The sequence below is a fragment of the Dendronephthya gigantea genome, unplaced genomic scaffold (genome assembly GCF_004324835.1).
Source record: "Dendronephthya gigantea isolate DGI-Jeju-01 unplaced genomic scaffold, DenGig_1.0 000002F, whole genome shotgun sequence".
NCBI classification, from domain to species: domain Eukaryota; kingdom Metazoa; phylum Cnidaria; class Anthozoa; order Malacalcyonacea; family Nephtheidae; genus Dendronephthya; species Dendronephthya gigantea.
Window position 1 is genome coordinate 3,181,214 of NW_021163012.1, and position 285,960 is coordinate 3,467,173.

General features: G+C 40.6%; 21 protein-coding genes and 1 long non-coding RNA gene across 33 annotated transcripts; 7 read left to right on the forward strand and 15 right to left on the reverse strand.

Annotated features, from left to right (window-relative positions):
- Nucleotides 1-3,176: 3,176 nt before the first annotated feature.
- Nucleotides 3,177-54,569, reverse strand: LOC114533419 (mucin-19-like). The gene is made up of 56 exons (XM_028554934.1): nt 54,023-54,569; nt 53,422-53,790; nt 53,227-53,376; nt 52,224-53,183; nt 50,173-51,747; nt 48,486-50,054; nt 46,485-48,050; nt 44,595-46,160; nt 42,534-44,117; nt 41,413-41,883; nt 36,260-37,402; nt 34,248-35,813; nt 32,224-33,810; nt 29,158-30,621; nt 27,290-28,855; nt 25,191-27,182; nt 24,008-24,970; nt 23,353-23,895; nt 22,590-23,153; nt 22,087-22,206; nt 21,160-21,335; nt 20,290-20,435; nt 19,551-19,801; nt 18,879-18,908; nt 18,468-18,698; nt 17,430-17,921; nt 16,903-16,941; nt 16,400-16,450; nt 15,431-15,667; nt 14,990-15,193; nt 14,594-14,878; nt 14,408-14,485; nt 14,174-14,192; nt 11,821-12,038; nt 11,382-11,585; nt 10,981-11,271; nt 10,789-10,866; nt 10,373-10,618; nt 9,927-10,130; nt 9,437-9,817; nt 8,914-9,159; nt 8,479-8,682; nt 8,073-8,363; nt 7,859-7,903; nt 6,973-7,445; nt 6,282-6,549; nt 5,822-5,848; nt 5,625-5,693; nt 5,459-5,503; nt 5,293-5,337; nt 5,127-5,171; nt 4,962-5,006; nt 4,823-4,867; nt 4,546-4,710; nt 4,141-4,264; nt 3,177-3,636 (listed from the first exon to the last, which is right to left on the reverse strand). Exons 1-55 carry the CDS (start codon nt 54,567-54,569, stop codon nt 4,143-4,145), a joined length of 27,861 nt encoding a protein of 9,286 aa, XP_028410735.1. The 3' UTR covers nt 3,177-3,636; nt 4,141-4,142.
- Nucleotides 54,570-54,577: 8 nt separating this feature from the next.
- On the reverse strand, nt 54,578-74,458 carry LOC114538382 (collagen alpha-1(VII) chain-like). The gene is made up of 24 exons (XM_028559565.1): nt 73,905-74,458; nt 73,529-73,606; nt 72,985-73,074; nt 72,015-72,324; nt 71,578-71,774; nt 71,393-71,491; nt 70,688-70,723; nt 69,446-69,985; nt 68,884-68,985; nt 67,870-68,289; nt 67,033-67,188; nt 66,402-66,476; nt 65,734-66,273; nt 64,969-65,049; nt 64,474-64,784; nt 64,126-64,348; nt 63,304-63,520; nt 63,029-63,128; nt 62,751-62,883; nt 61,742-62,293; nt 60,987-61,049; nt 60,352-60,882; nt 56,521-60,192; nt 54,578-55,610 (listed from the first exon to the last, which is right to left on the reverse strand). Exons 1-24 carry the CDS (start codon nt 74,236-74,238, stop codon nt 54,772-54,774), a joined length of 9,699 nt encoding a protein of 3,232 aa, XP_028415366.1. The 5' UTR covers nt 74,239-74,458; the 3' UTR covers nt 54,578-54,771.
- Nucleotides 74,274-83,098, reverse strand: LOC114533429. Its single transcript, XM_028554944.1, has 21 exons — nt 83,080-83,098; nt 82,827-82,970; nt 82,638-82,728; nt 82,068-82,239; nt 81,405-81,462; nt 81,163-81,309; nt 80,701-80,791; nt 80,439-80,604; nt 79,965-80,034; nt 79,638-79,785; nt 79,185-79,287; nt 78,979-79,102; nt 78,183-78,419; nt 77,501-77,548; nt 76,846-77,021; nt 76,499-76,638; nt 75,941-76,107; nt 75,646-75,675; nt 75,100-75,153; nt 74,328-74,648; nt 74,274-74,278 (listed from the first exon to the last, which is right to left on the reverse strand). The coding sequence occupies exons 1-21, from the start codon at nt 83,096-83,098 to the stop codon at nt 74,274-74,276; spliced, it is 2,511 nt and encodes an 836-aa protein (XP_028410745.1).
- Nucleotides 83,099-91,980: 8,882 nt separating this feature from the next.
- On the reverse strand, nt 91,981-102,803 carry LOC114537225. The gene is made up of 21 exons (XM_028558365.1): nt 102,521-102,803; nt 102,178-102,376; nt 100,760-100,827; nt 100,266-100,335; nt 99,673-99,819; nt 98,968-99,063; nt 98,646-98,708; nt 98,069-98,139; nt 97,747-97,798; nt 97,515-97,649; nt 97,210-97,340; nt 96,940-97,086; nt 96,344-96,570; nt 95,811-95,883; nt 95,540-95,654; nt 95,308-95,428; nt 94,739-94,833; nt 94,572-94,609; nt 93,980-94,076; nt 93,507-93,648; nt 91,981-92,939 (listed from the first exon to the last, which is right to left on the reverse strand). The coding sequence occupies exons 2-21, from the start codon at nt 102,359-102,361 to the stop codon at nt 92,864-92,866; spliced, it is 2,148 nt and encodes a 715-aa protein (XP_028414166.1). The 5' UTR covers nt 102,362-102,376; nt 102,521-102,803; the 3' UTR covers nt 91,981-92,863.
- A 230-nt stretch (nt 102,804-103,033) lies between these two features.
- On the reverse strand, nt 103,034-127,547 carry LOC114534998 (cation-independent mannose-6-phosphate receptor-like). 3 transcript variants are annotated; one of them, XM_028556379.1, is made up of 36 exons: nt 127,415-127,547; nt 125,607-125,865; nt 124,829-124,988; nt 124,011-124,315; nt 123,137-123,392; nt 122,587-122,910; nt 121,781-121,938; nt 121,259-121,546; nt 120,467-120,677; nt 118,978-119,087; nt 118,299-118,454; nt 117,752-117,930; nt 117,091-117,290; nt 116,548-116,831; nt 115,723-115,996; nt 114,642-115,062; nt 114,312-114,477; nt 113,953-114,196; nt 113,297-113,562; nt 112,887-112,961; nt 112,515-112,619; nt 112,245-112,406; nt 111,387-111,572; nt 110,829-111,074; nt 110,093-110,262; nt 109,671-109,717; nt 109,130-109,228; nt 108,484-108,613; nt 107,654-107,713; nt 107,328-107,417; nt 106,506-106,570; nt 106,067-106,149; nt 105,884-105,969; nt 104,852-104,983; nt 104,046-104,112; nt 103,034-103,726 (listed from the first exon to the last, which is right to left on the reverse strand). In XM_028556379.1, the coding sequence occupies exons 1-36, from the start codon at nt 127,543-127,545 to the stop codon at nt 103,562-103,564; spliced, it is 6,360 nt and encodes a 2,119-aa protein (XP_028412180.1). In that variant the 5' UTR covers nt 127,546-127,547; the 3' UTR covers nt 103,034-103,561. The 3 variants fall into 3 exon arrangements, with proteins under 3 accessions (XP_028412180.1, XP_028412187.1, XP_028412192.1); XM_028556386.1 differs by lacking the exon at nt 127,415-127,547 and adding an exon at nt 127,251-127,291; XM_028556391.1 differs by lacking the exons at nt 124,829-124,988; nt 127,415-127,547 and having other exon boundaries at nt 125,607-125,709.
- A 195-nt stretch (nt 127,548-127,742) lies between these two features.
- Nucleotides 127,743-153,980, reverse strand: LOC114534653 (dimethyladenosine transferase 1, mitochondrial-like). 2 transcript variants are annotated; one of them, XM_028556128.1, is made up of 8 exons: nt 153,765-153,980; nt 153,450-153,598; nt 131,727-131,774; nt 131,325-131,436; nt 130,336-130,487; nt 129,861-129,980; nt 129,594-129,721; nt 127,743-129,079 (listed from the first exon to the last, which is right to left on the reverse strand). In XM_028556128.1, exons 1-8 carry the CDS (start codon nt 153,880-153,882, stop codon nt 128,887-128,889), a joined length of 1,020 nt encoding a protein of 339 aa, XP_028411929.1. In that variant the 5' UTR covers nt 153,883-153,980; the 3' UTR covers nt 127,743-128,886. The 2 variants fall into 2 exon arrangements, with proteins under 2 accessions (XP_028411929.1, XP_028411937.1); XM_028556136.1 differs by lacking the exon at nt 131,727-131,774.
- Nucleotides 133,754-135,706, forward strand: LOC114534644 (latrophilin receptor-like protein A). The gene has a single exon (XM_028556117.1). The coding sequence runs from the start codon at nt 133,859-133,861 to the stop codon at nt 135,293-135,295; it is 1,437 nt and encodes a 478-aa protein (XP_028411918.1). The 5' UTR covers nt 133,754-133,858; the 3' UTR covers nt 135,296-135,706.
- LOC114534634 lies at nt 147,629-149,829 on the reverse strand. Its single transcript, XM_028556108.1, has one exon. It carries the CDS (start codon nt 149,680-149,682, stop codon nt 147,892-147,894), a length of 1,791 nt encoding a protein of 596 aa, XP_028411909.1. The 5' UTR covers nt 149,683-149,829; the 3' UTR covers nt 147,629-147,891.
- A 674-nt stretch (nt 153,981-154,654) lies between the features above and the next one.
- Nucleotides 154,655-157,254, forward strand: LOC114533437. The gene is made up of 2 exons (XM_028554957.1): nt 154,655-155,028; nt 155,855-157,254. Exons 1-2 carry the CDS (start codon nt 154,839-154,841, stop codon nt 157,252-157,254), a joined length of 1,590 nt encoding a protein of 529 aa, XP_028410758.1. The 5' UTR covers nt 154,655-154,838.
- A 517-nt stretch (nt 157,255-157,771) lies between these two features.
- On the reverse strand, nt 157,772-161,132 carry LOC114535621 (hexosaminidase D-like). The gene is made up of 3 exons (XM_028556907.1): nt 160,649-161,132; nt 159,743-160,052; nt 157,772-159,163 (listed from the first exon to the last, which is right to left on the reverse strand). Exons 1-3 carry the CDS (start codon nt 161,087-161,089, stop codon nt 158,505-158,507), a joined length of 1,410 nt encoding a protein of 469 aa, XP_028412708.1. The 5' UTR covers nt 161,090-161,132; the 3' UTR covers nt 157,772-158,504.
- A 788-nt stretch (nt 161,133-161,920) lies between these two features.
- Nucleotides 161,921-168,035, reverse strand: LOC114534509 (cytochrome b5 reductase 4-like). Its single transcript, XM_028555966.1, has 11 exons — nt 167,798-168,035; nt 167,096-167,196; nt 166,399-166,486; nt 165,965-166,051; nt 165,706-165,846; nt 165,027-165,170; nt 164,809-164,901; nt 164,343-164,403; nt 164,037-164,126; nt 163,335-163,508; nt 161,921-162,917 (listed from the first exon to the last, which is right to left on the reverse strand). Exons 1-11 carry the CDS (start codon nt 168,009-168,011, stop codon nt 162,863-162,865), a joined length of 1,248 nt encoding a protein of 415 aa, XP_028411767.1. The 5' UTR covers nt 168,012-168,035; the 3' UTR covers nt 161,921-162,862.
- Nucleotides 168,036-168,502: 467 nt separating this feature from the next.
- Nucleotides 168,503-192,692, reverse strand: LOC114534495 (5'-nucleotidase domain-containing protein 1-like). Of its 2 annotated transcripts, none has more exons than XM_028555946.1 (14): nt 192,484-192,692; nt 191,890-191,984; nt 191,545-191,616; nt 191,113-191,222; nt 190,502-190,602; nt 190,203-190,287; nt 189,951-190,125; nt 189,780-189,832; nt 189,669-189,704; nt 189,146-189,267; nt 171,033-171,176; nt 170,411-170,458; nt 169,766-169,937; nt 168,503-169,249 (listed from the first exon to the last, which is right to left on the reverse strand). In XM_028555946.1, the coding sequence occupies exons 1-14, from the start codon at nt 192,568-192,570 to the stop codon at nt 169,167-169,169; spliced, it is 1,383 nt and encodes a 460-aa protein (XP_028411747.1). In that variant the 5' UTR covers nt 192,571-192,692; the 3' UTR covers nt 168,503-169,166. The 2 variants fall into 2 exon arrangements, with proteins under 2 accessions (XP_028411747.1, XP_028411756.1); XM_028555955.1 differs by lacking the exon at nt 191,890-191,984 and adding an exon at nt 191,749-191,848 and having other exon boundaries at nt 192,484-192,564.
- On the reverse strand, nt 178,756-179,729 carry LOC114534533 (chromatin-remodeling ATPase INO80-like). The gene is made up of 5 exons (XM_028555996.1): nt 179,683-179,729; nt 179,528-179,590; nt 179,360-179,389; nt 179,147-179,206; nt 178,756-179,074 (listed from the first exon to the last, which is right to left on the reverse strand). Exons 1-5 carry the CDS (start codon nt 179,705-179,707, stop codon nt 178,845-178,847), a joined length of 408 nt encoding a protein of 135 aa, XP_028411797.1. The 5' UTR covers nt 179,708-179,729; the 3' UTR covers nt 178,756-178,844.
- LOC114534544 lies at nt 184,680-187,616 on the forward strand. Its single transcript, XR_003688138.1, has 3 exons — nt 184,680-184,780; nt 186,490-186,569; nt 187,051-187,616. It is a non-coding gene; the product is annotated as an uncharacterized LOC114534544 (long non-coding RNA).
- Nucleotides 192,693-193,008: 316 nt separating the features above from the next.
- On the forward strand, nt 193,009-224,730 carry LOC114534477. Of its 2 annotated transcripts, XM_028555935.1 has the most exons (22): nt 193,009-193,411; nt 193,609-193,827; nt 195,971-196,101; nt 196,259-196,409; nt 197,262-197,371; nt 198,666-201,889; nt 207,362-207,535; nt 207,991-208,175; nt 208,279-208,381; nt 208,953-209,129; nt 209,985-210,193; nt 210,707-211,036; nt 220,160-220,226; nt 220,699-220,911; nt 221,119-221,409; nt 221,796-221,837; nt 222,196-222,359; nt 222,445-222,547; nt 222,670-222,831; nt 223,503-223,678; nt 224,148-224,514; nt 224,636-224,730. In XM_028555935.1, exons 1-21 carry the CDS (start codon nt 193,296-193,298, stop codon nt 224,491-224,493), a joined length of 6,693 nt encoding a protein of 2,230 aa, XP_028411736.1. In that variant the 5' UTR covers nt 193,009-193,295; the 3' UTR covers nt 224,494-224,514; nt 224,636-224,730. The 2 variants fall into 2 exon arrangements, with proteins under 2 accessions (XP_028411736.1, XP_028411726.1); XM_028555925.1 differs by having other exon boundaries at nt 224,148-224,730.
- On the forward strand, nt 214,235-220,135 carry LOC114534519. Of its 2 annotated transcripts, none has more exons than XM_028555978.1 (4): nt 214,235-214,839; nt 216,356-216,556; nt 217,310-217,576; nt 218,131-220,135. In XM_028555978.1, the coding sequence occupies exons 2-4, from the start codon at nt 216,365-216,367 to the stop codon at nt 218,404-218,406; spliced, it is 735 nt and encodes a 244-aa protein (XP_028411779.1). In that variant the 5' UTR covers nt 214,235-214,839; nt 216,356-216,364; the 3' UTR covers nt 218,407-220,135. The 2 variants fall into 2 exon arrangements, with proteins under 2 accessions (XP_028411779.1, XP_028411788.1); XM_028555987.1 differs by lacking the exon at nt 214,235-214,839 and adding an exon at nt 214,886-216,250 and having other exon boundaries at nt 218,131-220,134.
- A 2,807-nt stretch (nt 224,731-227,537) lies between the features above and the next one.
- Nucleotides 227,538-236,043, reverse strand: LOC114533446 (monocarboxylate transporter 10-like). The gene is made up of 5 exons (XM_028554966.1): nt 235,749-236,043; nt 231,883-232,230; nt 230,092-230,306; nt 229,392-229,761; nt 227,538-228,879 (listed from the first exon to the last, which is right to left on the reverse strand). The coding sequence occupies exons 1-5, from the start codon at nt 236,041-236,043 to the stop codon at nt 227,738-227,740; spliced, it is 2,370 nt and encodes a 789-aa protein (XP_028410767.1). The 3' UTR covers nt 227,538-227,737.
- A 1,874-nt stretch (nt 236,044-237,917) lies between these two features.
- LOC114532746 (somatostatin receptor type 4-like) lies at nt 237,918-251,893 on the reverse strand. Of its 4 annotated transcripts, none has more exons than XM_028554354.1 (3): nt 251,829-251,893; nt 239,992-240,196; nt 237,918-239,653 (listed from the first exon to the last, which is right to left on the reverse strand). In XM_028554354.1, the coding sequence occupies exons 2-3, from the start codon at nt 240,172-240,174 to the stop codon at nt 238,859-238,861; spliced, it is 978 nt and encodes a 325-aa protein (XP_028410155.1). In that variant the 5' UTR covers nt 240,175-240,196; nt 251,829-251,893; the 3' UTR covers nt 237,918-238,858. The 4 variants fall into 4 exon arrangements, with proteins under 4 accessions (XP_028410155.1, XP_028410130.1, XP_028410146.1 ...); XM_028554329.1 differs by lacking the exon at nt 251,829-251,893 and adding an exon at nt 248,290-248,357; XM_028554345.1 differs by lacking the exon at nt 251,829-251,893 and adding an exon at nt 241,598-241,701.
- Nucleotides 251,894-252,732: 839 nt separating this feature from the next.
- Nucleotides 252,733-260,120, reverse strand: LOC114532776 (trichohyalin-like). The gene is made up of 9 exons (XM_028554365.1): nt 259,537-260,120; nt 257,944-258,021; nt 257,692-257,796; nt 257,563-257,580; nt 256,488-256,694; nt 255,937-256,064; nt 255,432-255,606; nt 254,386-254,915; nt 252,733-253,831 (listed from the first exon to the last, which is right to left on the reverse strand). Exons 1-9 carry the CDS (start codon nt 260,036-260,038, stop codon nt 253,292-253,294), a joined length of 2,283 nt encoding a protein of 760 aa, XP_028410166.1. The 5' UTR covers nt 260,039-260,120; the 3' UTR covers nt 252,733-253,291.
- A 715-nt stretch (nt 260,121-260,835) lies between these two features.
- LOC114535954 lies at nt 260,836-263,822 on the forward strand. 2 transcript variants are annotated; one of them, XM_028557303.1, is made up of 3 exons: nt 260,836-261,261; nt 261,857-261,953; nt 262,200-263,822. In XM_028557303.1, exons 2-3 carry the CDS (start codon nt 261,866-261,868, stop codon nt 263,576-263,578), a joined length of 1,467 nt encoding a protein of 488 aa, XP_028413104.1. In that variant the 5' UTR covers nt 260,836-261,261; nt 261,857-261,865; the 3' UTR covers nt 263,579-263,822. The 2 variants fall into 2 exon arrangements, with proteins under 2 accessions (XP_028413104.1, XP_028413097.1); XM_028557296.1 differs by lacking the exon at nt 260,836-261,261 and having other exon boundaries at nt 261,372-261,953.
- A 775-nt stretch (nt 263,823-264,597) lies between these two features.
- LOC114536606 lies at nt 264,598-270,469 on the forward strand. 2 transcript variants are annotated; one of them, XM_028557964.1, is made up of 3 exons: nt 264,598-264,666; nt 266,178-266,277; nt 269,760-270,469. In XM_028557964.1, exons 2-3 carry the CDS (start codon nt 266,187-266,189, stop codon nt 270,458-270,460), a joined length of 792 nt encoding a protein of 263 aa, XP_028413765.1. In that variant the 5' UTR covers nt 264,598-264,666; nt 266,178-266,186; the 3' UTR covers nt 270,461-270,469. The 2 variants fall into 2 exon arrangements, with proteins under 2 accessions (XP_028413765.1, XP_028413771.1); XM_028557970.1 differs by lacking the exon at nt 264,598-264,666 and having other exon boundaries at nt 266,082-266,277.
- A 4,254-nt stretch (nt 270,470-274,723) lies between these two features.
- LOC114534971 (MRG/MORF4L-binding protein-like) lies at nt 274,724-278,274 on the reverse strand. Its single transcript, XM_028556377.1, has 4 exons — nt 278,169-278,274; nt 276,890-277,014; nt 276,216-276,321; nt 274,724-275,499 (listed from the first exon to the last, which is right to left on the reverse strand). The coding sequence occupies exons 1-4, from the start codon at nt 278,248-278,250 to the stop codon at nt 275,327-275,329; spliced, it is 486 nt and encodes a 161-aa protein (XP_028412178.1). The 5' UTR covers nt 278,251-278,274; the 3' UTR covers nt 274,724-275,326.
- Nucleotides 278,275-285,960: the final 7,686 nt, after the last annotated feature.

The window sequence follows — 285,960 nt, forward strand, 5'->3', positions numbered from 1 at the left end:
CTCTCGAGCAACATACCTACCAACTTTTTTTTTTTTTTAGCGCCATGAGGAACATACCATACTGTTCTTGATACCCAATCTTGTACTTGATAGTCCACGACTTTACCACAAGGCTAACTGGTGATTGTTGGAAGCCTACACCAACTTATTCTCCATAACCTTACCATGTAATGTTAATAACGAAAATTTCCATCTAAAACGATATTCGAACCTTCGACTGTCGACACATGAGACCAACATCTTTACCACTAGACTACAGGAACTTGTGCTGAACGACTATGGTTATTTAATTTACTTTACCCTTTTCATTAAGTTCATAATAAAAAACGGTTATAGTGGGATTCGAACCATCGATTTGCCACTCGAGAGACCATTGTCAGATTACAAGGTCTTGTGCAAACGACTATGGTTATTTAATTTACTTTACCATTTTCAAGAAGTTCATAATGAAAAACGGTTATGGCAGGTTTCGAACCATCGTTTTACCACTCGAGAGACCATTGTCTTCGCCACTAGACTACAAGATCTTGTGCTGAACGGTGACGGTTATTTAATTTACTTTATCCTTTTCGCCTAGGACATAATGAAAAACAAGTACTACGTTTGGACTCGATCGAACCATCGATTTACCACTTGGGAGACGATTGTCTTCGCCATTAGACTACAAGATCTGGTGCTGAATGGCAATGGTTATTTAATTTACTTCAGCCTTTTCGCCAGGGACATAATGAAAAACAATTACACATGGATTCGATACATCGAATTACCACTTTGGAGACGATGGCCTTCTTCTCTAGACAACAAGATCTTGTGCTGAACGGCGAAGGTTATTTAATTTACTTTATCTTTTTCGCCAAGGACAAAATGAAAAACGGTTATGGTAGGATTCGAATCATCGATTTACCACGTGGGAGACCGTTGTATTCACCACTAGACTACGAAAACTTGTGCTGATCAGCTATGGTTCTTTAATTTACTTTATCCTTTTCGCCAAAAAACAACTACACTTTGATTGGAACCATCTAATTACCACTTGGAGACGATTGTCTTCGCCACTAGACTACAATTAAGATGCTGGGCTGAACAGCGATGGTTATTTAATTTACTTTACACCTTTTCACGAAGTTCATAATGAAGAACGGTTATTGTAGGATTCGAACCCCCAGTTTGAAAAGCGGGAGAGCACTGCCTCACCACCAGACCAGTAGAACTTGTGGAGAATTACTACAATATTATATTTCATTACTGAACCTTTTTTTGAGGGATTGTATATAAATCAATGATGTCAATGAGTTTATTTTCATTATGATGACGATTTATGCTCTTTTCTAAAACGCACATAACTTTGCATTATATTCGTAGCTTTTACCTAATATCAACCATTTCTGTTGAGGCTATATTATCATATGTATGGAATTCTTTGAGCAAAGAAGTATACGTATCCATAAGCTAGTTATATGTGGCCCAGGTGAAGCTAATGGTTACGGTGCGATTGTTTATGGTCAATGAAAGCAAGTCTGATTTCACAATTCACAGGTCACAAATTAAAATTTTAGGATAATCGTTTTCCAATACGGTGTGGATAATGAACATTCTTGATTCTTGATTTAATGTAATAGTGCACAAAGTGCACGAATAACCACGTGCACACATAAAAACGTAGATAATTAAAGATAGCAAGCCACATGCACGACGCATTTCTGCAAATTTCTATAATTAGCATAAAAGGATTAGCTACTATTGCATCAGCGCTTGGTGTTTAAGGTTATATACGTAGGACCAAAATTAGACCATTCAACCAGCGTGGTTAGCCAAATCAAAATATTTGACATCATAACCAAAGCATGATTATATGATATGATTTAATGTCTGTATATGAGCACGAAACGTTCTTGCAACTTTACATAGGACAAGCATTTGACCATTAAAACAGCGTGGTTATGCATATCAAAATATTTGACATCATAACCAAAGCATGGTTATATTGTTTAATGTTTGTATATGAGCGCCAAACATGCTGGAAACTTTACATAGGGCAAGCATTTGACCATTAAAACAGCTGTTATCCATGTCAAAATATTCAGTGGCGTAGCCAGCCCGACAATTTAGTCATGCTATGCTAATGTTTTGGTGTTCATCGACTGTGAAAACAATGAATTTCTAAAGAAATGAATAATGATAATTGCATAAAATTTGCATAGCATGACTAAATCGTCAGGCTGGCTACGCCACTGAAAATATTTGACATAATCACATCATATAAACCAAAGCATGGTTATATTGCTTAATGTTTGTATATGAGCATGAAACATGCTTGCAACTTTACATAGGACATGCATTTGACCATTAAAACAGCGTGGTTATCCATATCAAAATATTTGACATAAAGGCTAATAAATCCTTCAAGACAAAATTTTTCAAAAACAAAATGTATTGTAAAATTTTTTAAAATACCTTCAACTTTTTATATATTCAAAATCCGCAACCATGATATAGGCACTTTTAATTTGAAATAGCCGCGTTTACATATAAAATTTTAAATGAAGATAAAATTATGCCAATTGACATTTTCAAATATGGTTTCATATCATCTACCGCACTTTGATTCGACTAGATTTTTCGAGAAACAAAATTTCAATAGAACAAACTTTGAGTTTTTACCTTTGACATTTCGATTTATACCATCAACAACCTCGGAAACAATTCCTTATATATCTTCATATAATAAAATATTCAAATTCAGTTTTTGTTTTCAAACGTCAGGTATATGTTCAATTGCTTCCGTGTTTGCAAACATAAATATCCTATAGTTCTAGACAGGGCCGTAACTAGAACGATAATTGGGGGGGTGTTTATTCATATATTCAGTTTTGCCCGACGGATTTCTATTGTAAGCTATTGCACTTACAAAAGAAACTTGTCGGGCAGAACTGAATATATGAATAAACACACCCCCCCCCCCAATTATCGTTCTAGTTACGGCCCTGGTTCTAGAAAGTCTCCGTCAAGTATTTTTGATTTCAATACTTTGCTACTTTGATCACTGCGCATGTCTGTTTAATATAGTAATATGTGATTTCGCGAGTTTTAATCTTTTAACTATATTAATTTGTTAATTTTAATAAATGTGATGCTGAATCAAATTCTCACACAAAGTTTAATTTTTAAAACATATATTTCGTAAATTGTTTTTATACGAGTGGTTGTATATGAAGGTCGTTTAGCATAAACGTGCATCATGTCAAAATATTTATTTTTCACGTTTTGGGAGAATGGACTTTAAATCGTTAAATATTGCGACGCAGATATTTAATACTCTTCTCGGATTGAAATATTTCATCTTGGCTGTTTAATAAATGGAAAAACTATCACTACACCTGCCAGTTTATGCTAAACGGGCTTCAAACAACGAGCTCCGACAATACACAAATTTATGGTATATATTTACACACAAAATCTAGGTCTAAATAATATTTTACATTTAATTTCAACAAAAATAATTTGCTATTTAATTATTTGTACAACAAACTTAGTAATTTACGGATATACTTATATATAATATTAGTTGAATATTTAACATATTAAATTAATTATTAAAATTTATCAGCATTCTTAACGATGATTGAATTAATAAATCTACAGAAAAGAATAAAATGATTGTATATTATTACTTTATTGTATCAATAATATGCAATAGTATGGAAAAAAATGTAGCTACAGATAAGGTTTTTTTAAAAATTTGATGCAAATAATATCCAACAAAATATATCCGCAAAATATAAATAAAAGTCAGGGGCCAGTTGTATAAAAGAATAGTTAACTTGTAACTGTAGTTAAGGACAGAATTGGCCGATAAGAGTTGTATTTCTAAGTTAACTTAGATTTAACTATGCTTTTGCAGTTTTATACAACCGGCCCCCGAAGGCTTGTGCACACGGCAAGCTAATGTTTCCAAGCTAAAACGGTTGCAAACATTATCTATTTGGGGTAGAAGCTAGAGTTAATTTAATATAATATTGACAGCGCCACAAAGATGGAAAGGTTGGGTCCTTACCCACGAGTAGGTGTGGGGAGGGAGTATGTCTACCCTATCCCTTAATTACTGACGCGTCTAGGCCAACCGAATTGTGTAAAACTCACCGTTAACAGGCCTTGCAAGATTTTGGACAAATTTCAATCATGGACGTTCTGCTGTCAGGATCATCGCACATTCCATGAGAGGCATAGATACGGCATTTAGTGTAACTGTCACTGCATGTTTTCACTGAAAAAGTTAACACAGATCCAGTTCGTTAACTATGATAACATTACCACATTACCAACAGTAAAATCCTTTGTTGTTATAATTTTAAAAACGGTTTGGTAGTCCTTAGACTTTCAAAACCTGTTTTTAATTGAGTTCAGAAGTCAGTCAGCTCGCAACTACCAGGTTTTTGTTTATTAAACGAGAGCTTCGGCCTTGCTTTTGAATGTTTCACCTTAAATATTTTCTCTGTTTGAGCAAGAAATTACACAAAAACTCTTTTCGTTGCAAGAATTTCGTACCTTTTGTGGGATGTTTCATGTTTGCCATCGTCTGATCTCTTTGCTGGTTCATTTCATCTGTTTCCTGTTGCTCTTCAGACATGCCGTTATCGCCCATCGTAGAGGTATCGCCCATCGTAGAGGTATCGCCCATCGTAGAGGTATCGTCCATCATCTCGTCTTCCACTGTGAAAAGTGAACAATAGATTTAATAAAAGAGACTCTCAAGAGAAAATCTACGTATCAAAGTCAGGCGTTTTAAGTCCTGATCAAAAGCAAACCGTAAATTCGTTAATACCTGGCTTTTTCTGGGGCGGTAGTGACCCTGGACCGCCAACCATAGCTACAAAAAAGAGAAAAGTTCAGCAAGTTAGTAAAAACTCTGAAGATCTGATGATGCTGTAAAAACATAAAAAATATTTTTCCTAATGGCTTGCCTGGTTTAGTCTGAGGTGGTAATGATCCTGGTCCGCCAACAACAGCTAAATAAAATAAGAAAATTTAGTAAAAATCCAGTTCATATAGAGGATACATTCTGACATTTAAGAGCCAATAATGTTTTAAAACCATTCAACTACTCAAAGTTATTCAGAATGGCTTGCCTGGTTTAGTCTGAGGCGGAAGTGATCCTGGTCCACCAACAAGCGCTAAATAAAATAAGAAAATTTAGTAAAAATCCAGTTCATATAGAGTATACATTCTGAAATTCAAGAGCCAATAATGTTTCAAAACCATTAAAACTATTCAAAGTTATTCAGAATGGCTTGCCTGGTTTAGTCTGAGGCGGAAGTGATCCTGGTCCACCAACAAGCGCTAAATAAAATAAGAAAATTTAGTAAAAATCCAGTTCATATAGAGTATACATTCTGAAATTCAAGAGCCAATAATGTTTCAAAACCATTAAAACTATTCAAAGTTATTCAGAATGGCTTACCTGGTTTAGTCTGAGGTGGTAATGATCCTGGTCCACCAACAAGCGCTAAATAAAATAAGAAAATTTAGTAAACATCCAGTTCATATAGAATATACATTCTGACATTGAAGAGCCAATAGTGTTTTAAAACCATTACAACTATTCAAAGTTATTCAGAATAGCTTGCCTGGTTTAGTCTGAGGTGGCAGTGATCCTGGTCCGCCAAGAACTGGAAGAGGCTGACTAGGCTTTACAACTACAAGTAACAGAGGGACACATTGAATGGTTTAACCCCAATCTTAACTGCTAAAGTGATTCAGTGTGGATCTTAGGTATCATAATAATGATCGATATTATCGATGATAAATCAAATGATGATCTTACCTGTTGCAACGCCCGACGATATAGGCACTAAAGGTAAAACAGTAAAACTATATGTACCATTGCCTTAAGTCGATTTTTGGATATCCAAAATCAGAGGGGAATTTCAGAATAAATCGATTGTAAACCATATTAAATTTTGCATCAATTTTGCACCCAAATACATTCTTCGACTGAACTAAAAAGAGGCTCGTCTTAATACCAATGAAATGGTGATTAAAAGTCACAGATTAGGTTGCAATTGAAAATCAGTGCGAGAGATCATATGCATGAAGACCAGGAAGCACCGTTGGTGATTTATCCATCTTTGGGAATGAAAAAACGCAATCAGAAAAACTGATAGAAATCGCAACTCCAGAAACAAATGATTTCGAGGTAGCCATGATCTTCTAATACAAATGATGTTGAAGATGATACGAATCCACTATACTTGTGAAAAAAGCGGTTGGCGAGTTTTACTTACAATGTTCGACACCGCCGGCGACGGTGACAGCGAAGACACCAAGTTTACCAACGGAGACGTGCGAGTATCCAGATGGTTTCTCGTCGTTCCATGTGGTTCCAGTTGGATTAGCTGCGCTCACACCCGCCCTGCTTTTTATTCCACCAGTAGGCGTTACACCCCACACCTGTCCACCTGGTCCAGCGTCAAGTTGGGTTAGTTGGCCTTCGACAAGCATCCATGTCGTTCCTGTGGGTACTGACTGAGTTTGCCCTTGTCTGAAGTAAACCTGGAGAGATGGTAACAGACAAAAACAATCAAATTGTTTGATAGCATTCTGGGTGAAACCAAGAATTCCATGAGCGCCATGCTATAATAGCTAACTTCTTTAATACATGCCCATCCTCGACTAGTTCCGTTTCTTCTTTAATACCTGCCCATCTTCAACTAGTAACGGCTGTATTCTAAGGATTCACTCACATTCAAACTCACTGAATGCGATATCTTAAACATCTCGTGACAATTCAATGACGGTATTCCCATATTCGAATAAGAGTTTGATTTTAAATGTTGAACATATTTTGTCATTGATTGGGAAAGCACAAACTCCCTCATTAATCAACATGAACACAATTTCTATGCATGTGTCCCACCAAATGAATGTGAGTGAGCTTTTGGAATACGCGCGAAAGGTTTTCAGAAGGTGACTGACCTTATTGCTCGTGGTCACGACCCAACATCCAAACTCTCCACAAGACATATGCTTAGGCTTCTTCTCGAATGGAACAATAGTCCACCCGGTTCCCTTGGGATCAAGCAGTGTGACTCCACCACGGCAATAAATAACTTGTTGTTTATTTATTCCACAGAGTACGCCTAATGGTCCAGAGTCGATCTGCCTGAGTTTGCCAGTGATGGTGTACCATTGTTTCCCGTCAGGCAACGCGTCGGTAACGCCAACGCGAAGTTGTATTTCGTCTTTGTTGCCGATTGCCCAAACCCCAGACTCCCCAGCCGTGACGTACTTCTGGTTGGTAGGGACGTAGATCCATTTACTAAGGTCTTTCAGCATGTACACAGCATTACGAATGTTGATGGCCCAAACTGCATTGGTTATACCCGAATCTATCTGAACGATTTTCTCTATCTTCGGATCGAGCGGAATTAGATTCCACATTTTAGGAGCTAAAGAAGGTAAAGATAGAAGATTTGCATGGCGTTTGATGCACCTAAATGATAAAGATGACAAGTGATGACAAGAGAAAGAGATTCTGGTCCACCGACAACTAAAAAGATGACAAGTGAAACAGTGAAGATGATTATATTAGATACTATCGATATTGTGATTTTACTATCGATTATGTTTAGTGATGGGATTAGTTGGTTAAACCATGATTGATCTAATGTGAGCTGTAATTGAGATTTGGAAAACGTGAGGGTGAACATGGTGGTTATAAATGATACGGTGGTAGTTTGAAGCAAAGTCAGCACAGCAATACATTTGTTGATGACAAGTTGCGAGAACAGTTTATTTCCTCGTGTTTACGGAAAAAATTTTCTTATAAAGGAGAAATCTCTTTCTTGAAATAAATTCCTACCTGGCAGTGTCTGAGTTGGAGGAAGAGACCCTGGTCCACCGACAACTAAAAAGCAGAATTTATAAAATTAATTCTGGAACTCTCATACCACCAGATACAGATCTTGCGATACGATATCATTTTACACAATACCACTCCAAACAATTCCTAACCAATTCAACTCCTAACAAAGCAATGGTAAAAACGCAGTAGAAAATTAAACAAAAGCTCTTACTCGGCGGTGTCTGACCAGGTACAATTCTTTTCAATGTTCCACTGAACACTGTACTACTAAGATCAACTCCATACAACTGATCTCTACCAACTGTAATAAACTTCAAAGGTAGTCCACCAACTTTCATCCAAGATGTACCCATTGGAACAGCTGCGCTTACTCCAGATCTGCGATACAACTCGTTCTTACTGTTGACACCCCAAACCTTGCCGTCAGGTCCTGCTTCAAGTTGAACCAAACTACCTTCGACTGCTTTCCAGCCTGTGCCTTGAGGTAAGGCGACGGTTACACCTGGAATATATTTTCCATAGTTAGGCAATGAACAGACGGGGAGAGATGCGTTTGTTTGTCCAATCAATTGAGGAACACCTGACCAGTTGTTTTAAGAGAATAAACAGTCAAATACCTTCACGGAAGAAGATCTGGTTGTTCTTGTTTACTCCCCAATGTCCATACTCGCCACATGAGATGTACTTCAGGGATCCGTCAACTTTAATCCAGCCTGTCCCGTCAAGTGCAGCGTCAGTTATTCCCGTACGACAGTATATTTCATCAATACTGCTGACGCCACAGACAATTCCCTTGGGTCCCGAATCGATCTGCTTCAAACCTGGAATATGTAAAATTGGCATATAAAACGTGATGTGAAAAGTTAGCCATGTAGCTAAAATGAACCATTTTTGTGGGTGGTTTTAATTTTAAATTAGTAAATTGGTCTATCTAATTAGAGGCCAAGTGAACGTTTTTCCTTTCTGAGAACTAAAAAATCTATAGTTTTCATTTGTAATTGAGGATATAAAAAACGTAGTTGAAGATATAAAAAAGCTATGATTTTTCAAACCTCCTTCAATCTTCTTCCATTTCGTATTCGCCATGTCTCTATAGTAGATGTTTGAAGCTGCATTCACACCCCAAACACCAGCACCACCAGATGAGACGTGGCTGAGTTTACCAGGTTCATCAGTCACTTGCACGAAAACATCGCCCTTCAGTTCGAAGATATCATTGTTGGCGTTGGTTGCCCAAGTTGATGGCGTCATTCCAGTGTCGATTTGAACCATGGGGTTCCTCAGAGGCCTCCAGGATACTATTGAAAGAAGGAAAATTCAAATATTAGAAAACATTAAAAAATAAACTTCCACCCGAAGTTTTGTTCCTGTAAGGGAAGAATGGAACAATTTTGTATATTTCAGACAGTTCTATCAGTCTGAATGTACGTCCAAAATAGGTCGGATATATATCGTGGTTGAAGACAGTAAGAAATAAAACCACCAGATTGATAAATTGTAGTTAAAACAAAAAGTGTTTTTCTCCACAAAGGTGAAAGCAAATAAAGTTCCAATAGAAGAAATGTGAACGTTTACCATGTATTGACATCATCATTTTTGGTGGGGGAATAAGAGTTGGTGGCTTAAACACTTTCTGGGGTGGAAGAACTCCGGGTCCTCCAATGAGAGTTGGTGATTGACCAGCTCCAATTCTTTTCAACGTTCCGCTGAAGACCATATTACCGAGATCAATACTGTACAACTGATCTTTGCCAACTGTGACGAATTTCAACGACATTCCACCAATTTTCATCCAAGATGTACCCATTGGAACAGCCGCGCTTACTCCAGATCTGCGATACAACTCGTTCTTACTGTTGACACCCCAAACCTTGCCGTCAGGTCCTGCTTCAAGTTGAACCAAACTACCTTCGACTGCTTTCCAGCCTGTGCCTTGAGGTAAGGCGACGGTTACACCTGGAATATACTTTGCATAGTTAGGCAATGAACAGGGGAGAGAAATGCGTTTGTTTGTCCAATCAATTCAGGAACACCAGTTGTTTTAGGAGAATAAACAGTCAAATACCTTCACGGAAGAAGATCTGGTTGTTCTTCTTTACTCCCCAATGTCCATACTCGCCACATGAGATGTACTTCAGGGATCCGTCAACTTTAATCCAGCCTGTCCCGTCAAGTGCAGCGTCAGTTATTCCCGTACGACAATAAATTTCATCAATACTGTTGACGCCGCAGACAATTCCCTTGGGCCCTGAATCGATCTGCTTCAAACCTAGTGTAAGCAAAGTTGCCATGATGTGTACTGTATCGAGTAAATGGTTACGTTTTTAATGTAACTACGGAAGGAATCCTAAAATAAACTAATTTTTTTGATGGTTTCAATTTTAAATTGATCTTTCTAATTAGAGGCTGAGAAAAAGTTTGAGAAAAATCAATTTTTAAAATTAAAACCATAACCAAGCCTTACTTTTGATATCGCAATTCAAGATGTAGAATAGCTATAATTTTTCAAACCTCCTTGAATCCTCTTCCAACTGTTAGTCGCCATATCTCTATAGTAGATGTGTGAAGCTGCATTCACACCCCAAACACCAGCACCACCAGATGAAACGTGGCTGAGTTTACCAGGTTCACCAGGCACTTGCACGAAAACATCGCCCTTCAGTTCGTAGATATCATTGTTGGCGTCTACTGCCCAAGTTGATGGCGTCATCCCAGTGTCAATTTGAATCATAGATTTACTCAGGGACCTCCAGGATACTGTAACGAGAAGGGAATTCATTACTTTCTATCTTGATTTTAAAAAGGGTAACATTACATGTCAAGTATCGGTGCCACACAATAACTCAATAAAGTCTGGCGTGTGGGGAAACTTGAAGTACTTCTTTCACAGGCGAGTGGGAGGTAACTATGGATAATGCACTACATACCATGTATTTTCATCATCAGATTTTGAGGTGGAAGACTTCCAGGTCCTCCAATAAGAGGTGGTGGTTTTACGACTGGAACTGTAGGATAAATTAAGTACCAGCTTCAATACAAAATAACATGGAAGTCAATGATAACGATGGTGATCATGACAATAAAGTGGATTTGTTAAGACACAATTCAGAGCATCTTACGTGGCAGTTTCTGAACAGGTCCAACTCTTTGCAGCGTTCCGCCGAAGACCATATTACCGAGATCAATACTGTACAACTGATCTTTGCCAACTGTGACGAATTTCAACGACATTCCACCAATTTTCATCCAAGATGTACCCATTGGAACAGCCGCGCTTACTCCAGATCTGCGATACAACTCGTTCTTACTGTTGACACCCCAAACTTTGCCGTCAGGTCCTGCTTCAAGTTGAACCAAACTACCTTCGACTAATTTCCAGCCTGTGCCTTGAGGTAAGGCGACGGTTACACCTGGAATATACTTTCCATAATTAGGCAATGAACAGAGGGAGAGAAATGTGTTTGTTTGTCCAATCAATTGAGGAACACCAGTTGTTTTAGGAGAATAAACAGTCAAATACCTTCACGGAAGAAGATCTGGTTGTTCTTGTTTACTCCCCAATGTCCATACTCGCCACATGAGATGTACTTCAGGGATCCGTCAACTTTATTCCAGCCTGTGCCGTCAAGTGCAGCGTCAGTTATTCCCGTACGACAGTAAATTTCATCAATACTGCTGACGCCGCAAACAATTCCCTTGGGTCCTGAATCGATCTGCTTCAAACCTAGTGTAAGCAAAGTTGCCATGATGTGTACTGCATCGAGTAAATGGTTACGTTTTTAATGTAACTACGAGAGGAAATCTAAAATAAACTAGTTTTGTTGATGGTTTCAATTTCAAATTGATCTTTCTAATCAGAGACTGAGAAAAAGTTCATCATTTTTGAAAATTTAAACCCAGACCAAGCCTTACTTTTGATATCGCAATTCAAGATGTAGAGTAGCTATAATTTTTCAAACCTCCTTCAATCTTCTTCCAACTGGTAGTCGCCATGTCTCTATAGTAGATGTGTGAAGCTGTGGTCACACCCCAAACACCAGCACCACCAGATGAAACGTGGCTGAGTTTACCAGCCACTTGCACGAAAACATCGCCCTTCAGTTCGTAGATATCATTGTTGGCGTCTACTGCCCAAGTTGATGGCGTCATTCCAGTGTCAATTTGAGTCATAGATTTACTCTACTCCAGGGACCTGATTACAACGAGAAGCGAGCTCATTACTTTCTATCTTGATTTTAAAAAGGGTAATATTACATGTCAAGTTCGGTGCCACACAATAACTCAATAAAGTCTGGTGTGTGGGAAAACTTGAAGTACTTCTTTCACAGGCGAGTGGGAGGTAACTATGGATAATGCATTACATACCATGTATTGTCATCATCAGATTTGGAGGTGGAAGACTTCCCGGTCCTCCAATAAGAGGTGGTGGTTTTACGACTGGAACTGTAGGATAAATTAAGTACCAGTTTCAATACAAAATAACATGGAAGTCAATGATAACGATGGTGATCATGACAATAAAGTGGATTCGTTAAGGCACAATTCAGAGCATCTTACGTGGCAGTTTCTGACCAGGTCCAACTCTTTGCAGCGTTCCGCCGAAGACCATATTACCGAGATCAATACTGTACAACTGATCTTTACCAACTGTGACGAATTTCAACGACATTCCACCAATTTTTCATCCAAGATGTACCCATTGGAACAGCCGCGCTTACACCAGATCTGCGATACAACTCGTTCTTACTGTTGACACCCCAAACTTTGCCGTCAGGTCCGGCTTCAAGTTGAACCAAACTACCGTCGACTAATTTCCAGCCTGTGCCTTGAGGTAAGGCGACGGTTACACCTGGAATATGCTTTCCATAGTTAGGCAATGAACAGAGGGAAATGTGTTTGTTTGTCCAATCAATTGAGAAACGCCAGTTGTTTTAGGAGAATAAACAGTCAAATACCTTCACGGAAGAAGATCTGGTTGTTCTTGTTTACTCCCCAATGTCCATACTCGCCACATGAGATGTACTTCAGGGATCCGTCAACTTCAATCCAGTCTGTGCCGTCAAGTGCAGCGTCAGTTATTCCCTTACGACAGTATATTTTATCAATACTGTTGACACCGCAGACAATTCCCTTGGGTCCTGAGTCGATCTGCTTCAAACCTGGTGTAAGCAAAGTTGCCATGTTGTGTACTGCATCGAGTAAATGGTTACGTTTTTAATATAACAAGACGCCTGTTCTGGCGTTAACTCCGGCGCACGTGCCAGTCTTCAATATAGAGCTTCTGAACATAAACAATGCAGTTCATATTCGCATTTAGACGCCTTGCGAACCTAAATGTTCCATCGCGAAATTCAGAAGCACATCGTACTTTAAAAAGTATAGAAGTTCAATTGTTCAAAAATGTAAATAAACCGCATAATACATTCGCTTTGTCTTACACTTTGCCTTTGGAATTCGCGCTTATATAGTTATATTAAATCTTCAATCCTGTGCAAACTACGACGAGTCAAAGCGCCCATACACGACCACATCATCTTGTTAAACGGCGAAATAGCAGCGATATTACTAAAATAGGACCAGAATCTACACGTATTAAATATATTCTTACCCCAATTCAGTCTAAACTTAATCGAAAAGCATGAAAAGAACGGTTTATTTGTTCCTCTTGGAGGAATTGCCGTATCATGCGAGCGAAATCGAATCGCGCATCGGAAAATTAGCCAAAGCTGTGCACCACAACTCTTGGGAGACAAGACTGGGACATAGATAAATCCAATCACATACACATTTTAAATACTAGAATGTTTCGCGCCATTACAGACTTGCGACGACGAAAAATAATAAAAAAAAAATAAAAAAAAAAAAAACAAAAACAAAACAAAACCGAGGCGAATTTTCAACTCCGTCGCTGACGCCGGAGTAACTACGGGAGGAAATCTAAAATAAACTAATTTTGTTGGTGGTTTCAATTTTAAATTGATCTTTCGAATTAGAGACTGAGAAAAAGTTCATCAATTTTGAAAATTAAAACCCAGACCAAGCTTTACTTTTGATATCGCAATTCAAGATGTAGAGAAGCTATAATTTTTCAAACCTCCTGCAATCTTCTTCCAACTGTTAGTTGCCATGTCTCTATAGTAGATGTGTGAAGCTGTGGTCACACCCCAAACACCAGCACCACCAGATGAAACGTGGCTGAGTTTACCATCCACCTTCACGAAAACATCGCCCTTCAGTTCGTAGATATAATTGCTGGCGTCTACTGCCCAAGTTGATGGCGTCATTCCAGTGTCAATTTGAATCATAGATTTCCTCAGAGGCCTCCAGGATACTGTTAAGAATCATTACCAGCAAACACTTTAATAAATTGTCAAAAAAAAGCATATTTCGAACTTCGAAGAACGACGTCCTGTCGTTTGGAGCTTTAAGATGACAACATGCGGGTTTATAAACCCGAATGCCCCGAATTTTGAGTTTGCAAAAACCATTGACAAATCAGGAACGAGTCGAATCTTTATTATTTTGAAAACCATAAATATTACATACCCTGTATTGTCATCATCAGGTTCTGAGGCGGAAGACTTCCAGGACCTCCGATAAGAGTTGGTGGCTTCAAAATTGGAACTATTAAAGAAATTATGTTAAAAGATTCAGCGAAAACCTCTGCAGCGAACGTTTTGTAGTTAATAGTGATGATGACTAAGCAGATTCGTTAAAATACAATCAACTTACGTTTCTGACCAGCTCCAACTCTCTCCAATGTTCCACTGAAGACCATATTACCGAGATCAATACTGTACAACTGATCTTTGCCAACTGTGACGAATTTCAACGACATTCCACCAATTTTCATCCAAGATGTACCCATTGGAACAGCCGCACTTACACCAGATCTGCGATACAACTCGTTCTTACTGTTGACACCCCAAACCTTGCCATCAGGTCCTGCTTCAAGTTGAACCAAACTGCCTTCGACTAATTTCCAGCCTGTGCCTTGAGGTAAGGCGACGGTTACACCTGGAATATACTTTCCATAGTTAGGCAATGAACAGAGAGAAATGTGTTTGTTTGTCCAATCAATTGAGGAACACCTGACCAGTTGTTTTAGGAGAATAAACAGTCAAATACCTTCTCGGAAGAAGATCTGGTTGTTCTTGTTTACTCCCCAATGTCCATACTCGCCACATGAGATGTACTTCAGGGATCCGTCGACTTCAATCCAGTCTGTGCCGTCAAGTGCAGCGTCAGTCATTCCCTTACGACAGTATATTTTATCAATACTGTTGACACCGCAGACAATTCCCTTGGGTCCTGAGTCGATCTGTTTCAAAGCTACAATACGAAAGAAGAAATGTCATGTGAAAAGTGACAAAAACCACTGTCGGTAAGAGCTTGGTAAAATGCGCAGCTTGCGAGACAACAGCATTTGTATGACCATTTCTTACTCATCTATGCAATGTTTCACGTCAGAAAGTTATCTCAAACTGACAGCCATTTTAAGTATTAAGGTGGCTCGATACAATTTTTCGAAATTTTTAGATGCACATTTTAAACAGGGATACATCTTACCTCCTGCAATTTGCTTCCATGTGTTAGTCGTTATGTCCCTGTAGAAGATGTTTGAAGCTGTATTCACACCCCAAACACCAGCGGCACCAGATGAAACGTGGCTGAGTTTACCCTCCACTGGCACGAAAGCGTCGCCCTTCAGTTCGTAAATAGCATAGTTGGCGTCTGTTGCCCAAGTTGATGGCGTCATTCCAGTGTCGATTTGGACCATCGGCTTACTCAAAGATTTCCAAGAAACTGTTACGAAATAAAGAGTGAGGTTATTTGAAAAGTGATCTACATACTAGGGTAAAATGAATTTTGGGTCCCATTGCTTTCTGTTGTCTCCCTCCCCCTTTGGTATCTACTGTACCATATCTATCTTCTTCACTGTAAGGGCTCCTCTATGCCTGGGCGCCCTGCTCCATTTGTTCCCATTACCCTTGAGAGGCGACCGGAATAGAGATGCTGTCTGCATCTGAATGTCCTAAATTGGCAGCTTCTCGTTATGGAACTAAACCAGATGGCTTTAATGGCCGGAACATTTTGGCTATGTGCACATTGGCATCGTTTTCGTTTTTATCTAGTTTATCGCTTTGAAGCCTTGTTCACACGTTCCAAGGGAAGGTATGCTCAATACATAACCTAACAAAAACGCGGTTCGACCTAGGTTAACCGCGGTGAGCCCGATATTGAACCTCGGTCGAATTCGGTCTGGCAGACATTTCTTAAGACGTTTTCGATTTGATTATTGTGTTGTCGTTCTCAGCAGTTCATAACATTCCGTTTAGAAGCGAACGGCAACCGCGATCGTATTTTTTCCCTTGCGTTCGTCTGCGGCTTCTATCGGTCGACCGCTGGACAGTACTGTATGTACTGTAAATTATATTCAACTTCTATTGCAGATTGACGGTGTTTGAAACCGTTTTGGCATGAGAATAGAAATGAAAACGCTCGAAAACGTTACCGTGTGCACGTAATCTTAGTTACCTCGTATTGTCATCATGATATTTTGAGGCGGTAGGCTTCCCGGTCCTCCCACTGGAAAAATATAAAAAAATCCTTGCTACTGATGATTTTGATGAAGAAATATGATTATGATACGAATACCAAAGTGAAACCGTGGGAACGAGGTTGGATGTGAACATGATTGTGATAATGTAATGATTTATGATTGTGATTAAGAATACGATACGATGATGATGATTTTGAATGCTTTCTGATCATGATTAAGAATGCAAATATCAATATTATAGATGTATGTATCAGATTATGACGGAGGTGCAAAGTGAATATGATGATTGTGAGTATTGTGAGTGAATATCATTATTATCATAATATAACTTAATGATGATGATAAATGATGATGATTGATGATGATGATTGAGATGATTGATGCTGATGATTGATGATGATGATTGATGATGATTGAGATGATTGATCAAGATAATGATGATGATCAAACTTGTTATTGAATAACATTGAAAACGTACCTATATTTGGTGGTAATGAACCTGGCCCTCCAACAACACCTGTGGAAATATGAGAAAGATAACTTATGAAAATCATGACAATCACTAACTAGCGTAGCCAGCAGACAATAGAGCATAATGACGTAACAAGCCGTGATACCTGCAAGGAATTCTGGTCTTAGTAGTCGTTGCTTAGTAGTCACGGCAAGGTCTATTTAGTCACGGTACAGGCTGGTTTTCATATGACACATGTCATAACCCGTCGTAATTCGTTGTAATTTGTTGAAATTCGGTTTTCAACAACGACGAACTACGACGAACTACGACGAACTACGACGAACTACGACGAACTGCGACGAGTTATCTTATACAAAAACCAACCTTTTTTTAGTGTTCCAAAATCTATTTTGGTGTTCAGTAAGTATCATTATAAGAAAATTATCAGTATAATGACTTAAAATTTGCATAGCATGACTAAATCTTAATCGACGATTTAGACGTTCCTTAAAAAGTACAAAATTCTCTAAAAACACATGAATATTACGAACCTGGATTTTGAACAGCAACAGAACCGATATATACGGTATACCCTACGTCAAGAGCATAAACTTTATTTTGGCCAACGGTAACAAAGACGAAACTCCTAGATCCAATCTTCTTCCATTTAAACCCTGATGGTGAGTTCTGGGTTACGCCGATCCTCGTGTACAGTTCCTTGTTTGAATTTACACCCCAAACCTGACCATCGGGACCAGCTTCGATTTGCGTGAGACTGCCGTCAATCTTCGTCCATTTTGTGTTGGCACCGCTCGTAAGCGCAGTGAAGTAAATCTCGCCACTTTGGGTAACACCCCAATAACCGTATGCTCCACAGGATATATAGCTCAGCGACCCAGATATTTTTTCCCACTTTGTTCCAGAGAGCTGTGCGTCCGTAATACCTGTTCTACAATAGATGTGCATTGCTTTGTTGACACCACAAACCACTCCCTTGGGACCTGAATCAATCTGTATCAAGGCACCTCCGATGAGTTTCCAACCTGAGAAAGAAAGATATATTACATATTTCTTTACTCTAAACATAATACAAACGTCTTCAACAACACTTTAAATGATAGCTCACTAGATTATTAGTAATGAATCTTTAAGAGACGATTTATGCTGGAAAAACAGTTTGAACTGACACTTGTACGGATAGGATATACGTCTATTGTAACACCAACAGCGATACCAACGACAACTGCAGCAGTAGCAATGTTACAGGGAGCTTTAACAGTGACTACGAGTACAACGTGATAGGCCCAAGCTTCAATATAGTCCGGCTGTCCAGGGGCCGGTTGTATCAAGCCCGTTTAGGTTAAACGGTGGATAAGTCAAAATTTAATAACACTCTTACATCTCTCTTGAATGAGTGAACTTGAATATTATGCACTGAATATGTAATTGTAAACAGTATCTTTGTATTACGGTTAAAAACATTTAGTTTGCTTGTTGAATAAAACGATAGACTTGCTTTCTATTTTGAGCTTATCCACCGTTTAAGCTAAACGGGCTTGATACAACCGGCGCAAGTACTTGAAACTCACTTGTGCCCTTGGAGCCAGTATTTGAGCCTTCCCTGTAGAAGATATTATTTTGCGCATTGACGCCCCAAACACCAGCCGCCCCTGACGAGACATGAATCAGTTTGCCTTCCACCTTCTCAAAGGTTCGGCCGTTAAGATAGTAAATGTCTTGAACCGCATCAGTCGCCCAGACGGTGGTTGTTATGCCCGTATCGATCTGCTTCATTGGCTTCGATAGGCTCGTCCAGGTTACTAAATAGACAGGAGATAATAGTAAGAAGACAATATGGTTCTTCCGCATTCTATGTTCTGTTCAAACAGTCTTTTGCTGACACTGACGACCATTTTTTGGCTAAAATGAACTAAATTGAGCGTCAGTTACAGCAAAAAATGGACTTTGATGTATTCACAATTCACTTTGGCCGAACGTACCTTGAATTTCAAGGTCGGTTGGCGAGGGAGCTAAAAAGAAAACATATAGTCATTATTTTTAGTAGCATAATTGATATTCAAATCACGGGTAGCGCCCGGGGAAGTGGTTAAGGAGGGTTGGCTTCCCCAATATTTCTGTTTACCCCTCAGTTTTCCCCAGATCTTTTCATGTTAGAAAAGTAGTTTTGAGTTTTATGCGATGTATGCTTCACTTATAATACGTTCTCGCCCCCCAAACCTTTTCTTTTACCCACAATCTCCCCCCCCCCATTCATTTTAACCTGGTACTGCCACAGAATTTCAAACACACGCTAGCGACCATTTCGCAGTCGAAGATGCCAAGGATGTTTAGGCCTAGACTACGCGATGAGTTGACTCGATTATCATTCTGACGAATGTAAAAGAGTGCCTATATGCCACAATCTTGCACATTTTGTTCACGGCGGAATTTGTAATGTCACATTTGTATGTTTGTGTACTAGTTCCCATACGCCAGGCTAAGAATCATATACAACAAATCGCATTGTGTAAATGGGTCTTTAGTTTTAATGTTATAGAATATTAGTTATATTACTGCGTGTGTTCTGGCCGATTGGAATATCACTTGTTCACTTTACGACAAAATGGAAACTAGGTTTTAGCTTTCGAAGTGAGTAGAAATCTTTCACATACCTGGAATTGGTGAGACTGGTTTGACTGGCGAAACAGGTTGTACTGGAGGCAACACAGGCTTGCGGTGTATGACAATCATTGGTCGCTCGGTGAAAAGGTATTTTTTCTCAATTAATTTCACCTCACTGGTCGAGGGCAATTTTATGCCGACGCTGACGTGATCGCTTCCATGACTTTCCTTCAACAGAACCTCGATGTAGTAAATTTGACCGAAGGTTAGGCTGGTGTCAGCCGATTTCTGTTCAGGGTACCTAAAATGCGCATGAAAAACCATTTATGAACGAATATTTTCTCATCAGCTCGAAAGCGATCAGATTTGCCATTTCTTGTTGAACAAGTGTTCAATTCGCTGGTACAATGTTACCTCATGAGAAAACCTTCACCTATACTTCAAACTACATAAGATCTATCACTGAAAAGCTTTCTGGATACATTTGCCTTTCTGTTCATTAATCTATGCGCACGGAAATTCGTTTGTTCGAAAGGCGTTTAGCTTAATCGGTGTATAAGATAAAGTTTAAAATACTAGCTCTCATACATCTTGTGAGTGACAGAACCTACATCTTAGGCATTAGAAATATCCTTCCATCGAAAACAAACTATTTACACCAAAATATTTCAGCTCAGCTGTCCAATAAAGAGATCATTCCGTTTTCCATTTTGAAATTAGAACGCCTTTCAAACAACCACCCCATCCACACTAAACCAAGAACGTAAAACAGATTGCACAAAAACATACTTATCCCACTGATCTTTCATAGTGTGTTTTCCCCCAGGAAGAAGAATAATTCTCTTTTTGTTGTCTGGTTTGTCATTCGTACTTAAGTACAAGGCGCATTCATCGTCACCCGACAAGTAAAAAACATACGTTCCTGTCTCTGGCGCCTAGAAAAAAGAATGAATTTTTAAAGCTGAAGTCCACATGCTTCACACTGACCTTGTTCTACAGCCCTATAAACATTATCAGACCTCAATAGCTCTTCAATAGGTTCACCGTGAATAATTTCTCAAGCCCCAATTAGAGGTTTGGTTTGCGGATGGAATTGCTCCCATCTATTTAGGAATTCCAAATTTCATCAACGTCAACTTCATTCGTACCAAAACGCAAATTGAACACAGTATCAACCGATCAAATTAGTACGGGCGAAATTTGAATAACTCTGCAAAATCTCATGCGTACAAAAATTTTTGTTGAATATTATGTTTTGGTGTTGCTACAGGAGGACACCTAAGCCAGACTACCGTCATTTATACTGGATAAAATAGTTCTAACAATTTCAAACTGTTCTTCTTAGAGTTCTAGTAAAGGCTAGTTTCCACTCAGGAGAAATCTCCTTTGGATCGGAACGGACAGGAAAATTTCCTTTGTCGGTGAGTTCCCAGGCGGCGTTTATACAAAGGAAACTTTCCTGTCCTGTCCGATCCAGAGGAAAATTTTCCTGAGTGGAAACTAGCCTTAAGGATCATCTCTTTTCCAGTAAGGAAACACTTATTCTATAAATTGTATACTAGCCCTATCGATGCCAATTCTATGTACTATGAAGTATACTAACCCTATCGATACGAACTCGAATACTATCCAGGGAGCTCTGAACATTAGTATACTTACCACAAAGTACGCTCTGAGTCTCAGCCCATAATTGTCTCCCATATTCAATGGCGATGCCAGATCTTCTATAATCTTAGTCACGTCTGGTTGGCTCGGATACCTTTTATCTTGTTCCAGATTGATTAGATTTCTACCTTTGATTGAATACCAGATGTCCATGTGTACCCCATGAATACCTGACATAGAAAGCATAAGCGATTACTATAGTAGCTACAAAATATTATACTGAACAATAGCAGCATCAGGGCTGTTTTCCACTAGACGGAATTTTGCGCACGGAGCGGAATTTTTAAGTTTGGTATGGTTAATATGGAATGAGGCATGGTATAGTGTGATATATGTGGTATGGTATAGTGTGTGGTATATGCTGATAAGGCATGGTATAGGGTGATATATGTGGTGTGGTATAGTGGTATATGCTGATGAGTCATGGTATAGGGTGATATATGTGGTATAGTATAGTGTGTGGTATATGCTGATGAGGCATGGTATAGGGTGATATATGTGGTATGGTATAGTGTGTGGTATATGCTGATGAGGCATGGTATAAGGTGATATATGTGGTATGGTATAGTGTGTGGTATATGCTGATGAGGCATGGTATAGGGTGATATATGTGATATGGCATAGTGTGTGGTATATGCTGATGAGGTATTCTATGTAATTACTGAAGTGTGTATAGAACGAAAGATTCCTGCTTGTCGCATGACTGAAACAGTGAATGACATCGAATTTGAGCTGTACCCGGATACTTTTGATCCAGAAACTTTAGAGGAAAATTTGAATTCAAAATATTTGCATTGGAGACAATTCTTCACGTAAACATAAATTTGTTCTTCCCAATGTGAAAAGGGAAGAACGGGATGCTTTCATAGTGAAAACGACTAACAAATAAATGAGTGCTCAAGAGTAAACGCTGTCACATACTTGCAGGTCTATGGTGACTTGGTGTTAGTTGGCCTGGAGCTGGAAGAAGACCCGGAGGACGATACGGAAGATAAGCAGGCCGTGGTTTGAAATTTGAAATCGATGGACCTTTCGGATTGTCTAGAAGTAAAATAAAAACATCGTAAGAACTCATGGTAAAGGCGTTTAAATTCGATTAGCACAAATCTCGCAGAGCTAAAGATGAACAACATTGGTTTGTATCCGGCTTCCAGTTCGTTTTTGTGCGTAAATTTCTGCTGGTTTGATTACTTATGGTAAACGTACTTTCTACGTAACTTTAGCAAGAATAAAAGCTGGAAAGATACATTAAAACTAAAACTACACAGTTTCATTGAATCGAAGATCTCGTTCAAGCTGTGGCGTTTAATTTATTTCTTCCTTTTCGGATAAAAATCTCGTGTATAAATTAGATGTAAAGCTGTGAACTAAATTGGCGTTTCCATTTAGGCATATCTAATACAAAAAGTCCAATTTCTCCTTACGTTTAAGATTGACAATCATTTTTGAGGCAAGGACGACCAGTTTATCATAGCTTGTCTTCATGATATGCGCCGAAGGTACAGGGCTAACGATCTTTTCTAAGTCAGCACTTCCCGCTTCACTCAGATCAACAGAATATATGTCCACACCAGCCCTTCTGAGGGCTTTACTCGGCCTACCCGCTCTTGGGAAAGTCATTCCAGTGGTAAGAGTTATCAAGTATTTCGAGGCACCAGCACGGTATTGGACGTTGAAGAGAATCTCGTTGGCGAGAATCAGAGCGTGACTGAACGCTGTGAGAACGGGTGGCTTTGACTTCTGTGGAATCGGGTATCGAATGTTATCCAGTGCTTGGATTACTGAAGCGCTCGTGATGGTTGATTTGAAGTCAAGAATAAGGTAGCCATCGAGATCGTCATATAACACCACGGCAAAGCGCGTCCCGGCTTGCGAGACGGGGAAATTATCGACGATGTATTTTACAAATTGAATTATCAACTTGAATTTAGCTTCCCCGCCAACAGAACGAGATGCGTCAATGATAAACGCAATATCAAATAATCCACCTACGGGAAAATAACGCAAATAAATATATTTATATGTGCAAATAAATATGTGGGTGTTTGATGGTTACAAACGGTTTTTTGAGCAGATAGAAGTTACTCAAACAGTCCTGTCAATCTTTTTATGTTAAAACAATAACGGCACCAACATAGAAAATAGAAATTTCACCTCAAGATATTTCACAAATGAGTTTTGACATACCTGTTTCAGTTCCTGGTACACCTGGTTTACCAGGTACACCAGGCTGACCAGGGGTTCCCGGTCCACCTGGACCTCCTGGACCACCAGGTCCTCCAGGACCGCCTGGACCCCCTGGTCCACCAGCACCACCAGGCCCACCAGGTTCGCCAGGTCCCCCAGGTGGTGTTGGGCCATCTGGCCCTCCCGGGCCACCTGGTCCACCAGGACCACCAGGTCCACCAGGGCCACCTGGCGACAATGGACCATTAGGCCCGCCAGGCCCGCCTGGACCTCCAGGACCACCAGGTCCTTGTGGCCCACCAGGACCATTTGGACCACCAGGTTCACCAGGTCCTCCAGGAGGGGTTGGCCCGTTTGGTCCACCTGGTCCACCAGGTCCACCAGGACCTCCAGGTCCACCAGGACCACCTGGTCCTAAGGGTCCACCTGGTTCTCCTCCTGAGCATGGTTTTCCTGGGAGTCCACCAGGTCCACCAGGACCACCTGGACCACAGATTCCACCAGGCCCACCAGGACCTCCAGGCCCACCAGGACCACCAGGTCCTAAAACAAAAAAAACAACATGTGAATCAGCAACCTTACTAAGAAAAAGTAGGATAGTTGCACAAGTTTTAGTTGCACATCTTACAATTGCATTAACAAATCCAGTACATACCGAGTATTCCACCTGGTTGACCAGGTCCACCAGGCTGCCCAGGTCCTCCTGGCCCACCAGGACCCCCAGGAGTACCAGGTTGCCCTGGGCCTCCAGGTTGTCCAGGAATACCAGGGGTACCAGGGGTACCAGGTGTGCCAGGTGTGCCAGGGGTACCAGGGATCCCAGGTATACTAGGAGTGCCAGGGGTACCAGGAGTACTAGGGATAGTAGGTTGGGAAGGTATAGCAGGACCACCAGGAATTGCAGGTCCTCCAGGCCCACCTGGACCGCCAGGCCCGCCAGGACCACCAGGTCCCCCTGACCCGCCAGGACCACCAGGGCCTCCTGGTCCACCAGGCTCACCAGGCCCACCAGGTCTAGTAGGTCCTTTAGGCCCTCCTGGTCCTCCAGGCCCACCAGGACCTCCTGGCCCACCTGGACCACCAGCACCACCAGGATTTCCTGGCTGACCAGGGTTTCCAGGAACAGCAGGCCCACCAGGCCCACCAGGTCCGCCAGGACCACCAGGTCCTTTAGGCCCTCCTGGACCTCCTGGCATAAGAGGCCCCTCAGGGCCACCAGGACCACCTGGTCCACCGGGGCCACCTGGTCCTTTAGGACCACCTGGGCCACTTGGACTTCCTGGTTGTCCAGGTCCACTAGGTATAACTGTACCACCAGGCCCACCGGGCCCGCCCGGGCCACCTGGGCCACCAGGTCCTCCTGGTCCACCAGGACCAAGTATTCCTCCAGGTTCACCTGGTCCACCAGGTGGTGTTGGCCCACCCGGCCCACCAGGTCCTTTAGGTCCTCCAGGCCCACCTGGGCCACCAGGTCCTCCAGGACTACCAGGTCCCCCAGGTCCACTTGGTCCACCTGGTCCACTTAATCCTCCAGGACCACCAGGACCACCTGGTCCACCAGGACCACCAGGTCCACCAGGGCCACCAGGGCCTAATGGTCCCCCAGGACCGCCAGTTCCTGTGAAATAGAATTAAAAATACTTTACTAAATAGTTTATACAGTCGCAGTGTGCAGTTTATGAGTATCTAAATATTTCAAAATTCTGCACAACCCTTTGTTGTTACATTACTCAAAAATATTCCTTACATTAATATTAAAAAAAATTGCGATTATAGTTAGGTAACAATTACTAAAAAGTATATCTCAAAGAAGTAGAAACCTTAGTATATCTTCTTACCTCCAGGTTTACCAGGTCCTCCAGGCTTTCCAGGACCACCTGGTCCCCCGGGTCCACCAGGTCCACCAGGACCTCCAGGTCCGCCAGGTCCTCCAGGACCACCAGGACCACCAGGTTGCCCTGGGCCCCCAGGCGGTGTTGGACCATTTGGTCCACCAGGTCCATTAGGTCCACCTGGGCCACCAGGTCCACCTGGTCCATTTGGAGATCCTGGTCCCTGTGGACCCTTTGGTCCACCAGGACCTTTTGGTCCACCTGGACCATTTGGTCCACCGGGTCCACCAGGTGATCCAGGTTGACCAGGTCCACTAGGTACTGCAGGACCTCCAGGACCACCGGGCCCTCCTGGTCCTCCTGGCCCTCCATTACCACCTGGTCCACCAGGTCCTCCTGGTTTTCCAGGAGAACCAGGAGTGCTGGGTACTGCAGGCCCATTTGGACCACCAGGTCCATTTGGTCCGCCTGGTCCTCCAGGGCTTCCCGGTCCACCAGCCCCACCAGGTCCCCCTGGTCCACCTTGCCCACCAGGACCACCAGGGCCACCTGGCCCTCCTGGTCCCTCAATGCCACCAGGACCTCCAGGGCCACCAGGACCACCCGGTCCTTCTGGGGAACCAGGTGTTCCTGGCTTACCAGGTGGCGTAGAACCACCTGGACCACCAGGTCCACCAGGACCACCAGGACCTCCAGGTCCCCCAGGTCCACCGGGTCCTTCTGGAGAACCAGGTTCTCCATGCCCAGCAGGAACTGCTGGACCACCAGGGCCTCCAGGCCCACCTGGACCACCAGGACCATTTGGTCCACCAGGTCCTCCAGGACTTAATGGTCCACCTGGCCCACCTGGCCCACCTGGTCCTCCAGGGCCACCAGGACCTTTCGGCCCTCCAGGTCCAGTTGGTCCTCCTGGTTCTCCTGGACCGCCAGGTGGTGTGGCTCCTCCAGGCCCACCAGGACCTCCTTGACCCCCAGGCCCACCAGGCCCACCAGGTCCACCAGGTCCTGAAGGCCCGCCAGGTCCACCTATTCCTCCAGGTTGTCCTGGGCCACTGGGTACCGATGGCCCCCCAGGACCACCTGGACCATTTGGTCCACCTGGCCCATTAGGCCCACCTGGACCACCAGGTCCTCCTGGCCCATTTGGGCCACCAGGTCCTCCTGGCTTCCCTGGTCCACCAGGACCTTCAGGACCACCAGGACCACCTGGCGTACCAGGACCACCTGGTTTTCCAGGTGGAATTGTCGGACCACTGGGAATTGCTGGCTTTTCAGGTATCTTTGCTCCACCAGGACCACTGGGGCCACCAGGCCCTCCAGGTCCCCCTGGTCCACCAGGTCCACCTATACCACCAGGACCTCCTGGTCCTCCTGGCTTACCAGGGCCACCAGGAGTGCTTGGACCACCTGGTCCCCCAGGGCCGCCAGGACCACCAGGACCACCAGGTCCACCTGGACCACCAGCCCCTCCTGGTTTACCAGGCTGCCCAGGAACAGAAGGAACTGAGGGCCCACCTGGTCCACCAGGTCCACCTGGACCACCTGGGCCATTAGGGCCACCAGGTCCACCAGGCGACAGTGGTCCAGTAGGCCCACCTGGCCCGCCTGGTCCTTGTGGTCCACCTGGACCCTTTGGCCCCCCAGGGCCACCAGGGCCACCAGGCTGACCTGGTCCCCCTGGTCCTTCTTTTGATCCAGGTCCTCCTGGACCACCTGGTCCTCCAGGTCCACCTTGTCCACCTGGACCTCCTGGCCCTAATGGACCACCTGGTTCACCAGGCCCTCCAGGTTTTGTAGGGCCATTTGGACCACCTGGTCCTCCAGGTCCACCTAAACCTCCAGGCCCACCAGGGCCTCCGGGTAGGCCAGGTCCACTAGGACCACCTGGTCCTCCTGGTCCATTCTGTCCACCAGGACCTCCAGCCCCACCAGGACCACCAGGTCCACCAGGACCACCAGGACCTCCAGGTCCACCAGGGCCACCAGGTCCTCCAGGAGCTAAAAATTTAGAAAATAATTTTAATAAAACATTTTACTATATTTAAGTGACATTTATAATCCCAAGTTGTGCATAGGATTGCACCTCATTATTATAGTTTACTTACATCCAGGGCTTCCCGGTACTGCAGGAACACTTGGTCCATTTGGTCCTCCAGGTCCCCCAGGCCCTCCAGGCCCACCGGGCCCACCAGGACCACCTGGACCTCCAGGTCCTCCAGGTTTTCCAGTGCCACCAGGCATTGTTGCACCATCAGGCCCACCAGGCCCATTTGGTCCACCAGGTCCATTTGGCCCACCTGGACCACCAGGTGATAATGGCCCTTCTGGACCTCCTGGCCCTCCAGGTCCATTTGGTCCACCTGGCCCATTCGGCCCACCGGGTCCACCAGGGCTTCCTGGTTGTCCAGGTCCACTTGGAACAGCAGGTCCATTAGGGCCACCAGGTCCACCTGGGCCACCTGGTCCTCCAGGTCCTCCAGGTCCACCAGGCCCAGACGGGCCTCCAGGACCTCCAGGTCCTCCAGGTTGGCCTGGACCACCAGGCTTAGTTGGTCCACCTGGCCCACCAGGACCTCCAGGTCCTCCAGGCCCATTGGGTCCCCCAGGTCCACCTGGACTACCAGGTCCACCAGGACCTGTTGGTCCCCCAGGACCCGATGGTCCCCCAGGACCACCTGGTCCACCAGGACCACCAGGACCATCAGGACCGCCAATACCACCAGGTCCTCCAGGACCTCCAGGTCCATTTGGGCCACCTGGTTGTCCTGGACCTCCAGGAGGTGTCTTTCCACCTGGTCCACCAGGTCCACCAGGGCCTCCAGGTCCCCCTGGACCACCAGGCCCTCCTGGTCCTTGAGGACCTCCAGGTTCACCAGGTTTTCCAGGAGGCGTTTTTCCTCCTGGACCACCAGGCCCATTTGGTCCTCCAGGTCCACCTGGACCACCTGGTCCATTGGGTGAACCAGGTCCTCCAGGCCCACCAGGTCCCCCAGGGCCTCCTTGTCCACCAGGGCCTCCAGGCCCTCCAGGACCATTTGGACCACCTGGCATACCAGGTCCACCTGGAGGGGTAGGGCCTCCAGGTCCCCCAGGTCCTCCTGGTCCCCCAGGGCCACCAGGTCCACCAGGGCCACCTGGCCCAGTTGGTGCACCAGGTTGTCCAGGTTTACCTGGCCCAGGTTTTTTTCCAGGACCACCAGGTCCGTGGGGACCACCAGGTCCACTTGGTCCTCCTGGACCTCCTGGACCACCTGGACCACCAGGTGATCCTGGTCCACCAGGTTTTCCAGGAGTCCCAGGGCCACCTGGCCCTCCAGGGCCACCTAGTCCTCCAGGACCACCAGGTCCCCCGGGACCACCAGGCTGCCCAGGGCCAGATGGTACACTGGGTCCTCCTGGTCCACCAGGACCTCCTGGGCCACCCGGTCCACCTGGTCCACCTGGTCCCCCAGGCTCGCCTGGTCCACCTGGTGGAGTTGGTCCATTAGGACCACCTGGTCCACCTGGCCCACCGGGACTATTCGGAGCTCCAGGTCCACCTGGTCCACCTGGTCCTCCAGGTCCTTTTGGACCTCCAGGACCACCTTGTCCTCCTGGTCCTCCAGGCCCACCAGGACCACCTGGTCCTCCTGGTCCTCCTGGTCCTCCTGGGCCAAGAGGCTGACCAGGTCCTAAATAAACAATAAATGTCATAAATAAGCAATGCATACCAGATTATTATTGCAGGGCTATGCAAATAGTTTGTGTATATTAAGGAAAAAGGACCATGACATGGGGACAGAGTTTGGCAATAAAGCAGAGTTATGTATACTGTCGTCATGTATAAGTGAAGCTTAGTGAGCACAAATATGTATGAACAAAATAAATGTGTTAAAAATGTTCAGAGTAACAACCACAATTGCTGTTGCATTACAAGTGTCCTCAGATGTAAATGTTCAAATGTCCAACAATTAACTCATAGCAGTGTACAAACCTTTAGGTCCTTCTGGTGTTGAAGGTATTCCAGGAACACTTGGTCCTCCAGGAATACCAGGCCCTCCAGGACCACCGGGTCCTCCAGGTCCACCAGGTCCACCAGGACCGCCAGCCCCACCAGGTCTTCCAGGATTTCCAGGCCGTTCAGGAACTGCAGGTCCATTTGGTCCACCTGGTCCACCAGGCCCTCCAGGCCCATTAGGCCCACCAGGACCACCAGGCATCAATGGTCCGTTTGGTCCACCTGGGCCACCTGGTCCTTTTGGTCCTCCAGGTCCTCCAGGTCCACCAGGTTGTCCTGGTCCATTAGGTGTACCAGGTCCTCCAGGTCCACCAGGTCCACTGGGTCCTCCTGGCCCTCCAGGCCCACCAGGCCCACCTGGGCCTAATGGGCCCCCAGGTTCACCTGGTCCTCCAGGAGACGGGCCATTTGGTCCGCCTGGTCCACCAGGTCCTCCAGGACCTCCAGGTGTACCTGGTGAACCAGGTCCAAAAGCTCCTCCAGGTCCTCCTGGTCCTCCAGGTCCACCTGGTCCACCAGGACCACCAGGGCCCCCAGGACCACCAGGACCACCTGGACCACCTGGGCGACCAGGTTGACCAGGGGAATTTGGAGTTGTTGGACCACCTGGGCCACCATTTCCACCTGGCCCACCAGGTCCACCAGGCCCACCAGGACCACCAGGGCCACCAGGATTTCCAGGCATACCTGGACCACTTGGTGTTTTCGGCCCTCCAGGTCCACCTGGGCCATTTGGACCACCAGGACCATTTGGACCTCCAGGACCTCCAGGGTTCATTGGACCGTTAGTGCCACCAGGTCCTCCAGGACCACCTGGACCCCCAGGGCCATTTGGACCACCTGGACCATTTGGTCCCCCAGGCTGTCCAGGTCCACCAGGTGGAGTTTTTCCACCTGGACCACCTGGACCGCTAGGGCCCCCAGGCCCACCAGGCCCTCCAGGACCACCTGGTCCAAGAGGACCGCCTGGTTCACCTGGTCCTCCAGGTGGTGTTTTACCTCCAGGGCCACCAGGACCACCTGGCCCACCAGGTCCATTGGGTCCCCCAGGACCACCTGGCCCACTAGGGCCTCCAGGTTGCCCAGGACCACCAGGGCCACCCTCTCCTCCTGGTCCACCAATTCCTCCTGGTCCACCTGGGCCATTTGGATTTCCAGGTTGACCAGGTCCACTTGGCACAGAAGGACCACCAGGTCCACCAGGACCTCCTGGACCACCAGGGTTTCCTGGCTTACCAGGTCCTCCTGGTACAGTTGGTCCTCCAGGTCCACCAGGGCCGCCAGGACCACCAGGGCCATTTGGTCCCCCAGGGGCTCCAGGGCTTCCAGGACCACCACTACCACCAGGACCACCAGGTCCTCCAGGTCCGCCGGGCCCACCTGGTCCTCCCGGCCCACCAGGTCCTCCAGGTCCAAGAGGTCCCCCAGGACCCCTAGGTCCTACAAAATATAATGAAAAATTGTTTGAACACATCTATTACCTTCCAGAATAATTGCATGGTCAGAAACTCATTACAAAGTATTACTTTGACCAGATTTTATGTGAAAAATTGAAAATCCTAATCATATTCTTTAGGTGTTGTTGTATGGGAGTTTCTGGATGGTGGGTGAATATTGAATATAAGGCATCATATGTCAACATGCCGCAAAAAATGTACAACCATTGAATATGAGTTTTGGTATAGTGTCTCTAACGGTATTCCCTCGCTTATTTGTCATTGCATAGTCCGTCCACAGTATAGCAAGAATACAAAATTCTCAATCTGGAATGATTCCGGATTCATTTACACTACACACTACAGTTTACACTACTGATAAAGTTCAAATTGTTTAAAAAAATTACAAATGATCCGTTATCAGTTTGATGTAAAAGCTTTCTGATGGCGAGTTTTAGCCTAGCGTCCAGGGCAAACCGCAAACTACAATTTGCGGTTTTCGCGGAACACGACAACGACAAGGCTGAAGTAACTTTCAAATACATGTTTCAGTTAACAGTTGTTGTGTACTATCGATCGCATGAATTTATGGTGTCCGAAAAGGAAAACATTCGGTGCGTTTGGGACGTTTTGGAACATTGTTTCGGAACGTTTCTATGCGACCTATTTTATGCAGACAACTTTACTGAATACGTCGTATAATGCAGACTTTGTATACGTTATACTGATAGCCATCCTTATCGTGTTCCCGTCCGAATTTAACATTTAGTCTGTGATAATTTACCTCGTTGAAACGTTTAAAAAGTTGAATATAAAATATTTTAGCTTCCTAACAGCTATGTTGAATGACTCACATTTTTATATGGCTGAACCAGCAAATATTCTTTACACTAGGAGCACATTGCATATTGGGGAGAAATTAACCTCCACGTGAAGTTATCGCCAAGTTCTAGCCGTTTTCTTAGAGCAAATTAGCGTCCCTTTTCGATTTGCACACGAAATTATTACACATATCAAGATCAGTAATATGAAATATGAGATACACAAAATAGATAAGTCGATCGAATCAAATGGGTTATCTGAGGAACACAGCGCAGTTAAAACAGTAAACGCAGCCGTAAAGTCGCAGCCCTTCAACGACGCCTTGCAAACGAAAGAGTGCAACTAAAACCCTCTCGGGGCCCGAGAAATAGTCTCTTATCCCATTCGCCGAAACTGAAGAATAGTTCCCATACACCACAATCATCGTCAGTAATGGGCATTATCCGCGATCATGCGGAACACAGACTTGTTAATTTTTCTTATCACCGACCACTGAAAACACATCGCTGGGTCGATGTGAGAGCTAGGCTTCATAATTGTATTAACTGCGACAAAAAAACAACAATTGATTGTTTGCCTCAGGTGCTTCTCCGCGAAATGAGTTTGTTTAATATAACAAGCGATCCTACATTTCGTGAAATTGAAAGATAGTTCTCGGACAGCGTAAACACTGTTCCAAACAACATTCCAAATTTTCCAAGCATTAATATTAATTTGTTGAGCTCGTTCTGGTATGCAGTCATCTTAGTTATGCAGTCATCACAAGTTATATCTCAAATCTTACCTCCGGGATTTCCAGGAACTTTTGGAAGACTTGGTCCACCAGGTCCACCAGGTCCACCAATTCCACCAGGTCCACCAGGTCCTCCAGGTCCACCAGGTCCGCCAGGGTTACCAGGTTCTCCAGGTCTATTTGGAACAGTAGGCCCACTTGGACCGCCTGGCCCTCCAGGTCCTCCAGGTCCTTTCGGCCCACCAGGACCACCAGGAGTAAGTGGTCCACCTGGTCCACTAAGGCCTCCAGGCCCCCCAGGACCTCCAGGTCCATTTGGGCCACCTGGACCTCCTGGGCTTCCAGGCTGTCCAGGACCACTAGGAACTGATGGCCCACCTGGTCCTCCAGGACCTTGCGGGCCACCAGGCCCTCCAGGGCCTCCTGGACCACCAGGACCTGATGGTCCTCCAGGACCACCTTGTCCTCCTGGTTTTCCAGGCCCACCAGGCGGTGTCTTCCCACCGGGGCCTCCAGGACCTCCAGGACCACCAGGGCCATTTGGTCCCCCAGGACCACCAGGACTTCCTGGACCACCTGGACTACCTGGACCACCAGGTCCACCCATACCACCAGGTCCACCAGGGCCACCTGGTCCTCCGGGTCCATTTGGACCTCCAGGTCCACCTTCTCCACCAGGTCCTCCTGGGCCACCTGGGTTTCCAGGTTGGCCAGGCTTGCTCGGAACATTTGGCCCACCTGGACCACCTGGACCTCCTTGTCCCCCTGGCCCACCAGGCCCACCAGGCCCACCAGGTCCACTAGGTCCGCCTGGTTCACCAGGACCGCCAGGGGGTGTAGGTCCATTTGGTCCTCCTGGACCATTTGGTCCACCAGGTCCTCCAGGACCTCCAGGTCCTCCAGGCGACAATGGGCCTTTCGGGCCACCAGGTCCACCAGGCCCTTGTGGTCCACCTGGTCCATTTGGACCACCAGGTCCTTTAGGACCACCAGGTTGTCCTGGACCACCAGGAGGTGTTTTCCCTCCAGGACCACCAGGTCCACCAGGACCACCAGGGCCTCCTGGTCCACCAGGTCCACCAGGACCTAAAGGTCCACCAGGGTTACCAGGTTGTGCTGGCACAGAAGGTTTTTCAGTGGGTTTGCCTGGACCTCCAGGACCGCCAGGACCACCAGGTCCACCTGGTCCGCCAGGTCCCCCTGGTCCCTCTGGTTGTCCAGGACCTCCAGGTTTCCCAGGTCCACCAGGACCACCTGGTCCACCAGGTCCTCCAGGTCCACCTGGTCCTCCAGGACCCCCAGGATTGCCGGGTTGGCCAGGACTTGAGGGTACAGCAGGTCCACCAGGACCTCCAGGTCCACCAGGCCCACCAGGTCCACCAGGTCCTCCAGGATTTCCCGGATTACCAGGACCACTTGGCACTGCTGGTCCATTAGGGCCACCAGGCCCTCCTGGTCCACCAGGCCCTCCAGGAGACCCAGGACCATTAATTCCACCTGGACCACTTGGTCCTTTTGGTCCACCAGGTCCTCCAGGCCCACCAGGTCCTCCTGGACCACCTGGCCCTCCTGGCCCGCCAGGCCCACCTGGACCTCCAGGTCCACTAGATCCACCAGGTCCATTAGGTTGTCCAGGTCCTAAAATTAAACATAAATTACCCCAATTATTAAAACGACTAAGCAAAACCTGGTAAACAGAGCTACAGCATGTGACCGTTTTTTAATATTTTAAGCATTCCATGAGAAGATGTCTTCCATGCTGACTGGATTTCTCACTATTTCTTAACAAACAACTGAGCGAAACTTAACATGCAAGGTACAATATCAACCTAGGGATCTAAATTTTGTTTTTAAAAAACAATTTTTTAAACACTATCAAAGTACCGATGAATAATTTTTAAGCAAAATATTTTAAATATTCTTTTCAATTGAAAAGAATCACATTGTACTAATTTCTTTATGAAGTAAAAATTTTAAAGAGAATATGGAAATCTTTTTTCTTGAGAACCATTTTTCTGCAAGTGGAAACTCACTCTAACTGTAGCTAGCATATTAAAGATTAAAGGTCAATTTACCTCCTGGTTTTGTTGGCACAGTTGGCCCCCCTGGGCCACCTGGTCCACCAGGACCACCAGGGCCACCAGGACCACCAGGTCCACCGGCTCCACCAGGCTGTCCAGGCTCACCAGGAGTTTCTGGAACACTAGGCCCTCCAGGTCCTCCAGGACCACCTGGTCCACCAGGCCCTTTTGGGCCACCAGGTCCACCAGGAGAAAGAGGTCCATTTGGACCTCCAATGCCACCAGGTCCCTTTGGCCCACCTGGCCCACCGGGAGTCCCAGGTGTGCCAGGTGCACCAGGTTTTCCAGGTCCACCTGGTCCACCAGGACCTCCAGGCCCCCCATTTCCACCAGGCCCACCAGGGCCACCAGGGCCTAATGGTCCACCAGGTTCACCTGGGCCACCAGGGGGTGTTTTACCACCTGGGCCACCAGGCCCACCTGGCCCTCCAGGTCCACCAGGTCCACCAGGCCCTCCTTGAGATCCAGGACCACCTGGCCCAAATGCACCACCTGGTCCACCAGGACCCCCGGGCCCACCAGGTCCCCCAGGTCCTCCTGGTCCCCCAGGTCCACTTGGTCCTCCTGGACCCTGTGGACCACCGGGCTCACCAGGACCTCCAGGGGGTGTTTTTCCACCAGGTCCACCAGGTCCTCCAGGACCACCGGGTCCTCCAGGACCTCCAGGTCCCCCTGGTCCACCAGGTCCACCTGGTTTCCCAGGACCTCCAGGAGGTGTTTGACCACCTGGTCCTCCTGGTCCATTTGGCCCACCAGGCCCACCGGGTCCCCCAGGTCCCCCAGGACTTAAAGGTCCATTTGGCCCACCTGGACCACCAGGACCATTTGGTCCACCTGGACCTCCTGGACCTCCAGGTCCTTGTGGGCCCCCAGGTTGACCTGGACCACCAGGTGGTGTCTTCCCACCAGGTCCACCTGGACCTCCTGGTCCACCAGGCCCTCCAGGACCACCTGGACCACCAGGCCCAAGAGGCCCTCCAGGCTCACCGGGGCCCCCAGGTGGTGTTTTTCCACCTGGTCCTCCTGGTCCGCCAGGTCCACCAGGTCCATTTGGTCCACCTGGGCCATTTGGCCCTCCAGGCCCACCAGGTTTTCCAGGCCCACCTGGTCCACCTGGCCCACCAGGTCCACCAGGTCCGCCAGGACCACCATCACCACCTGGTCCACCAGGCCCTCCAGGACCACCTGGTCCATTAGGTGATCCTGGCTGACCAGGCCCACTGGGCACAGCAGGACCTCCGGGTCCACCAGGCCCTCCAGGCCCTCCAGGTCCACCTTTACCCCCAGGACCACCTGGACCACCAGGACCACCAGGTTTTCCTGGACCACCAGGAGGAGTTTTTCCACCAGGACCTCCAGGTCCATTTGGACCTCCTGGTCCTCCTGGACCACCAGGCTGACCAGGTGTTCCAGGTCCACCTTCACCACCAGGTCCGCCAGGGCCATTCATACCTCCAGGTCCACCAGGACCACCTGGGCCACCAGGCCCTCCAGGACCACCTGGACCACCTGGACCATTAGGTCCACCTGGCCCATCAGGCCCACCTGGTCCTTTAGGTGCTAAAAGCAAAAAAACATTATTGGAAAAAAGTATTTAAGTGTCACTATTTAAATGTGAAAAAATTTCGAGATAAACCACAGCAAGCCTACAGACAGAAGCGGCCTGTATCTATAGTGTGTTGTGCTAATTTGGAAATTTGGATTGCTCTTCTACTAATGAGTATTGTTTTTGGAAACTACAATATTAGACATGTAGAAAATACGCCAGATAGAAACAAAGATTTTACTACACTTGGTAACAGGAAATTTTCATACAAAATAAGAGTTGTGAACAAATCATTGACACAGATAAAAATATTTTATTCTAAAATGCATATGGCTCTAAAGTTGAAAGCATGAAGAGCACTTAAAAAGCAAATATGAAATAATTTTAATGACCACAATTTCCCAATTCAAATTCAAAACCATTGATCAATAATACAAAAAAGTCAACAAAATATACAAACCTCCAGGATTTCCTGGGCCTTTGGGAGTACTCGGTCCTCCAGGACCCCCAGGGCCTCCAGGACCACCTGGTCCACCAGATCCACCAGGTCCACCAGGTCCTCCAGGTTGTCCAGGCTCCCCAGGCTTACTTGGTACAGCTGGTCCACCAGGACCACCGGGACCACCAGGACCACCAGGTCCTTTTGGACCACCAGGGCCACCAGGAGTTAGCGGGCCACCTGGACTGCCTGGTCCACCTGGACCACCAGGACCACCAGGCCCATTAGGTCCCCCAGGACCCCCAGGGTTTCCAGGTTGCCCAGGCACTCCAGGTACTCCAGGACCTCCAGGTCCGCCAGGTCCACCTGGGCCTCCTGGGCCACCCGGTCCACCAGGCCCACCAGGACCTGTTGGTCCACCTGGCCCACCAGGTCCTCCAGGTTTTCCAGGACCACCTGCAGGAGTTGGACCATTAGGGCCTCCAGGTCCACCAGGTCCTCCTGGCCCCTTTGGTCCTCCTGGTCCCCCAGGACTTCCTGGTCCACCAGGTCCCCCTGGGCCACCTGGGCCATGAGGTCCACCAGGACCTTCAGGACCTCCAGGTCCACCGGGACCTCCTGGGCCACCTGGTCCTCCGGGTCCACCATTTCCACCAGGGCCCCCTGGATTCCCAGGCTGTCCAGGTGTAGAAGGAACTTTGGGTCCACCAGGACCCCCTGGACCTCCTGGTCCACCAGGTCCACCTGGTCCGCCTGGTCCACCAGGACCATCAGGTCCACCAGGTTTGCCTGGGCCACCTGGAGGTGTAGGTCCATTCGGTCCTCCTGGACCATTTGGTCCACCAGGTCCTCCAGGGCCTCCAGGTCCACCAGGCGACAATGGGCCTTTCGGGCCACCAGGTCCACCAGGCCCTTGTGGTCCACCTGGTCCATTTGGACCACCAGGTCCTTTAGGACCACCAGGTTGTCCTGGACCACCAGGAGGTGTTTTCCCTCCAGGACCACCAGGTCCACCAGGACCACCAGGACCTCCTGGTCCACCAGGTCCACCAGGACCTAAAGGTCCACCAGGGTTACCAGGTTGTGCTGGCACAGAAGGTTTTTCAGTGGGTTTGCCTGGACCTCCAGGACCACCAGGTCCACCAGGTCCACCAGGTCCACCAGGTCCACCAGGTCCCCCTGGTCCCTCTGGTTGTCCAGGACCTCCAGGTTTTCCAGGTCCACCAGGACCACCTGGTCCACCAGGTCCTCCCGGTCCACCTGGTCCTCCAGGACCCCCAGGATTGCCTGGTTGGCCAGGACTTGAGGGTACAGCTGGTCCACCAGGACCTCCAGGTCCACCAGGCCCACCAGGTCCACCAGGTCCTCCAGGATTTCCGGGATTACCAGGACCACTTGGCACTGCTGGTCCATTAGGGCCACCAGGCCCTCCTGGTCCACCAGGCCCTCCAGGAGACCCAGGACCATTAACTCCACCTGGACCACTTGGTCCTTTTGGTCCACCAGGTCCTCCAGGTCCACCAGGTCCTCCTGGACCACCTGGCCCTCCTGGCCCGCCAGGCCCACCTGGACCTCCAGGTCCACTAGATCCACCAGGTCCATTAGGTTGTCCAGGTCCTAAAATTAAACATAAATTACCCCAATTATTAAAACGGCTAAGCAAAAGCTGGTAAACAGAGCTACAGCACGTGACCGTTTTTTAATATTTTAAGCATTCCATGAGAAGATGTCTTCCATGCTGACTGGATTTTTCACTATTTCTTAACAAACAACTGAGCGAAACTTAACATGCAAGGTACAATATCAACCTAGGGATCTAAATTTTGTTTTTAAAAAACAATTTTTTTAAACAATATCAAAGTACCGATGAATAATTTTAAGCAAAATATTTTGAATATTCTTTTGAATTGAAAAGAATCACATTGTACTAATTTCTTTATGACGTAAAAATTTTAAAGAGAATATGAAAATATTTTTTCTTGAGAACCATTTTTCTGCAAGTGGAAACTCACTCTAACTGTAGCTAGCATATTAAAGATTAAAGGTCAATTTACCTCCTGGTTTTGTTGGCACAGTTGGCCCCCCTGGGCCACCTGGTCCACCAGGACCACCAGGGCCACCAGGACCACCAGGTCCACCGGCTCCACCAGGCTGTCCAGGCTCACCAGGAGTTTCTGGAACACTAGGCCCTCCAGGTCCTCCAGGACCACCTGGTCCACCAGGCCCTTTTGGGCCACCAGGTCCACCAGGAGAAGAGGTCCATTTGGACCTCCAATGCCACCAGGTCCCTTTGGCCCACCTGGCCCACCGGGAGTCCCAGGTGTGCCAGGTGCACCAGGTTTTCCAGGTCCACCTGGTCCACCAGGACCCCCAGGCCCCCCATTTCCACCAGGCCCACCAGGGCCGCCAGGGCCTAATGGTCCACCAGGTTCACCTGGGCCACCAGGGGGTGTTTTACCACCTGGGCCACCAGGCCCACCTGGCCTCCAGGTCCACCAGGTCCCACCAGGCCCTCCTTGAGATCCAGGACCACCTGGCCCAAATGCACCACCTGGTCCACCAGGACCCCCGGGCCCACCAGGTCCCCCAGTCCTCCTGGTCCCCAGGTCCACTTGGTCCTCCTGGACCCTGTGGACCACCGGGCTCACCAGGACCTCCAGGGGGTGTTTTTCCACCAGGTCCACCAGGTCCTCCAGGACCACCGGGTCCCCAGGACCTCCAGGTCCCCCTGTCCACCAGGTCCACCTGGTTTCCCAGGACCTCCAGGAGGTGTTTGACCACCTGGTCCTCCTGGTCCATTTGGCCCACCAGGCCCACCGGGTCCCCCAGTCCCCCAGGACTTAAAGGTCCATTTGGCCCACCTGGACCACCAGGACCATTTGGTCCACCTGGACCTCCTGGACCTCCAGGTCCTTGTGGGCCCCCAGGTTGACCTGGACCACCAGGTGGTGTCTTCCCACCAGGTCCACCTGGACCTCCTGGTCCACCAGGCCCTCCAGGACCACCTGGACCACCAGGCCCAAGAGGCCCTCCAGGCTCACCGGGGCCCCCAGGTGGTGTTTTTCCACCTGGTCCTCCTGGTCCGCCAGGTCCACCAGGTCCATTTGGTCCACCTGGGCCATTTGGCCCTCCAGGCCCACCAGGTTTTCCAGGCCCACCTGGTCCACCTGGCCCACCAGGTCCACCAGGTCGCCAGGACCACCATCACCACCTGGTCCACCAGGCCCTCCAGGACCACCTGGTCCATTAGGTGATCCTGGCTGACCAGGCCCACTGGGCACAGCAGGACCTCCGGGTCCACCAGGCCCTCCAGGCCCTCCAGGTCCACCTTTACCCCCAGGACCACCTGGACCACCAGGACCACCAGGTTTTCCTGGACCACCAGGAGGAGTTTTTCCACCAGGACCTCCAGGTCCATTTGGACCTCCTGGTCCTCCTGGACCACCAGGCTGACCAGGTGTTCCAGGTCCACCTTCACCACCAGGTCCGCCAGGGCCATTCATACCTCCAGGTCCACCAGGACCACCTGGGCCACCAGGCCCTCCAGGACCACCTGGACCACCTGGACCATTAGGTCCACCTGGCCCATCAGGCCCACCTGGTCCTTTAGGTGCTAAAAGCAAAAAAACATTATTGGAAAAAGTATTTAAGTGTCACTATTTAAATGTGAAAAAATTTCGAGATTACCCACCGCAAGCCTACAGACAGAAGCGGCCTGTATCTATAGTGTGTTGTGCTAATTTGGAAATTTGGATTGCTCTTCTACTAATGAGTATTTTTTTGGAAAACTACAATATTAGACATGTAGAAAATACGCCAGATAGAAACAAAGATTTTACTACACTTGGTAACAGGAAATTTTCATACAAAATAAGAGTTGTGAACAAATCATTGGCACAGATAAAAATATTTTATTCTAAAATGCATATGGCTCTAAAGTTGAAAGCATGAAGAGCACTTAAAAAGCAAATATGAAATAATTTTAATGACCACAATTTCCCAATTCAAATTCAAAACCATTGATCAATAATACAAAAAAGTCAACAAAATATACAAACCTCCAGGATTTCCTGGGCCTTTGGGAGTACTCGGTCCTCCAGGACCCCCAGGGCCTCCAGGACCACCTGGTCCACCAGATCCACCAGGTCCACCAGGTCCTCCAGGTTGTCCAGGCTCCCCAGGCTTACTTGGTACAGCTGGTCCACCAGGACCACCGGGACCACCAGGACCACCAGGTCCTTTTGGACCACCAGGGCCACCAGGAGTTAGCGGGCCACCTGGACTGCCTGGTCCACCTGGACCACCAGGACCACCAGGCCCATTAGGTCCCCCAGGACCCCCAGGGTTTCCAGGTTGCCCAGGCACTCCAGGTACTCCAGGACCTCCAGGTCCGCCAGGTCCACCTGGGCCTCCTGGGCCACCCGGTCCACCAGGCCCACCAGGACCTGTTGGTCCACCTGGCCCACCAGGTCCTCCAGGTTTCCAGGACCACCTGCAGGAGTTGGACCATTAGGGCCTCCAGGTCCACCAGGTCCTCCTGGCCCCTTTGGTCCTCCGGTCCCCCAGGACTTCCTGGTCCACCAGTCGTCCCCCTGGGCCACCTGGGCCATGAGGTCCACCAGGACCTTCAGGACCTCCAGGTCCACCGGGACCTCCTGGGCCACCTGGTCCTCCGGGTCCACCATTTCCACCAGGGCCCCCTGGATTCCCAGGCTGTCCAGGTGTAGAAGGAACTTTGGGTCCACCAGGACCCCCTGGACCTCCTGGTCCACCAGGTCCACCTGGTCCGCCTGGTCCACCAGGACCATCAGGTCCACCAGGTTTGCCTGGGCCGCCTGGAGGTGTAGGTCCATTCGGTCCTCCTGGACCATTTGGTCCACCAGGTCCTCCAGGGCCTCCAGGTCCACCAGGCGACAATGGGCCTTTCGGGCCACCAGGTCCACCAGGCCCTTGTGGTCCACCTGGTCCATTTGGACCACCAGGTCCTTTAGGACCACCAGGTTGTCCTGGACCACCAGGAGGTGTTTTTCCTCCAGGACCACCAGGTCCACCAGGACCACCAGGACCTCCTGGTCCACCAGGTCCACCAGGACCTAAAGGTCCACCAGGGTTACCAGGTTGTGCTGGCACAGAAGGTTTTTCAGTGGGTTTTCCTGGACCTCCAGGACCACCAGGTCCACCAGGTCCACCAGGTCCACCAGGTCCCCCTGGTCCCTCTGGTTGTCCAGGACCTCCAGGTTTTCCAGGTCCACCAGGACCACCTGGTCCACCAGGTCCTCCTGGTCCACCTGGTCCTCCAGGACCCCCAGGATTGCCTGGTTGGCCAGGACTTGAGGGTACAGCAGGTCCACCAGGACCTCCAGGTCCACCAGGCCCACCAGGTCCACCAGGTCCTCCAGGATTCCCTGGATTACCAGGACCACTTGGCACTGCTGGTCCATTAGGGCCACCAGGCCCTCCTGGGCCACCAGGACCTCCTGGTGATCCTGGTCCTTTGGGCCCACCTGGACCACTTGGTCCTTTTGGTCCACCAGGTCCACCAGGTCCTCCTGGACCACCTGCTCCTCCAGGTCCACCAGGCCCACCAGGTCCACCAGGTCCTCCTGGCCCATTTGGTCCACCAGGACCATTAGGTTGTCCAGGTCCTAGAAAGAGTCCATGTATACCATCATTAGGGGCTTTATTAGTGCGTATGAGTATGACTACAAGTACAAATTTTACTCCAAGTCATTCTTTCTCCAAGTTTTTGCCCTGCTATATGACAAAACATGTGGTCCTCATGGTTTATGCTGATAGCATAGACAAAAAACATGTTACAATGACGAATTGTGTACTTGTATTCACAGCTAAAGCTCTCTAATAGCAAATAAGGTTCGTTGAAACTTAAGATTGCAACCAGCATGGTGTAAATTCAACTAAATCTAAGCATTGGATAACTAATTAACATGAGTTGGATATGACGTTTAGGGTAGCAATTTAAGTTTCAACAAGTAGATGTAGTTATTTAACAAAGAGCAACAGTAGAGAACAATTGCCAATTCTTTTAATAGATTAACAAAAACAAATGCAAGTAAAACTAGTAAGTTAAAAGAATAATCTAAATGAAATGAAAGATAAGACTCAAATAAAAAGAATGAAGCATCTTCGTCCAAAAGCAAAAGTATTAACCGTATGTAAAATACCAGAATTGTGTTTGTATATAGATAATGCTCCATGCATGCAAAATTTATCATATATATAGTTAGTTTCTCTAATTGTTTAAACCCAAATTGAAAGTACCCAAAATATTGCATACCTGCAGGTTTTATTGGTATTGTTGGTCCCCCAGGCCCACCTGGTCCACCAGGTCCACCAGGACCTCCAGGACCACCAGGTCCACCTGCACCACCAGGTTGCCCAGGCTGTCCCGGCGTCTCCGGAACATTAGGCCCTCCAGGTCCCCCAGGACCACCTGGACCTCCAGGCCCTTTAGGTCCACCAGGTCCACCAGGAGAAAGAGGTCCATTTGGTCCTCCAATTCCACCAGGTCCTTTTGGTCCACCTGGGCCATCTGGACCACCAGGTTGACCAGGTCCACTTGGTTTTCCAGGTCCACCTGGGCCACCTGGGCCACCAGGTCCTCCATTTCCACCAGGTCCACCAGGACCTCCAGGCCCTAATGGTCCACCAGGTTCTCCAGGGCCACCAGGGGGTGTTTTACCACCTGGGCCACCAGGCCCACCAGGCCCTCCAGGTCCTCCAGGTCCACCAGGTCCTCCTTGAGATCCAGGGCCACCTGGTCCAAATGGTCCACCTGGTCCACCTGGTCCACCAGGCCCACCTGGCCCCCCTGGACCACCCGGTCCCCCAGACCCACCTGGTCCACCAGGTCCATTAGGTCCCCCTGGACCTCCTGGATTACCAGGTATTCCAGGAACAGCAGGAGGTGATCTTCCACCAGCACCACTAGGCCCTCCCGTACCACCCGGCCCTCCTGGACCACCAGGTCCCCCAGGTCCCCCAGGACCTCCAGGTCCATCAGGTCCACCAGGTTCTCCAGGACCTCCTGGAGGTGTTTTTCCTCCTGGTCCACCTGGACCATTAGGACCACCAGGCCCACCAGGCCCACCAGGTCCACCAGGGCTTAATGGTCCATTTGGACCTCCAGGACCTCCAGGTCCATTTGGTCCACCAGGACCCCCTGGTCCTCCTGGCCCTTGTGGCCCACCAGGTTGCCCTGGCCCACCAGGTGGTGTCTTACCTCCAGGTCCACCAGGTCCTCCAGGACCACCTGGGCCACCAGGGCCACCTGGGCCACCAGGCCCAAGAGGTCCCCCTGGTTCACCAGGGCCACCAGGTGGTGTTTGTCCACCTGGACCTCCTGGTCCCCCAGGTCCACCAGGTCCATTTGGGCCACCAGGTCCATTTGGTCCTCCAGGGCCTCCAGGATTTCCAGGGCCACCTGGGCCACCAGGCCCACCAGGACCTCCAGGTCCACCAGGACCACCTTCACCTCCAGGACCACCTGGCCCACCAGGACCCCCTGGTCCATTTGGTGATCCTGGTTGACCAGGTCCACTAGGAACAGTAGGACCTCCTGGTCCACCTGGTCCTCCAGGACCTCCAGGTCCCCTTTGACCCCCAGGACCACCTGGTCCACCAGGCCTGCCTGGGTTGCCAGGCCCACCAGTGGGAGTTTTTCCTCCAGGTCCACCGGGTCCTCCTGGACCACCAGGTTGACCCGGTGTCCCAGGACCACCTTCACCACCCGGTCCTCCAGGGCCATGTATACCTCCAGGCCCACCAGGGCCACCTGGGCCACCAGGCCCTCCAGGTCCACCTGGACCACCTGGACCATTAGGTCCTCCCGGTCCATCTGGTCCGCCTGGTCCTTTATTTGCTGAAAGACAAAAAGAAAATATAGTAATGATAATATCGAACTTTTTGTAATGTAAATATTGAGCATACTGAGAGCTGATGTCAGGGTCCTTGATATTGGTACAGACAGCAACCTGCTATAGGTCTAAATACAGACGTAATTTTTTCTCAGATCACTGTTTACTAATATTAGAAGCATCCTAAAAATATTCGCATATCCTTTATTCTTTGTTATGGTTTTCATAGAGAAAAACTTCATCTTAAAAACATAAGACCATTTGCACCATATAAGAGCATGGTGTAGAGCTAAACAAAATGCTCATCACTTGGCACAGGTGTCAGTGTCGTTTAAATTTGTATCTTCTGCATCTTTGAGCAGTGATTATGCTTTTTCAATATCAGAATATGATTTAGCATTGCTAAAGCTTACATCAAAAATAAGTCTTTTATGTTTCTCCGAACATCTACCTATTAGGTTCTCATATTGATAACTACATACCTCCAGGATTACCTGGACCTTTCGGTGCACTTGGTCCACCAGGCCCCCCTGGGCCACCAGGCCCTCCAGGTCCTCCAGATCCACCAGGTCCACCAGGTCCTCCAGGTTGTCCAGGCTCTCCGGGTTTACTTGGTACAGTTGGCCCCCCAGGTCCCCCTGGACCACCTGGACCACCAGGTCCTTCTGGACCACCAGGGCCACCAGGAGTTAGTGGTCCTCCAGGATTGCCCGGACCACCTGGACCTCCTGGTCCACCAGGTCCGTTAGGTCCACCAGGACCTCCCGGACTCCCTGGTTGTCCAGGTCCTCCAGGAACTCCTGGACCCCCAGGACCACCTGGTCCTCTCGGTCCACCTGGTCCCCCTGGGCCACCCGGACCACCAGGTCCTGTTGGTCCACCTGGTCCACCTGGTCCACCAGGTTTTCCAGGACCACCTGCTGGGGTTGGACCATTAGGGCCCCCAGGTCCACCTGGCCCTCCTGGACCTTTTGGTCCTCCTGGTCCCCCTGGACTTCCTGGCCCCCCAGGTCCTCCGGGTCCCCCAGGACCATATGGTCCACCAGGGCCTTGTGGACCTCCTGGGCCACCAGGGCCACCTGGACCACCAGGCCCTCCTGGCCCACCATTTCCACCAGGACCACCAGGATTCCCTGGTTGCCCAGGTTTCGCTGGTACTTTGGGTCCACCTGGACCTCCTGGACCTCCTGGTCCACCTGGTCCACCTGGACCGCCTGGACCACCAGGGCCATCAGGGCCACCAGGTTCACCTGGCCCCCCAGGAGGTGTTGGTCCATTTGGTCCACCAGGACCATTAGGTCCCCCAGGTCCTCCAGGGCCTCCTGGTCCACCAAGAGATAATGGACCCTTGGGGCCACCTGGTCCACCTGGCCCTTGCGGTCCACCTGGTCCATTTGGGCCTCCAGGTCCACTAGGGCCTCCTGGTTGTCCAGGACCACCAGGTGGTGTTTTTCCGCCTGGCCCACCAGGTCCGCCTGGTCCACCAGGGCCACCTGGCCCTCCTGGCCCACCAGGTCCAAGAGGTCCACCAGGAGTTCCTGGTTGTGCAGGAACAGAAGGTTTTCCAGGTCCACCAGGGCCACCTGGTCCACCAGGGCCATCAGGTCCACCAGGGCCATATGGTTGTCCAGGACTACCAGGCTTTCCGGGTGCACCAGGTCCGCCAGGTCCACCAGGTCCACCTGCACCTCCGGGTCCTCCAGGTCCTCCTGGACTACCTGGCTGACCTGGCCCAGAAGGTACAGCAGGTCCTCCTGGGCCACCAGGTCCACCAGGGCCACCAGGCCCACCAGGTCCTCCAGGACTTCCAGGGTTACCTGGTCCGCTTGGGGAAGCTGGACCATTTGGACCACCTGGCCCTCCTGGTCCACCAGGACCTCCTGGCGAACCTGGTCCTCTTGGTCCGCCAGGGCCACTTGGTCCTTTTGGTCCACCAGGTCCTCCCGGACCCCCTGGTCCTCCAGGCCCACCTGGCCCACCTGGTCCTCCAGGTCCTCCAGGTCCTCCAGGCCCACTTGGTCCACCAGGCCCATTTGGTTGTCCAGGTCCTACAGAAAGATCACCCTTGCATTAATTTTCAATGATGAAAAACAATAACTAGGAAATGCATGAAACATCTACTCATGTTATAATGACAGCTCCCCATTTTGCAACTAATACCACAATTGAAAATAGAGGTTTGTTTTTGGAATTTCCTTTACCTCCTCCCATACATATTAAAAAGAAAAAGATTCACTAAGTTGCACAGCTCATTCCTGCATGATAATATGGCAGCTGTGCTATTGCTCAAAGAATTGCAGCTAATTTGCAGTTTTTAGAGCATTACTTCAGGTAAATACAATAGTTCTTTTCAGACTACATATGCTACAAACCTTCAGGTTTTGTTGGCACACTTGGTCCTCCTGGGCCACCAGGTCCACCAGGCCCTCCAGGCCCACCAGGCCCACCAGGCCCTCCTGCTCCACCAGGTTGTCCAGGTTGTCCAGGCTGTTTTGGAACACTTGGCCCTCCAGGACCTCCAGGGCCACCTGGTCCACCAGGCCCTTTTGGCCCACCAGGTCCACCAGGTGAAAGAGGTCCATTTGGACCACCAATGCCACCAGGTCCACTTGGCCCACCTGGACCACTAGGAGTACCAGGTTCGCCAGGCGCACCTGGTTTTCCAGGTCCACCAGGGCCACCAGGACCACCCGGTCCTCCATTTCCACCAGGCCCACCAGGGCCTCCAGGTCCTAATGGTCCACCAGGTTCACCTGGTCCTCCTGGGGGTTCCTTACCTCCAGGTCCACCAGGCCCTCCTGGTCCTCCAGGCCCACCTGGTCCTCCAGGTCCGCCATTAGATCCTGGTCCACCTGGCCCAAATGGTCCACCTGGTCCACCTGCACCTCCAGGCCCACCAGGTCCTCCAGGCCCTCCTGGTCCACCTGGTCCATTAGGTCCTCCAGGACCTCCAGGACCACCAGGCTTTCCAGGACCACCAGGTGGTGTTTTACCCCCAGGTCCACCAGGTCCTCCAGGACCACCTGGTCCTCCAGGTCCACCAGGTCCTCCTGGACCATCAGGTCCACCAGGCTTTCCAGGGCCACCAGGAGGTGTTTTACCACCTGGCCCACCTGGGCCATTAGGGCCACCAGGCCCGCCAGGTCCACCAGGTCCCCCTGGAGTCAAAGGTCCATTTGGTCCACCTGGGCCTCCAGGTCCATTTGGTCCACCTGGGCCGCCAGGTCCTCCAGGTCCTTGTGGTCCACCAGGTTGTCCAGGCCCACCAGGAGGTGTCTTACCACCTGGTCCACCAGGCCCGCCTGGGCCACCAGGTCCCCCTGGGCCACCTGGGCCACCTGGTCCTAGAGGTCCTCCTGGTTGACCAGGACCTCCAGGTGGTGTTTTCCCACCTGGACCTCCAGGTCCACCAGGTCCACCTGGTCCATTTGGTCCACCTGGGCCACTAGGACCTCCAGGACCTCCTGGTTTACCAGGACCACCAGGTCCTCCTGGTCCTCCAGGCCCTCCAGGTCCACCTGTTCCACCTTCACCCCCTGGCCCACCAGGACCTCCAGGCCCTCCTGGTCCATTTGGTGATCCTGGCTGACCAGGTCCACCAGGAACAACTGGACCTCCAGGTCCACCTGGTCCTCCAGGCCCTCCAGGTCCACCTGGACCACCAGGACCACCTGGTCCGCCAGCACCACCAGGAGATCCTGGACCACCAGGCGGAGTTTTTCCTCCAGGACCTCCAGGTCCATTAGGACCTCCTGGTCCCCCTGGACCACCAGGCTGACCAGGTGTTCCAGGTCCACCTTCACCACCAGGTCCGCCAGGGCCATTCAAACCTCCAGGTCCACTAGGACCACCTGGGCCCCCAGGCCCTCCAGGACCACCTGGACCACCTGGACCATTAGGTCCACCTGGCCCATCAGGCCCACCTGGTCCTTTAGGTGCTAGAGTAAAAAAAACGAAATTATATATTAATGTAATAATCATAAAGAGATGTTTCAGACTTCAAATATGAAATGCTGCAAGAATTGATAAAAGACCATGTCGAATTGCTATTTAATCAGACATGACTTTTATATTGCTTAGTGTTTATTGCTTATGATTCTACCATTCATATCAAAATGATTGGATGTAAAATTTATGACCAAGAAAAACTGAGACAATATCAGCTGTTGATTTATGTAAATCTCATAATGTACTGTCGAAATGATTATTGAATTTATTTATAAGGGGGCAGTAAATTATTTTTTTCTTAACCTTGGGTAGTGTCGAAATGATTATTGAATATATTTATAAGGGGGCAGTAAAAATTTTTTTCTTAAACTGGCGATAACATTACATATAGAGAAAGTAATTTAATGATTGAAAATACAACACACCTCCAGGATTTCCTGGACCTTTTGGCACACTTGGTCCACCAGGTCCTCCTGGGCCACCAGGCCCACCAGGCCCTCCAGATCCACCAGGTCCACCAGGTCCTCCAGGTTGGCCAGGTTCTCCAGGTTTGCTTGGTACAGTTGGTCCACCAGGTCCCCCAGGACCACCTGGACCACCAGGTCCATTTGGACCACCAGGGCCACCAGGAGCTAGTGGTCCTCCTGGACTGGCCGGACCACCTGGACCCCCAGGTCCACCTGGTCCCTTAGGTCCGCCAGGACCTCCAGGATTTCCAGGTTGTCCAGGTCCCCCAGGAATTCCTGGACCCCCAGGTCCACCTGGTCCTCCGGGGCCACCTGGACCTCCTGGGCCACCTGGCCCCCCAGGTCCTGTTGGTCCACCTGGCCCACCAGGTCCACCAGGTTTCCCAGGACCACCTGCTGGAGTTGGACCATTAGGGCCTCCAGGTCCACCTGGACCTCCTGGTCCTTTAGGTCCTCCTGGGCCTCCTGGGCTTCCTGGTCCACCAGGTCCACCTGGGCCCCCTGGACCATGAGGTCCACCAGGTCCTAGTGGACCTCCAGGTCCTCCAGGGCCACCAGGGCCACCAGGTCCTCCTGGACCTCCATTTCCTCCAGGGCCACCAGGATTCCCAGGCTGTCCAGGTTTGGCTGGGACTTTGGGTCCACCAGGACCCCCAGGACCTCCTGGTCCACCTGGTCCTCCTGGCCCTCCTGGTCCTCCTGGGCCATCAGGACCACCAGGTGCACCTGGCCCGCCAGGAGGTGTTGGCCCATTTGGTCCTCCAGGACCATTTGGTCCACCAGGTCCTCCAGGTCCTCCAGGTCCACCAGGAGATAATGGACCCTTGGGGCCGCCTGGTCCACCAGGCCCTTGTGGTCCACCAGGTCCATTTGGACCACCAGGTCCATTAGGGCCTCCTGGCTGTCCTGGACCTCCAGGTGGTGTTTTCCCACCTGGGCCACCAGGTCCACCTGGCCCACCAGGCCCACCTGGCCCTCCAGGGCCACCAGGTCCTAGAGGTCCACCAGGATTTCCAGGTTGTGCAGGAACGGAAGGTTTTTCCGTTGGTTTTCCTGGTCCACCAGGACCTCCAGGACCACCTGGTCCACCAGGGCCATTTGGTTGTCCAGGACTTCCAGGCATTCCAGGTCCACCAGGCCCACCAGGCCCACCAGGTCCGCCAGATCCTCCGGGTCCTCCAGGTCCTCCTGGACTACCAGGTTGGCCAGGACCAGAAGGTACAGTAGGTCCTCCTGGACCACCTGGTCCACCAGGGCCACCGGGTCCACCAGGTCCTCCTGGATTTCCTGGATTACCTGGTGCACTTGGGACTGCTGGACCATTAGGACCTCCGGGGCCTCCGGGGCCACCAGGGCCTCCTGGTGAACCAGGTCCTTCAGGCCCACCTGGTCCACCAGGTCCCCGTGGTCCTCCAGGTCCACCAGGACCTCCAGGTCCTCCTGGCCCACCAGGACCACCAGGTCCTCCGGGGCCTCCAGAACCACCTGGACCATTTGGTCCTCCTGGGCCATTAGGTTGCCCTGGTCCTAGAATAAAAGTATTTAACAATTACAAATAATGCGCCAGTATAATTGAATGCATGAGTGGTATGCAGTGATATGAACAAGAGAATTCCGCATGTGAATATGAAGTTTTGCTACTCACCTCCAGGTTTTGTTGGTATTGTTGGCCCTCCAGGGCCACCAGGCCCTCCAGGCCCTCCTGGACCACCAGGCCCACCAGGTCCGCCTGCTCCCCCAGCTTGTCCAGGCTGTCCAGGTCCTTTAGGCGCACTTGGCCCCCCAGGTCCTCCAGGCCCACCAGGGCCTCCAGGCCCATTTGGCCCACCTGGCCCACCAGGAGAAAGAGGTCCATTTGGCCCACCTATACCACCAGGTCCCTTTGGTCCCCCTGGACCTCCAGGACCTCCAGGTTCACCAGGCCTACTTGGCTTCCCAGGTCCACCTGGGCCCCCAGGCCCACCAGGCCCACCAGTTCCTCCAGGGCCACCAGGGCCTCCAGGTCCTAATGGACCACCAGGTTCACCAGGACCTCCTGGAGGTGTTTTACTCCCAGGACCACCAGGCCCATCTGGCCCACCAGGCCCACCAGGCCCACCAGGTCCACCATTAGATCCTGGACCTCCAGGCCCAAATGGGCCACCTGGACCTCCTGGTCCTCCAGGCCCTCCAGGTCCTCCAGGACCGCCAGCTCCTCCTGGCCCATTAGGCCCTCCGGGACCTCCAGGACCACCCGGTTTACCAGGGCCACTAGGTCGTGTTTCTCCCCCTTGCCCTCCGGGGCCTCCAGGACCACCAGGTCCGCCTGGGCCCCCAGGACCACCAGGTCCACCTGGGCCTCCTGGACCTCCAGGTCCTCTAGGCCCACCAGGCTTCCCAGGTCCCCCTGGCGGTGTTTTTCCACCTGGTCCTCCAGGACCATTAGGTCCACCTGGCCCACCAGGACCACCAGGTCCCCCAGGACTCAATGGGCCACTTGGGCCCCCAGGACCACCAGGTCCATTTGGTCCACCTGGACCTCCTGGTCCTCCAGGACCTTGTGGCCCACCAGGTTGGCCTGGACCACCTGGTGGTATCTTGCTGCCTGGACCACCAGGGCCACCTGGTCCACCGGGTCCACCAGGACCACCTGGGCCACCAGGGCCTAATGGCCCTCCTGGTTGTCCCGGGCCACCAGGCGGTGTCTTCCCACCAGGTCCTCCGGGTCCTCCAGGCCCACCAGGTCCATTTGGCCCACCAGGCCCATTGGGTCCCCCAGGCCCACCAGGTTTCCCTGGGCCACCAGGTCCGCTAGGTCCACCTGGCCCTCCTTCACCTCCTGGTCCACCAGGCCCCCCAGGCCCCCCTGGACCATTTGGTGATCCTGGTTGACCAGGCCCACTGGGAACAGAAGGTCCTCCTGGTCCACCAGGTCCTCCAGGACCTCCAGGTCCACCTTTACCTCCAGGACCTCCTGGTCCACCTGGACCTCCTGGCTCTCCAGGGCCTCCAGGAGGCGTTGATCCTCCAGGTCCTCCTGGTCCTCCAGGTCCTCCTGGGCCACTTGGTCCACCAGGCTTTCCAGGTGTCCCAGGACCACCTACACCACCAGGTCCTCCTGGTCCACTTGGACCTCCAGGGCCACCTGGTCCACCAGGTCCACCAGGCCCTCCAGGTCCACCAGGACCACCAGGTCCATTTGGTCCACCTGGTCCATTAGGGCCTCCAGGTCCTTTAGGTCCTAAAAACAAGATAAAACAGTGTGTCACATTATCATAGGTTTCTCAAGCTTTTCCATTCGCCTAAAATTGCCCTCTCGTGTAAAAATAGCCAATATTGCATCCATTGTGCTTAACTGTTTAGTGGAAGCTATTGATACTTAGGTCTTTAGTGCGATATCACCAGTGGTAGATAAATGGGAATGATAGGAATTATATGGCTTTAAAAAAGTGTGCAGCCTAATAGAAATACATGTGTAAGTTCACAATGCAAATAAGTGTAAGTTCACAATGCAATTAATGTTTTGCTAATAAGTTGCACTGGTCAATGAAGACAAAAGGTATCTCAATGGGTTACGAGTATGCTAAACATTTCCAAAGACAATGTTCATTCTGATATTCCGTTCAGTGCATGAATTGTCAATTTAGTTATATATTCATCGGCAACTTTATTACAACTTTATAATCTGTAATATAATATTTTTCACGAAATACATACCACCAGGATTCCCTGGTCCTTTTGGAGCACTCGGTCCACTAGGTCCTCCAGGTCCACCAGGTCCTCCAGGTCCACCAGGTCCACCAGGCCCGCCAGGTCCACCAGGGCCTCCAGGTCCACCAGGTCTACTAGGTACAGCAGGTCCACCAGGTCCCCCAGGGCCACCAGGGCCACCAGGTCCTTTTGGCCCACCGGGTCCACCAGGAGTTAATGGGCCTCCTGGCCCACCAGGCCCGCCAGGTCCACCAGGTCCACCAGGTCCATTAGGGCCACCAGGGCCACCGGGATTACCAGGTTGCCCTGGGCCACCAGGGATACCTGGACCACCTGGTCCCCCTGGACCACCAGCCCCTCCAGGACCGCCGGGTCCCCCTGGCCCACCTGGGCCTGTTGGTCCACCTGGTCCACCAGGTCCTCCGGGTTTTCCAGGGCCTCCTGCAGGAGTTAGACCATTTGGTCCACCAGGTCCACCAGGACCACCAGGACCATTTGGCCCACCAGGGCCACCAGGACTTCCAGGTCCACCAGGGCCACCAGGTCCTCCAGGACCAAGAGGTCCTCCTGGTCCTTGAGGACCACCAGGTCCCCCTGGACCACCAGGACCACCAGGCCCCCCAGGACCACCATTCCCACCAGGACCACTAGGATTTCCAGGTTGACCTGGTTTAGCAGGTACTTTTGGTCCACCAGGCCCTCCAGGCCCACCAGGACCACCAGGACCACCTGGTCCTCCTGGTCCACCTGGCCCATCAGGTCCTCCAGGTTCTCCTGGACCTCCAGGAAGAGTTGGTCCATTCGGTCCACCTGGACCATTTGGTCCACCAGGTCCTCCAGGTCCTCCTGGCCCACCTGGTGACAATGGGCCTTTAGGTCCACCAGGCCCACCTGGTCCCAGAGGTCCACCTGGTCCGTTTGGTCCACCAGGACCATTGGGACCTCCAGGTTGACCTGGTCCACCAGGTGGTATTATTTACACCAGGTCCCCCTGGGCCTCCAGGACCACCTGGGCCACCAGGACCTCCAGGGCCACCAGGTCCTAATGGTCCTCCAGGATCCCCAGGACCAGAAGGTTTACTAGGTATACCAGGTTTTCCAGAGGAGCCTGGCCCTCCAGGGCCACCAGGTCCACCTGGCCCATGAGGTCCACCTGGACCTCCAGGACCACCAGGTCCACCAGGCTTGCCAGGTCCACCAGGACCACCAGGTCCACCAGGACCACCTGGCCCACCAGGACCACCTGGCCCGTTAGGGTTGCCAGGTTGACCTGGTCCAAGAGGAACAGCTGGGCCACCAGGACCTCCTGGACCACCTGGGCCACCAAGCCCTCCTGGTCCACCAGGTCCTCCGGGATCACCAGGTCCTTTTGGTGATGCCGGGCCATTTGGCCCACCTGGCCCACCAGGTCCACCTGGCATATTGGGAGATCCAGGTCCACCAGGCCCACCAGGGCCATTAGGACCTCCAGGTCCACCTATTCCTCCAGGACCACCAGGACCTCCAGGTCCACCAGGTCCACCAGGTCCACTAGGGCCACCAGGCCCTCCAGGTCCATTTGGTCCACCTGGTCCTAAAGGCGAGAAAAATTGTGACAATCAAGTATTGATAGAAATGAAGGATATTAGGTATGTGGTAATGGTGATTTAGGTTTGATGTAGCAGGTATGTACATATGAAAAGGCAAACCTATTTGTTAGGAATCCAGAGGTATTCAAATTCATGCATTAAACTGTGTGGGGATGCTATAAAACTATGAAAAGACAACTAGCGGAATAGGGGTAAACAATTTACATGTTTGACTACCTCCAGGGCTTCCAGGATTATTCGGTTTCTCTCCAGGCTTTCCAGGCTTTCCAGGTTCACCAGGCCCACCAGGTCCACCAGGTCCACCAGGCCCACCAGGCCCACCAGGTCCACCAGGACCTCCAGGTCCGCCAGGTTGTCCAGGATTACCTGGGCCAGCTGGAACAGTGGGACCACCAGGCCCACCAGGGCCATTTGGACCACCTGGCCCGTTAGGACCCCCAGGTCCACCTGGCATAAGAGGACCTTTAGGTCCTCCAGGTCCACCAGGGCCACCAGGCCCACCTGGTCCACCAGGAGCACCAGGCTGACCAGGAGCATTGGGTTTACCAGGGCCACCAGGCCCACCTGGGCCATTGGGACCACCTGGGCCTAAAGAACCTCCTGGACCACCAGGACCTAGAGGTCCACCTGGTTGTCCTGGCCCATGAGGGGCAGCAGGACCATTAGGACCACCAGGGCCTCCTGGCCCTCCTGGCCCACCTGGACCTCCAGGACTTCCAGGAGACCCTGGCCCACCTGGTCCTTTGGGCCCACCTGGTCCCATTGGCCCACCAGGTCCACCAAGACCTCCAGGGCCTCCAGGACCACCAGGTCCACCTGCACCACCAGGTCCTCCAGGGCCGCCTGGTCCATTTGGACCTCCAGGTTTCCCAGGTCCTCCGGGTGGTGTCTTACTTCCAGGCCCACCCGGCCCACCTGGCCCACCAGGCCCACCAGATCCACCTGGACCTCCAGGTCCACCAGGGCTACCAGGCTCCCCAGGACCACTGGGTACTTTTGGTCCATTTGGCCCACCAGGTCCATTTGGGCCCCCAGGGCCATTTGGCCCCCCAGGACCACCTGGGACTTAGTGGCCCTTGCGGTCCACCAGGCCCACCAGGTCCTCCAGGGCCACCTGGTCCTTTTGGTCCACCAGGTCCACCTGGGCCACCAGGTTTCCCTGGACCACCTGGAGGTGTTGTACCACCAGGTCCACCAGGTCCACCTGGCCCCCCAGGTCCACCAGGACCTCCAGGACCACCTGGACCAAGCGGACCTCCAGGTTCGCCAGGACCACCTGGTGGAGATGGGCCACCAGGTCCACCAGGACCTTGGGGACCACCAGGTCCCCCAGGTCCCCCAGGCCCACCAGGCCCACCAGGCCCACCTGGTTTTCCTGGTCCTCCTGGGCCACCTGGCCCCCCAGGTCCACTAGGTCCACCAGGTCCACCTGGTCCACCTGGCCCCCCAGGACCACTTGGACCACCAGGTTCTCCTGGACCACCAGGTGGGGTTTTTCCTCCTGGTCCTCCCGGCCCTCCTGGCCCTCCAGGCCCACCAGGCCCACCAGGACCTCCTGGTCCCCCAGGACTTCCAGGTTTACCTGGCCCTCCAGGTATTGATGGTCCATTTGGACCTCCAGGTCCACCAGGCCCACCTGGTCCATTAGGTCCTCCTGGGCCACCAGGTGTGCCAGGGCCTCCTTTACCACCAGGTCCACCAGGTCCACCAGGACCACCTGGCCCTCCTGGGCCACCAGGTCCACCAGGTCCTCCAACACCACCAGGACCACCTGGCCCATTTGGTCCACCAGGGCCATTTGGACCTGCAATGAAAAGAAGTGTCTTAATGGTTTCCAATAACTTAATTTTAGTTGCTAATTTCGCAACATGTCATAGTATCAGTTTGTAATATTATGACTGTTAGAAATATACGCTACGATACGTTTTTGCTTTTCTTCTTGTTTGGTAAACTTATTTACGAGTTTTAGAATTGATTGAAGTTTTACTGACGTCATTATACCTATGATACATGCCTTGTATTTGTAAGAGTTATTTAAATGATTGAATTTAGCTTCTTTTTGTTTACAAATATGGCTGCAATTAGAAGGTTCATGTTCGTGTCAGACATGATTTCGTTATGTTAACTGACCAAGTAATGGAACTAAAATCAATCTTTGAGGCTGAACCAGAACGAAGGGAAGAAAACTGGTGGATAATGAATACTCGCTCTTTTTCATTCGACTATAGAAAGCGACCAAAGCGAATATTCGTGAATATTAAGCGTAGTTGCGTTTTTTTATACACCCTGTATACCACATCTCATAAAAATTTTAAAGATCTTTAATTTTAGCAAACAGTTTGACAGGAAACAATTTACTTTGCACAGAATTAATAAAAATAGGATTTTCCACTTGCTGGCGTGTAAAAACGATATAAATGTTTTCAAATGTGTGTTGAACTTGAGGCCCATTCTAATAAGGCCATAATTTTGGCCTAATATTAATAAATGGAGCATCATTGGCATGTAGGTGTTATATCAGCTAATCTTATATTAAATTAGCTTTTTTAAAAAATATTTGAGAACGTTTGCCACATTTTAACTGATCCTATCATGATCCTCTAAGCCTTCAGAAAGAGCCGAAAATGTGTCATCATGAAAGAAACAGTAACCAGTTTATATGTAGGCTTCTCACTATGAATAATAATCAATTGATTTGACTAAAAAGTACAAACCTCCAGGATTTCCAGGTCCCTTAGGTGCACTTGGCCCACCAGGGCCACCAGTCCCACCAGGTCCGCCAGGTCCACCAGGTCCACCAGGTCCACCGGGTCCCCCAGGATTTCCAGGCAGTCCAGGTCCACTGGGAACAGCAGGGCCATTATCACCTCCAGGTCCACCCGGACCTCCTGGACCTTTAGGTCCACCAGGCCCACCAGGACTTCCTGGTCCACCAGGTCCACCTGGTCCCCCAGGTCCCCCAGGTCCACCAGGCCCATTTGGTCCACCTGGGCCACCAGGTTTACCAGGCTGTCCAGGTGTTCCAGGAACAGAAGGTCCACCTGGACCTCCAGGCCCACCTGGTCCACCAGGTCCACCAGGCCCACCAGGTCCACCAGGACCAGTAGGGCCTCCAGGTCCGCCTGGGCTACCAGGTTGTCCAGGACTACTAGGTAAAGATGGGCCATTAGGCCCACCTGGCCCACCAGGGCCTCCAGGACCATTTGGTCCTCCAGGGCCCCCAGGGCTTCCAGGGCCCCCTGTGCCACCAGGACCACCAGGGCCAAAGGGTCCTCCTGGTCCTCCAGGTCCACCAGGTCCACCTGGTCCACCAGGACCACCTGTACCACTAGGCCCTCCTGGTCCACCTGGTCCATTAGGTCCTCCAGGACCCCCAGGATTTCCTGGCTTTCCAGGAGCACTAGGAACAGCAGGTCCACCAGGGCCTCCAGGTCCACCAGGTCCACCAGGACCTCCCGGACCACCAGGGCCACCAGGACCCTGTGGTCCACCAGGACCTAATGGGCCACCTGGCTCACCTGGACCACCAGGTGGAGTTGGACCATTTGGTCCACCAGGACCACCTGGACCTCCAGGGCCATTAGGGCCACCTGGGCCACCAGGTGACAAGGGGCCTTCAGGCCCACCTGGACCACCTGGTCCATTTGGACCCCCTGGCCCTCCAGGACCTCCTGGACCTTTCGGACCTCCAGGCTGACCAGGTCCTCCAGGAGGAGTCTTTCCCCCTGGACCTCCAGGACCACCCGGTCCTCCAAAACCTCCAGGACCTCCGGGACCACCAGGTCCTAATGGTCCACCAGGAGTTCCAGGTCGACCTGGTTTTCCAGACTGTCCAGGTCCTCCAGGACCTCCAGGACCTCCAGGACCACCTGGCCCCCCTGGTCCTCCAGGTCCACCAGGGCCTTGAGGACCACCAGGTTGCCCAGGTTTTCCAGGGGTGCCTGGAGTAGTTGGTTTTTCTTGTCCAGGGACAACAGGGCCACCTGGCCCTCCAGGTGATCCCGGTCCTCCTAGACCCCCTGGACCACCGGGTCCACCAGGCCCACCAGGGCCTCCAGGTCCTTGAGGATTTCCAGGTTGTCCAGGGCCTTCAGGGACAGTTGGCCCACTAGGACCACCAGGTCCCCCAATCCCACCTGGTCCACCAGGACCACCAGGCCCTCCTGGTCCACCTGGATTACCAGGATTTCCAGTGGTACTTGGAACACCAGGTCCACCAGGTCCTCCAGGACCACCAGGGCCTCCTGGGCCATTCGGTCCACCAGGCCCACCTGGTTGCAAAGGTCCTTGAGGGCCCTTAGGTCCCCCTGGGCCATTTGGACCACCTGGTCCTCCAGGTCCTCCAGGACCACTTGGTCCTCCTGGTTCTCCTTCCTTTGGCTTTCCTGGATGTATAGCCGGACCACCAGGTCCACCTGGCCCACCAGGTCCTCCTGGCCCACCTTGTCCTCCTGGCCCTCCAGGACCACTAGGTCCCCCAGGTCCTCCAGGACCACCAGGTTGACCTGGTCCTCCAGGAGGGGTTGGGCCATTTTGGCCACCAGGTTGACCAGGACCACCAGGTCCCCCAGGTCCACCAGGACCTCCAGGTCCACCAGGTCCACCTGGTCCTCCAATTCCTCCGGGTTTGCCTGGCCCACCTGGAGCACCTGGTCCTCCAGGACCTTCTGGTCCACCTGGACCGAAAATACCACCAGGTTGTCCAGGTTGTCCTGGTTGTGCTGGTACAGATGGTTTTCCAGGTTTTCCCGGACCTCCAGGTGCTCCGGGTACTGCCGGTTTTCCTGGATCACCTGGTCCCCCAGGTCCTCCAGGACCGCCTGGTCCACCAGCACCTCCAGGTCCTCCTGGACCACCAGGACCAAGAGGACCACCAGGTTCTCCAGGTCCCCCTGGTGGTGTTGGGCCTCCTGGTCCACCAGGTCCACCTTGTCCACCAGGTCCGCCAGGACCACCAGGTCCTCCGGGACCACCTGGTTGCCCAGGGTTTCCAGGAACAGCAGGTGTTTTAGGCCCACCTGGCCCACCAGGTCCTTTTGGACCACCAGGACCATTTGGACCTCCAGGTCCTCCTGGCATAAGAGGTCCTTCAGGTCCTGCAGGACCACCAGGTCCTCCTGGTCCCCCAGGACCACTTGGTCCACCTGGTCCTTGAGGACTACCGGGATCACCTGGGTTACCTGGCACTGCAGGCCCTCCAGGGCCACCAGGACCTCCTGGTCCTCCAGGCCCACCAAGCCCACCTGGTCCCCCAGGTCCAGATGGTCCACCTGGGCCTCCTGGACCACCTGGTTGACCAGGACTTCCTGGCACTTTTCCACCAGGTGAACCAGGGCCACCTGGACCACCAGGGCCACCTGGGCCGCCTGGACCACCTGGCCCGCCTGGCATTCCGGGTCCTCCAGGACCACCTGGACCTCCTGGACCATTTGGACCCCCTGGACCCCCTGGAGAACCAGGTGGGTTTGTTGGTATACCTGGTTTACTCGGTTGGGTTGGACCTCCAGCTCCACCAGGTCCCCCTGGACCTCCAGGTCCACCTGGCCCACCAGGCCCTCCTGGGCCTCCAGGGCCACCAGGGCCCCCCGGTTGACCTGGGCCTCCTGTATTAGGTGGTTGTACTGGCGTTCCCGGAATATTGGCATTGGGACCACCAGGACCAGCCGGTCCATTTGGGCCACCCTGTCCACCAGGGCCTCCAGGACCACCAGGACCACCTGGTCCACCAGGATTTCCTGGTTGCCCAGGTCCACTTGGAACAGTGGGTCCACCAGGTCCACCTGGCCCTCCAGGTCCACCTGGTCCATTAGGTCCTCCAGGACCACCAGACATACCCGGACCTCCAGGTCCTCCAGGTCCTCCTGGACCACCTGGACCACCAGGACCGCCAGTGCCTCCAGGTCCAAATGGTCCACCTGGCTCTCCGGGTCCCCCCGGTGCTGTAGGTCCATTAGTACCTCCTGGACCACCTGGACCACCAGGTCCACCAGGTCCTCCAGGCCCACCTGGACCAGAAGGACCACCTGGAGTTCCAGGAGAACATAAAGGTCCAACTGGACCACCTGGCCCCCCTGGTCCACCAGGTCCACATGGTCCTCCAGGACCACCTGGACCACCAGGACCACCAGGACCCCCTGGCCCGCCCATGCCTCCAGGCTGCCCAGGACCGCCAGGTCCACCCGGCCCTCCGGGTGAGCCAGGAGTTCCAGGTTTACCTGGATGTCCTGGGGTACCTGGTGTGCCTGGCACACCTGGTCCGCCCGGTCCTCCAGGTCCACCGGGTCCACCTGGTCCGCCAGGGCCACCTGGACCACCAGGTCCTCCTGGCTCTCCTGTTCCCCCTGTTCCTGGACTTCCTGGCTCTGGTGCTAGAGGAATCGGTGCACCTAGAAAAGAAAATTCGGTTTTTAACGTATTGCCATGCACAGGATTGGTTTGGTAACTTCCAGTATAAATATACTTTTACTAACTTTCACTACAATATATAGGCATAGTATGAGTTGTAAAAATTGGTGGGATTATTGAATTATATTAACCCATCCTACCGATCTTTTCAATGACTCCATCAATAGTAGCAGCCAAGAAGCGATATCTCAGATCGATGTAGTAATGTTTGGCCGAGCTTGCCAAAGTCTCTATCTGGTTTTTATTATTCGTAGCTATTCCAACTACAACCGATGTGATTCCGTCTGTCTTCAGCGCTGTAGCGCCCGAAACAAGATCATCATCAGATTTTCCTACAATGATAGTTACCAAAGCCTTTCGTGCATTTTTCCTACCACCTGCGTCGAAGAGGACTCTCTTCGTGTCAATGACAGCTTGTCCAAGTGAATGCCCCCTTCCTCTTGGGTATGAAACTTCATTAACAGCTTTATCGAGTGCGACTTGGCTAAAATGGTCCTTCAAGCCAATCTGGAGTTTTCCAGTATCGGTGAATACAACCAAACCAACGTGAACGCCATTTCGCGATACAGCAAAAGGTTTGTAAATATATTTTACAAACTGCATAAGCAGATTAAAACGATGCTTTCCGACAAACCTTGATCCATCAACCAAGAAGCCCAAATCAAATGGAACTAAACAAAACAACGAGAACGGAAACTTCAGTTCAATCACAAGAGTGTTGCGCAGATGAAAAGAAAACGTGGATTGAGTTCCGAGGAGATAATACAATAAATACCAATTGGTGCGCCGTCGGGTCCAACAAGTGGATTTGGTGGCCGTCCTAATGGGTAGCCAATAGCTGAAAAACAAAAAATAAATATAACATAAACATGAGAATTTGCACGTACTGCCATTAATTAATTCAACTTAATTTGGTACACATCACACAATATTAGGTGTACATGTGTTTATTATACCAGTTGCGGATTCAGTTTATATAAATTCAAAATAAATCATGGACAAATATCAAAATAAATTACGGCCAAATTTCCAGTTCGAAAAAGAATATTTTTACACGTAATTATCAAATATTCCAAAAAAAATATTTACAAAAATATCTATCAATACTTGATTTATTCTGATTAACCCTGGATCCGCCGCTCTATTATAGTCTGCCCTAAGTTTCATTGAGGCAACTAGATGAAAGTCTTAACGCTCTCACCCGCTTATCTTAAGACCTGATTCACACTAGATCACAGAAATCGGGAGCCTAATGTGCTATATTCCGACAGAAAAAGGTTTTTTCGCACCAGTGACCTCAGACAAAGGGAATCCCAGATTCCTACGACAAGTCTCGACCATTGCAAGCTCGCTGCGAGCAATTTCGTCCAATCATAATGTTTGACAGTCTTTTTTGATCAGATGCAAACACTCGCAGCGAGCTTGCGACTTGATTTTGCGATGAGCGGAAAAAGAGCCTTTAGACATGCCCAAAAGCTAGGAGATTCTGAACCTATATTTAACTAACATAACTATTTACGAATGATCTACCTTCGTTTATCTTGTCGACCAAAGGAGCAATAATTGCCGTGATGTAAATTTGATATTGTTGAATGATAACAAAATTAGGCATGGACGCAATCGACTTCAATTCCTTAACAACGGGATCGACTTTTTTGCTTATTCCTATTACAACCAGTTTGGTGCCTGTTTTCTTAACCGTCTCAGCAGTCTCTAGCGTTGCGTCCTTCATTCGTCCGCCGACGAACACGATTAAGACCCTGGGGACGCCATCGCGGGCTTTTGCGAAGAGCTCGGTCTGCGCCAATTTGATGGCAGCACCAGTATTTCGCCTTCCTGCTGGGTATGAGATTTTATCCACGGCTGCCTGGAGGGTTGTCGAGTCAGTGTACTGGTCTAATTGAATCACAACCTCCGGTTTCAATGCCGTAACGACGATGCCAAAGTGTACTTCTTCTGAAGAGACTCTGAACGATTGAACGATGAGCTTGACAAGCTCCAACTGTCGCCTAAAGTTAACTTCCCGGAAACCTTTCGATCCATCCAAGATGATGCCAATATCAGCAGCCTTTTTTTCACCACCTTGAAGAAGCAACAAGAACAAGTTTTTACAGATGAGTAAAAAAAATATACTTCCCAACTTTTTTAATTGTGCATCCCTTTTTCTAGTTGAAACCCAGTTGGAATGGGTGCGACCAGGAGCTTGGCGACTGGGTGGGAGTGTGGGGGACGTGGGACCCTCTGCCCCGAAAAAATAGTACCATGATAAAAAGTTGGTCAAAATTGTTACAAGATGCGAAATTCCACGTGAGTACCACGTGTCATAAAATGGGCTGCAGTACAGCCATACGGCTACAGATTTTAAAATGTTTGGGGGGAGGCGAATGATTAGCCAATTTATCACCGATTTCAGCAAAAATTACCCGAATTTTGGTGAAATAGAGGCAATTTTTGCAGATACAAATGCCTCTAGGGAAGGGGGACAGCATACCACCTTTGCAATACCCCGCTGCGTAGGTCTAACGGAAAGGTCGCCTACCTGGGCCTCCAGGAACCAATGATTTATCCACAAGAATGAATATATCGATTTTCTTGTCTTCCTGTTTGCTGTCCAGCCATCGTCCAGCGGTGAATATGTAAAATGCACCAGTCTTTTCGTCTTTCACGGTTATCTAGACAGATTGAAAAAGTTGTGAGATGTGTTTTACAGTGGCGTAGGAAGCACCATACGTGCCCCACCTAATTATCTTGCATCCTATACGTCACTGCATGTTTTATACGATATTGCAAATCAGATGATAGAGCTAGTAGACTTACCTTCTCCAAAAACCAACCATCGCCATCCAAATTATCGTGACGAATGCGGATTTTGATCAACTGCCCAAGGTTCAAGGATTCCAATTTGAATTCCTCAGTTCTGTAGAGATACGTGATTGGTATAAATTGAGTTCACCCGGAAATATCAAGACGATGATGGCTTCATTGCCATATCATTATCTATTGCTCGAATTGCATTCGACGCGACCAAAATGCGAGGTATAACCTAGGCCTTAAAGTAAATTAAACAAATTTTCATTCAGTTTTTCACTTACTGTCCCTTCTCAAACAGTTTCTTTCCTCCTTTCTTCAGATTAACTTCATTGGTGCTTCCCTTCTTACCATATATGGTAAGATAAACATTTGACTTAGTGCCCGCTCCTCTCACGGAGCCTGTGTACACCGTCACAGTGTAGAGATGCTCCTCTGAAACAGGTGGGGTTGGAGGCGACGGTGGGCCAGTGGGGCCAACACCGATAGGCTGTCCAATCACTACAAAATTACAGATAGTATGAGCATAAAAAGAGATGGGTATTCACAGAATAGTGATTTTTGTGATTTTGAACTCCAGTTCTAAACTCGTTACCCTACTGAGGACTTTTCAGTAAATTCCATAAAGCGTCTGATCTTACATTAAGATTGACTGGATGAAGTTTGATCAAGTCTTAGAACTGGATGAAGTTTGATCAAATCTTAGGAATGAAGTTTAATCAAGTGTTAAGACTGGATGAAGTTTGATCAAGTGTTAGGACTGAATGAAATTTGATCAAGTCTTAGGACTGGATGAAGTTTGATCAAGTCTTAGGAATGAAGTTTGATCAAATGTTAAGACTGGATGAAGTTTGATCAAGTCTTAGAACTGGATGAAGTTTGATCAAATCTTAGGAATGAAGTTTAATCAAGTGTTAAGACTGGATGAAGTTTGATCAAGTGTTAGGACTGAATGAAATTTGATCAAGTCTTAGGAATGAAGTTTGATCAAATGTTAAGACTGGATGAAGTTTGATCAAGTCTTAGGACTGAATGAAATTTGATCAAGTCTTAGGACTGGATGAAATTTGATCACGTTCTAATATTGAATAAAGTTCGACGCTCACCATCGTTGATTTTATCAATAACAGGCTGTAGAATGGTATTAATCTTGACAATGGTGGTTGTAGTTATGACAGCATCGCCTCCAATAGCGATGATGTTCAGTTGATCGACGGGAACAGTACTATCCGTACCAACTGCGATGGTTTTCACACCACTACCTTTGATGGTATCACTAGGAACACGGACATCGTCGGACGAACTTGAGCCAAGAATTAAAACCAACACCTTAAGGAACACAAATCACATCTTGTAAGTCATTTGCCATTTTTCCTTTCCATCATATTCTAATCTGAGTCTTCGAGTGTGTAAGTGACTTCGGTGAATTAAAAGTTTGATGATGTTTTTCATACCTTAACCGCCTCCCGTTTTGAAGCATCGAAGAGTGTTGTCTTTGCTTTACTGATCGCAGCGCCTGTGGCTGAACTACCACCTCTGTACGGAGTTTGTAGCATAACTGCGCCAACAACGGACTTCGAGTTGTAAAGACTGAAGTGGAATATTAACATCGCATCATTTGACACCACGACCAGGCCCACGTGGACACCCTCGAGGGAAACGGGGAACGCGTTGACGATATCTCGAGCAAACTGCAACGCACGTTTGAAGTTGCCTTCGCCCATGGTATCGGAGCCGTCGATGATGAAACCAAGATCAATGGCGGCTAGAAAAGCAGGTAGAATTAAGGTGAAGCTTTGTGAAGGTCAATTTCGAAACTGTGTGGTTCTCCAAACGAGGTTTAGGGTCGAGCAAGAAAGGAAATCATCTTCCCGCCTCTGGTAAAGCAGCTAAATTGTTGACCCAATACGTTTGTTTGGGCAAAATCTTTTCGGAAACATGTTTTATACCTGTTGCTCTTCCACCAGGCCCACCAGGGACTCCAGGGGTACCAGGAACGCCGGGCAAAACACCAATATTCTTTCCAACAACTAGAAAAAAATACATGAAGTTCAATGTTATACATAATCTCTAGAGACCTCAAGAGCTACGATTTTGACCTTGACTCGAACCAACCCATGAATAACTCAATAAACTTAAATAATCAAAATTAAATCATTACATTGACAAATTTCGCGCGAAAAAATATCGCGCAATTTTGGGCCGCCTATGATTAAATCTAAAGTTTCCCTAAATTCCCCAGTGAAAAAGCCAAACAGGTGTAATTTCGGGTTGAACCCGTCAGACAGAAAGCATGCACGTTTTCAATTCACATTCCGGGATAAAACGCGTACTTTCCAAGGGAAGCCAAGGTTCTCTTTTGTATGACCTGACTAAAAGTGTTTTTTGACTTCGCCGGCGGTGTTCCTGCCCTAAATCTTGATAAAGTCTTGACCATGAACTATGAACTATTTACTGTGAACTCCAAATCGAGACTTAGTATGTGATTAAGTTAGTTCTTCATTGTATGCGGCGTGCGCTTTGTGTTTAGTTTCAAATGTGTACAATTTCAGCCTCAATATCGCCTAAATAACTGATTAGAATGCTTTTTCATCCAACTCGATTGCGTGGAAAAAATTACGAGAAAAAAAATTTTGATGCCTGCCGTATTTTTTATTCTGGCTTAGTTGGCATTGTGTATGAATGAAAATTACATTAATGGGAAGGAAGCTTACCGGTATTTATGCGATCCACCAGTATTTGTGCTGTAATCTTGATAGTAACATATGTGCCAATTATGATTACATCATTTGGGACCGCAGCTGGGGGAGTGTAGACCGTTTTGTCGGTATCACTTGTGATTGCGATCACGAACACGCGGTTGATTCCAGCGGTCTTGAGATCCTGACTTGGTATGGTGACGTCATCAGACGATTTCCCGCCGAGAATGACGATGAGAATCTTGATCGCCCCTGATCTCGAACTCGTCACGTATAAATCGTCCTTGATTTTCGCCATAGATTCACCGACGGCCGAGTTACCGCCTGGGTAGACTGTGGCGTCGATGGCCGGGTCCATTGATAAGGAGTCAGTGTACTTGTTGAAACCGAAAATGACGTTTCCTTTGCTTGAAATGACGCCCAATCCAACATGAATACCTTCTTTGGAGACGGGAAAAGCATGAACGATCATCTTCACGTATTCCAAGATATACTTGAAGTTGAGGCTTGTGACGCGGGTCGATCCATCGATAAGGAATCCAATATCAATTTGCACTGCAAAATTACGAGAAATCAGTGTTTAGATGGTCCGTTCTCGATATTCAAGCCACCGAAAGTCTATCCCTAATACTGACTCTCATTTTTAATCAAAAGTCCATTGTTTTTATTTTGTTTATACTTACACACTGGTCCACCAGGTATAGGCTTCACAGGGATTGGCGCTGGACCCGGTCCAGGACTTGGCCCGACCACATATTCTGAAAATAAAGTGCATAATTAACAGGGAGAAGACAAACGTCTCCCGTCATGAGGGTCACGTAGTTTTCTTGTTCAACAATATCTGGAGAAATTTTAGTCCTGAGTCGCACTTTCTTTGATTACGTTCACTAATTAAAATGCTTTAATTGGGTGAGCGTTTGCTGATTATGTTCACTAATTGGACTTGGGTAATTCGATTGCGCGCGCATTGATTACGTTTCCTAATTGAAACTAGCCCGGCAAAAAAATCAGCAAAGACACTAGCGTAAGCGCTAAATTACTCCTAGGAAAAGAAGATCCAGAGGGAACACATGTTTTCGTTTTCGCAACAAAGAACCAGGCTTGGAAGAAGTTTCGTAGTTTTTTGTTTGTCCAAAAGACAACTTTTGTTCGGGCAAAAAAGTTCCAAAACGCGGTAACTTTGGTTTCCGACTTTGCGCGAGGCTCAATGAAAACATCAAAAATGCAAAAGTGGGTTTGTTGACTGTATTCGGTATCAAATCACGTTGACCTGGCTGGCCACTAAGGAGGTGATGGAGAGAAATATACACCTACCGAAACAAAACTTCTCCTTTATCGCGTGTAAGACGTCAGTTAATCTGGCTGGATGTGGTGTTGAGAAGAAATGCTTAGCTTTCGGCTCGGAGGCCATCTCCTTGAGTATCCTATCATCCTGTCGTATCCCCACACCGACCGTGAATACCTCAACTCCTTTATTAAAAGTAAAAGAAACGTAAGATAATGTAAACTAAATCGAACATCTTAATATTCGACACGCATATACAGAATATCGGATAGTCCTATCAGCTATTTCATCATTGGATAGCTTCATAGGTTCTAAAATATTTTCCCCGTGGTCCAGTTGGGATAATCTCTTATTTATCCAATCCAGCGTTACTATTCGAGGAAACCTAAATTAAACTAACTTTATTTAAACTGGATAGCTCTATCAGTTCTAAACTGTTCTTTTTAGAGATCCAGTAAGGATGATCTCTTATTGATCCAGTGCTACTACAGGAAGAAACGTAAACTAAACTATCTTTATTTATTTATACTGGAAAGCTCTATCATGCACTTCTAAACTGTTCTTCCTAGAGGTCCAGTAAAGATCATCTCTTATTGATCTAGTGTTACTACAGGAGGAAACTTAAACTAAACTATCTTTATTTATACTGGATAGCTCTATCAGTTCTAAATTGTTCTTCCTAGAGGTCCAGTAAGGATCATCTCTTATTGATCCAGTGTTACTACAAGAAAAAACGTTTAACGCAAACTAAACTGGATACTACGTATGTCAGTCCAAAACTTATCAATTCTAGGCAATGAATTGATTTAGTATTTGATTAACATCTCATTTAAAGCAAAATGAAGGAATATATCTATATGGCTTACCGCGTTTTTTGATTGCTCGAGATGGTGTCTCGATATCATCGTGACTAAGAGCATCTGTAAGAACTACGAGTATCTTTTTCGCGTCTGCGCGAGCTTTGGGGAACAGATCATCATTTGCCATAGTCAGCCCACCGCCAAGGTAGGTAGCAGTGCCGGGGAATTTGATCTTGTTGATATCAGCAATGAGACTATCGCGGGTATTGTGCGACTCGAAGGTGAACTCGACGCTAGCTTCCGACGCAAACACGACCAATCCGAAGCGCGCATCGTTTGGAGACACGATGAACTCTCGTGCAAACTGTTTGACCAGGCCAAGATTTCGGCGAAATCCACCACGGCTGTTGTATTCCGCGCTAGCCGAGCCATCGACCAGGAAGGCGAGGTCCACTTTCGTCTTACACAAAAGTGGCAGGCGATTTTCTGAGAAAAACATTGACAAGATTGGTGAAGATTATTGAAGCAATTTCGTATCATTACAAGTTATGGGGCCTGTAGAATAAATGAAAATTTCGTGGGCCTTGCAAGTCTCAGTAACATTGAACGTAGTTACAAGTGAAGTCAGCTATGATCTACAGTTATTGCAAAACCGTGCGGCTAGAACTATAGCACGCTCCAGTTTTGAGATCAGATCTACTGACGTTCTCCGATCCCTTAGTTGGGTAAGTCTGGAAACCAGATGGTTCTTATCTAAGGTAACATTTATATAAAAATCAACTCCTCTAGCTGTCAATTTGGAAATCAATTCTTGTAGCTGTCATTAATAATAATAGTAGGTCTATTAATAAATAATAGTAGGCCTAGGGCCGAAGAACAACACCTTTGCCATACACCAAACGCAATAAAAACAATAGATAATAATCTGAAATGCCTCATTATCTATTGTTTTGAATGCGTTCGACGCATGGGAAGTACGATGTCTGACCTAGACTCAGTGAACTCCAAAGAGCTATTTACCCTAAATGAGACGTCTCATATTATGAAACCTTAGAGGGAAGAGAGGTGTACTGTACATACCCAGAGGTTTCTGAGGCAAGGCAGGTTTTGCGGTCTGGGCAGTCGAAGGAGGTAGGTTGGCATCAACCATGACCGGAATAAGTCCGATACTTGATCCATAAGCTAGAATAACATAACGGTTTAGTAGAGGAAAATTGATAGCTTTATCGACAGGAGATATTTTAGAGAGATTTTTAATCCAAATATATGTACAAATATTGTTGTGTAATAATCGGTGTTAACTCAGATGAAAGCCTTTCCCCGAAGATCAAACTCTCCATTCCGGGGCGCAACTTCTACTGGATCAATTATGCGTAGAATATACTTAATTTGGTACTTTATATTTCATGTAAGGAGATCCCCAGTCACATTGTGTAACTGTGACAAAATGAATGAAAATAAATGGTAAACTTCTCCCCCTCCTGTTTCTTAAATCATCCTTTATCCGGGTCTAACATGCGTTAATTTTTCGCAGGTTCAGTGTTCAGTGTTCAGTCACATCGTGGTACGGTGACAAAATGAATGAAAATCAATTATAAACGTCTCCCCCCTGTAGCATAAATTACCTCCATCCGGGTCTAACCTGCGTTAATTTTCCTCACGATATCAGGAATGACCGTGACCAGTTTCGATAGATCCGAGTTTACGATCACGTTCTGTCCATCACTCGCAATCAATCTCAGCTCATCCTGGTTAATCACCGAGCCAACTCCGACGGCAATCGACGTAACCTTGGCTCGGTGAAGCTCCGTTGCCATGGCCTTGACGTCATCACTTGATTTTCCCGCCAAAATCGATACGAGAATCTGAGGAACCATGCCGCGTCTTCCGGTAGTCGCCAAGACGTTTCGTATGGTGACGGATAACGCGTTCCCGACGTTACGACTTCCGCCTGGGAAGGTCACGTAATCGACATTTTTGTCGATTTCGGTCATTTCCGAGTCTTTGTCGAAATTGAAGACGACTTTTCCGGCGTTGGAGATGACAATAAGTGCGATTCGGATCTCCTCTTCACTGACAGGAAAAGCGTGGTATGTTCCTTTAACGACACTCAGGAATTGGATGAAATTTTGCTGACCAACACTGCTTGAACCATCCACAAGGAAAGCAAGGTCAAGACGGGCTGTAGGAAAATAATTTAGGGAAATCAATAGCTACAGTAGTTTGTTGGTACGGTTGTAAAGTTATGTTTGTAATGATGACGTCCGTAATGATTCATGAATATTGGATAACTGTAAATATTGGAAACCTAAACTAAACTATAAACTTTATTTATACTAGATAGCTCGATCTATCAGTTCTAAACTTTTCTTCCTACAGGCCCCGTAAGGATCATCTCTTATTGATCCAGTGTTACTACACGAGGAAACATAAACTAAACTAACTTTATTTATACTGGATAGCTCTATCAGTTCTAAACTTTTCTTCCTACAGGCCCCGTAAGGATCATCTCTTATTGATACAGTGTTACTACAGAAGGAAACCTAAACTAAACTAACTTTATTTATACTGGATAGCTCTATCAGCTCTAAACTGTTCTTCCTAGAGGTCCACTAAGGATCATCTCTTATTGATAAAGTGTTACTACTGGAGGAAACCTAAACTAACCTAACTTTATTTATACTGAGTAACTCTATCAGTTCTAAATTATTCCTCCTAGAGGTCCAGTAAGGATCATCTATTATTGATCCAGTGTTACTACAGGAGGAAACCTAAACTAAACTAACTTTATTTATACTGGATATCTCTATCAGTTTTAAACTGTTCTCGATAAAGGTCCAGTAAGGAAAATCTTTGATAGTCGCTATGCTCACTGATTTCTTACCTGATCGCTGTGTAGTGACAAAGGTAAGCTGTGTAGCTAAAAAACAAAATAACCCGTAAATATTGCATTTGCATGAAGATATACAAATACATTTAAGAACCATTCATAGCTTTCCCCAGAAAGAAGAAGAAAGAAGCAACAAGCGAAAGAGGACCAGAAATACGCAATTACCATTCTTTGCCCGAAATATAGTGGTTTAACCAACCTGAGCATGAAGTCTTGCTATGCAAATTTTAAGAACTTACTGACTGAGAGTGAGGTCTGTACGGTAAAATATCAAACCGAGGTCGTGCCGTATTGACCGAGCGATAGCGAGGTCAATACGGCACGACCGAGGTTTGATATTTTACCGTACAGACCGAACAATCGAAGTCAGTAAGTTATTTATTATATGACTTAATTTGGGAAAACCATAAACACGAATAATAATTCATTTCGAATTGCTGTTGTTTTTCCCGAGGGCAAAAAAAATTGAGCGTATTGCCCGTGGGCAATATGGGAAAATCCCGCCTCGTCAGCAGCCAATCAAATTGCAGGATTTACAAAAACAAACACTAGTCATATAATAATAAGTCCATTATCCAATATTCAGAAGTTAATTGTTTTTACAGTCAATGAGCACCAAAATATCATTATAGCGGGACTAATAGTCAGGCTGGCTACACCACTGCTGGTTGTACGACATGAAGTATTGCATTATCTTACTTGGTATAGGAGCAACTGGTTGAACAACTGGCTTGATAACCGTGGCTGACGGAGGAGTTACTGAAACTTTGGTACGAGCTATCTCGCCAAGTATTCCACCTAAGAGAAGGAACGTGAAGTAAGGAAAATATCCACTAGTGGAACGTTGGAAATTCTCGAGAGGAATCCAGTCTCCGGGCGCTTACCCTTTGCCGCGAACAGAATGTAGTATGTGGAACGATAGTAGCGCATTTCTTTCATATAACCGTTGAAGAAAGCCGCTGTCTGCGGTTGAAAACCTGGAGTATTCCCTATGTATATCGTTTTCACTGAACGATCCGATGGGATTGGGCCTGCGATCACTTGCTGGGCCTCCATTTTGGCGTCAACGAACAGCTTGTAGCTAAAAAAAGGGTTTTGATCAGTTTGCACAGCTCTTTAAAGATGTTGTAAACCCCGTTCTGCGCGCAGTTTCTGCTTTTAGAAAACTAACTAACTGAGGTCAGAATTAAATTATTATCAATAGTAATGTGCAACACAGACTGCGAATTACTGCTCGTGATTTGTTTTAAAACACACGGATACATCACAACATCAATGCCTCTTATTGATCTGGACTGTTTTGCCATCAAAAGAAACTTACGATTTCTCTTTAAATGAGAACACAATGGCGGCTTCGTGCCATGCTCCATCATTGATTTTTGTCGTTCCAGTGACGGCTCCGACGCCGTTGATCTGAAAACTGACCGTTCCAGTGACGCTGATCATGAACGCAATATTCCCCGCGGTCCACGTGACACTAGTTTTCGAGATCAGGGTTCCCGCTGTGGTCGTTTTAAACAGGACGGCGAGAGAAAAATCGCTCGATAGGAAGCTTACACTGCTCTTTGTGTACTTTATAAAACGTGTGCCGTCGAATTTTTCCTCGTTTTCGTCGATAAGGGATTCGTAGTCTGAAAAGCGGTAGCACGAAGTTTAGGGCTTGCATTTTTCGTACATTAAAGATCAAAGGTTTACGCCAAAACTCAAAAGTTTAGTATTTAAAAAAGGAACAATAAGAAATTGTCAGGTATGCAAAAGTATTGGCAGTAATGCGAAATGAGAGTAATACGAGAATGAGGTTTAACCACTTTAATGGAAATAATAATTTGATATCAATGAGGATAATCTATTTTCAAAATATCCAGGAAAAACAATCACTGGGTGTCTTTCAAATCATCATGCACGGCCTTAAAATCGCGTATCTTACGCCGAGTGAGCTGGTATTTTTAATAAGCCATGGTCAGACTGAGTAAAGAAAGGTAATTAATCCGACAAAAAAATGTTAAGATGCTATTTGTCGAGCGAATGAGTGGAGTTGCCCAATAAATACTTTCAAAAATTTGAAACAGAATTTAAAAACTTCTGCTGTAGTTGTAAAAGTAAAAGATAGATGTTTACTTCAAGTTAATGCCAGATAAGGCTTCCTAAACTGCTGTAATTTCATTCTTGAATTCTCTCTTAACATTCCCTTTATCATTGTCTTCTTTAATATTTCTCACTTTTTTACTGAAAGTGACCTTAAACGTTTGTCCTAAAATATCCCACAAAAAGTGGAAAGAAGATTTTGTTACCTGACGCAGTAATTGTGACCGTAGCAACAGCATTGTTGATTGCAGTGTCCACCGATTTCTGATTGTTGTTGATGGGCAGAGACCCAGGACCTAAAACAAGATAATATATTTGCAGGGTTCGTTAGGCATTTTAAATTGAGATTTATAACAGCTACTGCCATACCAAGCACACAACCAATGCGGACAAAGGTTTCACCCCAGAAATCCAAAGGGAACTTTCGCAGTTGACTAAGACTATACGACTATACGACTATACTATACGACTAAGACTACGAGTTAAGAATAAACGGAGGCTGATCGAGTATTAGATATATTTCGTTGCTACAGTTGTTTCAGTTTTATGAATTTCTAAAACAATAGACCTTTTTCATAATGACGTCAAACGCGGAAAGTATGTTACACGAAGTTTGATTGGCTCGATAGTTTTGTGGAGCCAATCAAATTTCGTGTAACATCAGACTTTCCGCGTTTGACGTCATTATAAGAAAGATCTATTGAACAGCGTCGTGATATTACAACAGTAATAAAAACACGGTTTGTTTACCTCCAATGATGGTTGGTCCAGTGGTTGTCGTTGTAGTTGTACTTATCGCAGGCAAACGGCCAGTGGTCACAGGTGAAGCTAAGATGAAACACGATGAGATTAATAATAATTAATCGAGCTAACTAAACTTAGTGTAATACGTTCTGTCATAAATTTTTACATCTGACTGGAGTATTCACTATTCTTCTATCTCAATGTTCTAAACTGTTCTTCCTAGAGGTCCAGTAAGGATAATCTCTAATTGATCTAGTGTCACTACAGGAAGAAAATTAAACTAAACTAACTTTATTTATACTGGATAGCTCTATCAGTTCTAAACTATTTTTCCTGTATGACTGGCAATGTACTTCTGGAAAAAACTGTTTCTTAAACTTACACTCGTAAACCGCTCCGGTCGTGGATACAGCAAAGAGAACGCCCTCAGCAATCGAAATGTCTTGAAACTGTTTGCTCAAGGCCACTCGAACCCAGCTCTTTCCTTGCGGCAACGTTACGGACACGCCCTGTCTTTCGAAGAGGTAACCATTCGCATTGATACCCCAAACGCTACCATCTCCACCCGCTCTGACGGTGGTCAACACGGCCTCCTTGATCATTTCCCACCTAGAATCTCCGACAAGGCTGGTGCGGAACCAAACTCTGGCACCATTCTGACCAATACCCCAGCAACCTAGCCCACCGCACGAGAGAGACTTCAATTTTCCAATCATTTTCTGCCAACCAAATCCCTTTGGATTCAAAGTGTTCACGCTTCCGCGACACAATATAAGATGGTTTTTGGTGACCACGCATATTCCACTCTTTTCGCTAACGTCTATTTGAACGGCGGCATCGTTTTCGAGCGGGAGTTTATCGATAACAGTCCAGCTTGTTCCTTTCGGTTCAGCCGCAGTGACTCCTTCGCGATAGAGGACACTACCTTTGCTATCCACAGCCCACACTGCCGATTCCCCGACGCCGAAGGATATAATCTTACGTGCGTCAGCAATATATTCGAACTTTCCGTTGACCATGGCGTACACTCTGTCTTCGCCATCACGACCCCATACTGCGTTCTTTGAACCGGCTCTGATCTCAATCAGAGAACCTGGAATGACTTTCCAGTTGATAACCACTTGAACTGATAGAAAATACACATGAATTAAACATTGTAAAGTGGGAACATGCAACCAAATATTGCTTAACTCTCTACGACTGTATTTATATTAAATTTCTCCTTCTAAAGGTTTCGGTTACTCCAAGAAATCTCAGCTAGGGCCCTGGAACTCCTAGCTTTGATATTGTCGAAAATACTCTTCCTGGGTTATCAGTGGGAAAATCTTAGAAACCATCGGTAATATCGAATACAATGGTACTGGAGATAACAAGGAGGAATTTCGTTTTGAACAAATCTTCATGTTCGTTTACATTTTTAAGGCAGAGCCAATCAGAATCCTAAATACTTAATACCGGAAGTAAGTAGTCAAGATTTATGCATTCTGATTGGCTTACTGAAAATGTAAACAAATAAGCTGATTGGTCTAAAACGAAATTCACCCTTGTTACTGCAGATTCATCGTGAAATGGTTTACCTTTTAACTCTCCTGGAGCTGCAGGAGGACCGCCTTCCGTGGTTGGCTTTGTAACTGTTAACATGAAGTAAACGAAGAAATTGAGCCGGTCACAAACGGGCAGAGTCAAGATGGAGAGTATAATAAGTTACATATTAGTTGCGGGACAGTGAAAAAATGGAAATTTGATTGGAATATTATGTAATGAAGATGAATACTATTTGGAATCACGCTAAAGGTGTGAAAATACCTGGAATATATTTATATTATTATGGATCTGATGGTTTACCAAAAAACAAATAATAAGTGACCTATTTGCAACACGTAATAATACCAAACAAAGTTTCTCATCAAGGAAAAATGTTTTAGGCACAAAATATATTCCCAATGTCCTTATTAAAATCTAAGGGAACTAAAAATGTACTCGGGCACATTTTTACAATAGATAATTAGATAATAAATCTCATTAAGTTTCATTTTCATTTTACTATCTATCTCGCAAGTTCTTTTCTTTAAACAAGATAATGCTGATCATCTGCCCTTTACATTTCTACTTAGTTAGCATACCTGATTTATCTTCAGTCTTTGCTGGGAGTCCTATAATATACGAAAGTATACGATATATTGTATCCATCTTTGTATTCTGGGGCCAGTTGCATAAAAACTTAGTTAACTTTAAACTGTAGTTAAGGACAGACTTGGCCAGTCAGAGTCGCGTATTTCTGAGTTAACTCGGATTTAACTATGCAAAATGTAGTTCAATACTTTTATACAATCGGCCCCTGAAGAGGATCGGTATATTACCTTCCATATTGACCAATAACATTTTCAGCACAAAATAAATCCTTGGTTGCTGACTTACTTATGAAAAGGTATTTTCCTGACATTGGTTTCTCAACCTCTCCACCAGGATATTTGACTCCAACACTCAAATGATCTTTTCCACCGTGTTCTTTCAGCAAAGCCGTCAATAAGTATGCCATGCCATGCTTAAGTTCTATCTCCTTAGATGTCTGTTTCTTCACGTCTCTGAAAATATTTTATATCAACAATAGCCGTATTTCTTTTCTAGTTAGGATGACGAACCTTATGTTTATGTGATAATAAAGTAGTCTGGTGTCTAATAATGTGATAATAGAGTAGTCTGATGTTTATGTGATAATAAAGTAGTCTGATGTTTATATGATAATAAATATCAAGGGATGCATCGCCAACGGAGGATTGAAGTGTTCACATTTTGGTGGAAAGAGTTGGGATATTTTTGCTTTAGCAAAAAAAATAACTAAGGAAATCTCGTTTCCCGAAGAAACCCCCACCCTACCCCTACCAGGTTTGCACCTCTAATAAGCCTTTGCCTCCCCCCTCCCTTCTTCTCCAAAAAATTATGGCCTGCACGCGTTCAAACTTTCTGGTGTCTTACTTGTCCCATTGTCGGTATCCTGTAGCCATGTGATGCAGTTCTAGTATTTTCACTGGGTTTCCACCCTCGGTCATAGCGATGAACAGTTGACTGTCGTCGTCGCTGGACATATAGAAGATGTATTTGCCCGATGCTGGTGGCTGGGAGAAAAAGATGTACAATGTACAATATTTACAATATTGAACGGGTGTTGAGCCCGTCAACCCCCCTCCCTCCCCCCTGTCGACTTCGACCAAACACCATTCCTGTCAAGTAAATTAACTTTGTAGGTACCTTCCCTGTTTCCAGACAGACCACATATTCGGCTTAATTAAAATGAATGTTTCAAGGCATCGCCAATGACTTACCACAAAATAGGTTCGCAACCTCGCGCCGTAGTAATTCCCAATGTCCTGCTGTGTTTCAAAGATTTGGACTTTCTGCACTTCATCTGGTGATTTCGGGTACTTAGGACTGCTCGTCAGCTTCTCAACTTCCAGACCTCGAATATTGTTGAAGTACTCGACGACTATTCCGCGCTCGGCTAAACAACGGACAGCGAAAAAGAAAGATCGCAATTAAGCTGGTGATCTATGAATTGGCGGACGATGTGATCTAGGCTTTAGTTGGTGAATGTTTTCAGTGAGAATTATACTTCGTTTCAGAGATAAGAAAGAGGAATTGATAGAGGTACAAAATACTAGGATGCGCAAGATAAATTGAGCCAGCATTGAGCTATCTTCATTGACTTCAGCTATCTGGTAAAACACGAAACTGGACAACATTAGGAACTATTATTTTAAACTTAGCAAACTGTGGAATGCTTCTTAATCAAAATTCATCCTAGTAATTCATTCCATTTTATTTATATTCAAAGCCGGGAATATAAGCGAACTCTATGATGCTAAAATATAATATCAGCCCTTTTCCTTTTGGTCGTATATTTATGTTATACAGTTGTTTGTCCAAATAAATGTACAAATGGTTCGCATAAATACGTTTGAATTGAACAATTTCCAGTACCTTTATCTTCCTCCAGTGTTTTTAAAGCCAAGTCTTCAGCTTTGGTTGCTGCATTGGAAAATAGAAGGAAACGAGTTAAAACAAAATATTATAATGTTCACATATTAACAAAGTACAAACGAAAAGAAAAAAAAAGAGAGAAAGAGACTATCAATTGAAACTTGCATGAAAATATCATATGATAACGTGAACTTTCCATCGAAGATTAAAAATGCTGCAGTTTAAAGATTTGCTATTCTACCAATTGCACTTGACCTTTCTCAAAATGACGTCAAACGCAGAGTCTCGTGCTACACGAGGTTTGATTGGCTCCGCCAAAACCTAACGAACCAATCAAACTTCTTGTAACATCAGATTTTCACGATGCTTATCCAAGAAATCCTGATATTGTCAGATTCTGACATTTGCCATCCTGGCAAATCATTCCTTATACATTGCCTGATACAGGATAATGTTCCTGACAAGTTAGAATGCTATTTTTAGGAAATTCACAACCATGCAAACTGTACATAGAGAAATGTCACATTTTGGAAATTCATTTCACGTTTTAAAGCCGGAATGTTTCACATTTTAAATCAAATCTTCTTGTGAAATAAATAAAATATATCCAGGCGCAAGTTATAAAAGAGTGGATACTTCATTCAGAACACAAACAAGCACTAACCAAACTTCTTCAACGTACCTGCCTGATACACCTTCGCGAGAGCTTCCCGCGTGTAGTAATTCACATTTTTCTTCGCTGTGTCGTAAGCAGTTTGCTCTGGAACCAACGCTTCCGGGGCGTAGCAACGCCATTTGAATTTTGAAGCTTTCTTTCCTCGGTCATAAAGGGCAATCAAGTTGTCGCCAGCATTCCTTATGTTTGATATACACCATTTGTTCAGATTGTGCTGGATTTCGTTGCTCAACAGGGACGACGCTAAAACAATGATATATGCATTCAAATTTCACCATTGGAATTGCTGAAGCTACTTGAATACATTGTAGCTCCATAAACTCGTGACTAAATCTCAGATTTGAGGCTCAGTGAGGTTTACTCTTGTGACTTAATCCATTGGCTTAATCAATTCGGTATGGCTCAATCATGTTTTAACTGCTCTTCCTAGAGGTCCAGCAAGGAGAATTTCTTATTAATGTGCTAACACTAGAAGAGGAAAACTAAACTTATACTGGAAAACTTCAACAATTTCAAACTGGTCTTCCTAGAGGAATCTCCTATCGATAAAAGTATCAGTTCCAGTAGAGGTCCAGCAAGGATAATCTATTATTGATCCAGTGTTACTACAGAAGGAAACCGAAACTAAACTAACTTTATTTATACTGGATAGCTCTATCAGTTCTAAACTGCTCTTCCTAGAAGTCCAGTAAAGATCATCTCTTATTGATTCAGTGTTACTACAAGAGGAAACGTAGGCTAAGTTAAACTAACTTTATTTATACTGGATGACTTAATTAAATTCAAATTGTGCGACACCTACGTTGATTTAGAGTGACAGCTAAGGCAGTAATAAGATTTCCGCCAGTACTTTGGCTGCCATCCTGAAGCCATTGATTAACCAGGAACATGTAAGTCTTTCCAGTCCTCACGTCTTTCACAGACAACTATTGATAAAATTTCTGCGTTTTAGGAAAGACATTCACGTACGTAACGAAATCCTCTTTGTTATTATCAAATTTCACTTACTGCAGCCAAGAACCAGTTGGGACTGTCTTGAGAATTATCTTGACGTATTCGAACGGAGCGAATATCACCAAGTTCACCAACATGAATCCGGAAAGCATCAGTTCTTAAAAGATAAAAAATTACATTGTCAACAACCATATATAATACCCCACACCACACACACCACACCACACCACACCACACCACACCATACCATACCATACCATACCATACCATACCATACATACCATACCATACCATACCACGTCACATCACACCATACCATCCCATGCTACCCCTTTATTCTATACTCTATACTCTATACCTATCACCATTTTCTATTCTACTCTATAACCACACATCACATGCACCATACAATGGATTATCATACCATACAATACAACAGCATACTATGCAATGTTAGACCATACCAAAACACCACCCAAGGATACTACAACAAACTGCTACTCTTACCCTCCTTGTTGGAATGTAACTGCCCCAGATTTAGCGAGTTCAACTTCCTTGGAATCACCATTAGCACCACTGAACTTGATGTAAACTTTGGCGTTCGTACTCGCATCCTTTTCATTTCCAGTGTACGTGGTGACAATGAATTCTCCCTCTGAATTAAAGAACACTGCAATTAGTAGGAACCACCGGAAAAACTGACCTGTAAAAATCGTCTGAAGGTACTACCAGCCTTTCAAGGAATTTATATGAGAGAAAATTGCGTTCTCCATTTGCTTTACCACACGAAGTTTGCATAAACATGTTGAATACTAGGTGAAGAATATTTCAAACCTGCTGCTGAGGGTCCAAAGGGAACAAAAGCACTCGCAAATGATGGCCCATGATGACTTTTTTGCTGGCTCTAAGAAAAAGCAATCAATTATATCATGAATTAATGAAATCGAATTTTTTCCGCCTTGAGATTCATTAATTTTTTTCTAAGAAGTAGCTGGAAGTAAACAATCTTTATTTACACTGTATAACTAAGTTCTAAACTGTTCTTCCTGCAGGTCCAGTAAGGATCATCTCAAGTGATAGTTTTACTACAGGAGAAAACCTAAATTAAACTGACTTGATAAGACGTTCACTAACGGCTATTGCTTATTGATGCACGGTTAGCTAAAATAATTGTAACTACTAAGATTCATAAACCATTTTCTGTGTTTGTCGAAGAATGTCTCCGTATGAGGGTTTGTGCTCTCGATTTAGTGAAAATTTGATTTAGTCAAAATTTGATTTAGTAGTATCTACAGACGATGTTCGCACCTGCGTGATCCACTTTGGTGTTTCAACTCCTTTGTAACCAATCAGAGCAAAAGATGAGCGATACTCGTTCATGATTGGCTCTTGTGCGCCAATCTTTTTTAGCTCTCCCAGAGCATTGCCAATTTTTCTAGCACCTTCATCTTGGACAGCCACTATAACCACGCGACTTTATAAAGAAACGTTATTCAAGATTTGAACTGGTTGAGTCCTAATTCATTTTTACAAGACCACCTAAAACGGGATGTTACGGAAATATCCATACCCATTCTGAATACTGTTGATGAAATTAGTGACTTTTCCACTGGCATCGTTATCACCATGGGTGTCAAACGCTTGTGCCGATTCAAATTTACCTGAAGACGGAAAACAGATTAATGAGCCTGCGCTACAGACTTCGCTTATTACCTCGACAATGCTCATCGCTGGGGGGAGGGGTAGTTAGACGAAAAAGATTTGCGGAGTCAAGACTAAAAGGAAAGCAGGCATAAGTGAACTTCTAAAATGAAAGGATACGGTTTTATTTAGTCATTTATTTACTTGGTGAAAAGAATTTTTTATGACAAATTGGTATCCTGAAAATCATCAAATTTGTAATCATACTAAAGTAAATATTTGAATGGATTGTGTTAAGCTCGGTAAATATCACAGATGATAAGAAGCTCGCCTTGGTTTATATTTAGCGCTAATCAATTCCGAATCGCCTTTCATTGGTAAATAATCTTACCTGTAAGAGCATTGATCACTACGAAGTTATGTCCGCGTTTTTGAGATGCTTTTTGTTCGCCATCAAGATAGATGTACGCTTTACCGCAACCCTCTGATCTTATCTTATCGTTACAGGCTTCGCTTATTACTTCGATATTGGGAAACTCTGTAGAAAATGTTTTAAAACAAAATTAGCAAAAACAATTTCACAGTTCCAAGGGCTCAAAGGAGTTGAAATTTTGAGGAGATATCTAAACTGACCTCCAAACGGAATCTCGGTTGAGATCTTGCTTGGTCCTTTGTATCTGTCCCTTTGTTCCTATAAAAAGGCACATCACATCATATATCAAATCTTTCATTTGCCATTTAGTATCTATCACTTATCTCTTGTCATTCATCATCTATTATCACCTATCACCTACGATCTATAATCTGACACCTATCATTCATCACATATTACCTACCACCTATCACCCACCATTTATCATCTATCATCTATCGTCTGTCGTCTATCGTCTATCATCTATCTATATCATCCATCTATCATCTATCATCTATCATCTATCATCTATCATCTATCATCTATCATCTATCATCTATCATCTATCATCTATCATCTATCATCTATCATCTATCATCTATCATCTATCATCTATCATCTCATCATCTCTATCATCTATCATCTATCATCTATCATCTATCATCTATCATCTATCATCTATCATCTATCATCTATCATCTATCATCTATCATCTATCATCTATCACCTATCATCTATCATCTATCATCTATCATCTATCATCTATCATCTATCATCTATCATCTATCATCTATCATCATTTATCTATCAACTATTATCTATCATCCATCACCTATCATCATTTATTTATCATCTATCTTCTGTCCCAAGTATCATCGTCTTACTTGTTTAACCCAAGATGGCCGTCCAGGTCCAGTATACCCAACAAAAGCATACGAAGATCGAAAATAATCTTTCAATATGACATTCTGTGCGCCGAGTTTATCGAAAATGGTGTAATCCGCACTTGTCATCTTCGACGTATATTCGTCCTGCGTAGCAATCAGTACAACTTTCCTAATTTAGAAAGGAAGATGAAAATTGGTATGAATAGGTGGTTATCACACTGAATTCCTACTCATCCTGAAGCACCGTGCATGACGAGCGAGTAAGTTTAGGATGTTCAAATAAGGCACTTATGCACTAAAGAATCGTCACCATTAGTGTTCTAAAAATTCTGAAACTCCTTTTTCTAAAAGAAAAATACGCCTGTCATAATTATTTCTTTTATCTCATTTAAATTATATTCATCTCAACCTTTAGTTCGATTTGAATTGTATTTTAACTTGTATTTTAATGTAAAATTGTACATAGTTCAACTTGTATGACGCCGCACATTAAAAGCAAATTATTAGTTGATCAAGGCCAGCGTGTTTATTTAAAGTTCTCCCATTACAACCACCACCACATCATACCTTACTGGGAGTTGATTAACAAAACTTCTCATATCATCAACTTGGCTTCTACTTTTATAGGTATCGAAGTTTCTATAAGTTTCAAACTTTCCTAACAACAAAAGGGGCAAAGGTTAAATTGAAAACTTTTCCGGGCGGTAGAGTGGCGAGAAAGGTTGGGGGGGGTGATTGAATTCACCCACGACCTACCAGTGGTGTAATCCAACACAACGAAATTGTATCCGCGTTTCCTGTACGATCTTTCGATGCCGTTGATCCTGATGGACGCCATACCGCAGCCTACAATCCCAGGATCGTTGCAACCCTCACTAATCATGTCAACCTTGACTCGAACTGGAAGAAACAAAACAAGTCATGACTATACTATAATAAACATGATCCAGGCATGATCTAAAAACTCCTATCTATTTGTCCTATATCTATTTTACATGTCAATTCAAACTTGTGTAATGTGTGGACATTTTAGCTGGATATTAAACGTAAAGTGGCGTCTCCGACAGGAAGGGAGACAAATACCTCCTAAATATGCTTTTTGCCTCCCATCTCTCTAATGGAATTATTACCTCCAGAAGGCAATCTATGACTGCACAACCCTGATCCATGCAAACAACTTGGATATATTACACAAAAAAGGAAAGATAATTCAGCTCAACCACTCATATTTAATAATGGTATGGACAAATAGCAATACCTTAGGCTTTTTAAAATAAAACTTTCCCCCAAAAATATGCGTAATTCAATCTTATTTAAATTATATTATACTAAATTCGTTGCAATGTCTTTTAGATGCCTTTTCAAAAGTCTCTCGCGTTCAAAATCCTACACATTTATATCCATTTTAAGGACATATGTAATTTGGATAATTGCAATAGATGGATACATTTAGGTACCTGAAGGGTTACCAGTGGGACCGGCAACTGGGGCTTGAACGACTGCAAAGAAAAACAGAAAATGTTAGATCAGATACGATCAGATGAGAAAGGTTAAAAAAATGGTACGAATTGAGATTTAACGATAGCAAAAAAGTTTCAACGGTGTAAAGGAATCTGTATTTTCTTTTCAAAACTCGAAATTCGCGTACAGTTATAGCGAATCACGTCCAGTGTCGTGGCCCCTATATTGTTCTTCAGAATCTGAAATCATTATTATGCCATGAGATAAGCCAAGCCAGCATACACAGACGATCTTCAAAGATGGTTTAAAATCAGCAATGTTGACAAACAATTTGCTTACATTTAAATACGTTATATCTCCTAAAATATGATATAAATCTCTATGAATATCTAACATTACTACATTAGATGTTAAGTAAAACGAATGCGCAAGAGACCTTTGCTGATTTTTGTCTGTTTTGTTTCACAACCTACACACACGATTTCGAAATCGCTTTCCCAATCCACGTTTTAAACCTCGAACACTTTGAAACGTCGTATTAAATACCTGGGGGTCGAATGTAGATGTCCTCCGGGGAAATGGGTGTCTGTAGCGTTCCACTCGGCAGTTTTACTCCTACCGCAATATGATCACCCCCACCTCCCTCTTTCAAGAGTGCTTCCATGTAGTATCTTTTCCCTTTCTCCAGCTGCACCGGGGCGGATTTTTGACTGGCATCTCTGAAAAAAGAATAGAAACTCGCTGGAAATCCACGAAAGGAAATCACAAGAAAACGTTCACACTTACTTGTCCCACTGATTTTGGTGGGTCCAAAGACCTGGCTTAAACTCCACAACTTGATTCAAGTTTTTAGGATTCTCGTCTGAGCTTATTGAAAGTCTACACTGATCATCACCAGCAACGTAGAATGTATACGAGCCAGTCTCGGGAGCCTAGGAAAAGAAATCCATTGTCATTTCTCTTCCCTTAGCTCAGCTTATCATGTTTCAACGTCACTCCGGCTCTGATCATGTTTGGTTGTGCAAACGAAGTGATGATATCCCAAATATTGGTTAGGTTAATGGTTGGGTAGAATATGGTTCGCTCAGTTAACAGCAGTGACTACATGTGTAGCCCAATAATTGTAACGCGTGCAACTCACTAGCACTTTGTGCCACATTTTTTGGACTACCATGGCGACCACAAGAAAGATTACGAGAAACCGATTTGTCATTCTCCCGTGTTGTTTGCTTACGCTATCAGACAAAACTCGCAGTTGTCGAAGTTTTGAGTCCAAGTTTGTTGATTAATTACGTATTCAAAAGTACAACGACTACGAGTTTCGTCATAACCACACCAGTTTGGCACGGAAATGACGGTTCTCCGACTCGTAGTTGTATTCATAGTCACTGCTTAAGCTTAGCTGGCCATTTGTACGAAAGCTGGACAGCGCTATCCACCGGATAGTGGTTTTTATAACCGTTCTAAAAATGCTCGAAAAGCAATAAAGTATATCATCTTCGCAACCAACAATTATTAAAGCGCTATTCGGCTTTCATACAATAAATAATTTCATAGTGATTGCTTCACAATGCATTAATCCAGAAAAACCACATCACGAAACTTACAAGGTACACGGTCTTCAACCGCAGTCCATAGTTATCCCCGATATTCTTAAGCGTAGCTAGACCCGGCACCTTATTTGATGAATAAGGTTTGGCCGGATAACGCGGGTCAGAGAGAAGTTGAGCCAGTCGGCTGCTCCCAATATTTCTCCAGATATCCATAATCGCTCCTTTTTCTAAACAGCACAGAAACGTTCAATTTATATTAATCGTTTACTGCCTGGAATAATGTACAAGGAAGTTTGATAACATATCAGTATCGTCAGAGGGGGCTATATGAAGTACTACTTTTCAAGGTATAAGATACCATTACCGTATGCAATATCCCGAATACAATCTGACACAAGAAAGAAAAATGAAAACAGAGCAACCTCTTCGGCTGTGCTAAGGAAATGCACACACAGGGACAGAATCACCGCTCAGAGGCGAGAGTTTACCTCAGAGATGTCAATTTAAAATATGTAATAAATTAATTTATCACTCTACCATACAAAATAGTTTAGTTTTTTAAAACAAATATTACTTATAAGATGGAAATATTTCTTACCAAACGTTGAAGGCGGAGTTTTAACAGCGTCAGCTATAAAGGAGAAAAGGGAAAATCGCATTGGTTCAAATTATCAATCCAGGTTTATCGAAGATCAGTGGTATGATGAGTATTGACCTATGCATAAAGTAATTAACAAAAGACATACAGGTCAGTGGTGATGACTCAGTACTAGATGTTTGTACCTGGTGGAGAAGTAAAGAGATCACTTTTTGAGGGAGGTGTCTGAGTGACTCCACTCGGCAGTTTGACCCTCACAATGATGTGATCTGGACCAGCGGTATCTTTCATCAAGGCTTCTATGAAATATACTCTGCCCTGCTGAAGCAGAATGGGACCAGTCGTTTGACGAGCAGCGTCTCTATAAAATTGGAAAGAAATGAATATAACGTTGATTTTATCTTCCCAAAGGTCCAGAACTATCTAATAGATTGGATAAGGATTCGATAAGCTCTATGACATATAAAAAAGCTTTATATCTAACCACAATAACAATCACGACTCACTTGTCAAACTGCTTCACGTTGGTCCACAAGCCTTTTGGAAAGAGTACATACATCTTGAGATTATCTGGATTTTCATCTGTGCTTATGGACAGCTGACATTGGTCATCACCAGATACATCAAATGTATATAATCCTGTCTCTGGAGCCTAATAAATCAGGAGGAAGGCAAAGAAGATGGTATTTAAGTGGAAAAAAACATAATGAAAAACTCTGTTTATGTTGAATGCAAAATCTTTACAAGTTCCTGACAGCATCTAACGTTATTGACATTAAATAGCTCTATCATTTCTAACCTTTTCTTTCTAGTAAAAATCTAGAAAGTCCAGTAAGGATCATCTCTTATTGAGTGAATGTTACTACAGGAGGAAACCTAAACTAAACTAAACCAACTTTACTTATACTGGATAGTTCTATGATTCCTAAACTGTTCTTTCTAGAGGTCCAGTAAGGATCATCCCTTATTGATTCAGTGTTACTACAGGAGGTAACCTAAACTAAACTAACTTTATTTATATACTGGATAGCTCTATCAGTTCTAAACTGTTCTTCCTAGAGGTCCAGTAAGGATCATCTCTTATTGACCCAGTGTTACTACAGGAGGTAACCTAAAAAACTAACTTTATTTATACTGGATAACCATATCAGTTCTAAACTGTTCTTCCTAGAGGTCCAGTAAGGATAATCTCTTATTGATCCAGTGTTACTACAGGAGGTAACCTAAAAAAACTAACTTTATTTATACTGGATAACCTTATCAGTTCTAAACTGTTCTTCCTAGAGGTCCAGTAAGGATCATCTCTTATTGATCCAGTGTTACTACAGGAGGAAACCTGATCTAAACTAACTTTGCTTATATTAGATAGCTCTATCAGTTACTCTTATACAGAGGTTTAATAGGATGATATTCTATTAAACAGGTGTTGCAACAGGAAATCTAAGCTAGAGGAATTCATATTTACCTTGTAGTACGTGGTCATTCGAAGACCGTAATTATCCGGCAGATTGTTTCCACTGCGCGGTGACTCGAGACTCGCCAGTTTCACCGTGGTGTCTGGCTTGTTTGGGTAACGGCTGTTTGACGTCATCAGCCACAGCTCGTTCCCAGCAATATTGTTCCATGTTTCCATTTTCACGCCATTTTCTGTGTAATTAAAAGAGAACGTTTGTTTTCTGCATTTGGTCGTCAGTGCTATTTACTCCGCTGCGCGAATCAAATTCATTCACAAACCTGACTGTTCTATATTATGTAGGCAGAAAAAAATGCGGTCATAATTACACTTCCTTGGTTTCGAGAAAGAACAATAGTAGGACAACTTTTTTCGAATTAAAAAAAGTTCTATGAATCTTCGCCACTTTTTGAAATAGCTTATTGAAACTCACTAGTTTTTACAGTGTGTTAGCAGAAGGAAACATAAGTCGAATTTTGAAAGATTTTACATCATTTACACTAAACAGAATACGTGTCGCAAATTGATTTGCACGTTTAAAGCTACAGTCCATTTTTTAAACATTCCGATGTAAAACTATCACCAACAAACACTGGCACAGACTTGTTAATTTCGCTATTCGGAATTGCCCATATTCATTGCCCATACAGAATTGGACATATTGCACGCCATTTCCGAACCTTGTTCCCAGGGTTTTTTCGCGACATCCTAGGCGTCACGTCGTGTTTGCTAAAATGCTCCGATAAGTCACGAGGATGTTGTGCATGCTTAGGTGTTCTTAGATTATAGTACATAAACTATTTTTGAGTCAAATATATACAATATATATATACCAATATATGTATATATAATATAGATTTGGTGAATTCATGCTGCGACAACGTTTTTGTAAACGGGTATATAGATAAATATACCCGTTTACAAAAACGTTGTCGCAGCATGAATCACCAACTCTCTCTCTCTCTATATATATATATAATCGGAGAACATGAATATATATATATATATATATATATATATATATATATATATATATATATATATATATATATATATATATATACAGGGTGTCTCAAAAAAAACGCAACCACTTAAATATGCAAGAATATTAATATTGTTTGGGTTTGCATCACAGCTAAAATGACTTTTAGCATTTTGAATGAAGGATTAAGAGCCATTTTCAATTCCAAGAGGTGCTTATCTATTGTGCTTTAGAGCTGTATTGATGTCTTGCATATTTAAGTGTTTGCTTTTTTTTTGAGACACCCTGTATATATATATATATATATATATATATATATATATATATATATATATATATATATATTATAATATACAATATATATCCGGAGAACATGAATATATATATATATATATATATATATATATATATTATAATAATATATTTATATTATATATAATATTATATATATATACATAAATATATTATAATATATATATTATATTATATATATATATATAACATAAATATATATATATATATATATATATATATATATATAAATATATATATATATATGTTCTCCGGATTCTAAATTGTTTTTAATGAGCTTTCGACTCGGTACTTTGAAGTACTCGGTACTCGAAGTTGATTTTGTTACAGCTTAGACTTAAAACATGTCAACTAAGCTTTAGTTGACAGTTTACGAAATTTCTAAGTTGTTCTTTCTGTCGGTGGTGTTAGATTCCGTTCCGACTTCTTGCTTACTTCAAAGTTTAGTCGGAATCATATATTAAATCTTCGTACATACTGGAACCTCGCAGACGCCTATGTAGCAGTCAGGTACTTTAACTTCGTAATCTTATAATTATATTAACTTCACATTCGATTGCTGAACACTACAGAACCACTGACTTACCGAACCGTAGACCTAAATTGTTGTATGTAACAGCAACAATTTATAACTGGCATTTTCATGCATATTATTCTGATTTTTGACAGAGAGAATCCTCGAAAATTTAACATATATTAGTTGTGTTTACATTATATATTTTCGCTTGACTTACCGGCGTTTGCAACTTCTAAAAGACAGGCAGCCAAGAGTAGCCATTTTGCTACCTTGCTGTCCATCGTGACGTTAACTTTGATTCAAAACATTATGCTTTGAAAATATATATTCCTCGATAAAATATAACGAACTCTCCCTAGAACAGAAGAATTTATAGACGTCTTAGTCTAAGACAATTTCCCATAGATTCTTCACAGGTGAAATCACGTTAGCGGCGAGGTATAATTAAGCCGTGTTTATATTAGTTTTAACAAAACAGACAGGTATTGAACAATAATAACATACATGCAGGGTGCCTCAAAAAAAAAGTCGAACTTTATGATGCCGTATAATGCATTATATTTTCAGCCTAATTATTTAATTTTTCCATAGCAAGAAAGAGGAGTTATTTAGCTTCCTAAAAATACCTTAATCATGTCTTTGCGTCTCAAAATGAATGGTCATTTTTGAACTCAGATCTGCTTTGTTTTATCATCAAATTAGGCCTAAATTGGACATGTTTGTTTACGCTTTCATAAATTTCGCTTAACTTTAGAACCAAAAGTACTTGAATTTATAAAAGAATTTCTTGCTATTTTAAAATAGGAAAGGTATCATCTCTCATCTAGCTACGGAACATTGAAATCGCAAAAATTTGACACACCCGGCAGTCATGCATTAATCTGCACTTAATTACCGGGTCTTTTAGACGCTCTAGTGCATGCATGTGTATATTTAATGCCATCTTTCGCGGTTCCATACTAATTAAATTTTCCCTTTGCGATGTATATCTGCAGAATTCCTATAGAACTTTATATTCGCTTCAGAAGTTTCAAATATAACACAGAAAGTGTTGTCAGTGGTGAAACACCATCTCTGGTAAAAGACCATAGACTTTATAGAAAGACTTGCATGTATATTACTTTAGTTTCAGGGTCGATTAAACTTCTTAACTTGCAAAAGACGAATTTTCAGGGGTTTTTTTAAAGACAATGACCTAAATATTAAAAATCTTCAAAATTTTAGCAATATTTTGCATGCCACGAAAATTAGTGCTCAGAATTAATTTTGCGTGATCTGGCCTAGGCCCTCTTTGAAAGAGCTGGGAATTGTTGTATTAAATGACTTTACATGGTCACAAAATATGTTTATCCGTTTTATCTTTATTTTTGATCGAGATAAGCATGATTTGCATCATGGAATATGTAAAGGTCGACACAGACTGGACGCGATGTGGCAAAGCGACGCGAATTTTCAGCTTTCAGAAGCACATAAATTAATTTCTTGCAGCAAAATATGGAGTCTGTGGACGCCAGAGCAGTCAAAATGTATTATCGTAAAGCAAAATACAAGATCATTACCATAGTTTAGAATTTATTTACTTGCATGTGCTAAATCAAAAGCTTTGAAAAATCGCGCAGCGTTGCCAAATCGCATTCGCTCTGTGTGGGCCTTAAACAATACGAAATAAAATTGAACAAATTTATGCCCCGTTAACACTATACCGCATTGCCCGCTTCCGGAGTGTTTCAAAATTTGTGGCTATCAGAAGGTGGTAAACAAATTCATTGTGAGAGATCGAAATAAATATACCAAAAACTATCAAACTAATGAACACTTGCTACTAACCATTGCCTTTTAAGGGCAAACGAAGATATGATCGTGTCAACGGACAAGCGAATCCGGTAAAACCGGGATATCTTAACCTGTTATCTTAACTTGTCTGTTATAAGATTATTCGTTCAACCGTGACACGCAGGAAAACTGGGCCGAGAACCTTGTAAGGCTGGTTTCCACTTGAGAAATGGTTCGGTGACGAAGTGTTTGCATATTTTCTTTTGAATTTTATGCTGGCTCGATGAAAAATTACGTAATAAGAACTTACTGACTGAGAGTGAGGTCTGTACGGTAAAATATCAAACCGAGGTCGTGCCGTATTGACCGAGCGATAGCGAGGTCAATACGGCACGACCGAGGTTTGATATTTTACCGTACAGACCGAACAATCGAAGTCAGTAAGTTATTTATTATATGACTTAATTTGGGAAAACCATAAACACGAATAATAATTCATTTCGAATTGCTGTTGTTTTTCCCGAGGGCAATAAAAATTGAGCGTATTGCCCGTGGGCAATATGGGAAAATCCCACCTCGTCAGCAGCCAATCAAATTGCAGGATTTACAAAAACAAACACTAGTCATATAATAAAAGTATATATTATACTTACGAAAAGTATATATTTTTTTCTCTAAAACGTTTGACAGCGTAAATCTTTCTTTTATTCTGGCTCATTTAATGGTGAAATACTTGTTCTATGTATAGTTTCCAGCATGTTTGGTGCTCATATACAAACATTAAACAATATAACCATGCTTTGGTTATGTTGTCAAATATTTTGATATGGATAACCACGCAGGTTAAATGGTCTAATTCTGGTGCTATGTAAAGTTTCAAGATGTTTGGTGCTCATATACAAACATCTATATAAACGGTTGCAACTTGCAAACATCGAATATGGCCGGAAAACGGTGTTCTCGACCATGGTCGAATACGCCGGAAAACGGTATACTCGACCATGGTCGAATATACGGGAAAACGGTACATTCGACAATGGTCGAATATGGCCGGAAAACGGTATACTCGACTATGGTCGAATATACCGGAAAACATAACCATGCTTTGGTTATGATGTCAAATATTTTGACATGGATAACCACGCTGTTTTAATGGTCAAATGCTTGTCCTTTTTATCGCCTTTTTTATTTTGGCCAAACATATGTACTGAACATAACTAATTTCAATGCATTTGTAAACATGGCGGATTTATTACGACAGATATCGTTGGAAATTACAATACTCATTTCTTTGAATTCCTCCTCACATGTAAACTGTGGTAACTAATACTTTTCAGTATAAACCAGTAAACTCAAATAAGACTGGAACGCTCACTCTCTGACTTTTCCTTCGTTATTGAGGGAAGCCAAGATGGCCGATCATGAAGCCTTTCTTGTAGGTATGACCCTGGCCTCTGGCGCGGAAATTTCAAAGGTAAAATCATAATTGCCGCCATTTTACCTATATTTCTGCGTGGAAGCCTGGATCTAACAAGAAAGGCTTCATATCCGCCAAATTTTTCCCAGAGCTAGCGTTCCAGTCTTACTTCAGCTCACTGGGATAAAAACTAGGGATGTCCAATGAACTAAAATGAAGGACAATTCTACATAGTCAAACGTTTTACAGGGAAAAAATGCTTTCCCAACCCTAATCCTAATCTAGACTAATGTAATCTCAAGAATTAAATTCGTGTAATTAGGATTAACTGAACACGGAATTATTAACTCGGCCAACGGTAGGAACGGCATGGGTGAATACACCAGGAAGTGTACGAGTCTATTTACGTATTTATGTATATATGGTTGTTAGACAATATTTGCTGGGCGAATTTACTAGAAAACGCTGTTTCGCTGCCACTTGCTTATAATTATATAAAATATAATACATTGAAGAAAACCTCTACCGTATCGTTGCCAGGATACGGTATTAATATTATGGTCAGGATTAGGTTTAGGATTAAGATTAACTTTGTTGGCTGATAGCGTTTGTATACTACCCTTGAATCCGTCTCAAACAACGTCCCATTTAGTTAACCTCAGTGTTTTTTAGTTAACCAACAGTCTTCATATTTCTCGCGTCTTTGCAAGGTTCCCCTCTAACATTTTTAGAACAACCTGTTTATCGCACGTGAATCCATTTCTACATAGAGATCAGTATCTCCGTCATCCTTTGGCAACCCTCTGCATAGGATGAATAGAATAAAAGTTAACTCGTATAATAGCCTAGAAAGAGAGGTTATTTGGCCTATCAAGCAATTTTTTATGCCATAATGGCTGAAAATATCTAAATAATAGTTTGTTAAAAATTGCCAGTTGAAAGCTACATTGTGTCACCGCTGGGAATTGAACAGACGAGGTTTTGGCATAGAAACAATAGACAGAGAATGCGTGTACCATCTCAGTTCAATAATTGACACCATAGTAGTAAGCTATTCAATATCACCGATTTATAAGGGCATTTTGACTTCATTTTGGACACCGGTAAAATGACCAAGCATGCGTTCTATGTCTATAATTTCTATGGCTTTTTGGGAACAAGTTTGTTGATAAATTTCGCATTCAAAAGCCCAACAACTACAAGTTTCGTCAGATGGTGTAAGCAAAATTTGGCGCGAAAATGACGAATATTGAACTCGTTATTATTAATCAATGCATGCTAAAGCTCTAAATACTGTATTAGTCTTAAAACAACAATTACAGAGAACAACTGTACTGTGTTCATCAGCAAAGACCGTGAATATTTCTTACTTTAGTTTACTAATATCTCCATCAAATTTCTCTGGACTTAATTCTTCAATCCTACGAAATTTCAACCAATCCCTGGCCGCCTCGTCTTCCTGGCCCATGTCAAACAACAGCCTTGTATGATTATAACGATATTTCAAGCAATCTACAGAATATAAATGAAAATAAATACATTCACAGATACGAGTTGCACACGAGAATACGGACAGACGATAATTGTGTACAAAATCACTTCTCATTTACAGTAGTAACTGGCGGATAGTACGATTAATAGAGAGATTTAGCAAACACGACGTAATATGTCCATCTATGGTTGTGATTACGCCATATCCACGCCATTTCCATGGCGTCTTAGGCGTCACGTCGTATTTTGCTAAATTTCGCTAATACTGAGGGCAGTAGAGCTATTGTCAAACCGAGCCAACAGCAGGCTCGGAAGCTTTGGCTGTGAAATTACAGGTCATAATATGGCATACCTGGCTGGCAACTGATACTTTGTGTAAGCAATAACAAGGCCTCTTTATACTTTCCCAATGAGGACAACAGCAAACTTTGGTCATTCAATGTTAATGCCTGGAATGAGTGCATGAAACTCATATAGCAATACATATAGGAAATTACACTTCGTATATTTTGGTACTTCGTATTTGGGCTGTCTATGCTGTCACGGTTAATAGAATATACATGGTTTGGAGACCACATAAAACTACAATACAACTCATTAACTATGTTGAGGTAGATTGATCCAAAAAATTGTTCCTTTCTCATCACATGTCTATTGTATTTGACACAGATTAACCAATGGCAATCTTATAATTAACATACTTTTCAAGTCAAGGTTGAGGAGCTTAGCAAGACGAATGCCATTGGTAAATTTGGCTAAAATACATGAGACACGTGACGAGAAAGAAACCACTTTTTGCATAAACCTGGAAAATAACATAGTTAATGAGTCGTATTGTACTTTTATTTCGTCTCCAAACCATGTATTATCTATTAACTGTGATGCTATTTACAGTGCGTTATGTGAGAACAAAATGCTTTGATAATAAGATCTCTTTCGCGTACCTTCAACCTAATTACTTCTTCTTGCTTCAAAAATTCACCTGAATCGTATTCGCCAATCAAAAATGAGTATTTTAGAAACACACCAATCAGGTTCGAGCGTTGAGTAATGGTGCGTGTAGATAATGAATCTAAACAACATTACAAAAATAGTTCCTAACATCTCTTACATTTTCCACTTTTTTGTCTTTTACGTTCCGGTTCACCCAGATTCATTTTCCGGGCACAACTTTCATCATATCTGTTGTGTATCGTATTAAGAATGCTATAGAATGAGAAAAAATCTTGTGACTTATGGTTCACTAAAATGTGATTTCAATTGAACACATCACATATTATGTTATCAGATTTTTTAGCCAAAAAATTTATATGGTACTAACTACAAAACTAATAAGAAATAATACAAATAATAAAAAATACAAAAAATGAAATTCCCTGTCGAAGGCAGACGGTGAATTGTTATATAGCAAAGTAGGTATACTTTGGTATCAATTTATGATATACAAATTGAGAGTAGAGTTGTAGCTTTGACTAGGACTACGAAAAACAATCCAGGATTTAACATGACTGTGCTGTGAATTGTGCCTGAACATTGGCCGAGATTACCGCCCACTGGGCTTCAACGTGTAGTTACATTATTCCATATTAAGGTCTGTTATTAAAGCCAGTAATTTTCACTCCACAACAACAAAAAACAACAACAACAACAACAACAACACATCCATCAGTTCACATATACCTTTCATAACATTCGTTAGCTTCGATTGGTCTTTGAAGTTCCTTTAGAACGGCTGCTTTGCACAACATTACCTCGATGAGAGCCTTTTCCTCTTGTGAAGAGTTTGATAATACCTTCGATACTAAACCGAACAAGCGATGATCATCGCGTCTTTTCTACGGTTTTACCAAACTCTGAGAGCTAAAGCATCATTCTTATATATGAGTTTCATGTTGGTGAAATATGTTTGTACCTGTTTTTTGGGTCAAAAATTTCTCACAGACAGCATAACAATCATCCCATCTGCCACTTTTGAACAAAGCCTCAGCGAAATTCTTGTACAGGACGGAAAATTTTGGAATCCGGCACTTGTAAAGTGAAATTAGACATTAATCGGTGCGAACTGTGTCCACTTCGAACACGAACACACGAATCCGTAGTCGTGCGTGGAAAAAGTAGAAAATAGCCAAGAGGCTATACAAATAACCACGCACATGAGGTATGAGAGAAATATTTGATCATACCTCGTTCAAATCCACTGACTTCTCATTCAAATGGTCAAAAAGTTTCCCATAAAACTCAGATGCTTCTGAATGTCTATAAAAATAAAATAAATAATGTTTCGAAAAAGTGGATCAGAGCTAAAAACCTTCACAAAGTTTAAAAATCTTCAAAGTTTGAGAAAGAAATTACAAAAATGGAACGAACAAGAGAAAAACCTAATATTCAAAAACTAAAGCGAATCCTACGCTGTGCCAAACTACGATCACTTTTATGGTAATTTTAAAACCATTGTCAAGTGGGTATCCGCATCCATCTTTCGTACGCTTAACCAGCCCAAGATTCGTTCAAACCAAGCTTGAAGGAAGCTTGTAAACATATTTGCAAAATGTTGTGTTTTCTATGATGTACCACAAAGTCGATAACAAATTTGTTTAATACAGTGTTAAATGTAAACCGATAGTATGTGGATGAACATGCATCCTATGATAGGTCTGTGGAATTTTGTACGTACCATCATTTCAAACAATACAATTGACATGAAAGTATAACAAACCTATTTTGTGCGAAACAGGAATGAGCTATCTTGAATAAAACTGGCGGAATGCTTAGTTTTGAATTCCTGCCATCATTTCCTAGCACTGGGTTGATATCGGTGAATATAATGAAGCGATCTTCAGAAATTAAGTCATCGAGTGCCCGAGCCGACACTCCACAAAAGTAATCCACATTCATCTCGGGTGAAGAATTGAAATCATCATGTTGTCCATGAAGCGAAAGAATCTGAAAATACATTAGAACGGAAGTACAGAGCATCTACTTTGAGGTAAAGTTTTCTCTTCGTTTCTATTCATTTCTACCCCACCTCTTTTTCCCCCTATTTTCTCTTCCATCGCCCCGCTCTTGTGATACAGTACACTCCCCCAAACTTATCAACACTTTTCAAATCATACGTTCAAAAAACCCCCCCGTCCAACACACCCTTCCACCAGTTATCAAACTCATTCACCTCTTCCTTCCCCTCAATCTACTCACATCCCTCAAATACCCAATGTTTCTCCTCACTTCACTCACATCCCTCAAGTTCCTCCCCCATATTCAAGCCTTTCCTATCCCCATCTGTCCTTTTTTCTCCATGGATTCCATGCTAACCTTTAAAATGTACTTCCACATGGATATTTCTAACTCGAACTCTCCGCAATCATGGTAAACTACAGCAACATTGTACAAAGACTCGATGTGACCAGAATCAGAAGAGAACGCTTCTCTGAACTTCAGTAAAGCCGTTTGGGGTTTGTTCTAACATAACAAAAATATACTGTATGAACTCTTATCCATCATAAAAGGAAACTCATAAAACCTCGCAAGCTAAAACGTATTCCATGCAAAAAAGAGGAAATAATAGTATAAAAGACTCAATACCAGCTTTGCACAGACACAACCCAAAATGTTTAGTGCTGTGGCTTTGTATCCGATGTCGTTGGAAAAGTTCACAACTCGTTGAAGATAGTGGATAGAATCTTCGTATTTCTTGCTGTCGTATAACAATAAACCTGAAGACTTTTGGTGGTTAAAAAGCGCATCCATAAAAGATAAAGTTAGTTTAGTTTAGGTTTCCTCCTGTAGTAACACTAGATCAATAAGAGATGATCCTTACAGGTCCTCCAGTAAGAACAGTTTAGAACTGATAGAGATATCCAGTACATTCACTAACGTCTCATAAATACCTTTTAAAAAAAGACCGCTGATAAACTCGGGTTGCAAATTCAAGCAACTTTCACAGTGCCTCAGTGACAGCGTCTTGTCTCTTAGAGTGAATGCAGCATACGACAGAAGGAGGTGGGAAGCGGGTGTCAGGAAATCTTGAGACAAATTGAATTCGATTGTTACCTTCTACACTGTGTTTATTACAACTGGCAGCCGTTTAAATCGAGCCTTAAGGCTTGCTTTTATAACTACCTTGAAAATTGCTCCCGTTTGGCAAGAAAGTGAAGATTACGTTCAATTTTCTCTATAAAAAGATATACTTTCAATTGTTCGGGCCGCTGCAATTTTCTTCTTTTTTGATGGATGCAATCGAGTGAATTGTTATGATGCTGTGAATCTCTTGTGATGTATATGTACTTAGGTTTGAACATCCGTAACTGATCTACTCTTTCACATCAATCAAAAGAAAACCGCAGCAAAAATTGAAGGCGCGCAGTAAGCGGGCTTTTACGAATACATTCCGATGATCACACGATGCACGGCGATTGCAAAAATAGTCTCGAAGGATTTGTACCTGTGTTGCTAGTGAGTCATCACGAATAGAAAAATCCAGGATAATTCGAATTAGCTTTTGCGCTTCGGCCACTGAAACAAACGAAGATATATGTACGGGGATCTGGTTATTTGCATGAATTGCGAGTTCAAGGAGGAGGGTGAAAGAGAAATTTGGGATCCTAATTCACACTCAGGGGGGGAGGGAGATTTGGTTATTTGCATGAATTGCGCCTTCAGGAAGGAGGGTGAGAGAAATTTGGGATCCTAATTCACACTCAGTGAGGGAGGGAGATTTGGTTATTTGCATGAATTGCGCCTTCAGGAAGGAGGGTGATAGAGAAATTTGGGATCCTCATTCACACTCAGTGAGGGAGAGAGATTTGGTTATTTGCATGAATTGCGCCTTTAGGAAGGAGGGTGAGAGAAATTTGGGATCCTAATCTACACGCAGAGGAGAACGGGGTTTACGTTCATTTTGAATGAGCATTATAGTTTCAGAAGAAAAGCTAAAATCTTACACTAGTTCGAACGCTGCAATTACTTGACACGATGGAAACAACACAAGTGTTTTCAGAAGAGTGCAAACCAGTTTTTACCTCGCGAGTTCACCAAATAGTTGGACGACAAAAGCCAAATCAACGCAGACACAAAGAAGATTTCTGAATACAGAACGTAAAATTGTAAGTAATATTCGCTGATCTGTTTTACAAGGATGAAATGAAGAAATGAAATGTGATATTCAATTTTTATGAATTCATAATGCGACAGGGACGACGAATTCGAGCACGGTCGGCAAATCGAGCATCGGTCGAGCATCGTCCGGTCATGTACGTCACAGACCGCAATACGAAACTGGACAAGCATACTTCTTCATCTATGCATCCATGCAGCTATTTAATCGTAAATCCATGTGTATACCTTGCTTTTTTTCCCGCGCATTTTTGAAGTAATCTCGTAGTTTCGTTTCAATACTTTCATTGAATCCTTGATTAAGCTTGGCGGTACTTCCACATACTAGTTTATTGCACGAAACGAAAAAAAAAATTGTTGTATAGGAAAACTTCGCTACAGCATAGTTACATTGATTCGAAAAGCAATATATTAGAGGAAATATTTAGTGTAAAAGGATCTCATTTTTGATTCGATACTGATAATAGAAACTTCTATTAAAGCTTCACTATTTTAGGGCCTTCTATTGTATTTTTTGAGGATTGTGATCTTTTTAATGAAAAGGCTCTTCTTTCTTGTTTTTGACTGATTTATATCATGGTTCAACTCGGCTGTAGCTCGAAAATACGTAGCTACAGATTCTCGCGTAATTAAACTCAGAAACAGGTTCATTCAAGGTTTTTGTTGCACTTTCCTTGCAACTTGCAACGCAATTCTACTCCTGAGGCATCTAAAGTTGTCAAATACGAACATTTCATACGAACTGCTAACGTTTTCTTAGCATGTTAAACCACTCATGTGTTGAACACGCTTATTATAATAATAAATAAATTATATTGCAAGGTAAATTGCATAGTGTAACCAGGCCTTTACACCTAAGAACTATAACCATAAGATATTCGATTGGGAATATGTTCCTTTGCCTAGTTATCGAAATGTTCTGAAAATTCGCACCTCTTTCGAGCGTCGTAAGAAGAGCAGTTTGGCTCAGGTTGTGTCCTCCTGGTGCCAGAGCTTGCCGGGATTTGGAGCAGAATATTACCAAGGCATAGTTTAAACAGACATTAAGCTCAAGTAGACCAACATCAGGAAATGGTAAACCTGAAAATTTAGTACGAGAGAGAGAGAGAGAGAGAGAGAGAGACTGGGGCAAAACCCAGAGAGAAGTTGGGGGGGGAGAGAAAACCTTCGGGGGAATGGGGGAACCCAGGGGGAGTAAGGGGGGGAGAAACCAAGGGGGGAGTAGGTGGACTACGACTTCTCTAATATTATCTCTGAAAGACCGTTTACGACGATATAGTGCCTGCGCAACAAATGTCACACGAAATTTAATTGGCTTCTCAAAACATTAAACGAGCCAATCAAAGGTCGCGTAAATTAAACTTTCTGCCCATTACGTCAGGCGTACGAGAGAAAGGCGTATTCTGTATATTAAGTTTCTCCTTTGATCCATGCAACGAGCGAAGTAGCTCCAGTTGAACTCGAAGCGATCGATGAAATTAATAACGTAGAAAAATATTATATCTTGTTTATGAATATAATCAAACCTCTTATTCTCTCATATAACGATCCAAATGACAGAGCGATTGTTCTTTGATCTTCAAAACTCTCAGTTCTCTGTTGAAATAAGAAATAACTAAATAAAAAAATAATTTACTAAGAATGAATCACTGACTTTCAGACCAAGTGTTGGAAGGAAACAAACATTAATGTCAAGTTTCAAAATTCTAATCAGATTATACGGGGGGGGGGGGATAGGGGGCTAGGTCCAGTTTAACAATGCCAATGTCAGAATCAAGTGTGCATCACATTGTAAATTAAGTGTGGGCCTGATTGACAGTTTAGTTTTCATTAATTAAGAGATGATGACCAAATTATTATAAATTTGTGAGTTCATTGAATATACTGTGTGGTACTCCAATGAATCCTAAAAGGGGGTCACAGTCGTTTCTGTGCATCGGTTGTGCTCATAACAATGGGTAGTCTACTTGTCTCAAACAATATACAAACAAAAATATCATCTGTATCACTGTATGCTTACCAAATACTTTAGCACAAGTAAGTTGTTTTCGACTATCCATTGTTGAACATTGAACAGTTCAAATTTGACTGAAATTATAAATACTAGTTAGTTGTATGTTGGTTGTAAGACAATATAATCCAAGAGGCTGGGATGTTACAAGTTGATGTTTTGTACAATGAAGGTGATCTTAGGTGATCTAAGACTAATCACTGAGAGTTGTGTCTGGGTTGTTTGTTAATGTCAAGTCACTTTGTACAGTACTTTGTTTTAGCTCATTTAAAGTTTGGACATAATGCATCAATTTTCTCTGGCTTCAGAAACCTCCCATTTGTTTTGAGGTTTGTAAATGCCAAAGATTAGGTTTTTTACTTTGTAATTTATACCAAGCTAAAGGTCTCAATTAATCATCCCGAAGTTGCAGTAAAGGACTGGTAATAGTGGTATTGAGAATGCATCATGGGGCTGTTGTGACAAACCTTTTGTTTACGTCCCCAAAACAGTCCTTGATGCTATGTCTGCCTCACTATCACCAGTTAACTCATAGGTAGCCCAATGCGCTGCATTACGTACGTCACTTGGGTCACGTATATAGTATATAATAACATAAGGTTGGCAAGAATATTTTATTTTCAATATACATCGTTTAAATATGATCAAAATATTAACATCTATTCTATAAAATACGCCAAAAAAATAACAGCCCCTAAGTGTAGGGTAGTTTTACTAAATTTGTACGTCGTTTTTTTGCAATGAAACGCGATTAAAAAAATGAAATATGCCAAAAGTTTGTTGAAATTTGCCGTGTCCCGATGCGGGATGCCTGTTGCCGTGCAAAAACATCAATTTGAAAACTCGTATACGCGATCCTATTGGTCATCACAAAACGGTCAAAGCTGCATGACCAATAGGATCGCGTATACGAGTTTTCAAATTGATGTTTTTGCACGGCAACAGGCATCCCGCATCGGGACACGGCAAATTTCAACAAACTTTTGGCATATTTTCATTTTTTAATCGCGTTTCATTGCAAAAAAACGACGTACAAATTTAGTAAAACTACCCTACACTTAGGGGCTGTTATTTTTTTGGCGTATTTTATAGAATAGATGTTAATATTTTGATCATATTTAAACGATGTATATTGAAAATAAAATATTCTTGCCAACCTTATGTTATTATATACTATATACGTGACCCAAGTGACGTACGTAATGCAGCGCATTGGGCTACCTATGGTTAACTACCGCAATTTTGGAACGCCCAATATATCTCGACTGACCAAAAATAGATCAGATCGCAAAAAAATAGGCGAGCAGTACTACAGCCCTAACAGGGTCATGTTATTTTTATTTCAGTACCTCAAATCATGTCCCATATGACTTGGGATCATGTAGTGTAGGTTGATTATATTAATAAGCAAATTCAAATTCACATACCCTCGGTTAACAGTTCAGCTGCCTGGTGCAAATATCCTAGCTGATAGTAAACAGAGGACACCAGAAGTAAATCGTCGTTCTTAATGCTTGAAATTGAAGCTTTGTTTTTGGCCAAAATTTGTCTAATCTCTTTTAAGGTTGAGTCGGTATCTCCAGCCAACCAATACTTCTTAACAAATTCCATGTACTTCAAGCCTTTCTGCAAGGTTTTCAAAAAGTCTTTCTTTGTGAAAACATTACTAAAGTTTGTGTTTTGGGCGGACTGGGCCCCCTGGCATTTAAATAACCACGTGAAACTAGGAATTTAATAGGAAAGGTATCTTTCAAACACACGTATTTTTACCGTTTTGTTTTCCAAAGAGGCAAACGACACCGCTCTTTATTCCTCGTCCTGAAACATAGCGGCTTCAATTTCATAAATTTTCCACTCTTTGCGAAAATTGTACAGAAATATTGTAGAAAATGTGTTCTTGAAAATGTCTCTTTGGAAATCAAAACGATAAGAAAACAATATGGCGGCGGAGCTCGAGCCCGCAATAACTATGATTTTGAAAACTTTTTTTTATTCATTATCCCTTTCTTTATCGAGAAAAAATTGCACACAGTTTTCTCGGATTCCTTTTCCATTTCTGCGCTGCTCTAAAATATCAAGGGGGAGTGAATTTTGAAACCTTTCGTTTTAATTTTAAATTTTAATTTCTACATTCTTATGGTAAAATACGTCATGTTGCCCGGATAAATGTGGATAAATAAAAGAGAGAAAACACATAGAATTAGAAATAGGTACGCCTTGCGTTTCCAAAAACGGCAATAAACACCAATCGGTTTAGTACTTTTTTCATACCTTCAAAAGCTTGGCTCGTTTCTAAATATGTTCCTATCACGGTTTGGAAATGACTGCAAAAGATGAAGCATTAACTAAGGAGAAAGTTCAAGCAGTTTCCACAATTAAATTATATACTTTCGCCAAACAGTTTATAGATGGCTAGCTCATCATATTCTCAAAATATTTTCAAGCTTCTTGACTCTTTATATACGAACTCAATTCCAGCTAAAATCACAATCCATGATTGTATTCACAACAAGGAATTTCTGCAAAACATCTAACTAACTTTAAATTAGTTTCTCTATGATTTTTTGCAGTTACTAGCTATCATTGAACATTTCTATGCGGTTAAATGGTTAAATTAGCGTGCATTTAAATAATATACTACATGTGAAGTTTTCTACATGGTTTAATGTGTAGTTTTAAACAATGCTATTGTATTCGTGTCGAAAAGCTTAGCTTTTTTACGTGATGAATGTGCAGTTTTGCTCTTTTTTCTAACCTATCTACTATTTAAGCTAAACGAGCTCCGTACAACCACTCTAGGATTGAAATCACTCATAATAATAGAGGTAATAGATCATCATTATCATCATCGTCATTATTATGATTCTTCTCGTGATCACCAGCCTCATTATCATCATCATCATTATCACCTAATGAACCTCCAGCACCAGTTTCAATTAGATGGTCGTTTTCACCATCTTCCTCGTCTGTGTTGACCTAAAAATTCACAATTCTGTAGTTACAATTGCTCTGCTATAGACTGCTGCGATATACTGTGATATGTAACTCGATATAATATAATGTCAAAAGGCTCGTTCATATATACTTGCAATTTTTGCTGCAACTTTATGTGCAATTTTCCACTTTGGATAGATGTGAACTAGTGGGTAAGTTACGGATGTTCAAATAAGGGGATTTATAACAGTTGAACGTTCATAACTGACTAACTGTTCACTCGTTTGCATCTATCAAAGGAAGAAAATCTCACCGAATATCGCAGCAAAGAGTGCAGTGTCAACGGGTCTTAACAGATTACCTTTTTATAACGATAACCGCAAGTACATTTACGATAATGCCACCTCAGCCATAAGGCAGCACTTTGTCTGCAATAAAACAAAAATCAAATATTTATGAATAGACAAATAAGTGGTGGTGGGTGGGTTTTTAGTGGGTAGGGAGGTAAGTAAGCAGGTAGATGGATAAATTTGTAGGTGGGTAGGTAGGTATATGGGTAGGTAGATGGATGAGTGGTGGTTGGTGGGTTTTAAACTGGGTAGGGAGGTAAGTAAATGAATAAATTTGGATAAATTAGTAGATGGATAAATTTTGTAGGTAGGTAGGTATATATGGGAAGGTAGATGGATGAGTGGGTAGGGAGGTAAGCAGGTAGATAGGTAAATTGGTAGGTAGGTAGATATGTGGGTAGGAAGGTGGGTGAGTACGCAAGTAAGTTGGTAGACGGATGGGTGGGAAAAGATGGAAGAGTAGGTAGGTAAGCAGGGAGTAGGTGGATGGTAAGTCGATAGGTGAGGGGTCAGTTAGCAGGTCGGTTAGAAGGTAGGTCGGTAATTAGGTGGGTGGGCATGTAGGTAGGTGGATTGATTAAACGGTTTGGATAGATAGTTGGGTACTTGTTGCGCTGTAGGTAGAAAGGTGGGTAGGTAGGTAGGTAGGTAGGCGGGTAGGCAGAATATGGAAGGTAAAATAATGGACTATACCTGTACCATGAACTATAATAACATAACTACGTGGATGATTTCAACAGTAAGTTACCTAATTTAGGTTAGTAGATGGGTGTTTAGGTTAGTGGCTTAGTAGTTAAAATGAAGTTAGATAGGCTACCTTTTCTCAGGTTTACAAGCAAGAAATACGATGACAGCAAGAAGAATAATGCCAATCAATATTCCTGCAATCGCCCCAGCAGATATTACCGTCGAACGAGAGAAATTTTTAGATACAGTGCACCCGTTTTTTCTACAAGAACGATTTAATGAAATGAAAGCCAAACTTTATTTATACTGGATAGCTCTATCCGTTCTAAACTGTTCTTCGTAGAGGTCCAGCAAGGATCATCTCATTGATCAGCTACTTCAGGAGGAAACCTAAACTAAACTAACTTTATTTATACTGGATAGCTCTATCATTTCTAAACTGTTCCTCCTAGAGGTCAGTAAGGGTCATCTCTTATAGATCCAGTGTTACTACAGGAGGAAACCTAAACTGAACTAACTTTACCTATACTGTAAAGTTCTATCAGATCTAAGCTGTTCTACTTGGAGGTCAAACACAGGCCTTACATTATAATAGCTAAGCTACAAATTCACTCTATATTTAGTTAGTAAGTTTTGATCAGTAAGGAGCTCTGTAAGTTTTATATTCACTTTGATTGGAGGCCAAAGTAAGGGCGACCATTAAAACTTCACTGCCACCACAAATCGTGGAGCCAGATCACTAGGCGAAAGCAAATTGCATTTTCCATAGCATAAAACTTTGTGCAAGCCTGCCTGCTTATCATAGATGTCGCCATGATAAGTGGATTGGCAAAACTATCGGCGTAAAGTGTCTACATAAAAGTTTGGAGACTACATAAAAGTCAGTACAATACAACTCATTAACTATGTTATTGTCCGGGTTTATGCAAAAAACGGTTCCTTTTTCGTGCCGTGTCTAATTGTATTTTAGCCAAATTTACCAATGGCATTCGTCTTTATGTGTGCAAAAGACAACAGACATGAGATGAGAAAGGAACAATTTTTTTGCATAAATCTACCTCAACATAGTTAATGAGTTGTATTGCAGTTTTATGTGGTCTCCAAACCCTGTATATTCTATTAATTTCAATCATTTGGAATAAGGCAGTATAATAACTGTTACCCCATGTCATCGCAGACATAATTTGTGTTCAATATTATCGACACATATGAATCACCGACGTCAACTAATGTTGATTCTTTGCCAGCCTAGGAAAGAAACAAGAGCGGTGAAAATACTCTTTTGCATGAACAAAACCGCGCCATGAATATCAAAGTTCACAACATTTTGTGTACAATCACTTACTGTGCATCGCATAAGGACTTCAAAACTATACACCTCCTTAGTTGTCTTTGAATCGCAAGAAACAAACAACTCGTAAGAATCATCTGAAAAAAATAGTCGGGGTTTTTAACTATATCCTCTAACTTGTATATAATTACTATATTAGTCTAATCTAATTCATTAACTAATATTCATATATACAGGTCAGTGGCCGGTTCCACCAATAAACACTACAAAAACTCATTCCAAATTGTAAAACTGACTATAACTCAGTTGCCAGTGATCACTACACCAGTGATCTCTAATATATAACTGGAACTTTAATCCCCCGTTTACTCAGTTTAATTTCATCTAGTGTACAAAGAAATTCTTTGAGGTCTTGCAGTGATGCATTTGATGTGAAGATATATTTATACATCCATAAACATCCATAAAAATCCATAAACATACTTAAACATACCTAACGCATAGACCGTGACCTTGTTTCGGAGCTTGCAATCTTTGCTGCCTGCATGTTTTTCCACTCTGAATGAAAAAAAGATGTAGTTGTAGAAATTTTCTGATCTTTACTGATTTTCTGAAAGTAGTAATTTAGGGGCTAAACGCACCCACGTATACAAATTGATCATCCAATCTCCCATAAGCGTACCTAATTTCCCACCTACCTGCTAACCGACTCTCCTACCCACCCACTTACCAACCTTTCTACCAACTGGCATACACTCATCCACCTATCTATACAAGCCAAACACCCATCACCAAATTACCCACCTATACACATTAACCGACCCACCTACCCACCAACCTTCCTCCCTATCATCCTACACCCACCTACCAACACTCACCTGCCTACACTCACTTGGCTACACTCACTCACCTACCTACCAACCTTCCTCCCTATCATCCTACACCCACCTACCAACACTCACCTGGCTACACTCACTTGGCTACACTCACTTAGCTACACTCACCCACCTACCTACCAACATTCCCCCTATCGTCCTACACCACTACCAACATCACCTGCTACACTCACTTGGCTACACTCACCCACCTACCTACCAACATTCCTCCCTATCGTCCTACTCTACCTACAAACACTCACCTGCCTACACTGTCTTGGCTACACTCACCTGCCTACGCTCAATAACACCAATCAATCTACTATTTAACGTACCCACCTACCTGCTAAACGACCCACGCAAACACCCTCCCACCTACCTATCAAGGTCGGAGTCATTTTTGTTCCCACCGGGGGAAATAAGTCTTTTTGAAAACTTACATTTCTTTCACGTGAGTTAAATCCAGTGTGCAGCCTGTGGCTTTGTCATCGTAAAATATCCAATTGTCCCCTTCCTGCCTTAGTGGTTTACTGAAAAAAAAGAAATATTTAGACTATAACAAGCATTTTGGTACGGAAAAATGTAGTCCACTGTCATTAAACTGAGAGCGAAAATGACCATTTATTCATGATACATGGTAGTTTTGTATTCGAGGGAAAACAAGCGGAATTAGTGAAAAATACGGCTCCATTTTCTTGTTTTTATAAGCGTTGAACTTTAAAGTTTCCAAGATATGAAGTCCTTCAACTAAAGCAAGACAAAATACCTGTTTTCGGGGCATGCTTCCGCTGTCTTCCACAAAAAGATGAACTCGCAGTTTTCACCACTAGAAAAAAAAACACATAGTATACATACTATTTCACTTAACCACAGTTAATAGAATATACAGGGTTTAGAGACTACATCAAAGTACAATAGAGCTCATTAACTACATCGGGAAAAATTGATGCAAAAAATTGTTCCTTATTCGTCACGTGTCTATTGTATTTTGAACAAATAAACCAATAGTAAGGTCGGAATTAACACGTTGTTCAAATCACGGTTGAGGAGCTAAGCCAAGCCATTGCTATTGGTTAGTTGGGCTAAAATACAATAGACATGTGACGGATAAGGAACCATTTTTTGCATAAACCTGGACAATAACATAGATAATGAGTTGTATTGTACTTCCATCTTGTCTCCAAACCATGTATATTCTAATAACTGTGACTTAACGAATGCCCTTAGATAAGTGCATGTTTTTTGTCTATTTTATGCAATGGTAAAACTACATTTGATTCGAAGCTGTGACAAGCTGGCAAGCTGCTCCTCTGTAGTGTTGAACGTACAATATACTGTTTATTATATCTAAGATTTCCCTACATGACGGTGATAAACATTCACAAAAGCCTCTTAAAACAACTAGCTTATGGGAGATTTGCAACCGTTTTCACAGCATCAGATAACAAGAATCGTGTGTATTTAAAATATAGAAAATCCTTTGTCATCCAAAAACCAAAGTTAGAGTATAACTTCCTATGATGTTTAAAAAATCTTTGAAGCTTTTTCATGTGACAGCTTAAACTTGTTGTGGTTATATCAAGTAGATAATCTCACCTCTCAAAATGCACCTCCGAATCACCATGTCTACACTTAAACTTGTGCACAACCGTTGGCTTTTTATTACCGCAGCTTTTGAGCGCCTCATTTCCGTAGTATCGAAGTTGTAAAGGATATTCTGTTTTAGCTACATGATAAAGTAATGTTTTTCCTTTGTATAGGTGAAAAATGATTTGGGACGAGATGAAAATGGTTGAAAACTACAGCCGGGTAATCGACGAGTAATGCCTGGTTTCCATTTAGTCGTGAGTGTCGTGAACATGTCAAGGTGGCTGATGTGATAGAATATTTCTATACGTGTGCAGTCAACAATGACAGATTTGAATACAGGAATGAAGGCGAATTTACATCCCCATAATTTCTCATCGGTGAAAATGACATGTTCACGACAATTACAACTAAATGGAAACCAGGCTTAAAAGTTTAAAATCTCTGAGGATAAAATATTAAAACTGATGACGTTAGCTTAGTTTAGCTTTCCGGCTTTTTAAAATGAAGAACAGTTTAGAACTGATAGAATTAATCATTACAAGTTTAGTTTAGGTTTCCTGCTGTAGTAACACTGGATCAATAAGAGATGATCCTAAGGTAGGAGGAACCGTTTAGAACTGATAGAGCTATCCAGTACCAAGAATCTACCCACCATGATAAGTAAGATCATAATTCGTATCCACTGCTATCACTTTAGATTCTTTGTCCGATGAAACTCTTATTGCTGTCGCTCGGGACGAGCAGATATCCTCTACAGGAAAAAGAAGCAAATATTAGATCATCGAGGGAAACAATGGCTCACATTACGGCTCATTTATACTTAATTAAAGTGGAAGTCAAGTCCGTTTCGTTTAAATTTTCACACAACACAACGTGTTTGAAAAAAGTATAGAAGTTCACCATTTGTTTGCATACGGACTTCGCTTCCACTTTTACCATAGGCGGCCCAGAACTGATCTCGCTAATCTCGCTGACCTCGCGCGACGCTCATGTTGTCTGAACAGTCTTATGTTATGACTGTCATAATATATGACTGACATCAGTTCTGGGCCGCCTATGCTTTTCACAGAGTAACCAGGATACAGAGATGGAACTGTGTGGCGAATAGTGATTAAATATGACTATTATATCTTTTAGCTACTCTGTGACGTTAAGGTTAAACGTCATCGGTTGATTTACACTTTATGACTTACCTGTTTCCTTATTGCGCCTGACATGACCACAAGGACTGAGCCAGTAACTAGGAAAAAATGGCACATAAATGTCAGGTATTGAAGGAGCTTTCCTTTGTACGGTAAAAACTACCAGACCGGTGCTGTAGTATTTCAGCACAGACAGAATACTGGTATTTTAAAGTGTTTTAAAAGCTCTGCATTCAAGTATATCGTTATTTACATCTGCCTAGCACGTAAAATGCACTTTCGCAGCTATATTCTTAACGAAATACTCTATTTCAATTCAAAATATTACTGGTTCGACCATTTTGGCCGGTTACAGGAAAGCGCTGTATTTTTAAAGAATTCTTCTTCATAAGACTCCAGTGTTGATCTCAACCACTGATCTCTACATATCAGGCATATCATTATCATGAATTGTACAAAGATTTGTTTCTTACTGATCGCTGTCGTCGCCTTTTGCATAAAAATTTTCGCCGCGACTCAGACCAGCCAAGTTGAACGTTTTGTCTCCGTATCTGATCTCGCACGACAGCTCACGAGGTGGACAAACCTCTGGCGTTATCAAACTGAAATAATATGTCTGATAATCTGGCTTTTTATGTTCAACCTATACAGTATCGAAAAAAAATTAAGTTATTGAGTAGAGGATTATTGTCAACATGCACATAAACAAAAATTTTCGATAAATTTCTATATACGGAAAACAGTATTTAACGGATAAGTTGGGACCACTCGATTTATTGGGTGGGAAGAATGAACGAGAATACTTCTCGGCGTTTCGACCGACCTAAAAACTTTGTAAGAAGCCTTAAATTATTTGCTGGAAGTTACGAGATTCGCAGTCCAGGCTATGCATTTGATGAGTATGTTAAGAGCATTACAAGTAAAAACTAGAGCGACTCAACAGCGAAACATATCCTCTGATATTTTATCAATATGGTCTATAATGTGGTCTCATGTCCTTATTTTCAATAAAACGGTGCCACCAACGTCACGTTACTCACGTATGTGTGAACGAGAAAAACGCGCAAAGATCCTTAGTATGGGTTATCGATTATCCTTGATAACTGTATATTCCATATTATTAGATTACAAGACAGTTCCACACAGTTCCCATATTATGGAGAGTATTCAACTCTTTATAATTTCCACAGGATGAGTGGACCAGCTTACCTTTCCAATATACTGAGGATTATTTGACTCGCTTTCTTTCCCGCAGTACAAAATAAGGACGACGTCTTGGCCGTAAGTTATTCGTACTTCGCCGTTCTTATAAACGATGTTTTCGAGTGAAAGAACCGTCGGTCTTTCGTTTTTTGTTTTCAAACAAGCTTCGCCTGATTTGGACTCCTTGCCTTCTTCCTGGCAATCCTTCGCTGCGGTTCCACACACATGGAAATGGACTTCCCCTTCGGGAAACTAGGAGAACAAAAGGAATAGAAAGTTGGTTGTTATAATGCTCTTTTGAACGTATATGATTTACTGGATCAAAAAGGTCTTTAAATGAGTTTAGATTTCCTACTGTAGTAACACTGGATCAATAAGAGATGATCCTTACTGGATCTCTATGAAGAACAGTTTAGAAATGATAGAACTATCCAAAATAAATAGAGCTAGTTTATTATACTTTCTAGTTTATGAACAATGAATCAATAAGAGTTTGAGATTAAAAACTTACCTGGTACCTAATCTATTCAGTAGTTCTATTACGAATTATAAGACACAACTCACCTTAACATTTTTACCTTTTTGCCCTAGTCTTTTTAAATCAAAGCAGAACGTTTGCTCGGGATTGCTGTAGAAGCAGCTTAGGTTGCCATTTGGTGGATTCCCACCTGGTGGGTCGCAAACCAACGAAGTCCACCAGGATATTTGCACCGAACATTCATCGGCGTATGTGATAACTAATTTCCTGACCTATAAGGCAAAAACACATCAAATCCTTAATCATCAAATTCTTAATCAAGTTTTCCAGACGGTAACGTTAGAAAAATCGTCCGCACACCTTTGCCATTTAGAAACAGTGCATCGACTGAGGCGCTAATAAGAATAATTGTCTTGGAGAACTGGTCCGTACACATTAAGCTGGATAGCAATTTTTTACTCGCTTTAAAATTGCCTAAAGTTCGCTATGCCTTAGAGTAAACCTTGGCATTCTTGAAGTGGAGTTTTTCTTTACTGATTGTTGACCCCATTTCCGTAGTTTTCTTACATTTCAAGATTTTTTACAATATTTGAAAAAAATACCCAGGAGATAGCGCTATCCAGCCTTCGTACAGCCGTCATCTGCGATAAAAAAGCTAATATTTCTTTTTCAGTACATCCTGAATACACGAATTTAATCTGCTAGAGATTAGGTATTAGGGTTAGGATTAGCGTTAGGATTAGAGTCAGGATTAGGGTGTTAGGATTGGGATTAGGGTCAGGATTAGCGTTATGATTGGGATTAGGGTTAGGATTAGCGTTAGAATTAGAGTCAGGTTGCAGGTTAAGATTGAGATTAGAGTCAGGATTAGGGTTAGGATTAGGGCTCAAGGAAACCGAGTAATATCACGATGATCTCAATCGCTGAGACAAAGTTATATTTACCGCAAGATCTTTCGGATCACAGTGAAAGTTTATAGTCGTGTTGCCACATTTTCCGTTCTCATAGATGAGCTGAGCTTTGACTTCATTCTGTCTCTCTGAAGATGAAACAAACTTTGGTGGCGCACCCACTTGTCCAAAACTTTTGTCTTCTTTATTTTCACTCTAAGTTGCACAGATAGACATAAAATAGTGACTTGAAAACGATGAAATCTATTCCATAAAGAAATCTCTATAAATCTATATAAATGAAGTTTCCAAAAACCATCATACCGCTGTGCGACACACTGCAGCACTCGATTGCGAGGAGCATCTTGAATCACCGACCAACGAACGACACACGTTTATGAGGTAATGTTTTCCATCCTTATCCAAAGACTTAAGAATAATAATAAAGAAACTAGGTCAGGATTCATATGAGGGGTTAGTTTAGTAAGCATTAATGAAATACAGAAGAACGGTTGATGCATAGACAGCAGCCCAAAAATAAGCGTGCGTTATCGATGTTTATCATTTACGCTTATTTTTGGGCTACCTATGGTTGATGGTTGATTCTTTTATAAATTATGAGCTCATATCTTCATTGAGCAATATTAAATTAACAATGGAGCTGCGTAATCCGAAAAAAGTAGTAAATATGAATACTTCGTAATTCGCATCGTCTCGGATCAAGGGTGTGAGATCGTAGAAGTTCTTCCCGTCTTGAGCAACACAATCAATCTGAAAAAGTTGATTGAGCAAGTCGGTACTTAGATAAAACTTTAATAAGAAATTATCTTTACTGGATCTCTAGAAGAGTAGTTTAGAAGTGATAGAGCTATCCAGTATCAATAATGTTAGTTTAGTTTACGTTTCCTCCTGTAATAACACTGGATCAATAAGAGATGATTCTTACTGGACCTCTAGGATGAACAGTTTAGAACTGATAGAGCTATCCAGTAATAAGACCATTGTCATTCATTATATCTATTACTAAAACTGTGCATAGCTCACTTCACAGAATTTTACTCTCCCCTAGCGTTGATTAATGCGTCGATTATTTATTTTAAACAAACCTCAGCTTCGCAAGCCAAACTGGTTCTCCAAGTCACAAAATGCGTGCAATCTTTAACCCGCTCCAACTTCGGCTTTCCTTTGCCAGCCTTGGCATCGCAAATAAACGATATCAAAGTTTCGCTCGTCCTTTTGTCTGATTCACTGCAGGCGCTACCGTCTTTGTAATGAAGGTAGAGAAATCCTTGACGATAGACGAGTGTCGTGTTCACATTGCCTGCACTCGTCTTGCTATATTTCTTGCAGATCCCGGAGTTCGCTGGGCAGCCTAACGAGAATAAGTGAGGGCGGTGGGTGAGAGGGGCCTCTTTGGCCGTCAATGTACTATTCATGACTGATTAGGAAAAGTAGCTTTGATAGATAGAATGGTTAGGGATGGTTGTTGTACTAGCAGCTTCAATATACACTTTGATCACCTAGCACACGAGCTTTTTCCCAGCCATAACATCCACTCAAGTCAAACCTTTAACATCCACATGTACCGCAGTTAACCACCGTCCTCGACATGTACCAGAGTTACAACCTCAACACCCTTTCCCCCAGCAAAATCAACCATGACATTACACGTCATCCATCTAACGTCAATTCCAACTTTATAATAATAGGCATATTTGAGGTAAAATAAACAAAGGTTAGGACCGAACCTTATACACATTACCTCTTGCTGGGGCACAAATATTAATCAAGTATTTATCACCATTTTTTTCATCTTCCACCGTGTAACTATCAAACTTCTTCAGTGGGTTTAGATCTATTGTTTTTCTTGTAGCTGGATGGATGGCGGTGCACTTTGGATTGGAATAACCTCCCAGGAGGCTTCGCACAGGACAAGCGGCGCGTGTTGTCCACGTGACGTGAAATGTACACTGATCTTCGTCAAATCCGTCGACAACTGGTCCAACCTAATGTATAAAGACTGGGTCGTAAGCAATCATCATTTGCAGAATGATACTTTAAATTTCATTTTAGATTTCTTTAAATTTTTAGATTGGATACGTGCTAGCCTTCAGTACTTACCCCCACTCCCCCGGGTACAATATCATCACAGATAAACTGTATGGTAGTTTTTGGGGATTTCTTATTTGTACAGGAGCTTATTTTGTCGCCATTGCCATACGTCATTGTGAGTGATCCGTCAGAAATTTTGAGTCGTTCTATCATTGTACCAAGACTTGTGATTTTTCTAATGGAGGAAGAACATGAAAACAATGACTATTTTATACTAAGTTTAACAATGTTCATGTTTTTTGATCTAGTTGATCTAGTGTTAAATTTAATCATGATCTTCTTCCTGACTATTGTAAACACTTCTGAGTTCATGCCTCTCAGGTTATAATGTAAACTAACCCATTATTTTTATCCTTAATCGCCCCTCGTGATCCTTTATTCGCGAGTCCAGAGATGTTCTTTAGAGGTGTGCACAAAGAAAAATAGAACTGCCCAAACACGACTGAACTCTCTGGTTCGCCATCCAAGGCATTTCGGGCACGCCAGTCCCAGGACTCCTTTGCTAGGACGGAGAGGTCAAAGAGACCGTCTTCGGTCGTAATACTGCATTCCTCCCCAGTAATGGGTGGACAAACCAGGCAGCTCGTCCAGAACATGTGATAGCCATCTTTGACTTTTGCTTTCTCCCTGAAGGAGAGCGTTTTGACGCTGGAATCGCAGGATATTTCATTAACGACGTTAACACTTTTACTTGTGTATTCAAAAATTGCTTTGCCATCGTTAAATGTCATGTTTGAAAACTTCAGATTTTCCATTCTCCCTATACCAGGAAGTATGAAGGCGTTACTTTTCGATGGTTCAGTTAAAACGAAGAATTACAGTATTAGCGGGGCTTAGATTTGACCATCGCTACCAATGAGGAAACATGAACCAATCAAATCTATGAGATTAGCCAATCAATAGAGCAATAAACTGCAGAGGAAAGGAAGAAACAGAATAAAGGAAGAACCATCAACCAATCAAATGTGATAAATCTATGAAATTAACCAATCACGAGCGCAATAGGTAAATCAACAGTATAATAATTAGGGTATAACCGGGAACATTTTCGGTTTCTACTCCAACCAGTGACTGACCCCAACACATTTCGATATTCTAATCACTGATTTATATGTATTCGTCTATATGAACTGAGTGCTCATCACTCCTATCAAAGCTGCTTCATTTCCAACAAAATTTCCGAGAATAGTACTGTATATGGCACCGCCTTGGCACGAACATGTGGGAGTGGTGGAGTGCACCCCAAATTCGGTACGCTTATGAGGTGTATCCCCAAAGCCCCTTCCGAACGGCCAGAGGGTGTACCCCCAATAACCCTTCGATACGGCCAGGGGCTGCACTCTCAATAGTACCTTCGGTACAGTGTACAGTGCACCTGCAATATCCCCTTCGGTAAGGCCCTGTATGAATGGTCTCTTACCGTTAACAACGAGACACGAGGGATTTTCTTTGCCGCAACCGAAGTCTTTCGCTGGAGTTTCAACGCAAAATTTCACGATATATTGAACGTCCTTGTCAACCTTCTCATTTTGCACTTGCCCTGCCAGGGAACTGAGGTCATAATGAACACCGTTTGTTTCATCATACACACGGCAATCCTTCCCTTTAAACGTCTTCACTGGACAAGCACTTGGAGTTCTCCAGTTAAACACGTACTCGCAATCTTTCATTTCCGCCATGTATACAGGAGAACCCTAGGGGGGGGAGGGATATGTATATATCATAGGCCCAACAAATTTGCGTTAGAATTTGTACGCGGGAAATTTTTCGATAATTTGTCGATGCAGTGTTATGATGTATAATTACATTTACAGCCTAATCTGCAGGATAATTTGACACGAGAAATTTTTCGGTAATTTGTCAACAAATTGTAGTATTATTAGCTGTGAGTTCATTTACATTTTCGCATTAAAAATGGTGGTGAACTCACTGCTAATACAAAACGTGTAACAATTATTTAATTAGACTAAACTCATATGAAAAAGAAGAATTATCATACGGAAGTTAAACGAACGTCAAACGAAACCGAAGGCTTGATAATTCTTTCACAAAAAAACATTGTTTTTACAAAAACAATTTTACAAAAAAACAATCAGAGTCGTGTACTTTTAAACAAAATATAGTTTAGGCCAGTTTCAGGCCAGGTCAAACGTCGCTCTTTTCATGCACCGAACCTAATTAAGGTCTTTATTTGAGCTCATTTGCATTAGGTTCGGCGAATGAGAGGAGCGACGTTGGTACTCACATGAACGTTTGAACAAAAGAAGTTGATTCTCGTGCTACGATGATACTTGTGATGACATATATCACCCCCCTGATAGCGTAACGTGACGTCGTTTGTTGACGAAACAGTAGGACGACTTTGCACCAAGCCCATGCTGTGTGAATGCCCGTGTTTTCTATCCACTTGACACCCCCCTATCCCCATTGAACCCTTGCACTTGGGATTCACACCACCCGGGTAGTATCCGTTGCAAACATTGATGTAATAGTCCAGGTGTGAGCGAGTGTCTTCTGCCATCCAATTGCCTAAAGACAGAAGACGATCATTTGATTCTTTTGCAGAAGGAAACCTAAACTAAACTAACTTTATTTATACTGGATAGTTCTATCAGTTCTAAACTTTTCTTCCTAGAGGTCCAGTAAGGATCATCTCTTATTGATCCAGTGTTACTACAGGAGGAAACCTAAACTAAATCATCTCTTATTGATCCAGTGTTACTACAGGAGGAAACCTAAACTAAACTAATTTATTTATACTGGAAGAAATTTCTTCACCATAACTTACCATCCCTCAGAGTGAGTGGACTCAAGTTATAGCGCTGTTTCTTATCGTAAGCATCGCATTGAACATCCTTCGGCTTACAGACCAGCGACGTCGGAAACTCGATGACATAAACATTTTCCTCTCGTTTAATAAACACTGGTTTGCCATCCACGATCTCTTGCGTGCAGACAAAGTTGATTTTCGTCGTCCATTTCCCGCCTCTGTGAAGAAATTTCGTTTAGACCAATCAGCAAATATGTTTACATTCAGATGCATTCTGATTGGCTTAGGCCTTACATTCAGAGGTATTCTTATTAGCTTTGCCTGAAAAATGTGAACAAATTTCTCATATCCCAACATCCCCTTCATGCTCCCTTACACTCTCCATACAGTAAACCCATCCTTCCACTTACCTTGCCCATCTACCCCCCCCCCCCCGAACTCACCCCTCACATTCCCTATCACACAGCGTGTTACACTCCCCAGTCACCCCATCCCAGTACTTACCCTGTTCCGATCCCCGCCTGCCCATCTACCCCCCCCGCATTCATCCCCCTCATACACTGTCACACTCCCCAGTCAACCCATCCCCTCTTCTCTTTATTCCAGGCCCAACCAGGACCTGATCAACTGCCCTAAAATACGGGACGAAATCGACCAACAGACACGGCAACAAACTTACGGATATGTGAGGGTGATCACACCATCGCTATGCTCCACTTTGCTTCCAAAAGAACGGCCGATCGAGAACTCTTTTTCTCCATCATTAAAACATGCAGTCGAGTCTCTCTTCTTGTTGCAAGTTACATTTTGGCAGATATCCAATCTTATATTTCCTTTTGAAAGTGGTATTTCATATCCCTAGTAAACAAAATGATTTAGCAAGGAGTCATATAAAGCACACTACCAAAGATTGCATGTCCATTGAAATACACACAATCCTATACATAGTCAATGGGCTAAACTAAATTTATTTAGACTAAATAGCTTCATCAGTTCTAAAATGTTCCTTCTAGAGGTCCAGTAAGGATCATCTCTTATTGATCCAGTGTTACAACAGGAAGAAACCTAAACTAAACTAAATTTATTTATACTGGATAGCTCTATCAGTTCTAAATTGTTCCTCCTAGAGGTCCAGTAAGGATCATCTCTTATTGATCCAGTGTTACTACAGGAGGAAACCTAAAGAGGAGTCCGATTAAGAAAAACATTGTTCGGGTCAACGAAACCTTTCCATCTCCCTTGCTCAACACAGATAAACCAGTGTCTTTATCATTACAACCATATTCCACTTTTGGTTTGATTTTACAAGCCTCCTTAGTTTTCCACGTGAATGAAGAGATGTTGTTCTTCTCGTCAACATTCGACCACTCCGGTGATCCCGTCTGTAACGTTTAAATGTCAGTGTTACTACTGAAGGAAACCTAAACTAAACTAACTTTATTTATACTGGAAAGCTGTATCAGTTCCAGGGACGTAACTAGAACGATATTTGGGGGGGTGCTTATTCATATTATTAAGTCCTGCCCGACGGGTTTCCATCCCCCCCCCAATTATCGTTCTAGTTACGGCCCTGATCAGTTCTAAACTGTTCTTCCTAGAGGTCCAGTAAGGATCATCTCTTATTCGACTTATTGATCCAGTGTTACTACAAAATGAAACCTAAAGTAAACTAGCTTTATTTATATTGGATAGCCCTATCAATTCTAAACTGTTCTTTCTAGAGGTCCAATAAGGATCATCTCTTATTGATCCAGTGTTACTACAGGAGGAAACCTAAACTAAACTAACTTTATTTATACTGGATAGCTCTATCAGTTCCAAACTAATCTTCCTAGAGATCCAGTAAGGATCATCTCTTATTGATCCAGTGTTACCACCAGTAAGCTAATCGCACGTCTTTCTCACCTTTCCTTCTGGGTCACATATGAAGGTAATTATAGTTCTGTAATTGTTATTCTGATACTGCAAAACCGGATTTCCCAAATTATCCACAATAAAGGGACCAACGATCTCACCTGTAATTCACATTAAATCAATTACAGTACGATGCACAGGATCTTCCAGTAACACGTCAAAATCAAATTATGCCAAGAAAGAGATAATCTAATTGTCGCGGGTTTTTGTCGCAGGTCGCGATATATTTCGCGGGTCGGGGGTTTTTTCACGGGGTTTTTCGCGGGGTTTTTTAACGGGTTTTTCCACTTTTGGGCGAGTTACGGTATTTTCGCTGGTTTTCCGAAGAATAAAGTGTCCGAATGAGTGGGTATTTTGCGAAACAAGCGCGTCTCTATTCTAATAACAATAATACAGTGGCTTCATACGAAACCGATTATAAAAACTCCAGTTTTCAATACAAAATGTACGTTGGCAATGTAAAATGCTAAACTTTCAAAATATTGGCAATGCAAAAGATAAGCGTCGCAATATAACTTATTGACGTATGATACGTATAACTTGATACCCCTTATAACTGAGTTTCTTTTAGCTGGTAGTCCTCATAACCTCAATTTAGGAATGAAGAGCTAGAAAAAAAAATTTGATCTGCCGTAAATCAAGCCTACCAAGATCTTCTTCCGGGACTGTATTTTAGGCATAGATAATTTGAGGTTGTTTCAGATAAGTCCAAGGAGGCAGGTTGCTGGTACATTTGAGGCTTGGACAACATACGAACAGCATATTAAACATTTTACACATAAAAAAACAAACTGTAACCGCAAATTATATGTGGTATGGGTTTTCTTACCATTACTGAAACAACTATCGAAATATAAATACTGTACCAGAAATAACGATGAAATAACGCTTTGAAAACCTTGAAATGTTAATTTATAAAACTATAACAGATTCAGAGGGCAAAGTACAAATTGTCAAAAAATCACTAAACAAAAAAATCATGCGCACAAAAAAATCACGTAAAAAAACCACGACCCGCGAAATATACCCGCGACAAAAACTTGCGACGCGCGAAAAAACCCCGCGACAATTAGATTATCTCGCCAAGAAAATGCAGGATGGTAATTTATCTGGTGCTGTTATAACGCTAAGTTACTTACTTGCGATTTTGTGTGCAATTTTCGTCTTTTGATAATGCGAACGAGTGAATTAGTTGCTGATGTTCAAATACGAGTTCTTATACATCAGAGCATTCGTAACTTACTATTAAAATATTTTTCGCCCACTCACGACACACATAAATATACTAAAAATAGTACTTACCCGTGAACTCTAATAAATAACTGGAACGATACCTCCTCATTGTTTTCGTAAAGCCAAAATTCGCGGGACTTTACCTCCACACACGCGTGTCTGGACATAAAGTCCCGCAAATTTTGGCTTGATAAAAACAATAAGAACGTATCGTTCCAGTTATTTATTACAGTTCATCGGTACTTACCCATATCAACACCAGGTTTATTTGGGGATACCATACAGGCAGAGCTTCTGACAGGGCAGCTCTTTGTGTCATTATTTCGATGTAAAACGCGACAAATATTGATGAAATATATTTTTCCATTTTTTGTCACTTTCCAGTTATCTTTTGTTCTGACCAGGGGGGAGAGATCGTATTCATTGCCATGCTTGTCTTTCAAAGCACATTCCATCGTCTGGTGAGAAATATTTCAAATACATGAAAAACTCCTGGTATTCCATCTGCACGTTAAATAGTAAAGGTAATTGATAAATTTATTTATACTGGATAGCTCTATTAGTTCTAAACTGTTCTTCCTAGAGATCCAGTAAGGATCATCTCTTATTGATCCAGTGTTACTACAGGAGGAAACCTAAACTAAACTAACTTTATTTTAGTAATGGATAGCTCTATCACTTCTAAACTGTTCTTCCTAGAGTTCCAGTAAGGATCATCTCTTATTGATCCAGTGTTACTACAGGAGGAAACCTAAACTAAACTAACTTTATTTTAGTAATGGATAGCTCTATCAGTTCTAAACTGTTCTTCCTAGAGTTCCAGTAAGGATTACCTCTTATTTATCTAGTCTTATTACAGGAGGAAACCTAAACTAAACTAACTTTATTTATGCCGGATATCTCTATCAGTTCTAAACTGTTCTTCCTAGAGGTGCAGTAAGGATTATCTCTTATTGATCCAGTGTTACTACAGGAGGAAACCTAAACTAAACTAATTTTACACTGGACAGCTCTATCAGCTCTAAACGGTTCCTCTCACCTTCAATGGACATGCGTGTTTCGTGTACCATACAAAATAATACACACAACTTTTTTTCTCCTCAACGAACACAGGGGATCCAGTACCAGCGGATTCATTGCAGAAAAGCGTGATGTAAGATTTACATTTATCTCCATTTTTGAAAACCATTTTCAAGACTCCGTCATTATAGTACAGATTACCCTGCCCACCTCCAATGATTTTGACAATATCCTTGGTCTTCTGGCAGATTCCAGTAGTAGCTCTGTTAGCACAAAATTCAAAAGCCGAAGCAGTTTTACCACAAATCTGGATGAAAAAAATCAGATTCAACAGAAATATTACAGAGAAGGAGAAAACTGCGATTTTTGCCGCCGTTTTATGTACGAACGAGTGCATTAGTTACGTATGTTCAAATAAGGGTTCTTGTACATCAGAGCATTCGTAACTAAGTACTCGTTCACATCAATCAAAGGAAAAAAAATCGCACCGAAAATATCACCGAAGTCGCTGGTATTTGCTCACGCCATCTGACGTGTTTACCTGTATATTGTATGTCGTATCACTGTGTTTTGCAGTGAAATAAGTCTTGCCAGAGCTTGTTCCTTTTCCCAAGGGAGAAAGATCGTAGACATTGCCGGTGACAGAATCCTCCAAGAAACAGCCTTCGCCATTGACCACCTGCCAACTACACGCTGCGGCTGTTTGTGAAGAGAGAGACTCTCTTAAGGTCTGTTCACACGATCCCATTTTATTGGATTCAATTCACTTCTGACGTATGGAATATAGTCGGTTATTGATGAAGCTGTAGTGCATTGGCTTTAGTGGATTAGCTGCCCATATACATAAGACAACAGACTGTAAAATATCCATCAGAAGTGAATTGGATTGGATCGTGTGAACAGACCTTTAGTCTTGAATTTGCATGCAAATATTAATGCGTGAAAAATGGTTGCTTTTTACTGCGAAATACAAAACAAGAATATACACAGTTAGACCTTTCTCAGACAACTGTATAATTGTTGAAGCTGTTTCACTGCATTTGTAGCTTCAAATTGGCTTCAAATATGGCAACCAAGTTTACCGTTCCAGTTGACATAGAGTTCACCGTAAGGAAATGAAAGAATGTACATCCTTACAAGAAGGGGAATTTCGTTTTAGAGCAATCAACAAGTTCGCTTACATTTTTAGTAACCAACCATAATGGATTAATTTTGACTATTTGCGGTAAAAAGGTACATTATTTACTATTTTACTTGAAGTATTAAAGGCATTCTGATTGGCTTTGCCTAAAAAATGTAAACAATGCCGAATAGTTTTAAACGAAATTCCAACTTGCTCATTCTTACCTGTATCCCCAGTGAAACTATAATCACATCCGTCCCCGGAGTTTCGAGACGGGCACACGTGTCTTGTTTTCCACTGGAAAAAATAGTAACAGTGCTCTTCTCCGACAAACGTCGGTTCGCCCACGTCAACGGTCGGATCACATCGGAAAGTTATGATGGTCCTTCGGAGTAACTTCGTACTGCAAACTTCGCCATCCTTGTAGACCATGGTCAGATCGCCATCAGCATAACGAATGCTTGGATAATTGGCGTTACCACAGGAATGGGATTTGGAGCCATTTGTTATTTGACAAACTGCTGTGTGACTGCCGTCCGTGTCTCTTCCTAAAAATAATTGATCAAGGAATACAGACTCTGTTTGTACTGCACAGGACCGCTTAACAACCCCTTTCTCTTGATAGGTTATTCACAATGCAAAATTTTAGGACTATCAATTCTTTGAACAGCAATGTCAGTTCATTAACTGGATTACAATATACCCAGTATATACCCTATAGTATTTTAGCTGCAGTCACATAGATTTGCCTGAAATAATCAAGGAAAAACTTACCACAGGGCTGACCATTGCTGCATACTTTAATCCTGAATTCTTCGTTATTATTACGACCTATGACTTTGTAGCTCAGTTGCTTCGTAGGTTTTTTCAACTTGGTAAGATCAAAGGTGACTTCGTTGTTGCTGAATTTGCACTTATTAGTGATAACGTCATTGTTTGGACAAGCGTGACCGGTTCTCCACAGTATGTCGTATTTGCATACAATTTTACCCGGACTTACTTCGGTGATAAGAACTGGACCTGTTCCTCCCTGTATCAAGAAAGAAATGTATATCACACCATTGGGGTCTAGGATTTACTATCTCACAAGCATTCATTGTGGACTACTCGGTTGTTACCTCGTCCTAGGCTCCTAACCCTGCCTGAATCTTTACCCAGTATCTACCTATCTCTGTCCCTGCTTTAATCTTCATTCAGTATCTCTATCCATACCTTAATCCCTATCCAGTATCTCTATCCCTGCCTGAATCTTTATCCAGTATCTACCTATCTCTGTCCGTGCTTTAATCCTCATTCAGCATCTCTATCCATACCTTAATCCCTATTCAGTATCTCTATCATTGCCTTAATCCTTATCCAATATCTACATATCTCTATTGCTGCTTTAATCTTCATCCAGTATTTCTATCACTGCCTTAATCCTTATCGAGTATCTCTATCGATACCTTAATCCTTATTAAAGTCATCACTGGAGGACCAAAGAAAAGCCTGGAGGGCTTTCCCCCCCTGTTAGTTATAAAGTTAAGGCTTCCCCCCCTGTTAGTTATAAAGTTAAAAAGGCCCTGGTTTATTCAGACACAAACCAGCAAAATTATACTTTAACCAACACTACATGAGCTATGATTTTTTGCCTCTATAAAATGCTTACATCAGAAAACTTCTTTTGACACATGAAGGTAATCTCAGTTGACACGCCGTTGGGACATTCTTTGGACTTTGTCTTTGGGTTGTATTTATAAACCAGCTTGATTTTACCACTGACATCATAAATCAACTTTGATTCTTTTGTGATTTGTCCAATTGGTTTTTTGATATCAAGACGACAGGCTGGAAAAGATTTTCCAACGCCATCAGCGCACCATTTCGCTTGAATTTTCGCGTCATTTTTTATGTCTCGACAAACATTGATGAGCATTGTGACGCCGTGTGTTGGATTCGAAACCTGATGTCCTCCTATGGGACAAAACAAACGACAAACTATGGAATAAGGCTATCTACAGGGTGTAGGAAAGGCTGCAAGAGGGAGGTGTTTAATTAAACCACCCCTCACTCCAAAAGGTGTCGGTAAATACAGGTGTATGTACACTTTTGCAGTTGATAGTTGAAAATACCTATAACTATAGTAAACTACAACCATTTTGTCTTAAAAGTTTTGACTTTAACCCCGCCCCCTCACAAGTATGTGCTTGATACAATGCACATATTAGTAGATGAATATAAATTACACCATTTTATTACATTACAGCTATAGTATACGATCATTTGTCAATGAATAAAAAATATCTCAAAGTATAAACGTATATTAGAATTCATGTTTCAAAGCGAAGTATATTAAAATTACGACTGACAAAGTAAACAAGGCAGAATTAATACTTTGCACACAACCCCCCCGGCCCTCTCTCTCCCCTTCACGTCCATCCTGGAAATCAGGTTTTATCACAAATGATGTTACCATGTCTAACAAACCTTTTAACTTTATCAGGGGGGACAAATCTATCTTCCGTTTATTGCGATCGAAAACAACGCAGGGTATCTCGGGTATCTTGTCTATTTTTGAACATGCTTCCTTGGTGAAGAACTGGATGATTATAATACAACCACTGTCATCAACAAGTTCTGGTGAACCCTGTTCAAACACACAATAAAAATCTCTTCTAAAGCTCTTCTAATAGATGTGGCATAACAACTGCCTAAAAATGCTCCCCTAAAGGAGAGGCGGCACATTTGACACAACTGATTAGGCCTCTCGGTAGAAATATAAAGAAGTGTTTGTTATACCACACTTATACCACACTTCTAAGTGTTTGTTATACCATACTTCTAAGTGTTTAAGTGTTTAAATAATTACAGCTGAAAATAGTTAGTCAATTCTAAAAAAAGTCCACTTTTAACTTCCGAACACCCTTGTCTCAAAATCCATTTACATTTTAAAAAAATAAAAGAAAATTCCAACTCCTTTACAAATTCCCGAGATCTCGGGATAAAATGAGATGTCGTAACATCAAGAAGTGTTTCATATACCACACTTTTAAGGCATTGTTTCTGACATTAACTACTGCAGAAAACATTGTTGAAAGAGAAAAGTATTTTACAGTTATTCCTGTGTTAATATTGGATGCAAATTATACTCATTTGTTCACTAACAAATTGTAAAATAGGCATTTGATAGAGTGAAATATATGACAAAAAATGCACAAAACTGGTTAATACAAAGTATTCATTCTAACGTCTAAACAAAACTTACCAATGTGTAGATACATTGGAAATTAATCTGGGTTTGGAGTGTGGTACATTTATCTGTCTTTTGACCAGTAAAAGTAATTGAGAAACCTGTAGCATATTGTGATGTCTTTATTTTCCCTTTGTTTAAACTTGTACCATAGTTTATTGTTACAGACTTGGATTCTTTTTTGCAAACAGAAACATCTTTGCCACAGTTTTTGGCTGTTCCACAAATGTTAATGTGGTAGGTTTCGTTCCTGCTGTTCCTTACTTCCCAGTCCCTGCAAGAAAAGCGCGGCTATTAACCACGTCCACAACGCGATCGACTTGCACGGGCGAGCCGAAAAATTAGCTTAAGCACGGGCAATTTACGGGCAATAATAGCCCCGTTTACACTACACTCGATTTATTGGCACGGCACGGCTAAAATGGGTACCCGTGCATATTTCATCTGTGCTCGGCCTTTGTTTTGGTAGCCTGAACACTAATAAAATTGGGTACGGGTACCAATTTTAGCCGTGCCGTTAAATTGAGTGTAGTATAAACGGGGCTAAGGTTTCTAAAAAAAGCGCTGCTGGTGCTGGTTACATGACCCCGTTTAGTGGAGATTCAACGAAGTGCGAGATAACTTTGAGGTATTAGAATAAGTCGTTCTGAAGCAAAAAAAGCATATGCTACTGTTGGGATGACTACACGGCAGCCAGGATCGTGTTAAATACTCATTTCAATACCTCAAAGTCATCTCATGCTTCGTTGAATCTCGGCTAAGCGGGAACATGTAAACAGCCCTTAAAAGAATTCTTTAGAAACATTGTTGCCCGTAAATATCGTGGTCAAGCTAATTTTGACCGACATGTTGACCTCTTAGTCTTTCATTCGCCACTTGTCGCCGTAGCGACAACCGTCGATCTAATGGAACCAAGGCTAGCTGTAACATTGCTCAAAACAGCACTTTCGAAAAAAAAGTATTTTTATATATAGTCAAGCGTTGTTTGCATACGACAGCAATTTCGATTTTCTGCGCAAACGTCCAACCAGACAACAAAGAATAATATATAAAACTTGCAAATTTTCATTGGCGTTTTAATGCCGAGATTATTCTATTCAAAGTTTGTTCGGTTCTATATTTCACCAAATTGACTCCTGAGCAAAGATTTCATAGTATATATTAGTAATATTACCTGAATCCTAAGCCCCGTTTACACTACAGTCAATTTATCGGCACGGCACGGCTAAAATGGGTATCCGTGCCCAATTTTACTAGTGCTCAGGCTACCAAAACAAAGGTGTGCGAAGGTCCCTAGCAGGAATTTTCCATACATGCAAGTCATTAAAAAAGGTAAACTGTTCGCACAACAGGATACCGGAAACCCACCTGAAAAAGCCAAACTTCCTTATTCATGAAATTTGTTATGTAATATCCTTTTTAAATTACATGAGAAAAGGCGAGCAACAAACCGAGCCCTAATACTAACTATCAACGCTGCAAAACTCGCCAAATAAATATAGAATCTTTAAATTACATGACATTTCCATATAACAGGTCAAAGTCAAACAATATGTTCAATTACACGAGTAAGATGACGGTCAATAAAAACAAAGTGCCCGACAATATCGTGCTTCACCTCACGTTAGTAGGTTTCATCAAATGCAAGTTAATAACAACCTTGTTCCTGGGGTAAACCACAACATTGATCAGTCCTAGCTGTTCTCATCAAACCAGGAACAATTTGAGCCGCAGACACGCTGTTATTTCAACCATGTCATGTCATATGACCGCTGTATTGCGACTCAATAAACGTGACTTTAGAGTATTTCCAGCGCACTTACCATCCCGAAATTGTTGCTTCGTAGTCCTTGAAAGATATTTTGCATATCCTCACCAACTCGTCGGCCGCCCCGAATTTATATCGACCGGCAATGGACGAAACTAGCAAAAACAATAACAACGTGCCTACCATGTTTGTTGTTATAAATGCAAATATAGAATTCTACTTATGCTCATGACGTACGCTCGGTTATACATAATTCATACTAAACCCAAAATAATAATAAGGATAAAGAAAGAGGTCAAAAATTTTTTTAATGCAATAATATTAATTATTTAATTATTAACTAATTTATTACAATAATTTATAGAAATATTGAAATAGTCCCGATCACTTGATTTGTTCTTTAATATTTCCGGTCGAATACACCGACAAATAAAGTAATTTTAATGAATACACTACTTGTTATGATGGGTTGCTTTACCGACGTGATTTCAAATATCAGTATCACTGCAGTATTTGATCAATAATATCTCTTGTTATTCTTTATGGAACCGGTCGTCATTTTGTGTATTTTTCAACAATATGTTTGGTTATAAGAACTGTAGCTGCATGTGACATAAATTTGAAACCGAAATAATGCATATTTCGAGAGATATTAAGTGGTTTCAACCGCCGAGAAATGGATTTCCACTTGACAACGAGACCCGGTCATTCCCCCCCACTTAAGATCACCTGCTTATTGACTCTAAATATTGTTTACTCAGGCTATGTGCACACGAGCGTCGTTTTCGAGCGTTTTCAAAATCGTTTTTGTCCATTTTATCGTTTTGACGCCCTGTCCACACGTTCCAAGGAAAAATATGCTTTATCTTATAAGTTAGCTTCAACTTCTATTCTAAATTGACGGTGTTTCAAACCGTTTTGGCATGAAAACGAAAATGAAAACGCTCGAAAACGTTACCGTGTGCACATAGTCTCACTTTCAGTGAAACCAGTTTCAAAAAATGACCAAAATTAGACGAAGAAACTATGAGCATGAGCATGCGCAAACCTGACGAAACATTACTTTCACGGCAAGAGACTCACAGTATGATATATAACGCACTGAAACTGAACTGGGATGACTCTCCAGAAAGCAATAGTTTTGCTAGCGTCTTTCTCGTAATCACTCAATGATCTCATAATACACTGGCGACTGATATCCCAGCATAAGACCCAGCATTATCGGAGACCCACCATAATCGGAGACCATGCATTACCGGGGATTCATCCAGCATTACCGGGGGCCCAGCAATACGGGAGGCCAAGCATTACCGGAGGGCCAGCACTACCGAAGACCCAGATCCAAGGGAAATGCGATACTCGCCATCGACGCACGACTTTTAAAAATACAAAGTCGACAGAAAAGACACCTCCTAAGTTCCAGGGATGTATTTTCTCTTTTCATTGTTGCTCTGAAAGTTTATTAATTCTGCCTTCGTTTTCGATAGGTGTGGTTGCTTAATCCAGTGTATTATAAGATCAGTGTATTCACTGCACAGGCGATGGTCTGTTGATTTTTAGCGGCAGACGATCTAAGTTCATGTTTTCTGTCATCTCGAGGAACGCCCCGCATAATCTATTTGCCCCTGCCATATCTACGTCTGTTGCTCTCAGAGTTGGATCAATATCGGCCAGAGCTAAGAAATCATCGACTAAATGTTCATCGCCTGGAAATAAGCATCTGTAATCAAAAACATACGTAATTACATTTTAAGAATAACGAACTAGCCGATATAGATAAAGTTAGTTCAGTTTAGATTTCCTTCTGTAGTAACACTGGATCAATAAGAGATGATCCTTACTGGGCCTCTTGGAAGAACAGTTTAAAACTGATAGAGCTATCAAGTATAAATATAGTTAGTTTAGTTTAGTTTTCCTTCTGTAGTAACACTGGATCAATAAGAGATGATCCTTACTAGACCTCTACGAAGAACAGTTTAGAACGTATAGAGCTATCCAGTATAAATAAAGATAGTTTAGTTTAGGTTTCCTCCTGTAGTAACACTGGATCAATAAGAGATGATCCTTCTGGACCTCTAGGACAGCTTAGTCCTCATAGAGATACCCAGGATAAATATAGTTTAGGTTTCCCCCTGTAGGAACACGGGTCCAATGAGGGATGATCCTTACTGGACCATTAGGATAATTTAGTTTTTTTAGCAAATGCATCGAAGAAACCTGAATATATTTCATACTTGAGTGAAGAACGAATGAACTTTCTTTTCAAGGAGAATAAAGCTTTGACAACTTGTTCCACAATTTCGTAGGGAGCGTCAATTTTTGGTTGTTTTAAAGGTATCAAGTGCAACAATGCAGCATCCACCTAAGATAGATTAGAAAATCACGTTTTTTCGTCGCTTGAAAAGATTCGGTATGACTTCAAGGACTTCACTTCACAGTTTCGGTCGAAAGTAGCGTTCCAGTTCTTTTCAGTTCAAAGTTTTGCAAACTTCATTTCTTACCTTGGGTTCGGGGACAAATACAGTCCTGGGCAATCGATAATTTCTCTTTACTTCGCACAAATGTTGCGCCATTATTGATAACCGTGAGCAATTAGGGTGTCCCGGTTTTGCTACGATATTCTAAATGAAGATTCCAGGTAAATTCACTGATATCACGCGAAATGGATGCATGGCATGCGAATATTCAATATATTTCATGCCGGTCAAAGTGACAGACGAAGAAATCATTTATCTTAACGGAAATACTGTATCTGAAAACACAAAGTGAAAAAAGATTATTTATGACTAAAAACATCAACTATTTAGCGACATTCATCTCGCCTTCGGCGTTAATTAAATACTATTCGGTCTCTCGTATATATATATATATATGGCGGCTATCAGCTCATATACGACCCAAGTTTCTGATATGATTGTTTAAAAATATATTTTTTAAAACAATCAAAACAAGTTTTGTCATTGCCACCAAACTTACATCGGCGACTTCTTTCTGAAACACAAGCGACATAGGTACTCGCCCAAACGTGAACGGTCCAGCGCGATGGGAGATTGCTTCCAACCACTGCAGGAGAAGCGGAATCGACACATTGAAGGGTAAATTTCCGACCAAACGAACGCTTGGCAAGTCTAAAGAAAAGAATATACAAATGTGAAGAACACTGCTTATATCAGGGGCCGCTGTTCGAAAGGCGTTTAGCTTAAACGCTGCATGGATAAGCAAAAGTTTAAAAACTCTCTCATACATCTTGTAAATGATTGAACCTACATCTTATGCATTAAATATGTACTTTCATTGACAATTAAACTATTTACATCGAATTAGTTCGGCTCAGTTGTTCAATAAATTAATAATTTCGATTTTCATTTTGAACTTATCTGCCTTTCGAACAACCTGCCCCAGGCGTATAAAAAAATGAAACGAAATTAACAGATCTTCATACGAAGGATATAATAAATATGACGATATAATTCTTATGTCGTTTAAAAGAGCACTGAGTTATTTGGCTTCCCGATACCTTTCTTCAGTTCATAACTACAAGAAATGATCGACTTTTTTTTAAATGAAAATTAGCGATTGAAATCAAACATGTCCGACTGAAGGCAACATTGTCTATTCAATGATTTCAAAATATCCTTCAACTTTAACACACAATTATTAACATGGTTATTTCTGGCCATTATGACATAAAAAAACTATTGCTAAAAAGCTAAATAACTCCTGTTACGGTAGGTTAAATTTGTGATTTCGCTTTTTTTTAAACACCCCGCGTAGCTATATACAAGAAAAATTCATGAACTGCCACAACGAATAATAACATTCGATAGCTCCAGTTTCATATACAGCCCAAAGTTTAGGGTCAAGTATTTTTGGTCACAAAACTCTATCTTGGCCTTCAGGCATGTTCAGCACCAAATATCATTTCAGATAGAGTTCACTGGGGCCAAATACCTGCGAATACTTACAATCCTTTTCCCACTCGACACCTTCCACTTTGGAGAAAGCTGCAGGAACATTAAACTTCATGATATTCTCATTATAAACTTTTATTTTGCCTTCTGAGCAGTCAGCCAGCATCTACATAAAAGTTCAATTATATTTTTGTTATACAATTTTGCCTTTTAGCACAAGATGATCAAATTCTCAGTTCCCAGTAGGAACGACTTTTGAAAGATGCAACACAAGTATCAGTATCTAACAGGAAAATGTCGTAGTGGTATTTCAACTATGTGCCCGCAGTAAGGTTTTGGAACGTTTTCATTTTTTTTTCACGCCAAAACAGTTTCAAATACCGTTAATTTACAATTGAAGTTGTAGCTAATTTAAAATGAAAGTCAAGTCCGTATGTAAACAAACGTTGTGTTTACCTTTTGAACTTCTTTACTTTTTGAAATACCATGGTGTTGTCTGAATATCTAAAACATTTAAGTTAGCTAGGCCTGCAATGAATTGTTGATGAGAAAAACTCGAAACATCTCGAAATTTGGGCAAAATTTTTATCTGAGAACCTCGTGTTGTTCTGAGCAAAACCGAGGGCAGAAAGAACTTGACTTCCACTTTAACATATTGGGATTATTTTTCACTGGACCTAAAGTCTAAACTAGACAAAAACTCGTGAAAACGTTCGAAAACGGCTGTTTACATAACCCTGTTGTTTATTAATTTCTGTAATCCCGGATATGCATTTAAGTAATCTTCCAGTTCTAAGATAAAAATATGGACGCTACTGATCTATATTAAAAACACAATGTGATAAACAAATCGATTTGTCGAAATTTAACGATTGAATACCAGTAGTTAAAGGAATAAATTGATCAAACAATAAAAGGTAAGAACTTAATTTCAAGTTTTGAATGAAAAAATATATTCTATAGTCATTTGAAGTTTGTTGCGTAGAGATCACAACGTAAAATTAACAAAATTCTGTCCTAGAATCATAGAGTACGCGAAAGAATCACACAAGACGCGTTGGCCACGCTTGTCACCAAGCCTTTCTCACGCATATTCTCTAGCCGCGGTCGTGAATCTATTTACAATCATCCTCGTCTCCAGGGCCTATATCCTTTGCTCCGCATGATTTACGACGTGAGACAATGACAATGCCAAGCTTAAAACGTCCTGACAGGCTGAGACAACGATATTAAGACGAGACGTGGATGAAAGTTACGTGCAACGCACGAGCTCGATACAACCGGCCCCTGAGCCAACATCATGCAGAGTATTCGTAACTTATTACTCATTCACATCCATCAAAAGGGAAAAATCGCACATGAAATCGCAGCAGAAATCGCGTAAACGGGCCTTAATATCAAGCCCATCTAATTATCACACCTACTTATGACACATGTCAACGGTATTTCTTAACACTTAGACTGACGTAAGTCAGATCTGCACGCCAACATTGAAATACAGGAGAATATAAACAAGCCCACAAGAAAGCGAGCCCTTCTGAAACACACCATTTTCAATCGAGAAATCCTACGCATAACAAGGTGGAATTAGATTACAGAGTTTCATAATGGCCATCGTGTTGAGGTTATTCGTGTTACATCAAGTAATGTGCGTGTGCCTGGGTGCGAATACATCAAATCACAGTTCAAACACGACTCAATGGACACACTACAAACCTTCAATAAAACAAGAACCTTTGCCTCCTCAAGTGAATGGTCCCGTGAGAAACCCCAAATATCGATTGAATGTGGATATGGCCATCTTCAGCGGCAACGACACGGTATTTGTATTCACAACGACATTAGGTAAATACGCTTGCTTCGAGAGACAGATCTACGTAGCGGGTAATTACAGCTCGACAGACAACGGTCGGTTTTATTATATTAATGCCACTGATAAATTGTACTCCAAGCAGCGAGTGTTCTTTCATGCCGGTTTTGGAACGAATACAACAATTTCAGTGTGCGACTACACGGAGTACTTAGATTGTCAAGAGGTAAAGTTTTTCAATACAACAGTAACATTTGAAGTGTGCGAGAGCGGGCGTTATTACAAAGTGTATTACATAAGGTACTTCAAAACTCCAGCTGCTATGAAACCACCGATGAAACCTGAACAATTCCTAATATTACCTTCAATAAACGCCGAATTAATCGAAGAACGAGTGAAAAATGCATCACTAAATGGTTCGAAGCAATGCCAACCTGGGGAAGCTTATAACCAACATTTGAAAGAGTGCCAACGTGCTGAATTCATTGTTGACGGGAAGACAATTAATACTGCACGCAACGCAACGTTTGAACTCGCCTGTGTCGAAAAACAGACGTATTCGCATGATGCTTTCGTAGAAAAGGGAGAATATTATTACATTAATTCGACCGGCGAAAGGTTTCATAGAAAGCGAGTTTACTTTGAAGGAGATGGGACTCACAAAAGTATTTCGGTTTGCCAACAGAACGTTTCCTTGACTTGTATTGAAGCGAAGGCCGCTTTGGAAAAAACAATTCGTTTGTGCCAAAGTGCAGATAACACTCGAATAATTTACGTCATGCAATTAAAACATCAGATAGAAATACCTAAGATGGTGTCAGTGAAAGTCGTAGTAAAAGAAAAAGTTAACGTTCTCAGTATCATCCAATCTCCAGAAGTGATAAAATATGTTGTAGAACCGATATTTCTCTTGAACGAAAGTTATTATTTCTTTGTTGGAAACACGTCGCTTTTTCCGAGTGAAATAATCTTCTGGAACGGACACAATAACACTGTTCCCCAATTCGATGCAACTTTGGCTCGAAGGCACGCTTGCATCAGGAAAAAAACTTATTTCCGAGAAAATTACACTTCGATTGAAAACGGCAAATACTATTATATCAATTCAACCGGCGAAACACATCAAAGAAAGCGAGTGCACTTCGAAGATGGCGCGTGGAATAAAACCATTTCGGTTTGTGAACAAATGGCTTTCTTGACTTGCGCGGAAGTGAGTTTAGATATTTTAAAATTTTATGATTCAAGCGAACACGATTTCGAAAACAAAACCATTTTTATGTGTGTTGGAGTTTCCGAGAAGAAAATATATTTACTAAAAAGTAAATCAAACGTTATTCAAATATATTTATCTTTGGTTTGTTTGTCTTTATCGCTGGCGTGTCTATTCCTCGTCATTCAAACCTATCTGATATTTCCCGAGCTCCGCAATCTTCCTGGCAAAAACCTTCTCAGTTTATCAATTTCGTTATTCCTGGCGCAGTTGTTGTGGCTAATTCCAGACCAGCGGTATTCGCCGAAGCTGTGTCACGTGGCAGCGATCGTGAAGCATTACCTGTTCCTGGTATCATTCGTTGCCATGGCAATAATTGCGTGGAAGACACATGCAGTGTTCACAAGCAATGAAGTCCCAGTCCAAAGGAGTGAAATGAAGAAACGCGAAAAAAGAAAATTCTACAAGTACTTGGCGATCGTTTGGGGTCTTCCCGCCATTCTCGTGGTCACGTGCGCAGTCGTGGACGAAAGGGAAATATACGCGGTTTATGTTAATGACCTGATGTGTTGGTTTGACAATCCACAAGCACACAAATATCTCTTCATTCTTCCACTTGGACTACTCCAGCTGTTCAACATCGTCCTCTTTACATTAACTGTGTTTCGTATTCAACGCACTCACTCCAGCACAAAATCAGTCCGTTCAGATCAACGGAAAAAAACAATGTTTTGGATCTACCTCAAATTGTCATCTTTGATGGGCTTCAGTTGGTTGTTTGGTTTCGTCCATCTGCTCGTGGGTTCGTCAACTGTTGTCTTCGCGTATTTGTTCGTGGTTTTCTCTTCTCTCCAAGGCGTCTACATCGCCCTCGCTTTCGTGATGAACAAAAGAATTTGGAAAATGTACGCGAAATTATTAGGACGAAATCCTGACAAGTTCAAAACTGGTTATAGCACAACTTGCTCTGAAAGCCTCTCCAAGGGCGAAGAAACAAGCGTGTAACTGGAATAGGCCTTTCTTATAATGTCGTCAAACGTGGAAAACCTGATGTTTGATTGGCTCGTTAATTTTGCCGGCCAATCAAACTTCGTGTAACATCAGACGCTATTATGAGGTCTATTGTGATGCACTAAAAGAATTGTTAGTTTCTTTGAATTCGTTAGAACAGCAGCTATATGAAAAGGTTATATGTATTGGGACGAATCCCCAACGATTCAATGGGAAAAGTTTAAATTTGCGTGTATAGTAAAATTGTAGTCCTTTTAGCATGAAGATTAGTATCATACGGGGTTTAAATTAGATTAGAATAGATTAGATTAGAGATAAAGTTAAAGACAAGTTAAAATACTTGGCGTATTTATTATTCAATGCGAGGAATAATGTGAGATGAATAACGCCTGTGATTCAAAAAGCTCACTCACACTCATTGAGTGTAATATCAGTGAGATAGTTCTCTCTTAATTATTATAATCAATGGAAGGGTTGAGTTAAGAAAGCTTTTTTCAGGTGGAAAAACCGCAAGAGAATCAATCGCCGGGAGGTAATCAAGACCACCCACTCAATAAGTTTGAGTGAGCTTTCAGAATATACGCGCGAGCGTCTTCAGGCCGCCACTTAAAAACTGATTACTTGGAGGATGATTATGCATCGATTGCTGAATCTAGTCTTGACATTTTACTTAATTACCGGTCAAAATAGTAATCTCTATTTTTAAAGCTCACATATTTCTATATTGCACTATTTTCTGGTAATTTCTGGTATTTTTTTGATAGTTTGTCACAAGGCAAGCATCTAGTGTGTAAGAAAGGTATCATTTTAACGTTATAATAAATGCTCTTTATAATATGTGTATAAAAATCGTATTTCACTGGGTAAAAAAATGCGATACTTCACACGTGAAAATTGTCGCATGTCATTTTGGCGGCAATTTGTTTACATTTTCTTTCAAGATGGCGTCGAAATATAGACGTGAGATTCAAAACATAATTCTCATATTCAAGATATTTTTACATTCAGCACATTCTCAAATCTTTCGGAAAGAATGTCTAACTTCTATTGAACAAAATTACAAAGAAACTAAACGGTAATAAATATGTTTTCATGCATAAAGTTTCGATTTTGTTGCTCGCTGTGTTTTTGTATATTAAAAGCGTGTCGTTGTCAAATTGATCTCTATACACATTTAATAAACAAATTACTTCATGGTTGGCTCGTTTGTACGATTTTTATTATGAACTCGTTGTGAAGGATCCCAAACTCCTTCGTTCACTACGCTCACTCTTTCGTTTTGCGATCCTTCACAACTCGTGCATAAAAATCGTACGCACTCGCCAACCATGAAGTAATCTCTATTTATACCATACCCAGTGTAAAAGCTGTGTTCCTATTGGTTAAGAGCAGGTGCGTTGAAACTCGAATCCACCTGTCGAACCCTTTAAGAGCAGGTGCGTTGAAACTCGAATCCACCTGTCGAACCCTGAGGTAAAATCTAAACATACTTGCAGGTTCGGTGAGTCCGTGATTAAGGCACCGAGTGAGGTTGAAAGTTTCCCGATCTCACCTCGCTACAAGAAGTACAAGAAAAAACATACTCCGAAAAATGACATCTTGTAAACTCATGATATAAGCTATTATAGACAGCAAGACAAGAATTTAAGGTGATATTTCGACTTTATTTCAAAGTAAGTCTCTTCTCTGGGTGCGTTGATCACGAACTCACCTCCCTGCAAGTATGTTTATTTATAAAGACGGACCATCCGTCTAGCGAACTCGGGCAAGCAAAAGCTTGCTATAGTTCGTTTTCTAATTCGTCTGCGTGTGAACACGGTCAAACAGACTTATACCCGCATTCAATCGTGAAATCTGGTCTTTCATTGAGAGCATTTAAAGGCGACACGACGACGATTATATAACTGATAAATGTGTTCGGTGTATTTGGAACACCGTTCTTATAAGAACAGTTGCTATAGCCGCAAATAACAGAGCAGGAAGCAAGTAAAAAATCAATGATTTACCGTATCCAGTTGGTAAAACCGCAAGAACATCCGAATTAAAAAATTTCTTTTCTAAGCAAAACACCTGTTTTGGCTTTAACATGAATTCGCTATACAAACTATTTTGTATTGCAAATTGCAAACATGAAAGGAAAAGCCCGCACTTAAGCCCGTTCTCCACTAGGCGAATTTATTCAATCAAATCACTGGATTTCAGATATCGGGATATCGCTTCGCGTCGCGCGAATAAATTCGCTTAGAGTTTGAAAACATGGCGACAATACATATGCATTACCAATTGAGTCACCGGTTCGTTAATGTATATTATCGGAAGTGCTTTTACCGACTGACAAGGCTGACATTGTCATTCACCTGCGTTCACGGTCGCCGTAATTGTTGTGCTCATAAAATTGCATTGGCAGGAAAACAGCTCTAATCGGTCTGCCAAGTTTAACCGGTACCAGCAACTCTAGGAAACTTAAATTCCCCTCTCTTGTACTACATACTATTACGCCCGCCGCACACGAGAGCTATTAGGGAGTTTACGATTCACGACGCGGCCAGCTCGACGACGCGCTTGCAAAACAGAGAAATCCACACGCGAGACAATAGACATGCATAATTTATAGTCCCAGGACAGCGTTGTCATTCTTAGGCCAGTTTTCCACTAGCGCTATTTTTCGCGCGAAACAACTTTATTCCTTTGCACTTGAGCATTTTTTTCCAGATGGTCGCAGTTGAGAGCTCTGAAACAAAAGTAAAATGTCGCTTCGCGCAAAAAATATCGCTAGTGGAAAACCGGCTTTAGACGCCTTCAAATGCGGCATTTTCACGGCCTCTCAATGATATGAAAGCGGCGGCAACGCGCGATAGCTGTTTTACAGCTCATATGAAACAGCAATATCGACCATGCAGACATCCAAGGTTCTTGACCCAATTGAAACGTTATTTTGTATGATTATTTCAAAGTCCTGGCAGCATAATTAATTTCCCGTAGCTAATAGCTTATTTCTAGCAAAATAATTGACAAGCGATGTCGAACTAACCGCGTCGTAGATCGTAAACTCCCTATTACCTGAGCTAAAGACCTCGCGAGGTTGTTAGCTCGGCAATTTACTCTCGTGTGGGGACAGTTTGCGTAAGGAATTCGCTTCGAAAGGCAAGTTTCTCACGTTTGCGGATGGTTTTCGGGTTGAGCTTACTGCCTCGCGCGGTCGTTAGTTCAGCTGATATATCTCGTGTGCGGCGGGCTTTATTTATCTAAAGGCGCAATACAGGGTGAGTTCATGCAAAGGAAAGTCAAATTAGCCGCGAACTTATGGCTAGAATTTGACAATTCCCATAATATGTACAATCAACAGGACGTGGTAATTAATGCGAAAGTGTTTAAACCAATTGAACTAATTCAACCCAGCGCGTGTGCTAGAAAAACGATTTGATAAAACTGTTCCTTTTTATTTATTTTCGGTTTATTTTGCTCAAAGCAGTTTGTAGAAAAGCATGGAACTGTTGGGAATTTATGGTCCGTGTTTCCAGTAAACAAAGGCAAGACAGAACTAAGACTATGTGCACATCAAATCGAATCTATTGTCGAATTTATGTCCTCTATTTTTTTGTTTTCAACTGGATGCAAACAGTCGTGGGTTTTATTTTTGTGTTCGTCTTAAATATAAATAATTCGCTTCATGTCAACGATATTCGTCAACGATATTATTGTCAACGATATTATTATCAACGACACAGGTCAACGATATTCATCAACACTCTCAAATTGATGTAAGTCAGATCTGCACGGTTCACGGGAAGCATTTAAGGACAGAAGAATTTATATCAACAAGACCGCGACCAAATCGAGAAATCGTACGCATAACAAGGTGGAAGTTCAATTCAGAGTTTCATAATGACCATCGTATTGAGCTTATTCGTGTTACATCAAGTAATAAACGTGTGCCTAGGTGTGAATACACTGAATACTTCTAATCACAGTTCAAACACGACTCAATGGACACATTACAGACCTTCAATAAAACAAGAACCTTTGCGTTCTCAAGTTGATGGTGCCGTGAAAAACCCAAAATACCGGTTAAATACGGATATGGTCATCTTCAGCGGCAACGACACGGTATTTGTATTCACAACAACATTAGGTAAATACGCTTGCTTCGAGAGACAGATCTACGTAGAGGGTAATTACAGCTCAAGAGACAACGGTGAGTTTTATTATATCAATTCCACTGATAAATTGTACTCCAAGCGGCTAGTGTTCTTTCATGCCGGTTTTGGAACGAATACAACCATTTCAGTGTGCAACGAAACGAAGCACTTGGATTGTCACGAGGAAAAGTCCTTCAATACAACAATAACATTTGAAGTGTGCGAGAGCGGGCGTTATATCGAAAACAAAGTGTATTACATAAGGTACTTCAAAACTCCAACTGCTATGAGACCACCGATGAAACCTGAACAATTCCTAATATTACCTTCAATAAATGCCGAATTAATCGAAGAACGAGTCAAAAATGTATCACAAAATGGTTCGAAGCAATGTCAACCTGGGGAAGCTTATAACGAACATTTCAAAGAATGCCAACTTGCTGAATTCATAGTTGTTGACGGCAAGACAATTACTGCACGCAACGCAACGTTTGAACACGCCTGTGTCGAAAAACAGACGTATTCGCACGATGATTTCGTAGAAAAGGGAGAATATTATTACATTACTTCAACCGGCGAAAGGTTTCATAGAGAGCGAGTTTACTTTCCAGGAGATGAGACTCACAAAAGTATTTCGGTTTGCAAACAGAACGTTTCCTTGACTTGTATTGAAGCGAAGGCCGCTTTGGAAAAAACAATTCGTTTGTGCCAAAGTGCAGATAACACTCGAATAATTTACGTCATGCAATTAAAACATCAGATAGAAATACCTAAGATGGTGTCAGTGAAAGTCGTAGTAAAAGAAAAAGTTAACGTTCTCAGTATCATCCAACTCCAGAAGTGATAAAATATGTTGTAGAACCGATATTTCTCTTGAACGAAAGTTATTATTTCTTTGTTGGAAACACGTCGCTTTTTCCCAGTGAAATAATCTTCTGGAACGGACACAATAACACTGTTCCCCAATTCGATGCAACTTTGGCTCGAAGGCACGCTTGCATCAGGAAAAAAACTTATTTCCGAGAAAATTACACTTCGATTGAAAACGGCAAATACTATTATATCAATTCGACCGGCGAAACACATTCAAGAAAGCGAGTGCACTTCGAAGATGGCGCGTGGAATAAAACCATTTCGGTTTGTGAACAAATGGCTTTCTTGACTTGCGCTGAAGTGAATTTGGATAATTTAAAATTTTATGATTCAAGGGAACACGATTTCGAAAACAAAACCATTTTTATGTGTGTTGAAGTTTCCGTCAAGAAAATGTATTTGCTAAAAAGTAAATCAAACGTTATTCAAATATATTTATCTTTGGTTTGTTTGTCTTTATCGCTGGCGTGTCTATTCCTCGTCATTCAAACCTATCTGATATTTCCTGAGCTCCGCAATCTTCCTGGCAAAAACCTTCTCAGTTTATCAATTTCGTTATTCCTGGCGCAGTTGTTGTGGCTAATTCCAGACCAGCGGTATTCGCCGAAGCTGTGTCACGTGGCAGCGATCGTGAAGCATTACCTGTTCCTGGTATCATTCGTTGCCATGGCAATAATTGCGTAGAAGACACATGCAGTGTTCACAACCAAAGAAGTCCCAGTCCAAAGGAGTGAAATGAAGAAACGCGAAAAAAGAAAATTCTACAAGTACTTGGCGATCGTTTGGGGTCTTCCCGCCATTCTCGTGGTCACGTGCGCAGTCGTGGACGAAAGGGAAATATACGCGGTTTATGTTAATGACCTGATGTGCTGGTTTGACAATCCACAAGCACACAAATATCTCTTCATTCTTCCACTTGGACTACTCCAGCTGTTCAACATCGTCCTCTTTACATTAACTGTGTTTCGTATTCAACGCACTCACTCCAACACAAAATCAGTCCGTTCAGATCAACGGAAAAAAACAATGTTTTGGATCTACCTCAAATTGTCTTCTTTGATGGGCTTCAGTTGGTTGTTTGGTTTCGTCCATCTGCTCGTGGGTTCGTCAACTGTTGTCTTCGCGTATTTGTTCGTGGTTTTCTCTTCTCTCCAAGGCGTCTACATCGCCCTCGCTTTCGTGATGAACAAAAGAATTTGGAAAATGTACGCGAAATTATTAGGACGAAATTCTGACAAGTTCAAAACTGGTTATAGCACAACTTGCTCTGAAAGCCTCTCCAAGGGCGAAGAAACAAGCGTGTAACTGGAATAGGCCTTTCTTATAATGTCGTCAAACGTGGAAAACCTGATGTTTGATTGGCTTGTTAATTTTGCCGGCCAATCAAACTTCGTGTAACATCAGACGCTATTATGAGGTCTATTGTAATTCGTTAGAACAGCAGCTATATGAAAAGGTTATATGTATTGCGACGAATCCCCAACGATTCAATGGGAAAAGTTTAAATCTGCGTGTATAGTAAAATTGTAGTCCTTTTAGCATGAAGATTAGTATCATAAGAGGTTTAAATTAGATTAGAATAGATTAGATTAGATTAGAGATAAAGTTAAAGACAAGTTAAAATACTTGGCGTGTTTATTATTCAATGCGAGGAATAATGTAAGATGAATAACGCCTGTGATTCAAAAAGCTCACTCACACTCATTGAGTGTAATATCAGTGAGATAGTTTTCTCTTAATCAATGGAAAGGTCGAGTTAAGGTAAAACATTAAAAAGAAAGCTTTTTCGAATGGAAAAATCCGCAAGAGGAACAATCGCCAGGAGGTAATCAAGATCACCCACTCAATAAATTTGAGTGAGCTTTCAGAATATACGCGTGAGCGTCTTCAGGCCGCCACTTAAAAACTAAGTTGATTGTTGATTACTTGACCGATAACTAAGTAAAATGTCAAGACTAGATTCAGCAATCGATGCATATCGATTTTAAAACTCACATACTCCTATATTGCACTATTTTCTGGTAATTTCTGGTATTTTTTGATAGTTTGTCACAAGGCAAACATCTAGTGTGTAAGAAAGGTATTATTTGAAGGTTATAATAAATGCTCTTTCATATACTATACGTAATGCCAAAATCGTTAAATACAATATACGCTGCATGAAAGCCTCTCATTTTCCATTTCGTTTTGAGACACCCAATATTGTATTGAAAGCTTGTATGGGCATATCTTTCTGTAATGTTGGGTGTGTTGTTTGTTTCTTACTGTGGTAAATGGCTTGCAATTCCCTTGTTGTTTTAAGGTATATCTGTCTCCACAATTTTTTATTTGGCAGATCATGTTAAAAGCAGTCATGCTATCATACTTTTGTCGGTAAAACTCACTTTGACATGGTTAATTTTGATGTCACGACTATGCAAATCTGGTATAGGGTAAACGGGCTGGCTTTGTTACGTGATATCGCCATATGCCATACAGCGAGGGATATTCTTTTTAGACACGCTGTGGAAGTGAATTCTATAGCATAGACACGATAAAGTGTCTATGCTATAAAAGTATCAATTATATTGTTGCTATAATGTACGGCTGCTTCCTAATAATACAAGAAGTGTCAAACTTATCCATAATCCCCATTACCACCAGGGCTGTGCAGTGAACCAGAATGAAGGGAAAATTTACACAGTCAAAAGTTATGGGGAGAAAAATATACTTTCTCTATAATTTCTTTCTTCCTAAAAGCCCAGTTCCTTCCTAAAGACCCATCAAACCAGGCTAAAGGGTGCAGCCCACGCGAGCAATACAGGGCACTTGACATTCAAGTCTTGACTGCGAGACAAAAATGAAACCATCTGACAAGGCAAACCCCATTCCAAGTTTGAAACCCTTTAAGCCCCGCAGATGAAACTAGGCCGAAAAGTGCAGCCCACTCTCTTTTTTCTCGAACACTACAGGACACTTGGGAGTCTTGGGTGCAGGATGAAAATGAAACGAGCGGCGCTCATAAAACTTGTAAATTTCAGCGCAACATCAAATTAAGTGTAACGTGGGGGACCTAACGACTTCCGCGCGGCGAAATCTGCATAATTGGAAAGCAAGTGCATATAAATATAGTGTTTATCACATAAGCTTAGTTCAGAAGATGCAAGTAGTTCAACTCTATGCATAAATCGGTGAATGTTGAAGGCAAAAGACGGGTATTTCTGTACAATGATTAATGCACCGTTGCTGACGGAGGTTGGATGTTTTCCCCTACGAAAGGCCCTGGGTACAAGGTTGCCGTTGTTGTTGATCGTAGCTGTAGCTGTAGCGATTCATGTTTGCCAGAGTGCTTCAAACGAGTCTTACGGAAGAAAGAGTGGATCAGATGAGGAGAAATTTCGCAAACGTCTCTTCGCCGGAAATGCTACTGTTTCCGTTTTTTTTGGTTCATATGTATGCAATCAGATGCGGTCCTACACAAAAGGTCACTACAATGCCACAAAACAGGGAGAATACTATCACATTTATCCAACTGGCGAAATATTCCACAGAAGTCAAGTGTTCTTCCACGAGGATTCGGTCGGGAGCGAGACGATTTTTGTTTGCAGATCGATGATTTATTTGTATTGCCAACAAATAAGTCTATCTACGGATATAGTTTTGCATGTGTGCCGTGATATATACGATTCCGAAGTGATTTACGTGAGGTTTCGTGAAGCTGCAAGCACTGTGGGACGGCAGACAGACCCGGAACTGTTCTTAGTGTTGCGTGCGAGAAAGAACGCCGAACTAATAGAAAATCAAAGGGGAACAATGAAAAATGAAAAACAATGCAAAACTGGAGAAATTTATAACGAGAATTTCAGCAAATGCCAGAAGCCTTTCTTCATTGTTGGAGAAAAGATGACTTTCGTACAGAACGCCAGTCCTAAAATCGCTTGCTTAAAAAAACAGACGCATTTCCACGCTAACTACACATTGGAAGAAAACGGACAGTATTACTACATTAAATCAACCGGGGAAAAGATTCCACGGAAACGAGTGTTTTTCCAACAGGACACATTTTCCGGCGAAAGCATTTCGACTTGTGAGAGGAGCATTTCACTGACTTGTGTTCAATTAAACACAGAAAGGATAATTCACGTCTGTCAGAGTGTGAAAAATACCTCTTCCGTGATTCAGTTCACTGACAAAAATGATTTCGATGTTTTGGACGATGAAGATGTGGATGAATCTCTCATCTCAAGCTTCCTTGAAACCATCGCCATGCCAGAAGAAGCGGAATTGAAAAGAGAGGAATGCCGACCAGGAGAAACTTATGTTGAAGAGAGCCGTTTTTTCCATGATTTCTCGACAAAGTATTTCTTTGTTCAAAACGAGACGTTTCCTGTGTTTAACACAACTTTCTTGTCTGGCAACGAGTCAGTTTCTCAAGTCAATGCAACTCTATCGCGAAGGAAAGCTTGTGTCAAGAAGAAAACCTATTCACAAGATGATTATACTTCGATTGAAAACGGAGAGCATTATTACATCAATTCGACAGGCGAAAGGCTTCCAAGAAATCGAGTGCTTATCGAAGGAGCTCCTGCGAAGAATCAAACCATTTCGGTTTGCGAACAAATTGCTTTCTTAACTTGCGCTGAAGTCAACGCGAAAAATTTCACAGCTTACAACTTAAGCGAGTACAGGATTCAAAACGAAACGATTTTCATGTGTAGTCTTGAAAATCCACCCAAGCAAATCAAGTGGAGAATAAGCACGTCTGTAGTTGTCCAAGAATATTTATCTTTGGTTTGTTTGTCATTATCGCTGGCGTGTCTATTTCTTGTCATTCAAACCTATCTAATATTTTTCGAGCTCCGCAATCTTCCTGGTAAAAACCTTCTTAGTTTATCAATTTCGTTATTCCTGGCGCAATTGTTGTGGGTGATTCCAGACCAGCGGTATCCACCGACGCTATGTCATGTAACGGCGGTCTTAAAGCATTACCTGTTCCTGGTATCATTCGTTGCCATGGCAGCAATTGCGTGGAACACATACTTAGTGTTTACCACAGAGGAACTTCCTGTCCAAAACAGAGAAATGAAGAAAAGCGAAAAAAGAAAATTCTACAAGTACTTGGCGATCGTTTGGGGTCTTCCCGCCATTCTCGTGGTCACGTGTGCAGTCGTGGACGAAAGGGAAATATACGCGGTTTATGTTAATGACCTGATGTGTTGGTTTGACAATCCACAACCACACAAATATCTCTTCATTCTTCCACTCGGACTACTCCAGCTGTTCAACATCGTCCTCTTTACATTAACTGTGTTTCGCACTCACTCCAGCACAAAATCAGCCCGTTTAGATCAACGGAAAAAAACAATGTTTTGGATCTACCTCAAATTGTCTTCTTTGATGGGCTTCAGTTGGTTGTTTGGTTTCGTCCATCTGCTCGTGGGTTCGTCAACTGTTGTCTTCGCGTATTTGTTCGTGGTTTCCTCTTCTCTCCAAGGCGTCTACATCGCTCTCGCTTTCGTGATGAAGAAAAGAATTCGGAAAATGTACGCGAAATTATTGAAAATAAATACTAAAAAACGCAAACCCGGTACTAACAAAGAATTGTCAAAAAACTTTAAGAAACGCGAAGAAACAAGATTGTAACTGTTATTGTCATATATACACCGTTTTCTTTGGTTTAACTGTTTTTCGTATTAACCGCACTCACTCCAGCACAAGATCAATCCGCTCAGCCTCAGATCAACAGAGGAAAACAATGTTTTGCATCTACCTCAAGCTGTCTTCTTTGATGGGCTTCAGTTGGTTGTTTGGTTTAATCCATGCACTTTAATCTTCAGCCCCCTTCAAGGTGTCTACATCACTCTCGCGTTTGTGATGTGAACAGAAGAATTTGGAAATTGTATATGAAATTATTGAAAGTTAAACCACAGAACGTTGGTGAAAATACCCCCAGAACGCACAGGGAAACAAGATTGTAATGCACTTGCAATATGCATGTTTCTTTTTACCTAAGCAGTACAACTCCCAAGGCCATGTCTGATTGGTTGATGCTAAATAATCAATTAACTAGGACTTAGTAATTGTATTTCATTGCATGAATTGAACTATTTATCATTATTATTAGATTGTAGTATACTATTGGATTAGCATGCGTAACGTTCTGAACACTTTTTCCCAAAAATGCATGAGGTAAAAAATTAAACATACTTGCAGGTTCGGTGTGTCCGTGATTAACGCACCGAGTGAGGTTGAAAGTTTCCCGACCTCACCTCGCAAGAAAAAACATACTCCGAAAAATGACATCTTGTAAACTCAAGATATGAGCTATTATAGACAACAACACAAGAATTCAAGGCGTGTTAACACGGTCAAACAGACGGATCATCCGAATTTGAATGAGTAGTTCGTCTTGACGCATCATAAGTCTGTTATTATAATTAACGGCGTTGGGACGAAGTTGACGAACTACGGAAAATTCATCATAAAACGGCTCTTGTGCACTCTTTAGAAATAATTTCCCTGCTATGCACATCCGTGTTCCCAATATTCCCGTGCATGCACTTTCTATAAACGCGTGATTCTGTTTCGCTTAACAGTAAAGTTGAGTTACCATATTCGTGTATACCTATAGTGTGTCTTATGTTTATTAACATATTCGTCTATATATACATATATAGTGTGTCTACTCAGACGTTCCATCTCTCAGACGGATCATTCGTCCAGACGAATAATCCGTCTCTAGTATAAATCGGGCCATTGTTGATAACTCTTAACTGAATGAAACTCCATGATTGAATATAGAGCCAAGATGCCGAGATTGATTGATTAATTTAAATGGAGATATTTTAAAGTAGTATACCTCATATTTAGATATCGCCGAATCTCCCTCACTTCAGGTTTATAAAACTTCATGCAACAGTACTAACATTTTCAATAACAAAAACGTTTTGAAACCTCAAAAGCATCCATGTTCATGTTTTTTAAAATAAAATATTAAATGAAACCGAATGTTGGGTTCCTTTGAATGTTGCAAAATTCATATATACGAATATAAGTTTCGACCGGCAGTCGCTATGAAATTCTAATTGTCATATAGCAAAGGCGAAATTTTAGGGAAAAGCAAGAATATAAAAAATTAATATAAGCCAAAATAAGCAAGTTTGTACAGTTTAAAGAATCGATAGCTTCTTATAATCGGAACTTAGCACTAATTCAGTAATTCACAGTTGGAACTTACAAGAGAACATGCGTGCTTCGATTGCAAGTTTCATAGTTATGGAGCAATTAGCCAATGAACTTTCTAATATTGATCTCAATATTACAATATTCAGTTTGACTGTAAAAATCAGGGGTATTTGGGAAAAATGAGGGAATTTGGGGTACGATAGATTTTCGGTTGCTGCTATTCACAAATATTAAGATGACAAGATATTTTTTCTGTCATTATTCATCATTGTGCATGAACAAGTTATAAGCCATATATGTTATAAGCTTCAAATACTCCCCTGGCGTGTAACCGCGTCTCCAGTGCCTAATATGTCCCCCCCCCCGACCTATCAAGCTGCTTTCTTACAACTTCTATCTCACATCTATCATTGTTCAAACTCTAGTCTCTTTGCTGTTATTTAAGTTTTCGACCAGAGTACATCGATAATCAGGAATGTAAACATTCCTTCCTAGTAATTTCATGTATTTCTTCCAAATTCTTTTCTTCATCACGAATGCAAAGGCGATGTAGACGCCCTGGAGTGAGGCGAAAATCACGAACAAATATGAGAAGACTGGGTGCTCGACGAGCAGATATATGAAACCAAACAACCAACTAAAGCCCATCAAAGACGACAGCTTGAGGTAGATCCAGAGCAGCGTCTTATGGCTTTGAGTTAACCCACACGCGGACCTTGTATTCGAACGAACACGGTAAATACGAAACACAGTTAAGCAGAAGAAAATGATGTTGAAGAATTGAAGAAGGCCAATAGGAAGAATGAATAGATAGGTTTGCGCTTGTTCATTATCAAACCAACACCACGCTTCATTAACATAAACTGCGTAGATGTCTTCTTTCTCGAGCACCGCACACGTGACCACAAAAATGGCGGGAAGACCCCAAACGATCGCCGAATATTTGAGAAATTTTCTTCTATCGCTTTCTTTCGCGGACGGCTTCTCTCCGACATGTTTGCAAATGAACACCGTATGCGTGTGCCACGCAATTATTGCCATAGCAACGAATGTTGCTAGAAATAGGTAATGCTTAACGACCGCGATGATGTGGCAAAGCAGCGACGGGTAATAACGGTCGGGAAGCAACCAAAACAATTGCGCCAGGAATAGCAAAATTGATAAGCTCACAAGATTTTTACCGGGGAGATTTCGGAGCTCTGGAAACACGAGGTAGGTTTGAATGACCAAATATAAACCCGCCAAAGACAAAGAAAGACAAATAATAGTCAAATACGTCTCCACAACGAAACCATCTTTGGGAGTCCAAAAGATTAACTTTCTTAAAACCTGAGGAACACACATGAAAATCTGCCCATTTTCTATATCGTATTCTCCAAAATCATACACGGTGTTTGTTCTGTTGTAAAAGATGCTCAAATTATCAAACTTCACGTATTCCTCCGAAGTAAGATTCACTCTAATTCCAACACAGTTCGAGAATACGACCTGTTCGCAAATCGAAATACTTTCATTTTCGAAAAACACTTTGTTTTTGGCAAATGTCTTGCCGGTTGAGTTGATGTAATAATATTTACCGTTCTCGACTGAAGTATATCTACCAGGTGAATAAGTTTGTTTTCGGATGCAAGCGAGCGAACGGGATGCTGTTTTGAAAACGGTGATTGTTGCGTAGACATAGGACGTGGAATTCGAGGAACTGTGGTTCTTTTTAGAAAGCGTCAGGTTGAATTCCCCCGAGAAGAAAAGAAGCCTTCGTAGCGGAAGAACATTTGTCACAATTTTCGATTGATTTTGGAAAGGCGAAATGGCCAGGCTCGTTGTTTGTTTCCCCAAGTTTAAAGTCTGTTCGTTTGACAGCTGAAGGGTGAAACGTACAACCTGCACACGAGGCGATTCAAGCGGTATAATCTTCATTGTTGTCATTTGAGAGCGCTCGAGGTTGAATGTTTGAGCCAGGGAGGATGCGACTTCCTTCAGAGAAGGGAACGCCACTTCGGTCACAGCAAACCAAACGACGACGTCGTATTTGTCAATGTTTCGCTTAACAGGAGGTCTTATAGCCTCACCAGTACGGCAAATATCAAGATAGGGATCGTAAAATTGCCCTTTATGAATAGGGCATTCTGGTGTTTGAACTTCGGACACAAAAGCACCTTTTGACAAACGAAGCAGGAGAGTGAACGGCGGTACATGCGAAGCCATGCTTCCAGCAGGTGGTCCGGACGATATTGATCCTTCTTCATCGCTTTTATCGTCCCATTTGGGTGAACTTCCATCACATCGATGGATCTTTGATTCTAGATAGCATTCGCGTACGGATTGATGAACAACTTTTCTAAAGATGCCCCCGAGAGTGCAATATTTCGAAGCGAATTTCAACAGTTCCGCAAGCGAGTTGATTGATGAAGGTGGATTGACGAAGCACTTCACATCGAAGCCAAATGAATCGCGAATTTCAATATCGTTGCACTTCGCACAAAATTCGTTGCGAAAAGTGAGGTTATTTTCGCCGACAACGGGAACCAGGATACGTAGATTTTCCACGTCCGTCGTCGATTCGTCAGCAATCGCACATTTTCGCGATGCTTCGTCGCTTCGTCGGTCTGTCGGGCACTTGTCAACCATCCAGAACTTCATGTACTTGCTTCTCATGCTAACGTGGCGGAGTTTAACACAGGACATCGCTTTGCGACTAATTTGAAATGAAATCTTCCGTTTTTCTCCGCAAAACGACTCGTAGTCCGAACAACAATCGTTGTAGAATGCACAGTTCGGATCGCAACGACAAAGCATTGCGTCTTTCGTGCAGTTAACTGGGTTTTGAGCGCAACAATCTCGACAGGAAAGCGAGGCTTCATCGCATTCTGCGGTATCCTTTCGAAATCTCTTTAAAACCGTCCTCGCTTCGGGTTGCCTCGCCAAAGAAAGCACGCTTTTGCTTCCCACACTCCGGACGAATACTTTGCCAAAAGTATTGCTCGAGTAATGATCCGCGAACTTCCCGATTCTGAAATTTATTCCGGTCAGATCAGACAACTTTTGATGGCCAGCTCTTAGCAGCTTACGCTTTGCAAAAACCCCCTTCACATCTTTAACTCTTTCATATTCCCCAGATAATCTTGTATTATTTACGGTCAATTTTCCATAGCCACCTGAGTTATCCGTTTTAAATGCATCGTGAGTCGATCTTTCAACAGCACTGACTACCAATAACTTCAGCAACGCAAAAAGCACGATATTTTTCATTATATCCTTATAGGCTTACACATTCGACAATATCACTTCGAGTTTGCGAAAGCAATTGAACTGCCCGTTTGTGGTTATTTTACACCGTTTTTTAGAGGCGGTATGTTTACGAATATGTTAAAACACAAGTATATTTGCTGAACGTCTGTGCATAATTAAAATTCAACGTTTTGTTAAACATGGTTGTCATTGACATTGACTTTGCGATTAATATATTGATTCAAATATACAATATTGTTTTAAGTACTCAGTTCAGAGGTTAATTCACGCTATTGTGCAAAGACTCTTTTACACGACAACACTTGGCTTGGAGTTCAACGCAGTTCCATCCGAAAAACGTTGAAATCTATCTATACGTCTTTTTCTAACACAGAGTTTTGCCGCTGTTTATTGTTAAAACTAAGAGTCGGAAAGCAATTATTTAAATATTGACACATGCTTCCTTTAAGATATTAAACAGTCGTGTATTCCGCATTGTAATAGCAATCGAGAAGTGCTCATTTTTACATTTCGCATCGAGTTTTACACATTTTACACTTCACTCAAATTTAAGTTAAAAACCTCCAACTTTTTTCAGATATTTCTTTTACAATCTGAGCCCAAATGCGGTTGATCTTTGCTAAGGTCGCGGAGTTCTGTCAAATATATATGACAGGCGCAATAACTTAGCACTTAAGTCTTAACGAACATCGATGTCGAATGCCTGAAATAAATTCATTTCAGTTCAACTAAAATGAACAACTTGCACAAATATGAGAAGAATATGACACAAAAGTATTGTCATTAATGAATACTTATTAATAGCAAAGTTCTTAATGAAATATCGTGAAATGACTAAACGTTTAATTTTCATTGTCGAAATATTGATGCATTTTTAAGATGCCGAATATTGGCACCCGATTTGATATGCCTGAATTAAGTGTGATGCAATAAGCCAGTAAAAAACCCTTGCTGTTAATTTCACTTTTTGGGCAATCTTTAAGCGTCAGTATCTCAAACGTCATGAATAAACTCGGAGAAATCTTAAGAATATCACATTTGCTCCCTTTTTACAATTACAAAAAGTTACACCAACGTTTGCGGATCTGCGCATCAGTTCTGCTCATAACAATGGGAAAAATACTTGATTTTAAATTGCTCAAAGTCTTCGAGCATCTTTCCTATTTTTCTGAACATAAAGTCTACTGCATTGAATATCCTGACAATACATGATACTTTCCAGAACATTCGACAAATAAAATGCAAACAAAAAGCGTTTGTACATACACATTGTGCACCATCTCCAGAGAAACAGACGAACATAGAAAGTAACTGAGATTTTAACAATGTGACTATCAATTTTTTCATGAAGGGCTACTTATGTATTACGTCATTTCACAAGAGGCTAATATCATGACACCAATACCTGCCTTCATATTAATGCTTTATTTAAACTTGAAAAAAAATCACATGGACCAATATTTATTTCATGCATCAAGCTTCTATTTTGCTTTTAGAAGCTAGAAGGTGACATCATTAAAACCACAGAATACCTAGCTATCAGAAGAACAACTCCGTTTTTTTTGCAGAGTGACTCAGCAAGTACCGTAAATGGAATCAATCACCCCCCTGCATATTACTGAAAATGGGGCTGCTGGCAGGGGGGTGGTTTCTTCCCATGATTCATCACTCGGCAAGTACCATTAATGGAAGCCATCACCCCCTGTGATTCTGTGTGGGCTACTGTGGTTCACTGAACTCTCATAAAACTGCCTTAACTGGAATAACTACTCACTGAACTCTAAAATAACTGGAATGATAAGCTACTGAACTCCTTTACAATGGATTGATATCACTATTTTGAGACCAAGAAACACCAGGCAGAAAACAAATTCTAATTGAAAAGATTAAAGCCCAGCAAATAATATAAACAGGCATACTAAAATTTATTGAAGATAGTCACCCGAGTTAGTTTTTTTGAGTATATGTGCATGTCTATCACCTCAGTTAACATTCTGGACTGGTTGTACTACGGTTGCATGCATGCAGAGGTTAGTTAATAGTCACTGAAGATGTTGGTTATTAGTTAATGGAGATGTGGGACATTCCATTGCTTCCTGTCAAAATATTTCATGAAGAATTTTAGATATATCTGCAAAATTCAAGAACTTTGTAAACTAGGTAAGTCCATAGGTTTTTATTCAAGTTAACTCATCCAAGAAAGATATAGAAATCTAGATTCAATTCATCGCCAGTTCAACCTGTGACACAGACAATATAGCAAAAAAAACGTCTGCAAGAAATCTGCTATGACACAACACAAGGATCCACAAGAGCAGGTAGAAGACTATCACAGCCCCTTTCTTTCATTGTCACAACTCACAACCATAGCTAGCTACATATAGCATTTTAAAGACCGATTTTCCCATATAAAAAAACGTATGAATTATTTGATCATCATACAAATGGTTAAAGGTGGGGTAGTCAGTCCATAAAGTAAACAAACGCGTTGTTTACATTTTGAATCACTGTACATAGTTCTCAAAATATACAGAGGATATTTGACACTATTTTGGTTCACTAAATGAATACATATGGACTGCATTGCATGTTCAGAAAAAACTGCTAAATTTCAGCAACTTTAACTGAAATAGCCTAACCAATGGTATGCGCGAACGGATGCGCAGAAGCATTGTAACCCCCTCTAAATTACAGTTAATAAACAAACAATAAACATGCCGTACCTCAAGCGCTGGAATGAATCTGCGGTCAATCTCAACAGCTGCAACATGCCTCGCGCCAGCGTGGAGCACAGACCGCGTCAAAGAACCAGGTCCAGAACCAACTTCACATACAAAACAGTCAAAAACATCTGCTTCGCCAGCGATTTTATCTGAAGTCAAAAATGACTATGACTTTTAAAGACATCAATTATCACGCAGTCAATATCGTCATCTAGGCTGGGCTTTTCTGGGGTAGGGCGATTATTTATCTAAGCCGGAGATCCACCAAACGGTACAAACTATTTTCAGAGAATACCGAAGTCTTTAAAAACATACCAGTGATGTTTTGATCCAGTATGAAATTCTGACTGAGCTGTTTCTTAGCACGGACACCATAAATTCGTAATAGATCTGAGACCTTTGGAAGCGGTGGTAGAACTACCCTTTTTGACATTCCAGTCAGTTATTTATGACCACATTAGAGCCTTGTAAACACTGACATGGACAAAAAACAAGGTAAAAAGTTGAAAAATCTGGTTTGTTTTGAATTTGAGATCATCTTCCACGTGTGTGTACCGAATGAATGCAGGCGTGTGTTACCAGTGAAAAACTTTATGTAATACATGTCCATTTGTATTAGTTTGACTAGAAAGTAGTAAATGAATGACGAATAAGATGATAGATCTAAACTGTGATCTAACCTGGCTTAATTACCATAGAATTAACATGGAATTGCCAGATAAGAAGACCCAATCGTAAGTGGCCATGTCGTAATCATGACGTAGGTGGCCTAACTGCATTGACCGGGCTGCTTAATTATTGAACAACTAAGCTAAAATATTTCAATGTAAATAGTTTAATTTTTATGAGTACCTATTTAATGCATAAATGAAACCGGTTAAAAAGTTTTAAACCGTTCCTTAACTGTAGTAATTATATAGAACATAAAACAATCGCCAAATGGTTCCCCCATGTAGGAATGTTGTTCGACTTTTGGAAAGCATACAAATATACTCGGCTGGGGTATTTTCCCGCTTTCCAGTGAATTTTCCGCAGCACAACTAGTGCATGTCCTGCACGGATAACCATATCTTATAATCCTAAGTTATGAATTCTTTAAAACACATGCGCGCGTGGAACCTTCCACGCGTGGCGACCACCACGAACCAGCCAAGTATTATGACGTCACTAATTGGTAGAAAGAAACGAGCAGCTTACGACGATATGACTGTGCGTGGAAAGTCCGCCAGCGATTCGTCAATTCAACGCTCGGGAGATAAGGATCTCTTGTTTAAGCTTCTTTGGCGGAAACCGAGTAGGAAAAGTCGGCGGGAAGTCGTACATTCGGCCGGAAGCTCGTTTCCCTGCCATATTTCAAGGAAGTTGCTTCTAGAAGAACACAAACTGAACATGCGGCTCGATCAAATCGAGAAAGAACGGAAACAGTTTTTACACAAGAACAGCAGCGAAAAACATTTGCTTCAGCTGTCCGCACGGAATGCCAAGGCTTTAGACAGCAGACGAAATAGCGGACAGTATTTGGTGACGAGTGACAAGAGATGTCCCTCACCAGCGTGGCAACATTGGCGCCTAAATAAAGGTAACAGTTTGGTGTGGATATCATTAAAATTTAATCCTGTAATGAGACGGTGAAAGAGATGATCAGTAGGATCTCCAGACAGAACAGTTTGGACTGATAAAGCTTTATAGTATAAATAAAGTTAGTTTAGTTTAGATTTCCTCCTGTAGTAACACTGGATCAATAAGAGATGATCCTTACTGGTCCTCTAGGAAGAACAGTTTAGAACTGATAGAGCTATCCAGTATAAATAAAGTTAGTTTATTTTAGGTTTCCTCCTGTAGTAACACTGGATCAATAAGAGATGATCCTTACTGGATCTCTAGGAAGAACAGTTTAGAACTGATAGAGCTATCCAGTATAAATAAAGTTAGTTTAGTTTAGGTTTACACCTGTAGTAACACTGGATCAATAAGAGATTCAGTATCCTTACTGGACCTAAAGGAAGAACAGTTTAAATCTAATAGAGCTATCGAGCAAAAATACAGTTAGTTCACGTTTCCTCCAATAACAAATTATCCTTACTGGACCTCTCGGATGAACAGTTTAAAACGTATAGAGCTATCTTGTATAAATAAAGCCTAGTTTAGTTTAGATTTTCTCCCGGAGTAACACTGAGTCAATAAGAGATGTTCCTTATTGGAACTCTAAGAAGAACAGTTAACTTATAGAGATGTCTAGTATAAATAAAGTTAGTTTGTCTAGATTTTCTCCTGGAGTAACACTGGATCAATAAAAGATGATCCTTTCTGGAACGCTCGGAACAAGTCCATATTGACATTCGTTCTACGCGTTTATTACTGACACGGATTATTACATGCAAAATTTTTGTAAATCTTGTTCAAAGATAGGGAACGTCTGAGAAAATCCTGGAGTTCAACAACGAACGGCGTATTTTACCCGAGTGGCGAATATTGCATGAAGCAGTTGGAAGTCAAGAAAGTTTGCTTGCTGAAGAAAATGGCCGAACGAAATCGCGTGACAAATTCGTTGCCCTGGAAACGGACCTACGACACGCCACAGGGACCCCCGCCATCGCGGAGCCCATCGAAGACGAACATCATCTGGGTGCGCGTGCGCAACAGCTCCGGTGAGATGGAAATTGATGGCTTTCTAAGAAGCGATAAAAACATCAATGAAATGCTTCCCGGAAAGAAGAACAATCCAGCTGTTCCTGTAATCGAGGTCAGAGTACCTCAAACAAATGACAACGGGGCTTCTAATGACACGAGAACTGAAAACAAATATTATTCGATGACAGGGATACGAGATTCACTTCAGAACACTGTAGGCGTAGAATCCTTGGATATAGACATTGCGCGGAGTCTTAAGCAAGGCATAATACAGGGCACAGGTTCATGTATGGATACTGAAGTATCCAAAGGACAGCTCTCCCCAACGGTAAAGGGCTTAAAAATTTGTCCAAACCAGATGCGCCGCGGTTTCTCGGCAAGTAAAAAGGTGGAAGAAAAAGCGAACGAGGTATCCGAGAAAAATGTCCATCTTCGTTCAAAACCCGATGATGCCGTGCTAAAAAGTCGGGAGAAAGCCACCACCTCCTACGCAGAGAGCGAAAACGATGCGAAAACAGATCGTCAGGTGTTTGGAAACGACCGGTGTGGAATTGTGCGGTCTAGGAAAATCGTGGGCAGTAATCGATCCAGAAACAGATATGCTCGTGAACTATCCAATGTTGAAAATATCAGGCAAAGGATCGGACACTCTCGCCGAAGGGTCGGAATTGGTCGGAAACATGTCGGAAAGGATCGTGAGAAGGTCAACTGGGATAGGTCTAACAGTGTTCGGTCAAACCCCGATAAAGGTCGGAAGAGTGTCGGAAAAGATCGTGAGAACATCAAAGAGGATCGGTCAAATACTTGCAGTGCTCGGTCAACTGGTGGGAATAGATTGAAAAGTGTCGGAAGCGGTCGGACGGTCGTTCGGAAGCGCCAACACAACATCGGAAGCAAGCGGAAAACGCCGATTGTAGGAGAGAATGCTGAGGAGAATAAAATCTCTGAAGAGGCGGGTAATATTTCTTCAACTAAGAGCACTTTGGGAAAAAATGTGTCGACATTTGTTAATTCAACCAACGTGAAGGGAACGGGAATTTTCGCGATGAATTTAACTACTGAAGTACATCAAAGACAAAGGATGGATTTGCGAGAAAAGCAGCTGTTTCCAAGAACGAAATCAAGAAATGTTCGTCCAAGCTACAGTCAGCGATGCGTTCTGACGAAGATATAAAATCATCCGCTAAACCCCCAAGGAAAAGCTGTTCGGCATGCTCCGTGAAGACTTCGGCAGCCAACGAAGGCATTCGTGGCACGACGAACGGAAACAGATCGAAATCGGACACTCTGGCTGTATGCAAATCGCGCAGGGACTTGGGATTGGGCCGGGGGTACAGAGGACCAGATAAGGGGAGAAAATCCCAGTCACCAGTCCCCATAACCCTGCCCTCAGAAACGCAACAGCAGAACTTCGATAAGGTGGCCAAGAATAAGTTGCGCAAGGCTTTGGCGGTACAAATGAGACGACACTGCTACACAGATACGTGGGCGTACCCGTCTTGCAAGATCGGAGACGTCGCAGGGGGAAGCGACGAATGAAAGGGGAAACTCTTCACAAGAGGGAGAGTAATCCCCTGGGGGGTAGTAACCACACCTCAGAAGATTAGGACATCAGTTAGTTTCATGAAAACACGGTGGACAATGTTAAAACGTTGTTAAAACTTTGTTAAAACATAAACTATTTACTTTTTTTTTAAATATTTTACAAATGCTTGTCCGTGTACAGTTTGACTCTTATGGGAACTGAAATAACAACAAAATAATCGCTGGTCACTAAATGAGCATGATCATATTTGCCTTTAGTTGAAATTCTTAACCCGACATTGGGCATAATAGGCGGCCCAAATGTGCGTGATACTTTGAAACTGAATGTTGACAAATTGCCGAAAACTTTCTCGCGTTCAAATTGTCACGCATATTTGCGCTGCCTATGCGTAGGGCTGTATATCAAAAAAGCCTTTACCAGCAGACTATATTTTGAAATATAAGACGAAACAAACTGCAAATAACATCGTGTGAACTCAAGATTTTAGACGCTGAATTATAACGATACTTCGACATTTCAGAGTCAATTTCAAAGCTAATTGGTTTGACAATGACTTTATCAGTCTTGTGTGTTTAATAAATCAAATCTTGAGTTTCCAAGATGATTTTTTTTGTTTTATATATATATAAAAAACAGAAATTTCACGACTTCTATAAAGACGCTACGGGTGGTCCGCACCTACTTTAAATTTAAAAATTTAACACTGAAAACAAAAATATAAAAGCATTTGGATGGGAAAGAACCTAGCAGCGTGCTTGAATGGTAACAAAGGAGAGGTCTTTTCGTTTTTATAGGCTGTTATTTTCCTACGTTTCAAATATTTTCCTCATTTCCTTATACATCCTCATCTCCATCGTCTGTAGTGTGCAATTCTCCTATTACGTTCTCTTCCGATTAAAATTATTCAATATTTCCAAATATCCATTTCCTTTTCGTATTCGTTCTTCCACTTTAACTTCCAGCCATTCCTCGACGGTTTCCTCGTGGTAAATCGCCCTGAGGCACTGCCCCACGTGCACCCGAATGAAGCTCAAATCCTTAAGGGCGACATCGCACAACCAACGCGCATGCTCGAGATGTGCAGCGTTCACGAGCTTATTCTTCCAATGCCAATTCGTAATCCAACCGTTCATTTGAAATCTCGTCCGTTTTAAGAAAAACTTCGCTTTCTCTAAGTACGCAACATACGAGAAAAGCTCCGACCCGGGGAAACAACCCTTTTCGAATTCCGCGTTCGGGTCGCTCACGAGAGGCTTCAAGGAGCGGGTTGATGTGAAACCGAGTTGTTGAGCGACAAGTTCTTCGACTTCGTTGGTAAGATGGCCGTTTTCGAGAATTGCCAAGCACAGGACGAGAGACGGGACCGCGGGTGCAAATAGTTCGCAGAGCGTCGCAAAATGGTCGTATCTCGACCAGCCCGTCAGGGCTATACCCGATATCTTGCAACGGGTGGTTTCGGGCAGATTCGAGATGAGCTGAAGCCAAGAGAGATGGTTGGCAACGTGGTGCTCTAGCGGGACAAAATCGGCCGTTGGCCCTGAAATGACGAACGAAAATTTATATCGAGGCCATTGGCAAAGCGGAACTATACTATCTAGAACAGCAACGGCCGGCAATCGACGATAGATGATTTCCCTTTTTAAACTAAATTCAAAAGTGGAAATATTACCGGTACTGGACATTGTAGTTGAAAAGAGCATTTCAAAGAGCGTTTGGATTTTGAAAAGAAAAATTAGTGAAATAGGAAAGTTTGGTGACGAAATATGAAAAATGTGAAAAACTGAAATCAGTATTACGCGTCAAGTCTTTCTAAAATTTTCTACTTTTCGCGCGTAGTACAAAACTTGCCCAACTTCACAAGATGATATTTTCACAATTTTTGCACTTGCACTTCCAACCAACCTTTCCAATCCATTATTTTTAGGATGCTCTTTCGAGCTGTGGTTATGAATTCTGCGAAGAAAATCGTCCGCGCGAAAAAAAAATTTGAAGAATAATTTTGACGAGCAATTATGTATAAAAAAAGGTTTCACTACTATAGGACTTCATTTACTAGCTAGTCTCTTGCCTTCTTTTCACTTAAATATCGAGAATTCTCATCTAGTATTTACGGTACCTGATGATCCTTTGTAAGAGCTTGCAACCCAGATATTATCAAAGACCTGACTGAAACGAGAGAACATTTCCTGGGGAAAGTAATTCCCGATATCATCCAGGTATCCCCAGGCCATCGGCTCTACGAGGCTGCCAAACGGCTGAAGCTCCTCGACGCTGTAGTCGGCCAACATATCGTGCCATATGAGCAGTGAGATGCTCGGCCATTTTGTTTTGACATACTGAAGCAGTGGTATCATGTGAGTGCTATACAGCTGTTGCTTACTCATGCTTGACGCCTGACAGGCAGCGCACGTGCCCAAATTGAACACCTGGATGGGTAAATGTGATAAAATCTTTATGTGCTTAATTTTTTTCTTCAAAGTACTGGGGTCAGTTGTATGAAAGCTGGATAGTGCTATCCACTGGATAGTGTTTTTTCAATCGCTCTAAAATCGCCTATTGTTGGGTATAACTTTGATTACGCCCTAATATTCCTAAATTGAGGATCTTCTTTATTAATATTGGTTCCAAAGATGAAATTTTATTGCTTTTCCAGCATTTACAGAGACAGTTGACAAAATCACTATCCGGTGGCAATATAGCTATCCAGCCTTCGTACAGCCTGAGCTATGGATTAAGGTAACAATTTCAGTGAGGGTTCCCTATTCAATTGCTCAATTTCAATAAATAAGCATGGGCGTAGCCAGGGTTCTAAGTAGGGGAGGGCAAGTGCATTTAAGGTGTCAGGGGACACCCCTCGACAAATTCTAGGGCTTCTAAAATTCTGAAAAATAGGGGTTCTCTAATGCCGAGGTTTGGGCAAGATTGGAGGTTTGTTTTTATTCTGTGGGTTGCCCCCCCTGGCTATTACTTTTGATGCAATTGGTGTGGTGGAATCTGAAATGGTTTAATATTAACATCTCACCTCATCCCCTCCAATATGCAGGTACTTGAGATCTTCGTGTGCTTCGACAACTTGATCCACAAGACTTTTAACCAAATTCAGCGCAGCTTTGTGCAGTGGACAGACCGAAATAGGATTATTAGCTGTCTCCAACACATCCGCAAATTTTGCATGCTTTAAAACGAACTCCATGTGACCGAACGTTTGAACAAGCGGAATGAAAGTCAAGTTCTCGTTTTCGGCAGCTTGTTGCAGCCTGTGGATGTCGTTTAACGTGTATGCACGAGGCTTACGAACGACCTGAAATTGATCTTTATACGGGAAGAAATCTTCATACTCCATCAGAATTCCAGTCGCTCCCCATTCGCGAAGCAAAGGGATTAAACGCAGCATGTACTCAAGCTTCGGTGGAGCGCCTTTGAGATCAAAGTGAACCAATTTCTGGCCCTGAAATGCGGACATTTTCGTGAAAGATCAAGGCAAAAAGATCATTGTTTTGGACGCCATATTGGATATTAATTTCAATTTCAACACCCGATTCTTATTGACCTTTCCAATTAAGGTGGCTCTCGGCCGCTCTCCAAATCTTTTTCAAGTCTTTGATCCTTGTTTGGCCACCCCGAGTGCAAAATATAACCTAGTTTTCAGTAAACGCTGAAAGTTATATTGTATTAACGCTCGGCGAGCCCTGCTGTGGCCAAGGGCCACAGGGTTTACATGGTCCCGCTTAGCGGGCCTAATTAGTCGGGATTCAACAAAGCGTGAGATGAAATATAATATTGGAATGAGTATAATCTTGGCAATTGTGTGATCATTCCAAAATCACTTTGAAGTATTGGAATGAGTATACAAGATGATTATAGCAGTGGTGTATACTCATCCCGACATACTGACCCGACAATAGCATGAACTTGTTTTGTTTTATAACTGACTTATTTCCATACCTCAAAATCTGGTAAGCGGGCTTATGTGAACAGCACCTATATTTCAATACGTAGACACTAGAAACACTTGTTTTCTAAGGATGATGTCTAGACGGTGATATTAATAAAAGCTTTGTTTACATTTTGAACTGCTATATTTCATCAAAATGTGACAAACTGTCTGCATATCCCCAACACAAAACTGGTTCACTATGGTTGTAAATGAATGTGAACCTGAGTTTGCGTCCAGTAAAATCAGAAACATGCAAAATTTCGGGAAATTTTTCAAATCAGCGGGCAGGACACATTTTAAAGTGCTTTCATTAAATAGACCTAGAGAGACGCAAGTACGTGGCAATGAGAACGGTAGGATTTTAAAATAATATTCATTTTCATTCTTTAAATTACATCTGACATTTCATGCAAATAAATAAGTTCCTAACATTCTCTATGACTTTATGAATACACAACCCCGAATTTCTAATTTTAAAACAGCAGCATTCTCAGAAGATTGTGACGAAGATTTTGATTTTGCTCCAACACCCAAAGCGTCTACGATCCAACCCACTGACCAGTATCATTGTGACCCAAATTGTGTTCACGGTTTTAGACAACCGTCTGATGGTAGAATAACCTTTTACTGACTTTCCTTGAAAGATGACGGACTTTCCTTGAAAGATAACGGACTTTCTTTGAAAGATAGCTGACTAAAGTTTGTTTATATACAATGTCCTCATTTTTTAAAATTGAAGTAAAATGGATTGAAGTAAAAATGGATGAACAAAGGACTGATTCATTTAGTCGTAATTCTCGTGAACATGTCAAGGTGGTTGATGTATTAGAATATTGCTGCATGTATATGCAGTAAAAAATAACGAAATATATAAAAACAAAGGCAAATATTCATGCGGACTATTTCACATCGGTGAAAGCGGCGAGGTTCAGATTGGCTCCCACTTCTAAAACCTTAGGTTGACCTAATGGGCTCGCTATTGGTTAATCTGATATAGTTATCGAATCTGGTTGGTTTATGTCTCCGGAAAGGCAGCGGTAGTGAAATCTGAACCTCGCTAATGACTTGTTCACGATATTTACAACTACACGAAAGCCAGGTTTCACGAGTCAGAAGATAAAAGGTAAGAACATCCTTAGAAACTATGTGACGTCATGTGATGTCACATGACATGATTTTTGATATTGGGCCTTTCGGGTCTCAGTGCATCAGTTACTGGATAAAATAAAACCTCGCGTAGCTCAGTGGTACAGGAGATGACCTTTCGAATGTCTTTGGGGAATTAACACGATTCCTTCTTTAGTTAAAGAACGCGTGCGTTGACTTGCTGTTGTAACCAAGTTTCTTTAAAAACCTGTTCAAAGAAAAACACGAAACTGTTTGGAAAATTCGAACGGAAATAACATTAAAGTCAGAAACTGGGACTAGCGAGATGGCGACTGATAACTTTTTTTCTGAAACGAAAGAAATGAAGACAAGGTTGAAGCTTATATAATACGTTGCTACAACTAGTGACTACAACTTCATAGCAACCACGTCCGTTGGAACAACTTGAGAGTTTTCAGACAACAGGTGTGAGTTGTATAAACAATTAGTTAACTTTTTAACTGTAGTTAAGGACAGAATTCGCCAATCGGAGTTGTGTATTTCTGAGATAACTAGGATTTAACTATGCAAAGTGTAGTTAAGAGTTTTATACAACCGGGCCCCAGTACGTCATGTATTTCACTACAATAAGGTTGACTTTACAGTATCACAACACAGCACTTACCTAAGTTGTTGCAACATGAAAGGATCAGGACCGCAGAGACAAACGAGCAAATCTTGCTCGCGGCCTGCCTTCGGGCAGGCAGGTAGTAACTCCTTTAGTGAGTCCTCCGCGATGCGGCCTGAGTAGCCTGACCAGGATTCTGGGGGGTTTGATAAGAAATATGAAACCCGAAACCTAGAAAGAGTGGTATTGATGTCCCAGGTCACTTTTCGAAAGCAAGTTCTGACGTTTGACTGGGGAATGTTCGCATTCCCACTCGAACAGGGGGGGAGGGCGGTTTGGGCTTGACTCAGGAAGCCAAGGAATGACGAATAAACTCGATTTCAAATTCAATTTCAAAGGGATTTCACAATAGTATGCAAACATTTGCATATTATGATGTGAACTTATTAAGTCACAGCATTCACAATATCTCTATAAACTAGCACGTAGCTATATGAAGGTTGCATTTAGCTAATGTGCACAGATTATGTTATAGTTTTCTATGAACACCGAGCGCGTGGGCGCATTTGGAAAGCACGTGACAAGAATGGGCAAAACTATCCCAAGCAACCCCGCCCGCTCGATATTTTCAGTCCCTGATCTCTATACATTAGCTGAATGCAACTATTGCCATTGAATATTCCATTGAGCGTTTTCAATAAAACGTCCAGGTGCTAACAAGGCTGTAAGTTACGGTGTAAACGAAATTCTTTTACTAACTTTCTAGGCATTTCCTTCTGTAGTTTGTCCAGATTGTCTTTCCAGATTATATCTTTCTCCTCTCGGTTGGCGTATAACAAAGTAACAGTTCTGTTGAACGTAAGATCATAAATAATTATCAAACACATTGTGTTTATACAAAAGAATAATGCAATAATGCACGGGTGACGATTTTACCCGGGCGTGAAGTGAGCCCGCATTGTTAGAAGCGTTTGTCAGCGGTACCTTAACGAAATTGTAACCATTCAAAATTATCAGCCTCCCTCTACCCCCGGATAAAATCTTCACCCGCTTTTCACACCTTACCTCAGTGCCGGTAATTGCTTGTGTACAAACGAGTGAATCATTCTTATCATTGGTGTTAAACCTGCACAAAAACACATAGGTGTACGAGTGCTGTAAACGGTCCGAGACAGGTACTAGACGACCCCTGAACTCTTATGCGGACGGTTGGCCAATCAGGAACACGCCTTGTTCGCAAAATATTTTTTATGTCAAATTTTTGTCAGCGTCTCTTTGGACGGATTTTCAGTCCTCGTAATAGCGAACTCGCAAACTCGCTGCGAGAGTTTTCGTGCAATAAAAATGCTTTAAAGTTCATTTTAATTAAACGCAAGCACTCGCAGCAAGCTTGGGAGTGGGCTTTTGCAATAAGTGGAAAAGGGGCTTTAGTCTGCTAATAGTTTTGCCAATAAAATGGAACTATTAGTACTTTTTAAATTGTCCATTGGTTTTAGTGTTTGTGTATATACAACTTCACCTACTACACTACCTGTCCCTCCAGCAATCATACAAATATCTTTTGCTTCAGTCAGACGGGAAGACTTAAAGTTTCCACTATACCCCGTCAGCAGACAATGGTCTCCTACAATTGAGAAAAACGTTTTTCAGGGGATAGTTAACTCAGGATAAACCGCATGTAGTTTTCAAATGAAACTGATTTGAAGTGAAAAGTTTTAATTGTGAAACCTAAAGAGAATTTTTGCCTACCAACATTTACGTCCAACAAACTCGGCGTCAGTGTCCCTAACGAATATATTTTTATTATCAAGTATAAATGTCTTTTATTTTCCTCTGAACTCTTCCAATCAAAGGATGGATGAGTGACCGTGTATGGTCTTGAAACATCGATTCCTAAATGAACAAAGAGAAGATGACGTTGTCAGTGGCGCCGCCAGCAATTTTTTTGAGGGGGCAAATTCTCGGGAAGGTCCAGAATGAATTAGTAAATTTCAAAATTGTTGACCCTCGTTTGGACAAATTTGAAAGCCGGTTCTTGGGGGGGGGGATTGACCCCCCTTGGCCCCTTTCCTTAGCAGCACCAGCAATATAGTTATAAGAGATTTTTTTTGAGATCAAGGGCCACCTGGCCGGTTGATTGAAAGGCATTTAGCTTAAAGAGTGGATAAGCCAAAGTTTAAAATACTCTTACACACCTTTTGAATGACTCAATCAAAATCTTATGCATTAAATATATACTTCCATTGAAAATTAAACTATTTACATCGAAATATTTCAGCTCAGCTGTTCAATGAATAGATTTTGTTTTCCATTTTGAACTGATTTACCACTTAAGGCTAAACGCCTTATGAAATACCATCACTGGTACAGTGTAATTGACAGTGAGTTAACTCCACTACACAGGCATGAAAGAGTTTAAGATTTCTACCTGAGATTGTTCTCTGTAAATGAACATGATGTCCAATGGGACACTCCATGACCAAACCTTCTGGCAGGTTAAAGCAAAACATTTTAACATTGTGAGTGACCTCCACTATTGATTTAACTTCGCACTTCCAGTATAAACCATCTAGAAGACATGTTTGAAACAAATGGTCTAATAATGATGCATACCGGCACCTGCTACTAAAAACAATTGTTGCGTTTAGTTTAGGTTCATACAATACCGTATGTTTGAGGTACAATACCTTCACTATCATCGACAGTATCTTTCGGTTTGAAGACGGGCGTAGGAGGGGCAAGAAATGTTACGGATGGCTTGTTACTACCTGTACCTAAAATAAATATCATGAAATTTATGACCAGAGTAGATGCAGGTGTAGATTTTTTTACTTTTTTGGGCCACGAGGAAACTCAATAAGCAAAATAGAATCCACGGGGGGGGGGCTATATGCCAAGTACCAGCTAGTACAACAGGGTAATCTCTGGTAAAGGCAGTGTTCAATAGAGTGCAATGACAATGCAGGTGTTCAGTTGATTTGGAAACATTGCCATGTTGCAATTTTCATTTCAGTAATGTTCCAGAGTTCAGAGTTCTCAGAGATTTCAAGTTTCCTGTTATTTAATACTGTTTCTATCCCAGTGATATAGGTTATTTTAAATTGTACTCAATTATACCCACCGCTTTTTTTTTTCTCTTTCGGAGTTTGCACAAGAGGACCAATTAAACATTTTTGCAACATGGACTCTGCGTTCACCCACTGGTGGATCTGAGGAATGAAAGAGTGACTGTGTCTTGTGTTACATGAATATAAAATGTGTTATTGATTTACATCAATGAAAAATTTACATTTGCCGTAGTTATATAAAGGTACTTATTACTGCAATTACCCCTACCCCTGTAAGGAATCAATTGCTGAAATTATGCATAAAATATATTTATTATTATCCCAAAAATAATTATTTCAGAAATTCCTGACTTCCAATAGTCAAACATGCAATAATCTACAGTATACCTGGTTCCTCTACACATATTTTCATGAAACATTGTATATAAATTTTAGCCTCAACTGCACTAATTGTTAGTGATTTCTCTAATTTCAAATTGTTCACTGATATTCTAGCCAGACTTCATGCAAGTGAAATTTTTATTTGCCAGTAACACCTATTCTACACAATGAAGTTGAAATGTCCACAGTCCACTAGCTGGCTAATTTAATTTATCATGATTAATTTAAGTGGGGACAATGAAGAATTAACTGTGTTAAGTCATGATGATGGAGACAACAAGTTGTTGTGTACTTTTCATAATTCATCATATTAAATGGATGTCACAATGATAAGTCAATCATCCCAACTACTAATTTCCTTTGCATTACCTCATTAAACAGCTGTGTTGCATCTATCCCAGCACCCTTCATGATCTCTGGTATACCCCCAGGATGGTATTCCAAATATGGTGTGATATTATAGACACAGCCTAATACAAAATGGAACATTAAGATACGTTTTTAGGTAAAGGGTGTTTTTTAGGGGTAGCACCAGAGGGGGGTGGCGGTGCAATCCCTCTACAATTTAAGTATACATAAGCCATTGATTTAAGGGCCAAATTGCCAAAAATTCTAGCATGTTGGAAAAACGAATGGCTCATAATCACTCCTTATAATAGAAATCCATTGTCTTATGTAAAATTGATGTGCTTGATCCCTAAAGCCTGATTTGAATACAGATTGTTGGCAATGGGAGTCATACAATCAATTTCAAAATAGTCAAAGTTTCATATCCCTGCGATGGAAATGTTTTTTTTATCACATATTCTTCATCAAACACACACAAGATGGACCAGATTCCATCAATTGCCAGCCATATGTGTCATTTAATACATGAACGTTCATATATTAAACGAATGAAGCAGCACAACAGGGGGGGGAGTGTGTTCAATGATAATTATGTATTTGTTGTGTACAAATAGTTTACATGGAAACCGAAATATTCAGAACAAAACATTTAATATAGCATACACGACAAGAGATTTTTGCATATTTAAATACCCTCCCATCAATATTTCAAAGAAAGCCCACCTCTCAGACATATCCACGCATCGTCAACGCGATTATGCTTGGCCAATTCTGCCGGAGTAATCTTCCGATATTCGCCTCCAAAACCTTGCAAATCTTTCCCGCTGTTCCCTAATCTAATCCAGTCCATTAAACTCCGTCCCGGCTTCAGGGCAACCTTGTTTCTCGGGCTTCCGATCCTTTGGGGAGATCCAGCCGAAGGAAACGAAGCCGCCATATTGTTGTCACTGACTGCGGGATCACCGCGGGTCGATGAACCGATTCGTGAAATTGAGCAACCCAGCTTTGCTTCGGAAAATTCGATCAAAAAACAACCAAAATATTTACAAATTATCCCCAAATGTGTTGGCGTAAAGCAAAACAACAGAGCTTCACCGTAAGGCCATTTGTTTTGTTTATTTTACTGCATTCTGCATAGACACCCAATATTTTTCGTCCAATGGACCAGCCCGTGGACTCCACGAAACTATCGCGATTCGCATTTCTACTGTTCTACATTCTTTGCCTTTTGTACATCCAGTTTTAATCGAATATTACTTTCTGAAATGGAGCTTTAAACGGTCCTATTACAAAGACACTTCGATATGCTTTGGCAGGTGCTCGAATTCGTCCCAAAGGAACACCGCTAGTTAATTTGAATAGCTGCAATTGAACCAATAAGATATAGTCAATAGAAACAGTGGAAGGTAATAAAATTGTGTGGGCGGCTGAAGAGTACTCGAAAACCGTTGATGTTAATTGCTCCAGACAGCTAGCTTAAAGTCAGACTAATGAAAAATTCGTCAGAATTACAACATATTTTCAATTTACATTCAAAACCTACGGGCAATATGAGTATACTTAGGGACTGTTTACATGGCCCCGCTTAGCCGAGACTTGAGTCACTCAACAAAGCGTGAGATGATTTTGAGATATTGGATTGAGTAGAACAGGGTGTATATAAAAACGCAACACTTAGGCTATGAGCACACGAGTGTCGTTTTCGAGGTTTTTTCTGTTTTATTGTTCAGACGTTCACAGGGTTTACACGTTCACACACAAAGTCCACACGTTCCAAGGGAAAATACATGCTTAATATGTCAAATTAGCGTCAATTTGTAACTTGACGGTGTTTGTAACTGTTTTGCAATGAAGACAAATGTGAAAACGCTCAAAAACGTTACCGTGTGCACATTACATGGCCTAATATTCATGAATATACGCTTTAGCGCACGTCGCTTTCTACAGGGTGTATGTATCAAAAAATATATTATACTAATTATTATAATTATATAACTATTATATTCATACAAATTTCGTTGCTTGAATGTATGGAGAGTTGCATTCAGTGGTATTTAAAAAATCAGCATTCATATGATTTATAGTTAATGTATCACGAGGTGGTTGGTTCCCGTGGAAAAAAATGTGTCCGTCCATTATGTCGACTTTTCTCAAATGTATGATCCAATGGCAATTCTATAAACACAAATATATAAACAGAAAGTATTAAGCAAGTTTTCGAAGTTCCACTTGTCGGATCTCATGGCATTGCCTTTTTTTAAGTCACTAAGTGCCATCGAGTATTGCTTTTACCGGACAGGGTCATAATCAACTGATGCAGTATACTACGAGAGAAAAATTATTATTATTTTTCTTAAAAACTTATTTCAATAGTTCAAAGTCATCTTACTCTACGTTGAATTTCGGGTAACCGGGCTCATGTAAACAGCCCCTAAAAGTGCTGCCGATTTCGCAGTACAGCCCAATGGTGGATCCAGGGTAAGGTATTTGAACTAGACCTTATGCTTAATGACGTATCAAGCCATCACGCCGGCAGGGAATTCTGGTTTAGTAGTAACGGCGAAAAATTCAAAGTTCAAAATTTCCCGCCATGACTATTAAGACCAGAATTCCCTGCAGATCTGATGTCACGGCTTGTTACGTCATTATGCATAAGGTCTACTGGAGATTAGGCCACTGGTACAATTTCACCTGTTATAGAGTCCAGTCCAGCTATCACGAGTGAGCTGTACTCGTCAATTAGGGAACTATAAAGCGTATTCATTAGCTTTCCATCAACGCCAAATATGGAACCCCAAGTTGCAGATGTTAAGATATCTTTGGATGTGATATGGTCATCTTTTTGTCTGCCATTCGTGTCTTCCTGGAAGAGAGCGCAAAATAAATATAGCAGTTGGTCAGTACTGGATATATTTGTGAAAACACTAACCATTTCCAACCATTTTCAGGCTACGTAGAAGGAATAAATTTAATTAAATAAAATGTTATTTGCCAATATATATTCTTCCCGTATGAATGGGATATTTGTCAAATGCATTTAGACAAAAGATCCAATGCTATGCTATCATTGCTATGAACTACTTTTCATTTTGTCTCATTGTCGTGAACATGTTAAGTTGATTGTCGTGGTCACTATAGGTGCATGGATGCAAAAGTAACCGCCAGGCTTCCCTAGATTAAAACATATTAACTATGATTAAAAATAATTAAGAGTCGAGTATAGTCTTCAAACTGCCCACATTTCATCAAATAATTCTATCCCCACCGATGTCCCGTCATTAATTCGCGTATATTACATTATTCTAAGATCACCAAGTTTCAAAAACATAATTTTACATTTAATTTCTGTTTCTTGGTATCTGGTTCGTCGTCGGCGCAATCTTCCTAATGAAAAAAAGATGTTCAATCAGTACTGTGCAAAGGTTTTATAGCTCACTTATTTATAGATCGAAATTTAACGGAAATGCTGAATTCGGGAAACTTCAAGAAACGCGGAGAAACGTGAGATTTTTTTTAAATAGATTGTTTTATTAATTTTACGGACTGTTAACACGAATATCACAAATATATGAATATTAGCCCCACAATCAAGGATCAACATGCACGGTCCCTGGTATATCCCTGTTTATACTACACAAAATTTATCGACACGGCACGGCTAAAATGGGTACTCGTTTCCAGTTTTATTAGTGTTCAGGCTGCCAAAACAAAGGCCGAGCACAAATGAAACCATTTTAGCCGTGCCGTGTCGATAAATTGAGTGCAGTGTAATTTAAGCCCCGTTTACACTACATTCAATTTATTAGCACGGTACGGCTAAAGTGGGTACCCGTGCCCATTAGTGTTCAGGCTACCAAAACAAAGGCCGGGCACGGATGAATTGGGTACGGGTACCCGTTTTAGACGTGCTGTGCAAATAAACTCGAGTGTAGTGTAAACGTGGCTATAGTACACTTACCCCATTATTAACATTGTCATTTTGACCATCAACTTCATTGTCTATTTCCAACTCCAGCTCTTCAAGAAGAGCGACAGTTTGCCAGTTGGCAAAACATTTCGGAGGATAGACATCTGATAACAAACTATCACCAAAGAACAAAATCTAAACACGATAAAATATGCACATGAGCTTTATGATAAAGGACTATCATTATATGGCAAGCGTCACTTTCGGTGAAATGGAGCTCAGTGATTGGCTGGGAAGAATTTTCAGATCTATTACAAGATGAAAAACAGAGAAATTCTGAATGAAAAAGGCACAAATAAAATAATGCTCAAGAGAAAATTTAATTGCTTTAGAAATTAATAAGACGTGTACATGCAGATAGTTTAGGTAAACTAAATAATTCAATATTTGGTTTTTGTTTTTATCAAATGCGCCTTGCAAAATTGCATACTTTTGTATTTCGTATGAAAATAGTTACCGTTTTTGGCCTAAATGTGTTACAATTTTCGGGCGTAGTACAAAGGTATTAAATTTGCAAACTTTTCAAAACTGTATTTTCCGCAGTTTACAACATTTCGCAACATTTCTTTTCACGTCTGGTGAATTATTTGCATTAACTTAATGCATTTCATAATGACCGAGTTTTTAATTTTTCCCCATCCACATTTTTTAAACTGTTTTTAGACTTTTCAACACTTTTTGCTACTTAACAAATGCAGACACTGTTGCCATTTTGCTTGCTTTAAGATTCTTGTTGCTACGCGACGCTAATTAACCTCATTATGCAAGGAAAATTCCCACATTAATATTTTGAATTATTAAGTTAATTTTTTGTAATTATAGTTATATAAGGAATAAAGGAACTAATGCATTTAAAGTCTGGTGATGCGCAGATGAACAAGGTGGAATTTTGTTTTAAACTAATCGACATATTTGTTTACATTCTTGAGGTACTGAAGCCAATCAGAATGCCTTTATTTTTAATGTCATTTACATACCATTTAAACAAATGACTAGATAGAATTATCAAAATTAAACAATCAGAATACAATTACATAATTGAATTGAGTTTCAAACAGGATTCCACAAGAGGTTTTTACTTTTATTTCAACAACGTTTCGAACAGTTTAACTGTCCATCTTCAAGCTACAACTTACAATCATAACTATGAACAGAGGTGAAAGTTTTAGAAAAAAATATAAACTGACAGTACACCATTAAGATACACGCTGAGTATGTGCAAAAATTCCCAAATGAGTATGAGTATAGAGTATGTGCAAAAAGGCGATAAATCTAAAAGAAACCTCGATCAATCGTTCATCAGGTTAGGCAAAAAACAACGCAAAGATGAACACTAAAAAAACCGGAAATTTTGCAGTAATGATGTTAACAGAAATGCCGCTATTACACAGGTCGGTGTTACAACAATTTCCAGTGCACGACTGCAGGGCGTAAAAATCGGTAGCAGTTTTGCATGCCAGGGTCACATCAGGACAGTAATTCGTGGCTTTGCTATTGCATCCTCTCTGAACGCGATACCATCCATTTCTTTGTTTAACCAAAGCCGAATAACAATACTTTATGTCAGAGGGACAATTGCGAGTATCTTTGCACTTTTGAGCTTGATCGTCAGGCCTAGTTTTCGATAAGTAATCGCACTGATGGCATTTCAGAGCGCTTCCTGAAGGTACGTAAAAACACATTCGTATAAGTATTAGGCAAGTAGCACTGTAATAGTCGTAAATCATCTCAGGGCTGTGTTCCATTCACTAGGCTGAGTTTTTCGATCAAACGAAATTTTTCGTTTGATATTCTTTTCAATTGTGACCGGTCAAGGGAAGGTTTCGAGAAGATTATCTTCTATAGTTATAATATTGTAGGGTAAATTAAGTTTATTATAGAATCCTAAACACTCAGTCGAATACTTAAAATGCAAGAAATTGCTCCCAAGTATATACATAGCATCAGCAATTGCCTGAATCGTCTTTTTTCAAGATTTTTATAGTATTGTTGCATGCCATTATTCTGCTCATTTAAAGTCAGTGGCGTAGCCAGCCCGACAATTTAGTCATGCATGCTATGCTAATATTTTGGTGTTCATTGACTGCATGTGAAAACAATGAATTTCTATAACATAAAATTTGCACAGCATGACTAAATCGTTAGGCTGGCTACGCCTTTGTTGAAGAATTTTGTTGCAATAAACGATATTTATCCGTGTTTCCTTACCGAACGATGAGAAGGCAAGCACAGTTGCCAAAGTGAGTAACATTTTGTTGAACATATTGCAACGAATTCTTTTACAGACAAGCTATAAATAAAAAAGCACTTTTATGGACTAACCATTTGACACTATAAGAGAACAATTTGCACTTATATAATCAATAATTTGAGTAAACCTCACGTTTCTATGCGTTTCTTGAAGTTTACTATATGCGATGAAACAATGCGTGATGAAAAATCATTCGTAACTGTATTAGCTACACAAAAGCAATGAAACATATATTGTATATGCATTGTTGGATTATTGATTGGGTTACATAAAATCTTCCACAATCTACAATTAATTTATCACATTTGTTTTGATTACGAAATGCATCAGATACAGTATAGACTTGTTTGAATTGCTGTGAAAAATACGACAATAATGTCACTTTACACAATCTCAGGATACGCGTTATGAGCAATTCATTTTACAAAGCTAAGGGAAAAAGGAAAGGCATGCAGAATTTAATAAACTTACCTTACGATATAAAATTTTCTTGAAGTACAACAGCTCGGAGGATTTGAGACACGATTGAGGCGTTGGCGTTACGGATCATTATATGTACCTGCATGATTCCCATCGGCATCACTGCTGATATTTCCAGGCACTTAATTGGCTGGACAGGTTGCATACGTCAAAAGGAAATTCGAGACCCAGTGCCAGTCCTCTCAACGGTTGGCGACATACGTCACAAATACATTTCATATATAAATTCATGAGTCATTACAGTGGGTTTTTAAATAGGCAATTACTAGCAAAGTTTTAAATTTGAAGTTATGAATAAAAAAACAAACGATAGTGCGATATATATATATATATATATATATATATATATATATATATATATATATATATATATATATATATATATATATATATATATATATAAATTAATGCACTTCTTGTGATTGTAAAAAGGCTTTAATTACGAAACAAAAATACGACACGATGGAGCTCCAGGAAAATAACAGGTTGCAATATTTTGGTAATGTCACTGAATAGAGGCAACAGTTTTTCATGGAGTCGAAAAAATGAAGTTTCACAATAACATAGACCCAGTTCACAGGAACAGTTCAAATTGAACAGGTCAAATTGAACAGGTCAAATCGCAACAGGTCAATTTGAAGCTAATTAAAGACAGTGAAGATTTTGTGATGAATAAATACACCAAATAAGCACTTGCTAATCAGGGTTGCTTCATAACGACGAACAGATGTCATGACAAGCGCATCCGGTAACATGCATGTGAACGCAGCCTAAAATTCACTGAATTGCATCTGGAATTCTTGAAAAGATAGGTTTTCTCTTGTAAAACCTCTATATATATATTGTAGGAATAACCATCTTATCTTATATCATCTTATATCATCAATAGATCCATCATCGTTACGAGTTCAGAGTTCGAGGTTTAATGTTTCGAAAGGGCAGCCTTTATTGGATTAGCCGTATTCATAACAGCAGTATAAAACACCACTGTGAAGTTAGCCGCGGATTCGGCCTCAGATTCGGCCTCAGATTGAGCCTTAGATTGGGCCTCACATTCAACTGTGTTCAATCATTCAAAAGTAGAATTTGGTCATTTAATAATAACAGGTTTTTTAGCCATTTTTTCGTTTAAACTTTATAAATACGAAGATGTATAGCTTATTTATGCATTGCTAGACTGTAATTAGAACAAAGCAGTCGATTTTATACAGATTTACAGAGTAAATTGATTATTATTTTTGGGCACTGTGTGAGAAGTGATTGACCCGCATAGATATGGCATACACTATAATGTTTATTTCAATTCCTGTGTATACGTCTATATTTTACAGAATAATACGGCCTTACAAATGGCGTGCATCGTTGGGCTGCACAGTCACAACATACTCGGGATTATTTGCTTCCTTTCTCAAATTAAAAATGTCCTTATGATATAAATACAAAAGACGTAACTAGTATATGATCCTCTCACCGACGCTATCAATGTTACAATTTGCCAAAGTCATTTGCTACAACAAGAATTAGCGTAGATGTGCATACAAATCAAACGTACTATTGCCATATGACAAACAATGGTCCAACGAGGTTAGGATTACAAGTTAAACTTGGCACAACTTTCACACGCATATATAGATCGTTTCAAACGTTATTTAGAACAGTATTTTCCCATCTATCCAAAAGTACACATCAGTTGAAGACGCAGACGTTACACGCTGAATGTTTCAGGGCAACAGCAACGACTCATTGCAAAAACATCTTACAATATTACATGGTGTTGACATATATACCCACGTTATCATCCTAATTGTGCAATTTAAATTTATGCATTTCATACAAAATGCATGCCTATTCCATCCACTGCATTGAAGTTAAAACTTCTGTTTATATGAAGGTATGATTTCATTGTTCTACAAAATAATACAATGTGCTGTGCCGTGTTTTGATGCAGTTTGTAGCGCAGACGATGGAACCTGCGCTTAGGCATTAAGGGATTACTCAGAAGACAGAAGGTTGACGTGCTATTAAAATAAAGCAATTAAAACAGTGATGACATGTAAAATAGACGCACTTAAGCGAACAAAATGCGAAAGAAAGATGATCTCATTATGCCTGCTTAATTAAAAGACACATTTATTCAAGAGGATTAGACACATTAGAGATTAGACAATTATAATATTAGTTATGGTATCAAACTGAATATATAGCCAAAGATGCTCAAAATTTAACTGAAAGGTTTAATGAAGCAAAAAATCTACGTAAAAGATATATAAGATGCCATTATGCTAATCAAGAACAAGTTACAATCATAGAGGATGGTTTCTTATTAACTGTCCATACAAATGTTCTCAAATTTTAGTATTCAGTACATTACTGTATGATATTTCTCATGACACCAACGTTTTTGCGGTAAAAAGAAAAAAACGGGCGTTTTTGCGATACATTCCACTTCGATTTCTGACGTATTATTGCGTAATAACCAGATGACAGAAAAACTCAATTATTGTAATACTGAAACATAAGTTGTAAAATGAAATATAATTTCCGATGGATAAATGAATGTCAAGACAGAATGAAGCAAAAAATCTATGTAAGAGATATATAAGGGGCTATTATACGAAAATCAAGATCAGGTTACAATTGAGAAAAGTACTTAATATTTAGAGGATGGTTTCTTATTAACTGTCCATACAAATGTTCTCAAATTTTAGTATTCAGTACATTACTGTACGATCTTTCTAATGACACCAACGTTTTTGCGGTAAAAAGAAAAAAAACGAGCGTTTTTGCGATACATTCGGCTTCCATTTTTGACGTATTATTGCGTAATAATAAGAGCGCAGAAAACTAAACTATTGTAATTCTGAAACATAAGTTGTAAAATGAAATATAATTTCCGATGGATAAATGAATTTCAAGACAGAATGAAGCGAAAAAATCCATGTAAGACATATATAAGGTGATATTATACGAATCAAGATCAGGTTACAATTGAGAAAAGTACTTAATATTTAGAGGATGATTTCTTATTAACTGTGCATACAAATGTTCTCAAATTTTAGCATTCAGTACATTACTGTACGATCTTTCTAATAACACCAACGTTTTTGCGGTAACAAGAAAAAAACGGGCGTTTTTGCGATACATTCGACTTCCATTTTTGACGTATTATTGCGTAATAATGAGAGCACAGAAAAACTAAACTATTGTAATTCTGAAACATAAGTTGTAAAATTAAATATACTTTCCAATGGGTAAATGAATGTCAAGACAGAATGAAGCGAAAAAATCCATGTAAGACATATATAAGGCGCTATTATACGAAAATCAAGATCAGGTTACAATTGAGAAAAGTGCTTAATATTTAGAGGATGATTTCTTATTAACTGTGCATACAAATGTTCTCAAATTTTAGCATTCAGTACATTACTGTACGATCTTTCTAATGACACCAACGTTTTTGCGGTAAAAAGAAAAAAAACGAGCGTTTTTGCGATACATTCGGCTTCCATTTTTGACGTATTATTGCGTAATAATAAGAGCGCAGAAAAGTAAACTATTGTAATTCTGAAACATAAGTTGTAAAATTAAATATACTTTCCAATGGGTAAATGAATGTCAAGACAGAATGAAGCGAAAAAATCCATGTAAGACATATATAAGGCGCTATTATACGAAAATCAAGATCAGGTTACAATTGAGAAAAGTGCTTAATATTTAGAGGATGATTTCTTATTAACTGTGCATACAAATGTTCTCAAATTTTAGCATTCAGTACATTACTGTACGATCTTTCTAATGACACCTACGTTTTTGCGGTAAAAAGAAAAAAAACGAGCGTTTTTGCGATACATTCGGCTTCCATTTTTGACGTATTATTGCGTAATAATGAGAGCACAGAATAACTAAACTATTGTAATTCTGAAACATAAGTTGTAAAATTAAATATACTTTCCAATGGGTAAATGAATGTCAAGACAGAATGAAGCGAAAAATCCATGTAAGACATATATAAGGTGATATTATACGAATCAAGATCAGGTTACAATTGAGAAAAGTACTTAATATTTAGAGGATGGTTTCTTATTAACTGTCCATACAAATGTTCTCAAATCTTAGTATTCAGTACATTACTGTACGATCTCTCTAATAACACCAACGTTTTTGCGGTAACAAGAAAAAAACGGGCGTTTTTGCGATACATTCGACTTCCATTTTTGACGTATTATTGCGTAATAATGAGAGCACAGAAAAACTAAACTATTGTAATTCTGAAACATAAGTTGTAAAATTAAATATACTTTCCAATGGGTAAATGAATGTCAAGACAGAATGAAGCGAAAAAATCCATGTAAGACATATATAAGGCGCTATTATACGAAAATCAAGATCAGGTTACAATTGAGAAAAGTACTTAATATTTAGAGGATGATTTCTTATTAACTGTGCATACAAATGTTCAAATTTTAGCATTCAGTACATTACTGTACGATCTTTCTAATGACACCTACGTTTTTGCGGTAAAAAGAAAAAAAATGAGCGTTTTTGCGATACATTCGGCTTCCATTTTTGACGTATTATTGCGTAATAATAAGAGCGCAGAAAAACTAAACTATTGTAATTCTGAAACATAAGTTGTAAAATGAAATATAATTTCCGATGGATAAATGAATTTCAAGACAGAATGAAGCGAAAAAATCCATGTAAGACATATATAAGGTGATATTATACGAATCAAGATCAGGTTACAATTGAGAAAAGTACTTAATATTTAGAGGATGGTTTCTTATTAACTGTCCATACAAATGTTCTCAATTTTAGTTCAGTACATTACTGTACGATCTCTCTAATGAACACCAACGTTTTGCGGTAACAAGAAAAAAACGGGCGTTTTGCGATACATCGACCAAATCTTATACAATTCTGATGTAAATGGCCACGCGCATATTAAGGGCTACTTAAAGCTCCTTTTCCTGCAATCTGCATGAATAAGGGAATATAATTATTATTACTTTAAAACTCATTGCGCAATGTAGATTTTTAAAAAATACCATATTCAAGTTCTAAATGAATTTTTAATTAAAATACACTGTGTACTTCTGTGCTCTGTCAGCTCGTCTCGTCCCTCTTCCTCCTCCCCTCCCTCTCCCTCTCCCTCTCCCACGTCCTCTCCCTCGTCCTCTTCCTCTCTCGCTTCCGCTTTCATTCCCCTTACTCCCACTCCTAGTCTCTCTTTGGTCTGTTTCATTTCTCGGGCACAATCGTCTTGGGTGCCCTCTTTTGTTGCATCTCCAACAAATGATGTCTATAATTAAGAAATTAAATAAATATCACATTCGTCATTCTACTGTCGTGTTTATAGAGTATTTGATAATACCTCTATTGTGGTTTTGACCGCTTTCGGTCGTTGAATGACCTCCATTACTTCGTATCAACCCTATATTAATTTTAAAATGTAGCATGCATATGCGAAGGTTAATAGGATTAAAAACATTACATAATAAAAATAATTAAGATAAGACGATAAGTGTCTATACAGCTAAGCCTAAGGAACTTTGCCTGATTTGTGGCATCTAAACCTTCTGCATACCAGTTAATTCCAGAACCCTTCGTTCCAATTCTAAACAAGAAATGAATAAATATAAAATTAATATAAAAGTTTGGGTTTGATTTAACTGTATGAAATGATAATCAATGATTATATCATGCGTATACATAATCATGGAAAAAAAATGTGTAGAAGTGCATGTCTACTAACCGGCGAGTTTTTGTTCCATACCATCTGCGCCTGTGCTATTTTCTGTTGCAGGCGCATCGCTCACTGAAAGTTAAATGATTTATCACAAATATGAAATGAGAACGAGCGAATGAAAAGTAGCTTGCTGCAGGTACAGATTATAGTTTTTAACTTACTTCTGACATCAGATGTTTCGCTCATGATCACGAAGGTAGCTACTTTGTTGTAGAGATACGACGGTATAGTGCCTACTCGTGTTAATTTACTGCTTTTCAAACATTTATGATGGACGTGGTAATTGACTAATTTGACGGAGGCGCCAACTTAATGGCCTATATTTCATAATTCGGCAGCACTCAATCACCACTGTCAATGTTCGCATTCATCATGTGCAAAATCAAGCTTTAATAGCTCGCGCACTCCAAAATTAAATTTTGATAAATATATCGCAAGCTATACAGGCTCATTTACAGAATTTCTGTCATTTCCTTCTTATAAAATTCAACTTTTCCATTTATCGAAAATAAGATTTAAAAGAATCAATCGAATATGGTAAGTGACCAGCGTTCAATTGGTTTTAAACTATTTGCTGTTAATCTTACATAGGTATATATTTTAAGGTTTTTACGAAGAAAATAATGTCGTTAGATAATGTGATCGCAGTGATGCTCAAGTGTGACGAACGGCTTCACGAGGGCTGGCGAAGAGCTGAGGGATATTGGGGTATTGTTCTAACAAAATGTGGAGTTAGTAATACGTCTTCAGGAAGAAGACAGTTATATAGTGATTGGAGAAGAAACGCAAATAATTTTAAGGACAAGTACTATGAAAGCAAAAAAGCATCGAGTGCAAATAATAAATCAAATGAGGTATCGTGCCTATTTTTTTATTAATTTCAAGTTCATGTTTTTAATCTCTTATAATATATATAATTATATATATAATAATTGAATCAATATAAATCGATATATTTATGTATAAGAATAAATATATACCTATTACATTATATATTATATTATATATATTATATTATATTTATATTAAAGAGTACATTTTCTTTTTCTTCAGAATCCCTATAGTTTAGTTCTTCCGTGAACTGATTATTACGCAATAATACGTCAAAAACTTGGGTCCAAGTTATCGAAAAAAAACCGAGTTTTTTTCTTTTTACCGCAAAAACGTATGTGTCATCAGAAAGATCATACAGTAATGTACTGAATACTAAAATTTGAGAACATTTGTATGGACAGTTAATAAGAAACCATCCTCTAAATATTAAGTACTTTTCTCAATGGTAACCTGATCTTGATTCGTATAATAGCCCCTTTTATGTCTCTTACATAGATTTTTTTGCTTCATTCTGTCTTGACATTCATTTATCCATTGGATATTATATTTCATTTTACAACTTATGTTTCAGAATTACAATTATTGAGTTTTTTTGCGCTCTTATTATTACGCAATAATACGTCAAAAATGGAAGCCGAATGTATCGCAAAAACGCTCGTTTTTTTTCTTTTTACCGCAAAAACGTAGGTGTCATTAGAAAGATCGTACAGTAATGTACTGAATGCTAAAATTTGAGAACATTTGTATGCACAGTTAATAAGAAACCATCCTCTAAATATTAAGTACTTTTCTCAATTGTAACCTGATCTTGATTTTCATATAATAGCCCTTATATATCTCTTACATGGATTTTTTGCTTCATTCTGTCTTGACATTCATTTATCCATCGGAAATTATATTTAATATTACAACTTATGTTTCAGAATTACAATAGTTTAGTTTTTCTGCGCTCTTATTATTACGCAATAATACGTCAAAAATGGAAGCCGAATGTATCGCAAAAACGCTCGTTTTTTTTCTTTTTACCGCAAAAACGTAGGTGTCATTAGAAAGATCGTACAGTAATGTACTGAATGCTAAAATTTGAGAACATTTGTATGGACAGTTAATAAGAAACCATCCTCTAAATATTAAGTACTTTTCTCAATTGTAACCTGATCTTGATTCGTATAATACCCTTATATATGTCTTACATGGATTTTTTCGCTTCATTCTGTCTTGACATTCATTTACCCATGGAAAGTATATTTAATTTACAACTTATGTTTCAGAATTACAATAGTTTAGTTTTTCTGCGCTCTTATTATTACGCAATAATACGTCAAAAATGGAAGCCGAATGAATGTATCGCAAAAACGCTCGTTTTTTTTCTTTTTACCGCAAAAACGTAGGTGTCATTAGAAAGATCGTACAGTAATGTACTGAATGCTAAAATTTGAGAACATTTGTATGCACAGTTAATAAGAAATCATCCTCTAAATATTAAGTACTTTTCTCAATTGTAACCTGATCTTGATTCGTATAATATCACCTTATATATGTCTTACATGGATTTTTTCGCTTCATTCTGTCTTGAATTCATTTATCCATCGGAAATTATATTTCATTTTACAACTTATGTTTCAGAATTACAATAGTTTACTTTTCTGCGCTCTTATTATTACGCAATATTACGTCAAAAATGGAAGCCGAATGTATCGCAAAAACGCTCGTTTTTTTTCTTTTTCCCGCAAAAACGTTGGTGTCATTAGAAAGATCGTACAGCAATGTACTGAATGCTAAAATTTGAGAACATTTGTATGCACAGTTAATAAGAAATCATCCTCTAAATATTAAGTACTTTTCTCAATTGTAACCTGATCTTGATTCGTATAATATCACCTTATATATGTCTTACATGGATTTTTTCGCTTCATTCTGTCTTGAAATTCATTTATCCATCGGAAATTATATTTCATTTTACAACTTATGTTTCAGAATTACAATAGTTTACTTTTCTGCGCTCTTATTATTACGCAATATACGTCAAAAATGGAAGCCGAATGTATCGCAAAAACGCTCGTTTTTTTCTTTTTACCGCAAAAACGTTGGTGTCATTAGAAAGATCGTACAGTAATGTACTGAATGCTAAAATTTGAGAACATTTGTATGCACAGTTAATAAGAAATCATCCTCTAAATATTAAGTACTTTTCTCAATTGTAACCTGATCTTGATTCGTATAATATCACCTTATATATGTCTTACATGGATTTTTCGCTTCATTCTGTCTTGAATTCATTATCCATGGAAATTATATTTCATTTTACAACTTATGTTTCAGAATTACAATAGTTTACTTTTCTGCGCTCTTATTATTACGCAATAATACGTCAAAAATGGAAGTCGAATGTATCGCAAAAACGCCCGTTTTTTTTCTTTACCGCAAAAACGTTGGTGTCATTAGAAGATCGTACAGTAATGTACTGAATACTAAAATTTGAGAACATTTGTATGGACAGTTAATAAGAAACCATCCTCTAAATATTAAGTACTTTTCTCAATTGTAACCTGATCTTGATTTTCGTATAATAGCCCCTTATATATCTCTTACATAGATTTTTTGCTTCATTCTGTCTTGACATTCATTTATCCATCGGAAATTATATTTCATTTTACAACTTATGTTTCAGAATTACAATAATTGAGTTTTTCTGTCATCTGGTTATTACGCAATAATACGTCAGAAATCGAAGTGGAATGTATCGCAAAAACGCCCGTTTTTTTTCTTTTTACCGCAAAAACGTTGGTGTCATGAGAAAGATCATACAGTAATGTACTGAATACTAAAATTTGAGAACATTTGTATGGACAGTTAATAAGAAACCATCCTCTATGATTGTAACTTGTTCTTGATTAGCATAATGGCATCTTATATATCTTTTACGTAGATTTTTTGCTTCATTAAACCTTTCAGTTAAATTTTGAGCATCTTTGGCTATATATTCAGTTTGATACCATAACTAATATTATAATTGTCTAATCTCTAATGTGTCTAATCCTCTTGAATAAATGTGTCTTTTAATTAAGCAGGCATAATGAGATCATCTTTCTTTCGCATTTTGTTCGCTTAAGTGCGTCTATTTTACATGTCATCACTGTTTTAATTGCTTTATTTTAATAGCACGTCAACCTTCTGTCTTCTGAGTAATCCCTTAATGCCTAAGCGCAGGTTCCATCGTCTGCGCTACAAACTGCATCAAAACACGGCACAGCACATTGTATTATTTTGTAGAACAATGAAATCATACCTTCATATAAACAGAAGTTTTAACTTCAATGCAGTGGATGGAATAGGCATGCATTTTGTATGAAATGCATAAATTTAAATTGCACAATTAGGATGATAACGTGGGTATATATGTCAACACCATGTAATATTGTAAGATGTTTTTGCAATGAGTCGTTGCTGTTGCCCTGAAACATTCAGCGTGTAACGTCTGCGTCTTCAACTGATGTGTACTTTTGGATAGATGGGAAAATACTGTTCTAAATAACGTTTGAAACGATCTATATATGCGTGTGAAAGTTGCGCCGAGTTTAACTTGTAATCCTAACCTCGTTGGACCATTGTTTGTCATATGGCAATAGTACGTTTGATTTGTATGCACATCTACGCTAATTCTTGTTGTAGCAAATGACTTTGGCAAATTGTAACATTGATAGCGTCGGTGAGAGGATCATATACTAGTTAAGTCTTTTGTATTTATATCATAAGGACATTTTTAATTTGAGAAAGGAAGCAAATAATCCCGAGTATGTTGTGACTGTGCAGCCCAACGATGCACGCCATTTGTAAGGCCGTATTTTTCTGTAAAATATAGACGTATACACAGGAATTGAAATAAAACATTATAGTGTATGCCATATCTATGCGGGTCAATCACTTCTCACACAGTGCCCAAAAATAATAATCAATTTACTCTGTAAATCTGTATAAAATCGACTGCTTTGTTCTAATTACAGTCTAGCAATGCATAAATAAGCTATACATCTTCGTATTTATAAAGTTTAAACGAAAAAATGGCTAAAAAACCTGTTATTATTAAATGACCAAATTCTACTTTTGAATGATTGAACACAGTTGAATGTGAGGCCCAATCTGAGGCCCAATCTGAGGCCGAATCTGAGGCCGAATCCGCGGCTAACTTCACAGTGGTGTATAAAACGCTGTTTGTGGTTGGTCCCATGAAGGATAGTCACGAGAGTTATGAAGTCTCAAATTGCTTATGGCGTATCTAATTTTGTCTTCGCACAGCCAATCAAATTCTTGAAAATATCACCACTGAGAATTAGTTACATAAGATCCGCACGACCACACCAACGCCTCTTTCAATTCTCATATTCAGTATCTTCTGATCAGTTGTTTTCAAAAATCGCATCAAAGGTTTGTTATATTTAATTCATTTCTATCGTTACAAAAATTCGTTGATAAATCTTGCTTCATGACGAATATGTAGTTTTGGAGGAAGGCACTATCGACGCATATCATGCATCTATCACGAAGGCTATGGTAATACTGCATCATGTGACTCGCTATATTACTATTATTTGAATAAGTTCTGATCGTGAAAAGTTGAACAATTCATAGTTTTCTAAACAAAAGGTCGCAATGAAACATGTATATTTACCGCAGTGTTCACGCAGGTCTAGAAATAGGTAAATTGACTACCTAAAAGACATAGAAATTTGTTGCTTTACAAGCACAATTCACATAAAGATGGTCATTTCGTAGCCGTAGGATATATTTCATGAAGTAGCCAGGGTATATGATATAGATTTTACATAAAGGTTCATTATTTTTTTACTAACAATTTGGAATCAACGTTCATGGCAGGAGTAATGTTACTTCCAGCTTATAGCTATCTTAAAGCCTTAAACGACTGCTCAATAGCCAGGTAAATTACGATGCACTACACAGCTGGACTATATTATACTGTCTATGTGTTATCTAAAATTTTAATCGTTGGCTGTCGAGTACAAATTACTATTATTCAACACTAAAATTGTTTGTTTTGAATGCTTGTATTTCACGAAGTTATTTTTCAAACGAGGATTGACGAAAGACAAGCACGTAGTTAAGCAAACAAACTGGTTTTGTCGTATATGTTTGAAACATCTGCATTACAAGACTTATAATCAAAATAGCAGATGTTTTTGTTTGACATTCATTTTTTAGTTGCGAAAGTGAAACACGATATTCATCTCACGAGGCTTAAGAAAACACTAGCGATTTATTAGCGTTTCGAGCAAATTTATTAGCGTTTCGAGCAAATTTATTAGCGTTTCGAGCAAATTTATTAGCGTTTCGAGCAAATTTATTAGCGTTTCGAGCAAATTTATTAGCGTTTTGAGCAAATTTATTGGCGTTTCGAGCAAGTTTATTGGCGTTTATATTACACATGAAAATTTTACAAGAAATTACTTTGTTTTGCTAAATAGTTAATACAGCCGGACCCTTAGTTTGTAATCGCACTCATGGATATTGACTATTTACCTGTTGAATTACTAGCAATTTCGAGCTAATTATTCGACGTATAGTATAATCACCAGGGGCCGGTTGTTCGAAAGGCGTTTAGCTTAAACGGTGGATAAGTCAAAGGCAAAGTTTAAAAATACTCTTATAGGTCTTGTGAATGACTGAAACTACATCTTATGCATTAAATATGTTCTTCCATTGACAATTAAACTATTTACATCGAAATATTTCGGCTCAGTTGTTCAATAAATAGATAATTTTGTTTTCCATTTTCAACTTATCCACCGTTTAAGCTATACGCCTTTCGAACAACCGAGCCCAGTTGTATAACTTTTAATTGTAATCACAAGCCGTTTCTAAAGCCCGGCGCACACGTGACCTATGAGATGCATCAGATGTCACGCGCGTGAAGGTCAGTCGACGGATGGAATGTACTCTGTTATTGATAAAGCGATAGTGCATTGGCTTTGGTTGATTTCCTGCCCATATATATTGCAAGTCAACAGACTATAAAACATCCATCAAAAGTAAATTGGATACGCACGGGGATATTTTTGCCATGCACCTCCTGATTCCAACGCCATCGTACATTGACGTGCTTTTGGTTCTGTTTATAGTTTGTTCTTAAAGCAAAACTACAAAATGTTTCACAAAATTTTACTCACTTTGACAATGGTGCTGGCCTACTCAATCTCAGGTAAGGAAATATAGATATCTGAGACTGAGCATCGATCGGAATTATAAACACTTATATAATGGTGCATAAAATAAAAAGATATGCAGTTTTTGAATATCTTTAAAAGTTAGGCTTTTCATTTGTTACAAGGCACATTGTCTTCAAAATTTACATCACCTCTAACGAAGCCTACGAAGGTCCGTGTTCAGGCCCCATTACCTCATGAATCTAAAATTTTGATACTGTTAAGCCAAGGGGGGGGGGAGCAGAAACTGCATATAGTATAAATAAATTAGTTTGTAGGTACACGACGTAAGTATTTAATACTGCAAAGCTTTCGGTCTGTTATCAGTGCACTGATGAAGGTCCAGGTTAACGGACCGAAAGCTTTGCAGCAATAAAATGCAAACTTACAAAAAAAATTGTTTCGTACAGTATCTTAGTGTAAAATATGTTTCAAATATACTTGCCTAAATGTATTTTTGTTTTCACGTAACTTTAGGAAACGCTCTGAAATGTTATCAGTGCAATTACATAGCTGACACTCTTCCCGACAAGGAAGCACAAAAGGAACAATGCAACGAAACAACTATTTGCAGCGGTGACACAAATTACTGTTACTCAGCCTTGGTTCAACGAGCTGATAAACTGTACAATGTTCTGAGGGGGTGCGACAGCAAAGCCACGAATTACTGTCCAGACGTAACGAAGGCTTGTAAAAACGCGATCAAGAGAGATAACCTGAAGTCTTGCAATGGGAAGTGTTGCAAAACCGACCGCTGTAACGTCGCCGTGACTTCCACTGGCGGTGCTGGCAGAGTCATGGCTAAAAAAATGGGATTCTTGCTTGGATTCATCTTTGCAATGTTTTTTGTGTAACTCGATAATGAAAGATTGGTGAAGATTGGATTGTTTTCCCCCACATTTTGTCATTCTGATTAGCTTGCACGAGAAATTTTACGTAAATTAATTTGTGTTGATTGTAGTGAACAGTTTTAAATTTTACATGGTCATTGCATTGAAATGTTCAAATAAGCATTTTATTAATAAAAATTTTCAAACATTTGGAAACTATGGTTTGATAATACCTCACATGATAGCAAGGGCAATAGCTTTCGTAGAAGTAATCCTAAAATGTATAAATATTTTCTCAGAACTTGTCTTTGTACGATGGACGGCAACATGTCTGCTTTTACAATTCAAAATTCTGTTTCTCCTCCGTTTGAATGAAAACTCCATCGATTTTACAAAGAAAGCAGCCGGATGATTTAGTGCAAAAATTAACCAATCAGAAGCCAGATAGGCTGATTCTACAAAAGATTGTAGTAGAAACCTTGCTCTTCTCGTATGTAACCGGCTTTACTTGATCTCTTTAAGAGGGGCGACGGTGATATTAGTACTGTGCTGGTGCCAACCAATTGGTCAGTAAAATATCCACAATACATGAATTCGTAAACGAGAGACTTTCCTTATCCAAACGAGTTCCCAATCAAAATTTTTTATTTTAAAGTGGAAGTCAAGTCCGAATGTAAACAAACGTTAAAACGATTTTTGACGTGCCGCCTGATTTAATAAATTTGCTTTAAACCAGTCATTCATTTTGGTAATAATTCCGAGTACTGAATCTGCGAATTTAATCCTTATGGGTTTTTATCCTTATCCTTTAGGGTTAGCAAGCAGTTAGGGTCAGGTTTAGGATTATATTCGTGGAATCTGGACATGGAATCACTACGTTCATTTTAATCGCTTACAATAATCGATTAAAATCGAATTTCTGAGCATATTTAGCGCATCAATGCTCGCACACGATTCCCACAAACTTGGGAAAGCTCGTGTCTGTGGAAGTTACTCAGCCCTGCCTCGATTTTTGAGATTGGGACTGCGTGCAATCTCGTTCCCCGAGCCCGCGATTTCCTCTAACGAAGGCTAGCTCTGGGATGATCGAAAGCAGAAATTATTCTGATTGGCCGTTGACGCCGTATGGAATGGTGACCGTTTAATACAATACAAAAATTGCACGTAACACTAACGTGTCAATTTTTAGAAGTATCAAATGATTACTACACATGCGCATTTAATATTGGCGAGGATTTTTGGCTCCCAGTTTAGGTTATTCTCGCTAAAGGATCGAGGCACGGGATTGATTCATGAGGCCTGATTGGCCTCCAATTTGTCTCTGGCTCCAGTCATTCTCTAGAATCAGGTTAAAACTACATTTGTCTCACCACCTAAGGCAAGTAAACTTTATATATAAAGTGGCGCGGAATAAACATGTGTTGCAACTTTGTAGCAAGTTTGTTATATCATCACAGCCGTATCATGTCAGAACAGTCTTGTCAAAAGTCTGATTTTGATAATGCCATTATGCAGACTTGCTAGGAGTTGTAAACAGCTTGTCCTAAACTTGTTACTGTAACTTGGAGCAAGCGCAAGCAATTTTAGAACACGTGCTTTACATGTTCTAAACTTTCTTATGGCGGGAAAAGTACCTACAATCTGACAATGACGTCATGTGGCGGGAAGATCTTGTCGTGCCGCAAAATTTGGCGCCAAAATGAACGCGTAAGTCTAGCGTCGCTATTCCATACAGAACATACCTTCATCTCTGTTTTTCCAGTTAGTTTACACAAGTATTCCTCGAGCTCAGACGAATTTCCCAGGGCATAATATTTATCAGCTTCTAGACTTTGAATTGGATCTTTTCCATTCACTCTATTCACTAAATAAGTTAAACGAAAACAGGAATGCTTTTCATAAAATGTGTATGTATGTGCTCGACATTAATAAAAAAATGTGTAAACTAAACCTTTATGTTCAGTAATTGAATTGTATTATTCTAATGCGGCAATTTTTGCTATGTGCATGTCAAACTCAAAGCTTATAAGAGTATCGTTATGTTCGGCAAAATGTCCGATATGCAAAATGTCCGATCGGCAAAATGTCCGATCGTCAAAATGTCCGGTCACCACTCTGCACGATTCCCGCTGTTTCAGGTTTCAGAAAATGTATTCTAATGGTAATACATTTTGGACAAATGAGCTAAAATTTTTCGATGTAAATAGATCTTTAATTCACAACTAGTCCCATTCTTTTCCCGCCATTTCCGAACGTGTCACTTACCAACTTCAACAAATGGATTTTTATCTCGGAAAAACCCTAAAATATGGAAAACAAATGGATTTTAAGACAAACTATTGAATAATGACGAGAATTATGCCGAGACTCGCTCACCTGGTTTTTCTGCACGACTGATAGCAACATCGAAATATGACCTCCAGTCAGCGCTACAAAAGCAAAGCAATAAATTGACTGAGATAAACGACAACAGTCAACATATTAATTATTTGCAGCATAAATAAATTAAATCATAGATCCTAAATACATAACCTCACATCTTCTTACCCGAAAGCATTTTCCAAAACAAACATCGAGAAGTCAGCCTGTGAATTCGTTATCAAAAATACTTTCTTCCCATTATTTCGTAACTTTTTTAGCCATTCTTTTAGTTTTTTCGAAGTTGGTTTGATGTATTTAGCGATATCAGCTTTCAGAGCTGGGTAAAAGTAGCCTTTGTTGTCTGAAACAGAAACCAAACATACATTGTTTCACAATAATTTCAAGCCAGCTTGGGGAACAAGTCAAAATCTGTTGTACCTCCAAAAGAACTATAGTCAAAATTTACAATCAATGATGACAATACATCAGGCCATATCAGCTTGTATTTCTCTTTGCCAGTGTCCTGTTAATTCAGTTGTGAGAATTACAATCACTGATGAACGAAATACCAATCAATACAATCATAGGTAGCCCAACACTCGTAATCACTGAGTAGCGTGTACGCGCGCGGACCACGAGTGTTGGGCTACAGTACCTATGATACAATCATCTGAACTGTACTAGATGGAAAATTTAAGAGCCTTTAAATAGGGCATGTGAGTAAGAGTTATACATACTTGAGTGTCCATTATATCAATTAGTCTTGCACATAGCAACATTGCAGGCATGTCAAAGAAATTTTCAAACATCCTGAATGTTGCACTGCGGAGGAAATTCCCTAGGGATTATATCATTAGGATTAAAAGTAAATATCAATTTCATCTACACGGTGCAACTTTTCTTGCAACTTTCAATGTAGTTCTACTTTTAAGACATGTAAATTAGTGCAGAGTCTTCAAAATGTAAGTGTAAGAAACGTCATGAAGTACGTGTAATGAACATAAACGTTTCCTAGGTGCCAAATTTACTTCCCTTTGAATTCCGTAGAATTGCATTCAAGTTGCAAGAAAAATTGCATCGTGTAACATGGCCTTAACACTTGATGGATTGAGTGAGGTCATATATTCCAAAGGTACATAGTTCAGAAGCATGTGTGTTTAAAATATTATAATTTTTTGCAGTCAGACTGAGTCAGTAACACACACACAAAAGCTTACAAACTTGTATCTGTCTTGCAAGCATGCATCACTGACTGAAATATATGAAACTGGACACACATACTTCTTCTATAAACTTGCATACATTTGCATTAATTGCCATGACAATACAATACAGCTTACGTACATACCTTTCTTTTTCATGCCACCCAGGAAACTCTCAAAAGGAGACCATTGTCTTTTTTCTCCATATTCTTCAGTCATTTTTGCATCATCCATTATGCTTGTCCCATGAGATGCTCTATGGTTTTAGTTTTATAATCAATATATATTGTCATAAAATGTCATTTCCAAAATGAAGGAAATTGCATCTGCTGTACTCCATATTCTACTTTTGATATTTTTCAGGAAATATGCCTTCAAATCTCCCTAAAAGTACTTCAAACATCCTTCCAAAATAACCCTATCACTAACTCTGAATATATATGCAATAGTAAGAAATTTTTTACTGGGGATTGGGGTACTGCATTATAACTTTGCCCAGGGGTCCAAAACTTCTCATATATGCTTTAAGTAACTATAAATTCTTATGGTTGATTTCTGAGTAGGTGTGGGTGATGTACCTAATTACTTTGCCATCATTGCCAACTTTCACAAAATCACCTTTATCAGCATCTAAGATGAGACCTCTTGTGCTATGAAAAAAAAGAGATCTGGTCAGTCATATATATATATATTTGAAAAACAATTAGGTTCTATATGAAAAATGCTATATAGACAATATGCTCAACGTTTTAACCTATTATAGGATAAAATATAGTGCTTACTTAGCTAACGAAATCCTTTGCATGAATCCATGTGAAAGGCATGCAGTGATTGAGTAATGCCTTAATCCGATCAGGTTTAGTACGTTATCTGCATATGGCACTGTATTCAAGAATTAAGATGACATTAAAATATATACCAACCAGAAATCCGAATATTTCTCAAACTTGTCTTCTAACAACTCTTTGGGATAGTCTCTTGTTTCAACTAAAACTTTTGCCAGGCTCTCATATACCAACTGATAAATATAATGAAATATAATGCAGGCATGCCAACACAATTCAATTTTATGTTGTTTACATTAATAATTACAACATATTGCATGCAAATTATTCGTAGTTGATTGGAAATTTTGGCCCCACAAGTCAGTCAGAGTCTGAATGTAATTTTGTGGAGATTCAAAAGTTGAATTGTTTGTTAATAGAAAAAAAATCTGCAAAATGCTCTAATCCACCCAGATTCTGCCTGGGGCTTCTTTGAATGTGTGACATGCACCATCTAAAATTTTTGGATTTTAAAATTAAATTGCATTGTGTTCAGAGGTAAAGAGTGTAGACTCTGGGTGTAGTGGACTAGCTGGAAAACTACAGCATACGTTATTCTGCTCGTTGGATAACTTGGATTCATTCTACATTTGCTGAAATCCAGAGCAGGTCAAGAGCACTCGGCAAGTAGCAAATACTGCATACAAATATGTAGTAAGCTAATTACTAGTCTAGTAATGGAATGAAACTTACAGGAAAGAGATTCTCCAGCTTATACTGAACAAAAGCATGATCAACATCAAAGCCAATGGCATCGAAGTCACATAAACGAAAAGACATTATTCCAGTGTATGTAGTTTCAAAATTTATAAAGTAAATTTACAAAATATATCTACTTTAAAATAAATATAACTTAGGTCGATAGTCAATCGAATCTATTGATTGATCATTTGATTTTCTCATATGATTACTGATGTTCTTATGATGAATATTGACATCTCTTGATGTTCATGGATATACATAGATATGTCTATGGATGATTTTGGATAATTTGGTTTAGTTTTGAAATGTAGGGATATCTTTTGATGGTTAGGTATGATTGGGGATATTAGTGGTTTTGCAGGGATGTGCACGAATATATGTGGATTTCGTTTGTTGTTTGCGGATGTGTATGGGTATTTAGGACCATCTAACAGTGTTTATAGATATCTTTGGGCAACGAAGGATGTTAATTGATTTCATATGATATATCCGGGTATGTCTTTTAGCCTGTCGGACAAGTGTCCCGTTTGCTCTTTTGACCTGTGTACAAACTTTGAGAAAATTTTTATTAAAACTAAAGCTTTTAGTTTTTGTAATGTATTCAAAACATTATAAAAGCAAATTACTTTTGCATAATGATGACTCAAGAATGCAACGAGTGTATTTACACAGCTCGACAGTAGGACGAACTGCACCGGAAAGGCTTTAAAATTGTGGAAATAATACCGAAGTTTCGCTTTAATCGAGGCTTAAATGCTGGGTTTAAAGACAGTGTAGTCACTAGTGTAAACTAGTCTGGCATTATGTCCAAAGAAGTGCTTTTGGATTTAAGCTTTCTTACCGAAGCTGAACGGGATCTAATCAGCAACGTAATTGCTAAAGATGCTGATATCAGAAAGCAGGAACAGAATAGAATTGGGTGAGTATAATAAAACCTGAGCGATTTATAACAAGCTTCTAACAAATTTTCAACTTTTATGTTGTTAATGCCTATGGGAACGGCTCTATTTTTACGTCAAAATATACACATATTATCGTTAAGTGGTAATGTTGACCGGAATTGTTTTAAGGCAATACACAAATAAAAGGCAATATACGTGTCTCTTCTGCTTTTAGCTCTCTGAGGAAAGATTTAGACGATCTCAAAGAAAACGGACTTCTAGAAGCGGACATTGAATCAAAGAATGAGAGCTATTGTGCCAGGTGCCAGACTTACTTCGGTATCCTTTTCAACAGGGGAGCTTACTGCCCGAGATGCGAGTTAAAAGTCTGCAAAGTTTGCCGTGTGAATGACATAGACGACGGCTGGATTTGCACGTTATGTAGTAAAGTGAGGTAAGTTTAAGAATCGACAATCTTTTGATCTGTTTTGAATGGTTTTGAACGCATTCAAATCATTAAAAATGTATGCCTTGTTAACCTCACATCCACGTTTTATTATCAAGCTGTTTGTCCTCATATCTTTGCGGTCGGGTCGTTTTGTAGGCAATATTGATTCTTTTACTGAATATATTCAAACGCGTCTCCTTTTACACGGACAAGACAAACTCAAACGTTTATCCAGCACTTGTTTCGTCGAGTTGCATATTTGTGAATGCTATTTTAGTTTGATGAATAAATATTTCTCTAGCGAAGGCGTTGCCAATAACACCCAGTGTTTTTTTGAACGTAATATGAGATCTAGGATAAACACACGGCATGATTCGTAATTGTTTTAGGCCTGTGTAATCTGCGCTGTGTGGTTTAATGAGAAAATGACTGTAAAAATATTATCACAACTTTTAATTGCAACTTTTAGTCAATTTTAACACCTTAATCGCGAGTACGATTTTGAATATCGTACTGTAGTCTTATTCAATATTAAATAACTTTCGTTATGCTAACAATGCCGTAGTTTTCATAAAAAAAAATACACATAAATTCAGCATTTAGAATACAGATTTCTTGCGGTTGGATTAATACCTTTTATTGTAAGCTACGAAAATAAACAACAAAGAGCTTTGTTGTACAAAACTGAAGTGTTGTCTTTTCCCTCAGAGTTGTTTAAAACCCTGTGTTGGCTTCTTAAGTATAATGTTTTCCTATTCTTGAAGTACTCAAATGTCGAAACCTCATTATCTATTTATTTAATTCCATAAAAGGTAATGGAGCATTGATTAAATTAACTTGAAGTGCATTTGTGCTTTCGCCAACAAAAACCTTTGCAGTATTCTTTTGAGTTTTTGAAACTGCAGATTGGTTGCTTAGCTATATCACCATGCAATTTAAGCAGCAGGTTATAACAGGTTCTTACAAACTATATAACAGTTGTCTCCAGTCCAGTCTTTCCAATTGTCATTGCATTGTTGAAGTAAAAAAATTAAGTGTCAAAATATACTTACATCAATGATTCGATCTGTTGGACAAAATTTTCCTAATGAATGATTGGCATGCAATTTGAAAAAGCAGTATATGCAATTGAAATTTCCCAACTGAGAGTGTTAGTTAGTTAAACCCCTGGGGCTGGTTGTATAAAACTATTAAACTACACATTGCATAATTAAATCCTAGCTAACTCTGAAATACATGACTGTGATTGGGCGGTTCTGTCCTTAACTATGCAATTAAAGTTAACTAGTCTTTTATACAACTAGTCTTTGATGCAACACCTTCAGATCTGCTGAAGAGAAAATATATACTGATTACAATAAGATAACTGTTTAGCACTAATCCTAATTAACACCTACTTCTTTTAATTAACACCCTTTTGAATGTTGCACTTTTTCTTTGTTGCATGCATGTACTTTTCATCCAGGGATCCTCACTCTCATGAATGAAACAATCAACTTGCATTATTGACTTTCGTGAGTGAGGCTTGTTATAAATTAGTTATTTCCTTTAAGTATATAGTTAAGTAAAAGTATATAATTATCCGGTTATAAAAATAGTCACTAGAGAAAAAAAACACAACTAACAATCGAGGGAATTGGTTTCGCCCTTGCACAAAGATATGAGGAACACAGTGAAACCACAGATATGGTCAACAATGCATAGATACTTAAAGGAAATGGTAGTTAGGTAGGCTGTGGTCAACCAAGCAAGGAACTAATGTAGATTAGGGGGAAATTATGGGCAGTCAAATGCATCAGCACTGACCTTCCTTTGAGAAACAAACTTCTCATGGTTGAAACAGCAAACAGTATAAATAAGAGAGAAAAGTGAGAGAGCGAGGGAGGGTTTTGAACAAAGTGACAGAGTGTTTACCGAACGTTGTGATCAGACTTGTAATGAGCTATTGTTAATGAAAGTTGAAAACAAATTGTGGTGTCGTGATAGTATACAGTCCCAACGAAAGAGAACCAGCAACTATAAAATCTGAGGGATTTTATAACAAGGCTCCCTGTCAAAATTCACAGCCTTTTATCCAAAAGTTGTATTATGTACATCAATTATTTATTAAATCAATTAGGTTCATTTCAAATCTCTTGTCATATTGCAGGGAGGTGAAAGCACAATCTGGTGCATGGTTTTTTCAAGGCCATAAGCAAAGAAATGGCCAACTCTTTGGCAGCATGTTGGTGAGGCAATCATTACGAAGACATCCTGGTAGTCAATCGAAACCTCAAAACGGTTTGTATCATTTCCACGTTTAGAATCAGATGTTAGTGAAACTTCTCAACATTGTTATTTAAAGGGCATTGAACATCATCCTAAGTAATAGTTAACATGTATTTCACTTAATATACTCTTGGTTTTAACTTTCCATATATTTTCCTTTGAAATTAAGATATCCATTCAAGATACCCTCCACCTAAAGAAGAGTATGATGAAGCCAGTAATCCTTTCCATGCAGATGAAGGTACTGCTGACAGCCCAGGGGGCAATCGACGACAAAGCTCTGATAGACTGTCCGGAAATGCTGTCTTTAATCACAACCAGTAAGTATTTCTTGTCAAAAAGATTTGTCAGGGTACGCCGAGAAGAAAGTGACACTTGAATCGAAGACGAAGCCGAAGGCGTCGAAACTGCTTTTGTATTTATTTTATTTTCTGTGTTTGTGATAGTCTTGGTGTTTTGCAACCACCAAATACTGTTCAAAACTTAGTCCATTACATAATTTAAGGAATAAAGCTAACTTTTGTGTGGTACCCCGAAAAGATGTTATTCCCGCCAAAACACGCGACATATGTATAAAAAAAAACTTGTCAATCGACTTGGCTTGACTCAGAAACCACCTATCAGACTCTCAGATTAAATCGTCTTTTTGCTTTCCTTTTAAACAAAAGTATGGCAGTGTTTGTGATGCAACTAATCTGTGCACTCGTACATCCATACTAGAAATACATGCATTTCAAACCAAATAAAATCCTGAGCAAGCTAATTCAAAAGCAAAGTTTTATTATTACGAAATGACTCGAATGAGTCGATAGTGGGATAGAAGATATTTCTATAATTCGGTACGAAAATAGTAAAGTGGTCTAAACATTGCTCGTTATTCTGCTGCGTTATTAAAGTAGACATTTTATGGACTCTCGGACTATGGAGACTAATCGTCAAATGTTATATCTCGAAATCAATTAGTAATAGACCTTTCTTATAATGACCTCAAACGCAGAAAGTCGGATGTTACAACGAAATTTGATTAGCTCCACAAAACTATCGAGCCAATCAAACTTCGTGTAACATCGGGCTTTCCGCGTTTGACGTCATTATGAAAAAGGTCTATTGCAGTCGGCGACATATCAGTGCTAACCTAACCCAGTAACCCTACAATCTGGCATTATTTTCAGTGCACAAAGTAATGGAGGTGGAACGATGGGTTTTCCATATTCAGATGACTCAGACGTTGATAGTGAACAAGGAAGTCATAACACTGCATCGGATAAAACTTCCTCTAAAGGTGTGTTCATTGTTTATTTACTTATGGCTATACCTGTGACTGGTTGTTCGAAGGTGGATAAAGTTATCCACTGGCAATGGATAGTGATCATGAAGTGCTTTAAAAAAGCTATCAAGCATAGGTACATGTATCAAATTTAAAATGATTAAAAACTAGTTTGGATCAATCAAGGATGAAGAATTTTTTAAATATTCGAAATAATCAAACCATCCAGTTAACTTTATCCATCTTTCAAACAACCTTATGCGAAGCCCGTTTAGCTTAAACGGTGGGATAAGCCAAAATTGTGTAGTCATGCATAAACTCTGTTGTTGTATTCATTTCTAATGACCTTTATTTTTTGCTAAATGTTCATGCATAACTCTCTTTGTCTCTTTTTTGAGCCTATCCACTGTTAAAGCTAATCGGGCCTACGCTAAACAACCTACAGCTGGTCGTCCCTTCAGGCGCTTAGCTTAAACGGTGGATAAGTTCAAAATGGAAAACAAAATTATCTATTTATCGAACAACTGAGCTGAAAATTTCGATTAAAATAGAGTAATTTTCAATGGAAGAACATATTTAATGCATAAGATGTAGGCTTAGTCATTCACAAGATGCATGAGAGTATTTTTTAAACTTTGGCTTATTCACCGTTTCAGCTAATCCCCTTTGAATATGCGAATCTGATACACAATATCCACATTGTAAAAGCTTTAATAGCTAGCTTGCTATAAAATGATTTAAATTATAAAAATGATAATATTTAATTAAATAATATTCCAATATTTAGTAAAATGTAACTTAACTTTTTAGTAAATGCATGAATAATTTGCTGTTACACAGTCAAGAGCATTGGATATTCTTCTGGTGGAGATTTCTAAATGCGCGATTTTTACGCTGAATTTTCTACTCAATGCAATAAACTCTCGCTACAACTCTGACTTGACCTACCTAATAACCATCTTCAAACCATATCAAATTCTGCAAAAATCAATTAGGCCTCCAGGACAAGTGTATTACCAGAAAGATCATACTAAAATTTGTTTCATACTGTGAATTTCGAAGTTTCCTTACAAAATATTGTGTAAATAAAAAAAATTCCCTTCGTATTTCGCAAAGTTTACGCGTATTACCCGGGGAAATTGTTACCAAAATTATAACTTGAAAATAAATTAAAACCAGTTAAAATTAAACGAGTTAGTTGTCGACATTACATTGGTAAATTTAATGAAAACACAACGTTAAATTTAGCAGTTTCAAGACATAATTTCAGACCTCAAAATTATGAGCTTCCCTTTCCCTTTTATGGTAGGTGAGTCAGAGAGTAGTGAGAGTTTGGATAATGATCACGATGAGCCCTTCGAAACCGATGACGATCATTGGAGTCCAATGGTCACGTCACGTGCTGTCGAACCGCGATTGGAGGAGAAACCTCTTAGCCTAACACATCAAGGAAGGGCAGGTGATGTGCAGCAAGGGTCATTTGGGGATGTTGGGCATGGACTGGGAATATCTAAGGACACGAAAGATGATCCCCTAAGCCTCGATAAGGGTGCATCTATGGAACAAAAAAGTGACGGTAGTGTGGCGGGGAAAAAGCTGCTAAGGTACACTAAGAGTGATGAAGGGCTACCTAGGGACAAGGAGAAGGTTCGCAGTCGTCCCACAAGCTTAATTACGGATGAAGATATGTCTTACGTATCCGCTCCAAGGTTTGATATTCCTTCTAAACGAAGACACTTTTCCAGCAGCGAGGATTTAAAAGTAAAGCCTCAAGCATCCTCTGAAAAAGCCGATAGTGAAAGCCATCGCTCAAGATACGAAGGACAAGTAGGAAGGTATAAAGAAAACTTGGATCATCAACTTTTAAGCGATGTTACGGTTGAAAGTGAAGATTTAAGGAGCAAACGAAAAAATGAAGATTTAGATTATGTTTTCGACAATACATTTGAAATGGAAAAGGATAATTTTCGGACTGATTGGAAAGGTCAAAACGTGACTGTTATTTCCGAAGATTCTACTCCGAGGGATTCTGGAAGTGGTTTAGAGGGTGAAAATATGGCTGAGGTGTTTGGGTCGGGCAAAAAAGCTTATGATCTCGGTTCAGACTTACCAGCTAAGATGCAACGTGATTACGAGGATGTTAGTTCCACAGAGGCTGATGTTTGCCAGCCCGCTTCCAAAGTTGAATTAGAGATTGATGAAGTATCTCAAGACGGTGTGGAACTTGATGTCGGCTTACATGAAGTTTTGGAACGTGAGCAAAATGAGGCTGTTATCGAAAGCTCGCCTGAAATTGATCGCGAGGAATCCAGCCAAATGTACACTGAACCAGTTTCTCCCAATGTTGCATTTGGAGATGATAATGAAAGTGATAACGGGAGTTTAACACATCAAGGTGCCTCTGAGAGTTTTAACACCGAACAATTTGATATCGGGAGTGATGACTTTTCCACAAAGGGGAATGGCTTTTCGACCGCAAGTGAAGTCCGAGGGGACATGAATACCGTTTCGCGCTCTACGAATGATGGTGCTCGTAAAGGATTTATCGTAGAGGTTCCTACAAGAGATATTCCCGGAAATCATGACAAAGATGATGATGACGATAAAAATACAGATGTTCTCTCCGTATTATCGCGGATTAAAAACTGGGAAACGAAATCAAAAGAAGATCGTTTTGGGAGAAGCCCCGAGAAGGCTCCGAAAACCTTGGACATCAGTTTCGGCAAAGATGAAAAAATCAGTCCCAGTAAGAGGTATGAAATTTCAATCAAGTCGAGCGGGAATGAAGAGGCTTTTGTGTCTAATAAAGAGAGTACAGACGTGGGAAAACAAAGTAAGGATCTTTCGGGGATAGACGACGCTTATGAGGGACACTTGGGAGTTGGCGATGCCGGGATGAAACATGGTTACCAACCCGAGGAGGTTAAGACTGAAGCAACTCTGAGTTTGGAAAAAACTGAAGTCATATTACAAGAGGAATTGCCTCAGAATGACACAAGTATCGGTGATATCAGCCGAGCTGATGCCTCTCAAAGTGACTTTACAACTGATCATACTGAGGTCGAAGCAACTCTGAATTTGGAGGCACCTGGAGTCACTGACATGGAGGCAGAGAATAGTGACGTCCGCCCCGATCTAACCGATCCATATGAATTTCCTTCTGAGGAACCTACGTCTCTGAATTTGGATGAAAATAATAAAGTGGAATTACTGGAGCAATCGTCTGAGATTAGTGGTACAAGTGTTGGTAACCTGGGCCCTCGTGAGCCAAGTCAAAGTGACTCGGAGAATGAGTCCATAACAGTGGAAACATCTCTGAATTTGGAGAAAAGTGGCGTGGAATTGCAACAGGAGTCTTCTGACGAGAATGAAATAGACGCTGAAGACTTGAGCTCGGATGTTAAATCTAAACTTCCGTCTGAAGACATCGCATTGACAGCGCCCGAATACGAGAGTTTTAGCGATGATACCCAGTTCAAAAACGAAGAAGATTTAGACGTACCTCTAGCAGGCAATGCCATTCAGCGGGAACTAAACGAGAAAGGCATAGACCATGAACTTAGCTCAGAGACTAAATCTAACATTGACATAAACTCTTCAAATACTCATAGTAGTTTTATGTCCGGCGGTAGTTTTACTGCCAGCTCACCTTTGAAATCTGATACATTTGTAGACAACGAAGCGACGCAGTTCCCGGCGAAAGACGATAACGGGCCCAATCCCTTTGAGTCCGATGAGGACGATGCGGAAGGGCCTGGGAGCGAAAAAGAAGCTTTTGGCGATGTTGATGTTCGCCCAGAAATATCAATGACAAATCAAAGCAACCGCTCCGAGCCACGTGATCTCGCCGAGGAAAAAAGCGTCCTTCCAGCTAGCGATAAGGCACCGCCGTCGCCCGATAGCCGAATGGATGCGATGCAGGCGTTCTCGGAAACCTTCGCTAGCGTTGACGTCAGTATGAGAAGAGATGAGTCGCGTGAAGATGAAATTGATGATCTCGATAAGACACTGAGCGACGATATTCGCGCCGGTGAAGAAACTCTCGAATATCCCGGAAGCCTCGAGGAAGAGGAACGTGGGTACCACGCGAGCACCCCTCGCGATGATCGTGGGTACCACGCAGTTCAAGATGCTAGCGAAGACCGTGATCAGTCAAGTCAAGTCTCTCTCGAGGATCGTGGGCATGATGTGGATGACGAGGAACGCGAATATCAAGCGGGTCAAGGCGCTGGAGGGGAAACTGAATATCGCGAAGATTCTGACCGCGAACTCACGCATGAATATTCCCCGAATAAAGATCACTCTGGGGCACGCGCGGATCGTGCATCTCACGAGGGTAGCGAGGGTCAGGACTCGCGAAGATCCTCCGACCTTCATTACGAAGGATCTCATGGCGACAGTGAATCGATGATCTCCGACACGTCTGGTTATTACGGCACTCCTTACGCTAGTGAAGACACAGCTTCTAAACGAACACCTTCAATTTCAGGTGACGACGGAGCGGGTGCAGACGACGCAAGAAGACCGCCTTCGGTGAGTACAAAATTTCCTTTCTGTAAAAGTTCCGCTAGGCTGAAATTTTAGATCGAACGAAATTTTTCTAGTGGAAAACTGTCTTAAAGCGGTTTTCCATTAAATTTTCGCCTGATTTTCTTTTCAGTTATGAAAATTCGATCGAAAAATCCTCAATTGAACGAAATTTTTCACTTGACTTTCTTTTCAATTTCGCTCTGTCAACTGATCCACTTCAGTCGACTTCCCAAGATTGAATAAAAAACAGAGCGAAATATTTTGTTCAATATTTTGTTCGATCGAAGAGTTCCGCCAAGTAAGAAACGGCCCTAGGTAGAGAACATTGTGTAGCAGACATGTTGCTCGACAAAATTTCTCTTTTTGGGGGATTCGATTTAGTAAACAATGTAGTTTTAATTAACTTGAACCTCTTTGACGTCCGAAACAGGCCTAACATTTTAAAAACGTTAAAAATGTTTCCATTTTCCATCGGTTGATTTGAATTCTAAATGTTGTTTAGAAATTGAGATCCAACAGCATCGTTATACTTAAAATTGTGCTGCATATCATTAGATAAAAAAAATTCAAGCATTTTTCTCACTCATATTGTGACCATTCTTTGAAAATTTTCACTTTCAGTTAGCCTATAATCCAAATTCTAGCCTTAATCGTGATCTTAATATTAAACCTAACCCTAACCTTCTCAACAATGATACGTTGGCCTTAATCTTGATCTTAATCTTAATCCTAACCTTCTTCTCAACAATGATATGTTGACCTTAATCTTGATCTTAATCTTAATCCTAACCTTCTTCTCAACAATGATATGTTGACCTTAATCTTGATCTTAATCTTAATCCTAACCTTCTCATCAAATGATATGCTGACCTTAATCTTGATCCTAATCTTAATCCTAACCTTCTTCTCATCAATGATATGTTAACCTTAAGCCCACACTTGTGGCACTTAACATGCAGACATGACACTTTTAACCGTACTTTGACCTGCACGTATTCTGCACGTATTCTGCGAGAACCAAATTGAGATATTTTGTCATTCGTGTCATAAAATTGACACGAATGACAGAATACAGACCTTTACGATTACTTAGTTACCTGACGTTTACTAGTTACGACAAACCTCAAACCGCAGACGGTTTAATTCATTTTCAGTAAAAAAAAATGGCTAGGTTTGAAGTCTATAATATTGGCGAACTATATTTTGAAACATTAACTAATAACTGAGGCAAGTTATGGACAAGAAAGTGCTAAAACTCTACCCTCAAGCATCACTTTGCCGTTGGCAGTTTTCTCTTTTTTACGATGACAAATATCAATATCCGCCATTTTTGGACTATCGATATCCGCTATTTTTCATATATGGGTTTGAACAATCATAACAATTCAATTCAATTCAGCCTAAAGACAGTCGCTGTCGCAAAGTTTCGCGCTCACGATTCAAAAAGAGAGTGCCCAAAATGGCGGCACATTCTTCCGACGTCGTAAGAAAGGTTAATTGGTTAAGCTAAAGGTCTCCATTTATTATCTCAATTTGGTTTGAAACTCTTATGATACTCGCTTTAACGTTACGTGCCAACGTTATAAAATTCAACGGGGTGAAAAGGTTTTACCAGGCAAATGCCCAGGAAGTTAATGCCGTCCCCCCCCAACTTAAATGTGGTCCTGCGCCCCTTGACGTGCGTGCGTGTTGAGTGCACCAGTGTGTACCAGGCTATACTCATAACTGAAACCTAATTACGATAAAAAACTAAACCGCCGCTATTCTGTTGGGCACAAAAGCATTGTCCATGCAGCTGAGTCGATTATGATATATCAAGTGGTTATATTAATTTCGCATTGTTATGCAAAAACTAAGGCTTTAGTGCTGTGAGGTCATTAATACACACATGTCATTATTAACCTTATTATCACGTCGAGTGGTGTAGCTCAGTTGTTTTATGTATGATGTGGCCGTGTAAGGTTCGCTCGCGAGAACTTACCGTTCTAACTGATAGTTTTCACCCAACATGAGGGAACATAGTTCGTACCGGTGCAAGCACCCGCCTCTATGGATTATAGAACCTTTCCACTCGTGGTTAAACCCCCGCGAAGGAAGAAATCTTGCTTGAGATCGTTCTGTTGTTTTTGTTGTGACAGATATGTTGACGACGAGGTATGCCATCTTCCATCGCGCGAAATCTTTAATCAACTTATAGCTAATACACAAACATTCGTCTAAATACATAAACATACGACATACCCAAGGCCCCGTTTATACTTTAAACCGGATTCGCTCGTCACGATATCTTCGTTTGCCTTTAAAGAGAGCAATGGTTCGTACCAAATGCTTATTAGCTTGGTAGATTTGGTATATTTATTTCGTTCTCTGACAATGAAATGTTTTACTGCCTTTTAATAGTTGCAAGATTTAACCCACTCGTGAGCAAACCGGTATATAGTGTAAATCGTCACCACCAACTTCATGCAACCTATTATCATGTGGTGAACTAATATTCGCGTAGTATATTATATGCTAATTTATTAATATGGGATACTTTAAAACTCTTAACTCTATACCAGTTTCATCGTTATCCTTACTTAATTCATCGGGCATTACAAGCTTGAGGGAAGAATTTCCCTGGCCAAAATATGATTCTTTATTTACTTAACGCGCTGGCTGAAATATATCTCAAACCAATTCGATACCCTTAAAATAAGTGCAACCCTAATAGTAATATGCTGACGCCGGATATTCTTGGGCATTTCCTGAGGGTGAAATCAATAATATATTTTACTATCGAGAATCCAGAAGCATTTTCATGAAGACTGTCCGATTGTCGATAGTTACGGTTTTGTAACACTGTAGTCCTCAAATGTGACAGTTATAGCTGAACATTAATCGTACTAATTACGTAGTTCAATGCTAATTACAATTTTTTGGCACCATATATTAGTTCTGAAAGGTTTCGAAGGCTTTAAGTTTGTGTAAAAGTACTGTAAATTCTATACTCGAAATTTGCATGGAACGAAATTTACGAAATTTACATGGAACGAAAATTTTATTGCCACAGTATATTACTCACGAATTTCTCAGTTACCTAGGTTTTGCAGTAACTATTATATGCTACGCAATATAGGCTCTACATGGAGAAAGCAACGCTAAATTTAGTCATGTGGTTTATCGCAAATATTACCTCAATATTGAAACCTTTGTAGTTACTGTTAGATAATATTCACGAAATATTTATTTACATGAGAGATTGAGCAGTTTGTCGTTACGCGTCAACGCGATCAGAGTTGATTTGAATATTCAAAGTTTGTAAGCAAGAACCGATTGCATAAGCGATGTTTAAACATGCACAAAAGATTCTGGCCTAGGCCAAGCCATGGCCTTGATTTTCGTTGTGTAAAGCACTTGACCTCCCTTACTTTTGCTTCGGCCGAGAGATCTGGGTCCAGCACATAAGCCTGGGCAGACATGTCAGCGTAAACACTGCCATACTGTGCGACACCGCGGAAATTGGAAGACTTATAAAAAGATTTATAAAAACTCAATTAATCAAACAAAATATATCTTGCACAAAAGATTTGAATCAATAACCTTGTTGAATCAATAACTTTAAGCCTCAAAATGGCCATTTCACATATGCAGCTGTCAGATGTGTATAATGAGCTGTCAAACGATTGCAGAATGCGTATATTCGGAAGAAAAATTGAACATTTTAAGGTTGTTCAATAAGTTTCTCTTTGATAGCGATACAGAAATGCACAATAGTGAATTTTTGCATTGTTATACTTCGGCCTCCGGCATTTCTTTTACAATGAAATGAAATGAAGTGCTTTTTTTACCATGGACGGAGGTGCTTAGAAAAGCTATGAAACAAAGAACTTTGGGAAAAAAACATTAAAAGTCCCTTCTTCCCTCTGTAACATTCGGTTCAAAGGGAATTGCCGTTCAATTACTTCTGAGGAAATGAGTCTCTTGTTATGATAAATTGCCGTTGTTTCCATGACAACGAAATTAAAGAATGTTTTGTGAAAAAATATGTGAAAAATTTTGAATACTTCACAAGTCGTTTTATTATTGTTGTTTTTGTTTTTTAACATCGCTTGTTTATATATTTTACATAAGAAATAAGCCTGGCCTATTTTACAATATTGTTTTAAGATATTTTACAATGTTCTTCTTTAAACGTTCAGACATTTCACGACATACCGACTTGAAATCATAGACTTTAGTCTAGTTTAGACTGCCATTATCACGACCTCTTCAAGACAAAGAACATCTCAAAATTAGGACAGGGAAGATACGAAATACTTTGAATAGGGAATTGAAGGCATAGGATGTATAAAAAAATGACCTGAATTCCAGTTTATTACGTTTAAACCATAGGCAGCCCAAGTATGCGTGATAATTTGAACGCGAGAAATTTTTCGGCAATTTGTCAACATGGTGTTATCAGTAGGTGTTATTATTACACCATGTTTACAAATTGCTGAAAAAATTTTCGCCTTAAAATTATCACGCGTACTTGGACGGCCTGTGTTTAAACTATAATTTTAGGGCATATTCAACTGAACATAAATTAAACTAACAAAATAGAATATATATATATTAGTTAGTATTTAGTACACTTAGTACTTAGTAAAACACATAGTTTTTACAGTACTCATACTTGTTCTAAATTATATGTGAAATTGAGTGGTAAAATCGCCTATTTGGGGCACACAACTCTAATAGCGATATTTCTAAAAGTTAGATTTCTCTTATAATTTTACCAAGTGTAATTGCCTGGGTCGCGATATTGTAGACATTACTTTTAGGTAAATTCGTGAGATATCGACTTATCTGCTGCTACAAAATTGTTTTCGTTTTCGCATCTCTGTATATACTAGAGCTAATCCATCAAATTACCACGTATATATCATGGGTAAATCGTGAATTTTGAATTGGGAATTTTCTACAATAGCCAAATTCATATTAGAGACGGGAAACTCATCGAAGACGGGAAATTCGTCAGATGAAAATCCGGTCACACACGGGTTTCTCGTCCCAATTTTTCCGTCTAACTTTCCCGTCTAACTTTCTCGTCTAAACAGACGGGTACGTTGGGCAGGAGTCCTGTCTGGACGAGAGACTCGTCTTTAATTCGCATTTAGACGGATATATCAGACGAGTTTCTGAAATATCAACACGGTCAAGGATGGAACAACACTAAAATTATTATCGTAATGATTATGCATTACCCGACCCATCATACCTTATAAATCTATTCTTTACTATCAACTTTCTTCTAAGATGAGTTTCCCGTCCCGAATATGAATTCGGATAATAGGAATTTTGTAATTTATTTGTGTTGAAGACAAGTAACTTTGTGGTGTGTTGAGGAATGCATTGACCGATGAATGACTAGAAAAGATAAATTAATGAATGCCTGATCCATTAGTACATTGCTGTACCCAAGAGTTAATCATCAGCTCTAATATTGTTTAGGAAAGTGCACCAATAATCGTGACTACTGGTGCTTCCGATGACTTTCGGAAGGGCAATAAGGACAATAACAACCGCAATTCATCCATCACCGATTATGAAGAGGATATCGACGTCTCCTTCTCGAAGTATGGAGGGGGACTGGGAAACAGAATGTTGAAGGATCAATTGAGTATGGTAAGTGTAACACCGTTTGTTCTCTACATCAAAGTTAAAAAAATCACCTCTTATCGCGAGGAATCCTAAGCTAAACTATCTTTATTTATAGTGGATATATTTATCAGTTCTAAACTGTTTTTCCTAGAGGTCTAGTAAGGATCATCTCTTATTGATCCAGTGTTACTACAGAAGGAAACCTAAAGTAAACTAACTTTATTTATACTGGATAGCTCTATCAGTTCTAAACTGTTCTTCCTAGAGGTCCAGTAAAGATCATCTCTTATTGATCCAGTGTTACTACAGGAGGAAACCTAAACTAAGCTAACCTTATGTATACTGGATAGCTCTATCAGTTCTAAACTGTTCTTTCTAGAGATCCAGCAAATATCATTGATCCTGTGTTTATTCAGCATATTATCCATTGCTGCATCATGGCAAGGCAAACTTGCAATTTATTCCGTTTTTCTTTCCAGGGCAGTCGAGAAAGTATTGTTAGTTACTACAGCAACGCTGGTGGTGAGGTCTATGGTAAATATGCTGTGAGTGGCGAGATCATGTTTGGAATAAAATACGATCCAAAGATTAAAGAGTTTCAGATTCAGATTCATCAAGCCAGGAATATCACTCCCGTGGATAAGAAATCTGAGACATCAGATCCGTGAGTGCATTTTATTGCTCTATCAGTAAAACTGTTTAGTATAGGGTCTCCAAAACACTTGAATATGCAGTAACCATTGTATATTTGATTTTGATTTTTACAGTTATGTCAAGACTTACTTATTGCCTGACAGAAGTAGAACTGGAAAAAGAAAATCGAAAGTGAAAAAGCATACTATCAATCCTGTGTTTGATGAAATACTCAGTGTAAGTATCTCCAGGTATAGCATTGTTGTTTATAAGCCAAGTAAAGTTAAGATTTTAAATTCGCTGGCTTTTGTTGTTGTAGTTAATTGCTGTCTTTGTTGATCTTGATATTATTGTTTTTTCGTGTATGTGTTTTCTTTGTTGATGTTAATATTGTTGCTTTTATTGTTGTTGCTTATGTTGTTGTTGTTGTTGTTGTTGTTGTTGTTGCTGTCTTTGTTGTTATTGTTGCTTTTAGTGCTGTTATCGTTATCGTTATTGTTATTGCCGTTGTCGCTATTTTTTGTTGTTGTTGTTGTTGTTGTTGTTACTTTTGTTGTTGTTGTTACTTTTGTTGTTGTCGTCGTCATTGTTGTTGTTGTTGTTGTTGCTGCCATTGTTGATCATTCTTCTCCTGTTATTGTTTTTGTTTATTTGGTTGCTATTATATGTTATCTTTGTATTTAGTGATGTTTTTGATGGGTATTTTGGTGTTTGGCTCTGCTTTTGTGTCGTCGACTGGTACGAATATGCTGTTGGTCAAGGATTTCAATCTTAAAACATAACACAAAAATTTCATTTTGTTTTGTAGTACAAAATCTCTTACGATGAAATCCTGCAGCGAACACTTTGGCTTGCCGTTTGGAACCACGATACATTTGGTCATAATGATTTCTTGGGTGAAGTTCTGGTTCCCATCGACCAATACCATCAGTCAGGATTTAGTCTTGAAGACCCCGAGCCTCAGTGGTACGACCTTTGTGAACGAGTAAGTAGAAGTCATCAATTTATAAAACAATAAAGATTGTTTTGCTGTAGTTAATTTGAGTTTAGTTTATAATAGTCTTGGGTCTCTGCATGTAGACGGAACTTCCTTGCAGCATGGTTAACATAAAAGAGTTATTTTAGAAATCCCCCCATTATAGTAACACTAGATCAGTCAGGGACTTCTATATAAGCCTAATTGGATCTTTATAGGAAAACAATTTAGAAATGATAGACCTGATTCAGTATATATAATATTAGTTTGGTTTAGGTTTCCTCCTGTAGTAACTCTGGATCAATAAGAGATGATCTTTACTGGACCTCTAGAAGAACAGTTTAGAACTGATAGAACTATCCAGTATAAATAAAGATAGTTTAGTTCAGGTTTCCTCCTGTAGTAACACTGGATCAATAAGATATGATTCTTACTGGACCTCTAGGAAGAACAGTTTAGAACTGATAGGGCTATCCAGTTTAAATAAAGTTAGTTTAGTTTAGGTTTTTTCCGGTAGTAACACTGCATCAATAAGAGACAATCCTTGCTTGATTTCTAGGAAGAACAGTTTAGGGCTGGTATTGCTACATCTAACCATGCAGTACAATAAACTAGTTTAGTTCAGTTTTTTACCTCTTATAACTGGGGATAAATAAGAGAGTAAATTTCATCACAGCAATAATGAAGCTTAAGTAGTGTAGATTCCTTAGGAATAACAATGAATGAATACGCGAGACGGTGTCCAGAATACAAATTGATGTTATTTATTTTGAGGAGGATTTAACCGGAGGAAATATAAACGGACACCTCTGTACTCTTTGTTTCGATCTTGAGCTAATAAGTTTTTATTTAATTCTCTTGCAGCAAGCAGATGACCCACAGTTATGTTACAATGGAGAGATTGTGTTTGCTTTGAAGTTTGTCCCGCCCTCGGCGCTCGTGGAGAGCTCTAAGAAGAAGAAGAAGAAGAAAAAGTCCGAAGACGAGAAGGGAGAACTTCATGTAAATATCATCGAAGCAAGCAACCTCCTAGCTAAAGATTCTAACGGTTTTTCTGATCCATTTTGCAAAAGGTGAAGGGTGATATATTGTATTGGTATACCTAGCTGAGCGTCTTACTAATTTAGCTAGAAAGAATAGCGATCTCTATATGCTACGATCAATATATATCTAATAGTTGTAACTAGGTTTCCTCGTGTAGAAACACTGGATCTATAAGAGATTATCGTTACTAGACCTCTAGCAAGAACAGTTTAGAATTGATAGAGCCATCCAGTATAAATAAAGTTAGTTTAGTTTAGGTTTCCTCCTGTAGTAACACTAAATCAATAAGAGATGATCCTTACTGGACCACTTGGAAGAACAGTTTAGAACTGATAAAGCAAACCAGTAAAGGCGTTTTGTATTTGGTTTTTCAAACAAAAGTGATCTTTGTTCATGTTCTCTTTACTGGAAAAATTGTTTTGTATATTATCTTTTGTCAGAACCGACTACTGTAGTCACACCAGAGCAAGATAGCGCGGAGAAGCTGCCAACCATATAATTCAAGTTTTGTAATTATTAATTACCTTCTCTGATAATTTCAGTTATCTGCTGCCAGACAAAAGTAAGAAAACCAAACAGAAAACGCCTGTTGTGAAGAAAAGTCTAAATCCAAAGTGGAACCACCACTTTGTCTACGAAAACGTGACGCATGAAGAACTCATGGACAGAGTTCTCGAGCTGACGATTTGGGATTTCGATCGGGGGTCTAGTAACGAGTTTCTCGGCGGTGTACGTTTAGGACTGGGGACTGGTCTTAAGGAATGGGACGACTCTACGTCCGAGGAGCAAGCCGCTTGGAATAAGATGTTGAATCATCAGAATGATTGGAATCAGGTCACTTTGATCCTACGTGAGCACATGGGAAGCCATAAGTAAGCGATTTCTGTTTGTTCAATGTCATTCGCGTTGTTGTTTTGTTTACCAATAGTTGTTGTGTTCGTTTTGTTTATGTATAATCTTTTCTTTGTGGAGTTTTGTTTGTACACAATCCATATCATGTGCGGTGAAACATTTGTTGAGTTTATCGATAATGGCAAAACTTGAAAGGAATTAGCGATTAAATTACCTTTGTCGGGGGGGGGGAGGTTTGTGAGAACCCGGGTGGGAAAGGGGGGTTATACCCTGTCGATACTTGCGAAGAGGAACTAGGTCCAATCTAGTTGAGGAAGAGCTCGAGGACATAATATCTTCCGCGGCGCCGAGCGATTTAATTTAATATCTATTTCCCGACAAGTCATGTTAATAGTTTGTAGTATTGTTACCTTGTCTCTGAAGATAATTTAGAGAACTATGGTAAGATTGGTTGTTACATAGTTGAGGAAACGTGTCTTTACAGTCTCTCTTAACCCTTTTCTTTTAAATGTTCCCGGAAAATTTTGTAAACAACAAAGAATTTCTTCGTATTTTGAGAAACAATTCCAGTGTTCCTTTCGTGCAATTCTGTTCATCATGGCGTACGTTACGTATGTTAGTAAGAAGTATATCTATCGCGGAAAAAAGTACAGCTATTCTATAAAAGGTGACACTTTATATCCGGAATTTTCCATTTTCCTTGCAAATCCAGGAAAAATTTAAACGTAAACAAAATCCTTTGTATTTTACTTAATTTCCGGCGATATTGAAAGGGGAAAGAGAAAATTGGAGAAAATACGAGGCGATTATGGTATTAGCTTAATTTTTCTAAATTTATCGGGAAACACCTATAGAGGTTGCTTCCAGGCAACCAGCCTCACTTTAATAATTTGCTTTCCTAATTTTTCTAACAATTTACGCATACATTGGGTTTTGAGTTCTTTGCGATCGTTATTAGAAATAATTACATACGCATTAATTTTTGTAACTTTTTTTTCCAAATATATTTTCGTAAATACATGCACACAGCATCGCACATTTTGCACGATTTTTCAGTTAATTTGTCGTATACGATGTTCACTCAATGTTTGTAGTAGATTTATTTTGTGAAGGATACATTATTTTGTGAGAACACATTTATATTTTTGTTGAGAACACATGTACTTTGATGAGTTTTCTTTGTACGTAGCCTATATTTGGGACATGAGTAGTTGTGCCAACGATTCTTGGCGTCATGGTAGAATTGTTTAATAAAGTGAAATATGAATCAACGGATAATACGACTAATAACTAATAGAAATTGAGAGACAAGCTGTTTTTCGTGCAAGTGCAGGGGTGTCCTGAAATGCAAAATTAAGGTTTAAAGGCAAAAAAAGGTTTTAGCTCGTTTGGAGTCTCAAGCAGCTTCTATCTTTATTCCCGTTAAGGCCCGTTTACACTAGCAACTTTTGCTGCGATTTTATGTGCGATTTTCTTCTTTTGACAGATGTGAACGAGTAGATTATAGTTACTGATGTTCAAATAAGAGTTCTCATTATTCGAAGCATTCGTAACTAATTACTCATTCACATCTATCAAAAGACGAAAATCGCACATTAAATCGCAGCAAAAATTGCAGCAAAAATTGCAAGTGTAAACGAGCTTTACATAAGAGCATACATTACTGATTTACTGTCATGAACTGATTGCCACATTTAGTCGTAGTTTTCATGAGCAAGTCATTTTCACCGATGGAAAATACTGAGGATGTAAATTTGTCTTGAACTCGGTCATTGTTGACTGCACATACATTGAAATATTCTATCACATCAGCCACCCTAAACTCGTTCACGACACTCGCAAATAAAAGCAGTGCCTAGGGTAAGTTCTGACAATAGGAGCTTTCGATAGTTTTGGTTTTTTGGGCACCTGGAACCATCATATTCTGCACTATCGCGTTTTATCACAACATCATTATTCACACTGTCTTATTTCAGTGCCGCATGCAAGATCCGTTTTAAGGCTAGTTTTGGACAGGACAGGAAAGTGTCCTTTGTATAAAAGCCGCCTGGGAACTCACCGACAAAGGAAATTTTCCTGTCCGTTCCGATCCAAAGGAGATTTTTCCTGAGTGGAAACTAGCCTTTATACGCCGTATTTTACATGCATGTGCCGAACACAATAGAAATAGTAAATAATGAGGCATTCCATCTCATTATCTTTTGTCTACAATGTACGTATTTGGCACATTTAATACACTACGCATGAAACACGTCTAAGATTCATATACAGGGTGTATCAAAAAAAAGGAGACCTTTAGAAATCAAGCTATTGTTAAAATTTGAATGTCTTTTCAATTGCATTTGCACATATGCTAAACCGTAGTGCGTGAAATATTGATGGCATGCATGCATACATTAGAAAAAGGAGACCTTTAGAAAATGAATTGACGTTGGTACACAAGCTTGTCTGCTCCTGGGAATTTGAAAATAACTTTAATTGCATAAGGACCCAAAATAACGACCCAAAAATATTCAAATGACTAAGCACAAACGACTAAGCACGAGAGCGATAACAGTATGCGTGGTAAATTGCATTAGCTGTTCCTTCAAAACGTGAACAAATATTTTTAAATTAATTTTTAACACTGCGTACGATTATTGGGGCTGTTCACATGAGTTAGAATTGACTTTGAATCCGGAATGGCTCAGCATCCCATTTTACAAACCCTGGCTATTAAAATGTTTACATGAGTCAGGAATGAATTACAACTTGATCTGACACAGAGTCACTTGACATTTCGATCCGGATTGAAAATTACTGATAAATTGAACATCAATAGAACTGAATGTCATGGACCATGACCTCCAACGTGGCCTCCATTTCTCTCAACACAAACTACCGGACGCTTGTGCATATCGCGAACTGCTTTTCTGATGACGGTAGGCTGGGTATAAGTTAAGACTACAAAAACTCTTTTCTCCGAAGTCAGTTAAACCATTTTTGTACTGGTAGTGTGCTTAGTCATTTGAATATTTTTTGGTCGTTGTTTTTCCTTGTGCTATGAAAGTTATTTTCAAATTCCCAGGAGCAGACAATCTTGTGTACAAACGTCAATTCATTTGCTAATGAATGCATGCATGCCATCAATATTTCACGCACTACGGTTCAGCATATGTGCAAATGCAATTGAAAAGGCATTCAAATCTTAACAATAGCTTGATTTCTAAAGGTCTCCTTTTTTTTGATACACCCTGTATTTCCTGCGAGACTTTATCGATCCAGTTAGCATATTGCACACTTTATCCGGTTATTATTCAATCATTTATTCCATATTCATACCGTGATAAAACGCATATATACGAGTGCCACGTGCTAATATTCAGATATTTCCCGCGAGACTTCATACTATTGATACTCGAAAAGCAGCAAGGTTTATTAAGAAGGCGCGGTCAGCCGAAGCAAAGGTTTTATCATCCATCGTGCCAGACGATGACGGACGACACGCTTTAACTGCGCCAGCCAGATTTCATCGCAGAAGATTCCATTTTCGAGTGCACGCAGGGGTTTTTTTCTATAGACAGGACGGCAAACACCTCATCCACATTCAGGCAAGTCACTTGAGATATTTCTCTTGCTTTTTGTTATATTTCTCCTCTCAAGAGCTTCACAATGACAGCGCTAAGTGTTTGCCGTTCATGGCATGATGTATACATATTATACCTGCGGTCATTTGGCTCTTGAGAGGACGTATTGTATGCTGTGGTTGATTTCAAAATGTCTTCTTTCGCTGTAGATTTTGAACTCGAGCCCATCCAAGATCATCGCGTTGTATTTAGCAAAGGTAATTATATTTTCCAGGCGTTTTCCAATTTTATATTTAATATACGATGCCAACTTCGAGTTCCGTGCTGTTTGTGATTTACATATATAGTTTGTTTGTTTGAGTTCCACGGCGTTCAACGCTGCCTACGATGTGGCTAGATTTCATCGCTTACTATCTCTTGTCTTTCGCGTGGTGGTCATCACCGTACTGACCTGAAACACCTAAAAACACGATCCAACAACAAGATTCTTTCGCTGTATTTTGGGAAAGATTTGAGCAATGAACTGGTCCTTTTCAATTTATACAAATTTCCTCTTCACGTAAGCCTATGTAGCTTTTTGTGCTTGGTATGCGAAATTGATTCTATCGACAGAGTTAATCATCAGTTTTAGGCATCAGGCGTTTTACATTTTGAATGAGGAAGCTCTTTGTATTTGGGATCGGATTTGGCAATAGCCAATATACAATTGTTTGTGATGAATTTCTCATCGATTGCATGCTGGAATCGTACTTTGAGATTAGTTAGTGTTATCTTATTTACAATGAAATACGAGTTCCATACTGCACATCGCGATCTAAAAATCTCTGCCCCCGATCCAATTTTGTTGTGTCAATTTTTGACGTATGGAATTTATCCTGTTATATAAGGCACTACTGCATTGCATTGCCTTCAGTTGATTTGCTGCCTGTATATACATTGTAAGCCTATAGCCTATAAAACATCCATCAGAAATAAATTGGATCCGAAAAAAATTGTCTTGTGAACAAACCTTTGGCCAATTGGGCAACATCAAATTTTAAACTCGGCCTTTAGAAAACCTTTTTGTACTAAAATAAAGAATTCTTGTGTACCCAACAGGGCTTTACTGTTTGTTTATTAATAAACCTTTGTTATCGAAGTGGATATCTTCTTAGAATAAAGTTCCCTGGAGGGAGAGTTTTTTCTTTATAGCGCATGCGTTTTGCGACGGAAGCCATATATTGTTGTAATTCTTGTCGGTCCAAAGTCCTGAGGAAGGTTTTCCTGGACGAAACTGCTAGAAACGATATAAGCTCGTTAAACCACTAACCTCATTCAAACGCATTCCTTCGACGTTTAATTGACGTTGGAGTATTAAATACCTCGTAAATTCGTCATTAGTCAAGGCCCACTTACCCTGAGGCTTTGAAAAACAAAGCTCAATATATCTGTTTGGGATTGGCTTTGTTTGGCTCTGTTTGTTGCTTCGATTCAGAATGTCTGTGTTCATGGGTGTTTTGTAAAACCTCTTTCAGTATTTTGTTCGGGAACTTTGCTTTTGATTTTCTCGACACACCGTGACGCGGAATTTGGGATTGTTGTTGTTGGGGTACAAGATTTTGTATTACCTTTGTTAAAAACTGTATGCGACGAGTTGCATAGATATGCGAATGCTTGAAATATTTACCGGTAATATGAGGTTTTTTATCCATTATGTATATCATTATACTCACAAACAACTATATCAGGTCACTGTAAACTTTTCTCTCGTATAATTCATATTGTTTTTTTTAGGAAATAAATATGGATTTATTTCGTGTTGAAACTGGGACTATTCCAGGTCGGAGTTGTAGCGAGGAGACGATGCCTATGTTAAAACGAGGTTCAAAGAAGGATGAACTACCACTTAACTCGAAAGCATTCCTTATTCACGATTCCCTTGCTTGCATTGCAAATATAACGTTGAAGTTCGCCGAACCCACTAATCAAGCTAAGGCAAGTACTTGCGATTCTAAACATCTCATCCTGACGTATGTGATTTTCTAGATTTGCTGGCAGAAGCATGACTATTGGTTCCCATATATTAGTTCCTGTACTATAGCGAAAATCGCTTTGTCGCTGACTAAATTACTTAATATGAAATCCGATGAGAATAAACTATTTCTACAAGAACGAATAACTTTATTTAGTTCAAGACATTTTTCAACTCTGAAAATACCCGATTATTACATTATTTTAACATGTAAACTGTCAAATGCGTTTTCATCCATAGATTCTGAAAAACTTATCGCTTTTTTAAAGATTTCAGAATTACTAGTGGCTAGCACAGACCGGTTCGGATTTGCCACAATTAAATTGCAGCTGGACCATATATGGCATGCAGCTGTGACTGGAGAGATTAAGATTTACTATCAAAGTAACTTATCTGTGTGCAATCATTTGAATATGCAAAAGAAATTTTACTTTTCCCACGGTTGACTGGCTATCATTTGCGCGCATCTGTCTTTGTTTTGTCTACACTCGAGCAGTTGTAGCTTGTCTAATGCAGTAAAACACAAATAAACACTTTTATTTTTGGGGTATTTTATACATATTACATGATATGACTCTGGCAACCTAGCTTAGTTTAATGCTACATCCAGGCTCAGACATGCAGATCAGTGGGTTTAGTTCTGGCAAATTTTCACAAAATTTTCAATCCCATGCTGCAAAGTGTTATGAAGCTGACAATCTCTTTCCATTTCACAGAATTATCCAATCCAACCGACTTCACCGGTGAGACACGAGTCGAATTCCCCTGAAGTACCGGAATACCGACAATTGTCCCCAAAGAACCTAGAGGACCCTGCATCTCGTATCGGCGAGAACCTGCCTACCAAAACTATCGATAATGAAACTTCTAAACTACCTCATCAACCTTCAACGTCTTCGGCCTCTTTAACGGGTGATTCACCTCCTGTTTCGGGCAAGAAAAAAACATTGGGAGAATTGGCAAAAGAATGGAATGCTAACCAGGTAAACTAAACTAATTTTAAATTCTAAACTGTTCTTCCTAGAGGTCCAGTAAGGATCATCTCTTATTGATCCAGTGTTACTACAGAAGGAACCTAAACTAAACTAACTTTGTCTATACTGGATAGCACTAACAGTTCTAAACTGTTCTTCCTAGAGGTCCAGTAAGGATCATCTCTTATTGATCCAGTGTTACTACAGAAGGAACCTAAACTAAACTAACTTTGTCTATACTGGATAGCACTAACAGTTCTAAACTGTTCTTCCTAGAGGTCCAGTAAGGATCATCTCTTATTGATCCAGTGTTTCTACAGGAGGAAGCCTAAACTAAACTAACTTCATATATACTGGATAGCTCTGTCAGTTCTTAACTCTTCCCAAAAATCCATTGTCATCATAGAGGAAGCCTAACCTGAATTATACCTTATTCATACTACAAACCTCTTTAAGTTTTCAGATTTATCTTCAGCATATGGTATCGATAAAAATACTTCCTAGTTTCTATTACTTCTCCTTCACTGGGTCGTGTTTCAATGTATCTTTCCTAATCTGTTTAGAATCCTGGTCCAGTTCAAGTAACAGCTCAGGAATCAAATGAAAGCAAATCATCGCCACCCCCCGGCGTTGATGACGTCGATCATACCCTGGTACGACACAGTACTTACTACTCAACTTCCTCGTCTACTCAGGGCCGGTCAAGCCACGAATGCAGGCTCGAAAATAAACTTAAGGCGAGACGTCATTTAAATCGCAACGAAGTGCGTCAAGAGAGGAAAAACAGTCCCCCATTAATCAGATATACATGCGGCATTGAAAATTCGAATAACAATTGACCAAGGTGTAAAATTATAAAAGGACGGAGAGTAGCGTTAGATATACTTGAATCAAATGTTTAAATATAAAAATGACATGTCTATTGCAAACCAATTAAAGACCTATAATTAGATAGATAATGAATATAATTTAAATGGTAAAAATATAATATAAAAGAAGCGTGAATCAATAATTACATATAGTTCTTATATAATGGTTCTTTGTAATGCTTAAACTGTAAAGTTCGTTTTTCCATCCCAAGGTATTTCTTGGTGAACGTTATCAATGTGATTTTGTTGTGCACGTTTTTGACGTGGTTTGAGTAGTGGTTTATTCACCACCATGGTAAATAATTGGAAAGATGGCCGATATTAAACTTAAAATAAAATTCGTTTGCGTTGCCATTTTGGGTGGCAAGAGATTATCAATTAGTTGCTAGAAATTCTATACTAAGACTTCACGGCCCTAATAAAATAACAAGCAAAACTTCAAGATACATGACTATACTACCATCTCATGCAGTTGCATTGCATCTTTCCTTTTACGTAACTGTACTTTGTAATTAATTTGCCATCCAAAATGACGGGAATCGTACTTAGTGGGTTTGCTCAATATGCGCCGTAAGAAAAAAAATTTTTTCGCATGGTACGGTAAATATAGGCGCATTATTAGAGAACTTTGCAGGACTTTCTTACACACATTTAACAACTCTGCAACCAATTTAACTTTGCCTGTCCACGCTAGAATCTTTCTTGTACGCGTTCTTAACGAAAGCAGACTTTAATGTAAAGCATGGATATCTTTTCTAGAGCCTCTTACAACTAAGTTAGAATGTATATAGCTATATATCGCCAATTAATTTCATGCTGCTTCTAGATTGAATGCTATATTGCAGCAATCTCTCTTGTATTACTAAAATCCAATCCATCGCTTTTCTCCTTTCTGTGGTAGCTACTTAGCCGACCTCAGGGGGTTAAAAAGAATAGCCTGGAACTCTTGCACTATTCACAATGGTCCACAACGAATTACTTGCATTTATCGTCTCAATCAAAACTCGTGAATATAATACTTAATTTCTTTATTACAAATAACTGTGAAATTAATTTAATTGAACTACCATAATACCATCGATAATATTACCTAACTTAAAATCCCTAAAATGAGGTTTGTTAGTAAATCTAATAATTTTTAATAATTATTTTATTCTTGAATCCTTAATTTATATCTTCTATTCATGTAAAACAAATAAATAAACTGTGAATAATATGGTATGGGTTTCCTAAACCAAATTTTAATTACCCAGTGTGTTAAGTGGTTGCATGGTCTGGAAACTCAAATTTCGATTTTGCAGATAAAAATTTCGACGTTTGAAACTAGTTCTACACTGCATGAATGTTGAGATAACTTTGTGTATTTAATAAATATTTTGTGCATCAAAATTCCTTCACCTTACTGCATGAGTAATTCATCGAGGTGATGGCAAAGAAAATCTTGTATATTTGCTTTCTTGTTAAAAAAATCGTTTTTTTTCAACCTGCATGAACATGAAACAAAGCACAGTTAACCAAAGTTAGAACGAGTTTCCAGATCTTGTCTTGATCGACCATATACAACTCGCGTTTAAATTAATTTTTTTATCCTAATAAAGAACTCAATAGAAGCTATTTATTGTATTTTTTACTTATCTTACTGAAATTATATGTTGGAGATTTTAATATATTTGGTAATTTTCCTGTATGTATCTTGTTTTGATATACGTTACCATTTTTTTAGGTCAACCGGATTTCTTTCGAACACTGGACTGGATCCAAACTTAGTGGAGATTAAACCAGTCAGACCGGTAGGTCATTACGAGAAAATCCCCTGTGAGACAGAAAAACTATAACTAGAATACAGTATCCTTCATCATCATTGCCATCCACCATCATTTCCCTTCATATGGTTAAATATTATCCACCTTTATCAATCATATAACGACTGTCATTCACGACCATGATCACGTTCTATACTCAATCATCAACCATTATCCACCGTCATCCACCTTCATTCTAGCATACGTATCATCGTCAACTATTTACTATTGTCAACTTGTGTATTTTAATCCAGGCAGAAGGATCAAAATTTCAGTTAGAAAAAATAGTTTCATTCATGAAAGCTTGATTCATGCAAAAAAAAAATTTAAAAAATGTTGAATTGTGTCTTGTAAGAATCATATTAATTGTATTCTCAAGACAAGATGTCGTGCTTATTCGAAGTTTGTTTTTTGCTTTACTTTTAAATTGTCCGCATAATACATCTTTTTCCCGTAATAGCCTCTGGATCCATATCTCACGGAAAAATTATCCCAGTCTCCCGATCAGGAGCTGATAAGACATCACGAGTACCACAGTCCACATGAATCCAAGATTGCGTTGGCGATGAGATTGTCGAACGATAAATCAAAGAAAGAGACGCCAGAGCCTCCCTCCTCTGGCGCCAGGACAATGACCTTGGCTGAACTTGCAAGTTTAGGCCCCAAGAACAAGGTAGACATTCAATCGTTTTTTTTAAGAGGCAGAAGTTAGTGCTATGGCTTATGCAGTATGCAAGCGCCCTGTAGTCATCGTTTTTTTTTTAAATATCCCAACAGTGATAGATTCGATAAAAATGTCCACTAGCGTTTCGGTTTATCTCAAGGGCTTTCAGTAACTTCATCGCTGTTGACTACATGATAATCCTCTTATTTCCTCCAGGAAAGGTCCACATCATCACCAACAATTAATTCCGAAGCGCCGCGATCCTCCACCCACCCATCCGCTACGTCCAACCCCGCGCCTATCATAACCACTCCAGAAGTGGAAGAAATATCCACAGATACGGACACAGCTGCTGACCCTCTGGTCCGTCATAGCGAGTTCTACAAAGGTTCGACTACGGTGATGCGTCGTCCCTCCTCAGACAATCAACTCTTCTCTCAAGAGCCCAGTGAACGTGGTGGTTCTACACTCTCTGATTTAATACAGCAAAAGGATCGCGATAATGATGTAAATATTTACAAATATTTAAGGAATGCTCCATCACATCGTACAAACTATACTTCTAGTTGTATTATATCATTAATTTTTTCCAGCGAAGATCATTTATGTGGAAAATAACTTTATCAGTTCTAAACTGTTCTTTCTAGAGGTCCAGCAAGGATAATCTCGTATTGGTCTAGTGTTACCACTGAAGGAAACCTGGACCATCTTTATTTGTACTACATATCTAACCATCTTTATTTGTACTACATATCTAACCATCTTTATTTGTACTACATATCTAACCATCTTTATTTGTACTACATATAGTTATTGTTATCAACTGAGTTGATGTATATCCTTTAAATCCTTTCATAAAGTTCCTAATATATGTATTTTAAAAAATCCTTTAGAGTCTTCTCGGAAGCAATCTGAGCGTCGACAACGAATGGATGGTAAGATATTTTAAATAAATTTGTCGATCCTAAACTAATATATTTATAATAGCACTTGTAGTTCTTTCTAGAAGTCCAGTAAGGATAATCTTTTATTGATCCAGTGTTACTACAGGAGGAAACCTAAACTAAACTAACTTTATTTATACTTGATAGCTCTATCAGTTCTAAACTGTTCTTCCTAGAGGTCCAGTAAGGATCATCTCTTATTGATCCAGTATTACTATAGAAGGAAATCTAAACTGAACTAACTTTATCTATATCGGCTAGTTCGTTATTCATAAAATGTAATCAGTACCTATGTTTTTGATTACAGATGCTTTATATTGAATTTATCACCTTTTTTTTCCTAATAAAGGGAAGCCGTGAAAGTATTTACAGCAACGACGGTGTATATGGCAACAATGACGTCAACGGAGAGATATCGATTAGTTACCAGTATTTCAAAGGGAATTTTAAAATTAAAATATTTGAAGCGCGTGGTCTGACCGCCGTCGACAAAACACAAAACACATCAAATCCGTAAGTCATGACTTCTTCAATCATGTTAGAAGTAGCCAATCATACTGCCTTGTTCATGTCACGTGATGGTGTTTTTCAAACCTAGATACGTCAAAGTATACCTGCTGCCAGATCAAAGTCGGACTGGAAAACGGAAGACAAAAATGAAATATGGAACACTTGATCCCGAGTACAATGAAGAAATGCTGGTAATTCTGTATAGAAGATTACTATTTGTTTAAAACTGTTTAAAAAATGCTCTAAACCTGTTCGGATCTTGTCCTCACTTTATAAAGGCTTACCGCCCATTTCTCTATTTTTTAATGTTTAGTATAAAATAAGCACGTCCGAGTTGATAAGACGTACAATTTGGGTCAGTGTCTGGCACTATGATAGATTTGGAAGAAATGAGTTTCTGGGTGAAACGAGAATTCCTTTGGGAGATTATCAAGGTTGCGAAGTAGCGCCGGACTGGTACCCATTATTGCCTAATGTAAGTTACATGTGTGGGTCATGTTAAAATCTGAAGACCGTGTGATTTTGTCTTACCTAAGCTTTACCTTTTCTTACCTCAACTCACATTACATTGCCTTAGTTTACCTCACCTCACCTCACCTCACCTCACCTCACCTCACCTCACCTCACCTCACCTCACCTCACCTCACCTCACCACATTTCACCTCACCACACCTCACCTCACCACACCACACCACATCTCACCTCACCTTACCACACCTCACCTCACCTCACCAAATTTCACCACACCTCACCTCACCTCACCTCACCACATTTCACCTCACCACACCTCACCTCACCACACCACATCTCACCTCACCTCACCTCACCTCACCTCACCTCACCTCACCTCACCTCACCTCACCACATTTCACCTCACCACACCTCACCTCACCACACCACATCTCACCTCACCTTACCACACCTCACCTCACCTCACCAAATTTCACCACACCTCACCTCACCACACCTCACCACACCAGGCTCACCACACCAGGCTCACCTAGTCACCTTACCTTACCTTACCTTACCTTAACTACCTCACCTTACCTGACCTTATAGCGCGTTACTTGTCTTACTATTTCTTATCTACCCTTACGCAATTATAACCATAACTTTCAATTGACAGTAAAATATTCACCCATTTAGCAGTCCAAATCAAGCGATAATGACCAAGGTCAACTTGTGGTTGCCTTAATGTACTCCCCTGCAGACAAGAAACGAAAATCTGGACAGGGAGCTGGTAAACTTTACGTGAAAATGATTGAGGCAAGAAACCTTCCTGGCAAGGATGCTGATGGCTTGTCTGATCCATTTTGCAAGAGGTACGTTTGATTCCCCTTGTCCAAGTTTAAACTGAAAGAACTATTCAGTATAAAGGACGTTAGTTCAATTTTGGTTTTCCCCTGTCGCGACACTTGACAAGTGATTACTAACAAATGATTTTTACATGACATATTTAAAAGAAGTTAGTTTAGTTAAGGTTTCCTCCTGCAGCAACGCTGGATCGATAAGAGAAGATCCTCCCTGGATCTCTAGAATGAACAGTTGAGAACGATGAGAGCTATCTAGTATAAATAAAGTTTGTTTAGTTTTGGTTTTCTACTGTAGTATAAATGCTGAATAAGTAGGATGAAGAAAAGTTTAGAACTGATAGAGTCTACTAAATGTAGACACAGCGAAGACAATATAGGTAGAGGCTTTTTATATTTCCTTTTGGTTCTCTGTGGAAAGAATAGTGCAGCTTTCATTCATTGGGCTTTTTATGATGTGTTATCTCTTACAAATTTACAGCTACCTCCTGCCTGACCCTCAGAAAAAAAGCAAAAGAAAAACTCCTGTGAAAAAACGAAACTTAAATCCCCGATGGGATTACAAATTTACATACGACAATCTTACGTTGGACGAACTTCAACATCGTGTCCTTGAGTTGACCGTTTGGGATCACGATATAGGAACTAGTAACGACTTTCTAGGAGGAGTACGGATAGGCTTGGGAACTAGTGATGCATCATGGGACGATTGCACTGGGGAGGAAGTGAACCTTTGGCAGTTTTTGTTGTCAAAGCCCAACACATGGGCTGAGAGTACATTGCCCCTAAGAAGTGAAATGGGCAGCAGGAAAGGTTTACGGACTTAGGAACTGTGATTTGTGTTGCCCGTGAGTAGTTTTGGAGAGTATATTTTCTAATTATTGGCATGATTGAATGAGCCAATAGATGAGCCTTCGCGAAAAGGATCTTAATAGTTTATTAATTTTATTGATCTGTCGAACTATCTAGAAGTTTCCACAACGAAAACCGGGATGGTTGAAAAATACAAGAAATGATATTTGACTCTTTTGAGAGAATGAGAAATAAATTATTATCTGTCTACGTTTACAGTTTATTATTTTATTAATTTCACAATCAATAAAACAATTGAACTTGTAGTCAACATGACTGAATAGTCCAAAAAGTCCCATGTCCTGCCTACAGGCTACACATTAGACTGTAAAACACTAGATCAAGGGTCATATAAACATGTACGGGGTACGGGCCCAAAGATACCTTTTAGTTGGGGAAGATAAATAATTAGAATAAAAAATGATTTCGAATTCTCTCGAAAATCGCGAATTCTCCTCAGTCTGTGGGGCAGCACGCTACCCTACCTCGTACACCCATTACAGGCAGGAGTATACATCACAAAACAGACAAAAGGTACCATTTCAAGGTACCAAAGAATCAGCGACGTTTTCATGTTGGCATCAGATTATCGCGCTTGCCCTGTGGATATTAAGTTCGTTTTGGATGAAAAATAAAGGATTGCACAGAGCTCTGAGGAATGAGGATTGCTGACATGCTGTTGATTGCTGTTACAAGATCGTCAGTGTATTAACGCAGTAGAGCTACCTTAACAGGGCAATGGCAGCGCAACCAATCAAAATCCAGGATGACCGACGCGGGAACCAATCAAAAGGCTGTATTTATTGTAGAGCGGGAAAATATTGAAACCATGTTGAAACTGTGTTGAAAGTTGAAACGGAGGAGAATTCAGAAACCTTTCGTATTTTTAATAAACGTTTCGACGTTTTTAAAACCAGAAATCATTAATGCCTTTGAACCAATAAAGCGTTCTTATCATTTTAATCATTCAAGCGAGGAATGAATACTGTGACATGGTACCAATTTTCCACGGTGGACCTGCATTTGCGAATTGAAATCGTAAGTAAATTGTAAATTAAGGATAGTATAACGCAATTGTTTGTTCTAATTTTTTAACCGTCTTTACAAGTAAATTAGCGGTTATTTCAGATCAGTTTATGAAAGGAAATTCGCATTGAAATCCTTAAAATTGCAAGAGCAATTTTACTGTAACAGGACTTTGAAATAAAGTCTAAAATTTACAGTCTCAACCTGGGTCTTGTTTGCATCATATATTGACTCAAAAATGTCTTGTCTGTTTGGAATTTGGATTTTACTTTGAATCACATTTTACAGCAAGACTTAATTAGTCTATTGCACCAGATTTTTAGAGCTTTTTTAGATTTTATTAGATTTTTCAGATTTTATGTGAAGTTTGGGAAGGGCATAATGTAAATGTTTGGTAGCTAGGTTTCACTAATTATTTTTATCAGTCATCAATTGGTGTTTTGCCTGTATTATATTTCACACATTGTGGAGCAAAAGAATGATACAAGATTGCACATATTTTCAACCAAGAAGAATGGCAATTAAAATAAGTTAAATAGCATACAGTGTTTGGCATTTTCTGGCCTTCCTGGAATGTGTGTTAATTATCTATCTCTATAATAATCATTATAATCCAAGCCACAGGCAGGTAATTTAAAGCTTATTACTGCTACTGAATATTACATTTTTTCATCATTTTAGCTAGTATAAAATAAAAGTTGTTCCCAATAGATTATTCCAACTCCTCTAATAACTGGAATGTATTACTCAATAAGGATTAAGGAAGCATTGCATATATAAAGAGATGCAAACCTAGCTGAATGAATGAAGATGATTCAAATTTGAATTGAAATATAGAGTTTAAATTTAGTTGTGTATTTGTCAAAATTTTTAACTCTATTAAGTAAAAAATTTTAAGTTTAAATTTTGTCAAGTCTATTGTTACAAACCTGGTAAAAGTTATAATTCGGGAACATTGCAAAATTAAAAAATTCGGGCAATTCCCCCCCTCCCCGAACGAAGTTGCGCCCGTAGGCCTATGGTTGTATGTCTCAGTCTGATATCGAGGTGGTTTTTATTACTGTTTATTTATTTTTTAGCGATGATCAGTATATACAATATTGATTGACTTTACTATATATATATTCATGTTAACCGTTTCGTTGTCTCCTGTTATGATCCTCAGTGACTCGTTCAGAAAATATGATCTTTTAGTATGGTACAGGTGTAAAAGCTGGTGATAAACGTTTTGACACCGACTATTTTTTTTAATATGATTATCTTTTTACCTGACAGAAAATTTATACTTCAATTAACAAAAATGGTGGAGAATAATAAATCCCTACTTTTGACAGTTACGTTTTGTAAATTAATCCACAGTGAGTTCATTGAATGGGTTGGCGTGTTGTCTGGTCTGGTGTTTTACAAACTGCGTAGTGAAAAAGTGAGGAATAGTTGTATGATTCCAACCTACCATTTTGGCCATGAAAATGTTGGATTCAGTCGTTTTTGCTTAAACCGGGCAAAAAGGTGTAGTACGATTTTTAAATGCAACGCCGTCTCCGATTTTACGTGTTGTGACTGTTCTCATGACTTCTTTGGTGAAATTCGTCCTGATCTTGTAAAAGCATTTATAAAAGCATTGTAAAATATCATAAAGCAATGATCCCGGGATCATTACTTCATGACATTGTACAATGACGAGTCTGCTTTTTGGTTTCAGTTGTTGATAATTTAGACAGCCACAGTGCCCTGTAACTGCTCACCAGCAAGTTTTACTTGGGCCTATGCCAGATAATTTTTATTGTCTGAAAAGTAGGTTAGGTGTGAAGTATAACTTCTGAACAGTTAAAATTTGCAGTCATGTTTATTCATGTGTATAGATAGATTAATTGCATAAGGAAAGTGCGTTATGGGTTTAAATATTATAATCAGCACTAATGCAAATGATACGAGCAACGAAACTACACAAACATGCAAATAATCTGATTTCGATGTATTTTACAGGGATTATTTAACCATGTGTTCTCGACAACATTTGGCAACATTTTTAATTGGCACGCGTTGAAATCAGATTTTGTTGCAAGTTTTTGCGATTTAGTTGCAGGTATTACTTTATCGTATCGTATTATTTATTACTTGATATTCTTTTCGCAGCCATCCGCTCTTCTATTCAACAAAACTAGTGATTATTCCATTGCCAGTAATTTGTTTCTATTCCCCTGTTTTCGTTTGAGCTATTAAACCTACCCCAGAACTCTCTGCCGGTGAACAACCGTTTGTATCATAACCACTCGACGCAGTGGATAATCTGACATGCCCCGATCCCGCATTATCCCTATCTCTCGCGTGATGTTCTTGATGATCCTCCTCCTCCTCGAGCTCGTCAATGGAGTCTTTCTGAGAGCTGTGGGTACGGACACCCAACCCGGGTGACATTCGCAAAAGATTTTTTGTTGCGATTAAACCATTGCCGTGAGTTTCTTCCGGAATAGTGAGAGATACAGCCGGTAGAGAACCACGTCTTCTATTAAGGTTATATGTCTTGGGCTGAACTGGTTTTGGTACACTCATGGCGTTTGGGGTGTTTGGATAGTTCACGGCCGGTAGGGAGCCCCGTCTCTTGTTACGATTGAATTTCGGTGGTGCGGTAACACTCACAATCGGTATTCCTTGTTGCGCAAGAAGGCTTGCGTCGACCAGCAAGAGCCGTGGTGGCGGTTTAGCATCCCCTTGGTTGCCGTAGCTACTTGACTTGTGCGTTATCACGGGAAGCGAGCCGCGTCTCGCTCTCGTTCGGTTAGGGCGTGGCTTATCGGTTGCCATGTTACCGCCACTGGTTGGTCGAAAATGGAGCATGGGTGAGTCTGATGCGTTCACTCCATCGTTCGAGCTCATTTCAGCCGAGATCCGTGCAGCCGAACCCATTTCCGTCGACATTCGGGCAATTTTCTGCACGGCGGGAGAGAGTCGCGACTTCTCGGACGACAAACTCGGACTGGGCGTGTTGCTTATGTACAGAGCAGGCAGCGAGCGTCGTCTGCCTCTGGTATAGTTCGGCCTCTCCACCGCGATCTGCGTCACCGCCGAGGCATCGCTACCCTCGTTTGGCGCAAACACTTCAAGTTCAAAAATACTGTTTCTTGGTCCGAGGGGATCCGAGTCCGCGCTCGATAAAAGCTTGCGGCGACTTTCAATCGACGCTCGCCTTTTGAAGTCGAACTGCTTCTCCCACTTGTCGGAATGTTTTTTTATCAGTCTCGGTATAAAAAACATCGTGAGGAAACCTAAGAAACTCGTGCCACCTGCCGCGTAGAACGCGATGTTGTACGACCGCCACGCGTCGAAAATCCAACCTGCAAAAAAATGGATTCGTTGTTACACACTCGAAGTTGAGAAAGCTGGTGTGAAGACCATGAACATGTTGAACTTGAGGGCTGTGAATATGAGCCGAGATGACTCTATTCTTAGCCTAGGGTGTCTAGATTTGCATGAAATAAAGCAGCTTCGTACCCATGCGCTTTAGTAATAAAATTTATAACGTTGGATTCGGGTATTGTATAGAGGTCAGCTGAAAAAAACGAACGCGCGGGGGTGTTTGGGGTGGTTTTGTTTACCGGGTTAGCACCCCCGCGCGTTCGATTTTTCTCAGCTGACCTCTGTATAATAGCTGAGCGCAACGTTATATATTTTTGAACTAGAGGCTGGAAATAAAGCTAAAAGCAATTGTGATTAAAGGTTGGATGAAAGATTTCCAAAATTTTCATTAAGACATTCGGTTGTAGCCCAAGAGAATTTTCCGCAGCCAAAATGAACCGCTAGCTTAGCTGCACCATAACACCATTCGCGGAGTTGACGCCCTACATACCTGCTACAGGTGGGCCAAGTGTCATGGGTATGGCTATAGAACCGAACAGATAGCCCAAGGCAACACCCAGGTGCTTCATCCCCACTATGCTCGAGGTAACAACAGCCACTTGACCGACGAAACACCCATCGAAGAATCCAAATGTGACAGCGTATAACACCAGGCCTGTGTAGTTCGTAGCCAGTGAGAGTAGAGCAGTCGAGGCCCCAATAATTAGAATCGCAGTCTGAAACATGATCAGGCGATTCACTCGTTTCATATCACCAATCTTCCCGAAAAACAACCGACCAACGGTCGAGGCTATTGATAGGTACCCTATCAGCCAAGCTGCTTTGTCCCCAGACACACCATTAAGATTTGCAAGTCTCACCTATGTTAGATTGGAGATACAAATAGTATAATTTAAATAACATTAATATTTGGATTCATCTAAGCTCTGAATTAATATGATTTATACATTGCTTAATTTAATAATTAGCTCCTAACTGTTATTCGCTCATGCGGCACAGGTCCAGCATCATCTCTTATTGATCCAGTGTTACTACAGGGAAAACCTAAACTAAACTAACTATATTAGCTTCATACTAACTCTCTTGACGAAGGCCCTCAGGTCGAAACGTCGAGAAGTGTTGTCATTATGTATGAGGTCTATTGTGCAAAATACTATACGTGAGTTTTGCAGTAACATTGTGGTTCTTACCAAGTGGACAAAGGGAATGAAATAGCCAAAGAGAAAGAATGAAATGGCGAGAACCCAGACAATAAAAGCTTTATTTCTCCATATATTTAGGTCCACGCAAGGATGCGCCGTCCCCTCGTTCTTTGCTTTTCTGCCAGCCAGAGGCCGAAACAACCATACCGCTATAAAAAGCGATGACGCTGTACCACCCAGAAAACGGAAGGTGGTTCGCCAACCTGAAAGGTTAGAGATTTTGCTATGATTTTCCATAAGGTCTGCTCAGTGCACAGGCAGCCCGCTATTTTGTTGCTTCACATGAAGAATCCTCATCCTTAATTCAACTGCTGACATATCATCGCAGGCGCCGCCATTTTTTTCAGTATGTGAATATATACAAAATACATAATTCAAGTGAAGTGCAATGAAAAAAATGGCGGCGCCTGCGATATGTCAGCAGTTCAATTAAGGATTAGGATACTTCATGTGAAGCAATACAATAGCAGGCTACTGTGCTCAGTGTTCACGCGATCCAATTTTGTGGGACCCATTCCACCTCTGTCATATCAAATGTGGTCTTTTATTGATAAAGATGTACTGCGTGGCTTAGTTGATTTGCCACCTATATATGCATCGCAAGTCAACGGACTATAAAGCATCAATCGAAAGTAGGTTGGATCCCACAAAATTGGTTAATGTGAACAGAGCTTTAGGCAGTAGAATAGAAGCAAGTAGGGTTTACTGTATTCTTTACTGCTCCCTGTTTTCTTAGACCATTTTGTAACGAGTCTAAGGGGCTGTTTACATGAGCCCGGTTACCCGAAATTCAACGACGCGTGAGATGATTTTGAGGTATTGAAATGAGTAGATAACATAACCCTGGCAGTCGTATAATCACCACAACAATAGCATGTGCTTGTTTGGTGTCATAAAGACTTATTTCAATACCTCAAAGTCATCTCATGCTTCGTTGAATCTCGGGTAACCGGGCTCATGTAAACAGCCCCTAATTTAGACAAGGACGCCGGAAGATCGATAATTGAGAGGAGCATATATTCATATATTCAAGTTCACAGACCGTAAAAACAATCGATTTCAAAAGAAACCAATAATGCAGAACTCTAATGTATGAATATATGCCCCCCGGAGGCGTGCCTCCATTTAGTTATCCATATATTAATCTTTCTATCTATATTTCTTATCTATAAACGTTTTTCCGACAAAACGTAGCTATATAGCCTATATCCATTCTGTAGCCTATATCCATTCTCAGCCTTTTTCCCAGGTTCCGACTAATATAATTCGGTTGTGTAGTCTACATGCATGATCTTACGGCTATAGTAATTTTGTACCTCAAACCGTTTGCCGTATAATAATTGACTTTGAATAGTATACACTTAATGTATGCTCCCGAGGGAAATAGCGAGTTTTGCTTTCCCAAGAATCTGGTCTCGGGAAACATCGAGACTCGAGGGAAAACAAAACTCATATGATGTACATTATGTACATTAAGTGCTTTGTTATATAGGAACAAAAACACACATGTTATACAACAATTTAATTTCAAAAAAAAAACACTTCACTTTGTTATGACAAGAATTTTTCTCTTGTTACCCTGGGGGGAAACATTGCATTTATTTAAAGTCATGTGACTACGAATAAACCAATCACATTTAAAATACACAGCACCTATATAAACATTTTCGATTGTTTATATTTGGAGTTGAGTAAATGCGGGAGTTAAGTGAATATTTCGAGACGATATTATCATTTGTCGCAGTCATTTTGGGGGCGGGGTGTTCTTTAATGGCTTACCTAATGTAGACAAAAGGAACTGAATTAAAGGCGCCATCACTAGAGTCCCAATTCCGCTACCAGACGTCCCAAGACCGTTAGCCAAAGCCATTCGTTTATCGAAATACTGGCCAAGTATCACCATGGATGGTACATAGCACAAGCTGGATCCAACGCCCCACATTACGCCATACGTTGCGTACATCTTAGGCACATCTTGCGGAGTGATAAACGACGAGAGTAGTAGTCCAGCTACTGACAATACCGCACCGGTCAGTGCCGTTAATCGGCAGCCAATGCGTTCGCACAGCGCGCTTGCGATTGGACCGAAGAAAAAGTTTAGACCCATTGCCATTGAACCAATCCACGCTGAAATTAAGAAAGCAACCGTCAGAGCTAGAACGGTTTAGTTTTCCTAAATTCTCTCACGTTCTATTTGCACGAACCAATTAATTTTAGATTGGGAAAATACCGTGGAACTGAAGGAGCTATATTCAGTTTCAAAAGTGTAAATTTGGTTCTGCACAAACAATACGTGATGATAAGGGACATCTAGGAAGAACAGTTGTCTGCCCTTGATGATCCTTACTGAACCTCTAGGCTATAAATGAAGTTAGTTTAGTTTAGGGTTTCTCCTGTAGCAATTACACTGGATCAATAAGAGATGATCCTTACTGGATCTCTAGGAAGAACAGTTTAGAACTGATAGAGCTATCCAGTATAAATAAAGTTAGTTTAGTGCACGTTTGCTCCTGTAGTAACACTGGATCAATAAGAGATGACACTTACTGTCCTTTAGGGAGAACAGTTTAGAACTGATAGAGCTACCCAGTATAAATAAAGAGAGAGATTATATTACTAGACCTATAGCTTGAGAGTGATAGGGCTATCCCGTGGTATATAGTAAAGTTATCGCGGCATCATCGCTGATTGAACAAACCGTTCAAATAAGGAATGGTGAACAGTTATCCGATTTCCTGCACCCCAGCATGGCATGTCACATTGAAGCATAAATTACTTCATGAAACTCTTGTTTATATCCCGACTTATAGTTCGCATTTGAAAACTAATAACTTTAGCTTCATGCCTTGAAGTATTATTACTCCGAAGGTTCTAGCACGGGACTCCTGGTGTTGTTATATTATTTACTGTGTGAACACAGCATAGCAATCAATTCGCAATTATATAATGTTGCGGTGTTCCTATTATTAAGTACTTAATATGGAGACCTTGAACTTCAGTTGTGGCACTCTTGCATCGGAAACTATTACACCGGCTGTTCTGTTTATTTTAATGAAGTGTATCTTCATTTAGATTTTTTTTTCATAAACGCACTTTCATTGGTAATTTCACGTTTGAATCACTCCTTCAACAGATTTAAACGCGCGAATCAGTTCTGATAGCATATTAAGAGGTGCCCTAACAAGCCCTAATTAAACATTTATAGCTCATTTTGTAAAATATAATTACTCACTGTATGTGAGGCGTTTAAGCGATTTGATTGCCTGAGCGATTTGAATTGTGACCTCGTCACTCCTCGTGCCTGTATATTACCTTAATATATTGCTTTTTCTATCTGACCCTCTGTGCATGAGTGTGTGCGCTGGACCATGTATTAATTATATAGATCGAACATTAACAAGAAAGATCATTGTTCGTTTTATTGCCTAAAATAGTTTCATTTCACATTTATTTTGCAACTCGATTGCTCCTTATACTGAAATGAAGGTACATGCTCGAATAACGGTAGAACACACGTGCAATTCTTGATCTATTAACGAGATCTATTAAAGGGGGGAGTACACATAGGTTCTGCTCATAACATGAGATCGGATATTCAAAATTGCTCAAGTCTCACATGTTCTCTATTTTTTTTTCGATCTCAACTCTAGCACATATTCACTAAGACGAATAGCAAACAAAAATGGTATTAATTATTCTGAGAGTACATGGTATTTTATGAAATATGGCACTTCAAAATGTAAACACAGCGTTTGTTTACAACTGCATGATAACGTCACAGATCAATCTTGAAAAACTAAGGCATAGATGATCTAACCTTTGTTGTTGCTGTTACGATCGAGAATATAGTTCGCTATAACTTCAAACGATCATTTTTAGAGGTGGGGTACAGTCCGTAAAGTAAACAAACGCTTTGTCTGCGTTTTGAATTGCTATCATTCCATAAAATATCATGTACTGTGGGAATAACTAAAAGTCCTTTTACTCGGTGCATTTTTCATGCAACTTTGCATACAATCCGACTTTTGAGAGATGTAAATTTGACAACTACGAGACTTTTGTATTTATTACACTCCACATTTTGGAGTTAGGACGCTTTACTAATCTACATCTACATTAAAAGTAGAAATGCAAGTTGCAAGAAAAATTGCACCATGTAACAGGCAGGGCCTTAATGGCTGGTTTACATTTAGTCTTGTCAACAACCGTCGTAAACAAGACATCTTCACCGATGTGAAATAGTCCAATTGGAAATTTCTCTCTGTATGTAAATTGGCATTGTTAACTGTGCAGACAAATGGCAATATTCTAAAACATCAACCATTCTGACATGTTTATGACTGAATTACGACTAAATGAAAACAAGCCTTATAATGCCGTTTCAGTTTTATTTAAAAAAAAAAACTGTAGTTCGTGCTCAGCCTGTTGTGAGCCAGTTAAATCAGGTGTCCTATAGGCATGCTACTGCTCGCTACTTCCCTTTTTTTTAAAGTTCTGCCCAACCAGCACCAAGTTACATTTGCTGATTTAGTTCATATACAAACCCCCCTACATATACGAGGCGCAATCTCATCAATCCTTTTTGTTGTTTTATGTGTGGTGGTGTAAATGAGAAATTGCCTGTATATTGCCTGCAGTTATTGCTCTCCCACGTCAGTATTTTTATGTATCACTGTTTCAAGCTACGAACAGCGTGCGTTGATGGTCTATTTCGATACATACAAAATTCACCGCAGGGTTGTATCAAGCCTATTTTTACTCCAAGATCGCGCTCCCCGCAGTCTTGGTATTTCGGGTATGTATCAACAGCACTGTCAACGTGTTGTATACATCGTCCCAAACCGGCGTTTACCAACACTACGGAGCACAACAAATACCCGAGAGCCCTCTAGCTCGCATCATCAACATACTTCAAAACATATCGCGCGTACCGCTTAAAGGTTGCACAAATACTGGTCTGACTTCTTCAACACGATCAGACATGAAATTAACGTTAACGTTTTTCTTTGTTTAACGCTAACTATTTTACTTATCAGCTACCGTGCACGTGATAGAGTATCGAAAATTATATACTCCAGTGCATGTCTGTGGTTAAATCGGTTTGCCCTGTTTGTCCTGGCAATTTACACCATCATTCAGTCGATTAAATTCTGCCGGTTAATCAGTAGTTTTGAAGCCTTAATTTGACCGCATCTATTGTGTAAGATATTAATTGTTTGTAATGTCTATGGATTATAACGCTGGGAATCCTGTGACGGATCTAATCTAGTTACTTTCACAATTGCTGAAAAGATTTGTTCACAATACTTTATCAGACCGCGGTTATGGTGGGTTATGATGGGTGTTCGTGAGAGCTCTATATTCATTGTGTTTGTTTGTGTATTATCTTTTCCTTATTAACGTAGGATTATATAATTGCTATGAACAAAACATTGAGATCGCGGCTTTCAATAATGCCAATGCTTAGCACTCTTTTCAAACACGCACAATTGGAAACGATAATGTCAATTCTCTGGACTTATTAGGGATATACTGCATAGTAGCCTATCGTATTTAGATACAGAAATCTGTTCACATCCAGCAATCTCTACACGGCCATAACATACCCAGTGAATCGTATGAGATGCCTAATATTGAGTGCTTACCTGTTTCCGCGCTGCTAATGCTGAGTTCTTTAATCAGAGTGCCATATATCACACCAAAACAGTTGTTTGTACCAAAAACCACAAAATTACAAATAAATGCTCCTAGGCAAACCAGCCATCCCCAACCACCATCGGGCTTTATAACTTCGCCAGTTTCAGAGTCATCCGCGTCTCCGTTTTCCGCATCGTCCAACAGACCGCTTTCCGCATCCACGCTCTTTCTCTTCTCCTCCAAAGGCTGATTTTCAACCGTAGTCGTCTCCGTTTTACTTCGGTTTGGCTCAGCCTCGGCCATATTTCGTGTTTATAGCAAAGGCGATAAAAGTCTTTCTTGCTATTCATGAGTATTTGTGACCTGTGATGGGTTTTGTTCTGCACTCCGGTTGGTCTATCATTCAGACACTGGGCCAACGTTGTATGAGTTTCGGCGAGATTGTGATATATTGAGACTCAAGTGAAGCGTAACTGAACAGTACTCTCACTCAAAAGAGCTTAAGCCCGGTTTCCATATAATCGTAATTGTCGTGAACAACTCATTTACACCGATGAGAAATACTCCGGATGTAATTTTTTTTTATTCAAATCCGTCATTGCATGTTGACTGCACACACATAGTAACATTCTTTATAGAATAACATGTATATAACGTGTATTCTGATTAGTCGAAGCCCGTGTTTGGATCAGGCTATCCAACCACGGAAACCATTAAGTAACTGTTTAATTTAGAAAGGAAATTTGGCAACGATTAAGGCCCGGTTTACACTGTCAAAGTTTTTGTGATCACATTTGCAATTTTGCTTGTTAGATCCAAAGTTTTAAACATTATGTACTGAATATTGAGATGAAATAACTTAGTGTTACTGTTTCCTCCAGTATTTTCAACAAATCTTTTAAAACCTAGGATTTGTTCTTTGAAAATTCCATTTGTGATCACAGAAAATTTGATATATGTAGTGTAATCCGGGGCCGGCATAGTGTAATCCTAAGTAACTGTTTAGCGATATTGACGTGTAAGAAGTAAAAAGAGCAAGATTTAGCTGACTACATACCTAGCAAGAACATACAAGATTGAGTGTAATTGAAAGTTTATGTGAAGCGTAGAAAATATAGCCCTGTGAAATTCGTGATTTTGTACATATTTGTCTTGCGCGACTCAAAATCCAACCCAAAGCTTAAAGGAGTTAAATTATTGCGTATAACTGAAGTATAACTTTCTAAACTCAGTAGTGTAAAAACTTCATCAATTTATACTCTACAGGTTCATTTGTTTTATATAAATTGTCACGCTTGCCACTTTGGCTATGACAGCAAAGCAAAATTTATTACTGGCGTGAAGCCATAAAACTTGCGTGGATCAATTTTCCATACCATCCTTAGACCTTAAAGCTTTCGTTCAACATCATAGCTTGTTTGGTTCTATGGCCTTTAGGATCGGAAAGTTTACAACGCTAACGATTGCTTTAGTTTAATATGTTTTAGAATGATCCTTTTTTATTCAGTATTGTTGTGAGACAATTGTGTGAATCTTCCGGTACTGTTGGTTGTTTGGCTGCAATTAAGTTTAATACATGTTATAATTTGATTTCGCCCAATTGAAAACACCCTTTTTTTCTTGAGATCAAGGAGAGCAGTTAATCAATAGGAATTTAGTTCCTCCTACTGCTATCCCCCCTATTACTATTTCTTTGTTAATAGGTATTGGGAAAGATTTATTAAATCATTATATCAAGGAAATATTCATTTTTCCAGCTCAATATAATGATATGACTCCAAAGTTACTGCCGAAAAATTCATGAAATTAACTGTAGTATCAGTAGGATTCTGGATAGTTCTATCAGTTCCAAGCTGTACTTCCTAGTGGTCCAGACCGTCCAGAGTTACACTCGTTCGGTGTTGTTTGATACAGTGTTATCTCACAGTCACACTGTTAGAGATATTAATTTGCGAAACTTCTGTGAATTCCGATAGTTCTATATGTATTCTCAGTTGTTACAGCATGGATGTTTAGTTATAAGCTATTCCTTACTGATCTACTATTGTTAACCGTAAAAGACGAAACATGAACTGGACTATACTTTTTTAAAACATAAAGCATGTATGTATATTCACCTAAACTTCTTGCTCTGAATTTTATTTGAGGGAAAACAGCTAGGCCGATGATGCGTTTCTATTCTTTTTATTCATTTACTGACATTTTAAGCATTTCAATGATTTTAATTATTTTATTTACGAATATACTAATACATGTTTTACTAAGACCTATGAATCCCATCAGCACCGCCAAATCTTGTTTGAAAGCCATTTCCAAATTTCAATTTCCGGAAAGTGTGTCAAGTGCAACTATTTATAATAGTTGTAAACCGTAACATCGTCGCAACAATCAAAGTGGACAGTCTTTTCTGAAGTTATTCAGAGCAACCAATTAACTTTCGATCTAAATGCGTTTTTGTTCTAAGTCGTGCGAGCACATTTCTCAATATCGTATTAGAGTGTGTTCACACGATCCAAATTTATCGGATCCCATTCACTTTAGATTGATGTTTTATAGCCTGTTGACGTGCAATGTATGTAGGTGATAAATCAACTAAAACCACTGAGTCGACTCTATGTGACCTTGATTGTCTATGCTGGACCCTAACGATAACTCGGCCGCCGTCTTTGATACCATTATGTAGCCAAAATGGATACCAGAGCCAATCCTTTGCTATTATTTTTGTTTTCACGGTCGACGATCGCGCCGGCAAAAACAATAGGAAGGGTCTGGCACTGGTAGCCAATTCGGCTTCAAATTGGCTTCAAAGATGGCGCCCAAATATCAGTTAGTTATCGTTCCTGGGTTTATAGAGTTCGCTGGCTAAAACCAATGCAGAATTTTTATCGAAAACAGACTACATACTATACCTCAGAAGTGAATTGGATTCGACAAAACTGGATCGTGTGATCAGGGGCCAGTTGTATAAAAGGCTAGTTAATTAACTTTTAATTGTAGTTAAGGACAGAATTGGCCAACCAGAGTCGTGTATTTCTGAGTTAACTAGGATTTAACTATTCAATTGCAAAATGTAAAGAGTTTTATATAGCTACAACCGGCCACAGACCTTTACAAAACCTCAAAGTTGAGTATTTTTGGTGGTGCTTTGAGTTCCAGTCGAACCAGAACTTCGCTCTCGAGCACCATTATTCACGACTCCCTCCACGACAGGCACGTGGTGTTTTTCCAGGCAAAACAGCCTCCGGTACAACTTTGCATACTCCGTTCTGAACTGCGAGCTGTAGATGCCGTAGAGGGCTGGGTTCCAGCAACTGTTGGCTATCGACAACATGATGAGACAATAGTGGAGCAAGCTGTTTGGATCGACTATGCCATATTTGCTCAACATAAAGCTTACCCGGCTGGGAATCCAACCGATTATGATCGTTGTTGAGGCTGCCAGCGCTACTTTGGTGACTTTCTTAATCGGGTTATGCTCAGCCGACATGACCGGCAGTCGTTTCATGGTGTGCAGTATATGCAAATATAGGAGGACCATGGATACGAACGGGACAATAGATTGCAGTGTGAAATCTATCCACGGAAACACCTCGTTAGCCACACTCAGTGATGTCCATGAGCATGATTGCTTTTCGGGGATGAATTTTGCCCGGAACAGTGTGGTGATGTTGATGATTATCCCCCACAGCCACACGAAGACCACGGCTTTGATCGCTTGCCCTGGTCTGACGGCGCGATACGTTTGAGGCTTGGTGACGGCGAGCCAGCGTTCAAACGTGAGAGCGGTGCACGTGTAGATTGATATGTATCCCAAGGTGAACAAGACCCACGCAGACCATATTGTACGGCAGAACACCTCCCGGTGGATCTCCCCCTCAGGCGTAGGTGGAAGGTATAGGTACCGACTGATCACCTGCAGTGAAGATATGGAATAAAGTCAGGGCCTTCTTGAACTGATGGGTTGGGGGTTCCCTTTTTCCGAATATTGCCTCCCACCCCAGCGAAGGTCTCAACGAGAAAGGCCACTGCTCTTAGAGATCATCATCCACCGACGCATGGCCCTGGAAATGGTTGATGCTTTGACATTGGTTAGCCTGGGGGAGCGTAAACTCTACCCAATTCCCAGGTTATGGCCGTCAATGCCGATGAAGAAAAACATGTATGAGAGCAATATTGGGAGCGTTTGCTCAGTCAATCACCGCCATTTAATGTAAATATTAGCGGAATTATCAACTATACTAATATACCTACCAAGAATATTCCCGATAAAATATCGGTCAAAGCCAAGCTGAATATGAAGATGTTGTATGGCTGTTTTAGATAGGATTTTTTCGTGAGGAGGACAAACAACACCAGGCTGTTGCCTAGCAATGCAAATGTCGCGATCAACGAAAATATGAGATACGTCCACCATGTGTTGCCTGCGAAAGCCATGCTTCTTGACGGAGGTCTACGGCTAAAAGAAACGATTCATTTTAAAGTTCATCCGGTTTTTATTTCGTTTTGACAACGTACTACCGTTACAGGGAACGAAAAAAACTCTTATTGATGGCTGCAAGTCTATATGTATAGCACAACGTTCATAAGAACTTAAGTTTAAGTGATCTGGACACATTCACCAATGTACAAGCCTATTTGTATAGCACTCGATTATATGAACTTGAGTTTAGGTGATCTAATTTCTGGACACATTCACTGATGTCAAGTCTATGTATAGCATTCCTGCGATCATTATTTATTAAGAACTTCAGTTTTAAGTGCATGATCTGCATGGACACATTCACTAATGTACAAGTCTATACATATAGCACTCGATTATATGAACTTGCGTTAAAGTGATCTCATTTCTGGACGCATTCACTGATGTACAAGTCTGTGTCTGTATGCATATAGCACGCGATCATTAGAACTTGAGTTTTAAGTGACCTGGACACATTCACTGATGTGCAAGCCTATATGTATAGTACGCGATCATAGGAACTTAGTTTTAAGTGACCTGCAGACCTGGACACATTTACTGATCTGCAAGTCTATATTTATACTATAGCACTCAATCATAAGAACTTGAGTTTTAAGTGACCTGGACACATTCACTGATGTGCAAGCTTATATGTATAGCACGCGATCATAGGAACTTAGTTTTAAGTGACCTGGACACATTATATACTAAGACGCGATCATATAAGAACTTCCTTTGATATTTAGACACGGCCGTCTATTGATGTGCAAACCAAAAAATGTATATTAGATCGTTCAAATGACTTTGAAAAGCATTTTACCAAATAACCTGTCTATTTTAAAAGATTGTAACACGTTTGGAAACGCACCTCAGCTGAGATTGTAAAACGTTCCGAAACGGCGACTCAGCCTCAAGTGGCTGAAATCCCATGCAAACCAACTCGACTGCCGGCGTTGCAATGACGCAGCAGAGACCATGCATGGGCAGAAAGGCCGCTTCGCCCGTGCGGGTGAAGACTCGCGGGTGGAGAATCGCTTTAAGACGAATATATGAATATGCCCACCCCCCACCCCCCCAATTAAGCTTCTAGCGACGGCCCTGCCCTTGAGGCTACAAAAACTCAGAAACTCAAAAACTTATGTCCAATAAACCACAGTTAATCAAAATGGGAATCAACTGGTATATCAACTTGTACGCAAAAATACCCCATGCAAATGTTTATCATGAATACAAAGTAATCGTCGAACCGCGTTGCTTTGTTGATCCAATTTGACAGTCGCTTTTAACTTAATTAATTTTATTTATCGCGGATAGTCGAATCAAAGACATATAAATAAAGCCTTCTTTATAGTAAAATAGAAACCAAACTTAAACATCACAGAATTTTAGTCCACCTACCTTTGCCGGCTGCGATCTTTTCAAACGGATGGAATTTTTAGTTTTTCGTTAAGTATGATGCAAAGACGCCTCTTATACAGGCCAATACACCAGGTGTATGTCTGCGTCGGAAAAGCGCGTGCAGTCGGTTCTTGAAAACCTTTTAAGCACTTAAACCACGTAGAAAAGTTTGAATAATTCTATTTTTACCACCGAAGGGCGAATACACATGCTTGCATGTCTTCCGCGGTAAAGTGCATTTGTGCAAAATATAAAAGAGTTTCGATTGTCGATTTTACCCGTATAGAAGGAAGAGCGAACACCGAAAATTTGTACCTTTCGCCAGTGGCGTAGCCAGCATGACGATTTAGTCATGCAAATTTTATGTTATTATCGCTATTCATTTTTTTACAAATTCATTGTTTTCACAGTCAATGAACACCAAAATATTAGCATAGGATGACTAAATTGCCGGGCTGACTACGCCACTGCCTTTCGCAATATCAAGAATTTTCTATCTGTTTAAAGTCAAACCATGCTCGGAACTAACGCGTGCAATCTCTACATGATTCAACAATGAATTCAAGCTAAAGCCTTGCTTTTTCTAATACTTGATCCCTTACCTTAATCGTTTTAAGCCGTTTTAGGGATGTGGTTTGCATATCCCTCAGTATGCCAGAGAGATGTTAGTATTGTGAGACAGAAGCTCATTGGAAAAAAACATTAGCCTTGGCTGACACGTTCGCCCCCACAGATTAAGGTCGGAAACATATTATGTTATATTATAAATTAACATTGAAACTCTATGGAATATTAATCCTTAATATAAATTGCTTAGTGATGAAAGTGTTGTAGAGAATGTCTCGGAAATCTAACGTCATACAATGCATTACATATATGTTGGGTTTAACAATTTTTACACAAAGGAAGAGGAGTTTTTAGCTTTCCAACAATGTTTTCCTTTGCATGTTGCTGTTGGGAATCAAATGGACATTCTTAAGGCCCGTTTACACTTGCGATTTTTGCTGCGATTTTGTGTGCGACTTTCGTCTTTTGATAGATGTGAACGAGTGAATTAGTTCCGGATGTTCAACTTGGAGCTTGTACACATCAGAACATTCGTAACTTTTTGCTCGTTCACATCTATCAAAAGAGGAAAACCACAAATAAAATCGCAGCAAAAATCGCAAGTGTAAACGGGCCTTATGCTGCACGGACACATGCATATATATACGGCATCAAGTATGCATTCATCACATTTTGCATTCAATTGGACAAGTTTGTTTTCGATGATTAACTTTTTATTTTTAAATTAAGTGCTTGATCATTTCTTGCTAATATTAAATGAGAAAGGCAATAATAAAAATCCAAAGAGCTGCAATTTCATGCAACCTAAAGATTAAATCATTAAGTTTAATATATCCTGCATAAAAGTCAGGTAATTGCTATTTCGGTTTTTTTTTCCTGAGATATCCTGTAGAAAGCAAAATAGTTCATGTATGCCTTTCCATATATATACTACAGCTACAGATACCAAGACGGGGCTATAATAATCCGATTTTTCATTTGTGGCGAGAAGGGCTAGTGCCCGTCTTTCTTCCGTATCAAAAACCCCTATATATCTTAGCAATGAAAATATTCCTGTTTTCTTAATGTCTTTTGTCGGCTCTTCATATAATTCCCTTTAAAGCTGTTAAGTTGTTGACCAGATGGCAAATGATATTTTATCATCAATAGCTTCTCATTTTGCCTAAATTTGCTGGTGAATTACTATCGCATTTAAACCTCTTCATTTATTCTGTGATGGATACTAATCATTACGAGATATATATATTATCGCATGCAAGCTATAAAAAAAATATAATATTTGTTTCACGTCTCTCCGAATTTAAAAACCAAGACTGATTTGAAGTGAATTGACAACGGTAACTAGTGTTGTAGCAACTGGAGGGACATATTTATATATTCGTGTTTTACTTTATACATTTCTTTTGAAATTACTTGTTTTCACGGTCTGCGAACATGCATGATTTATGAATCCATATGTCCACCCCACTTATCGATGTTGGCAAGACCGCTACCGATTAGTTGCTTTCTCTCAGGGACACCGGTAATGGATGGAAGCAGGGGCGCGAAAAACGTTAAGTGGCTGGGGTGTTCCATTTGCTCCATTTTCTCTCAATTGTGAGAATTCGACCGTAGCGGACCCCCTTTACCGGTCACAATTGAAAAGAATATCAGACGAAGAATGTCGCTCGGTCGAAATACGTTGCCTATACCGCCATTAAAGACTAGTTTCCACTCAGGAAAATTCTCCTTTGGATCGGGCAGGACAGGAAAGTTTCCTTTGTATAAACGCCGCCTGAGAACTCACCGACAAAGGAAATTTTCCTGTCCTGTCCGATCCAAAGGAGAATTTTCCTGAGTGGAAACTAGCCTTAAGGGTGGTTTTCCACTAGGCCGAATTTTTCGACCAAACGAAATTTTTCGCTCGATTTTCTTTTCAATTGTGACCCGTGAAAGGGATCCGCGACGGTAGATTTCTCGCCTAGTGGAAAACCGCCTTAAGTATGCGTCAATATTGAAGTTCCCTGTAACAAATATCCGCTCACCCGCCTTTCCTTTGCAATGTCCCGACCCCCTATATACCCCATCCATGCAATTACATGCAAACGTGTTTCTATAGATAGTTGAGACTTATAAGCTATAGAGATATATGGGATATAAAGAGAGTTGCATTGCTGGGTTGCGCTTGATTTTAGAAAGATGTCGCAACTACAGACCTGGGGCCGGTTGTATCAAGCGAGTTTAGCTTAAACGGTGGATAAGTCAAAATTAAATAACATGCACTCTTACATCTCTCTTGAATGAGTCAACTTGAATATTTAATTATGCATTGAATATGTCGTTGTAAACAAGATCGTTGAATTAAAGTTAAAAACATTTAGTTTGCTTGTTAAATAAAATGATAGACCGACCCCTGCATGTGTAAACTATTTTGTCACATTTAATGCATAATAATTATTTGCATGTCACAGCTTTTGATTTATTGTAACAACAATTCGTCCGAACAACTTGTTAATTATCTCATTAACAAACTGCCGTATTAGACGAAATGAACAATTATAACAAATCTTTCATTAAATAAATTCTTCATTGCAGAGCTTGTATACAAAAACGAAACTCAAGAATTCGATGGAATAAAATCACACGGTAAGTCATTTTCGCTTGACGTTTACGTCGCCCCATCGATCTATATACCTAATTTTTTATTCAAAATATATAACATGGACCTTTAATTAAGTATCGATATATTCACTATTTGTAAATAAAGTGTCAAGGTATATTTCAAAACCAAACAATTAGTTATAAGTCATTAGATTTTTTTCTTTTATCATGATATCCGAGTTTTTCACCTGCATCTGAGACGATCGAGAGCGTCTTAATTACATAAAAAAGAATAAAACACGCCATGCATGAGATCCATTTAAAGGGAGAATTGATTGCAAATCGGGAAAACATGTATATATATATAGCTACTTTAGGCTAAAAAAATCTTGCTCTAATGATAACAACGAATGATAACAACGTTTACACTTGCAATTTTTGGTCCCATGTCATGTGCGCGATTTTCTTCTTTTGGTAGATGTGAACGAGTGAGTAGTTACGAATGCTTTGATGTATAAGAGCTCTTACATTTGAACATCTGTAACTATATAATTCACTCGTTCACATCTATATAAAAGACGTAAATCGCACATAAAATTGCAAGTGTAAACGGGCCTCAAAGAGCAATGCAAGTTCATGCATTTCATTCTCGATTAATGTATTATATAGGTGACAACTATATACCTGTCATGCTTGGTTATATATTGAGTTCGTTTTAGTTTTTGTGTATATTGATTTAGAAAAATCTCAATAATTAACTAGACTAGAAGAATAGTTAACTAGACTAGAAGTATATAGTTCGCCGATATATGGTCACTGAAATTTAAGTTCCAGAAAAACATGAAGTCTTCTTAAACAAGACGCATGTTCTGCATGGCGTTAACTCCGGCTTGCCGCGCACGTGCCAGTCTTCAATATAAAGCGTCTGAACATAAACAATACAGTTCATACTTATTTAGATGCCTTGCGAACCTAAATGTTGTTCGAGCCCGACATTCAGAAGCACATCGTACTTTAAAAAGTATAGAAATTCAATTGTTCCAAAACTGGTAAATAAACCGCATGATACGTTCACTTTTTCTTACACTTTGCCTTTGGAATTCGCGCTTATATAGTTATTAAATCTTCAATCCTGTGCAAACTGCGACGTGTCAACGCGCCCATACACGACCACATCTTGTTAAACGACGAAATAGCAGAGATATTATTAAAATAGGACCAGAATCTACACGTATTAAATATATTCTTACCCCAATTCAATCTAAACTTAATCGAACAGCATCAAAAGAATGGTTTATTTGTTCCTCTATTGGAGGAATTGCCGTATCATGCGAGCGAAATCAAATCGCGCATCGGAAAATTAGACAAAGCTGTGCACCACAACTCTTTGGAGACAAAACTGTGACAAAGTAAATAGGTGGACGAAAGCTTCTGAGAAATGCGACATGTCCCGCGATAAATACGGTCACATACACTTTTCAATTACTATACTACATTTCGCCCCAAAACAGACTTGCGACGACGAAAAATAATGAAAAAAACAAAACCTAGGCGAACTTTCAACTCTGTCGCTCACGCCGGAGTAATAAATGCATGCATGTACCTTAATTCTATAGCCTATAACTATGCCCGATATAATGCTCTGCCTATCAGTCTGCAGATATTCACCTTAATTGTCGGTCATGCAGCTATAGTGTCTGACTCAATTCTGAAAGCTTTTCAGTTTAAAAAAACATCGGACAATATATTGCCTTAAAGATGATCTTTTGTTAAAAGAGTCCTATATCCTCGCGATGTTGCATGCACCTTTTGACAATTTTCATATACTGTGGAAAAAGCTAAATTTTTGTTTATTTATGGTTAAATTCAGAGCGGCAAAACTTACGGCATGCATTTTAAGTTTTTAGCAAAAAGTATGAACATGCATGCATCTTGCATCAAATATAGCCTCATATCAATAATGCATGCCTTATATAGCTAGCTACCCCATCATGTCTAGAATCAGACTGTGTTTATCTATATGCATAATCAATATCTTAGTTTAGTTTATGGCTCATTTACGTGATAAATGTGCTCCTAGATCCTCGTCTATATTTATATTTGACTGCGTGAAAAATACCACGTAATGACGAGATCTTTTAGATATTAGAGGACATTTATATGAACCTTACTTTATATATGTTTGTATGTTTGTATATATATATATATATATATATATATATATATATATTATAATATATATATATAGCCTATATATATATAGCCTATATATATATATAGCCTATATATATATATAGCCTATATATATATATATAATATATATATATATATATATATATATATATATATATATATATATATTCATTTACATAATTCTTAAAAAATTGGCATCGCTACTCTGAGTTTCATGCCACAGAGGCAATCATCAGGCGACATCAGAGGCAATCATCAGTATATATATATATACTTTATATACTTTATATATGTTCATTTTCCTTGTATGAGCATATAACTTCTTTAAATCATAACAAAAAAATGGCGAAAACTGCAGTATATACTCTGTGAAAAATATATATACATGCCGCCCGTAATTCCACCGTTATGTATAGACTGCATGATGTTTTTATCCGAAGAGCAAACTGTAATATCTAGATGTTAAAATACAAAACAGGGTATATATTCGAAAATGTAGTTCCAAAAAAGCTGAGAAATAAGAGGCTCGTCTAAAAGATCCCAGAAATATCCTCCGGGGTCCCCCAGATCTCGTGCACTTCTCTATAGACACACACCTCTCGACTTGCAGGGATCAAAATTTTGTCGTCGAGAACATGAATTTATGCATGCAATGGCAGTTAATTTTAAAGTGCATTTTAAAGTGCGGACATGCCCGCGCTCAGCGATTTGTGCGCGCGATTCTGATCCATGCACGCAATGAGGTTTTAAGTACGCGTGGGATTAATCATAAAAACACCTTGAAGACATCAACTAAAAACTTTCTTCGGGAAAATGTAGTCAAATTCTATATATATTGACTCGAATAAAATAGTTTTAAATACCCTAGCCGTTCTTCGTAATTAGACATATGCATGATATAATCGCGATTTCCTCAAAGGACCATGCATGCAGTCCTCAGGAAAACCGCGGATACTGATATCACTTTTGGCTTGGCTTTAATTAAGTTATAGTTATTTCCTACAGTACTGCTATAGACGTTATTAAAGTACTTCACTAGTGGATTGAACTTGATTTGGACGAAAACACTTCATCCCACTATAACGATAACGATCGTCTCGAGTACAGAAATTGAGACGCTCTCAGCTTGATCGTAAATGTTAAGTTCTAGAGCATTCAACCCATGAGTTTGATTCACGCTATAATCTATTAAAATATATTCGTCTTTTAGTTATATAAAAATTTAAAGTTGAGGTTCGAAAAAGCAGTACTGTACAACAGTATATATTTACAGAATTATCTTTATTTTGAGGCGCAATTCTCAATTTTAATTTATAAGTAGCTTGACACAAAAATTGTTCAGTATTTCTCACCTTGAATAATATCGTTCGTGTGAATGAAGTCCGATGATTATGTTCTACCGTCCTGCTCGACTTTGCCGCATCAAAGATTAAAATTTATTGCGTTTAATAAACCATATTCCATATGGGCTTGGTATAGCTATGATTGGTCAATAAAACTCTCATTCACATTCTCGACCAATCAGATCGAGTTTTACATAATGGGCAGGTGCAGCTGGATAGCTATTAAGTGAACAGCGTGATATCAATAAGTACAGTTTTATTCAATTTTGCTTATATATGGATGGCAGTAAAATATTAATATTGTTTTTCCATATTGCTTTTTTGAACAGCTCCCTAATTATTTAGAGCTGTGGCCATGCGATGTTTGGACAATTTCTAAAAGGTTCATGCACCAAATAATATAGAGAACTGTTAGGTTTCAGTATAGGACTTGCCATAAACTTTACGAGATTGATTTTCATTATATTTTCCAATCCGAGTATATTTATATTGAAATTGCCCACTTCAGGCATTAAATCGTTAAATGCGTAAATATATAATTATAATAAAAATGCAAAATTCAAGTAGAAAGCAGAATTTTAACATATAAATAGAGCAAGCTTCGATTGTTTCTTAATTTATCGTCTGCAGTAGCGTGGCCTGGCTATCTAGTCCTGCATGTATACTATATTTTGGTGTTTATTGACTGTGAAAACAATAAATAGCGAAACTAAATTGTCAGATTGGCAACGCCATGCACTACTTAAACCGCAGAAATTGGTGTTTATGAAGTTTCAAGCTGAAAATCTAATCACTGGTTCACAATTGTGCTTTTCTTTATCGCTATCAAAGAGAATACTATTGAACAACTTTGAAAAGTTCAATTTCTCCTCTGAATACGCATTCTGCAATCTTTTGGCAGCGCATCATACACATCTGACATCTGTCAAATGGCCATTTTGAGGTCTAAAGTGTACACAAGGTTATTATTTCAGACGATTCGTTTTTGCCGTGTACAAGCTTCAAATCTTTTGTGTAAGACATATTTTGTTGAGTATTTATAAATCTTTTTCTCACCAAGTCTGAAGCCTGAGTAGTGAGAATTGCGGCTAAGTACGTACTGTATGCATGTGGCGCAAAAGGTATTGCTCAGAAATACACGTTCATGCATTCAAACTAAGATTTCATGAATTATATATGTTTGACCGGGCTATTAACATTTGTTTTATTAAAACGAATTCTAAAAATTAGAATAAACAGCTTACGAGATTCACTTTCACTTAGTATATAATACTGATATAATATCTCGCTTTGTGCATTGTGTCATCTGTGTGTCATGATGTATCGATAACGTTTTGTATTTTTATAATTTTCCAAACTGCATCGATAGCGCTGTAATAAATATTTCGCTAAAAGTGACAATGTTGTACATATTAAAATCTAAGTCAGACTTGAACGAATGACCGATTATCATTAGTATTTCAGAGCGTTAGCCGCGAAGGCCCGAAAAATTATTTACACTTGCAATTTTTACTGCGATCTGTTTCTTTTGATAGATGTAAACGATTGAATTAGTTACTGATGTTGAAATAAGAGCTCTTATACTTCAGAGCAATCGGAACTATAATATACTCTTTCACATCTATCAAAAGAAGAAAATCGCAGCAAAAATGTAAACGGTAAACAAGCCTTCTTCAGACAGTTCTAATATGTTTGATGCGAATATAAAAGGCGTTGCTACACTGCAGGAGCTCATTGCTCCATGGTTGTATTAATATTAATCGAACGTGTCATAATCAGGAGCAGACTGCATGTCCAGCAAATTTGACATGGTTATACGCCAGGAGAGGCGCGTATTTTAGCAAGAATTTGAAAAACTCGTTGTCAGATCTATTCTTAGTTACGAAGATAAAAAGCTGGTGCATGGGTCTGAGAGAGTGCCCTATATGACCATTAAGTGCCCATCAGTGGATCGAGATAAGATTTACATTTACATCTCTGCGGGAGTAGAAGGCAATTACGGACAGGCTGTTTTGCAACGTTTTGGACTTTTCGTTTCAGTTCGTTTGATTTTGACCGATTGGCTTCGTTTCAGAAAAGGGAGTTTAAGATGACACAATGTGCAATGGTTCGTCTTCAGTTAAATCTTTTCCGGTATTTAAAATGCTTTGACTGAGCCAAAATGCGTATTCTAGGAATTTCTGGAAGGATTCTGTTTACTCTTTCCCCTCACCCCTTCTCATTTGACAAAATATAAAGCCGATTCTTTAAATTATTGGGAGGGGGAGCGGTGCCCTCCCCTTTCCGGCGTCATTGATTCCTAGAAGTAAACTTTCCACCGAGAGCATCTGGACTTCAGCATCCCAAGCGTATTTTTCTGTCGTAAGAGCAGATTAAAAAACGTGGTACTGAAATTGACTTTGCGATGTTACTGATTATACAGAAAGATCAATTAATACTACACAATAGAAAGATAAAAATTGCGAAACACAAGACAAGCATCAAGACAAATTTGAAATGACAAGTAATCAATGTTTGGAAACATAAAACAATTAAAAACTATGTGCCGTAGCCAACCGTTCGTTTAATGTTTCTCGTCAGTCCAACGGATTGTCCAACGTGGCATGTATTTAGGATGATATCTCCATAAGTCTCTTGCATAAAATTTCTAAAGGCAGTGTTACACTATATGCAACTTTTCTTGCAACTTGCAATGCAACTCTACTCCTGAGCCATCTAAAGTTGACAAATACGAACATTTCTAACGATCTGCTAACGTTTTCTTTGCATTTCTTCACAAATTAACATCCCTCAAAATTATATTTGCATCGCAAGTTGCAAAGAAAATTGCTCAGTGTAACAGCGAGACTTAAGAAACCAACCGTTGATTATTAATAGCTATTGGGGGAGGAGACTAAAAAGAAGATGCTGGGGTAAATGGAAAAAATAGGAATGTACGGGATTTTCATCATAAATAATGAAATCAAACATGAGCTGAATAATCTGTTAAGTCATCCATCAAGCGACTGACATTAAGCGTGGTTTTCATATATCGTAATTCATCGGCGATGGCTATTGTCGGTGCATGGTCATTGATGCATAAAATCCTTTGTCTATCGAAGAAAATTATATGCTTCATTGATCACCGACAGTAGATCGTGATGATGAATTACGAAATATGAAAACCAGGCTTAAAGGTATAGTTATAACCAAGCTCTTTGCCGCTCAGCACTCTAAGCTCACAAATATTATATTATGGTTAGCTCACAAATATTATGCTTGTTATTAAATAGTTGACGGTGGTGGAATTATTTCATCAAATGGAATTTACGAAACCTTTCAAAACTCTTCAGCCCCCTATCCCTGACATGAGCAAATTTCTTGCCCCAGAGCAGAGGCCAGATAGCCTCCAACATTTTATTCCAATGTCCTTTTTAGTCTCTTTTTTTTATGTATACACAACCGGCTTGACTCTAGCAGTTTAATTATTAAGCGTAATCTGTTATTCAAGTAGTTTGTGGTGATTTTTCGTTCTATAGATAAATTGGGCGAAGATATATGTTACATACCGACTCGATTTGACTGTTCATCCAAATTTACTGTGCATTATATTAACTGTGCATTTTACATCGCGTGAACTTGGGTAGATTTTCTATTTTTTGGCGAACTTGGTGAAACAAGACACGCATTCACTTATTCACATAAGTAAAAGCAGCTGCTCAGTCGTGGAGTGACTTATTTAAAGTATATATTATTGTTGCTCGAATGATTGACACGAATGAAACGAATATAGATTAAACCGTTTAACGGAAAAAAAGCCATCTGCATGACAATTCGCCTGAAAACTACGTGATTGTGCACTTAGATTAAAAATACTGATATAAGCGTGTAGCAATATTATTGTGCAGTCAAGAGTTTTAGTAAATATACAAAGTCAAGTTGTTCCGGAAAGTCAAAACGCAAAACCAGCGGCGTAGCCGCCAGCATCGATAAGCGTTTAAGTGCTCAGGAGGGGATATTTATATAGCTATACTCATGTTTGCTGAACGTAAAGCCTATCCATTCCTATTTTTTGCGGTCACTGGTAAAGTAAGGAATTTCGTTTGGTCGAAAATCCCGCCTTGTGGAAAACCACCCATAGCTAGACTTTCTTTTCAAAGCGACAAATTTCGATCGTTAGGACAATTCCTAGGCAGAATCTTGCAAAGGCAAACGCTCTTTAGGAGTTTTGCAAAACAGCGATTGTGATAAGAAATTAATCTTAAAATAGATTTAAGATATATTTTATAGTCAAGTGTGGTTGTCGAGAATTCGTCCCGAGTACGCTGTGATTTCATGAGATTTCGCGATTTTGACATTATTCCAATTTTGATTACTGTAAAAACAAAACAAAACAAAATATGTGAAATCATCTCAAAATCTAAGAATATATTCTGAAACTAGATTAATTATTAATTTTTATATGATTCAGGATTCATTATTTAAAACACGTTGATGCAAATTACATACGTAAATAGCGAGACAATTGATTCCTTTTATAGCTAATTGCTAGTTTCAGATTGAATTCAAAAGTCAAAGATAATTGTTTGCACTAACAATTTGTTACGCAAACGCATTTGCACAAAAGATCGAAAGATACATATGACTGTAAGATTATAGGAAAAGCAAAGGTATTCGTGTATATTAAATTTAGTTTTTTCGTCTTTTAAAATCTGTATAAATATCTATTTACAATGTCTTGCTTGTAACTTCCATTGATAGCTTTACAGGAAAACTGTTTTGCTAAATATGGGCATGCTTATCACCAGTTATCGCTCCAGTTTTACTAGAGTTTACCGATACGTTCTCGTTAAAAAACGGCAATTCTGGCAAATTTTGACATTTTTCTATCTCAATTTCTTTCTGCTGGTTAGATAAAAAAGTCCCTCGTTAATACTTCAGCGGGAGGAACGTTGCGTAGCTGAGAAGCCGCATTTTTCACTTCCTATGCTCAATAAATATGTAAATAAACACGTAAAAATTTAGCAATAATTTATGTTTTTGCCTGTCCTCTACTGTCTTTTCTTGCAGGTGATTTTCCTGCGGCTGGACTAACCTCCCTCGATCTAGATTCTTTTCTTGATACATGCAACCCTTGAACGGTATTGTCCGATGTTTTCCGACTCGCACCAGGCCGCTGCCCTTGTGATGTCCTTGTTGGTGACATCATCGGGCTCGCATAACGTGACCTCGAATCTTTCCTGGAAACGTGCGCACCGGAAGCAGCAGCCTGCGACACCTTCCGTCCGACGGGTGACGTCGCCGGGCTAACTTCACGTGACGACCTCCGACTCGGTTCCGCTCCTTTGCTGCCGGAGCGACGCCTTCCTGATTCCGCGACGCTGGTTCGCTGTGTCTTTCGTTGCGAGTCTCTTTCTTGTTGACGCCGTTTGCGAGTCTCCTGTCGTTCCTTTTCTTTCTCTTGTGCTTTGCGCTTCTCTTCGGCTTCCTCCGCCTTTCTTTTTTCCTCCTCTTCCGCCAGCTTGGCTCGTTGCTCAACGCATGCTCTTGCTTCTTCGATCATGTTCGTTGCCTAAAAACAAAACATAGAGAGTGAGATCATCACGTCGTGATCTGAGATCATCACGTCATGAGGTGCTTCTACAAAACTGAGTTACTATGTGTGGAGTTATTTGCACCCATTCTTCCTGCTACTAGTATGAAGGGCGCAAGATTAAAATTCTAAACTACAATTGACTGAAAAACGAAGAATTTCTGCATAAAAATAATACAATTACTCAAAATCTTCAAGTGCCGAAGTCATAAGAAGGAAATGATCATTCAGTTTTGTCGAAGATCTGGCTTCTGATTGGTTGATTTCTGTGCTCACGTCAGCTGGCTAATCCAATACAACTACGTTCAATAATGCCGGGGTTTTTTTTAGTCCTAATTGTCGTGAGAACAATTGTCATTGTCATCCCCGGTTGGTGCGATCTTCTTCTTTTCATAGATGCGAACGAGTGGATAAGTTCAAATCACTTATATGAATTTCTGACTATTCTCTCGTTTGCATCTATGAAAAGACGATATTTCCACAGAAATCACAGCAAAAATAGCGCAGTGTAAACACCTTATAACTTTCCTTACCCAAACATAAAACGTCGCGGCACCAGCGCTCACGTCTCTGATGGTATCCAGCTGATGCTGCTTCAAATACTCCTTCTCAGCGTAATCGGCAGTGGAGTCACTAACTTTGAGAGGATCTAAAGTCGTGACCTGCCTCTTCAGCCCTTCCTTCCCAGTTTTCCCAAGCAAGGCTTGCAGGTTCTTCCAGTTCTTCAGCGGTTTTTCTGTGTATCCCAAAAGCAGATACGTCGCAATCATGACCTGGTGTACGGCCTCTGGCGGCTTCTGGTAGCTTCGGATTTCCGATATGGTGCTTTGCTTTAGCTCGAGGATCTCCTGACGTATCCTCTCTAGTCGCCTCAGCCGATTTGCCAATCTTTCACCCTCGCTGAGTTCCACGCTGTAGTACTGCTCCAATCCCGCTTGTTTCACATCTTTTATAGCCTTTTCTAAATGTTCTAGATTCCTCCCCTGACAAGCCTCTTTTAGACTCTTCCCGAGTTGTACTTCCTCTCGAGTCTTTTCTGCTTCTTGAATAGGCGCTTTTAAACCTACATGGAATTAACGATAAAAAACCTTTAAACCTTGCAAGGCAGACTGGTAGGAATAAATAAATCATTTCACCAGTAAAATCGCTAAACGAGTGCAAATTATCACTATGCGAGTATCTGGAGCACAGAATAGCACTACTTTGTCAAATACTGATTAAACTGGTTCATAAAACATGCTGAGCACAGTGCCCTTGTTGAGTACTACCACTGCAGGTAGTACCCGTTCTTGGGCACGGTGCCTAATTTGATTTGGAAGCGCTATGCTCGACTTAAGCCCCGTTTACACTACATTCGATTTATTGGCACAACACGGCTAAAATGTGTACCCGTACCCATTTCATCTGTGCTCGGCCTTTGTTATGGTAGCCAGAACACTAATAAAGTTGGGTACGGGTACCAATTTTAGCCGTGCCGTGCCGATAAATTGAATAATTGAGTGTAGGGGTTATAGACGTCAGAAAAAGTGACGGGGACGGTGCTGGGCACTCAGTCAGAACGCAGCCTAAATCATCATACTTGGCATTTTAGCTTCTTTGGCCGTTTTGATAGATTTATCAAGCTTTTCCAGCTTTCTCGACTTCTGAGCAGCTTTAAGAGACGCTCGATGTTTCTTCTCTTTGTTGGCCTGGGCTTCAGCCAAGGCTTTCTTCTCCGCCTCTTGGGCTGCCTTACGACTTTCCTCGTCCTCGGCCTGTTATAAGGAGAAATGAAGGTTTGAAATGGCAGTATACGTATATGTTCACCTAATATGAAAGAACCCAGAAGAACAATTTTCAGTTGAGCAATGCCTTTTGACAGGTCACTTTAGAAAGTAGTTCGGACTTTAAGATAATTAAGTTTATTTAGTATAGATACAAATTCATACGAATCATACGAATTTATTACTACATCTAGAGAAAGCATGTTACTACAGCTAGAAAAACTGGAAAGTTTAGTCGCAAAATACGTAATTGAAGGGTGTGAAAAACATCGCCTTTTGTAATTTTGTATGAATATGCCATGACAGAGAATCTGAGTTTACCTGCTTGGCAGCTTCAGCAGCTAATCTTGCGGCTTCAACGGCCTCTTCTTCTGCCTCGGCCGCATCGTCTGCTATCTCTTCTGCCTGATCAGCCTCAGCATTCTCTAGCAACTCTCGTTCGGCACGTTCTAAAAACAAATAAGTGTATAACAAATAAGTGTATAAGGGATTAGTAAAGCACCTTCTTCATGACTCGTAGACAATCGAGGATGCTGTGTGATCTATTGCGAATGATCAATGAATCAGAAAATCTCTTTTGACGGACAAAGCATTTAGTGCAAACAAGGAAGAATTTCGTTTTAGACCAATCAGCGAATTTGTTTACATTTTTTGTTGCCCAATCACAATGCATAAACATTGACGATTTCACCAGGCTCAAAACGCTGTATAGTACTGAAATCATTCAAAAGTTCTGTATAAACATTTTGTTCGGCTCTATCCTGAACTAATACTGAAAGATAAATGAACAATATACAGCGTATAATCCTACAGAGCTCTTAGAAAGTAAATTAAATTTCATTTTAAGACGTAGCTATAATTACGTAGCCTACCTCTTTCCAATCTCTCTCGATCTTCCTCTTGTTGACGCAGCAACTCTTCTTTCTTCCATTTTTGGCTTGCTTCCTGTTCTTCTATCTTCCTCATTTCTTCCGCCATTTGCCTCTGTATTTCTTCCTCTTCGCGAATTTTTTCCTCTTCTGCCTTTTGACGAGCTAGTTCCTCTTTCTTGCGAGCAACCTCTTCTCTCCGCCTTTTTTCTAAAAAGTGAATATCGTAGTGTTACTGGTCACCTTGAGCTGATTGTAGAAAAGTTGGTTTGCTCTATCTAGGATAGCTGGGCGTTTTTTTTAAATCTCTGTAACTCTAAAACTACCCGTTGTTCGGTATAACTTTGATTCTACTCGATGACTTATTTTTTACAGACAATGCGTTTTCTAAAAAAATCCATCCGGCAGGACTGAATACAATATGAATAAGCACCTGCCAATTTATTATCGGGGTAGTTGCGGCCCTGATTACCATTAATCAATATACTGTATACATATGTACACAGTGACCACCTGTAAGCGCCTAATCACTTGATTTTTGTATCAGTAAACAATTACAATACACTAACTACAGCTAAACAGACTTCATCCTGTGCATATTACAATGGTTTGTGCAGTTCTAACTGGGCATTCTGTTCCAGTCGCGGCAATAGAATCGTTCCGAAAAATATATTATATTTATCAGTTGCTTACGGATGAGTTCAAATATAACCAGGGAGCAGCGTGGCAGCGTCTTCAAACAACTGAGCATCAAAATGAGTTTTCATACTAACTCCCTGACGAAGGCCCTCAGATCGAAACGTCGAGAAGTGTTTTGTTTATTTTAGGCAGTTGTTATACCACATTTGATGCCAGATTTGATGCTAAGTTGCTTACGGAGTTCATGATAATAAATAAATAGGCGCATATGATTGGTCAATTCGAGACCGGAAGTTAGGAGTTTTTCAAATATTTAACGCCGTAATCCAACTTATAAATTTCAGAAAATGGGTTGCTTGATTAGCCGCGATTGTAATATTGAATTACTTCTGCAGTTCTGTGTTCCAATATTCTATTCACTCTTTGTAAGTAAACTTACCTTCTTCTTGAGCTTTACCTAAAACGAATATTACAGCATTATAAAATTATAATGATATTTAGATGCAGAAAAACATTCTCCTAAAGGTATGACTCAATTTTGTTTGATTTTCAATATGCTTTTTCATACGTTTCTCTTTCTTAATTTTTTCATCTTCCTTTTGCTTGAGTTGTTTTTTTCTCTGTTCATTCTTTTCTTTCTCCTTTTTCAATCTACTTTCTTCAGCTTCTTTCTCTAAAACAAAAGATGTAAAACAACATTAACAGCAATCGCACACAGCAACAGTTTCAACAAAACTTCATCAATTCATGAGGATTAGTTACTAATTACAACTGTAAATACAATATATAAGATGTGAATAATTGTGAACTACTTACTTACCTTTCTGTTTTAATTCTTGTGCTTTTTTCATTTTTTCCTCCTCTTCATGAATTTTTGCTTGTTGTGCCCTTACCAGTTCTGCATTTTTGAACAAAGTAATTTTAAAAACATTAAAACTACCTTTCAATGTCTATAGCTAAATACCTCTGTTAATAAGGTTACCAAGTTACAACTGCCACTTTATTTTATCTCAGCATACCATTATAATAAAGCATCTTTATCTTGTTAATATGACTATCTTGGTGAGATATTTTTTTACACAGTGCAAATTTTTCTTGCAACTTGCAACGCAATTCTACTTTTGCGAGATGTATATTTGGGAACAACAAAACTTTTGTGTTTATTACGCTTCATGCACTTTTATTCTGCAGGACTCTTTGACACTAATTTGCATCTCTTAGAAGTAGAATTGCATTGCAAGTTGCAAGAAAACGTGCACTGTGTAACATGGCCTTTAGGCAGCCGTTTTAACAACTTGTCACTATATAGATTCAATATAGTCCACTTAGTTTTAAATATGTAGAGACTCTATAGCATGCAGCAGTTACTAATATAGTAAAGTATAAGTGGAACCATGGCATTCTGTTCAAGTACAGAGTTGCTCTGGACAGAATCCCAGAACCAACAGCAAATCTTAGCATATAATATTATCTTACCAATGTAGTAATTTTATTGCTTTATTGATTTCAGGTAAACATAAAATTGACTGAATAAAACTCACTAGAAGAGGCCTAGTTACCTGTGAATTCATAAAAAAGCCAGACAACATGAGCTCCCATGTAAAGTAGGCTACCGACATTTGTATGCAATATTGGTCAACATGAGGTGAGTTTCATTATAGTAAATCAGTCAGCACTTGATAGTGTGTTCATACCACAATAATTTGTACCATTGTTTCCTGAGTATTGTAATAATGAAGAGCTATTTGGCCTTACAACATAATTACATACATGGTACATTTGCCAATAGGTCCATTTATCCTCCTAGCTGTGAGGTTGGATAAATAGATATGGATGTAATTCTTTAGGGAATAGAATTATAGTGGGGTATCCCTATTGGATCTCCTATGGCAATGGAATTCTGATGCACTGTCGGAATTAACTCCTATTCAATTCCTTATAGGATTCCCTATAGGAATAGAAAATTCCTTTATAATAAGAAATCCTATAAAATTTCAGTTAGTTTCTATAGGATTCTCTATAGGAACATATTCCCCAGAGAAGGGGCCATGGCCAGTTCACCCAAAATCATTGGTGAATCCAGCATTGTTATTTTGGGGGAGTACCAAAAAGTACCAAAAAACACTCATGATCAACAACATTATAGTGTCATATATGTGCATTTCAAACCTGGTGTTGATTGATTAAATTATCGTCACAGTTTAGTACAGTAATATACAGGCCCGGAGTTACGGGGGGGTTTGGGGGGGTGTCATATCCAATATCCTGAGGACGGCCCTGGTAATATAACTTTTGGACCCTTAGTGTTAACGAAACTTTACAGGGGTGTGCACCCTAGCTTGTAAACCCCTGTAAATCCACCGGCACCACCACCTGAAATTACAATTTGCCAGTTACAAACGCTCTTGCTTACCTTCACGTTCTTTCTCCTCCTCCTTGGCATCTTGCTCCAGCCATTGAGCGGAAGGTATATTACAGAGCTCAACTTCGATCTCTGCAAAGCTGATTCCACTTCCAGGTACACGACGGGTTTTGAGGAACTCTAGCCATCGTCTGTGCGAGAAAAACTCGTCGTACACGGCTTGAAATAAGAACCTGGCATCCTTTTCGCTTATTGTACCGCATTGTTTTCCGTCCAACATAGCGAACTCCCACTGCAGGTCCTTCACAAGAAAATACCGTCGATCCATCTCGTTTAAAACGTCGAAAAATTCATAAATATCGCAAGTTTCGGAAGCGCAAATCTCTGATATGGCTGCTTCGGTTTGACGAACGCTGATGCCTCCAGGCCGGAGGGACGCGTGAACGGCCTGCAGTTGCTCGGCGTCGAGTTCCTCGGTGCCATTTCTGTCCGCATCGTTGAATATTTTTTGTAAAAGCTGGTCTTTGCTGACCAAATCGAACAAGAACGTCATTTTTGCCATGTTTTGGACTTGTTCTTGTTTACGTTGGTTACGCGAGTATTTCCGAAGGCCTGGTTACAAGAGCTTAAAAAATAAAAACATTCAGCGAACGTGCACCTATTGTCCATAATTACAATCATATCACAATGAACTTTCTGTAAGAAAGTCCCAAATCTTAATAAATATTTACCTGAGGATGTACAGGGTGTCCCAAAAAAAACGAAAACTATTGAAATCACTCATTGTTAAAATTTGAATGCCGTGTTCACGAATTTCAGCCCGTGGGGATTTATTGCAACTTGTAAAATGCCAAATGCTTTTTGCTGCTAGAGAAAGGGGACATGTCGAAGGACATGGTCCTTGAGATGGACATTTGAATAATGTTATCATATTTGTAAATTGTAAATACTGTTAATAAATATCATTTTCGCGAACAAGCAAATTTGACTGCATCATGATGCATGCATAAAAATGCTTATGGCAACCCCGATTTATACACTTGTGGGCCCAACAGAGTGCTTAGGCATTCAAACTCTAACAATGGCATTGTTATGGGTGATTTCAATAGTTTTCGTTTTTTTTGGGACACCCTGTATATTGTAATGATTAGGTTTGTAGCTGTTTTGTGTGATAGTGTTCCCTATACGTGCATATGACTATACCTCATCGAACGTGCATGTGGCTATACGTCATCGAATACATCGAATAATCTCGCTGTTTGGTCAACAGCATATTAAATAATAGGTAAAAACCGTTGAAAACCGTCAATGATCTCGATGAACGGTCCAAATGGGAAAAATCAATCGCAAACAGGGCCCGAAAAAAATTTTCTTTTTGACTGAAATAGTATTGTTATTATTTTTTATCAGTCAGTTCAAAGTACATTTTCCAATGTAAATTCCCGCCGAAATTTTAATGCTGTATTTCCTTACAGTTTTTCGTTTGAGATGTACAATGTCTACGAACAATACAATATCTGTTTCAGTTGAGATATTCAATGCTGAATATAAACTTTCTCCTCTCGATGACAAGTAAGTTGTTTTGATTTCGTAACCAAAACAACACAGGTATAAGTAAATATGCGAGCGACTCATTTCCCTTAAATCCTCACACACCTGCCGATTAGCGCTCACGCCCTGTGAACAACTAAATGAAGATGCACTTCGGAAGATATATGTCGAACTACCTTGGGAATGGCGGCGGTTGTTTAAATTTATTAACCCAGGAGATTACAGGTTAGCTGACCTTTTATTATAACAGTTATTTCATACTCTGAATTTTTCATCATATTTTACCTATTTTAATTCAAGTGCATATTTATTAATATGTGTATATGTGAGTAATGTGACCTTGTTACCGACCATTCAGCGAATTTCGCCCGCAGCAAAATGGATTAAGTAAGATTGTGAATTACGCGTTAGCACTCGTTTCCATTCGTCAGAATGATAGTGCATGAACTAATGGTATAGTCTAAATTAATAGGCCTTTTAATAAATCTTGATCTAATTTGGTTAATTAAGCGTATAAAGCTTTTTTCTTTTACGAAATTTAGCTACCGAAATAATTGATCAGTGTTTAGTTTTCAAAATTCTAAATATAAAGAGCATCTTATTAAAAAACTAATAACGATGTTTAGGCTTCATCACTTCCATGTACTCTATTAAGTAAATAGTAGTAGCGATTAATAAATACACATGTCTCAAGTCTCAACAATCTCACTTGTTATAAAAGCTGTTAAGAAAAGCCACCTGTCAGATAAACCGCGGTAAATCTTCAGTTATGTGACTTCTCATTGGAAATTAATGTTTAATTTTCAACATTGCTTTACAGAGACGAAGAATGGTGTTCTTGTGTTCCAGAGCCTTGACGCTAATTCCCATCCTCCTGACGACTCCTTTACCGTCAATGATTAACGCTCAGTTGTCAAGTGAGTCACAGACTATCTAAGCCCCCTTTACCCTAAACTCGATTAATCGGTACGGCACGGCTAAATTAAATGAGTACCCGTGTCCATTTTAGCCGTACCCGGCCTTTGTTTTGGTAACTTGAGCACAAATAGAATTAGGGACGCGACGACGCGTACCAATTTTAGCCGTGCCATGCCTTGGTATTTTTTGCGCTTCAACTTTTCGCGTTTCAGCAAATCCGTTTTGGGTATGATTTTCTCCCTTAGCTACAAATTTCCTCAAAGCAATTGACGAGCCGATCGCAAATTTTCTGAACGCACGAGATTTTGGTGTGCTGGGCGATGGCATCACGGACGACTCTCGTGCGATCCAAACATTTGTGAACAATGCTTCGCTCCATCGGAAAATTGCTTTTTTTCCTTCTGGGGAATATATCATCAGTCAAAATATCTGGATCGATGGTAGTGTTAGCATTCAAGGCTCTTCGCGTGGAATAACCGTGTTGAAGACCCCACGGACGAAAATCCTTCAAATATACTTTGGAAACAAAAGGCACGGCTTGAGAGATCTCAGCATCACACATATATTCTTTGACGGGATCACGTTGTATTTCAGCAGTAAGAGATTCAAGCACAATTTTCGCCTGGCGAATTGTCTGTTCTTCACCAGTCGTCAGCCATTGCTTCCCATTAAGAAGAAAGCTAGCATCGTTTGGCAACGTGTCGCAAACGGTATCATAAGCAATGTGGTTATATTGCGTTCCAAGGCTACCCATGCGGTCGGCGTGTCCTTTTACAAGACGAAATACGTGCGAGTAGAAAGCTGTATTTTCGGTCTCAATTTCAACAACCTGACCTGGTTGACTACCCAATATCAAGGTATTAATACTTGGACCAGTTTGATCGAGAAACTTCATTTCACTAAAGGGCACTATAGAATCACCTCCGATCAGGGACGCTTCCAAGCAGCCTTGTATGGAAACCGTGACGACAACCTCACAATCAAATTGAATATCTTCAACGGTAGCCCGTACAAGTCGGGTTTTATTGATCACGTGATTTACCTGAAAGGTTTCGACGGCCTGTACGTTTTGGGCAACTACGCCCGCGGATGGCCGAGCACTGCCGCAGGTGGTTTTAAAATGCGAAACGGAGAGAATTTGGTCGTGGCACGAAACTACCTCGTTGACACCGGGATCCTCTTGTACACCCATAAGGAGATCAATTTTGATCCACTTCACCAAGGCCTATCGAACGTTTATATCTATGGCAATCACTTGGTTGAACTAACTAATATTGGGAAATGGGGGACAGGAATAAGCTACTACGAACCACATTGGTTTGGCGACGATACAAACGTCAACTTTTGTCGCAACACATTCGAGATCAGCAATTTGAATCTCACGTCTCCACCAATAGGAATTCACATCTCTAACGGTGACAAGGAGGAGCATCACGTGTTCAAAGATAACGTATATTTTGGTACAAAAATTCCGGTAAAGTTGTTCGCCATGGATGATACAGAATACGAAGATGGCACATGTGACCAAAGGATGGTGTCACGGTACCAAGGCATCCTAATTCCGAACTTGGTGATTCCACCATATTGTAACCGAAAGACGTTTCTAGCTGATTGTAGCCTATAACGCCACATTGGCTGGATTTGACTTGATTTCAAACTTTTGTGTGAAAAGGTGTATTTTAGCCATCGGGGGAGACAAATTTTCTGTGACACCGGTCATTTTTTCACCTTGCCGATTTTTTTTTTACTGGATTGGGCGCATGCATTATTGATAATTCATTATACAGAAATTATTCTAAGTTCTAACTAAGGGTTTGTTATTATAGTTAAATGATATTCACTGAGCTGCGAATACTTGGTTTAGTATACTTACAAAGGTGATTATTTAAGAAAACTAATCTGTTTTAGAAAATTAATTTCGTTCGAAAATAAAGAGATTCCATGCATAGCCAGTTGCCCGGGATATGGTTTTCATAAAACATAACTTGATTCGTCGTTATTCACATGTCATAATTAGTTGCAATTCGATGTTAGGGGAGGTAGAAATCCTGATTTTCTGCAAACATTTTTCGTATGCATTATACATAGTTTGCCTTTTTAAAATTCCCCCAGGCCTTAATTTCCCTACCTTTACTTTGCCAATGCCACACCCCTGCCACTGGATGATATATTTCCTACGCCTAACCTTGTTAGCGACTATTTTTTAATAACGAATTGTTTTATTGTAAATGACAGCTGTCGTTTTAGACAATATAATATATTATACGTTTTAAATTTAACAAATATGAAATATTACACTACGCAAACCGTCTTATACGATTGTTACCCTGGCGTATGGGATAATGGGAACGTATAATCACGCGCATACTGTTTTCAAATTTTCAACCCTTTTTACCAAAGTGGACATGATTGTACATTGCCTGGCACTTCTTTCCATTTGCGAATTTGCCCCGAAAGATAACTGCTTACAATTAACCGTATGTGGTATGGTTTATATAACTTTTACGCGAAAATAACAGCAGGAAATGATACTTCGCATTTCAATGCCCCCAAAGAATGCTTTTGAGGTGTAAAGTGGCATGTGTTATGTATGTATGTCATACATAACATAAGTTTTAAGCATCATATTACAAAGCAAATTAGCTCGACGTTTAGCTATCGACTCTCGAAAATTACCTAGACTCAATCCTGCAGGCTGGCCGCTTAATAGAGGTAAGAATTGATATAAAACATCATTTGGGACTGCTCTTTGGGTGGCCGCGGCCGCCTAATAGAGGTGGCCGTTTAATAGAGGGATAGTTAATAGTATTTGTATTACAAAAATTTCGGGACTTCGATATGTGGCCGTTCAATAGAGGGTGGCCGCTTAAAGGCTAGTTTCTGGCCACTCAGAAAAAATCTCCTTTGGATCGGAACGGACAGGAAAATTTCCTTTGTCGGTGAGTTCTCAGGCGGCGTTTATACAAAGGAAACTTTCCTGTCCTGTCCGATCCAGAGGAGAATTTTCCTGAGTGAAAACTAGCCTTAATGGAGGGCCGCTTAATGGAGGTTCGACTGTATTTGCTAAGAAATCCTGCTTTATATAATAATGAAATACTGATTAAAGCAGCGACACCATAAAAGTTAACTGGACATTAAAGTTAACTGAAGTTAATATGAAGAGATGTAAAAAAGCTGAGATGTAAAAAGAGATAAAAAAGCTTGATCATGCAATAACGATCGTGTAACGATCTTTTTTAAAATTTAAAATCAATTACACATTTATACACCAATTAACTTGTTGTTATTTCGATAGTTTCCAGTTGTCAAAATGCTATCTTCTCAGTTCTCACATTTTAAAGTTTGCTGATCACATGATTCGAAACCAAAGTTCGAGTTAACCGGATATATTCGACCAAGGGAAAACACAATTTATTCGAATTAGCGAGGAGTTCGAGTTAAGCCAGTTCGAGTTAAGCGGAGTAAATTACTATAAAGAACATTACCAAATCTAAGGGGAATTGGATTTAGTTCGAGTTAGTGAGGAGTTCGAGTTAAGCCAGTTCGAGTTAAGCGAAGTAAATTACTATAAAGAACACAATTCCCCTTAAATTTAGTTTGAGTTAGTGAGGAATTCGAGTTAAGCGAGTTCGAGTTAGCGGGGGACAACTGTAATTTGATTAATTAAGCGAGGAAGCGTTACAAAGCTTTTTTTTCTTCTACTAAATTTATTTAAGTAAAATAATTGATTATATTTCATGCTTGGCTTTTATGATCAAAATTCAATTAAAGCGCATCTTATTAAAAACAAACAGCGATGTTTAGGTTTCATTATTTCTATCTACTCTACCATTGTTTTGCGTCTATTAATTATTAGTAGCTATACCGCAATTACCAAATACACAAATCTCAACAATCTCCCCTGTTATAAAAGCTGTTCAGAAAAGCCACTTGTCAGATAACACCGCGGCGAAGGCCTTAAAGATACTCTCAGGTATATTTTCAATTATTATACATAGGCGATGTGACTCCTGCCCGCTTGGGTAGTGTCGCAGCTCGTCGCATGAATGATTTTCATTGGCTCAACTTCACAATACATTTCTGTTCCAACCAATAGCATAGCTTCGTTCTTTAGAAAGCATAGAAAAGCACTATCCAATTGGACGAAAGCTTCTGAGAGCTGCGACATGGCTTGTATATATTTCTCATGTAAAAATTTATGTTGATTTAAAACTGCCTTACAGTGACGAAGAATGGCGTTCTTGTCTGCTAGAAGCTTAGCGTTTTCCATTGGATTTATTCTCGTGACGACTCCTTTACGATCAATGATCAACGCTCAACCAAGTAAGTCTCGGAGGGCTCCAGCTATAACATAATATTCACTATTTAAATACATATTCTAAATATTTCTAAGAAAAACTATACTATTCTACTGACGATTAAACGCGTTTTTAAAAACGGATGTTTTTAATTGTTTTTTAAAATTTCTAATGTTTTCACTTCGTCTGATTTCTAATGGCAAAGTGTTCCATATTCGGGGAGCGGCAGACATAAAAGCTCTGTTTCCAACAGTCTTCAGTTTAGTAACAGGAACTTGAAGGAGGTTTTCATTATCTGATCTTAGATCGTATTTGCTGGGCAGTTTTAATGTCAGTAGCGCCGAGATATAACTAGGAGCACCACCATTAAGAGCCTTATAGACCAGTTGAGCAATTTTAAAATCGATTGGATACTTGACAGGAAGCCAGTGAAGTTTGATTGAAATTGGTGGGGTTTTTTTGGGGGGGGGGTCTTGTACTTTGGGAAACAAGCCTTGCTGCAGCATTTAAAACTCTTTGGAGTCTTTGAAGTTGGTACTGAGAGACTCCAACTAAGAGGGAATTACAGTAGTCTAGATGGGACGTAACAAAGGCATGTATTAAAGTTTTCGTCGAGTCCATCGATAGAAATTTTCTTAGTTGGCGTATGTTATACAGCCCTCTAAATGCCTTGCTGCAGACTTTCCCAACGTGCATGTGTATTCATAGACATGTAGTTGTCAAACCATGAACCTAAGTTTCGGACTTTTTCTACGGGTTTGATATCAACGCCTCCAACTTTAACAGAATCAATCTGAATCTTTGAGAGTTGTTGTCGAGTACCGATAATTAAGAATTCCGTTTTAGAGTCTTTAAACATCAATTTATGAGTCAGCAACCAGGAACGTATGTTGGCAATACATTCTTCTAATGCCATTATTGCCCGGATTTCTGCTATAGAAGATTCAGGGCGGAAAGACATGTAGAGCTGGCTATCGTTAGCATAACCATGAGCAGTAGATAGGTGCTTACTAACAACGTCAAATAACTGGGATCTTTACAATAAAAAAAGGACAGGTCCAAGACAACTTCCATGAGGTACTCCATGGTTGACGTCAAAATCCTTCATTTTTTATATGAACTCGTTGTCTTCTGTCCGAAGGAAAAGATTAATAAGACGAGCAAGACCACTTCTTGTTTGTCCATACTCAACAAAACATCGTTTTGAACTTTCAACAACAGCCCTTTCGGTAGATTTGGATATAAAAGATAGGTTATAGACAGGTCTAAAGTTCTCAAAAACCACATTTAGGCCAGCTTTTTTTAAAAATGGCTTTAATAGAGCAGTTTTCCAGGCGTCTGGATCATGTCCTTTTTGCAAGGATGCTCTCGTGACAATATGTGTTAATTCATTAGAGCACTGTTTAACTAACCATGATGGAATCGCCGAATCGGATCCAATTCACAAGATGCATTTGACGACTGCATGATTATGTCATAAACCTCTTGATGCGAGGGAGGAGTAAACGATTCTAGCTTGACATCTGGTTTGCGATATTTAACCGGCTGTGGGTCAATGGCAGTGTCATCGATATCTTTTTTAATGATTTCAATTTTGCGGTAAAAATATTCACCAAACGTGTTAACAAGTTGACATATATCCTCAATACGGTGGCAGCCGTGATTCATCCCTCGGTGTCTTGCAAAGTGATGTCACAGCCTTAAACAATTTCTTTGAATCATTCGAGCATTCATCAATAAGGTTAGTATGCAGATCTGACTATAAGCACCTCGATAAACATTAAGTTTAGATTTCCTCATTTTCCTTTCCAGCTTCCTTCCTTCTGTTTTTAAGTGTTTTGCACTCGCATTGAACCACGGCACTCTACGTTTAGCGACAATTTTCTTCCGAATTGGTAACAATTAGTGACAATTTCTTCTTCTAATCATCTATGTTAGACCAGGAACTGTTCATATACAAATTTGACTGCACAATATCGGTCTTGAAGTTGTCAAGGTTAATCTTTTTCGTTTCACGGAGACATATTTCTTTAATAGAGGGGTTTGGATGAAATATAGACAAGTAACATTTTTCAAAGCAGTGATCTGACAAGAAGGTGCTGGTTTCCAGCGAGGAGTTGTTTATATCATTAGACCTTTTTTCTCCGCCGTTCAGTAGTGAGACTTTAAAGTTGGTTTTAAACATAACACCAGTACCACCTCCAGGTCGGTCAGTTCGTCGTGGAAATGACCTAAAAAAGTAACCCGGAGGGCAAAGTGAAGCAATGCTAACAGTGATCGCTTCGGGTCACTGCCTGTGCTGTCATTGATATTCGGCTATTCCTCAAATATTCTCTGCTAGTAATACCACAGTAATACGAATTGGAATAGGTTGACCATTTTCGTTTTGGTCACTTCGGGCCATTGACAGTACAGAATATTTCCCATCAGAGTCAGGGTCATAATGGAGATTTGGAATGGGCTTAGTACTAGGATTTGCATTGGAGGCGCTTTCAACAGTGTTTTTAATAACTTCATCGTCAAATTTATTATAACTCAGGGTCAAGTCATGATCTATTTCTTCATCTCCGATCTCTATCACAGTAGGAGTATCCTCCCTATTAAGTGTGTCTCCCCCATTACGACAGTCGTCTGACACAGTCCAGGTAGTTATCAGAGGTTTTTCGTCAGCATTCAACGGGCAAAAGGTTTTCATGAATTTCAGTGTTGACCGCCTGTATAGCTTCATCGCTCATAGGGCAAGCACAATCGGCCAGCTCTGCATTATATATATATATATATATATATATATATATATATATATATATATATATATATATATATATCATAAATCTCTTTAAACGGGCGCCTTCTTCCCTCGAAAAGTCAATGTACCTAGTTCATAGTTCCATGTAATAATTAGATCAGAGATCGAACTATTAAATTTCTTATACTTGCCACCCGATGATATCCAATTTCCAGATTGTTCTATTCCACATTTAGTGAAATACTTCAACATTTCGAAGGAGTCAGTCCATTTAATACGGTCTCCATGATAACTAAAACAATTCTCTTCTTTATAACGACGAATTTCATTCAAATTCCAGTCGGATAGATCATTGTGAACTAAATGTTAAGACGTTTTGAACCAGAGCTTAATTTACTGTCCGCCATGTTAGCAGTCATAGTCACCTATCATCAGACAGCAGCGTGAAAACCTACGCATGAAACTGAACATCGGTTTATAAGGGAATTTTGAAGGCGTAATTTTTGGACTTCGAATTCGAAGACCGAAAGAGAAGGATAATTTAAGAACCCTCAAGTAGCACTCGTTATAATTTGCTACTTGTGATAATTTCCTGTATTTATTAAATGTATACGAAAATTATTAGGACAAAGCCAATAATTCGTAATTTCCCTCGCCCTTGCCCTGCAACGCGGTTCCCGTTCTTGGCATTGCCCCTTTCCCCTAAACATTAACAATGTGCCTCTGTTGAAAGCTTAAACTTCTTTTTATCGTTGTTCCAGTCATGTCAACGATGCATGATTCGCTTCCTTCAGCTACAAACTTCCTCGAGGCAATTGACGAGCCGATCGCAAATTCCCTAAACGCAAGGAATTTTGGTGTGCTGGGCGATGGCATCACGGACGACTCTCGTGCGATCCAAACGTTTATCAACAATGCTTCGCTCGATCAGAAAATCGCTTTTTTTCCTTCTGGGGAATATATCATCAGTGAAAATATCTGGATCGATGGAAGTGTCAGCATTCAAGGCTCTTCGCGTGGAATAACCGTGTTGAAGACCCCACGGACGAAAATCCTTCAAATATACATTGGAAACAAAATGCACGGCTTGAGAGATCTCAGCATCACACATATATTCTTTGACGGGATCACGTTGTATTTCAGCAGTAAGAGATTCAAGCACAATTTTCACCTGGCGAATTGTCTGTTCTTCACCAGTCGTCAGCCATTGCTTCCGATTGAGAAAGCTAGCATCAGTTGGCAACGTGTCGCAAACGGTATCATAAGCAATGTGGTAATATTGCGTTCCAAGGAAACCCACGCGGTCGGCGTGTCCTTTTACAAGACGAAACACGTGCGAGTAGAAAGCTGTATCTTCGGTCTTGATTTCAACAACCTGACCTGGTTGGCTACCCAATATCATGGCATTGATACTTGGACCAGTTTGATCGAGAAGCTTCACTTCACTAAAGGGCACTATTAGGCCGTATTCTCTGGCACGAAAAGTCGCTTAGAAAACGATTTTCGTTGCCCCCCTTCGGGCACTACTTGAAAACACGATAGAAAATTAGGATAAATTATAGAAAGTCTAAATTCACTTGTTTTCACCTTCACAAACCTGCAGTTTTCGAGCATTTCATCTTCGAAACATCAGTGAATTTGCATGTTTTGCAATACACCGACGCCATTTTGATTCAGGAAATGTCGAGGATACTTGGTGTAATATACGACATATATAGCAGATTCAGCAGTTTTATACCGGTATTTAAATGAAGTTTCCTACATTTTTGCTGTGCAAGCAGGTTTCAACAAGGAAGCTTTGAGTGGAGTTTTACGAGGTTTTTCGCAAATTTTCATAGTTTTTCAAAACTGAATTAGTCAGAGAAGAATTGGACAACAATTAATCGGAAAACATCCGCCAATTTTGCATACACGCATCAAAATCATCCACGAGCGTTTTGTTTCTAGCCAAGTTATATAAAATAATTACTACACAATTCCTTTCCAGCATAACCTTTGTTTATATTAACTACTTTTATAATACACACGTTTTCTCAGCAAAACTATTAACAACATCTCAGTTTTTTGACAAAGTTAATTACCAACGCCTTTATCTTATCATCAATCCACTAAAAACGAATTTGTTGAGCGAAAACCCAGACATCTTTACGAAGTTGAAAAAGAACAAATTTCAAACATTTTCCTTATGAAAACGTGTGAGGACTTGTGAAAACTGCCAAGTTGGGCCCAAGTCTAAACTTGCTGAAGTATTGGAAAATGAATCTGGAAATCCAGAAGTCAATGTTTGTGCATTTAACAACAATGCACTGATTGTAGATGCTATGGCAGTTATTCAGTCGATGAAAGGAAAATGGAAAACATTTGGCGATGATGCTCTTTTAAAAACCTCAACACGCTAGCACGAAAGTATAATTCCAAATGATTAGATTGTTGCAGACAGGTATCCTTAGTTGAGCATAAAGAATGCAGAGAAACAACGAAGAGCTGAAGGAGTCCAGAAAGTTCAAATCTTCGGAAAAGATCAGAGTGTTCCAAAACAGTGGAAAAAGTGTTTAAGATGCGGTGAAAACCAGAAATCCCTCATATCTTTCTTATGTGAACACTGGAGGTCATGTAACTCCTCCCGGTGGTTTTCCATTTCAACTATGTACGTAACTGCTAAAGAAAGATGCTATGTTTTATATCCCGGTGATTCCCCGAACGATATTGTTACAAGTAATGAGGTGTTTTCGCTTCATAGCACCACGAAGAAGCAGACACTCGTTTAATTCTACATGCCAACCACGCAGCAGCAACGTACGATAAAGTTATTATCAAAGGCCCTGATACAGATGTTCTTATACCTGCGATTGCCATGCAACAACAGATGCAGAAAGAGATTTTCTTTTTGACTGGCACGGGAGATAGACGTCGTTGCGTATTTGTAGCAATTATCTCGAAATTCTTGGGCGTGGATGTTGCACTTTGTTTACCAGGCTTTCATGCTTTTACCGGTAATGGCATTAGCAATCAAGCAGCATCATGGTATCAGTGTTTAAGTGCAGAAGTCGATCTCCCATCACTGGTTGGCAATGGCTGGACGCTTGACGATAAAGAGCTGGAGATAACTTGGATGACACGCCCACCCGCTCCGCGATCTTTAATTGAGTGTCAGTTGAGTGCAAGTGCAAGACTGGATGCTCGACCATGCATGCGTTGTTCCTGCAAAAAGGCTGACTTAAAGTGCACCAACCTATGTTCGTGTGGTGATTGCCAGAATGCAGTAGTTGAAGATTGTAACGACGATGACAGCAGTTATGGCCTGGCTCAATCTGATGACGATGATGAACTTGAAGGATCAGGATCTAATCTGGATTTCGGAGATGACGTCGATGATGAATTGTGGTATTAGCTGTCCGATTAAAAGGGTTGAGTTCAACATTTTATTTGTGTTTTAAAATTATAAGGCGCTCGTAATCTCCCACGATGGTATTATTAAAAACGTATCAATATCAACCTTGGTATGCGTGTTCAATATTTTAACATGTACAGTAGTTGTACGTTGCAAATCACAAAACAAAGGGTATGCTGGAAAAGAATTGTGTAGTAATTATTACTCCGCCTGCGTATGCGCAGCGGAGTCTTAAAATGCCATGGTCTTTTTTCCTTTTCGTCGTTTTGGGCGACAGAAGTTGGCATTTCTACAGGTAACCCAAAACATTTTGACCGAGAAGCCCTGGGTTTCACGGTCCACGGATGAATTAGGTACATCAGTTGGCATGCAGGTGGAGTGAACGCCTTGAGCAGGCGTCTTGTTTTATATAAATTGACTAGAAACAAAACGCTCGTGGATGATTTTGATGCGTGTAAATAAAGTTGTTCTTATTTATTTGTAAATTCCAAGAGCAGAATGCTATAAAAAAATCGCAAATTGGCGGATGTTTTCCGATTAATTGTTGTCCAATTCTTTTCTGACTAATTTAGTTTTGAAAAACTATGAAAATTTGCGAAAAACCTCGTAAAACTCCACTCAAAGCTTCCTTGTTGAAACCTGCTTGCACAGCAAAAATTCAGGAAACTTCATTTAAATACCGGTATAAAACTGCTGAATCTGCTATATATGTCGTATATTACACCAAGTATCCTCGACATTTCCTGAATCAAAATGGCGTCGGTGTATTGCAAAACATGCAAATTCACTGATGTTTCGAAGATGAAATGCTCGAAAACTGCAGGTTTGTGAAGGTGAAAACAAGTGAATTTAGACTTTCTATAATTTATCCTAATTTTCTATCGTGTTTTCAAGTAGTGCCCGAAGGGGGGCAACGAAACTGAACGATAATCGGCCACAGAATACGGCCTATATAGAATCACCTCCGATCAGGGACACTTCCAAGCAGCTTTGTATGGAAACCGTGACGAAAACCTCACAGTCGAATCGAACATCTTCAACGGTAGCCCGTACAAGTCGGGTTTTATTGATCACGTGATTTACCTGAAAGGTTTCGACGGCCTGTACGTTTTGGGCAACTACGCCCGCGGATGGCCGAGCACTCCTGCAGGCGGTTTTAAAATGCGAAACGGGGAGAATTTGGTCGTGGCACGAAACTACCTCGTTGACACCGGGATCCTCTTGTACACCCATAAGGAGATCAATTTTGATCCACTTCACCAAGGCCTATCGAACGTTTATATCTATGACAATCACTTGGTTGAACTAACTAATATTGGGGAATGGGGGACAGGAATAAGCTACTACGAACCACATTGGTTTGGCAACGATACAAACGTCAACTTCTGTCACAACACATTCGAGATCAGCAATTTGAATCTCACGTCTCCACCAATAGGAATTCACATCTCTAACGGTGACAAGGAGGAGCATCACGTGTTCAAAGATAACGTATATTTTGGTACAAAAATTCCGGTAAAGTTGTTCGCCAGGGATGGTGCAGAATACGAAGATGGCACATGTGACCAAAGGATGGTGTCAGGGTACCAAGGCATCCCAATTCCCGACTTGGTTATTCCACCATATTGTAACCGAAGTGCTTGTAATATCGTCGCATTGGCTGGATTTGACGACTAGTATGAAGTACACACAAAATTACGAACTTTACACATATTATTAGATTTTAGGAATAATTTTATAGAGGCAGTTTGCAGGACTTTATTGTGTTAAAGTAGAACAATTGTTTTGTGGACAAAATGATGTTGGGCACCGATTTTTTCAAACATTTATCATGTACTTATATGCGTTTTCTAAGGAAATTGGTCTGGTAGAATTCGTCTACATGGACCCCCCTTCGCTCTAACTGGGGCCAGTCGTATAGATCTCTTAACTACATTTTGGATAGTCAAATCGCAGTTAAGTAAAAAATACATTGACCAACTGTTGTCACTACAATTCTGTATAACTTTTTATACTCTACTCATCTAAATTCAAATCCTTCCCTTTGCATTCTGGATTCCTTATTTTGAAATCCAGATTTCATGCCTTCAATTCCTGATCCTCGTCCTTGGATATTAGTTACTTTTACCTATTTTGGATTCCTTTCCATCTAATCCGAAGCTCGTAAACCTTTTCCTTGAATTTTGGATTCCCTTCCTCGGATTCTAGATTTCTCTCTTTTGAATCTTGATTCGGTACTTTAACTTTCCTTAAACTCCGAATTCGCATGATTGAAGATTTTTTCAATATCAACCACAAACATATTGTTAAACAATACAAACTCTAATATAGCACACGCACACACACACGTATTGTAAGTGCACTTATATTATAGGTTTAAAGTTGATTAAAATATGTCCATTTATATATACAAAATATACAACAAATTGCTTAAAAAATAACGGCCGATATAGGTGAAAATAAAATAAGCATGCAAATAGCGCCATAATACTGGCAGTTCCGTAGTCATCACGGCCTTCCTTGCCCATTTCATCTGTGCTCGGCCTTTGTTTTGATAGCCTGGCCACTAATAAAATTGGATACGGGTACCAATTTTAGCTATGCCGTGCCAATAAGTCGAGTGTGGTCTAGTTGAAACGGGGCTTTAAAGTGCCTATACCATAGTTGCGAATTTTGGATAGATCAAAGGTTTAAGGTATTTTTAGCAATACATTTTGTTATTGAAAAATTTTGTCTTGATGGGTTTTTTATAGCCTTTAAAATTACCGGACATGACGTCAAATCGGCAATTGCAAATTAGTCTTCTTTTGTTTTCTTTTAAGAAAACTAATTTGTTTCTGGACCCGTTCTTTGGCCGATCTTTGACCGTTTACATGGACCGTTATTTTGAAGCTTGAGGTTCTAACTGATGTCAAAAATAGAAATATTTGTCTAGGATCACCGTCTGCGTTTTGTCGATGTTGGAGTAGAATGGGGTGACGGGGGCTGGGAGGTGTTAGCTCCCCTGGTTCTCTTTCGTTTAGGTGAGGTGTCGGGTGTTGTGGGGCGAGAACCCGAGGTGGCTACTGACTGTAGCTTAAGTTTGAGACCGGAGCTTGATCCAGGAGGCTCTGGTGAAGGGAAAACGGAATTAGTCATTTTCACGCTATACGAACAGGCTAAATGACCCCTTAGGACTGACGAGTTGTGTGTCAAATAACAGGCAACAAAATGTTGCTATTCGTACACCAAATTGTTTTTATTAGTATGATAAAATTACTCGATGCCGATTGGCGGAGAGGAAAACAATTATTTCATCAATTGTACATACAGCACAATTAATGATTTTGTTAAAATAAACAAAATGGCGGCAAGATATTTCCATACAAACTAAACAGCCTTGAAGGAAGTAAAAAGGCTAGAAAGGTAAACGAAAATACTGCTAAAAGCACAAAATAATGGATAAAAGTCTGCCAGAACTGCGCTTTGGCAAAAAACTATGCTTATCGCGCTAATAATAACAGACAACGGCTCATCCAATTTTGGCAAAATTTTCTAACATCACTCGTTATTGTTTGAGATATGGGCATTTTGGTACTGGTTTAATTTCTGTCATTGCTATATTTGGGTGCCAGTGTAGCTTTAAAACTGTTGATTAAAATAATTTAAATTTTGGGTTGGATTGTTTTTACTGATCCATAAAATGGTCCAGTATGCACGTGTAGATAATTGCTTTTAAAATATTGCATGCAGTCAACTGTAGCAATTATGAGAAAATTATTTCTATTTTTTGTACCCCTCTGCTAAACAATCTTATGGTAAATGTGGATTTTATTAGTATACAAACCATCATCGTTATAGTCAGAACCAGCCTGTCCTGGTGGCTCAAATATTTCATCCGGTAGATTAAAATCATTCTCTTCATTTGGAAATGGGATATTTTCAGTCTCATTCTAAACAATCAACCACAATGAACTCATTAGGTGGCATTACATCTTCAAACACACAAGAATTGACAATTAAAGTTAAATCAAATATGCACACAGAAACACGGTTTTTCCAAATTATAAGACTGCAGCCCAGGAAAAATCCGCAAAAGACAGAATTTTCTGTGCCTCCTTCAAGCAATTTTATATAAAAATTGCATAGTTTTATATCAAGAGGGCATTCTTGGTTGATCAATAATAATTAATTACCCAAAATACATTTTGACTTGTACCTTAAAAAACTATACTCTTAGTTGTGAACAACATCTATGTCAGGCATTTCTGCTTCCCAATAGTTTGCAAACAAATTCTAACCAGGAGCTTGAACTTGTGAAAATTACAACTATAGATTCCTTGACTGAAATCTGATTTGTGGCCCTGAAATTTGTTATACTTGTACTAAGGTTTTAAAACTTTTAGTTTGCTGACATAAAACACCCTATTTGTATACAACTTTTGTGATGGCAACTAAGATCTCATTTTGTTTAGAATATGCTTGTCAGTGATATATACAGTTTTTGATAAACTTACTTACCAAAGCAGGAAGATTGTATAGATCTTTCAAATGCTGCCACAGTTGTTCAGAGGAAATATTTCTTTTACCAGTAGATGTTGTGAACTTATCATGAATACAAGCCATATGAAAATGCCTGTTTATACCTAAAAAGTATTAACCCATTAAGATTATAACATGTACATGTAACATGAAGATGCACAAACCTTCACATTTCATGCCATCTATGCTTTAGTAATTCACCAATGGAGTTTTGTGGCACTCACTTCATCTCACAATATAAATAATAGTGGGCACTCTAGCTTTGCAGAAATTGAAGCTGTGGATCGTTCTGTAATTTAGGCCAAAATTCTAAACAACTCAGCTACCTTGGCCATTTGCTATTATATGCACTAGCGGCAAATGAGTTCTAGGCCTATCCTTTACCATGTAATAATGCACAAAACAAGGGCAAAATTACTAAAAAAAGATAAGGCTATTGAGTTAACAATAAGGCCTAATGCACAAAATCAAGGGGTTTCTTTTCACAATTCATTATTTTGACGGACAGTGGAAAAAACCTATGCCTATATTTTAGAATGGCTTTCACAAATTGCAGTGATTACATAACAGTAAATTAACTGCTAGGTCAATTGAACTATTGCAGGCTTGGGATGGAAGGGTACTAAATTTGAAGTCTAGTATCTGTAACAAACAAGTCTTTGATGCAATAAAACACACAGCGAAGCTTTTATTAATGGAAAAAACATGCAAATTCGACCTCTAGGCCTGCTTACCATAAGATCAGCCTCATAACCATTTGCCAACAATAACTAAGAAATAGGCACACTACAGAATCCTAATATAGATCAGTGACTAAGTGCAAGAAGTGATCTAGAATAGTAACTAAATGGAATATTCTATTTCTTCCAACAAAGTTGGAGGCTTTTTTAAGATGGCATTTAATCGATTTTAGATCAATTTGCTCAATCAGAATAAAGTTAATACGAGCGATTTCAAATGTAAACAAAACATATTTTTATACATTTTTTAGAAAATCGATCATGAAATATTTGAAGCTATCTCATAAACAGAGTTTGGAGAAAAGCTAATTGGTCACCAAAGCTTAAAATCGTAAGTACAAAAAAAGAAATATTTAAAAATTTATATACAAAACGTCAAAACCTCGATATAAACAAATTCAATATTAGTCATTGTTCAAGTATGTACGCTTCATAAAACATGAATGTTTGTACAATAAGGAAGCCAAACATTCGGAACGACAAAATATACTCGACAAATGTATCGCAATTATATTTACCTATCGGTTTGTGTCCTTTCATTGAATGAAAAAGACTAACTTCTAATTCGGGCGTCCAAACGAGAACTTCGTTGCCCTCCATTTTGTTCTGTATGGAAATACTTCATGTTGTGCGGATTAAAGGATCGGTATTTCCACTTGTAATTCCTAAACGTCATTTTCATGCTTACTGACGCGTTTCGCGAGCCAGGACCCTGGCTTGTGTGATTGTTATTTCTAGCCTCTTGATCAGTGGCGGGAATTCTGTTCAGTTCAACACATTACGGGAAATAATATCAAACGTGTTTTTGAGAAAGAAATGAAATGTGACCAAGCGAACTTCGCTCTACTGAGAAACTTCATTAAAACGGGCAAAGAGTAAGGAAATTTAGCCTTACGTGTTTTCTGTATTAGGCGCGATAAATCGACACTATTTCTGTAATATACACAAATGTACAAAACAAATTTCGCATTATACACAAGTTGCACTTTCCCATTTTATATCTTGTCATGATCGATCGATTTCTGGTCCTTTCCTCCTCCCCCCCACTTTTAAACAGGGTCCGCGCGGTCCCTGGTAGCTAAAAACCACAAACGAAACTATCAGTCAATTCCACGTCGGTGATCGACCACGTTATGGGCACGTGTGACCTTGATTCACGTGATAGCACAGCCACGATGCCCAAGACATTAAAATATTTTAATTGTGTAATGTAAACAGAGGCGCTGCCGTGAGAAAACAAAATTAGTCCCCTGAATATTTTGTTCTAAAACAAGCGCAGGAAATCCGTACGTCGGTTATCTTTGTGTCTGTTGGGAACATTTTTTGCAGATTTGACTCAAAACGTTACATTAAACCAATTCATCCCATTGTCCACACGCCCTACGTCAGATGGCTTAGATATGACGTTGGTGAATGTATAGACACCTAATTTATAAAGAAAACAAATTACATACGCAATGGGTAACGATGACGTCAAATTCTGAAGAAGCAAGGTCATGTAGTCAAGGTTGTCAATGTAAAAAGAGTGTTTTTCTAAGTTCGGATTACAAGTGGCTTGGTCAGTTTGTGGAGATTTCACCCATATATAGATTAGTTTAATGTTAATCGTATTCCATTCAAAAGTACACTGATTAGGCATTTTAGCTAATCCCGTCATTAAATGTATCTATTATAACTTTGACCACTTTCAACCGGCCTCTGAAGGCCACGTTCATGCACAACGCAAGTCGTTCCTGCCACTTGCAACGCAATTTCCGGCAGAAAGCTCACGCTTCATGCACGAAGTAAGCAAACGTGCCCACAGCCGAAGTTTATGCTTCAGTATCTAATGATAAAGTTTATGCTTTATCTAATGATAAAGTTTGTGCTTTATCAAATGATACAGCTTATCAAATGATAGAAAGAACGTAGACCATTTTGCTGTTCTGATTATATATAATTAGCTACGATTTCATGAAATACGATTTTTAAATGTTCCGCGCCAGTCAACTCAGTACAAGTTGTTTTGCAGATTAAAATAATGGAAGCCTGCAAAATTTATTCATTTAAACTTTAAAAGGGATTGTTCACACTTGCATTAATCGCTGCGATTTTATGGTTGATCACCTTCTTTTGATAGATGTGAATGAGTGCATGCCGGAGAGATATTTTTATAAGCTTTTACTTAACTTTTATAGTGTATACGCGGTGCAATTTTTTTGCAACTTGCAATTAGTGAAGAGTCTTCAGGGAGTCCGCAAGTAAGGGCATGCAAGTTACTGCATAAGAGCATTCAGACTAGTCGTTCTTTAATCTTTATGTTCTTTTTATCCGTCAAAAGACGGATGTCGCACGAATAAGGAGCATGCAGGGCAGTACTGCAAAAATGCAGCTCTCAAAGTCGCTATACAACCACAACCTACGCTTAGGTAAAAGACTCTGGGTACGAGGTTGATACAACCATCGTAAAGAGGCAAGATCCTGAACCATGCACAAGAATCAAGAATCGGCAGAGATACCACCTCATGAAGCAGTTAACTCAATTCGAAAACTACAGAAAACTACCTACACCCGAGAGAGAATCCGAGAGAGAATCTTGATTTGCGTGGGGAGTTTCTCGGTAAAACTGCCTGCACACCAGGACACAAGAGTCAAGAGTAACCTGTCAAGATGACTACTTATTAAATCTCATGTTCAGCCCGAGCCCGAGGAGTTGGTTGCAGGGGGGTTTGTTTTTGCTGATATAGAATACCCAAGAAAATGCGTGTTTTTCAACGCCGTTCCTTCACATTTGAGTGATTAACTCATTCCGCCCTTCGGGTGGTCCTGTGCCTTTCAAAACATACGCACGACAATTACTTCCTTTTCGCTTGAAACTGACTGATAAGTGTCGATGTGTAAATCAAAGTGTTTTTCTAAGCCCATTTAATCGAATCAACGTGTGATTTCATGACCGCGTAGCCGTGACGCAAGTCCCGTAGCGACGAACACAAACGGAATTAAATGCCTGTTATATGGCGTAATATATGGCATTTATTTCAAAGCTCCGACGACTGACGGCTCCCCGTGAGAAGAATTAAACACACTGTACTCGCGATTAGGAGGGTATTAGCAAATACGTTTTCTCCTCAAGTCAACGCAGAATCTCACGATACTGGAAAACACATCTTATTTACTAAAGGTATTTATTTATACATAATATCTTTGATAACTCTTAATTTTAAGTATACGAAGTAGTTATGGTTAATAATTATCTATACCTATGCTAATCAAGGTCTAAATTATACGTATTTCTGTATATATTGCTACATATGAAAAGGGGAGACCATTCCGTATTACCAATAATTCCTAAAGTGCCTGATCATGTCTATATATCAGTTCAATCATGGGCTATCTAGTGTCGTCAGTATACCGATGAATGCATATACCACCCAACGAAGTTGTCTGGACTGGCGCATGCTCTCGCCTCCAGACACATTGCCTATAGCAACATGTAAGCATTGAATATATTGAATATAAACATAAGTCATTACACATGCTTCCTCGCCGTATCTCGCACTTTAGTTTGCCTGTTCCGGAATCATAATCTTATATGCTTGTCTATTAACTGACTTTTCATATTTCCTGTGTAGATAACTTTGTGCGCTCGTCTAAATTAAGATACTTCAACAGTATGGTTGATTAATGAACGCAAAAGCATGCGATACTATAGTTAAAATCGATTTAAAACTCGAGAAAGCATAAATAACTTCTCATGAAATGTGATATAACAATTGCTTCAAAAAGAAAATGTCTCGAAGCTTCGACCTCAGAGCCTTCCTCGGTGAGAAGTCTGTTTTACTTTTAGGCGTTTTTTTACCATGCACGTTTGATGATAGGTCGAATAGAAATCTGTCGATAAAAATCTGATGTTTGCCAAAACTTGTTAAAAAATAGTTAACCTCTATATCCCTGGATAATTTTTCCATATTCCACAGTTGAATAAATCGAGCTAATGGAGACTAAAGTAGCGATGAAGTGCCCCCCATTAAAAGTTGATCAAACATTTAACTGCATGAGTTGGGGAGGATAGGCTAGCTGGACACGTATACCTTCGGTTCCATCAAAATCAATATCCCATCGATTCACACCAACTGTGCTGTCTGACATTAATATCAACAAAAACATGTAGTGCATGCCTGTCCGTCAAAATGTCAATAAATTCGTGAGATCATGCATGCATTCTTTCCAACTATTCAAGTTACTTTCTATAGCATAAGTGTTTGCCTTTAACTGCATGGACTTGACTTGCTTTACAAATCACCTCATAATGAGCAAGCAAGCAGGTCAGCTTTTTATCAACAAATTGGATCAGATCAGGTATGAAATTTGGGGAGAAATTGATTTATTTAAAGTTAGTGTAATCTTGAAAAATAAAAGAGAAATACAGCCTTATACGTTCGTCCAGTAAACTGCGTGGGCAACCTCCGGATAAATAAAAACATCTTTTCAAAAGTTCACTATATATAGATAGATATATGAACTATATTTCAATACATTGGTTTTTTATATATCATGAGTTTTTTCAAACTGTTACTGAAACCATGATAAAACCATTTTCAATTGACGGTATTTCTAAAGTTTTGTTTCATGCATGGCTCTAGACCACCTAATGCGTCTTTCTTAAACATTATTTCAGGAAAGACGTTTGTTATTAGTTCATAAACATCAAATATTGTTCATTAAAACCTGTTTTTATTTAGCTTATATATGGCCACCAAAGTGCATGAAAACGCCAAATTTCACATTCACGATTCACCTTTCCCAATAATAGTAAATGCAGTTATAGGACCTATAAAGATCCTTTCATGCAGCTTTCCCGCTCTGAAAAAACGTATGTTACAATACTCGGAGCAATTTGGTGGCGAAGCCCAAGGTATAGTTCTGGCCTTGAATATACTCATCAATTTATAAACTCGAAAACCTCATGGTACATGTATTTCTCGCGATACCGCAACGTACGCTGCATGTTAGTTGATTTTACAGTGGCATTTGATGGAAAATACATACATATTATGGAGGAATTTTATTCATTTTTTTCGTCGCTGCATGTACATATTTTCAGCACCATCTGCTTCTTAGTAAACATAACTCAATTAGATAGTCTAGGTCTATGGAATGTTAAATTGCGATATTTTTTCAGTTTACCGATTAAATGAAAACAGCGTCGCAACTCGCAAATGCAAAACATACAACCGTAGCGCCATAATTTAAGAGATTCACGATAGTCCTACCAAAATTGTAAACCAGGGTTACTTTAAGGCGGTTTCTTGACTTGGCCGAAGTTTCGATCAAACGAAATTTTTTCGCTTGATTTTCTTTTCAATTGTGAGTTGCTGGTCACGGCCAAGGGAATCTGGTACGGTCAAATTCTCACAATAAGGAAGAAATTCAGGCGAAAAAAATTCAACCTAGTGGAAATGGAAATGGAGATGTGCATCCGAAAATCCGAAACCTCGTAATTTCCCAAGCAATGTACTTGCTTTCTTGGCTCATATTCAGTACATCAAAACTGGACTTTATCTTTGCTAGGCTAAGAACTTATGTTCTTAAACACAAAAGTTTTATGACCCCTTTGAATTTGAAAAAACTTGTAATGGTCATGAGTATAACTCTGGGGTTTAGTTGTATTTCAACTGTTGTACTCATGTTTACGATTACTGGGTCTTCCAAATTCCCAAGGGTCCATATTCTTTAGTTCTCAAAGAACAAAGTAGAATTTTTAGGGAATTCGACGTTAATTGCGAACTATATACGAACGTTTTATATGTTTAAGGCGCTTTGAAGGACTTCCCGTGACGTCATGCATATTATGACATAATGCGACGAAAAATCCCTCGTTCCAAAAATCACACAAAATATTTTGATGATGTGCGTTTGAAGATGTGCGTTTGCCTCGCGGCACTTGAAATTGAAGCGGAACTGTAAAAATATACACTTTGAGCCTAAAGAATGCGTTTTTTATTAAGGCATAGACATAACTTATCGCGACTTCATGCAGAGCTGTGCAAGGTTAATGGCCCAGCTGAACTCGTGAATGAAGCAAATAATATATTCATGCATTAAACCTTAGACAGCCGGGGTTATCGATACGGTTTATTGTGGCGACAAACAGTTAAGGAAGAAGGCATTTAGCAGAATAACGAGTTTACAATATGTCTGTCTAAATGCAGGCCATATATTTTAGATATATACTTATCAATGCCTTTTACGTCATTATATATCGCGTGTCTTATAAGTGCACTTCATCTTGGGTAGTCTCGCAGAGCTCGAATCAAGTTTGTTAAATATTGTTGGAGAAAAGTACCAAGAATTTGTGTGCAGTAAGTAAGATATATGTAGTGAAATTCACTGTTTGATCTTAGTTGGGTTTTACCGGTTTTCCTATAAGTTTTGCACTCGCATTCTTCACACATGCAATTGATAGATGGAATGCATTTAAACTGCATTATAAAGAGCATAAATATGATGTTGATTTAAGAGGGTTTTTTTTCAATACACTGTAAAATTGGTGCCCTGTTCAAATGCTTCCGTTTATCGTGATTAATTCCCACCGGGCTACTTTTGATGTATCGACAGAAGTTAGGAATTGTGTAACTTTGCAAGAATGCATGAAATATACAATCGAATTTTGGAAAGAAAATACTTTTCACGTGCGGTATTGGTCATCAATTGTGCATCATCTCCTTTGAAATCACATGCGGTGATATGTTGATATGTTTTGGCTCATTCAAGAAAATCGAGCTAGACTTTATCTAGCTTGGCCAGGCTAAATTATGTAAACAGCATTCAAGAGCAATATAATTAGGAATAGGGTGCAGCGTGGCAGCGTCTTCAAATGACTTAGCATCAAATGTGGCATAACAACTGCCTAAAATAGACAAAACACTTCTCGATGTTTCGACCTGAGAGCCTTCCTCAGGAAAGTTACTAACGAGAAGTGTTTTGTCTATTTTAGGCAGTTGTTATATACCCCATTTGATACTAAGTTTCAAGAGCAATAGTTTCATTCAGTCTTCCTCCGACTTAGATTTCTTAAAAATTCGTGATGAGAACAAGATTCTGCCGTCATTCTGCCGATTATTCCCTCCCTTTGACTGTACAGTTTTAGAATTCTGAACACTAGTGGGGCAGACGACAATAATAGATTCTATCATGAGTTGTAATTAATTTGTAGCTATTGGAGAAAGTACACTTTACCTACTCTGCACGGCCCTAGTCGTAATGATAGCACTGAAAAATTTCAGTCCTTTTTGCGATGTGCTAGCAAATATGAATCATGTGATATATAATATTAATATTTTAATTTATATTGCGCAGCTTCCATAAGATGCTCAAATATACGCATGTCCAAGTTCGACTGCATTTTTTGCTATTTAACGATACTAGTATATTCTACTCTATACATTCTACTATATATATACTAGTATAGTGTACTCTATACTAAAGAATGAAAGCTTAACTTTCTCGGCCAGCAAAACAGACACACACTGAAACAAACAAGCATCATGGAAGTATAGTTTGCGCAATCGTCTTTAATTTTAACAAGTAAAACCTAATTACACCTCCACGGCAACCTCGTACCCAGGGTAATTTCGCTGTGTTATGCCTCCACGGGTGCACTCCCCACCTTCCAAAGGGACATTGCACCCTGTAGATGATTGGTTGCTAATATTTTCGTGATATAACAACCAAAATTCAATTTTAGGTCCTCTTCGACATGCACGCAATCAACCCGGGAACGGAGTCCGAATATAAGATCGTTCAATGCCAGGATCCTTCGTGCAATATATGTACATCTGCATTAACCGATGGATATGGCCTGCCTCCCTCTCCCCCAGATCAGGGGATAGTTGTGTACACATGCAGTAATCCCTCGTGTTCCCTGTGTGACGGTGATTATAGCCTGTTGTTGGATATCGTATATCCAACCGTGTCGCCTCAAGAGGACTGGGTCCTAATGCAAGAGCAGAGGTGTAGTCAAATGACGTCATTTGAAAAACGAGGTAGCAAGTCACTGGAGACAACGATTAATGATGAACGCAGGGATCTGGTCAAACGCAAGTATTCTGGCCGTACGGAACATACTGTAAATAAGATGAGAAGGCCAAACGATGGTGCAATCAATAGGAATGATGACCTGATCAATAATGTCGATGATAATCAATTGATGAACTTAGCGATGGAACTTGAACTCGATAAAATCGATTGCCTTCCTGATTTGCAAACAGATGTCATTACTGAGCTGAAAATATGACTAAAATATTTTGCTGAGACTTGGAAGACTTACGA

What these genes read in the sequence shown, in the direction of transcription:
- LOC114533419 (XM_028554934.1), bottom strand. Translation starts at nt 54,569, where the DNA reads ATGGGACCAGGTGGGCCCAAAGGACCAGGTGGGCCAGGGTCTCCTGGA. An exon ending in AGGCCCAGGAAATCCTGGAG is followed by an intron (nt 35,814 to 36,259) that starts GTTTGTATATTT and finishes TTTTGCTTTTAG; the next exon opens with CACCTAAAGGACCAGGTGGG. An exon ending in CCAGATCTTCTTCCGTGAAG is followed by an intron (nt 11,272 to 11,381) that starts GTATTTGACTGT and finishes AGTATATTCCAG; the next exon opens with GTGTAACCGTCGCCTTACCT.
- LOC114538382 (XM_028559565.1), bottom strand. Translation starts at nt 74,238, where the DNA reads ATGATTGGAAAATTGAAGTCTCTCTCGTGCGGTGGGCTAGGTTGCTGG. An exon ending in TCGAGCAATCAAAAAACGCG is followed by an intron (nt 67,189 to 67,869) that starts GTAAGCCATATA and finishes CTTTTAATAAAG; the next exon opens with GAGTTGAGGTATTCACGGTC. An exon ending in GGGACCTGGAAATCCTGGAG is followed by an intron (nt 55,611 to 56,520) that starts GTTTGTACTTTT and finishes TTTTCATTGCAG; the next exon opens with GTCCAAATGGCCCTGGTGGA.
- LOC114533429 (XM_028554944.1), bottom strand. An exon ending in AGTGATCAATGCTCTTACAG is followed by an intron (nt 80,792 to 81,162) that starts GTAAGATTATTT and finishes TTCCGTCTTCAG; the next exon opens with GTAAATTTGAATCGGCACAA. An exon ending in GTTACATTCCAACAAGGAGG is followed by an intron (nt 79,288 to 79,637) that starts GTAAGAGTAGCA and finishes TTATCTTTTAAG; the next exon opens with AACTGATGCTTTCCGGATTC.
- LOC114537225 (XM_028558365.1), bottom strand. Translation starts at nt 102,361, where the DNA reads ATGGAATTTGTTAAGAAGTATTGGTTGGCTGGAGATACCGACTCAACC. An exon ending in AGTCAGTGGATTTGAACGAG is followed by an intron (nt 95,655 to 95,810) that starts GTATGATCAAAT and finishes TCACTTTACAAG; the next exon opens with TGCCGGATTCCAAAATTTTC. An exon ending in GGAGATATTAGTAAACTAAA is followed by an intron (nt 92,940 to 93,506) that starts GTAAGAAATATT and finishes CATCCTATGCAG; the next exon opens with AGGGTTGCCAAAGGATGACG.
- LOC114534998 (XM_028556379.1), bottom strand. Translation starts at nt 127,545, where the DNA reads ATGGTAGGCACGTTGTTATTGTTTTTGCTAGTTTCGTCCATTGCCGGT. An exon ending in CCCCCTGATAAAGTTAAAAG is followed by an intron (nt 124,316 to 124,828) that starts GTTTGTTAGACA and finishes TTTGTCCCATAG; the next exon opens with GAGGACATCAGGTTTCGAAT. An exon ending in GCTTGTAAACCTGAGAAAAG is followed by an intron (nt 104,113 to 104,851) that starts GTAGCCTATCTA and finishes GTTTTATTGCAG; the next exon opens with ACAAAGTGCTGCCTTATGGC.
- LOC114534644 (XM_028556117.1), top strand. Translation starts at nt 133,859, where the DNA reads ATGCAATTAAAACATCAGATAGAAATACCTAAGATGGTGTCAGTGAAA.
- LOC114534634 (XM_028556108.1), bottom strand. Translation starts at nt 149,682, where the DNA reads ATGGCTTCGCATGTACCGCCGTTCACTCTCCTGCTTCGTTTGTCAAAA.
- LOC114534653 (XM_028556128.1), bottom strand. Translation starts at nt 153,882, where the DNA reads ATGTCAAAAAGGGTAGTTCTACCACCGCTTCCAAAGGTCTCAGATCTA. An exon ending in ACTGGATCAAAACATCACTG is followed by an intron (nt 153,599 to 153,764) that starts GTATGTTTTTAA and finishes TTTTGACTTCAG; the next exon opens with ATAAAATCGCTGGCGAAGCA. An exon ending in TTCATTCGTTCTTCACTCAA is followed by an intron (nt 129,080 to 129,593) that starts GTATGAAATATA and finishes TTTTGATTACAG; the next exon opens with ATGCTTATTTCCAGGCGATG.
- LOC114533437 (XM_028554957.1), top strand. Translation starts at nt 154,839, where the DNA reads ATGCGGCTCGATCAAATCGAGAAAGAACGGAAACAGTTTTTACACAAG. An exon ending in ACATTGGCGCCTAAATAAAG is followed by an intron (nt 155,029 to 155,854) that starts GTAACAGTTTGG and finishes TCTTGTTCAAAG; the next exon opens with ATAGGGAACGTCTGAGAAAA.
- LOC114535621 (XM_028556907.1), bottom strand. Translation starts at nt 161,089, where the DNA reads ATGTCCGCATTTCAGGGCCAGAAATTGGTTCACTTTGATCTCAAAGGC. An exon ending in TGCATATTGGAGGGGATGAG is followed by an intron (nt 160,053 to 160,648) that starts GTGAGATGTTAA and finishes TTACCCATCCAG; the next exon opens with GTGTTCAATTTGGGCACGTG. An exon ending in CTCTTACAAAGGATCATCAG is followed by an intron (nt 159,164 to 159,742) that starts GTACCGTAAATA and finishes TCGTCATTTCAG; the next exon opens with GGCCAACGGCCGATTTTGTC.
- LOC114534509 (XM_028555966.1), bottom strand. Translation starts at nt 168,011, where the DNA reads ATGGCGGCTTCGTTTCCTTCGGCTGGATCTCCCCAAAGGATCGGAAGC. An exon ending in TGCGTGGATATGTCTGAGAG is followed by an intron (nt 167,197 to 167,797) that starts GTGGGCTTTCTT and finishes ATTTTGTATTAG; the next exon opens with GCTGTGTCTATAATATCACA. An exon ending in TATGATTGCTGGAGGGACAG is followed by an intron (nt 164,404 to 164,808) that starts GTAGTGTAGTAG and finishes GTTTTTGTGCAG; the next exon opens with GTTTAACACCAATGATAAGA.
- LOC114534533 (XM_028555996.1), bottom strand. Translation starts at nt 179,707, where the DNA reads ATGAGCGAAACATCTGATGTCAGAA. An exon ending in AAGGGTTCTGGAATTAACTG is followed by an intron (nt 179,207 to 179,359) that starts GTATGCAGAAGG and finishes AAATTAATATAG; the next exon opens with GGTTGATACGAAGTAATGGA. An exon ending in CGGTCAAAACCACAATAGAG is followed by an intron (nt 179,075 to 179,146) that starts GTATTATCAAAT and finishes TCTTAATTATAG; the next exon opens with ACATCATTTGTTGGAGATGC.
- LOC114534495 (XM_028555946.1), bottom strand. Translation starts at nt 192,570, where the DNA reads ATGTCTTTTCGTTTATGTGACTTCGATGCCATTGGCTTTGATGTTGAT. An exon ending in GAGAAATATTCGGATTTCTG is followed by an intron (nt 191,617 to 191,889) that starts GTTGGTATATAT and finishes TTTTTTTCATAG; the next exon opens with CACAAGAGGTCTCATCTTAG. An exon ending in TTGATATAATGGACACTCAA is followed by an intron (nt 190,288 to 190,501) that starts GTATGTATAACT and finishes CTGAATTAACAG; the next exon opens with GACACTGGCAAAGAGAAATA.
- LOC114534477 (XM_028555925.1), top strand. Translation starts at nt 193,296, where the DNA reads ATGTCCAAAGAAGTGCTTTTGGATTTAAGCTTTCTTACCGAAGCTGAA. An exon ending in TGTTTGATGAAATACTCAGT is followed by an intron (nt 208,382 to 208,952) that starts GTAAGTATCTCC and finishes TTTGTTTTGTAG; the next exon opens with TACAAAATCTCTTACGATGA. An exon ending in ACACAAAACACATCAAATCC is followed by an intron (nt 222,360 to 222,444) that starts GTAAGTCATGAC and finishes TTTCAAACCTAG; the next exon opens with ATACGTCAAAGTATACCTGC.
- LOC114534519 (XM_028555978.1), top strand. Translation starts at nt 216,365, where the DNA reads ATGGATTTATTTCGTGTTGAAACTGGGACTATTCCAGGTCGGAGTTGT. An exon ending in AACCCACTAATCAAGCTAAG is followed by an intron (nt 216,557 to 217,309) that starts GCAAGTACTTGC and finishes TCCATTTCACAG; the next exon opens with AATTATCCAATCCAACCGAC. An exon ending in AAGAATGGAATGCTAACCAG is followed by an intron (nt 217,577 to 218,130) that starts GTAAACTAAACT and finishes TAATCTGTTTAG; the next exon opens with AATCCTGGTCCAGTTCAAGT.
- LOC114533446 (XM_028554966.1), bottom strand. Translation starts at nt 236,043, where the DNA reads ATGGCCGAGGCTGAGCCAAACCGAAGTAAAACGGAGACGACTACGGTT. An exon ending in GTTCCTTTTGTCTACATTAG is followed by an intron (nt 230,307 to 231,882) that starts GTAAGCCATTAA and finishes CTAACCTTTCAG; the next exon opens with GTTGGCGAACCACCTTCCGT. An exon ending in ACTTGGCCCACCTGTAGCAG is followed by an intron (nt 228,880 to 229,391) that starts GTATGTAGGGCG and finishes ATTTTTTTGCAG; the next exon opens with GTTGGATTTTCGACGCGTGG.
- LOC114532746 (XM_028554354.1), bottom strand. Translation starts at nt 240,174, where the DNA reads ATGGCTTTCGCAGGCAACACATGGTGGACGTATCTCATATTTTCGTTG. An exon ending in TTTTATCGGGAATATTCTTG is followed by an intron (nt 239,654 to 239,991) that starts GTAGGTATATTA and finishes TCTTCACTGCAG; the next exon opens with GTGATCAGTCGGTACCTATA.
- LOC114532776 (XM_028554365.1), bottom strand. Translation starts at nt 260,038, where the DNA reads ATGACGTTCTTGTTCGATTTGGTCAGCAAAGACCAGCTTTTACAAAAA. An exon ending in TCGAGAGAGATTGGAAAGAG is followed by an intron (nt 256,065 to 256,487) that starts GTAGGCTACGTA and finishes ATTTGTTTTTAG; the next exon opens with AACGTGCCGAACGAGAGTTG. An exon ending in CCGCGACGTTTTATGTTTGG is followed by an intron (nt 253,832 to 254,385) that starts GTAAGGAAAGTT and finishes TTTTGTTTTTAG; the next exon opens with GCAACGAACATGATCGAAGA.
- LOC114535954 (XM_028557303.1), top strand. Translation starts at nt 261,866, where the DNA reads ATGGTGTTCTTGTGTTCCAGAGCCTTGACGCTAATTCCCATCCTCCTG. An exon ending in GATTAACGCTCAGTTGTCAA is followed by an intron (nt 261,954 to 262,199) that starts GTGAGTCACAGA and finishes TTTCTCCCTTAG; the next exon opens with CTACAAATTTCCTCAAAGCA.
- LOC114536606 (XM_028557964.1), top strand. Translation starts at nt 266,187, where the DNA reads ATGGCGTTCTTGTCTGCTAGAAGCTTAGCGTTTTCCATTGGATTTATT. An exon ending in AATGATCAACGCTCAACCAA is followed by an intron (nt 266,278 to 269,759) that starts GTAAGTCTCGGA and finishes TCGTTGTTCCAG; the next exon opens with TCATGTCAACGATGCATGAT.
- LOC114534971 (XM_028556377.1), bottom strand. Translation starts at nt 278,250, where the DNA reads ATGGAGGGCAACGAAGTTCTCGTTTGGACGCCCGAATTAGAAGTTAGT. An exon ending in TATACAATCTTCCTGCTTTG is followed by an intron (nt 276,322 to 276,889) that starts GTAAGTAAGTTT and finishes TTGATTGTTTAG; the next exon opens with AATGAGACTGAAAATATCCC. An exon ending in TTCTGACTATAACGATGATG is followed by an intron (nt 275,500 to 276,215) that starts GTTTGTATACTA and finishes TCCCTTCACCAG; the next exon opens with AGCCTCCTGGATCAAGCTCC.